General features: G+C 35.3%; 4 protein-coding genes and 1 long non-coding RNA gene across 18 annotated transcripts; 1 reads left to right on the top strand and 4 right to left on the bottom strand.

Moving 5' to 3' along the window:
* Positions 1–6,766: 6,766 nt before the first annotated feature.
* Positions 6,767–15,161, bottom strand: LOC123559711 (bromodomain-containing protein DDB_G0280777-like). Of its 3 annotated transcripts, XM_053552425.1 has the most exons (7): positions 15,055–15,161; positions 11,631–13,064; positions 10,664–11,017; positions 9,794–10,006; positions 8,688–9,384; positions 8,129–8,452; positions 6,767–7,085 (listed from the first exon to the last, which is right to left on the bottom strand). In XM_053552425.1, the coding sequence occupies exons 2-5, from the start codon at positions 13,054–13,056 to the stop codon at positions 9,335–9,337; spliced, it is 2,043 nt and encodes a 680-aa protein (XP_053408400.1). In that variant the 5' UTR covers positions 13,057–13,064; positions 15,055–15,161; the 3' UTR covers positions 6,767–7,085; positions 8,129–8,452; positions 8,688–9,334. The 3 variants fall into 3 exon arrangements, with proteins under 3 accessions (XP_053408400.1, XP_045207683.2, XP_045207684.2); XM_045351748.2 differs by having other exon boundaries at positions 8,688–10,006; XM_045351749.2 differs by having other exon boundaries at positions 8,129–8,281; positions 8,688–10,006.
* Positions 15,162–21,608: 6,447 nt separating this feature from the next.
* Positions 21,609–24,479, bottom strand: LOC123559713 (uncharacterized). 3 transcript variants are annotated; one of them, XM_045351750.2, is made up of 3 exons: positions 24,381–24,479; positions 22,912–23,601; positions 21,609–22,098 (listed from the first exon to the last, which is right to left on the bottom strand). In XM_045351750.2, the coding sequence occupies exons 2-3, from the start codon at positions 23,585–23,587 to the stop codon at positions 21,644–21,646; spliced, it is 1,131 nt and encodes a 376-aa protein (XP_045207685.2). In that variant the 5' UTR covers positions 23,588–23,601; positions 24,381–24,479; the 3' UTR covers positions 21,609–21,643. The 3 variants fall into 3 exon arrangements, with proteins under 3 accessions (XP_045207685.2, XP_053408399.1, XP_045207686.2); XM_053552424.1 differs by lacking the exon at positions 24,381–24,479 and adding an exon at positions 24,230–24,351; XM_045351751.2 differs by lacking the exon at positions 24,381–24,479 and adding an exon at positions 24,075–24,223.
* A 3,153-nt stretch (positions 24,480–27,632) lies between these two features.
* Positions 27,633–31,561, bottom strand: LOC128559816 (uncharacterized). The gene is made up of 3 exons (XM_053552423.1): positions 31,540–31,561; positions 30,273–30,992; positions 27,633–28,131 (listed from the first exon to the last, which is right to left on the bottom strand). The coding sequence occupies exons 2-3, from the start codon at positions 30,976–30,978 to the stop codon at positions 27,677–27,679; spliced, it is 1,161 nt and encodes a 386-aa protein (XP_053408398.1). The 5' UTR covers positions 30,979–30,992; positions 31,540–31,561; the 3' UTR covers positions 27,633–27,676.
* A 24,086-nt stretch (positions 31,562–55,647) lies between these two features.
* On the top strand, positions 55,648–260,330 carry LOC123559719 (pleckstrin homology-like domain family B member 1). 9 transcript variants are annotated; one of them, XM_053552414.1, is made up of 16 exons: positions 55,651–55,752; positions 75,426–75,520; positions 89,175–89,293; positions 92,959–93,079; positions 93,892–94,074; positions 123,974–124,096; positions 179,349–181,732; positions 198,659–198,784; positions 201,252–201,389; positions 210,436–210,627; positions 211,672–211,764; positions 212,124–212,234; positions 215,334–215,459; positions 219,389–219,557; positions 230,710–230,896; positions 259,432–260,325. In XM_053552414.1, exons 3-16 carry the CDS (start codon positions 89,249–89,251, stop codon positions 259,613–259,615), a joined length of 4,182 nt encoding a protein of 1,393 aa, XP_053408389.1. In that variant the 5' UTR covers positions 55,651–55,752; positions 75,426–75,520; positions 89,175–89,248; the 3' UTR covers positions 259,616–260,325. The 9 variants fall into 9 exon arrangements, with proteins under 9 accessions (XP_053408390.1, XP_053408389.1, XP_053408388.1 ...); XM_053552413.1 differs by having other exon boundaries at positions 55,654–55,752; positions 219,389–219,626; positions 259,432–260,321; XM_053552415.1 differs by lacking the exon at positions 215,334–215,459 and having other exon boundaries at positions 55,648–55,752; positions 219,389–219,626; positions 259,432–260,330.
* On the bottom strand, positions 207,305–208,819 carry LOC128559817 (uncharacterized). Of its 2 annotated transcripts, XR_008372658.1 has the most exons (4): positions 208,608–208,819; positions 208,467–208,523; positions 207,930–208,200; positions 207,305–207,853 (listed from the first exon to the last, which is right to left on the bottom strand). It is a non-coding gene; the product is annotated as an uncharacterized LOC128559817 (long non-coding RNA). The 2 variants fall into 2 exon arrangements; XR_008372657.1 differs by lacking the exon at positions 208,608–208,819 and having other exon boundaries at positions 208,467–208,553.
* Positions 260,331–283,717: the final 23,387 nt, after the last annotated feature.

Raw genomic sequence — 283,717 nt, 5'->3', positions numbered from 1 at the left:
TTTAAAATGATTTTGTACATGAATATTCATATATTGAAAAAAATCTTGTATCTCTTGAAAATTAAGAACAGTTTCCCCCTAATTTACACGATGACAGTGAAAGTTTCACACAAAAAACAAAATTGGCATTTATTGACAAAGAGCACAAAGTTTAAGTACTAAGGTTTGCCACATAGTTTCACAAAAACTTATTTCATCTCCTGTCATCTAACAACAGTCATGTCCTTTAAAATATGCCTTACTTACTTACTTGCTTGCCCATATCTATTTACATCTGTACGTGATGCTATCAAACTCGACCATTATATTGGAAATAGAAAGTAAAGTATGAAAAGACTCGAACTAGTACAATATAGTAAAAGTTAGGAAATAAAAGTAAAATATTACCCAGTTGTGACATTCCTCAAAAGACTATACCTGCCGATCAGTTGTTTCACCCTGAACCTCTTACGTTGATATCAATTTAAACTGTAAACTTCAATGTACATTTCATTCAAAAATCACTTGAAACGTCATTATCTTTTTTCATTGTTTCCTAACTGCCAAAATGTACTCAATGTCTGAGGACAAGTTCCGAAAAACATATATATGTTTGTGATGCATGGTACATGTATATATTTTCATGGAATGTATCCCAGAAGCTGCAGTTGTAATTAGAAATATCTTTATAAAGGATGGTCGGCACAGCGTAGCATATATAAATTGGTAAGTGCCCTTCTCTACCTGGCAGATGCGCCAGACAACCAAACTTATTAACGTAGCATGCATGTATGTGCAGCTCTTTCTGTAAATTTATATATAAAAAATAGTATTTTAACGTTGTTTTTTTTATTATTATTATTGTATTTATCAGCCGAATTATTATATTTATCTGGACATACCAATAGACTAAAAATAGTATTTTAACGGGTTTTTTATTGTATTTATCAGACAAATTATTATATTTATCTAGACATACCAATATACTAACTAGCGAAATATACTGACCGATACATACCTTTAAAACTGTTACAGTTTCACTCAGGATGAACGCTTTGTCATTTCACTCAGCACTGCACATAATACGAAGTGAAAAATACAACAACATTTTTATCCTGTTAGCATGACTGTTGCACAAATCTTCCGTACTGCTAAAATACCTATGATACGTTATCATGTAATCTGATTTGCTAACCTACTTACGTTGCATAGGTCATTGTAGGTCGTCAAAACGAACTAAATACGGCTGCGCCGAAAAATACAAGGTAAGGCACGTCCCTATTACACATGTAATTAAAAATAGAGTATGAGTATGACAAAGAAAGGTACCTGTACTTATGATTACAGCTATTGTAACTGTATAAACAATGCAGCCATAGTTTCGTTACGATACTAATGTATTACGTAATTATTTTATGTTTTCTGCGATGCTGTGTGCTTGTATATTATTTTTTTTTATTTCTCGTCTCCTTTTTACTTTTGTGTAGTAATATAACCAGTTATAAAAGTAAAAATGAGACTTTTGACGGGTCTCAGTTTTATCTTTATCTGAGAATAGTTTAAATGGAAAATTAAATTTTAAATGAATAAGTGATAAATTGATATATTCAGATTATTTTCTGCAACACCTGAAGACTTTTTTCAAGCGCCTACATAATATTATATAATGAAAGTGTTTTCTTATTAAAGTTACCAAACGCAATTTGACTTTTACAAAACAAAGATGTTTCAATCTAGAGAGAAAAATAAACCACCCGTTCCATTCTTTTGTGGAATTATTGTCCTAAAAAGGTCAGTTATTTTTTATGCAAGTACATGACAATTAGCTATTAGTCTCATTCCATGGACGGACTGGTTTGATCTGCATCGTCGTGCCCTAAATATAATTTCACTTGCTGCTCTGGCTTCTGCGAAGTAATTGAGTATACATGTTTACGGTTCCATGGGTTTTACTGGTAATTTATATATATTTCATGAGCATATATATTTTTTTTTGACAATTCGCCGTTCCGGTTGATCGTGTAGCTTTCTCTAAAAGTTTATTTTTGTATGCTTTCTTTGGGACAGGAAAGCTTTCTCATTTGACTTCCTTATAAATCTTATTCTGAACAACGACAAGGTTTTTCTCGAGTCTATGGTTATAATGACTAAAAAAGTCAAAGGCGATTTCTTTCAAGTCCTGTCAAGGACAATACTAATAGCAGCTTCGTATCTGCAACGAGTACTTCGATTGGTGAAGTTTCAGAATTAACAATACAGTACGCTGCTTAATGTTTGTGGTCGTTATATCTAGTTAGTTGCCTCTGGGAAGAGTTTTTGAGACCCGTTCACTATTGAATACTAGCCGATAACGAGGCTCTACAGCAACAACACGTACGTGACGATTTCTTTTTCTTGCATGCCATATTCAACCATTCTCCTTCATGGAACGTTCGTCATAGTCCAACCAGGGGGCCGCGGAAGAAGATAACCAAATAATGAAACAACTTTTTATCAGTTCCTGCTTATCAATTTCGTATACTAAATGCAAAAATGAGATATTTTTAAACGAATTTTGCGTCAGTTTTTGTTTTTAAAAGCCTCGTCTTGTATACTGTTGTCTTGTTTCTGTATATTTTAATTGATTTAACATCCATAATTGTATATCATACTCTTCTTTTAATTATCGTTTAATAAGCTTGCAAACTTCAAGGTGAGTTTGTTATAGCGAATTATACCGTTGAAATACATTGCCAGCGTTCTTTCACTTTTCTTTCCAGAAATGATTACTAATTGTTGGCGAAAACGAAACTGCGCATTTGGATATTACATTTTTTTTCAGACAAGTCTTCTAAAAAGATATACAAAATTTAGTAACAAAATTTAGGATATTAATCTGCCTACGGGATGTAGTGTATTCTGTCATAATCAAAGATTAAAGACGTTGATTTATTCAACGTTAAATAACTTAGGGGTCAAAACTGATAATTGCCCTTTTAAAAGTCAGTTTTCTTTGTTATTTTCTGGATTTGTTTACTGTTAATGTGTTTGAATACATCGACTAGACGTAATTTGGAATGGCATGATTCCATTTTTGGATATAAAATACAACAATACGGAACACTCGTGAACGCTGTTTTCCGTAAACCATTTACCTGAATAGATTTATTAAGTCTTATTTGTTATTTCATTTTCAACAGAATTTAAGATGATAACCTTTAGTATAGATACGGATCCGTACCCTAAGATAGCCTTAATTATTATCTATTAAACAAGACTAAAAGATACTTACAAGCCCATTTAAAATTTGTTTTGAGAGAATTTCGCAGAAATTACCCAGTTTTCCGGATAAAGAGTGTGATAATGCCATCGACTGAACTATGAAAATATCTTGCCACAGGTAGGTATTTATTAGTCCAAATAATAGGGCGTTTCGTAACTTGTTACGGTCGCTGTCTCAGTCAGAGGGATGACAGATATATAATATCAGATCATAAAATAAGTTATCCCGATAAGCCAAATAAGTAAGGCTACTGTATGTATTTAGATAATATCTGGTAAATACAGGAGTATATATGTATTAGTTTGCTCCCCTGGCATTGACAAAATGGAGTTTTAACACTATATCTAGTTTTCACCAAAATATTCCTCTGTATATAATTTACTAGTAAACTGATTTATAACTTTAAAAATTCGAAAATAAAATGAAGTATCACTCCGTACAGTCAGGTGTTATTGTAGTTAATCAAGCCCGTTCCAACAAGTTATCTCCCTTGGTAAAATATTCGCCATTTGTACGAAGTTGCATGCTTTTTGCGGGAATTGCAAGATTAGTATATCGATTTAGCTATATAGCTAATTTGTGACCCATCTGGGACCTGTTTCTAAGAACATAAATCTTCATAAGGTATGTTATTTTATAAATTTCATGGTTATGTTTTAGCGACGTGGTTAGAGTGTCCGCCCCCAGATCAGGAGGTCCGGAGTTCGATCATCGGTAGAGCCTGTGGTATTTTACTACAACAGGTCTAGAAAAGGGGAATATTTACAGATTATCTGTAAATTAACAGATAATCTATAAATTTACAGATTTTTCAATCTGTAAATTTACAGATCAAGTGTTTGAAAACTGCTAAAATTATATTTAGACACAAAATCGCAGCTTGAAATTCATTGATTTACTTATTGTATGTATAAATAAAGGTCAATTGTAACTTTCAGTCATTTCTGTTGATTCTGATTTTTCTTAAAATGCCAAAAACTTCAAGTCAACAAAAATGGCTGAAACCCACAAATGACCTTAATTTATGCATGCTGTAAATAAACCAATTAATTCCAAACTGCGATTTTGAGGATAAATGTAATTTCATCAGTTTTCATACACACAATCTGTAAATTTACAGATTGAAAAATCTGTAAATTTATAGATTATCTGTAAATTTACAGATAATCTGTAAATATTCCACTTTCCTAGACCTGTACAATGGCGACGAGGTCATGTATTTGGATGGGGCTAGACACTGATAGGAGGTTCAGTTGATGCCTCGGGCTAGTAACTGATAGGAGGTTCAGTTGATGCCTCGGGCTAATAGTAACTGATGCGAGGTTCAGTTGATGCATCAGGCTAGAAACTGATAGGCAGTTCAGCAGGTTGGAGACTTCCTCAGGATTGAGAGACAGTCTCTCGATATAAACATTGTCTCTCGTTTGAAAGACATGCGGTTCACTTTAATCATAGTAAAATATCTCAAAAATAAGCACACAGACCTATACTTTTATTTCACCAAATTATACACTGTTATAGGCCTTGTGTTTATTTACAAGTGTGAAAAGTTTCATCAAAATCTACGCAGTAGAAAAAATTCTATTTGCTAAATTGTTTTACAAGGGGCAGGACGTGAAGTGGTTGCACACTTGGTTCAAGTGAGCGAAATGGTGGCAAAGTTACAAAATGGCGGATATTTTCTGAAATCATCATGTGTTTGCTTGTTTTTTAGCTCGACTATACGAAGAGCTATCCTACTCACCATGGCGTCGGTGTCGGCGTCTTTCCGCGTCCTCACCTTGGTTAAAGTTTTGGTGCACTTTCTCTTTTTTCAGCTTATCTCTGTAATTATTTGATGGATTTGATTCAAACTTGAAATACTTATTCTTCATCATCATCCACATCATCTGACATAAGGGCCATAACTCTGGCACCAATATTTCATGAATTATCCCCCCTTTTCACTTAGATTTTCAGGTTAAAGTTTTGATGCACTTTCACTCTATCTCTGTTATTACTGAATGGATTTGACTGAAACTTAAAATAGTTGTTCAGCATCATCACCCACATCATATGACACAAGGTGCATAACTCTGGCACCATTTTTTCATTAATAATTTCCCCTTTTTACCTAGAATTTCAGGTTAAAGTTTTGGTGCACTTTCACTCTACCTCTGTTATTACTGAATGGATTTGATTCAAACTTAAAATAGTTCAGCATCATCACCCACATCATATGACACAAGATGCATAACTCTGGCACAATTTTTCATGAATTATTCCTCTTTTTACTTAGAATTTCAGGTTAAAGTTTTATGCACTTTCACTCTATCTCTGTTATTACTGAATGGATCTGATTCAAACTTAAACAATTGTTCAACATCATTACCCTTATCATATGACACAAGGTGCATAACTTTGGGACCAATTTTTCATGAATTATTTCCCCTTTTTACTTAGAATTTTAGGTTAAAGTTTTGATGCACTTTCACTCTGTCTCTGTTATTACTAAATGGATTTGATTCAAACTTTAAATAGTTGTTCAACATCATCACCCACACTATATGACACAAGCTGCATAACTCTGGCACCAATATTTAATGAATTATGCCCCTTTTTGCTTAGGATATACTTATATAGTGTTTTGTTCATTTTATCTTTACCTCTCTTATTACTTTAAGTTGATATTTTTGACATAGACTCAGGCTATTGTGCAATATCTTCATTCACAATTGGAGTCATTAAACACTCCAGTGACAGCTCTAGTTTCCTCTGATGTGCCCAGTTTCACTATCCAGCATCGAAATAGTCAAGCGCGCTGTCTCCTGTGACAGCTCTTGTTTATCAGGTAAGTGGGTTTCTATGGTATTTTGAACTCTATGGATATGTGCATGCATCAGTTCCATGTCTACTTCACATCCAGTTTTTCAGAAATTACTTGAAGTACAAGTTTGCAACAGAAAAGAGCTTCAGAAAAAGTTAGCAACAGAAATGGCTTAAAGTACAAGTTTGCAACAAAAACTAGCTGGAACAAGATTTATTTGGGTATATCACTATCCCAAAAACATGCAGAGCCAAACGTTTATAGAATTCTTCACAATTAGTTGTTTTGTCTCATTTAAGGGCCCCAAAACAGGCTAGTTTGATCATAAGAATGTCAAAAACGGCAGGAAACGACGCAATTCAAATTTCAAAACCTGAACATGACCATTTTATAACTTCGAGAATTTGAAATCTACAACGCTGAAAAGCAAAACCGAGTGTGAAGTAGACATAGAACTGATGCATGCACATATTCAATTCCATAGAGTTCAAAATACCATAGAAACTCACTTATCTGATAAAAAAACAAGTAAACATGCAATGATTTCAGAAAATATCCACCATTTTGTAAGTTTGCAACCATTTCGCTCACTTGAACCAAGTGTGCAACCACTTCACGTCCTGCCCCTTGTTATAAAAGCCATGAATTAGACTTTCATTATGAAATATTGTGTGAGGTCCAAATTTTTAGAATTAGTCTAGCAAAAAATCAAGCACACAAACCTATCTTTTTTTATTTGCTGAATTTTCTACATATATTTTGAAGTTTTAAATCCTCTTTGCTGTTTGTGTGTCCTAATCTGTTGGTAAGAATATTAATCAGTCAGAATGCTAGAGAACTTATTAAGTCACAAATACTAGAAGTTCATTGTGTCCATCATGCAATGCTTCCAAACTCAGCAGTATGTCTTCTGTTGATCTCACTAAATAGTATCATGAGTCAGGTTATTTATGCCTGCATCTTTTTTTCAGATGATCTCTGTACTGTTGAGTCTCTTCCTGATTCATTTCAGCATTAAGTAGTACAGAATCCCACTTTCTGAAATAAGCATGGATAGTTTTTATACCATGTGTACTAGATACTTAAGATTTGGAGCATGGTTTTTTTATGACCTTGAAACAAGGCTTATTTGCAGGCTGAAAGTGGCGACATCCGCTAAACTTATCCGCTATCTAACAGGACCAGTTCATAACCAATATTCACCAAACTTTGTCACAGTGTTTATTGTCATAATGTCTTGGCCAAGTTTGATAACTAGCAGGATTGTTTCAGATGCTCGAGTTTTAACCCTTGAATCACATTGACAGAGTCCACTATTGAACTTGACCAGTTCTTTTTTAATATTCACCAGACTTGGTGACAGTGTTTATGGGCATAATACCTTAGCCGTGATTGATAACTCGCTGGATTGTTCCAAAGGCTCTGCAGTTATGGCTTTTGAATCACCCAAAATCTGGAAAATTGATAGCCTCTGCTCTCTTACTTTAGTAGTTCTTACCCAGTGTTCACCCTTCTTGGTCACAATGTTTTTGGGCATAATATCTCAAACAAGGTTGATAAACAGCCATAGACTCCCAGTCACTTGAGTTATGTCCCTTGAATTACTTAAAATTGTTTAAATTGACAGTATCCATTCAATAACTTAAGCAGTTATCTTGACCAAGTTTGATATACAGGTGGATAGTTTTTGTTGCTGTGGAGTTGTGACCCTAGAGTTGGTTGAAACTACAAAATTCGACAACTAGTCTGCTCATAACTGGAATATTTTAAAATAATGATATTTGATGGACATGTATTATAACAGTCTGCTACTCTTGTTTATGATTTTCCTTTTCCTTCAGTTCAACCCAGTTATCATACTACTTTGTTTCTTTTTTTATCCTATTTGTAGACTTAAATACAAGACATGGTAAATTTATCTCCAGGCAGCACATCAAAGTCCAGTCCATTTTACATTTACTTTTATCTGAAGAAATTGTAATTTTTATAGTCACTATGATCTTTCTTTATCTAGAAAGCTATTGAAGTAACAAATCTGTGAATTTATAGAAAGTAAGATTTAAGTGAGGAAGTTCACCTACCAGCTGAGCTTCATGTTGGTGAGATTATAGATAATGGAATTGAAGTATGTACTGATGACAATCTAGGCAATGTTGAAGACTCCAATGATAAACTTGATGACTTTGCAGGTAATGCTGATGACTCTGTAAACATGTTGATTGATGAGAGTGTTGCTGAAGATTTCAAAGATGAAAATTATACAGATGAAGAAGAATGCGTTATTGAAACGTAATTAGTATCTGTGGATTCTAGTGAATTCTGTATGACAGAAACATCTCTGGATACTAGAACATCTCTTGAACCAAGAGGTTGGTGTTGTATTTTGTAGTAGATATCCTTAAAACCTATAAATAAATATGAAATATAGGTAAGGCTTTGCCAAATACATAAAACTTGTATTAAGCAGACACCTAGTGGGTAGGGAACAAATGGTCTTTTAAGCCAGTTGATTGCTAAATGCAGGTAAATAGATTGACATATAGAGAAGTATTTTTAAGGAAATTTTAGTAAAACGGAACTAAAGTGATTACAGTAAAGACTCTGTAGAAAAATGTATTATATTTACAAATTTATGCTTACCTGTTACTGTTACAAATTCTGAAGCTGTTGTTGCTGCTGATGATGTTGATGCTGATGATGATAAAGTAGCAAAATGAAACTGCCTATTGTTTGAAGTTTCAGTCTTGGAATTTCAGATGCAGGCACTATTGAATCTACAAACTGTAGTTTTTGGTTCTGATTGGGAATTAGCAACTAAACCTGTTTTCTGCAAAAGTTTCCTAGCTTTAAGCTGGTTGAAAGACAGTTGATCACGATGGAATTAATTAACTTTTCGTAACTTGCCACATATGTGGTAGCAATTTTAAGTTGTAAAGTATATATGGGATTTTATGGGTAACTGGTGAGTGAAAACCTTCAGCTGGTACAAACACTGGTGAAACTTGTTTCAGATGTGGTGGTGATGGTGAAACTTGTTTCAGATGTGGTGGTGATGGTGAAACTTGTTTCAGATGTGGTGGTGATGGCTGTTGTTGTTTTGATGTCCCAGCAGTTGTTGATGATGTGATGATAGTGTCGGGTGATATGACTGCTGTGGCCTTTAAGCTACCAGTCTAGCTACCAGTCTCTGGTGCGAATATTCCCTTGACTTTGACTTATTTTCATGTAGAATTTGCAGTTTATATATGGTAAGCAGTCAATTTGATATGTTTATCATAATTGTTGTCTTACAGGTATGGAATCTCAGACTTTTGGTTAGCTGATTGCCAGTACATATCTGAAGTAAAGCGAAAAATGATGTTAAATCCAGATCAATCTCAGTAACAAAAAGCCAGTTGTAGAAATGGACTAAAACAAACTAAATTGTTGTGTTATCATTCACAAAAATATTTAAGTCATGATACAGAATGAGATAGGGCCTTATCTAGAATTTTTTCGTCCTTCTTTGACAGTATTTTTAACACACTGAATGTAACAAGTGGCTCTAGTAGAACTTTTATCTGACAAAAAGCTGTAATATTCAAATCCTTTTATAATTCTGAACTCTGTTATTTTGCCTTTGCAATCTTTGCTTGTCCAGACTGGAATGACTCTATCCTCTTTCCCATTTGCGTCTTGTAGTCCTGTAGTTAAAAGATTTTCATTAAGAAACCTGGAATACTTGTCTCCCTCTAAATTTTTAGTACCTAGTATTAGAATGTTATTGTATCTATCATGCAATGTTTCCAAACTCATCATCGCAGTCTGTCCACTGTCAATTTCACAAAATAAGTCAATAGTGAGATCAGGTATTCCAATATCTGTTTTCAAATGATCTCTGCACTGTTCAGCCTCCTCTTGATCAGCTTCGGCATTTAGCAGTATGAAGTCCTTCCGCTTTTCTTTCTTGGAAATGGAACCTTGAAATTAAGAGTATGGAAAGATTTTTAACTTAATGTTCTAGAAAGAATATTATTAGGGAGTATGGATTGAAAAATTGAACCTTGAGAGATTAATTGAAAATCAAAACAGGTTTTCAGGATCTTAAGACAAGTTCACATACCAAGTCAAATTGGTCAATTTGTCAAAAACTCTTACACTTTAGAAAATGACCCGTTCTGTCCTGAATAGTTTTCTTTGAATATCTCTTGAACCGATACATACAGATATATCAATTTGAAATTGTACCGCATCCATATATTAATAAATATATTTCTGGCCTAATATCAGGCAGCCATTTTGATATGAAAGAGCTGTGGAACGGAATAACGATGCAACATTTTATTTCAAAAACAGATGATCATATAGGCATCAAACAGTTACTTGGAAAATACAACATATTCTAAAGATTTCCAGAAAGTTGCACGTCTGTACCATCATTTGCAGTATTTTTGACAAGAGAGACCTTATTTCTCAGCCCTCTATAAAGGCCGCATTGTCTAAGCTTGGTCAAAAGGTGTGTTCTCATGAAATCTATGTCAAGTTTGAAACTGAGTCATCTTGTTTACTCAAGTGAACAATACTGGGCATTTATATAAGCCCTCTTGCTTTTAAATATTTTAGAGGAAGTTACCTACCTGAAGAGCTTAATGTTGGTAAGATTCTTGCTGATGGCCTTGAAGTCTGTACTGACGACAGCCTAGGTAATGCTGAAGACCCCAATGATGAATTTGATGAATTTGAAGGTAATGTTGAAGACTCTATAGAAGACATTGATGATAGTGATGACAATGTTGCCGAAGATTGCATAGATGAAAGTTGTGGGGATGAAGCAGAATACTGTATTGAAACATAATCAACATCTGGGGAGGCTGAAGAAACAGATGAATTCTCTATGATGGAAAGTTCTCTAGATATTGGAATTTCTCTTGAGCCAAGGTCATTCAGATTGAAGGTGGGTGTTGTTTTCTGTGGTGCAGAAGCTTCAAAATCTGTAAAATACACCAAACACAGAGTAGGAAGGCTGGACTTTTACAAATGTGGTGGTGATTAAGACACATTTATATCACTTTTATGAATAAGGATAGAAACTAACAAAATAGTGTGAGAAATAATTTTACAGAAAAGCTTTAATATTTGTGCAGTCTTTTTAGCTCATCCGATTTTTTGAAAAAAAAAAGATGTTTTTGGCGTTGGTGCTGCCTGGTTAAGTTTTATGTTTAGGTCAGCTTTTCTCCTAAACTATCAAAGCTATTGCTTTAGAACTTGCAACTCTTGTTCACCATCAATAGCTGACTCTGTACAGCAAGAAACATAACTCCATCCTGCTTTTTGCAAGAATTATGGCCCCTTTTGGACTTAGAAAATATCAGATTTGTTGGTTAAGTTTTGCATTTAGGTCAACTTTTCTCCTTAATGGTCAAAGCTATTGCTTTAAAACTTGGAGAAGTTATTCGCCATTAAATGCAGGATCTGCACAGAAAGTACCATAACTCTACATTGGTTTTTGCAAGAATTATGGCCCCTTTTGGACTTACAAAATCATAGGTAGGACAATATTTCTATTATACAGAGACAAAAAATCAGATGATTACAACTGTGTACCTGTTGTTGCTGCTGGTGCTGATGATGATGTAGTTACAGATCGTGATTGGTTATTGCATGGAACTATTGACCTAGACATTTCTGATATACATGTAGTTCCTGTAGGTGCTTTACGTACTACAGTCTTTGGCTCTGCTTGTTTACCATTTGTTAACCCATCATCAGTCAGACCTGCTTCAGTAGAAATATTAGTGGTTGTTTCTTTAGCTTCAGACTGGTTTAAAGATGGTTGATCATCATGGAACTGTTCGACTTTCGTACCTTGCCACTTTTGTGGTAGCCATGTTGAGTAGTCACACATATATGGGGTTGGAGGTGAAAACGGAGAATGAAAACCTCTTGTTGACACATAACCTTTCTCATACTGATTGGGATGTAGTGGGGACAATGGTTGTACTTGTTGTTTTAAGGTTACAGCTAGTGATGATGTTGCAGCAGTTTCTGTTGAACTGGTAGTAATTGTTGTTGATGTGATTATAGTGCTAGTTGAAATTGCTTCTGTTTCTGTTGATGTTGGATCTGTTCCTGTGTTAGCTAGAAGTAGATGTGACTTTTTGTGTTGTTGCTCCTTTCGAAGGTCATTTAACACCAGTTGTGGTACTTTTTGTGGCAAATTTTGTTGAATAATCTGTTGTTTATTTTGTTCTAGTTCTGGTTGTAAAGGTTGTTGTTTTGACAGCTGCTGATGAGTCTGATGTTTCGACTGCTGTTTTTGATTTTCTTGCTGTTGCTGTTGCTGATTTTGATGATGATGAGGTTGATGCTGAAGCTTCCCATCTTGTTGTGATTGATGACTAGTGTTGTGTTGATTTCCAAAGAGCTGCAGATTAGATGATGAACCTGAAGTATGCACCTCACTGTTGTTTTCAGTGTTTGTTAAATCATCATTTTTGTCACTTGATTGTGTATTTCTCTCTGTGGTTGTTAAAGAGATGTTACATTGAACTATTTGGTTGGAATTGTCACCATCACATTCAGGAATGGACACTTGACTACTGCAAACATGTAATGGCTTTCCACTGAAAGATTTTGAATGTGGGAGAGTTTCTTCTTCAGTGGTTTTCATCTCTAGACATGATTTAGACTTTCTAAGGAAAGTGTTTTTATTTCTCGTTTTTACTTTACTCAGTGTCTTGCTGTTTACAGAATTATCACAGTTAACATTAGCCCTAGTTGGTTCAATAAATTCCTCCCCATTGTTTTTGGATAATTTTTTCTGATTTATATTTATAGACTCTGTAGTGGTTTTGTCACTTTTTTTTGTCATTTTACCACTTTCTTCCATGTTCGTAGATTTGTTGACTTTATCCTCTTCAATGTCATTTTCCATGTCTTTAGTATCATGTGAATTAACCTTATGCTGTAGACTTGTGTTTTCTTTTGGTTTTTGACTCTTCTCTACATACAAGGTGATACTTTCTGTCATTTTCCCACCTGTATTGGAAAGAACATTTTGCTTCGTAAATATTTTGTCAGATTAATTTGCATTTATTACAAGTAAATCATAACAGTGATTATTAGCTCACCTTAGCAAGAAGTGCTCAAGGTAAGCTTTTGTAGATTGCCCTGTGTCCATCCACTGGAATCCATATAGTCCAGTTTTAATTGTTAGAGAAAGAGCACTTGTCTGCTTGATTAACCACTGGTGGCGGGGGGCTGTAGGAATGGTCTTTGTCTGTCTGTCCATCATTCCGTCCATCTATAACACTTACGTGGCTGCTCCAAATCTCCTAAACCCCTTAAAGGATTTTCATGAAACTTGGGTCAAATAATCACCTCATCAAGACAATATGTAGAACTCACGATTCAGCCATGTTGGCTCAAGGTCAAGGTCTCAACTCAAAGTCAAAGGTTTTAGCCTTCCATTTCGTGTGTGCTCTATATCTCTTAAACCCCTTGAAGGAATTTTATAAAACTTGGGTCAAATGATCACCTCATCAAGACAGTGTGCAGAACTTATGAGTCAGCCATGCCAGCTCAAGGTCAAGGTCACAACTAAGGGTCAAAGGATTGAGCCTTCCATTTTGTGTCCGCTTTGTATCTCCTAAACCCCTTGAAGGATTTTCATGAAACTTTGGTCAAATGATCACTTCATCAAGACAATGTGCATAACTTGAGTCAGCCATGTTGGTTCAAGGTCAAGGTCACAACTCAAGGTCAAAGGTTTTAGCCTTCCATTTCGTGTCTGCTTGTTTGTTTGTTTGTTTTTGGGTTTAACGCCGTTTTTCAACAGTATTTCAGTCATGTAACGGCGGGCAGTTAACCTAACCAGTGTTCCTGGATTCTGTACCAGTACAAACCTGTTCTTCGCAAGTAACTGCCAACTTCCCCACATGAATCAGAGGTGGAGGACTAATGATTTCAAACACAATGTCGTTTATCAAATAGTCACCGAGAACATATGCCCTGCCCGAGGATTGAACTCACGACCCTGCGATCCGTAGACCAACGCTCTACCTAATGAGCTAAGCGGGCGGCTAATTTCGTGTCTGCTCTGTTTCTCCTATACCCCTTGAAGGAATTTTAAGAAACTCGGGTCAAATGATCACCTCATCAAGACGATGTGCAGAACTCATGAATCAGCAATGCCAGCTCAAGGTCAAGGTCACATCATAGGGTCAAAGGATTGAGCCTTCCATTTTGTGTCCACTCTGTATCTCCTAAACCCCTTGAAGGAATTTTCATCAAACTTGGGTCAAATGATCACATCATCAAGACGATGTGCAGAATTCTTGAGTCAACCATGTCAGGTCAAGGTCACAGCTCAAGGTCAAAGGTTTACCCTATCACTATCCATAACAGTGGCAGGGGATTTAACTGTCTTTCAGACAGCCTTGTTCTGACAGGACCACCAACAGTCTGCAGTCAGAATTCTGTTCCTGGGACCCTTGGACCAACTGTGCTAAAGGGCTAGTGGTTTCACCAGCTCATTAGAGAGAGCTCAGATCTAAATATTGCAGGGTCATGAGTTCAATTCACAGGCAATGTTCTCAGTGGCGATTTCATGAAAAGCGTCAAGTCTAAAATCGTTTGTCCTCTGCCTCTGATCCATATAATATAATAAAAAGTTAGTACTGGTACCAAATACAGGAAGACTGGTTATGTTAACTGCCCAATTTTACAAATAACTGAAATATTGTTGAAAAATTGTGACAACAGAAAAAAATCACCAACTCACTAAGGACCGACCTATTTTATCAGAATATCTCGAGTAATACATGTGGTTAACCCTGTGTGTTTACTACTATGTTGTGGTTAAGATATTTATTTCTGTTGATAAATCAGTTAGTTTTGATACAAATATTTTTCTTTTTTTCAAAAATAGATCTTATCTATCATCTGATTAACTTTGAATGACTAACCAGTTGTTAGCTTGATAAATATTATGGTCAGTGTGACTTGATAAAAATGTACACAACTTTACCTTTAATAAATTTTTCCAGTGCTATCCTGTAATCATCAATAAATTACTATTTAAAGGAAAATTATGAACCTGTTCTCTGGTAGCCATATTGGAAAAAATAAGTTCCTGTCTGCATGGACATAGTTTCAGATAATAGCTATTTTTAGGAAGCAAATTAAAAGGGGATTTCCTTTTTTCTTTACTGTAATTCTATATTATGTTCTATCACATACTATAAATAGAGAAGAACTGACTTGCAGCCAAGTATTTTTTAATTGTTTTGCATTTTATACCAGGTTAAATTACAAAGTTGATTGTTGAATGAAAAAAATGTTAGATATAAAGGCAAAACAAAAGTTGCCATACACACCCCCACCCACACACACCAAAAAAAATAAAAAAAATAGGCAGAACAAGGAGATACAAATTAATCTTCCTTGTGATATCTGTCTTTGTGACGAAGTTGTCAGTGTCACTTGCAGGTATCAAATTGATACTCATACAGAGGTCAGGAGCTTGATCTCCATTTAACATAAATAATCTTGAAAAATTGTTGATAGATTATCTGATCTATAGCAATGCATATTTCAGTTTCCCACTATTCTAAAAATATAAACTGGTTTCCCTTTTGACTTGCAAGTATAGTCAAACCTGTGCTGAAGACCACCTGTGAACAGAGACTGCCTGAATCTAAAGACCATTTGTTTCACTACCAAGTTCATTTTGATACCTGGATAAGGACTGCCAGTCATGCAAATGAAGCCCACATTTCAACTTTCCTTTATTTCCTAAATTTACTTAATGGCTTTAGAATCTTGCCAAGATCAGATTGTTGGCAGTTTGGGTAACTTTACAGAAATTGTTGTGTATGCATCCAGTATGTATCTTCTATGGAATTGTAAGCATTTGTATCTCAGACTTGTTATATCCCAATTCCATTTGTTAGTTTGTAATCGCTGATTTTTCATGGAGTACCGAATATTATTAAATTGTGAAATTGAAATTACAATGTAAAATTTTGTTTCCCCATATGGGTGGTTTTCAAAATAATGAAGCTTTTTCTTCTCTCTCACCTTACTTCAATTCAGTTCAGTTTTAGAATGTGTTTTGGAGCAAAATATATCCAAATCAATGTACTCAATAAATGTGTGCAATTTTATCTTGATGGCTCAAGCAGTTTTAAAGTTATATTAAATTATATAGCTAATTTTGTCCCCTGTGCACCCAAAAAAGTGTGACATTTTACATGAAGTATAGTTTTCAACTGAGGTTTACTTTTTAAAACCATGATTTATTGTTACAGCTTTGGCTTTTTAATGTAACTTAAACTCTGCACATTTAAATAAAATACTTCTTCTCATTACCTACATCTTATTGTTACTAATATTTCACATCTTGTGATGGAACCCTTTTCACGAAAAATAGTGAAAAAAATACTAAATTTAAATGTTGAACACTACAATTTCATAACCCTATTACTTTTCAAAAGTCTTAATGTTTTTCTAAGATCTTTATCCTTTCAGCTGTGAAGACACAGTATGATTTTTTTCTTTAATAAATCGACTTTCTCAGAAACTTGATGAATGTCTATACACCTAAAAATGTCCCCTGTGCACCTTTTCAGTTGTTAAGTGTCAGATTTCTTTTATTCTTTAAATAAAATGGGATTTTACTTTATTTTCCTTGAAAGGGAGTTACAACAGATACAAAAGCAGCCTTCAACTTCACATATTACTGACTGTTAAACATTCACAAAGCCAAAAGTGATGTCCCCTGTGCACCCTTTTTTTGACATATATCAATTATCATAGCATTACTGTAATTTGTGGTGGCATTTCTATATTCTTAGCAGTGTGTATGCAAAATTTAGGCATTACTTGATAATTTAGCATTATATAAGAAACCCTGGACAATTAAAAATTCATTGTTTGCATTTTTTTCCGAAGTTGCCAATTTTCAAGTTTAAAAGTGGAAACATCAATTTTATTGCTTCTTAAGCTCTTAAGTTTACCTAAATATGTAAATGTTCACTAGTAAATATTATGTAGTTAAAAGAATTTTACTTACCATGAACATATTCTATGAATAAATATTTTGATACAATTTGTCCCCTGTGCACCCTTTTTAGTAACATTATAAAGTATGTATGAATTTTACTATTCCTTTTTATCATGCATGGTATTTTGTCATTTTCTAATATGAATAAGCAGTTCATGTAAATTAAATGATTTCAGTGTGTTAGTTATGTATAAAGTCACTTATTTTTCATTTAAAAGCATTACATTTTGTTGAATTTTCATGTTTTTGTAGTGAAAATTTTCAATTTTGTAGTTATTTTGTGGAATAAACTATTTTTTGATAGTATTTGTCTAAAGTTTATTACCAGTAGTCTTTTTATGAATAGAAAACTAATAATGGATGAATATTACACTGATCTTCAGTATGTGTCCCCTGTGCATCTTTAAAATAACTCAATTTTGAGTAGACAATTCTAGAAATTAGAATTATTGGACATTCTTGAAATTTGGCATGTGGTTTATAAACATGCAACATGTCAGAAAAAAGTTGGTTTTATAATTATATGATAGTTATTTTGCATTCAGCAACAACTTTTCTAGGTAAAGTTTTATTTTCATGTCAAATTTGTGCAGAAAGGGTGATTTTAAAAAAACCCAAAGTCCACAAACATATGATTAAATAAGTTTCAAACCATACACATACACCCATTACTTATCATTTATGTTGAAAAAATTACTGTTATACATATTTCCTTGTCATAAAACCATGCAACATTTATCACCCACCTTACTGGAAATTCACTGAACTTTTGAATTAAAGGCTGAAATATTTTCTGATTGGCATTTCTCAACACTTCCCCAAAGTTATTTCCTTCAAATATGAAGTATTTGCTATAATAAAAAATAGGTGACCACCATAAGAAATAAGTTTGAATTTTCAACCCCTATGTCACACTTTTGCTTCATTATTTTGAAAACCACCCATATGTCAAAATCCCCGGAGACCACAAGAAGTAGTTCCAAGATTTTGGTAAGATAATATGACTGTAACTTGTATGTTTTGGTTTACGGATTATCAGTTATTTCTACACGCCCAAAGGGACATATTATGTTATGGCCCCGGTGTCCATCCATCCGTCCTTTAGCTATTTCGTGTCCGCTCTGTAACTCTTGAACCCCTTGAAGGATTTCGAAGACACTTGACACAAATGTTCACCAGATCGAAATGACGTGCAGAGGGCTCTCTTCAAGGTCAAAGTCATGTGATTTTGGTTCATGTCTGCTCTGTAACTCTTGAACTGCTTTAAGGATTTTAAAGAAACTTGGCACAAATGTTTACCACGTCAAAACGACGTGCAGAGGGCATGTTTCCGATGGCTCGTTTCAAGGTCAATGTCACAATTATGGGTCAAAGGTCATACATGAACCTCTTGAAGAATTTCAAAGAAACTTGACACAAATGTTCGTGCAGAACACATGTTCTGGCTAGCTTCAAGGTCAAGGTCACACTTAGGGGCCAAAGGTCATATAACTCTGTTTTTTGTCCATGCTGTAACTCTTGAACTGCTTGAAGGATTTTAAAGAAACATGGCACAATTGTTCACCACATCGAGACGATGTGCAGAGTGCATGTTTTGGATGGCTCACTTCAAGGTTTATCGACGACATTTCCAACCACGCAAGGTATACAAGGTTTTATAGAAAGGTATCATTGAACCTTCAAGCTACGTATCACTTGTAGATCTAATTGTCATAACCATAAAAACTGACTTATTTGATTTATTTGATATTCAAACTTTTGCAGAGTCTTCTGTAGCTTAACTATCACAAATCTCACTCGGTTATAAATCTAGTTTTTTGTTTGTTTGTTTTTTTTGATGGGGTTTACGTGTAGACCCTTTGAATGCATCTGCTAGATCTATTTATTTGAAGTCGTTAAAACACTATTTCAGTTATTTACATACTGGCAGTTGATAAGCCTTGTCTTCGATCATGGAAAGAACCAGTTATAGACTCACATAAGTCAAAATAATTCGATATTTAGTTTGTTTTATATTTGTGACAGTCACTCTAAAAGGACCAAAATAATTTAGGATAAATAACAGTACACCGTCATTTCAAGTTAGCTTGCATATTATGTGTAACGTTAATCGTGTTAAGGGGAATTATAATAACTTTTACATAAATTAATAAGGAACTGAATCCCCCTTTTCATTAGTCTAAATAATGAGACCTCAGGAAGACCGATTTTACATTTTGATATTTTACGTTGTCTACGTAAATGGGATATCGATTACAGTAGTAAAAAAATAAACGATATTAAACTGTTGAGTACAATTATTTGGACTTCCTTTAGATACATGTAAGTTTTATTTGAATTTATCTCATATTCGCAACAAAATCAGCATTTAAAACCAAATCTAGTGATGACAATGTCTTTCGAGTGGAGAAAATAACTCGTAACTGTTTCCTAGGATCGCGTCAAAATCAGTTAGACTAAGACTCACAAATTCCGTAAGAAATTGCCGAATTTCTTCAACAAAAGAGGCATGATCGGTTCCGGGATTCGAACTTATGCCCTTCAATCAATGATGAGTGAATCCAACAACTCGAGTCGGGCACGTTTTATAATTATAGTGAAAACTTAACACGAGATACATTATTTAAAAGAAAATTCTGCAGCAAAAGGTACTGAAATTTAAGCAGAAAAAGGCCTGTAATGTATAAGAGGGTATCTTTTTTTTACATCCAGGCTACCTAAGTGTATGTTCATTGCATTGTGGCAAGATTCATTTAAATTCTAAATGAAGATTAGATCTGATACATCTGTTACAATCCGGGGCTGGGGGGTGGGGGGGGGGGTAAACATCCTTTCCAACTGTGAACAGTATTTATGAGTATTTAAATCATCATTTCTTGGTGATACAGCCAATGTAAACAAGTTCATTCAGTATTTTTACTCGTATCGGAAAGGCGGAGTTACCTGTGTAGACAAGATCCAAAAATAGCTTCAGCATGGCTGCTTTTGTGACGTAAAGGTACAAGTTTATCGATTTAAGAAAAGACGAAAGGGCAATTTGATCTGCAAACAGTAGTATGTTATACTGATTATAACAATTTTCACTGCTTTGGTATTGAAATTATTTTACCAGGTAAATTTTCTATAACAAAATTCAATTGTTCTGATGAAAGGAGCTTTAAATAGTTTTGCACGACAAGCTCTTTTTTTTTGCTGTACTTTGATGACCAGTAGCTACCTACCTTAGTGTACCTTAGATAACTTGTATATGGTTTGGTCAACTCATACATGTATTATTGTATTATTGTAAATTGCTAATTAGTAAAGTGATACCTTTTTGCATTTTTATGCAAAATTTGTTATTTTTTTCCAGAAAAAAATCTGAAGCCCATGAAGTGATTTTTATCAATTTTGAAAATTTATAATTTGTTCAGCATATAGATTCTACATAACTTTGAATGGTTCTCACAAACAAATAAAAATGTAATGGGTTCTAAGTGAAATAATGTAAAATTCACCATACTTTGTCTTAGGCTTTTTTTTGTGGGAGATGGAGGCTTTGCCCCCAAGACCTCCGGTGTGGAGGGGCAGCTGCCTCTTTAACCCTCATTTCTTTCTGACAGACCACAGTACCTTGAAAGCTTGACACTGATGGCAATGAATTAAAACAAACGTTTTATTTCTCCCTTATTATTTAAACCTTTAGCTTGCTGGCGACAAGTGATTCTGCCTCTGTGACCAGTGCAGACCATGATCAGCCTGCACATAGATCAGGCTGATCATGGTCTGCAGTGTTCGCTATTCAGTCAGTAAATTTTTAGTGAACACTCCTTCAAATAATAAATGGTATTGCCCAAATTAAATGATGGACCAGTCCATTTTAGAAATTTAGCAAGGTAAAGGTTAAACAAGTTAATATGTTCATTGAACTTGAACAGAAGCATCTTTTCATGGAACTCTCTCAGTCTGATGGTTGGGTTTGACTTCACCTAGTCTTGGTACCCACATAGTTAAACAAAAATTTTATAATGTTCAGACAGCTTTTTGTCATGAATGCTTGATGGATGTTCAGCAGTGCTTATCAAAAGCATCCTCATTAGCCTCTGCATGGATATTTGTTTAACTTGGTGAGAAATATCTTTTTTTTAAGTCTGTAAATGTAGAGCCATCATGGTTCACTAAGACTTAGTCTTCTTAATAAATGCATTTGAACTAAACTTCAATGCTGTCTAGAAGAATACCATTTATTTTATGCTTTTCCGGAAACAGATTGGTCTACGGACTGACCGACATACCAACCGACATCTGCAAAACAATATACCTCTTCTTCTTTGAAGGGAGGCATAATAAGTGAAATAAAATTGATATTTTCACTTCCAGAATTCCAGAATTACTAGAAATCTTATAGAACTAATTAATAAGTTTTTCAGTGCCCATCTGGCTTGATTTCAGTCTAATTTTTGCAAAACTGTGAATGATTGGTACCAAGCCTGGTTCTGCAGTCCTATTTCAGTTGCTAAAAAATAAGGAAAAAAAGCTGTTAACAGGAAATTTATTAGAAAAATCAACACTTTTATGGAAACTTTGTTCTTCCATCTTGAACAAGATTTCTGACACTTTTCAGGTATAAGTTACTGAGGAATGTGTTAAGTGGACGAAATCTGAAATATTGTAGTCCACGTATTATACTTATTTCTAGGATTTTGCAGCGTTCATTCTTTGTAAATACAGGCACAACCCGATCTTCTTTTCCATTTGCTTCCTGCAGACCAAATGTCAGTATGATTTCTTGAAGGAATCTGCAGTACTTGTCACTCGCTAGATTATCGGTGACGTAAGTCAGAATGTATCGATACTTCTCGTGTAATTTACCAAGACTTTGCATTCCAGGTTTTCCGGCGTCGATGTTACTGAACAAATCTACAGTAAGATCCTCAATGCCAGTGTCATTTACTAAATGGGTCATGAAGGCACAGGCTTCTTCCATGTCTGCATCTGTATGGAGAATGACGAAGTCTGACATACCCCCTGAAAAGGTAAAATAGACTTTATAGGTATTTCAGTTTCTTGCGGGGAAATTATTGAACCTACTTCAGTAAAATACACTTATCTCAAAAAGTATTTAACTGGTAACTTAGGGTCATGAAACATTCTACGAAAACATTCTAAGAATGTTATTCAGCATGTGAAGTTATGTTAACTTTGTTTTTGGATTTCATGCTGCAAGGCAGGAGATAGGGCCCTTGGTTAAAAAAGTATGCATAAATGGCCTAAAAGTTTTTGTCGCACGAATCTAAAAATGGATATTTGACTTAGTCATGAAACTATCGGAGTGTTGTTCAGGATGTGAAACTGTATACCTTGGTGTTTTTTTTTTGGATTTACAACTCTGGCCCGACTGCCTACCCTATTCCACCTCCACTTAAAAAAATATATATATATATTACTTTTAGTTTCTTTTCTCTTACATTTCTTCTTGATATTTGGTAGTACATTTACCCCCCCCCCCCCCCCCCCCCCCCATCCCACAAAAGGCAGCTGCACCCTAAGGTAATGTGAAAGTTTACTTAGTATTCTGTTGTCAACAAGTACCTTAATTATGATTGTAACAGTAAGTGGGGGTAGACATCTAGTTTGAAAAATTTTTCATCAAATTTCTTATAAATACAAAGTTATAACCATTATTGAATATGATCCTCAGTTACTCATTCTTCATAATAGTTATAAAAAAGTTAGCAAAATAGATGTTGCAGATAAAAATACTTCAGTCATTAAAAAGAGTGTAAGATAATAATAGATCTGTATGAAATATTTATTTTATGTTAATGTAGGTTTAAATACCTCTAGAACAAGGAGGTAGAGATGATGCTGCTGTACCGTAACTGGGTGGTAACTTGGTGGTTAAAGATTGTTCTCCATCAATTCGTACATCAGATGTTTCTAGGCTGTTGCTGACAGCAAGGCATTCTGTTTGGAAGGCATTACTGTGTGGAACTTTATCAACAGGTTGTATCCTGTTACGCTGAAATTTCCCTTTCTGAGGTGTGCTGTGTCCTGTTGGAACTGCTCTGGTTTGTGGAACAGGGAACTTTGGGACAATAAAAGGTGGTTGTGCAGAGAAGGTTCTCAATGTATGACTAGGAAGTTGTTTTGATGTTGAACCGGCTGGTTGTAATATGAGATTATCTAAATCATTTAGTAAGTCATCATGCTCATCTTCAACCGACATACTGATTACACTGCTTACTTCAGATCCTATTGCACTGTCTTCTCCATCAAGTTCAGGTCGAGACAGTTGCGTTTTAATCTCATGTGGTTCTTCATTCATCTGAGATTGTGTCTGATTGTCTAAATTTTCTCCATTTCGTGCTGATTTTGACTTTCTTAGGACAGCATTTTTGTTTCTTATTCTTGTGTTTTGTTTAGTATTGGTGTTTTCGGGTGTTTTGGACTTAATTGCGATGCAGCTTGAATCACTTTTTGTTTGTTCCATCTCGGTGAATGCGAGTGTTGCCATCCTCCCAGAACAACCTGCAGACACAGAGAAAAAGTTCTAAAACTACTGTAACAGTTACAACTGCATGTGTCACCTATTATGATAGATCAGAAAATAGTTGAGTCATCCGCTAATTATTATATTTTCAAAATATTAAATAAATTACTTCAAATGAGGTACTCTCTTGGGCCTGTGTTGTGCAAATTTAAAAAGCATGGGAAAAAATTGTTGAGTTTGCGCAGATGAACGATCATGAAAACTGGTACAGAGAATGCTGGGAGAATCAGAGACATGGTGTTATGTTGTTGTATGACCTAGGTTTAATCATGTTGAGTCCGATTTTAGACTCAAAAACAAAACAGAAGAAAGAGGTCAGAAACACACATTTATTTAACATAATGATATTTTTACCAGTATCATTTTATTTCTTTTAACAAAATGATTGAAATACATCATGGAAAAAAAAAACATCCATAGAGTAAAAATATGTCATTTTGCAGTCATTTACCATGTTCAAATTATAATTCCCTCTTCTTAGACTATTTCCTCATTTGTTTTATATGTAACACTGAACATTCTTTGATAAACTATTTGGTATACTCGTACACAACTATTTTGATTCATAAAATGGTTATTAAATATGATTTTTACAGATTTACCTACCCTGAAACATGGCGCACTGGGAACCCTGAGAAAAGATACATTTCTCAACAGTTGTTTTAAAAAAGTAAGTTTAAACCATTGAAGACATAAAAGCTAAGATGAAACATTTTAAAGTAATTAAATGTCTTGTATTACAAATTATTTCAGTTACCTGAGTTAAATATCAAATCCAACGCATTTCTTGCTTGAATGCTATATTAAGACACATGAGGGAATTCCCAAATCACTCCAGTGTGAGATATTTTTAGAAACCAAAAGAAGAAATAGAACACATGCAAGGGACACAATCAATGACATATAGGATAAACAATCCTTAATTGTTTGCCTCCACTTTGATAAGTGGCTTGGTACATCATGTACTGCTCATGCAATGCACAGAAATAGCCAGTTACGGTCAGTTGGGATAAAAAAGGGTAATAATCAATTTGAAGCTGGACTATACTAAGTATGCCTCTTTCTCGTAATTCCGAGCCTTCTCATTGATCCGAGCCTAAGTTGGAAAATTTGCACTTGCAGCTATTTCCTGTTTCTAAATTTTATGTATGTTGTGGCAAATCAAAGTTAAACAGAAATAAAAAGAAAATAGTATTACTGAATTAAAATAGAAATATACACAAACAGAAAATTTTGGCACAAATTTGCTTATCTAAAATCACTGGGGTAATATATAACCTTCTTACAGAAAACGGAAACCACTTATTATGTCTCCCACCCTCTGGGGGAGACATAATGTTTTTGCCCTGTCCGTCAGTCCTTCCGTCCGTCCGTACGTCACACTTCATTTCCGATCAGTAACTGGAGAACCATTTGATCTAGAACCTTCAAACTTCATAGGGTTGTAGGGCTGCTGGAGTAGACGACCCCTATTGTTTTTGGGGTCACTCCGTCAAAGGTCAAGGTCACAGGGGCCTGAACATTGAAAACCATTTCCGATCAATAACTAGAGAACCACTTGACCCAGAATGTTGAAACTTCATAGGATGATTGGTCATGTAGAGTAGATGACCCCTATTGTTTTTGGGGTCACACCATCAAAGGTCAAGGTCACAGGCGCCTGAACATTGAAAACCATTTCCGATCAATAACTTGAGTACCACTTGACCCAGAATGTTGAAACTTTATAGGATGATTGGTCATGCAGAGTAGATGACCCTTATTGATTTTGGGGTCACTCTGTTAAAGGTCAAGGTCACAGTGGCCTGAACATTGAAAACCGTTTCCGGTCAGTAACTTGAGAACCACTTGACCAAGAATATTGAAACTTAATAGGATGATTGTTCATGCAGAGTAGATGACCCCTATCGATTTTGGGGTCACTCTGTTAAAGGTCAAGCTCACAGGGGCCTGAACATCGAAAACCGTTTCCGATCAATAACTTGAGAACCTCTTGACCCAGAATATTGAAACTTCATAGGATGATTGTTCATGCAGGGTAAATGACCCCTAATGTTTTTGGGGTCACTCCGTTAAAGGTCAAGGTCACAGGGGCCTGAACATTGATAACCATTTCCGATCAATAACGTGAGAACCTCTTGATCCAGAATGTTGAAACTTCATAGGATGATTAAACATGCAGAGTAGATGACCCTTATCGATTTTGGGTCACTCTGTTAAAGGTCAAGGTCACAGGAGCCTGAACATTAAAAACTATTTCTGATCAATAACTTGAGAACCACTTGACTCAGAATGTTGAAACTTCATAGGATGATTGAACATGCAGAGTAGATGACCCCTATTGATTTTTGGGTCAATCTATTTAAGGTCAAGGTCACAGGGGCCTGGTCATGTAAAATCATTTCCGGAAAATAACTTGAGAGCCACTTGACCTAGAATGTTGAAACTTAATAGGATGATTGGACATGCAGAGTAGATGACTCATATTTATTTTGGGGTCACTTGTTCAAAGGTCAAGGTCACAGGAACCTGAACAGTGACTTGATAACCACTAGGCCAAGAGTGTTGAAACTTAGCGGGATGACTGGACATGCCAAGTAGACGATCCCTATTGCAGCCAACCATCAGTGTCTCTTTGACTTTCGCTCCTGACCCCTATTGACTTCTTTCCTATAGCACTTTGCATTGGGGGAGACATGCACTTTTTTACAAAAGCAATTTCTAGTTTTAAAACTTTTTGTCCGCAAACACAATAATATTATCTGTTCTTAATTTTAAAAATGAACTTTTTCAAAAAAGCCTTATTTTTTCAGAGCTAGTACAAATGATCGCAAGTCTCGGTTCAGCGAGAAAGAATCTGGCTGTTTCAGAGGGTTATGGTCATCATGTGAAAGCCTGGATTATTCATTTACAACAATCCTTAGAATTTTTCTTCATGGGGATTTTTTAAGTTTAGATGTTGGAGTATCAAACTATAGCAGAAACTCTTTTGAAACTTAAAACTTTTACTGACCAGCACTGAAATACCGACACAGGATTGTTATTCAGGGTGGGAAGCAGTGCACCAGGGTTTTAACTTGGATCTCGGACAGTCGGACCAGAGTTATGGCTCTTGACTTAGGGTTATGAAACATGATAGGAATATTATTCAGCATGTGTAGTTGTGCACATTGGAATTTGTTCTGGAAATATATTTCAATTATGAACGCTATAATTCTTCTACTATGTTAAATTTTCACTCATGGCAATGCCACTCATGAAAATATTGCATCTAGTGTTCACTCAGTGAAAGATGATTTGATCTTACACTGAAACAAACAAATTTCATCTATTTCTAGAAATATTTCAATTCTATATAGCAAATGTTGGCATACTTGGGATCATGTGTAAATTTCAGATTGCACTTTGAATTTTTTCCAAGTATTCAATCAAACTTAGTAGGAGATATTAGTATTATGTCTCTCTCCCTCCCCCCAATCCCCACCACCCCACCCCCCCTCAAGGGGAGACATGTTGTTTTTGCCCTGTCCGCCCATCCGTCACAATTCATTTCTGACCAATAACTGGAGAATCATTTGACCTAGAACCTTCAGACTTCATAGGGTGGTAGAGCTTATGGAGCAGACAACCCCTATTGTTTTTGGGGCCACTCCATCAAAGGTCAAGGACACAGGGGCCTGAACATGGAAAACCATTTCCGATCAATAACTAGAGAACCACTTGACCCAGGATGTTGAAACTTCATAGGATGATTGGACATGCCAAGTAGGTGAACCCTATTTTATAGCCAAACATCAGTGTCTCTTTGACCTGCTCCTGTCCTCTTTGACTTCTTGCAAATTATGACTGTATATTGGGGGAGACATGGGCTTTTCTACAAAAGCATCTTCTAGTTCTTGTTGTACTGCTCATCTGGCTTGATTTCAGCCTAAAATTTGCAAAACTGTAAATGATCATTACCAAGCCTAGTTCTGCTGTCCTGTTTTGGTCGCTAAAAAAATATGAAAAATGCTGGTAAACAGAAAATTTATTAGATAAATCAACCAATACATTCTATGGAAACTTTTCTCTTCCCTCTCGAACAAGTTTTCTGACACTGTTCAGGCACAAGTCACTAATCAATGAGTTAAGTGAATGAAATTGGAAATATTGTAGTCCGTGTAGTACACTTATTTCTAGGATGTTGCAGCATTCATTCTTCGTAAATACAGGCACAACCCGATCTTCTTGTCCGTTTGCTTTCTTCAGACCAAATGTCAGTAAGATTTCTTGCAGGAATCTGCAGTACTTGTCACTTGCTAGGTTATCTGTGACATAAGTCAGAATGTATCGATAATTCTCGTGTAGTGCCGCTAGACTTTGCATTCCAGGTTTTCCAACGTTGATGCTACTCAGTAATTCGACTGTAAGATGCTCAATGCCAGTGTCATTTTTTAAATGGTTCATGAAGGCACACGCTTCTTCCATGTCTGCATCTGTATGGAGAATGACAAAGTCTGACATACCCCCTGAAAAGGTAAAACAACAGATTTTATAGGTACTTCAGTTTCTTGTGGGGAAAGTATTTAATCTGCTTTGTAAAATACAGTTATGAAAGTTATGTAAAAAGTAACATTGTCTGATCTATTAACAGTTTAGTTCCACCCTGAAACATTTATTTGAAAAAAAGTTTCACACTCCTCAAAAAAAAAACTTTGGTCAGGATGTGGGTTTGGAGAAGCTTTAAGATTTGCTTTTGTCCGTTTGTCCAAATTTGTGTCATGCATAGCTCAAAAAGTAATTGTCCTACAGACAGTTATTTAGCATGTGAAGTTGTGTACCTGGGGATTTCTTTTAGATTTCCCTCAGTTATTACCTTTGACTTAGTCAGAAATATATATGAAGGACCGAATGGTTTGTTTCAGATGTATCTCAGAAAGTATTTAACAGATAACTTAGGAATTTTAAGCGTGTTATTCAGCATGTAAGGTGGGCTTTGCTTCTGGACTTTGTTTTTGGATAACACACTGCAAGGCAGGATTTAAGGCCCTTGGTTAAAAAGATACGCATAAATGACCTAAATGTTTTTGTCGCACAAATCTAAAAACAGATACTTGACCTGGTCATGAAACTTTTTAGGAATGTTGTTTAGGATGTGAAGTTGCATACCTGGGGTTTAAGATTTACCCCCCCCCCCCCCCCACCCTCCATCCAACTCCCAACCCTTTCTTGCCCCTCACACTCCTTTAAAACAAATACTCTTAGTTTCTTTTATGGTTCTTCTTGATTTTAGTATCTTAATGCTCTTGTCCCCCATCTCATGGGGGTAGACATTTAGTTTGACAATTCTTTCATCATCTTAAATGAAAAAAACTTCTGATCTAACCATAATTTAGGGTATCACTAGCTTAGAGAGATTCAACTATACATATCAAAAGCAGTAAGTTTACTTAATCAGAAAGTTATGGCTTCCATTAAATATGATCCTCAGTTACTCATTCTTCATAATAAAACTAAAAATAGGAAAAGCCTTGTAAAGGCTTACTTCTTTTAAAAAAAACATTCATTTTTAGCTCATTGAAAAAAAAATTAGTTATTTGTTGTGCGTCTGCCTTGGTGTCGGCTTGCCTGGTTAAGTTTCATGTTAAGGTCAGTTTTTCTCCTAAACTATCAAAGATATTGCTTTAAAACTTGCAACACTTGTTCACCATCAATAGCTGACTCTGTACAGAAAGAACCATAACTCCATCCTGCTTTTTGCAAGAATTATGGCCCCTTTTCGACTTAGAAAATATCAGATTTCTTGGTTAAGTTTTATGTTTAGGTCAACTTTTCTCCTAAACTATCAAAGATATTGCTTTAAAACTTGCAACACTTGTTCACCATCAATAGCTGACTCTGTACAGAAAGAACCATAACTCCATCCTGCTTTTTGCAAGGATTATGGCTCCTTTTCGACTTAGAAAATATCAGATTTCTTGGTTAAGTTTTATGTTTAGGTCCACTTTTCTCCTAAACTATCAAAGCTGTTGCTTTAAAACTTGCAACACTTCTTCACCATCAACAGCTGATTTTGTACAGCAAGATACTTCACTCCATCTTGCTTTTTGCAAGAATTATGGCCCCTTTTGGACTTAGAAAATCAGATTATTTTGTTATGTTTTGTGTTTAGGTCAGCTTTTCTCCTGAACTATCAAAGCTTTTGCATTAAAACTTGCAACACTTGTTCACGATCAAAAGCTGACTCTGTACAGCAAGAAACATAGCTTCAAAAAAATATTGGATTTCTTGGTTAAGTTATGCATTAAGTTCAACTTTTCCCCTTAACGGCCAAAGCTATTGCTTTAAAACTTGGAGCAATTATTTGCCATTTAAAGCTGACTCTGCACAGCAAGTACTGTAACTCTACATTGCTTTTTGCAAGAATTATGGCCCATTCTGGACTAAGAAAATCATGGGTAGGACAATATTTCTATTATACAGAGACAAAAAAATCAGATGAGTGTCTGCACCCGCAAGGCGGTGCTCTTGTTAAAAAAATATTATAATAAAAAAAGTTTACAAAATAGATGTTGCAGATCAAAAAAACAGTCAATTTCATTAAAAAGAGTATAAAATAACAATAGATCTATATGAAATATTAATTTTATGTTAATATAGGTTTAAATACCTCTAGAACAAGGAGGTAAAGATGATGCTTCTGTACTGTAATTGGGTGGTAACTTGGTGGTTAAAGATTCGGTAGTTAAAGATTGTTCTCCATCAATTCGTACATCTGATGTTTCTAGGTTGTTGCTAACATCAAGGCTTTCTGTTTGGAAGGCATTTTCTGGAACTTTATTAACAGGTTGTATCCTGTTACGCTGAAATTTCCCTTTCTGAGGTGTGCTATATTCTGTTTCCACTGTTCTGGTTTGTGTTGTAGGCAACTTCGTGGCAACAGAAGCTGGTTGCCTGGAGAGGGTTCTCGATGTAGGACTATGAAAGTTGGTATCTTTCTGAATTGTAGATTGTTTTAATGTTTCACTGGCTGGTTGTAATATGAAATTATCTAAATCATCTAGCAATTGATCATCTTCAAATGGCATACCGATTACACTGTTTACTTCAGATCCTATTGCACTATCAGCATCTTCTCCATCAAGCTCAGGGCAAGATTGTTGTGTTTTGATCTTGTGTATTTCTTCATTCATCTGTGTTTTTTTCTGTGTGTCTAAATTTTCTCCATTTTGTGCTGATTTTGACTTCCGCAAAACAGCATTTTTATTCTTTTTCATTCTAGGTTTCTGTCTGCTAGTGTTATTTTCAGATGTGTTTGTGACTGAGCTTGAATCACTATTTGTCTGTTCAGTCTTGGTAAGTGTGAGTGTTGCCATCAACTTAGAAGAACCTGCAGACGAAGAGAAAAAGTTCTTAAAACTACTGTAACAGTTAAAACTGCATATTATGTCACATTATGATTATCAGATAGATCAGAAAAAAAAGTTTAGTTGTCTGTTCTAAATCAATATACAATTGGAACTCGGTATCTCAAATTCAGAGGGACCAAGTTTTTTACTTTTTTACCTCGAGATAACCGAGATTGGACTTAATTAAACTGATACTTTGCATATGTGGTTCTAGGACAGGACTTGGAATGCCTTCAAAATAGCTGGAATTTAGAGATTATTGAATTTCAACTGTATTTTTAAAATAATTATTTCAAATGACGTACTGTTCTTTGAATCTACCAAAAAGAGATCCGCACAGTACTGTTAGAGCAAAATTATGTCATTTTACCAAGTTCAAATTAATTCCATCTTCTTAGACTATTTTTCTCATTTGTTTTATATGTAACACAGAACATATTTTGATGCACTGTTTTGTAAACTGATACACAATTATTTTGATTTAGAAAACTCATATATTCCTATGTAATGTGATTTTTACAGGTTTACCGGCGCAACCAGCAGAACTCAGGGAACCCAGAAAAGATACATGTCTCAACAGTTGTTTTAAAAAAGTAAGTTTAAACCATTGAAGACATAAAAGCTCAGATGAAACATTTTGAAGTAATTAAATGCCTTGTATTAAAAGTTATTTCAGTTACCTGTTCATATGAGTAAAATATCAAATCCACAACGCATTTTCGTATTTGAATTCTATATTTAGACACATTTGGGGAATTCCCATATCAATCCAGTGCGAGATATTTTTAGAAAAAAAAATAGAAAATAGAACACATGCAAGGGACATAATTCATGACATATAGGATAAACAATCCTTAAGTGTTTGCCTCCACTTGGATAAGTGATAGACTTGAGATTTGCAGTTGGCACTGTCATGTACTTTGTGCAGGCTGTCCTTATAAAAAATGTGTAATAATCCATTTTAAGCTGGACTCTACTAAGTATATTCAGAGCTGTCCTACTTTTTGTCTGCATCTATGCCCAGAAATTTATCTTATTTAATATATTATTACCGGTACTTGATGGATTTACTTTAAAACTACCATGATTGTTGTGCCCCCGCCATGAGTGGTGGGGGGCATATAGATTTGGTCTTGTCCGTCCATCAGGAGTTCGTGACGGCCTAGCTAAAAAAAGTTTTGGATACAAATTGATGAAACCTTGAATGAGTCTTAATCATGATATGAACTTGCGCACCTCCTATTTTTCAACTGGCTCCACCCCCTATTTACAGAGTTATGGCCCCTGAAATATACAAAAATGAACATTTTCACATTGTGACGCGCCTAGCTCAAAAAGTATTTCATACAAATTGATGAAACCTTGCATGAGTCTTTATCGTGATATGAACGTGCGCACCTACTATTTTTTGTATCTCCGTCCTCTATTTCCAGAGTTAAGGCCCCTGTAATAGTAAAAAATGCACATTTTCACCTTGTGATGCGCCTAGCTCAAAAAGTATTTCATATAAACTGATTTAACCTTGCATGAGTCTTTATCATGATATGAACTTGCGCACCTCTTATTTTTCGTCTGGCTCCACCTCTTATTTTTAAAGTTATGGCCCCTGAAATAGTCAGAAATGCACATTTTCACCTATTGACGTGCCTAGCTAAAAAGGTATTTGATGTAAATTCATGAAACCTTGCATTAGTCTTAATCATGATGTGATCTTGCACACTTGGCATTCTTCTTGAGAATCTTAGCATTTATTACAGAGTTATGACCCTTGAAATAGTCAAAATAGTGGATTTTTTGTTTGTGACGCTCATAGCTCAAAAAATATATGGCCTAGAATAATGAATCCTTTATATAAAATGTTTGTTGAGGCTATACCCACTTAAGACTGAAACATAAAAATTATTGCCCATTATTTGTGACAAATGTACCAGTGGGGGAACACCCTTTGTCCTACAGACACATTCTAGATTTTTAAATTTTTTTGATTCTTTAAAAAACATGACTGAAGAGAACTTTTTGTCAGGTTTTGAAATTATTTCAGCATTGTTCCTTTGGTGAGTTTCTTCTTCAAATTATCTGCCAAAAATGGTCAGATGACCCATATTCGAACTTGACCAAATTTCATGAAGATCAATTGAAAAATGCAGCCTCTATCGCATACACAAGGTTTTACTTTGATTTGAACTTGTGACCTAGTTTTTGACCCCAGACAACCCATATTTGAACTTGACCTAGATTTCATCAAGGCAACCATTCTCACTAAATTTTATGAAAATCCAGTGTAAAATGCAGCCCCTATTGTAGTTTTTCAAATCATAGGTAAGAAGTTAAAAAGTTTTGAAATGAAGACAAATGTCCATATATTTCTCAAAAATTATATATTGACAATATTTTAACCAGAAGCATAGAGTTATTAGCATTTAATACTTTCGTGTAAAAGAAAATTTTGTGATCGAGAAAATGTAACTCTTCTTGAACATGGCGTGCAGAAACATCAAAGGGACATAAAACAGCGGATATTTTCTAATTGGGTGTATTTGATTTAACATGCAACTGTGATTTGGATTTCTAAATAATGGTCCAAGATATTGTGTGCTAAAAATATAGAACATCTGGAACAGTCCTTTAACAGCAAAAACATGCTGCAGCAGAATGTAAATAGTTAAGCTCTAACCGGGACTCGATCCCAGGACCTCTCACACCTGAGACAGACACTTTACCACTTGAAGTTCCTTATAACAGTGGTAGCTACAGCTTGGCAGTTTAATTGCATCGATTACATTACGTGAACTGGAACAGTTTTGTGACAAGAACATCGTAATAGGCGAACTCCGGATTATCGGCGTATTTGCTTTGTTGCCTAACGGCAATTTTCGTGTAAAGAAATAATAAAAAAACTAATGCTGCAAACATTTTGATCAGTCAAAACTGCCCAAATTTCTGTGACGTGTTTTTAGAGTATGAACTTTAACTGGTAGTACCAGTGAAATATAACTCACGCTGAATCTTAAATATTTGCCTTTTTAGCGGTTGGCGAAAGGCAAAGACAGTGGGCTTTGTCCAAATATAAGCATTTACTTTACCTGTTTCGAGAGGAAATTACAGTTAGAAACAAAATACTTTTCTGCAACACCTTGAGTCATTAGCATTCATGTCAATCAGTATTATGACTAAGATCGACGATCATTCATTCATTCCAATAATTTATAGACAGAGTCCGTTGTTTACATTTTTAATCGTAACCGGTGCACTTGTAAAAAACACTTTTTTTTGAAAAATCGAAGAATGTGAACAGGTATGGTACGGTCTCTCCCTATTGCATACACAAGGTTTTGCCTTGATTTGACCTGGTAACCTAGTTTTTGAAACCAGATGACCCATATTCTAACTTGACCTAGATTTCATCAAGGCTGTCATTTTGACAAAATTTCATGTAGATCAGTTGAAAAATACAGCCTCTATCACATACACATGGTTTTTCTTTGATTTAACTTTGAGACCTGCTTTTTGACCCCAGATGACCTATAATCAAACTCAGCCTAGATTTCATCAAGGCCGTCATTCTGACCAAATTTCATGAAGATCAATTGAAAAATACAGCCTCTATCGCATACACAAAGTTTATCTTTGATTTGACCTAATGACCTACTTTTTGACTCAAGATGACCAATATTCCAACTTGACTGTGATTTCATCAGTGCAATCATTCTGAACAAATTTCATGAAGATCAATTGAAAAATACAACCTCTATCGCATACACAAGGGTTTTCTTTGATTTGACCAAGTGACCTAGTTTTTGACCCCAGATGACCCATTTTCGAACTCTGCCTAGATTTCATCGAGTTAATTATTCTGACCAAAATTCATGAAAATAAATTGAAAAATACAGCCTCTATCGCATACACAAAGTTTTTCTTTGATACTTAGTGACCTAGTTTTTGACCCCAGGTGACCCATTTTCGAACTTGGCCTAGATTTCATCAACGTAATCATTCTGACAAAATTTCATGAAGATCAGTTGAAAAATACAGCCTCTATCGCATACACAAGCTAAATGTTGACAGACAGACGCTTGACATCAAGCGATCACAAAACTCACCTGAGCAGCATTGCTCAGGTGAGCTAAAAAAGCACATTTTCACCTTGTGTGAGCCTAGCTCAAACAGTATTTCATAATATGAAATAAGGCACTGCCTCATTTGGGAATCGATCCGACTGCAACTCATCCCATAAGGCAACTACACAACACACGGTACATTTGTAGCGCCCTCTCCTCTTCTTCCTCGTAACTTCATCCCTCGTAATGAGTATTGTCGAAGATCATGCTATTTCCAGTCTTGACAGGAAATTACTCATGTTTACCAGTTAAGTCATTAATTTGTTTTCTTAAGTCATTAATTTGTTTTCTTTCCAGTCAATATAGTCCATCAGCTTGCCCACAAATATGCGTTTGTATCAATTTAAAAGTAGATTTTGGAATAAAAAAACAACACTGCCATATTTCTACTGATGTGCAAGACGTTGCGGTTCTGACAAGTTAAGTGAAAGCTTATAAGGCACAAGGAAAAAGCTTATTCTTCCAAAAAATCTGAAGTCAGATGCTGTGCACGTGCCGGAAGTACACATTTTTTAATTCGATAGTATTTTTCATTCGGTAAATCGCATGTTACCGTAGAGAGATCTATCCTGATAGCGACGAAAATCAGTAAGATCAACTCCCAATAAATTGATGAAACCTTGCATGAGTCTTAATCATGATATGAACTTGGACACCCACGATTTTTCGTCTGGCTTCGCCCCCTATTTCTAGAGTTATGGCCCCTGACATAGTCAAAACTGTACATTTTCACCTTGTGACGAGCCTAGCTCAAAAAGTATTTCATATAAACTGATGAAACCTTGCATAAGTCTTAATCATGATATGAATTTGTGCACCCTTTATTTTTCGTCTGGCTCCGCTTCCTTATTTCCAGAGTTACAGTCCCTGAAATAGTCAAAAATGAACATTTTCACCTTGTGACGTGCCTAACTCAAGAAGCATTTCATATAAATTGATGAAACCTTGCAAGAGTCTTTATCATGATATAAACGTGCACACCTTCTATTTTTCGTCTGGCTCTGCCCCCTGTTTCCATAGGTATGGCCCCTGAAATAGTCAAAACTGTACATTTTCACATTGTGACATGCCTAGGTCAAACAGTATTTCATATCAATTGATGAAACCTTGCATGAGTCTTAATCATGATATGAACTTACGCACCCACTATTTTCGTCTGGCTTAGCCCCCTATTTCCAGAGTTATGACCCCATAAATAGTCTTTTTCATGATATGACCTTGCACACAGCATTTTCCTTGAGATTTTAGCGTTAATTACAAAGTTATGGCGCTTGAAATATTTGAATTATTGCCCCTTATTTGTGACAGATGTACCAGTGGGGGAACACCCTGTGTTCTACAGACACGTTCTAGTTAAGAGTTTGCTATTTGTGGCAGATTATTTGTTTGAAGACTTACTACATTTTTGAATATTCATTAAAGTTCTGAAATTAGCAAAATAGTTTATTTAGCTAAAATAAGACCGTGTTGAAATAAAACCATGTTTGCAAGTTTGAGGTAAAACCATGTTTGCAAATACAAGTGAAAATTTGACTGTCTCAAATATTTCTTGGAAGTGCAAAGTGGCAGTAAAAAGCAACAGAATCCTTCATCTTACTAAAACTTAAGATTATTATGATGCATCTCTGAACACTGATTGAGGCAGGAGGTATTGATAAGAAAGCAGGTTTTACCTCTATACACCTAGCATGCATGTATTTGATCAGATAAAAGATTAACATCTTGTAGACTTTCCTTTCTGCTAAGAAGAACATTACTAATCTTAACTTACAAGGCCATAAAATTATTATTTCTGATTTAACATTCTTCATGAAGCTTTTATGATTTAATATTGATTAGTTACAGAAAATTCATTTAATGAGGGATTTAAAAAGGAAAATAAAAAAGTGCAAAAGGAGTGCAAAAAGGAAAACTCAATTTTTAGTGGTTTCTTAAATTATGACAAAATCCTAAATTATAACAGTCCATATTTTTTATTTTTGTTATGTTTTTGTTGGGTTTAATGTTGCACTGACACAATTATAAGTCATATGGCTTCTTTCCAGCTTTGATATTGGAGGAAGACCCCAGATGCCCTTCATGGCATTATTTCATCACATGCGGGTACCTGGGTAGAACCATTGACCTTCCATAAGCCAGCTGGAGGACTTCCTCACATGAAGAATTCAATGCCTCGAGTGAGGCTTGAACCCACATGCCGGTGAGGGGCAAGTGATTCAACGTTAACTACTCGGCCACGAAGACTCCCAGTGTTTATATTCCTTTCCATTGGTCTAAATCACAGATAAAAAAATGTATTGAAATGAGGGCAGAACAATCTCTGTCATTGACATCATAACAGTATGACATCATACACAATTACAGACCAAAACATAGGAAAAGTGAACGACCACTTGAAATGTTTAGATATTATGTTACTTTTTAGCTCACCTGTCACAAACTGACAAGGTGAGCTTTTGTGATTGCGTCGCGTCCGTCCGTCCGTAAACTTTTGCTGCCACTCTAGAGGTCACATTTTTCATGGGATCTTTATGAAAGTTGGTCAGAATGTTCATCTTGATAATATCTAGGTCAAGTTCGAAACTGGGTCACGTGCGGTCCAAAACTAGGTCAGTAGGTCTAAAAATAGAAAAACCTTGTGACCTCTCTAGAGGCCATACTTTTCAATGGATCTTCATGAAAATTGGTCAGAATGTTCATCTTGATGATATCTAGGTCAAGTTGGAAATTGGGTTACGTGCCTTTAAAAACTAGGTCAGTAGGTCAAATAATAAGAAAAACCTTGTGACCTCTCTAGAGGCCATATTTTTCATGGGATCTGTATGAAAGATGGTTTGAATGTTCATCTTAATGATATCTAGGTCAAGTTTGAAACTGGATCAACTGCGGTCAAAAACTAGGTCAGTAGGTCTAAAAATAGAAAAACCTTGTGACCTCTCTAGAGGCCATACTTTTCAATGGATCTTCATGAAAATTAGTCAGAATGTTCACCTTGATGATATCTAGGTCAAGTTCGAAACTGGGTCACGTGCCATCAAAAACTAGGTCAGTAGGTCAAATAATAAAAAACCTTGTGACCTCTCTAGAGACCATATTTTTCATGGTATCTGTATGAAAGTTGGTCTGAATGTTCATCTTGATGATATCTAGGTCAAGTTCGAAACTGGGTCAACTGCGGACAAAAACTAGGTCAGTAGGTCTAAAAAATAGAAAAACATTTTGACCACTCTAGATGCCATATTTTTCAATGGATTTTCATGAAAATTGGTCTGAATGTTCACCTTGATGATATCTAGATAAAGTTTGAAACTGGGTCATGTGTGGTCAAAACTAGGTCAGTAGGTATAAAAATAGAAAAACCTTGTGACCTCTCTAGAAGCCATACTCTTCATGAGATCTTCATGAAAATTGGTGAGAATGTTCATCTTGATGATACCTAGGTCAAGTTCAAAACTGGGTCATGTGCCTTCAAAAACTAGGTCATTAGGTCAAATAATAGAAAAACCTTGCGACCTCTCTGGAGGCCATATTTTTCAATGGATCTTCATGAAAATTGGGTCATGTGGGGACAGGTGAGCGATTCAGGACCATCATGGTCCTCTTGTTGTCAATTAAGTTTGAGTTGTCCTGTTTAAAAATAAAACAACTGTAGACTTTTTTTTGGCATGGTTGATATGATGATTTATTGACCTGGGAAAGGAGATATCAACCTTAGACTATTATCCGCTTATTGATGTTAAAGGGAATTATGGCCTGATAAAACTCCCTGCAGATGAGGTTGTGCTGGTAAAGAGGTAAACTTTAGTTGTAACCACTGAATAGTCAGTATAAAATAGACTAAAAGAATGTGCATGTAAGACCAAAACCTTTCATATTGTGGCTATGGCATTGCATTTGTACTTGCATGATTGGAAACAAATATCTTTAACTTGTAATTTGTTTAAGCTTTTAGAAAAAGAAGTTTACATGGCATAAGGAACTTAGAATCAAGTTTGTTTAGCCTAATGTTAACTACTGTAAAATCACTTAATTTCGTGGGCATGAAATTTCATGGTTTTGGTCAAAACGGCAATGTCTTGTGGATATGAATTCATGGATTTCAACTTTTGAACATACAATTAATGAGAATTTTATTTGTTCATTATGCCCCCTTTCGAAGAAGGAGGGGTATATTGTTTTGCAGATGTCGGTCGGTAGGTCGGTCGGTTGGTCGGTCGGTCGGTCTGTCGGTCGGTCGGAATGTAGACCAATCCGTTTCCGGATGATAACTCAAGAACGCTTGGGCCTAGGATCATGAAAGTTGATAGGGAGGTTGGTCATCACCAGCAGATGACCCCTATTGATTTTGAGGTCTGTATGTCAAAGGTCAAGGTCACAGTGACCCTGAATAGTAAAACGGTTTCCGGATGATAACTCAAGAACGCTTGGGCCTAGGATCATGAAAGTTGATAGGGAGGTTGGTCATCACCAGCAGATGACCCCTATTGATTTTGAGGTCAGTATGTTAAAGGTCAAGGTCACAGTGACCCTGAACAATTAAACGGTTTCCGGATGATAACTCAAGAACGCTTCAGCCTAGGGTCACGAAAGTTGATAGGCAGGTTGGTCATGACCAGCAGATGACCCCTATTGATTTTGAGGTCAGTATGTCAAAGGTCAAGGTCACAGTGAACAGGAACAGTTAAATGGTTTCCGAGCAATAACTCAAGAACGCTTGGGCCTAGTTTCAGGAAAATTGATAGTTAGGTTGGCCATGACCAGCAGATGACCCCTATTGATTTTGAGGTCATTAGGTCAAAGGTCAAGGTCGCATTGGCCAGGAACAGTTAAACAGTTTCTGATCTTGTCCAAAACCATAGGGCCTAGGGCTTTGATATTGGGTATGTAGCAAAATCTAGTGGTCCTCTACCAAGATTGTTCAGATTATGTCCCTGGGGTCAAATATGGCCCCATCCCGGGGGTCACATGGTTTATATAGACTTATATAGGAAAAAAATTTGAAAAACCTCTTGTCCAAAACCACAGGGCCTAGGGCTTTGATATTTTGTATATGACATCATCTAGAGGTCCTCTACTAAGATTGTTCAAATTTTTCCCCAAGGGTCAAATATGGCCCCGCCCTGGGGGTCACATGGTTTACATAGACTTATATAGGGAAAAACTTTGAAAATCTTTTTGTCCAAACCACAAAGACTATGGCTTTGATATTTTGTAATGTAGCATCATCTAGTGGTTCTCTACCAAGGTTGTTCAAATTATCCCTCTAGCGTCAATATGGCTTTGATATTTTGTAATGTAGCATCATCTAGTGGTTCTCTACCAAGGTTGTTCAAATTATCCCTCTAGCGTCAAATAGGCCCCGCCTCAGGGGTCACATGGTTCATATAGACTTATATAGGGAAAAACTTAGAATATTCCTGTCCATAACTTACATCATTCAAATTTGGACCACATGTATAGTTTTGAGTGGCAAGATGAACCTTGACATGAGTTGACCTTGATCTTGACCTAGTGACCTACTTTCACATTTCTTTAGCTACAGCCTTCAAAAATGGACCACATGCATAGACATGCATAGGTTTGTGTACTGAAACAAACTTTGACCATGTTATTGACCTAGTGACCTACTTTCACATTTTTGAAGGTACAGACTTCAAATTTGGACCACATGCATAGTTTTTTGTTCCAAAATAAAATTTGACCTTGATTTTAACCTAGTGACCTACTTTCACATTTCTCAAGCTACAGCCTTCAAATTTGAACCACAAGCATAGTTTTGTGTACTGAAATTAACTTTGATCTTGAGATTGACCTAGTGACCTACTTTCACATTTCTGATGGTACAGGCTTCAAATTAGATCACTTGCATAGTTTTGTGTTCCGAAATAAAATTTGACCTTGATTTTGACCTAGTGACCTACTTTCACATTTTTCAAGCTGCAGCCTTCAAATTTGAACCACATGCATAAGTGAGCATATAATTTGTTCCTTACGCAATTACTAAATGCATCAAGGGGGGCATTTCGTGTTCGACGAGCTCTTGTTGGGATTAAATTTGGTGGATTGACTCAACCACAAAATCCATGAAAATTAGTCCCCCTACGAATAATAATGATTTCACAGTATACTCTTCAAGAAAATCTGTGCTTTGGAAGTTTCACTTATCAGTGTTATATGTTTTTATTTATATTGAGTCACAGCTGTTGAATTGAAACAACTATATTGTAATCAATTTTTCCTTTTTTATTTGCAATGTTATTTTACCTGGAAAACTCCATTAATATCTCTTTAGGGTGCTTTATCATATGAAGACAAGTTTGTGGTGGTTTTATTTATATGCACTTGTAAATGATCAAGATGGAAGATTTTTTAAGCTTTCGCTTTCTTGGATTTCGAAGCTGAAAGGTGAAATTATCTTCTTTTTTTATTTGTTCAATTCTAATTTGATTTAATATTATGAAATCTACTGCAGATTTATTTGTTTGTTACAGTGCATGATCAAAATATATATTCCATCAAGTGAACACATAATGCAGTATTTTCATGGATGGCACAAATGTAAATCATGGTGTTCATGAGTGAAATATATATTAAACCTTACACTGAAACAAACAAATTTTCTTTATACCCCCCACAAAACTAAGTTGTTGGGGGGCTGAGGGGAAGCGGGGGTGGGGGGGGGCGCGGGTATATAGGAGTGAGCTTGGTGGTCAGTCGGTCCGTTGGTTTTCATGGTTTCCGGATGATAACTCATGACAGGCTTGACTGATTTAAATAATTTTTGGTACACAGGTGTAACATCAGAAAAATTTGGGGTCAGTAGGTCAAAGGTCAAGGTCACAGTGACCCTGAACAGTTAAACGGTTTCTGGATGATAACTTGAGAACGCTTGGGCCAAGGATCATAAATTTTGGTACACAGGTGTAACATCATGTAAGACACGCCATGTTCGAGTTTGAGGTCTGTAGGTCGAAGGTCAAGGTCACAGTGACTTGGAACAGTTAAACGGTTTCAGGATGATAACTTGAGAATACTTAGGTCTAGGATCATAAATTTTTGTACACAGGTGAAACATGATTAAATACAGGTCAAGTTTGACTTTGAGGCTAGTAGGTCAAAGGTCAAGGTCACAATAACACGAAACAGTTAAACGGTTTCCGAATGATAACTTGAGAACGCTTGGGTTTAGGATCATGAAAATTGATAGGGAGGTTGATTATGACCAGCAGATGACCCCTAATGATTTTGAGGTCAGTAGGTCACAGGTCAAGGTCACAGTGACCAAGAACATTTAAATGGTTTTCGGACAATAACTTCAGAACGCTTGGGCCCAGGATCACAATACTTAATAGGGAGTTTGATCATGACCAGCAGATGACCTCTATTGATTTTGAGGTCAGTAGGTCAAAGTATCTACGCTGAAAAACTCTCAAATAGTTCTATGACGTTTCCAGATTTCTTTTACATTTTATTAAGATGGATCATAAATCTTTATGTTCAGTATTTATCTTTACAGAAATATGGCTTGCAAGGAATTTCCGATTATTTAAAATTTATATTCTTTTGCATTCAAGAGTAGTTCTGTATCAGCAAAAAATAAAATGCTAGCAACAACTTGGACAGTACATTGAAGATCTACAGACCTTCTGTGCATGCTGTGTTCATGGGCAAACATTCAGTTACTCACATAGCCCACTGGCAAGATTTTAGTTTGTAGGCATTAATTTCAGTAGTTTTTGCAGGCAACAGCTTGGACAACACATTGAACTGTAGATCAGGTAAACACTGTTAGATTAGGGTGACATTCTGTATTGAGTCTTAGGAAATCTGTATTTTTTCTTTATTTCAAATGAAATTTATTTGAATTTCTTTGCTTTGCCTAGCATTTATGGCACTCCGCAACTTGACTGACATGCTGAGTTCAGATCCATTTTGTTTAAGTGCTGTTGATTCTAGCATTACAATGATGTATTTTTGGTCATGTGTGGAAGTCGTCGACCTTGCTGGTTCTGTCATGATGACAGCCAGAGCCTGGAAAAGATGCTCTTGAAGTGCACCTGGGATCTCCTTAATTCTTAAACAAAAACACTGTTTGCATCTTCATAAATAGATTTGGATTGGGCAGAACATCCCCACATTGCACAAATACCATATGATATTGTACAATATTTATTTCAGTATTAAAACACTGTTCAGAGAATAATGAAATTGCACAATAAAAGAGCCAGTAATATTTCATACAACTATGCTTTTCATAATCAAACTCTTATTGACTCCCCAGCCATGCGCTATTTTGTGATCTGCAGCAGCTAGAGAGTAAATAATGGCTTTGGCTACTGCTACTGACTGAGTCAGTATTTTTTTCAGGCATATACCACTCTATAATGCACAGCTGAAAAAATCTGTTGTTGTTTAGTATAGAACAATGGTTGTTATTTTACATACTTTATTACTAAACAAGTAATTAATCCTTCAAAACATTTATTACTGCTTTTATGAAAATTCTTGATTGAATTTACCACATTTTCTTGCCAATAAGTAATAAAACTTTCAGATTTTTCTTCAATAAATGTTGCAACGAATATATCCTAGACATATAATGGTTTTAACACAGCATGATCATATGTTGTATTTTAAACATAATTACATTTTTCTTTCACAGTTTTGGAAACTCCAATGCTGGTTTGATAAAAATCACCAAACTTGGTACGTGGTACATTGACTTTGCAGTTTTAATTAGTTGTTTCTGCTGTATTGCACAGAGCCCGCCCGCTTTGCTCAATAGGGAGAGATCAGATCTACAGATCACGAGTTCAAACCCTGGGTGAGGGGTATGTTCTCCATGGCGATTTGATAAAAGACATTGTGTCTGAAATCAATTGTCCTCCACCTCTGATTCATGTGGGGAAGCTGGCATTACTTGCGGAGAACAGGTTTGTACTGGTACAGAATCCAGGAACACTGGTTAGGTTAACTGTTGAAAAATGGCGTTAAACCCAAAATAAACAAAAACGAGAGCTGAAAAATATTGTTTAGAAGAATTTCTTTCTAATATGAACATTTGGTTAGATCTTTACCAAAGTTTGTTCTGTAGTATCACCATTGATTTGTTCTTTTTGGCAATATGAACTTATTCTTGCAAAACTTTTAATTGGATTTTCACAAAGTTCTGTTTTAATTTGGTTTTGTTCAAATAGATCTATTGCTAAACCTCTGAAGTTAAAAGTTGTATGTTCTTTGAATGGGCCACATATATTTAATTTCTACTATTTTATATCAAGTATGTAATTTTAATGAGTGATTAACACGGTAGAGAACCTTCCTAAATATTTTACTTTACAGTCTTCAAGAACTTAATCAAGTAGTTTGACTTTACTTCATATTTTTCTTAATTAATAAATGAAATTACTTCATTAATTTGAAAATTATTGAAATAAAGTTGGAAGCTTGACCCCTTTCCACAGCTTTTTTTAAGGTCAACATATATTTATTTCAATATATCTAGATGGTTACAGCCTTTAATAATGTCTCACTTCGAAGAAGGAGGGGTATATTGTTTTGCAGATGTCGGTCGGTAGGTCCATAGACCAATCCGTTTCCGGATGACAAGTTAAGAACGCCTTTGTCTAAGAATAGTTAAACGGTTTCTGGATGATAACTCAAGAATACTTGGGGCTAGGTTCATGAAAGTTAATAGGGAGGTTGGCCATGACCAGCAGATGGCCCCTATTGATTTTTAGATTAGTAGGTCAAAGGTCAAGGTCACAGTGACCCGGAACAGGTAAACAGTTTCTGGATGGTAACTTAAGAACGCCTGGGCCTAGGATCATGAAAGTTGATAGGGAAATTGATTTTGATGTTAGTAGGTTAAAGGTCAAGGTCACAGTGACCCAGAACAGTTAAACTGTTTATGGACAATAACTTGAGAACCCTTGGGCTTAGGATCATGAAACTTTATAGGGAGGTTGGTCATGACCAGCAAATGACCCTTATTGATTTTAGGTCAGTAGGTCAAAGGTCAAAGTTACAGTGACCCAGAAAAGTTGAACTCAAGACTGCTTAGGTCTGTGATCATGAAATTTGATAAGGAGGTTGATCATGAACAGCAGATAACCCCTATAAATTTTAAAATCAGTAGGTTAAAGGTCAAGGTCACAGTGACCTGGAACAGTTAAACCAATTCTGGATGATAACTTGAGAACGCTTTAACCTAGGATGACAAAACTTGATAGGGGGGTTGGTTATGATCAGCAGATGACCCCAATTGATTTTGAGGTCAGTAAATCAGAAGTCAAGGTCACAATGACCCGGAACAGTTAAACTGTTTCTGGATGATGACTTGAGAAAGCTTGGGCCTAGGATCATGAAACTTGATTGGGAGGTTTGTCATGACCAGCAGATGATCCCTGTTGATTTTGAGGTCAAAGGTCAAGGTCACATTGACCCAGAATAGTAGAACTTTTGTGTGCAGTGACCAAATAATTTCTGTTCCTTGTGCAATTACTGAATGCATCAAGGGGGCGCATTTTGTGTTCTAATATGAGCTCTTTTTGCCCTGATATATGTTGGGCCAAAACGTATTTTAACGGGATTGTTTTATTTTATCTTAATGCTTTCAATCAGAATAGACTATAGTTCTTCAAAACAGATTCAAAGTAATTCTTCAGAATTTGACAGTAATAAAGTTATGCATGAAAGTAGTGTGTTTTATTTCCGCTAACATGGTTGAGCTATTTATTTTATCTTGTTGTGCAATATTTGTTTGATTCTGCATGATGATAGCTCTTTTGAAGTGATGCTGCAACTCTCAGTGTTTTGTGATTGCTTTTTGCTCCTTGATGTGATAAAACTGAATAAAAGTTTTGTTATATTGATCTTGCCAAAACGTTTGAAAGTATCACTTGTTTAATTTAAAGGGGTGTTCTCTGAAAATTTACGGACTGAATAATTAACAGTGCAGACCATGATCAGCCTTCATGTACTTGTGGGCTGATCTTGGTCTGGCACTAGTAGTAAACTGGGAAGGCAGAATCACTTGCTGTCAGAAGTCTAAACCTTAAATATCTTGTGTGAATGACATGAAGTATTGAGTAGGAGAAAATAAAAATAAAAATGAAGATAAAACTATGAAATCTTTGAGTAAGTGAAATAAAATGAATATTTTTCCAATACATTTTTCTTTGTATTTTTGCTCCTTAGCATAAAAAAAGCAAATTATATTAAACATGTATGTGTTTCCTGGTTTGAGAAGTAAAAACCGAGTAATAAGGAGTTGGGTAAGAAAGTGATTTTATGGAACAATGGGAACTAATAAAGTTAGGTCTGATCGAATGAGGGGAAATTGGTGAAGTTAAGAGGAAAATTTAAGAATCTTATGGAGGTGGTGGGGGGTGGAATTGGTGAAGTTAAGAAGACAAATTAAATGTCTTATGGAACGGGGGAATTGGTGAAATTAAGGGGAAAAATAAAAAAAAATATGGAACAAAGGGGAATAATTCAGGTTTCATGGAAAAAGGGAAGAAATTGTATATTTTTTAAGGAGGAGTTATTACAGGCATTATAGTATTATCAACAAAAACATATGTTTTTGGTATAGCTAATCAAAAATATTTCTTATTGATAATGTATTGCAAAAAGCAAGTATTGAACAATTTGTCCATGGTATTTTGATGTATATTAAAGCAAGGAAAGAGTTGATGGTGGGAAATCAACATGAAATGTAAAATTCATTTGGTTTGGAAGCTATCTAGCTTGCTTGACATTAATTATTATCACAGTGTTGGTTTAATTATTATCACAGTGTTGGTTTAACTTAACCAATAAAACAACCAAAACTAAACAATAAAAGAAAAGTAAACAAGACAACAATACAAAAACTAATACAAAACAGACAAAAGAAACATGTAACAAGAACTCATTAATATTAAAAAGATAAAAGGTAAGGGCAGATTTCTGGGGATGAGAGCAACCAAAATACAGACACAGAGCCAGGACGGCCATAAAATGAAACTGTAACAGATAAATATAGTACACGAGATGCTTCAAAATTGTAACAAGTACATTTTAATCATATGCAAAATACAAAGGGGATGGAGAAGAGGATAAAAAATAAGATGAAAAAATATTAAAATAACCCTAGATATATGATTATATGAGAACTGTGCTTTAAAAGGAAAAAGTTGTAACAGCTTCCTGTATAGAGGCTTGAAATTGAATTACCAAATAGTTAGTCTCAAGTGGTCCTAAATAAGTGCTCATTACCGAAATATGTCAGCTTTTATCTTACTTTATAGTTAAATCTTTGATATTATGTGAAAAGGTAGGGAAAAAAACCACAACAGATTAAATGTTTTTATAAATGCTACTCCACCCTTTCTTTTTATTAGTAGCATCCAGTGCTTACATCAATTTACTAGCCAGGAAATACAGGATAAAGTGCTTGATTCATGTAGAATTTTGAGGACAATTTCCTTATTACTGGACAGCATTTCATATAAATCAATTGTCAAAGACAAAAATGAGTGTTTATGTCTGCAAAAGATCTCAATATTTTTCTGATGTGTACAGTGCTTTAGTCATTGTGATAGGCCTCTCTGTTTTACAGTCTCAAAAAAGAGCCACAGAACTTGATTCATTTCTCGTAATTGTATTTCTTAATACTTACTGTTTGTATTTATTAGTTTATTACTGATGTTTCACTAGAGGGGACTTGCATTTTGCTTCAGCAAAAAATGTGGTTGCTATGTTTAAAGATAGTCCAAAAATATAACCAAAACATGGGAAAGTGGGATCCTTTTTGACTGCCTGTTGTCTGTCTGTATGCTGTCCACAGTTTTCCTTAAGAACATCTTTCTAACCAAAAAGTCAGTTTCATTGTCGAAGTCTAACAAGAATGTTCCTTTCAAATTCCATCCTATATCAATCGACAGATCTGATTGCCATGGTAACAGAAAGGAAACACTTTAAGTCTTCTCCTCAGAAACTGCTGGCCCATTCTGAAAAGATTTTAACAGCAGTGTTTCTTCTCGTGAACCACTGGATGTGTCTTAATCAAACTTGGTGTGACACATCATTATAAGGTTCTCTCCAAAATTTCTTTGAATGGGGGCACTAAATGGCCCCTTTTGGGGCCACTAGGGCTAAAACTAAAAATTTCTTCAATCGGCTTCTTCTGAACCGCATAATGTATCTTCATGCCTGTAGCATTGCTATAATGTCCTCTCATTAATTTGTTCCAATGGAGGAGATTGCCTCTTTGGGCCACTAGAGCTGAAAATACAAAACTTCTTACCATAAACTGATAAATGGATCTTCATTAAAAATCCATCTTCATTAAACTTGATCTGTAGCATCATTTTAAGATCTCTCCTACATATGTTCAAGTTGAGGCACTTGGCCCATTGAAGTGGCTGCTAGAGCTAAAAGTAGAATTATTTTTTTACACTTTTCGTGAATGGCTGGATGACTGTTCATCAAACTTGGTCTGTAGCATCATTATAAGGTCATGTCCCAGATTTCTTCAAATGAAGTTGCTTGGTTCTTTTTAGGGGACACCTTGGAGCTAGAAATAGAAAAAATAAGTAAGTCCTTGTATATATATCTTGAACTTTCTTAAAATGGTAACACATTTTTGGGCCATCACAGCTTTTATTTTAATGAACTTCTTAAAGGATTTTCACCAAACTTGGTCAGAAACAAGGTTAGATGGTCAAGGTACTCTTCAGGTGAGTGACTTTGGGCCTTTTGTTATTGCAATATTTAAAAAAAAAAATTAAAATGAATCTGTACTGAGCTGACTGCTTAATGAATGTTGTGTAGCCTAATGTTGACAAAAAATAAAATTGCATAACTGCATTTCTAAGTCAAAAATAGGTAGGTGAATATCATTTAGAAAAAATTATTAAGTAGAGTGTAGTTCAAGATATATTAGATATTAGCTCACCTGAGCTCAGGATGATTCTTTTACAATCATTGGATGTCCATCTCAGTTTGTCCTTCGTCCATCTGTCGTCTGACTGTCCATCCATCAATCCATCAATTGTGTTTTCTTCAAATTTTTTTATTTACAGTGAAACACCGCTCGCTCAAAGTCGCAAGGGGATGAGCAAAATGCTCGAGTTATCCATGGTTTCGAGCGACCAACATACGAAGAAAATTGAAGTTTGGTTTACCAATTGTCATCGAGACCATTTGCAGAGGAAACGGTGATGCGTAATAATAAAACACTCGTGACATTTTCAAACAACGTATTACAAACATTATTTATGATAGATCATAAATGGCACATGTGAAGAAACAGCTAAGACATTTTTAACCAGGTTTTCAATGAAAATTAGATTGGGGTATGTCGTTGGGCGGGCGGCGGCGTCAAACTGGTGTTTCCGGTCAATAACTTTTGTTTCGGTAAAGATATTTGAATAAAACTTGGTATGTATGTAGCTTATATCAAGACAAAGGCTGGGATTGATTTTGGGGTTTCTGGGGTCAAGGTCAAGGTCACTGTTACTTAAAAAATAGAAAAAGGGTTTCCGGTCAATAACTTAACTTAGGAATGAGCTATCATGATGAAACTTGGTGTATAGAAAACTTATATAAAGTTGTAGCTTGGGATTGATTTTGGGGTTTCTGGGATCAAGGTCAAGGTCATTGTTACTAAAAATAGGGTTAGGGTTAGGGTTGTGCTTTAAAGTGGTGCACTGTGATTCAGTATACTTTTTTATTCTTATGAAAAGTGTTGAAAACCTGGTTTCGTGGCATTGCCGCGTTTCTTGTTTTTTATTTGAAATACTGAAATTGAATTCGCAATTTTCTTCTCCAAATTACGATCTCATAATATTGTCTCAATTTTATGAAAGGGCTTTATTTGCCTGCAAACAACTGTTGATTAAAATATTAAGATCTCTTAATTATCTTCTCGATCCCGCAGAAAAAAGTAATAATTAACAACAATTTTGATCAATAAAATTTTTCTTCCACCTTTCATCAATAATTAATCTCATTATCAGATCAAATATACCGACAAACAAACATTTAAGATAGTCGGGGAATAGATCATGCAATTCTCACGACGTGCGAATATTTTGAATTAACCGATACATTCTGACCGCCGAAGGTGTGAAAATTTTGACACCTCTGCTCGAGTTTGCCATAAGCAACAAAGAGTAAATTAATACGCAGGGACCAGGTGTCATGCTCGAGCGATCGAGTTATCGATGCTCGACCCAGCCATGGTAATTTCACATAGAAAATAGAAGGAAATCGGCCGGGACCACATGAATTGCTCGAGCGAGCCCGGGTGCTCGAGTCATCGATGCTCGAGCGAACGGTGTTTCACTGTACTTGAAAGTTTTCATAAAACTAGTATCATTTCACATTTGTTAATGGGCAGAGTAAATAATCCAGATCACTAGGTCCAAGGTCAAGGTCATAATTGGAGGTCAAAATGTCAAAAAGCTTAACTTATATTGTCTATATAGCTAAACTGCTTGGAAGATTTTCATAAAATTTACATCAATTGTTTATCCTTTATATGTAATCCTCCATTGTTCCATATTATTTCTCCCATGTTTCTTTAAAAATAAAATTGTATGATCTGAAATAAAGTATTGGATTTTAAAATACCATACCGTATTGATGAGGGAACCACTTAATATATCATATATCGTGCATTGAAAAGGGATGTTATTACAATGGATCTACCAGCGAAAATTTAAAGGGACTGGCATCCTGATTTCAAATGTAAGAGTTTCAGTAATGAGCACTAGTTGAACATATGTTTTAGTCTGTATATCCCAATCTGTGTATATCTTTATCTGCAGAGTTGCATCTACTGGTGGTAGAAAGTCTTTGGGATATATTGATGGATTATATTAATGGATGATTTATCAGATCTAATAAATTTAGGTAAGTGTTTTTCATGTCTGTTAAGTTAGTCATGTTTTTTTGTCTTTTAAAAGCTTCTTTTTGTTTAGCCTGCTGGTGACAAGTGATATTCTGCCAGTGCAACCAGTGCAGGCTGACCATGGTCTACACTGTTCACTATTCAGTCAGTCAATTTTTAGTGAACAACCATTAGAATAATAAATGGTACTGCCCAAATTGAGTGATGAACCAGTTCATTTTAGAAATTAAGCATGGTAAAGGTTAAAAAAATTTCATTCTTGAGATTATTTAAGTACAGAAAAGATATTATGCTTCCTTTATTGGCCTTAACGAATCATTTCAGAAACATTTCTAAAAGATTCAGAAGGCAGCAGTACTTTCTTTTTCTTTTCCTTCTTTTCTTTCCAACCACGTTGAATGAGATTGACACTAGCTGACACTATTCGGGGTAAAATACTGCCTTGAACATGAGATTCAAACTCAGTACCTTGGCAACCAAGAATTGCAGCATTTCCTATTTCAGCTATTTGGGAGGGGCTGGGTAATAAATAAATTCATAATACAATTTAAATTAGATACAAAGAAAAAGGCGTATGTTATTTCAATTATCACATACTACAGTTGTATAAATTGGTCTAGTATTCTAAAATATTTCAAAGGTTGTTTAAAATTATGATTGATGGTAAAATTTGTGAGAAAATTGTTGAGACTGTTGACTGCTAGCTATACATGGACATATTTCTGTCTGTTTTTAAATGTCAGACAGAACTTCATGAAGGTCATTTTGCAGTGACAGATGATGCATAGTGCATGATTTTCCATAAAACAGAATTGTAACATGTTGTTGTGTTAAACAAATAAGGAAAACATTACAGTGATAAAAAAAAAAAAAAAAAAAAAAGTTTGTTGCCAAGGCAGGTGAAAGAAAGCGATAACCTCTGATATGATGTCAGAATGCTGCATGATGACTCTAACAAATGAAGTACAGCGTAATTTTATGCCCAACTAGGAAGAAGAGGGGACACAGTGGTTAGACTTCATAGGAAGACTGCATGGGGTCAGTTTTGGGTAAGTAAATGGTCAAGGTCACAATGACCTGGAAGGGGAAAACATTTTCAATTGATAACTAAAGAAGTCTTGAAACTTTATATAGGATAACCTGTGGTCAGTAGAGACCCTTCTTGTTTTTAGGGGTCAGTGGTTAAAAGGTCAAGGTCACAATGACCTCGTGACTGAAAACAGTTTCTGCTGAATAACTAAAGAAGGCTTTGGTCTTGAATCATCAAACTTCATAGGATTTTTGCCTGTGGACAATAAATGGACCTAATTGCTTTGGGGGCAGTAGGTCAAAGGTCAAGGTCACAGTTACCTTAAGACTGAAAATGGTTTCCGCATAGTAACTTGAGAACACTTGGGCCTACTGGCTTCAAACTTTATAGGATGATTGCCTGTGGTCAGTAGATGACCTGTAATATATTGGAGTTCTGTAGGTCAAAGGTCAAAGTTACAGTGACCTTGAGACTGAAAATGTTTTCTGCTCAGTAACTTAAGAACCCTTCAAACTTCATAAGATGATTGCCTGTGGTCAGTAGATTTCTTTTATGGTTTTTGGTTTGGCAGGTCATGGTGATCTCGAGAGACTGAAAATGGTTTCTGTTGAATAAACACTTTGGCTTACAGTTCTCAAACTTCACAGGATGATTACCTGTGATCAGTAGATTTCTTTTTATTGTTTTTGGTTTGGCAGGTCATGGTGATCTCAAGAGACTGAAAATGGTTTCTGTTGAATAAACGCTTTGGCTTACAGTTCTCGAACTTCACAGGATGATTGCCTGTGGTCGGTAGATGACCCCTACAGTTTTCAAGATCTGGTCCAGTTGCTCTGCATCTGAACTCGGAAGTAAGTCAGATAATAAACCATGCAAAGACCTTCATTATTTGCTAAATAACAACAGAAAACAACTGGTGACAAAGTGAATTTTTCGACTTGCAAAGAATACAGCCACCAAAAACAAGATATTTATTTAAAAGGACTCGGAACAATTGACGCCAGTCTAGGGAATCCTTGGAGAGCAATTATACCTTAAGTGGGAGGGAATGGCTTTAACATTTTGTGAAATATGACATATTATAGATAATTGAAACATGTTTCCGGTGTTGATATTATTATTAATCTAGAACAGATGCTTTTGTTTCATGTTGATCAAATATTTATTGTCAAATAAACTGACATCAATGAAATGTAAACAGACATTTTCTCAAATGAGTCATGCATGTTTTATAAAGATTGCATGATTTGCAAAGTGCATTTTATGTGTACCCACTGTTTAAAGCTACTTGCCCACAGTTTGGGTGAAATTTTTCAACATGTTCATTTCCACCAAGTTTGGCATAGAAGGTATATTTGATGCTGAAAAATGATAAAATGGGTGAAATATAATTTATATATCGGTAAAAATGCAAGAAGAGTGTCATTTATTTGCATTATTTCAAAAGCGTTGTAACGGTTTACTTCCTTATGTACAATAGTTTTGGTTATTTATAAGAATATTTTACAAAAATCTTATGTCAGTAAGTTTGAACCACAGTTCACTTTCAAAGAAATCACTTTTTATGGATTTTTGAGAGAAATTATTTTTCACCTAAAATGTATTGGTTAGTTCCTTTAAAGGCGTATTTTAAAGGCCAGTTCATATTCATGAGGAACCGAAACTGAAACCAAACAAAAAAATATTAGAATGTATTTTAAACCGGAACAAAAAAAAAAAGGGAGAGTAAAATGAAGCTGAATTTAAAAGGTCCTGCATGAGTTTTATATTGAATTCAGTCTGAAAAGGTGAAAAAGGTCATGTTTTTCCACAATATTGGCTGATTTACACATTTTCACCCGGAGATTTGGATCAAAATTTGGTGAAGATATGAAAGACCAAGTCCGTTCCTAAACAGACAAAAAAACGGCACCTGCTTAGACTCTAGGTTCAATGTATTGTGTGAGGGCAGAGAGTAAAGTAAGTCATTCCTTCTGCATCTCTGTTACATACAGGGGTATTGTCTGTTACATGAAGGGAAATTGTTTGTTACATGAGGGGAAATTGTCTGTTATATGAAGGGAAATTGTCTGTTACATGTGGGGAAATTGTTACATGAGGGAAAATTGTCTATTACTTTTTTAGGAAATTGTCTGTTACTTTTGGGGAAATTGTCTGTTACATGAGAGGAAATTATTTATTATACTTTAATATAGAAAATAAATGCTGACACACTTGCAGTATAAATGAGTGCCTTGTCATGCTGGACAGGATTGATTCTGCCATTGCGACCAGTGTAGATCTTGATCAAACTGCACATCTGTGCAATCTGATTATGATCTGGCACTGTTCACCATTCAGTCAGTATCTTTTGGTAAGCGCTCCTTTTAACAGTTAATGGTACTGTCCAAATTGAAAGATGGGCAAGTTTATAGTAGAAATTTAGCAGGGTAAGGGTTAAAGATTAGAATCTTGGGTATTCTTCTGTAGATTACAGTGTAATATTCTCAACAATTCTGAATTTGCAAAATTTAAGTGCTGTCCTCTCCAGAGCGGCCCTCTCTTAAGCAAAAACCTCTCTATATATATCATCAAAATTTCCCTAAGCTGAAATATACTATCAAATTTACCACTCCAGAACAACAACCACTACAATCAGTCAATAATTGTATTTCAAAAAGGGTTTTGCTCTACAGAGGTTGCATTGTATAACAAACACAAATATTATCTAATGAACAGTATTACAAAATGGCTGTAAAACACAATAAAAAACCTTCATCTCTGTGGATTAATTTTTTGTTTGGGTTTTTGAGCACTGATTGATGTAGGAGGTATTGATAAGAAAGTAGGTTTTGCCTCTATACGCCTAACATGCATGTATTTTATCAGATAAAAGATTAACATGATGTATATGCTAACCCTTGAAGACTCTTCCCTGTCTGCTCAGGTGAACATTACTTTTACTTGCAAGGTTGTAAAATTATATTTTTTGATTTCATGTTCTTTAATATAGGTTTTATGGTGTTATATTAATTAGTTACAGAAAATTTCTCTTTAGAAGTAACACATCAGAAAGTCTTTTTTAAAATGTTTAGAAATACTTTTATTTACTATCTTGTTACTTTGTTAACAGACTTTCTCTTGAGAAAAGGGACAAATTTACAAGATATTTAAATGGCTTCAGGAGTTAATGCGCAAAATTTGGTTTAAAGCTTTTTTTCAAAAGTATATACATGTGTATAAGACAATAATGTTTCTAGGGATGAAAAGTTAGTTATAAAGCCTTTAAAATGTGCAGTTAAATATATTTTATGTTGATAATAATTAAATATTACGAAGTTCGCTTGACAAAAGAAATATTGAATAAAGTTTGTGCAGCCTTACGTTAAAATTGTGCTCTTCGAGAAAAGCAGTAGTTTCCAAAAATCATTCATTCTGATTATATATTAAGTCACAGCTGCAGAAATGAGATCAATTTTCCCTTTTTACTTATCATCATTGCATCTCAGTTAAATAATTTACCTCTATTCAAATATCTGTGCAGTGTATTTTATCTTATGTAGACATGTTTGTGGTTTAATAACGCACTTGTTTTATTGTGCACACTTGAACATATCAAGTATTGAAAGTGGATAATATCAAGTGGAAGATTTCTTTTTTTGGACTTAAGATTTTGATACTTTTCTGTTGATGCTTGGACTTGAAGTTAAAAGGTAAAAATATATTTTTGTTTTAGGTAAATTTGTTTTATTGTAATGTACATGTATTTTATATATCTGTTTTTACTTGACCTATTCATATTGTGTAACATGTCAAGGCGTTTATTGCATAGCTCAGTAGGGTCTGAGAGTGCACATCTATGGATCACTGGGACACAAGATCAATCCCGAGGCAAGGCGTATGTTCACTGTGACAATATATAAAAGACATTGTGTCAAAACTTATTTTGTCCTCTACCTCTGATTCATGTGGGGAAGTTGGCAGTCACTTGTGGAGAACAGATTTTTACTCGTACAGAAGTCATGAATACTGGTTAGGTTCACTGCTTGCCATTACATAGGAAAAATGGCACTTAACCCAAAGCAAACAGAACGGGGTGTTTCATAAAAAATCAAAATGAGTTAAAGGGTTATTGGACAATAAAAATAACTATCTTGATGTTTATTTGTCTGCCAAACATTTCTTTTATTGAAATAGTAGATATTAAGTAATGTTCAGTTAAAACTGGGCTTACAATAGCAGCATAGTTCTTGTATGTACTTCAGTGCAATTGTTTTTAGATCACCTGGTAAGGTGAGCTTTTGTGATCACCCTTTGTCCATCTTCTGTGCATGCGTGCGTCCGTCAACAATTTCTTGTCTGCACAATAGTGGTTTCATGTATGATTTTATTTTAACCAAACTTGCACAAAACTTGTGTCACTATAAGATCTCGGTTCCTTTCATAACAGGTTCATTAATGGTTTGATTTTAACCAGACTTGCATACAACTTGTATCACCACAAGATCTTGGTTCCTTTCTGGAACTGGCCAGATTCCATAATGGGTTCTAGAGTTATGGCCCCTGATAGGGCCAGAATTAGCTATTTTGACCTTGCCTGCAAAATAGCAGCTTCATTTATGATTTGAATTTAATCAAACTTGCACAAAACTTGTGTCACCATAATTTTAAGATCTTGGTTCCTTTCTTGAATTGGTCAGATCCCATCATGGGTTCCAGAGTCATGGCCCCTGGAAGGGTCAAAATTAGCTGTTTTGACCTTGTCTGCAAATAGTAGCTTCATTTATGATTTGATTTTAACCAAACTTGGACATAACTTGTATCACCATAAGATAACGATTCCTTTTTATACGCCCCAAGGGACGTATTATGTTATCACCTCAGTGTCCGTCCGTCTGTCTGTCTGTCTGTAGGTTACCAGTTTCCCTTCCACTCTTTAACTGTTGAACCCCTTAAAGGATTTCAAAGAAACCTGACACAAATGTTCACCTCATCGAAACGACGTGCAGAGCGCATGTTTCGGATGGCTCACTTAAAGGTCAAGGTCACACTTAGGGGTCAAAGATATTTTATTTGAAGTAACTTTAAGAAACTATATTTTCTCAAAATTCTTTTGATTAAACTTGATTATGATTTTTAGCTTTGGTCAGGTGAAGCTTTTAGTATGGTCTTTTGTCTGTCATCCGTCGTCCGTCCACAATTGAGCTTGTGTTCACAATAGCGCTTTCATTTCTTATTTGATTTGAACCAAACTTGCACATAACTTGTATCTCTATTAGATCTCGGTTCCTTACGAAAACCAGCCATATTGCACGATGGGTCTTGGAGTTATGCCCCCTGAAATGGCTAAAATTGCAGATTTTAGCCTTGTGTTCACGATAGCGCTTTTATTTATTTTTGCATGTTCACCAAACTTGGTCAGAAGTTAGATTGGTGAAAGATCTCGGTTCCTTTCGAAAACCAGATGGGTTGGATAATTTGGGCCCGAGTTTCGGGCTTTGAAATACGGGGACCGTCCATATTTCGCTATCTTTGACATGCAGTAGTGGCATCATTTCTTATTGGATTGTTACCAAAGTTGCACAGGACTTGTATTTTATTTAGATCTTTGTGTGTTTAAAAGAAAATTTAGAAAATTTGTTCAAATTATGGCCCCAGGGTCAAAATTGGCCCCACCCCAGGGATTACTTGTTTTTAGCTCACCTGAGCAATGCTCAGGTGAGTTTTTCTGATCGCTCGATGTCCGGCGTCTGTCGTCCGTCGTCTGTCGTCTGTCGTCTGTCAACATTTAGCTTGTGTATGCGATAGAGGCTGTATTTTTCAATTAATCTTCATGAATATTGGTCAGAATGATAACCTTGATGAAATCTAGGCCGAGTTCGAAATGGGTCATCTCGGGTCAAAAACTAGGTCACTAGGTCAAATCAAAGAAAACCTTGTGTATGCGATAGAGGCTGTATTTTTCAATTAATCTTCATGAATTTTGGTCAGAATAATAACCTTGATGAAATCTAGGCCGAGTTCGAAAATGGGTCATCTCGGGTCAAAAACTAGGTCACTAGGTCAAATCAAGGAAAAACCTTGTGTATGCGATAGAGGCTGTATTTTTCAATTGATCTTCATGATGTTGGTCAGAATGATTGCCTTGATGAAATCTAGGCCAAGTTCGAAAATGGGTCATCTCGGGTCAAAAACTAGTCACTAGGTCAAATCAAAGAAAAACCTTGTGTATGCGATAGAGGCGGTATTTTCAATTAATCTTCATGAATATTGGTCAGAATGATAACCTTGATGAAATCTAGGCTGAGTTCGAAAATGGGTCATCTCGGATCAAAAAACTAGGTCACTAGGTCAAATCAAAGAAAACCTTGTGTATGCGATAGAGGCTGTATTTTTCAATTATTCTTCATGAATATTGGTCAGAATGATAACCTTGATAAAATCTAGGCCGAGTTCGCAAATGGGTCATTCGGTTCAAAAACTAGGTCACTAGGTCAAATCAAAGAAAAACCTTGTGTATGCGATAGAGGCTGTATTTTTCAATTGATCTTCATGAATATTGGTCAGAATGATTACCTTGATGAAATCTAGGCCGAGTTCGAAAATGGGTCATCTGGGGTAAAAAAACTAGGTCACTAGGTCAAATCAAGGAAAAACCTTGTGTATGCGATAGAGGCTGTATTTTCAATTGATCTTCATGAGTTTTGGTCATAATGATTACCTTGATGAAATTTAGACCAAGTTCGAAAATGGGTCATATGGGGTCAAAAACTAGGTCACTAGTCAAATCAAAGAAAAACCTTGTGTAATGCAGTAGAGGCTGTATTTTTCAACTGATCTTCATGATATTTAGCCAGAATTGATTACCTTGATAAAATCTAGGCCGAGTTCGAAAAATAGGTCATCTGGGGGTCAAAAACTAGGTCATTAGGTCAAATCGAAGAAAAACATTGTGTATGCAATAGAGGAGTATTTTTCAATTGATCTTCATGAAATTTGGGCAGAGTGATTGCTTGATGAATCTAGGTCGAGTTTGAATATGGGTTATCTGAGGTCAAAAACTAGGTCACTAGGTCAAATTAAAGAAAAATCTTGTGTATGCGATAGAGACTGTTTTTTTTCAATTGATTTTTATGAAATTTGGTCAGGATGATTGCCTTAATGAAGTCTAGGTCGAATTTGAATATGGTCATCTGAGGTCAAAAAACAGGTCACTTGGTCAAATCAAAGAAAAAACTTATGTATGTGATAGAGGCTGTATTTTTCAATTGATCTTCATGAATTTTGGTCAGAATGATTGCCTTGATAAAATCTAGGTCGAGTTTGAACATGGGTTATCTAGGGTCAAAAACTAGGTCATATCTAAGAAAATGCTTGTTTTATCACAAGAGACCAATTTTTTGGTTCAATCTTAATGAAAATTGGTCAGAATATTTATTTCCATGAAGTCACAAGGTCAAACATGTTTTACACTGTTATGGTGTGTTTCTTAGGTGAGCGACCTAGGGCCATCTTGGCCCTCTTGTTTACATAGACTTGTATAGGAAAATCTTTAAAAATCTTTTTGTCTGAAACTACAATGGCTAGAGTTTAGATATTTGGTGTGTAGTATTGTCTAGTGGACCTCTACCAAGAATATACAAATCGTGGCCCTGCAGTCAAAATTGGCCCCGCCCTGGGGACTACTTGTTTTTACATAGACTTATATAGGAAAATCTTTAAAAATCTATTTGTCTGAAACCACAATGACTAGAGCTTAGATATTTGGTATGTAGCATTGTCTAGTGGACCTCTACAAAGATTATTCAAATCATGGCCCTGGAGTCAAAATTGGCCCCGCCCCAGGGGCTGCTTGTTTTACATAGAATTATAGAGGGAAATCTTGAAAAATCTTTTTGTCTGAAACTACAATGGCTAGAGTTTAGATATTTGGTGTATATCATTATCTAGTTGACCTCTACCAAGATTGTTCAAATCATGGCCCTGGGGTCAAGATTGTCCCCGCCCCAGGGGATACTTGTTTTTACATAGACTTATATAGGAAAAACTCTTGATTTAAAAAAATCATAAAAAATAGAAGACATGATATTTGAACCTGGAGAAAAAAAATACTTAACTATTATGATTTTCATCAAGGATTGCTTTGGTTGAGATGTTGAGTGTGTGGGCCCAACCGGGTTGGCCGAGCCTATATTGCACCATTATCTCCTGTGAAACTGTTGAGCCAAATTTAAGGAAACTTTACAGGAATGATCCTTGGGTGGTCCTCTACCAAAATTGTTCAAATAACATTTTCAGTCATTAACTTGTTCTCCTACAACCATAGTGCCTCATTGGCTTGTCAGGTGAGCGACCCAGGGCCACTTGGTCCTCTTGTTTGACTTTCTTATCCTTAAGTGCAATGATAACAGGTGAACGATATAGGGCCATTATGGCCCTCTTGTTTTCTTTTTATTTGCTTTTATTAAAAACAAATAAATGAAAATCCTATCTAGAGCGTTATGTTTTTATTCTCTGGACCTTCTTTTGCAAACATTCATTACTCACTTAGCCATAACCTTAGGTCAACATTGTGTTCCATAGTTTTATGCTAGCAACAGCTTGAACTGTACATGATTAATTAAAATTCCAGGTTTGGTAAAAGTGACATTCTCTGGTGTTCTTTTTACTCATTTCTTTCCTTTTTATATCAGTTACATCTTGTTATGTCTCCCCACCTCAAGGGGAGACATATTGTTTTTGCCCTGTCCGTCCTTCCGTCCGTCCGTCACACTTCATTCCGGTCAACAACTGGAGAATCATTTGATGTAGAACCTTCAAACTTCATAGGGTTGTAGGGCTGCTGGAGTAGATGACCCCTATTGTTCTTGGGGGTCACTCTGTCAAAGTTCAAGGTCACAGGGGCCTGAACATTGAAAACCATCTCCGATCAATAACTAGTGAACCACTTGACCCAGAATGTTAAAACTTTGGTCATGAAGTGTAGATGACCCTATTGTTTTTGGGGTCACTCCGTCAAAGGTCAAGATCACAGGGGCCCGAACATTTAAAACCATATCCGATCAATAACTTGAATACCACTTCACCCTGTATGTTGAAACTTCATAGGATGATTGGCCATGCAGAGTAGATGACCCCTATCGATTTTGGGATCACTCTGTTAAAGGTCAAGGTCTCAGGGGCCTGAAAATAGAAAACTGTTTCCGATCAATAACTTGAGAACCTCTTGATCCAGAATGTTGAAACTTCATAGGATGATTGAACATGCAGAGTAGATGACCCCTATTGTTTTTTGGATCACTCCGTCAAAGGTCAAGGTTACAGGGGCCTGAACATTGAAAACCATTTCCGGAAAATAACTCGAGAGCCACTTGACCTAGAATGTTGAAACTTAATAGGATGATTGGAGATGCAGTATAGATGACCCCTATTTATTTTGGGGTCACTTGATCAGAGGTCAAGGTCACAGGAGCCTGAACAGTGACTTGAGAACCACCAGGCTAAGATTGTTCAAACTTAGCGGGATCACTGGACACGCCAAGTAGATAATCCCTATTGTAGCAACCATCAGTGTCTCTTTGACTTTTGTTCTTGACCCCTATTGACTTCTTGCCTATAGGACTTTGCATTGGGGGAGACATGTGCTTTTTTACAAAAGCAATTTCTAGTTTGAATTTCTTTTTGTTTTGAGCTTTTAGTTTTAATTGATAGATTACATATTGCTGTCAATGCAGGCTGATCATAATCTGCACTGTTCGTTATTCAGACATGAACACTCCTTTGAATGATAAGTGGTGCTACCCAAATTGAATGTTGGACTGGTCTATAATAGAAATTTAGCAGGGTAAAGGTTAAATAGTTCTAAGTAATCTATCAAAACACATTTATTACCTGAGTGGAAACATTTTATGAAATGTCTTGATTGAATTTTCCACATGTTCTTGCCACTTGTAATAAAACTTTCAGATTTTTCTGTAATAAACGTTGCAATAAATACATTTTAGACACATATTGACATATGGATATTATATGTTGTGATTAAAACATCATAAACATTCTTTATCACCCTCTGATTGTGGAGAGGTATAGTTTCGGCATTGTCCATCCATTTGTCCATTTGTCTGCTTTTCTTTTTGTAGTCTCCATCCTGCTTTTTGCAAGAATCTTGGCCCATTTTGGACTTAGAAAATAAGATTTCTTGGTTAAGTTTTGTGTTTAGGTCAGCTTTTCTTCTAAACTATCAAAACTATTGGTTTAAAACTTGCAACACTTGTTTATCATCAATAGCTGACTCTTTACAGCAAGAAAAATAACTCCATCCTGCTTTTTGCAAGAATTATGGCCCCTTTTGGACTTACAAAAATATCAGATTTCTTGGGCAAGTTTTATCTTTAGGTTAACGTTTTTCCTTAACGGTCGAAGCTATTGTTTTAAAACTTGCAACACTTGTTTACCGTCGAAGTCTGACTATGTACAGCAAGAAACATAACTTCATCCTGCTTTTGCAAGAATTGTTGCCCCTTTTGGACTTAGAAAATCAGATTTCTTGGTGAAGTTTTTAGTTTAGGTCAACTTTTCTCCTTTAGTCAAAGCGTTTGCTTTAAAACTTGGAGCAGTTATTTGCCGTTAAAAGCTGACTTCACAGCAAGCACCATAACTCTATATTGCTTTTTTGCAAGAATTATGGCCCCTTTTGGACTTACATTATCATCGGTATGAAATTTTTTTCATTTATACAGTGTCAGAAAATCAGATGAGCATCTGCACCTGCATGGTGGTGCTCTTATTCTGTCTATCTGTCTTTCCATAGCTGTATTGGAGATACAGTTAAAATAAATAAAAAAAACAACATTTGACTGCTATTGAAAAATGTTGCCCTGCAAATTTCTCTGGAGTTATTGCCCCTAGTACTTATATAATGTTTTCTGTGTAGAGCATTCCTTTGCAGATCGCTTAGGTCTATTTCTGTTATGGGGTATTGCAACCAAGCTTTATACATATGTAGCTTTCTTTTAACCACAGCCTTTTTACCAGATACTGTGAAATCATTAATATTCGTGGGGGACTAATTTTCGTGATTGAGTCAATCCACGAAATTTAATCCAAAGGAAGAAGTAAAATTCCCATCCATTCATTTTATGTTCAAAAGTTGAAATCTACGAATTTATATCCCCACGAAATTGCTGTATTGACCAAAACCTCGAAATTTCATGCCCACGAAATTAAATAATTTTACAGTATATTGCAAGCTCAAACAAATTTCAAGGATACTGTAACAGTAAAAAAAGTAATACGATAAAATTTATTTATTAAACGAAGGCGAAGCGCAAAACTGTTGTAAATATGTAAGAATGAGATACAATAGTTTTGCACTCAGCCCATGTGTTGCTATATGTTGCTATCTCTGTAATAAGAATAGAATAGGTGATCAAAACTAATTCAAAAGAAATTCTTCAAATTTTGTGTTGTTTCCTCAGACATGAAAGTAGTGTGTTATGTTGCAGCTAACATGGTTAAGCTATTTATTTTATCTTGTTGTGCAATATTTGATTGATTTCGCATAACGATAGCTCTTTTGAAGTGATGTTGTAACTCTCAGTTTTTGTGATTGTTGTATCAGAAATGAATAAAGATTTTGTAATATTGATTTGCCAGAACTATGGATGCCTATAGTAGTTTTTGTCCTGGATGTACTGTATTGAAAGGAATAGTATTTAAAATACAGTTTACGATGTTATATATGTGAATTAATTAAAACATTAATTTTGCAGTATCAAGTCTGCTAGGTTTGGTGTCTGTTGGAGTGGAGTAGGAGGGTTGGGTGTGTGTAGTGTAGTCAGAAGGAAAAAGCAGTACTAATTAACAAGGAAAATAAATGAGCTAGGTTTCTTGAGGGGAAATAATTGAACACGATCTTGTGGAACATTGAGAAATAAGTGAGGTTTGATGGAACAGGGGGAATTAATTGAGTAAGGTCTAATATACGAAACATATTGAAATTCCTGAGTAAAGTCCTATGGAACATGGGAGAATGATTGAGCTAGGCCTTACTGAACATGGGGAAATAGTTGGGCGAGGTTTTATGGAATAAAGATACATAATTGAGTAAGGTCAGGGGGAAATTACTGAGTACAGTCCTATGGAACATAGGAGAATAGGTAAGCAAGGTCTTACTGAACAAAGGGGTAGTTGGGCAAGCTTGGTTTTATAGAACAAAGATACATAATAATAGAGCACTGTCTTTTGGAACATTAGGAAATGATTTAGTAATGCCTTAAAACATAGGGAAATAAATGAATAAAGTCTTACTGAACAAGGGGAAAATTTTGAGTAATGCAGTTTACAGAACAAAGGGAAATAATTGAGTAAGGATATAATTATATGAACAAAGGGAAATAATTTGATTTAAGGGCTTAAGGAAAAAGGGGTATAAATATGTAAAGTTTTGTGAAAAGTTGTATAGTCCGTGGGGAAATGATTTAGTATAGCCTTATAGAAAAAAGGAAGTAATTGAGCAACGTTTTATGGAATGAAAGAAAATAATTTAGGTTTTATGGAACAAGGGAAGTAATGTAATTGTGAATGGCTAAAGGAATTATTACAGGCATATTGATGAGCATGAATCAGCAAGTAACATATGTATCTAGCATTTGCTGATCAGACATACCTGGTAGATAATAATTTACTGGAAAAAGCTTTAAAATTAAAAAAAAAATGGTTGGTGGCAATTGACATTTTTATATGCTGTAAAATGAAAGAGTGCTTGAAGTCTGCATAAAATATTTTATGCCATCCTCTGGCATGCAGAAGTCCCATGTGATTCTTGGACAATTTCTGTACAGAAAGATTTGGAATAAGAGGCAATAGTCTGTGTTCAGACCGTATGTTTTGTTCATAGGAGATAACTCCTGAGGCTATTTAAATTTTGTATAATTATGTCCCTTTTCTTCTCTCAGAGCTAAGACTGATAAAGTCAGAATATATAACAGAATTATTTTTTTTCTAAAAAACAAAACAAAGATTATCAAGTCGGTAGCCAGACTAAAGAGGCAACGTGTGAACACTTGGTTTTGCTGCCTGTGTGATTCCAGATGATATAAAAATACTTTATGGACATGAAATCAAAATTTTTAGTCCTGTTTGTTGCCTTATAACCTGTACTGTGTTTGGTGCACTATATACTTATATTAAATGAAAATATCCTGTACGTGCCTGTCAGACATTATTTTTGGTACGGTGTCTTATCTCCATTTTTGAGTCGGCTAAAGGCTGAAAGCCTTTTGACGAGTCCTTGCTATCCAACGATTCTCTAAATGGACCGAATAACATGTGAAGGGATGTAGTTCCATTAGATTTCTCAAATTTCAAACAGTTCACTGCATGAATGAAGTTAAGTTGTGTCAATTCCCTTTGCTATGACCAATATACGATGTAATCTGTCATATTTATACCCCCACCAAACATTATAGGAGGCAGTTTTGTCGCGTCCTGTCCCGTCCCGTCCCGTCGCGTCCCGAAAACTATTATCTCAGTTATTACCAAATGGATTTGATTCAAACTTAAAATACATGTTCCACCTTATCACCCACATCATGTGACACAAGGTGCATAACTCTTGACACCAAGTTTTCATGAATTATGTCCCCTTTTACTTAGAATTCAAGGTTAATTTTGTTGTATTTTCACTATATCTCAGTTATTACTAAATGGATTTGATTCAAACTTAAAATAGATGTTCCACCTCATCACCCACATCATGTGACACAAGGTGCTTAACTCTGACCTAAATATTTTATGAATTATGTCCCCTTTTACTTTAAATTTAAGGTTGATTTTGATGTATTTTCACTATATCTCAATTATTACAAAATGGATTTGATTCAAACTTAAAATAGATGTTCCACCTCATCACCCACATCATGTGACACAAGGTGCATAACTCTGACACCAATTTTTCATGAATTATGCCCCTTTTTACTTAGAATTTAAGGTAAATTTTGATGTATTTTCACTATATCTCAGTTACTACTGAATGGATTTGATCCAGACTTAAAATAGATGTTCCACCTCATCACCCACATCATGTGACACAAGGTGCATAACTCTGACATCTAATTTTTCTTGAATTGTTTCCCTTTTACCTAGAATTTAAGGTTAATTTTGATGTATTTTCACTATAATCTCATTCTGATTGGCTTAGAGCCAAAGGGAAGTAACCCTTTTTTAACTTTTGTACTGAGTTTCTTCCCCTTAAATCCCAGGAATTAGTCTATTTTTAGAAATCCTATTTTTAGATTTTCAGTATTTTAGGTATTTTTCTAACTTTTTTATTATAAGTCCTATGTAGAAAGTAAAAACATTTTTCTGTGGTAACATGGGTCGTTAAGACCCTTTTTTGTATTCACTTTTAGTGTATCTCTAATATTAGAGATTTAATATATTTACTTGTATTACTATACTAGTATTATACTAGTATTACTTATATGTGGAAGCCCAGGATGAAGTACTCCAAAGTATTTTTAAGATTCCTTATGGTTTCCATTCTTCTGTGACAAGACCATATGAAGGGGGTATGAGTCACTCCTGTGACAGTTCTAGTTATGACTTGTAATTGTGCAATTCTCGAATGTAACTCATTAAGCATAAATGTGCATTTTAAGAATTGCGCAGGCTTACAAAGCTTGGGTAACATCCAGCGAAAGACAAAAAATAGTTCCAGCAGGGCTCCAGATAAGATGCGTATTAGCGTAAATTACGTATAGAAATAATGCAAATACGCATGTCTAATAATTTCTAAGCGTATAAAAACGTATATGAAATTACAGAAACGCACACAGTGCTTTTTTAAAAACAAAATCTGAATCGTCTGGATGCGTTAGGTAACATAGCCGATCAGCCTTAATTCTCCCACATTGAACGTAAACACGCATCGTATGATTTCTATAAACTTTGCGTGGGTTGAATTTTGCAGTCAGTAAACGGATAAATTATCGGAAGAAGAAGCTCTTACTGGTTTGTTTAGTTACTATTGATATTAGAAATGATTTTAATTCTTATTTTTCGAGAAATAAACAAATCGGCGAAACATTAAATTGTATTTTCTTGTAGTTTTTGAATTCGAAAGTAGATCATCTATGTTTGGCGAAACGAAACAACTTTTTTTATGAAAAGATTTAAATATGAGGTAATTTAACCGTAAACTTCAATGTCAGATACTGCCAATTGCTGCTAAATGTCTTCCAGGGTGGCCACCGACTCTGGAAAACAGGGAAAACAGGGAAAAAGGCTAAAAAAAATTCCCTGCATGGAAAATTCAGGGAATTTGAAAATTTTGAAAATATCAGGGAATTATCAGGGAATTTTTCAAAAATTGAAATAAAAAATTTAAAAGACTGTATAATTATGTCTTGGCTACTGGTGGTTTCTCTTCTTCATAATAGTTACATTTATTTTATATACCGTAATACAGAATACTATACTTAGCAAATGCACTCACTGTTTGATGATTCTAAAACTGTTATTCATCAGCTATAAGAGATACGTTTTTGTTTCTGAAATGGGAGAAGTTAAAATGGAATTGAGCAACCATTGCCCCAGAGCTCAAATACTAATACATTGTACTTTGAAAGCAAGCAGAAGTTGTTACACAACTAAAAACTAAAATGAATTGAGTGTCAGTACATTACTGACATTAACAAAAGGTATACCAACATTTGAATCATGCATTAGAAGCACCTGTGTATTGGTAGTAGTTGCTTGTTAGACTTTTGCTAGTTATTAACAAACATTAGCATTGGTCTTGAATAGCATAGTATGAAATGTATTTTTAAAAACCGTAAGACTTAGCAACTTCATGAGAAAACTCTTTGGCTTTGAAACCAGCAATGGAATCAAGACTAGCCTGTACATTTTGTGTAGTCTGATCAGGATCCATGTTGTTTGTTTGTGCACATTAACTGTAACAGCCATAGGTCTATAAAATTAAAATGAACAGGATGGTTCCTGATTTTTAATCCATACTGGCCACAAAGTCATTATGCTGGGGTCCCATGTCATGACTTGAGTTTTAAATTCAATTTACCAGAAAGATGAATTGTTGTTATGAATGCAAGGAGGTGTTGACCGTTGTATGCTAATTTAGTGACTAATTTATTTTTGTACCCCCCGACAACAAAGTTGTAAGGGGGGGTATACTGGTTTCAGGTTGTCTGTCTGTCTGTCTGTCTGTCTGTCCATCTGTCCGTCGACGCAGTTTTGTGCGCACCATCTCTCCTTATCCCCTTGACAGAATTTAATGAAACTTCACACAAGTGATCAGTACCAACAGTAGTTGTGCATGGGGCATGTTAGGTTCTTTTAGAAAAAAAAATTGCAGAGTTATGGCACTTTGTTTTTTTGTTACTATACTATATACATAGACACAATCTTGTGCGCACCATCTCTCCTCATCCCCTCGACACAATTTAATGAAACTTCACACAAGTGATCAGTACCAACAGTAGTTGTGCATGGGGCATGTTAGGTTCTTTTAAAAGAAAAAAATTGCAGAGTTATGGCACTTTGTTTTTTTGTTACTATACTATATACATAGACACAATCTTGTGCGCACCATCTCTCCTCATCCCCTTGGCACAATTTAATGAAACTTCACACAAGCGATCAGTAACAACAGTAGTTGTGCATGGGGCATGTTAGGTTCTTTCAGAAAAAAAATTTGCAGAGTTATGGGACTTTGTTTTTTTGTTACTATACTATATACATAGACACAATCTTGTGCACACCATCTCTCCTCATCCCCTCGACACAATTTAATGAAACTTCACACAAGTGATCAGTAACAACAGTAGTTGTGCATGGGGCATGTTAGGTTCTTTCAGCGACAAAAATTGCAGAGTTATGGGACTTTGTTTCTTGTTTAAGATACTATGGGACTTGTTTCTTGTTAACATACTATGTACATACAGTCTGCATATGCAGTCTTGTGCGTGCCTAATCTACCAAACCCTTACACACAATTTAATGAAACTTCACACAAGTGATCAGTACCAACCCTAGTTGTGCATGGTGCATGTTACATCCTTTTAGATAAATATTCTGCATAGTTATGGGACTTTGTTTTTTGTTACTATACTGTATACATACAGTCTATATACATACAGTTCACAAATTATGCAATCTTGTGTGCGTCAAATTGCACTGTACTGTGTCAGTGCATGCGGGGGGTACATTCATCACCTTTAGTGATAGCTCTAGTTTAGGAAACTTTTATGTCAATTTTTGAAGACCATTTGTCTAGATTTAATATTTTTCTTTTTAAGTTGAAAGTTAAAACTGCAGGAAAAGTTATTTCCCACTGCCTCATATTAGTAACTAAAGTGCTGGATTGTTTATGTGTATATGTAACATCCTGTTTTGATTTACATAGTTGTACAGTGGAACCTGTCTAATCCGAACATGCTCGAACCAACAGAAAAGTTCGGATTAGAGGGGTTTTCGGATTAGAAAGGTTTCTATTTTAGAATGAAAAATTATGCTATTTTTTACACATGATCTGTAAATTTATCTTTTTGTGTACAGACTAATAAAAATAATCAAATTATAAGCAGCAAGTAGATTGGTTTGGTGTAATGTAAATTTCATGCTAATTCAACTCAATATCACTTGTAAACATTTTTTCACCACTCCTACATTCCCAGAAAGTAGCTAAAAGGAGAATATTTTACTTGTCCGGTTATTGTAATGATCCGATTTAGTGACACTTTCAGTGAATAAATTTGCTGCTTTAAATGAACAGATTGCACAAACAGTTTTGAGGAAGGTACAGGATAAACAGATTTATATGGAACTTTTACATTGGCAGTACTTATTGCATATATGTCTATTTTTCCAAACTTCTATTCAAACAAACTACTTGAACTTGCTTCTTCACACCTGTGCTTATTGCATGGATCTACAAAGCAAAAATCTAGCATGAGTTTTGATCATCGATGTTGGGGCCTATTGTTGTTGACTCCTTTATAAAGAGTAATAGTTAAAATTGTAAACAGACTCAAAAAAGTCAAAAATGAGCAAGGTTTACATCAGAAACATTGACTAAGGTTTGGATTAGAAGAGTAGATTTTAATGCAATTACATATAAAAATCACAAAAGTTTGTTCGGTTTTCGGAATAGAGAGGTTTCGGATTATAAGGATATTTTTACAATAGAGAATGAATAAGAAAAAATGGGACCAAATAATTCGTTCAGTTTAGAGAGGTTTTCGGATTAGAGGGGTTCGGATTAGGGAGGTTCCACTGTACTAACATTAATAGTGTTTTAAATTCAAAGTGAAAACTGCAGTTACTGGTAGTTTTGTGAGTTGGCTTGTTAGAAACCTGAATTGCTAGAATGTTTGTGATGTAGAACATTGATAATGTTTAGAAAGTTATATATTTGTAATGCTTAAAGGCTTATTTGTAACCTTCTGCTTTAATATGCAGTATGATTATGAAGATTATGAAGATTGTAGTGTCTTTGTGGCATTGTAAAGGAGAATGTTAAATATCAGGCTCAGTTCATTTACATTAAAACATGATAACTGATTAAAGCTGTAATCACATTGTTAATTTGAATAAACAATGTTATAGGCAATAAAAGACACTGGAATTAGTATCACAACAAGTTACAAAATAAAAAATGGTATGTACATGTATGTGAAATGTAAGTCATTGCTGCTGAAGTATTGAAGTTTTCTTTTTTGAGCTGTTTTGAGTTGTTACTTACCATGCCTACTACTCTTACTGAAGTTGCTCAATGAGATCTTAAATTACCTATATAATTGATTATTCAAACAGGATTCTGAAAATAAAATAAATAATGAGTATATTTTCAAAATATAATAAATAAATATAATTTCATATATATATAAAATAGATGTAAAATAAACAAGTTTATTGGTGGAGAAAGTATGGCTAGAAGGGGAGGATGGAGGCCATAATATTACTACATTATTTTATATTCACAATTGTTGCTACGCTGAACAAAGTATCAGGGAAACTGACTATCCTGTCAGGGAAATTCAGGGAATTATCAGGGAAATTTACTTCAGATTTTTGGTGGCCACCCTGTCTTCGTATCATCACAATTTGTAAAATGTATTGCTCAAACTGGAGAAAAGTGTAATCGTATCTGGATATAATATTTTGGGTAAATATCGAGCTGTGTTATGAAATTTTAAGAAAAAAACTAAAAACAAACTGAAACTGGTAGACTATACTGTCAGTACATCAATCATTAACCGACTCAGGCCATTCAGGCCTTTGATTCTAAACCTGGAAAGTTGCTATTTCATTGACTTAAATTCTGTTGATGCATCTTCTGGTAAATGTTAGGAACAAAAATTAATAAAAACTCGTAAAAGGAAAACCAGCACTGTATGAGAAACCTGCTTTAAATGTAAAAAGTTGTAACAGCTTCCTGTATAGGGGCTTGAAATTGAATTACCCAATAGTTAGTCTCAAGTGGTCCTAAATAAGTGCTCATTACCGAAATATGTCAGCTTCTTATCATACTGTATAGTTAAATCTTTGATATGTGAGATAGGTAGGAAGAAAAAAAACAGATTAAAAGCTTTTTTTGTAAGAACTACTCCACCCTTTTTTTATGCAGTCATAAACAGTGCCACTTATAGTGTCCAAGACATACTGGTAACTAGCCAGATAAGCCCAAACCAAAATACAAGCATGCGGCATTAGTTTGTGAGAAGTTTGCTATAAGCTTGCACAAGCTTACTACAAACTTAAAAAGATTGCAGTCATGTAATATAATGCTTGCAGATGCTCGCATAGAAATTAAGTTTGCAGATAAGGCTTGCTTTGCAAGCTAATGCAGCGGGCATCCTGCGATCTTAATACTGTTTAAGATGCGATCCTGTAACCTTTTTTAAACTCTTTTAGTTCACTGATACGTATAAAAGGGAGTTAATATATTTAACCAAATATTAAATCTTTTATATCAAAATATGTTATTTTAAAAAATATTGTCCCTGATTTTTAAGTCTTTATCTACTGATCAGTAAAAATATTGTTTCATGAAAGTGCGCTAGTTTATAAACTGTGCAGTTTGTCAAATTAAAGGAAGGAAGTACAAAAAGTCATACATATATGAGCCGTGCCATGAGAAAACCAACATAGTGGGTTTGCGACCAGCATGGATCCAGACCAGCCTGCGCGTCCGCGCAGTCTGGTCAAGATCCATGCTGTTCGCTAACAGTTTCTCCAATTCCAATAGGCTTTAAAAACAAACAGCATGGAGCCTGACCAGACTGCGCGGATGTGCAGGCTGGTCTGGATCCATGCTGGTCGCATACCCACTATGTTGGTTTTCTCATGGCACGGCTCAATTATAATCAAATTTTAGCCATTCTCCTGTTTTAGGCTGACATAAACACAAGTTGACTGAATGCTGCTTCAACAAAACATTTAACTCCAAAATATACTAAACTTAGGAGGTGAAAAATGATAGATAAATCTTTCACCCCTTGTCATTTTAAGTAAATACAGATTACTTCTGAGAAACAGGTTAATACTTTTTTATGAGAGCTGCACTTCTTGGATGTCATTTTGAGTATAGCAGCAATGCAGTAAGTGCTGTTTTATTAACATATCTATGAATTAGGATCTAAAATTCTCATTACTTGAGCATGTGTTTAGTGCTTTTAACAACCGATTAGAAAGATAAGTCTGGGAGAGAGTTTCGGTTAGATATTCACTTTTCCTTTTCAGTAAGATTCAAACTAAAATTTCACTTGCCCCTGACCAGTATGGTTGTGATCCTCCTATTAGGCATAGAAGGGACACCTTGGTTCTTCTCCACCATGGAAAGCTGAAACATGGCCATATGGCTAGCTATAATTGTGTCGGTGTAAAGAGAAATTCAACAAAAAAACAAACAAAAAGTGTAGTTTAGGTTTGATGTCGTTTTTCAGCACCAAGGCTTTGTTACAAGAAAGTTTTTTCAATGGAACAAGGGGAAGTAACTTTATAAGGTTTTATTAAACAAAGTGAGAAAAATAAGATTTTTATGGAACCGAGTAAAATTTTATGGAACAAAGGGTTATAATTTGATAAGGCTTTACAAAACATGGGGAATATCTAAGTAAGGTATGGAACAGGATATATTCCTTATAAAGTTACTTCCCCTTATTCCATTGAAAAAACTTTCTTGTTCCATAAAACCTCACTGAGTTATTACCCCTTGTTCTGTAAAAACTTCTTAGTTAATTCCCTTTGAACCATATTTAAAGACATACTTTCTTTCTTTTGTTTGAAAAAAGCCTTACTCATTTATTATGTCTCCCCCAGGAGACATATTGTTATATTGTTTTTGCCCTGTCCATCCCTCCGTCCGTACATCACACTTCATTTCCAAGCAATAACTGGAGAACCATTTGACCTAGAACCTTCAAACTTCATACGGTTGTAGGGCTGCTGGAGTAGACGACCCCTATTGTTTTTGGGATCACTCCGTCAAAGGTCAAGGTCACAGGGGCCTGAACATTGAAAACCATTTCCGATCAATAACTAGAGAACCACTTGACCCAGAATGTTGAAACTTCATAGGATGATTGGTCATGCAGAGTGGATGACCCCTAACGATTTTGGGGTCACTCCGTCAAAGGTCAAGGTCACAGGGGCCTGAACATTGAAAACCATTTCCGGTCAGTAACTTGAGAACCACTTGACCCAGAATGATGAAACTTCATAGAATGATTTGTCATGCAGAGTAGATGACCCCTAACGATTTTAGGGTCACTCTGTTAAAGGTCAAAGCCACAGGGACCTGAACATGGAAAACCATTTCCAATCAATAACTTGAGAACCTCTCGACCCAGAATGTTGAAACTTCATAGGATGATTGTTCATGCAGAGTAAATGAGCCCTATAGTTTTTGGGGTCACTCCGTCAAAGGTCAAGGTCACAGGGGCCTGGACATTGATAACCAGTTCCAATCAATAACTTGAGAACCACTTGACCCAGAATGTTGAAACTTCATAGGATGATTGAACATGCAGAGTAGATGACCCTTATTGATTTTGAGGTCACTTGATCAAAGGTCAAGGTCACAGGAGCCTGAACAGTGACTTGAGAACCACTAGGCCAGGAGTGTTGAAATTTAGCGGGATGACTGGACATGCCAAGTAGATGATCCCTATTGCAGCCAACCATCAGTGTCTCTTTGACTTTCGCTCCTGACCCCTATTGACTTCTTGCCTATAGGACTTTGCATTGGGGGAGACATGCGCTTTTTTACAAAAGCATTTTCTAGTTTCTACTTATTTCATTAAACTTTATTATTTCCACCTTATTGAGTTATTTCTTTGTTTTCTGTATTATTTTACCTTGTCCTTTTAAAAATACCAATAAATGTGAATGAAATAAATTTCAAGGCAACTATTTTATCCTGTAACAAGCATGGAAGAGTGGAACTGTTACAGTCTGACTGTTATAGTTTGACTGACTGTAATAGGAAGGGATTCACCTCTGATGGTATTAGTTTAAAGGGACTTAATTTTCTGTGACTCTAGTAGTTTGAAAGGACTTGCCTCTGAATTGTTACAACCTTACTGTTATTGTTCGACTGACTGTAATAGGAATGGATTCATCTCTGATTATAATAGTTTAAACGGACATAATTTTCTGTGACTTTTAATAGTTTGAAAGGACTTGCCTCTGACAGTAATAGCTTAAAGGTCCATAAGGTTAAAAACAGATCAAGCAGCTATCCAAATAGATATTATGCAATTACATGGTCAAAAAATCACTACTTTCAGTATTACCATGAACTTATCAAGTTAGAGCAATAAAGGGAGGTAATCAGAAACAGTGAATTCAATAATATTTGCTACTGTGTTAGTGAGTATTGAAAGCTTTGGCAAATACATGAGAAAACAGTTATCGAAAAGTAGGATTTAACAAGAAAAAAGACATATTTCTGCTGGAAACAAAAGATGTATAGGCCACATTATAAACAAAGGCATTATGAGCCTTTAAAGGGACTTACTTCTGACTGTAATTGTTTAAAGTGATCTTTAAAGGGAATCACCGTTAAGAGCTTTACATATTACATTTATGTTTTGATATATTAATCAGTTTGGTTTTACTTTATATCTAAAAATAAAAACAAAGAAAAACACTTTTTTAAGTTTTGAAAATATTGACATAAACTCGGAGGCTTGCCCCTTTAAAATGACATCTAGAGTTTAATTTTTATTTACCCCATCTCATAACAAGAGTCTCAAATGCTCATTAGTTGAGCATATGTTTTGGTTGTCCTGATTACAGAGATAGGTTCTCAGGAATGTCATTTTACTCTCTATATCTCTATCTGTATAATCTCTATCTGCAGAACTGCATCTACTCCTGGTAGAAAGTCAACATGTTTTTGGGGAGATATATTTTAGGATAAATTGATGGATGATTTAACAGGTCTGATAGATTTAGGTAAGTGCTTTACCTTCTGTTAAGTGAATCTTATGTTTTTATGTCAGTATCTACTTTAATAAAGGACTTTTCATTCTTGAGATTATTGAATTATTGCACTTATTGTATATATATATAAAAAAAGAAAAAAAGACAGGATTTTTTTTTCACATTTTAAAAATTTAATTGTGACATTTATAGTCAAATGGTATAACAAGAATCAGTTCTTGGAAAAGCGACCAATTGTTCAACATATAAATGTATATGTAATTGAATGCTAATGTTTTCCCATGTTTTAGTATACAATATACATACGAATGAAATGAAAAAAGTAACAGACAATTTAATAAATTTGTATAGTTTGTGTAATTTAAATAATTTAATAATATATTGTTATCACTTAATAATGTAGCGTAATTCTACACTGGCACTTAGGTTAGCTTTTGTATTCCTTTATATCCCCCACATCCCTCAGTGTATCTGGGAGGTTGAAAAATCAGTGGTCAGTTAACAGACTGCATCATTACATGATTCCTTATATAAAATGTTGGTCCATAGTTCCATAGTCCATAGTGCTATATGAGTGATCTGTATTCAATGCATGTTTATTAACCCTTAGCCTGCTAAATTTCTAAAATGGACTGTTCCATCATTCAGTTTGGGCAATACCATTTATTATTCGAAGGGGTGTTCACTGAAAATTTACTAACTGAGTAGCGAACAGTGCAGACCATGATCAGCCTGCACGGATGTGCAGGCTGATCTTGGTCTACACTGGTCGCAAAGGCAAAACCAATCACCGCCAGCAAGCTAAGGGTTAAAAATGAAAATAAAACTATGTAAATTAATTTCTGACATCATGTAATAAAATGCTTATTAAATGGCTTGCTGGTCAATAGTCAGAACTATTGGCTCTCTGTCATTTAGACATAGGGCAATAGTGTTGACAATTGACTGGCAAGCTGTTCCATGAGGACCTTGAGCAATAGCTTGATTTAAACTTTTGACTGACAAGTTATTCAACAAGTGTATACTATAGATGCCTTGCCTTTAAGGGTTGCCTTGCTCCAGAGGTTCAAACTCACAATGAATTAGAGATCTACAGCATTTTCTGTATTTAGCTATTTAGGTGTGATTGTGGTATGTTAGCAAATAATACAATTTAGACAAAAAAAAATAACTTATATCATTGGGCTTACCAAATACTACATTTGTGTAAATTTGTCTAGCATTCAAAAGAAATTTTTAGATTGTTTAAAATTATGACTGATGGTAAAATTTGTGGGCAAATTGTTGTAAATTTAGATTGTAAACTGCATGTGGACATATTTCATTCTTTTTTAAATGTCAGACAGAACTTTATGAAGGTCATTTTGCAGTGACAGATGATGCATAGTGCATGATTTGCAGTCCATAAAATTACTTTGTTAGTTTTGTGTTTAACACTTTTTTTGTACCCCAGAATGGTTTTAATGTTATGCTTCTTAATGCCTCTGGGCATATAGTGATTGAACTATCTGTCCATCCATTTGTATGTCTGTACATACCAGATTGCCTACAGCCAACATTAGGTTTAACCAGATTAAGTTGGTACTCAAACTCTACAATCCCTGTGGAAGACCTACAAACTGACCTATATATAGATGACCTTGACCCTCATATGACCTTCACAATCTGAACTTAAACTTAAAACCTTAAAAAGTAACATTTTTGGTCCTACAGCCCACATTGACCCAATTTAGTTCATACTCTCATTCAACAAACTTTGTAGCAAGCCCTTAAAACTGACCTATATATAAATGACCTTGACATTTATATGACTTTCAAACTTAGCTCAATAGGGAGAGCGCAGATCTATGGATCTCGGGGTTGCGAGAACGATCCTCAGGTGGTGCGTATGTTCTCTGTGATGATTTGATGGAAGACATTATGTCTGAAATCATTGGTCCTCCATCTCTGATTCATGTGGGGAAGTTGGCAGTTACTTGTGGAGAACAGGTTTGTACTGATGCAGAATCCAGGAACACTGGTTAGGTTAACTGCCTGCTGTTACATAACTGAAATACTGTTAAAACCCAAAACAAATAAATCGAATTTAACACCTTAATTAAAAATAATTTTGGTCCTACAGCCCACATAGATAACCCAGTTTACTTCCTACTGACTCTAAACAAACCTTGTGGCAAGACTTACAAAATGACTTATGTATAGATGACCTTGGCCTTTATCCGTCCGTATGAACCAGATTACCTGCAGCCCATGTTAATGACATGATTAAGTTCATACACTCAACAGTCAAGACCCATAAAATAGACTATATATAAATGACCTTGACCCGCATATTACTTTCACCTTGAAACTTAAGACATTTTTGGTCGTACAGCCCACATGAATGACCCAGTTTAGTTCATACTCACACTCAACAAACCATGCGGCAAGACCTACAATCTGACCTATATGAAGATGACCTTGACCTTCATATTATCTTCGAATATTACTTTTGAACTTCAAACCTCAAAAAACAACATCTTTGGTGATTCACCTGGGGGGCATGAGTTTGCATTTTGAAAGCACAGCTCCTTGATATTTTTTATGCTTTGCTTTTTTATTTTGCAAATAGTTCTACTTGCAAATTCAAAATAGCCATAGAGAGCAGCAGTATCTCTAAAAGTATACCTGGCTGTGTAACACGAATGCAGATTGTTAAAAAAAAAAAGTGATGCTAAAAGTAATAGTTCTTCTACATCAGCTTATATGTTAAAAATTAGGAAATTCTGCACAAGAAATATATAAAAGCTGTAATAATTAATACAGGTGTTCTGTGTTGACACATTTTGTATTATTAATAAACTTTTGAAGTGATTACTCTGGAGACCAAACTGATATGAATGCAATGTAAACAGACATTTTCTTAACTGAGTCATGCATGTATTGTAAAGATACTGCATGATTTACCAAGTGCATTTTCACTTTTTGTGTGCCTTCTCTTATTACAAGTATGTTTAAAGGTGAGTTATAAATCAAAAATAGTGGTAACATCTTTGGCTTAAACTTGGCTATCTTAAAAGGGAGAGCAGAGAACAAAAGAGATTACATCAAAATATTTCATCCCCACCAATCTTACATGAGGGGAAGTTGCTAGTTTCTTGTTGAAAAGAACTGGTTATAGTTACTAATGCACTTATAGGATAAACACACAGCAGAGAAAATCCTCAAAATAGTAAAAACACTTCTGAACAAATCCCAAAACAGATAAAAAAAATCAAAAAAAAATCCAGCAAAACAAATCCTCAAAAAAGATTAAAAACTACAATACAAACCCTATAACAGCCATGCAGAACAAATCCCAAAACAGACAAAAACCCAGCAAAACTAACCCCAAACAAACAAACAAACCCAAATACAGATTAAAAAACCTGCAGAACAAATTTCTGTAATACAAGATAAAAAACAGCAGAAAAAAATTAATAGAGATAAAAACTCAGCAGAACAAATCCCCCAAAACTACTTGACAGAACAAACCCTATAAGAGCCTTGCAAGATAAATCCCAAAAAAAAAAAATAAAAACCCAGCAAAACTAACCCCAAACAAACAAATCAAAATACAGATTAAAAACCGAGCAGTACAAATTTCTATAATAGATAAAAAACAGCAGAAAAAAACTAATAGAGATAAAAACTCAGCAGAACAAATCCCCCAAAACAGATAAAAATTCCAAGAGGAACAAAATCCAGAAGTATGAAAAAAAAAACTACAGAATAAATCCCCCAAATAAATAGTGTCCAGAACAAATCCGCAGAACAGATAAAGAGCCTGCACAGCAAAACCTGAGATGAAAACCATGCAGAACAATGATAAAACAGATATAAAAAACCACCTCCAGCAGAACAAATCCCCAAAACAGGAATGATGATATCCTTGCAGAACAAATCCCAAAACAGATATAGAAAATACAAACAGAACAACTCCCACAAGACAGATAAAATGCAGTGCAACAAAAAGGTAAAAAGCCAAACAGAAGAACCCCCACAAAACAGATAAAATGCAGTATAAAAATTGTAGAAAAATATAAAACGCCAAACAGTATAACTCCCACAAGACAGATAAAATGCAGTATAACAAATCTACAAAAAGATAAAACCCCAAACAGAACAACTCCCACAAGACAGATAAAATGCAGTATAACAAATCTACAAAAATAAAAAGCCAAACAGAACAACTCTCCCAAAACAGATAAAATGCAGTATAACAAATCTACAAAAAGATTAAACGCCAAACAGAATAACTCCCACAAGACAGATAAAATGCAGTATAACAAATCTACAAAAAGGTAAAAAGCCAAACAGAACAACCCCCCAAAACAGATAAAATGCAGGATAACAAATCTACAAAAAGATTAAACGCCAAACAGAATAACTCCCACAAGACAGATAAAATGCAGTATAACAAATCTAAAAAAGATAAAACCCCAAACAGAACAACTCCCACAAGACATAAAATGCAGTATAACAAATCTACAAAAAGATAAAAAGCCAAACAGAACAACTCCCCCAAAACAGATAAAATACAGTATAAAAAATCTACAAGAAGATAAAAAGCCAAACAGAACAACTCTCCCAAAACAGATAAAAGCCCAGTAGAACAGTCTCCTAAAACTTATTAAAGGTGGATAATCAGATTTTGGCCATGTAACGGATTTGTTCAAAACTTTAGCATCTGATCATTTACACTCATTTATGTTCACTTAACACTTAATACAAATTAGATTTTCACTGGAGGTATTTTTAAAATTTCATTTTCCTATCCTGGTTGCCCAAGCAAGATAGAGTTATTTTATCATAAGTATAAATTTGATAAACATACTTTGCCTAAGGAAATGTATAAATATTAGACATATTGTAATATATTTGTAAAATATTTGCATTAAAAATTATGTATTTAGATGGAATTCATTAGAAACGAAAGTTTGAAAAATTATTATTACCTCCCTTTGCCTATCTTGGTTGCGCAACCAAGATAGATTGGAAATAAATGAATTCAGAAGCTACACACAGCTTTTAAACTTGCATTTTGGTTCAGATTGTTCAATAGTTGATATGTCTATCAAATGCAAATGTAAAACTAGACATTGTATCGAAATAAAAAGAAATACCCAGCTTTTTATATACTTTCATATTAAAGGGGAGTAATTGCAAAATTTTATAAAAATAATAAAATATACAATTCAAATAGGAATCTAACTCTATGTAATCGGTCTTTTTGTTCCTTAAATAATTCTCTACCAGAATATACAAAAAGTAAAAAATGTCATTAAATGTTGTTTAAATGTGATTGACCACCTTTAAAAGAAACCCAAAACAGTCACAGAACCAAGCGTCTCTCGATGGAGTGAAAATCTACCTGTAAAAAAAGAAAATTCATATGTTTACACTGCATGTGGTATTGTAAAAACAATATTTAAGGATTTATTGGATTCAATAAAATGTTGTTTGAAATGGTTTTTTGATTAGATAACTGTTGGTATTATATATGAATGCTAGGGAGTGGAATTATAATGTGTGTAGATGTAAATAAAATTATTTTTGTAAATATATATTGGAATTAGTGAAAATAGTGTTCATTAAGAATATTTTCTGCTACTGTTGCAAGTTTTTCTCAGTGCAAGCCATCACATACATAATAATGCTGTCACATAGATAAAATTGCTGCAAAACACATAGTTATAATATTGTTGCATACATAATATTACTGTCACATACATGATGTTGCTATTACACACATAATTATGCTGTCAAAAACAATATTATTATTATGTTGTCATTTACATAGAAATTATTTCCATGTCACACATATTCATCTTGCTTGTTTAATTACACTGTCATGTGCATGATTGCATCATCATAAAAGAACTATCCCGTCACATACTTTATAAATAATGTCGTTACATATATAATAATTCTTTCATATACAAAATAATGACAGAACAGGATAATTATATTTACATACATATTAAAGGTGGTCAATCACATTTAAACAACATTTAATGACATTTTTTACTTTTTGTATATTCTGGTAGAGAATTATTTAAGGAACAAAAAGACCAATTACACAGAGTTAGATTCCTATTTGAAATGTATATTTTATTATTTTTATAAAATTTTGTAATTACTCCCCTTTAATATGAAAGTATATAAAAAGCTAGGTATTTCTTTTTATTTCGATACAATGTCTAGTTTTACATTTGCATTTGATAGACATATCAACTATTGAACAATCTGAACCAAAATGCAAGTTTAAAAGCTGTGTGTAGCTTCTGAATTCATTTATTTCCAATCTATCTTGGTTGCGCAACCAAGATAGGCAAAGGGAGGTAATAATCATTTTTCAAACTTGCGTTTCTAATGAATTCCATCTAAATACATAATTTTTAATGCAAATATTTTACAAATATATTACAATATATCTAATATTTATACATTTCCTTAGGCAAAGTATGTTTATTAAATTTATACTTATGATAAAATAACTCTATCTTGGTTGGGCAACCAGGATAGGAAAATGAAATTTTAAAAATACCTCCAGTGAAAATCTAATTTGTATTAAGTGTTAAGTTAACATAAATGAGTGTAAATAATCAAATGCTAAAGTTTCAAACAAATCCGTTACATGGCCAAAATCTGATTATCCACCTTTAATGCTGGCACATGCATGATTATGCTGTCACATGCTTAATATTGCTGTTACATAAACTAATGCTCTCACATATGTAATTATGCTGTCACATACACATTAATGCTGTCACATTCACATTAATGCTGTCACATACATATTAATGCTGATTAATTTAAAACCTTTAGCATGCTAGATAAATTGTCGTCTGCTGGAAATGTCGTCTGCTAAAATTGTAAAGTTCATTCAATTTGCTCCAAAATTGGAAGAAATATTGTCAGAGTAGCAAACAGCTTGGAACCTGATCAGACGCCGATTTAATCGGCGTCTGATCTGGTTCCAAGCTGTTTGCAAAGGCTGTTAATTCGCCTGCAGCAGGCTAAGGGTTAATATAAATACTTTATATTGGTCCCACATACATAATAATGCCAATATAAAATTATGCTAAGACATAAAATATGCTGTCTGTGCATACATTATAATGCTGGTGCATATATAATAAAGCTGTCACATGTAATTTTTCTGTTACAGATATAATAATGTTTAATATACATTGCAAAACTATCACATACATTATATTATTACGATGTCACACTTAATAATGTTGTCACATTCATAATAACAGCATCACATACATTGTAAAGCTGCCATATTAATAATAATGCCATCACTTACATAACTGTGGTATTAAGCAGGTAAAGGTAACATGCCCTGTGAAAAAGGTTGGAAAATCAATTAATTTTTGATAGCCATAAGTGCTTTGGAGTGTGTAATATTTTACTAAAGTGGGAATCGTAAAATCTTGCTGGAATGTATCCAGGACATTCAACTCTTTCAAAGAAATGATAGAAATTCTACACAAGCTTATGATAATTGAAAACTTTGACTTGGGAGGTTTTGTTTCTTCTGTGTTAGATAGGATCTTAATTATTCAATTTTCAGGTTTTAAAATTAAAGCAACCTGTTTCAGAAAATGTTCTTTAGAAAAATTAGATAAATTTTAAGTCTTGGGGAGAATTATGGGAATGTTTCCCTGCAAAAAGTTTAATGTAGTTATTGTACAGTTTTACCTTAGTTAATTAAAAAAAAGACTGGAAGAAATTGACAAAAGCTTGCTGGTAACAAATATATGAAATCATGAAAATATGACAGAATCATCTTTATAACACCATTCATCTTGGTGTGTGGTATTATATGAGGAACAAGAGCTGTCACTAATGGTGACAAATGCCCCCACGCAGCGCCTTGACCTTTGACCTGGTGACCTTGACCTTTGACCTGGTGACCCCAAAGTCAGCATGTGAAGTTTGAAGGTCCTGGGTGCAGTGGTTCGCGAGTAAAGTGCCTTCATGCAAAAGTTGACGTTGTGACGAACGAACGAACAGACGGACAGTTGAAAACTAATATGCCTCCCTTCTGGGGCATAAAAATAAGACAGATAGGCACATTTAAAATATAAAATCCCTTAAGATATTTATTTTTATGTTAAAAATAGATAAAGCAGTAGTCCAAAAAGAATGTATGTATAATGACATGGTTAGAAAGCCAATACTTTCAATTACACAACTAGTACTATAAAGGGAGGTAATCGGAAACTTTAGATTCAATATTTCCTGCTGACTGAACCCGATATTAAAATCCTTGAAAGTAAAATTTAACAAGGATTTAATGTATTTCATGTTTGTAACAAAAAAGTGACAGCTAAATCATTATAAGCCTTATTGACGTTTGTTTTCCATGAAAGTGAACATCATTAAATTGTCCTCTATATGCCTTGCCCCTTGTAGTCAGGAATAGGGACCTATTTCTGGACAGTTTGATACCTTAAATGTCCCACTGGGCTGGTGGAAATGGTACATGTCTTCCATTTGTTGTATTTGTAATAAATTGTGCAAGTGCTTAAATTGCACAAAACAGTGCTAATCACAGGGTTTTTAGCATGATTTGTCCTTGCAGAACAGCTGATAAAACAATTCTCATACTTCTGTTCTTTAGGCAGTCATTCTGTTCTGGAAGAAATAATGAATTGGATGCCTAGTCAGTAGATGTAAACTCTAGCTCCAAGTCCTAGACACTGTCATACATATAATTTGGTTGTGTAATTTTTTATGCCCTCCTTCCTTGCCAAAGATACTTAACCTTTTGTTGCACAAAGGCCATGATTTGATTATGTTAATATTTATATAAAAATCTAAAAATCTTTCAAAATGAAAGTCATTATAGGCAACAGCTATTGAAGTCTTTGAGTTCTTGTCATTGGACATTTTATATGTTCGAAATGGTTATTTAAGCTAATGAAATACATTGCTGTAATACTTGAAACTGTAAAAAAAGTTTCTTTTAATTAGTTATTTCATTTTGAGAAGCAGGCAAAAAATGTTCCCCGGAATGCTGATGGTAATAGCAGACGACATTCCAGACCATGTTATAGCAGCCAGTGGGTATTTTTCTATATGTACACCTGTTGTTGTTGTTGTCTTGAGTGATATAAATTGATACCTGGTTTCTTAATGCATGGAAAAAGAAACATTGCTTTTACTTTTTAACTGCATAATGTCTCATTTTATGCCACAAATAGATTTTACGGCTGCAATAACTGGTGTCTGCTGTAGCAAATGATAAACATGTATACAGTAATTTTACCCAACTTGAAGGGCTTTTTTTCCAAGATTTCTTTTTTGGTCTGATAAAAAAGAAAAAATTTAGGCACTGGGATGGAAACAGTTATTGCGTTTTCCAAAACTCGCGGTGGCATTCATGTTATATTTTTATTTGCAGGTTTTGTGAAATGTTTGCAGACGGGTTCTGCGTTTTTTGTCTCCTTTATTAAAGAGCATCTGAAAGTGACATCATGAAAGCTATTATGAATGTAGAAATAGGCATTTGATTTATGAAACATATTTCAGAATTCCTCCAAGTTCTCAAAATTATTTGGAAAACTAATCAAGGTCTCTTTGGGGATATATTTGGGTATCAGTGTATAACAAAACATTATAAATTGTTTATACACTGTGCGGAAATATTCATTCTTGTCTTGTTTTGTAAATAGGACTAAACCTTATAGCAAAAACTTTTAAATGAATGGTCTTTCTGTGTAAATTATTCATAGATATCTTAGTTAACATTGTATCAAATTGCTGAAGTGAAAGTAGTATAAACATCTTGAAGATACAGTTCTGAGACATCGTCAGATAGGTACTAGTCTGTCAGCAATACTTACTAAGTACTTATCTGTCAGCAATACTTACTAGGTACTAATCTGTCAGCAATACTTACTATTCCACCCTTTATCCTAGCATGACCAGCAGTGCTTGTCTGTGGGGATTATTGCTTTTACATGTTACATCATTATAAGAGTCAACTGGACACAACATTTTAGCTCACTTGAAGCAAAGGTTCAGGGTGAGTTATTGGTATAGTTGGAGGGTCCAGTGTCCATTATCCACAATTTTCATGAACATTTCATTATGTCTCCCCCAGGAGACATATTGTTTTTGCCCTGTCCGTCCGTCCGTCCTTCCGTCCGTCCGTCCGTACGTCACACTTCATTTCCGAGCAATAACTGGAGAACCATTTGACCTAGAACCTTCAGACTTTATGGGTTGTAGGGCTGCTGGAGTAGACGACCCCTCTTGTTTTTGGGGTCACTCCGTCAAAGGTCAAGGTCACAGGGGCCTGAACATTGAAAACCATTTCCGATCAATAACTTGAGAACCACTTGACCCAGAATGTTGAAACTTCATAGGATGATTGGTCATGAAGAGTAAATGACCCCTATTGATTTTGGGGTCACTCCATCAAAGGTCAAGGTCACAGGGGCCTGAACATGGAAAACCATTTCCGATCAATAACTAGAGAACCACTTGACCCAGAATAATGAAACTTCATAGGATGATTGTACATGCAGAGTAGATGACCCCTTTCGATTTTAGGGTCACTCCATTAAAGGTCAAGGTCACAGGGGCCTGAACATTGAAAACCATTTCCGGTCAGTAACTTGAGAACCACTTGACCCAGAATGTTGAAACTTAATAGGATGATTGGTCATGAAGAGTAGATGACCCCTAACGATTTTGGGCTCACTCTGTGAAAGGTCAAGGTCACAGGGGCCTGAACATTGAAAACCATTTCCGGTCAGTAACTTGAGAACCACTTGATCCAGAATGATGAAACTTCATAGGATGATTGGTCATGCAGGGTAGATGACCCCTAACAATTTTAAGGTCACTCTGTTAAAGGTCAAGGCCACAGGGGTCTGAACATGGAAAACCATTACCAATCAATAACTTGAGAACCTCTCGACCCAGAATGTTGAAACTTCATAGGATGATTGTTCATGCAGAGTAAATGACCTCTATTGTTTTTGGGGTCACTTCGTTAAAGGTAAAGGTCACAGAGGCCTGAACATTGATAACCAGTTCCGATCAGTTACTTGAGAACCACTTGACCCAGAATGTTGAAACTTCATAGGATGATTAAACATGCAGAGTAGATGACCCCTATTGATTTTGGGGTCAGTCTATTAAAGGTCAAGGTCACAGTGGCCTGTTCATGTAAAATCATATTTTGGAAATAACTTGAGAACCACTTGACCCAGAATGTTGAAACTTAATAGGATGATTGGACATGCAGAGTAGATGACCCTTATTTATTTTGAGGTCACTTGATCAAAGGTCAAGGTCACAGGAGCCTGAACAGTGACTTGAGAACCACTAGGCCAAGAGTGTTGAAATTTAGCGGGATGACTGGACATGCCAAGTAGATGATCCCTACTGCAGCCAACCATCAGTGTCTCTTTGACTTTCGCTCCTGACCCCTATTGACTTCTTGCCTATAGGACTTTGCATTGGGGGAGACATGCGCTTTTTTACAAAAGCATTTTCTAGTTTCTCCTTGGAATCTATGGGTCAAAATTACATTTGTACTTCAGACTTGGTCTGCTTCGTCCCGTCAAGGTCCTCTCCCGTGGTTGTTTAGATGGTTCTGTTAGACAGCTTTCACGGGGCAGCAAGAATCAAAGATAGAAAAAACCATTGACTGACTTCTTCTCATGAAAAGCTTGATGGATCTTCATCAGGCTTGGTCTGTTGCACTGTTATATTGCCCTCTTCAAAGCTTGGTACAAATTAAGGTGCTTTGTCCCTTTGGGGACTGCTAGAGCTACAAATAGAAAAATCTTTAAACGGCAACTTCTAATAAACCAGTGGACTAATCTTCATCATTTTAATCATTTTAACGTCCTCTTCAAAGTTTCTTTCAAAATATGGGCATTTCGGGCCATTAGGTTTAAAAACAGAAAAACCTTGAAACAACTTTTGCACATGAAGTGCGTAAGGGGTGGTGGTCTAGTGGTTAAGGTGTCAGTGTCGTGGGTTTTAAGACCCACTGGGGTCATGACCATGACTGCTCGTATGATACCGGTACTGGTTTTTGCAGGAAGCGGACTCGAGAGGGGTTCAAATAAGCTTAAAGCTTTCATCACAATTGAGCTAAAATAAATTAGTATAAACTAAACTAACGGATCTTCTTCAAACTTTTTCTGTAGCATTCTTATGGTGTCCTCTGTTATTAAATTTCTTCAGATAGGGGCATTTGACCTTTTCCTTTGAAACCCTTTTCAGATCTATATTCTTAGCTTGGTCCTCAGTATCCCTCAGTAAGGTTTTCTTTTAAATTTGTTCAAGTGGGCTCACTAAATCTGTTTTATGTTTTTATGCCCCCCAAGGGAGGCATATTAGTTTTCAACTGTCCGTCCGTTCGTCACACCAATGTCTGTCCGTTCGTTTCACCAGTGTTAACTTTTTGCATGAAGGCACTTTACTCACGAACCACTGCACCAGGCAGGACCTTCAAACTTCACATGCTGGTAGTACTTATTTAGTACACGACCCCTACTGACTTTGGGGTGACCAGGTCAAAGGTCAAGGTCACAGGGGCCTATGTTAACTTTTTGCATGAAGATACTCTACTCGCTAACCACTGCACCCAGGACCTTCAAACTTCACATGCTATTAGTACTTATTGAGTACACGACCCCTACTGACTTTTGGGTTACTGGGTCTAAGGTCAAGGTCACAGGGGCCAATGTTAAATTTTTGCATGAAGGATCTTTACTGGCAAACAACTGCACCCAGCACTTTCAAACTTTACATGCTGATAGTACTTATTGAGTACACGACCCCTATTGACTTTGGGGTTGCAAGGTCAAAGGTCAAGGACACCAGGTCAAAGATCAAGGCGCTGCGGGGGCATTTGTCACCATTAGTGACAGCTCTTGTTTTATACTAGACACAAAATAATATTGCCGTTCATGATTCTTCCTCTCATACATAATTATATTCAAGGTCAAGCAGTCAAGGTCAAGTGAGCTTGTTAGGGAGTCAGTAGTCCACTTGTTTGTTGGTTTTTGTCTGGAAATCTTGACTAAATCCCCTGATGTCCAAGGCCCCATAATATTAAAAATTCTACAGCGGTTGGGCAAGAAGTTCCTGGCAGCCCACTTCAGCAGGAATGTTTCCATCCAAGGTTATTACCTAATTGTACTAGTCTCTTTCTTCTGTATTGCTCCTGTGAATTTCTGTTATCCCTGATAGAGTGAATCTTCCATCCTGTTGCTTGGACCACAAATCTATTTTATGCATAGCTAGATCTGGGAGGTGTATGAACTAGATCTGGGTGGTGTATGAACTAGATCTGGGTGGTGTATGAACTAGATCTGGGTGGTGTATGAACTAGATCTGGGCAGTGTATGAACTAGATCTGGGAGGTGTATGAATCAGATCCGGGAGGTGTATGAACTAGATCTTTTAGGTGTATCAGCTACATCTAGGAGGTATTGAAGAACTAAGTCTGGGAAGTGTGTGATTTCTCCCTAGATATAGGGAAACAGCCTTGGCTTGAATTATGAAAAGGTATGAAAGCTGTGGTTGAGTCAATGTTGGCTTTTGTCTCAGTTTTGCTAAATTGTCAGATAAGCTTTAAATGAAAGAAAATAATCTTTTCCAGGTGAAAAGAAATAGAATGGTTTGAGTGAAAAGGACAATATTTGCTGCCACCTGTGGGCTTTGACAGACACTGCCATGTTTGACAGTGGAGCAAGAAGAAAAAGAAGGAAAAATAAACAGGTTGGCAGTATGTTTTGTACTTTCAGTTCTCAATGAAGTAATTTTTAAATTAACTATTGGAATAATTGATAGAGCTATTGGACTCTCCCGTGTGTTGGTTTTGGTGGGTGTCCCAATTTGGTTTATAAGCTGGTATCTCAGTGACCGCTTGTTTGAAGGGATTGAAATTTCACACACTTGTTCTGGTGATGATCTGACATTCATAGCATAGTTACAAAATTTGCCCTTTTCTTGGCAATGCTTTTGTTAAGTTTTGTATGTAACCTGGTATCCCAGTACCCACTAATGGGAATGGACACTTGTCCACTGTGTTTAGCTGACATGCATTTTACATGTTCCATAACTCTGTATAGTATTATTACAAAATTGTGCCCCTTTCCAACTTTAATATTATAACAGTTGATGAGGCTGTTGCATAAGTAGATCGTTGCTGTACTTGGACAGCTCTTGTTTGATAAATACTTTAATGTGAGAAATCAAAGATCAAAGATTTGATGTGTTTTAATCAGGTCAGAAGACTAGCCCCTTTAAGTTTAGGCTGGATATGAGAAAAATCTATCTCAACACTGTACTTAAAAATGCAAGTTTTTGTTACGCTGCAGTTTGGATTTTAAGGTTTTAGAGTTGTAGCTGTTGTGGATCAGCTTATTTACTGCTGAATTTACTGATGAATATTCAGTTGTATTTACTGCTGAATCTACTGCTGAATCTACTGCTGAATTTAGTGCAGTATTTACCACTAAAATTTAAGTATTGCATTTGAATGGTAAAATGTTTGTCTGAAGATAGGAGAAATTAAGTATTCCAATCATTCGTATTTAATCATAGGTGCGGCAGTTTGACACAGCACTTGGTCAGCTTATTGCAGATTACGAATGCATAATAATGCATGGGCAAGTTCCTGCATAAATTTGTTGAATGTTAATTGAGTGAAGTTGTAACTTGTTCTAGTTTAATTGATACTGAATTTGTTTGAAATGATTAATGTAAGTGGGCACTTAGGTAGCAGATGGCGTTTTTTTCTAGTACTTCGGACTTCCGAGCGATGTGGCCAAGTCAGACGGCTTCTGATATCTTACGAGATGCAGACCTGAAAATAAAAAGATACCGGTTTTACATCTTACTTGAAGAAGAAATAAAATACGTAGTAAACTTCATACAAAGCATAGATTTTTAAATCCACAAGCCACCTGAAAGATAATTTCAGCCCGCGAAAATGCATGACATTTCAGCCCAAATTAGCCATATCTCCAACTGGCCTTAAAATGTTAGGGGAAATGATAGAGCCAAATGGCCACTTGCATTCTGTACTCAGTTTCAAGTATTACTTGCACAGCTGGACAAAAATACCTGTCAACCGATAATTTTTTTCACTATTTTCAACTGTGTGAGGCCTATATGACATTTGACAGTTCACGAGACGCTCAATGCTGATAGTGGTATATATGCATTTCAAGCAGTTATATGAAAATGATGCCATCAAGCTTACATTCGCATCTGCCAGAATTTCTGCAACATACCATTCTTAAACTTGTTAATCACAAACTCACATCAACAAATATTTCAAACATCAAAACAGCCTTGACTTCAAGGTTTTATCTCTAATGACAGATTTTGACCCTGGCCAATTCGAATCTGTGGCTGGAAACTACCAACTGCTACCTTAGCCAGTTTGACTGCATATGAATGAAATTTCCTGACTCCTTAGTAAAATACAAACTGGAGGTAGCCAGATTTGGTCAAAAGTTTTACTACTTTCAAGCTAAAAATCTCAGTAATATTTGAAAGCATCGTTCTACATATCTGCCAACTTAACTGCCAACTTCCCCACATGAATTATCAGAGGTGGAGGATGAATGATTTCAAACACAATGTCTTTTATCAAATCGTCACGGAGAACATACGACCTGCCCGGGGATCAAACTCACAACCCCGCGATCCGTAGACCAACGCTCTCCCTACTGAGCTTAGCGGGCGGCTTTGTTACTTTTACCTTCTAAACACATAGAAGTGACATTTTTACATTCGATTTTAACCACACTTACACACATAAGCGTTCAAAAACTGGCTAAATTCCTATATGGGTTCTGGAGTTTCTGCCCCTGGAAGGTGCAAAATTTTCTATTTTGGCCCTTTCATCTACATAGAGGTTTCATTTATCCTTTGATTTAATACAAACTTGCACAGAATGTATCTCTTGATGATCTCTAGGCTAAATTTGAAACTGGGCCATGTGGGGTCAAAAACTAGGTCATCCGCTCAAATCAAAGGAAAAGCTTGTTAACACTCTAGAGGCCATATTTATGACCCTGTCTTCATGAAACTTGGTAAGAATGTTTATCTTGATGATTCCTAGGCCAAGTTCGAAACTTGGTCATGTAGGATGAAAAAACTAGGTCACCCGGTCAAATCAAAGGGAAAGCAAGTTAACACTAGAGGCCACATTTATGTCTTCATGAAGCTTGGTCAGAAAGTTTATCTTGATGATTACAAGACTATAAGGATCTTACATGCCTGCCTGTTAAGACAGGCTTTTCCCTACCCGAGGGACAGTGGTCTTTTATCCAAGCTGTCACGAGGGTAGGGAAAACATCTGTCTTACACAGGCGAACATGTTAGATCATTTTTATGCCCCCAGCATCTACTGATGCAGGAGGCATATAGTGATTGTCCTGTCTGTTCGTTCATCCTTCCGTACAAGGTTAACCAAATGGGACCGTTTTGTCTAGCATCAATACCCCTTACTAGAATGACTTGATTCTAATGCAGATGTAACCTGTGACCATTCCTCATCTTCAGACATCACCTGACCTCAGTTTGACCTTGACCTTGACTTCATTTTGGATTTAGGTTGCTTTATATGGGCCATCTCTTGGTTAACCAACTGGGACCGTTTCGTCTAGCATCAGTACCCCTTACAAGAATGAATTGATACTAATACAGATGTAAACTGTCACCATTCCTCATCTTCAAACATCACCTGACCTCAGTTTGACCTTGACCTTGTTGTTTTGAACTTGGGTGCAAAATCCATCGACAAGGCACACTGGGGGCATCAAGCGTTTATTGAACTCAGCTCCTTCTTCTTGCCTATCACGTTAAAAATAGATCATGGAGACAAATAGATTTGAGTATTTCCTGACATTATTTATATAGTTTATGATGTCACAATAGTGCCAGTACTATGTGATGTCACCTAAGTGTACTCTGTTTTAGACAAGGTTTTTCCCAAGGAAAGACAGGAATATCTATGCCTGGCGCGTGCTCTGACAAATGTATACTTTCCTTGCTAGGTAGGCAAGAAAAAGTTGAGTTAACAGGTGAGCAATGTAGGGTCATCATGACCCTCTTGTTCATTATATAACTTATTTGACATAACTAATACGTGAAGTTGCCTTGGTAGTGAGAATTAAGCTTGAACTCTGAACAATGTGGTATCCTCTCTATAGCTTAGACTAAGACAACATGTCTTGTGTCAGTTGTCCTATAATTGATACAGGGATGTTAGTGTTGATTCAGGGAAACACTGGGTGTGTAAACTGATGACAATTATATCATTGAATACTGTTAAAAACTACTTTTACAAACATTTTTAATACACCCCCTTTTCCCTATCTTGGCATTAAATATGTGATCCTAATCACATACAAATTGACATGTTTTAGGACCAAGTGCAGATAACTGAGACAGAGAATGTGGTCAAAGTCCAGAGTGACCAGCCCCACCTGGTCAGTGTTGGTAGTGGACGCTTCTCTACAGCCGTCACTATTCTTCCCTTACAGCAAGGTAAAGTACGACTTCTCACACTTTTCAAGTTTGATCCAGTTCATTCAAGATTTTCATGGTAATATTGAAAATGGTATTAACTATTTTGTTACTTATATTGGCACTGAATGACAAATTGACTTACCTAGTTTTTCAAAGTTGCATGGTTTTAACATGCAACAATATTTTACTTATAGCATAAAGTTCTATATTACCAAGTTTGTTAAAGCTGTGGTTTTGGGACCATGATTTGAGCTGCATCAGTGGTTCTTGTTATACAAAAAGTTACATGAGGAGACCTTTAAAGTACTCTTGCGCTCGTGGAGTTTAAAGGGGCCTCCATGGCCAAAGGGTTAAGGTCGCTGACTTCAAATCACTTGCCCGTCACCGATGTGGGTTCAAGCCTCACTCTGGGTGATGAATTCTTTATATGAGGAAGCCATCAAGCTGACTTTCAGAAGGTTGGTGGTTCTACCCAAGTGACCGCCTGTGATGAAATAATGCAAGGAGGGGCACATGAGGTCTTCCTCCACCAGCTGGATAGTCGCCATATGATCTATAATTGTGTCGTTGTGACGTTAAACCCAACTAAACAAACAAGAAGTTCAAGGTTTTAGACCTGTAGTATCAACCGATACTATCTTCTATCCTGGTCCCTGAAGTGAAATTTGTGGCAACCACAGGAAGTTATGCAAGTAAAGTAGAACAATAAAAAAGATGTTAAAGTTTCAGCAGAAAAATCTTTAGTGTAACTTGACTATGTGGTCTTCCTCAGATGTTTGACTTATGCCGATTGCTGTTTCTATGCAACATAATACATCAATGTCTTACAGGAAGAACAAATATAGGGACTGTTGAGGCCTCTCTCCCACCAGATATTACAATAACTGGCACAGGAGTGGAGAAAGAACATTGTTACATTGAAAATCAGGATGGCATCATTACATTGGTTCCTGTTGCTAAGCAGTGTTACATGGATGGAACCTTGGTTACCATGCCAACAAGGTTGGCTCAAGGTAAGAAAAGTTGAGAAAAGTTTAATCATTCTGTGATGAAATAGACAGATACTGAACTTTGTTCAGGGTGAACTGTTAGTGTAGATGGATGATCCAGTGTCCTGCATCAACATTTCTACTTAAATGTCTTCTCTGAATCTGCTGGTTGGCATTTTTAGCTCATCTGTCACATAGTGACAAGGTGAGCTTTTGTGATCACGCAGCGTCTGCCGTGCGTCCGTAAACTTTTGCTTGTGACCACTCTAGAGGTCACATTTTTTGTGGGATCTTAATGAAAGTTGGTCAGAGTGTTGATGATATCTAGGTCAAGTTCGAAACTGGGTCACGTGTCATCAAAAACTAGGTCAGTAGGTCTAAAAATAGAAAAACCTTGTGACCTCTCTAGAGGCCATATATTTCACAAGATCTTCATGAAAATTGGTCAGAATGTTCACCTTGATGATATCTAGGTCAAGTCCGAAACTGGGTCACGTAGGTCTAAAAATAGAACAACCTTGTGACCTCTCTAGAGGCCATATATTTCAATGGATCTTCATGAAAATTGGTCAGAACGTTCATCTTGATGATATCTAGGTCAAGTTTGAAACTGGGTCACGTGCCCTCAAAAACTAGGTCAGTAGGTCAAATAATAGAAAAACCTTGTGACCTCTCTAAAGGCCATATTTTTCATGGGATCTGTATGAAAGTTGGTCTGAGTGTTCATCTTGATGATATCTAGGTCAGGTTCGAAACTGGGTCACGTGCGGTCAAAAACTAGGTCAGTAGGTCTAAAAATAGAAAAACCTTGTGACCTCTCTAAAAGCCATATATTTCATGAGATCTTCATGAAAATTGGTGAGAATGTTTACCTTGATGATATCTAGGTCATGTTCGAAAGTGGGTCACATGCCATCAAAAACTAGGTCAGTAGGTCAAATAATAGAAAAACCTTGTGACCTCTCTAGAGGCCATATTTTTCATGGGATCTGTATGAAAGTTGGCCTGAATGTTCATCTTGATGATATTTAGGTCAAGTTCTAAAGTGGTTAACGTGCCGTCAAAAACTAGGTCAGTAGGTCAAATAATAGAAAAACCTTGTGACCTCTTTAAAGGCCATATTTTTCATGGGATCTGTATGAAAGTTGGTCTGAATATTCATCTTGATGATATCTAGGTCAAGTTTGAAACAGGGTCATGTGCGGTCAAAAACTAGGTCAGTAGGTCTAAAAATAGAAAAACCTTGTGACCTCTCTAGACGCCATACTTATGAATGGATCTCCATACAAATTGGTCAGAATGTTAATCTTGATGATATCTAGGTCAAGTTTGAAACTGGGTCATGTGCCATAAAAAACTAGGTCAGTAGGTCAAATAATAAAAAACCTTGTGACCTCTCTATAGGCCATACTTTTCATGGGATCTGTATGAAAGTTGGTCTGAATGTTCATCTTGATGATATCTAGTTCAAGTTTGAAACTGTGTCAACAGCGGTCAAAAACTAGGTCAGTAGGTCTAAAATTATTAAAATCTTTTGACTTCTCTAGAGGCCATATTTTTCAATGGATCTTCATGAAGATTGATCTGAATGTTCACCTTGATGATATCTAGGTCAGTTTCGAAACTGGGTCATGTGCGGTCAAAAACTAGGCCAGTAGGTATAAAAATAGAAAAACCTTGTGACCTCTCTAGAGGCCATATTTTTCATGAGATCTTCATGAAAATTAGTGAGAATGTTCACCTTGATGATATCTAGATAAAGTTCAAAACAGGGTCACGTACCTTTGAAAACTAGGTCATTAGGTCAAATAATAGAAAAACCTTGTGACCTCTCTAGAGACCATATTTTTCAATGGATCTTCATGAAAATTAGTCAGAATTTTTATCTTGATAATATCTAGGTCAAGTTCAAAACTGGGTCACATGAGCTCAAAAACTAGGTCCCTATGTCAGATAATAGAAAAAAACGACGTCATACTCAAAACTGGGTCATGTGGGAAGAGGTGAGCGATTCAGGACCATCATGGTCCTCTTGTTTATTAAACTTTGTCTGCAGCATACTGGCGTATACCTTTGTCAGATTTGTTATGATGGCTCCGTTTGACCCATTTTAGGGACAGCTGGAGCTGAAAAATAGGAAAAAAAAAACACTCCTGAAATATTTGATTGATCTTCACCAAATTATTGTCTTATATGCACCTCTCTCAAGTCTGTTAATACTGTTTCACTTGACCTAATTTTGGGGCATAGAAAAAGTCCTTAAAAATGAGTTCACATGAACAACCTGTTGGATCTTCACCAAACTTAATGTGTAGTATCGTTGTATGGACCTTTGAAGTTTGTTCAAGTGGGTCTGCTTAGCCCCTTTTAAGGGTCAGAGGTAATATCACAAACCTCTTGATGGATCTTCACAAAACATTGTCTGTTGCATAAATTTGGTTCTCTCTCAAGATTTTTACAATGGTTCAGCTTAGTTGTTTTCAAGGGCCACAGGATGACTTCTTCTCATGATCACATGGCCCCTGTTAGAGGCTGCCTAAGTTTAAAATTATAAAAAAAAATCTTAAGAGGATTTTTCTTATGACCCACTAGATAGATATAGATATTCCCCAAACTTTGGTCTGAAGAGTCCTTGTATTGACCTCTCTCAAGTTTGTTCAAGTGGTTCTACTTGACTCCTTTATGTGGCAACCAAAGCTTAAAATAAAACAAAAAGACTGAATGATGTCTTTTCATGGATCACGTGATTGATCTTCACCAAATTTGGTCTGTAGCATTCTTATATAGACCTGTTTCAGATTTGTTCAATTGGTTTTGCTTGGTCCCTCTTAGGGACTTAGAGCTTATTGTTGCAATAAGAGTATGTTTAGGCAGAAATTCTGTGACCAAAAATTTCCAGAGAAGGGGTTCAGCCTCTTTGGTGAGTTTGTAGACCAGTTTCAGAATGCAAACTTGCCATTGGTCTGTTTAAAAGATTGTGCTCAGAATCAACCAATCAGATGCAAGAGAAGAATGATGCATGACATTTGGGCCCTGTCTTAAGTATTGTGTTCCTGTGTGAATGACTATATCCAGAGATATTTTATTGCATTCAACTTCCAATCCAGAGATCACCTTGTGGTCTGTGTGGCTGAGGTCTTGTACTTGTTATGAAAAAGTTCTAAGTTGCTTTTGGAGAGTTGTACATGTGGTAGTTAGAAATCCGAGAGAAGTTTTAAACAGCTTACCTGATAATCATCAAATAAAATTGGAAAACAGTACTTTTTGCTTTAGTAGTTTAATGAAGTTATTCAGATTGAAAATAGATATTTTTCGGCTTTAGACTGTTGTTAAAAAACTGCATGGATCATAGACATATTGACAGAGAGATTTTCAGGTAACAGTTGTAAGGATTTGAGTATTTTTGTTTTTTACCAGGGTCTTTAGTTCTTAAAGGGAGAAAAGTATGCTAGTTTAAACATAAAGTGTGGTACAGAGTTGAGCTAATAGAATCAAGGGACGTAACTTCTGTAGTCTTATTTAAGAAGTGGCAGAAAATTGCGGCTGGGAAGAGGAATTGTTAATAATGTAATGCCATTTATTCTTTGACAGATATATATTACAAATAATCGGAAAATAATTTCTTCAATTTGAAACTGTCTGAAATGTTTCTGTTTTCAGCAGGAAATATGTTTGATTATGAAAAAGGAGGCATTTAGTTTTGAGAACATTTTGTTGGTTGCTTAGTAACACAGAAAACAATTTATAAGTTGCAGTCGAATTTCCAAGCAAAAAAATGAGTTAGCCATTCAATACATATTACCTCACCTAAGATTGGGCTTCTGCCTGAATAAACAAAAGTTGCTTTTTGAAGGGAATGAATCTTTGCATAATTTACTTTAAGTACAACACTTGAACTGCTAGAAATGTTTTTGATGTTTTTAATTAGTGTGGTTTTCTACCTACCTCCAACATAGGAGAGTATCTATTATAAACATTATACAGTTGCATTTCAAACAGTTAAATAATTGTTATGCCTGCCCTCTGTATTCCAACAAATTTTTGCTGAGTAAATTGAAATCTAGTTTTTGTTACTGAAACAGGAATAGCTAATTCTCAGTTATTTTGTATTGCAATATAATTATAGATATGCCTAATTACTCTAACTTTTAATTTGTCAAAATTATGCCTCTTTTTTTTTTTTTTTTGAACAAAATTTTGCTTAAAGTTTTGCATGTAACACGTTTCTCAGGAATTACTTGACCAGCTGTTTTCAGGTTCTCCACACATCTTTGGCATCATAAGGTTATCTCACTTGGCAAGTTTCATATTAAACTGGTAGAAAATGTTGCTAAAGCTTTTGTATGTGATTAGGTGAAAGGCTTTCAAATAGTCGAGTCTTGATGATACAGATGGCTCTTGTTTTGCTTCTAATGTCTTGGCAAATTCTGTTTCATTTCACATTACTACCCAGGCTCCACATCACTACCCAGGCTCTACATCACTACCCAGGCTCCACATCACTACCCAGGCTCCACATCACTACCCAGGCTCCACATCAGTACCCAGGCTCTACATCACTACTCAGGCTCTACACTTATAGAAGAGTCATTAGAGAAGTTGAGATTCATGATTTCAGTAAAAGGCAAAGGCACACAGTTTAAACATATACATAAAAATGTGTTGATTTTTTAAAAGCTAAATCTGAAGATTCAAACCAACTTTAACTTATCTTTTTCCGACACTTTCAAGCAGAAACCTATTTCTACATAATATTATGGTGTTTTTACACATCTGAGTGTGCATACGCTTAACTTCTTCAGCACTGTTTAATATATAGGGGCTTCTGTGGCAGAGTGGTTAAGGTTGCTGACTTCAAATTACTGCCCCTCACCGATGTGGGTTCGAGTCTCACTCGGAGCATAGAATCCTTCATGTGAGGAAGCCATCCAGCTGACTTATGGAAGGTTGGTGGTTCTACACAGGTACAACAAAAAATGTTTTAGCAACTGTAAAACATCACAGTGGCATGAGCAAAATTCTCCAGTTATCCATATGAAAATGGGTAAGGAATCACATGAATTGCTCAAATGAGCCCGAGTGCTCAAGCCATCCATGCTGCAGCAGGTTTCTCCATATATTGAAATTCAGCTGAAAAAGCAATAAAACTTTATGCAATGTGCAGTATCAATATATTGCACAAGGTAACCAGGTATTCCTTGGTTTCCAGGTGTATGCCTTAATTTTATCGTCTGCTGCAGGCTAGGAAGCTTGATCTGTGTGAAACAGATGTTTGACTTCAGCATAATTAAAGCTTACAGTTGCTGTGATTTAATTGTTTTTTCTCTAGAGCTTACTGAAATTCATCTAGCTATCCCTGATCTATGAGGTAATAAAACAGTGACTTATCCCAACATCTTTGGCATAAAAAGAGAATTGTTTTATGATAAGTTGTCTCAAAGTGGTGTCATGATAGTCTGTGATAAAGCTTTCAATGCTGTTGTTTAAATGAAATGAGTATAATTATAATAACAGTTTGTATCAAAGAGGTAACTGGACAGAAGGTGTTCCGGTGAGTTTGGCTGACATTACATATAAGATAGAGAAAAATTGCTTGTTATTAAAGTCAGAATCATTATATTATATGGTAGTATTCATTCAAAGTATTCAAGTTTTTCAGGTAGATATGAAAGATACTGTGTGTCATAATATCACCTATCTTGACCTATCTGTTGCAAAGGAACACATTCAAACCTAGCAGAAGTGTACCCATCTTTGTTTATAAATAACAGAAAAAAGCTAAAGATAAATTGTAGGTGTTGGCAGAAGAGTTGTGCTTGTCCACAAGTATACATTGATTGATCCAGAGGAAAACTGAGCCAGTGCCAACCCCAGTAAAGTTTGTTGAATGTACTTGTAAGATCTTTTGGATGGAGGTCACTTTGCTGAAATTTTTAGCTTGCCCAGCTGTTTGCATATTGTGCCAATGTATGGTTTTAATATGTTTACTACATGATTATATATATATTCTGTAGACCTAGACATTAAAAATTGTAAATTATTGATATAGTTATTGTATTTAAACAGTCTATAAGAAGGTCCCCTGAAAGCATAGAATGCAGCCAAGCAAAATAATAACAGACTCATTTTGACCGAGTCTGTTCACGAGAGGCAATGAAGTGTGCAACACCCCTCACACCTCCTAGTGTATGCAATATGTGCACAAAAAAATCTCTTACTATGGTAGTTTTGAACTGAATGTTTTGGCCTCAGTGGCTAACTGTCACCTGCACCTTACCTGTGGGTTCAAGTCCTGCTTAGGTCAGCATGAGAGATAAACCATCGAGCTGGCTGACAGAAGGTCATTAAAATAATGTCTTAATAATAGGACACCTTGGGTCTTACACCAGCAGTAAATACTAGAGTTTTGCCATATGACCTAAGCTGAGTTGAAGTCATTTAAAACCCAATTATCATTTCCTCCCATATGTTAATTATATTGAAAGGTATACAAACACCTGTAATGTCTGTAAACTGATTTTCGATCTTGTTGTTAATTAGATGATTAACAAATTATGACAGGTAATTAGGTTAAGAAGATCTCTGGCTACAGGGCTTGTCAGACTTGATGCTTAATAATTTCAATGGACTTTGGTGTAACTAAAAATAAGTTTTCATTAATAATTCTAGGAGTTTATGATAATGCCAGGAATGGCATGTCAGAACGAGTGGAGAAAGAGAAGTTATAATAAGTTTCATTACAACTTAAATGTGTTTAAAGCAATGTTTTAAGGTTTAGCAGTACATCACAAAACAACAGAAATTTTTAGTAAACAAACAACATCTTGACAAACAACTTATCTGTCCAATACATGTTTTACTGTTTTGTCCCATAGAAACTGGATACTTAAAATATTCTAAAAGAGTTGTTCCCCTTTAAAAAAGAATGCCATTTGTAAAGAAATAAATGTAATAATTGGTCAAAAACAATGTTTTACAAAGTTATGTTAAGTTTAAACACTGGCACATTATTGCAAATGCATCAAAATGAAAAAATGTAACAGCATATTAAAAATGTTGAGTTTTTAAAGGCGCTGAACTGTCCAGAAGTGTGGCCTCTTCATGCTGTCCCTTTTTGGAATTCAATACATATTTGAGAGAATTGACAACAGTTTTGTAGAATAATATACATGTTTTGTATGCTGTTTAATTTTCATGTAAAACAATGCTTTCTTTCTATGATTTGGTGATGTTCAAACTTTTTACTCCAAAACATTGACCTAACTCTTAATTACTCTAACATAGAGATGGTAAAGTGAAGGCAAGCTATAGTCAGAAGTGCTGTACAGAAAAGGTAAGTGATGGACAGTAACTTCTAGACTTTAAAGTTATGGGCTGTCAGAGCAATGGTAAATCCAAGGCCATCAACTTCTACATGATAACAAAAAGGTATACTAGGTGTTCACAGCAATGGTAGACCAAAGGACATCAGCACAAAGTTACAGGTCTGCACATCAATGGTAAACCAAAGGATGTCAACTTCTAAATGAAAACACGAAATTATAGGTCTGCACATTAATGGTGAACCAAAGGACATTTACAAAAAGTTATAGGTCTGCACATCAGTGGTAAACCAAAGGACATCTACACAAAGTTACAGGTCTGCACATCAATGGTGAACCAAAGGACATCTGCACAAAGTTATAGGTCTGCACATCAGTGGTAAACTGAAGGACATCTACACAAAGTTACAGGTCTGCACATCAGTGGTGAACCAAAGGACATCTACACAAAGTTATAGGTCTGCACATCAGTGGTAAACCAAAGGATGTCAACTTCTAAATGAAAACACGAAATTGTAGGTCTGCACATCAGTGATGAACCAAAGGACATTTACACAAAGTTATAGGTCTGCACATCAGTGGTAAACCGAAGGACATCTACACAAAGTTACAGGTCTGCACATCAATGGTGAACCAAAGGACATCTACACAAAGTTATAGGTCTACACATCAGTGGCGAACCAAAGGACATCTACACAAAGGTATAGGTTTGCACATCAATGCTGAACCAAAGGACATCTACACAAAGGTATAGGTTTGCACATCAATGGTGAACCAAAGGACATCTACACAAAGGTATAGGTCTGCACATCAATGGTGAACCAAAGGACATCTACACAAAGTTATAGGTCTGCACATCAGTGGTGAACCAAAGGACATCTACACAAAGGTATAGGTCTGCACATCAGTGGTGGACCAAAGGACATCTACACAAAGGTATAGGTCTGCACATCAATGGTGAACCGAAGGACATCTACACAAAGTTATAGGTCTGCACATCAGTGGTGAACCAAAGGACATCTACACAAAGTTATAGGTCTGCACATCAGTGGTCAAACGAAGGACATCTAGACAAAGTTACAGGTCTGCACATCAGTGGTGAACCAAAGGACATCTACACAAAGTTACAGGTCTGCACATCAATGGTGAACCAAAGGACATCTACACAAAGGTAAAGGTTTGCACATTAATGGTGAACCAAAGGACATCTACACAAAGGTATAGGTCTGCACATCAGTGGTGAACCAAAGGACAAAGGTATAGGTCTGCACATCAATGATAAACTGAAGGACATCTACACAAAGTTATAGGTCTGCACATCAGTGGTGAACCAAAGGACATCTACACAAAGTTATAGGACTGCACATCAGTGGTCAAACGAAGGACATCTAGACAAAGTTACAGGTCTGCACATCAGTGGTGAACAAAAGGACATCTATACAAAGTTACAGGTCTGCACATCAATGGTGAACCAAAGGACATCTACACAAAGGTATAGGTTTGCACATCAATGGTGAACCAAAGGACATCTACACAAAGGTATAGGTCTGCACATCAATGGTGAACCAAAGGACATCTACACAAAGGTATAGGTCTGCACATCAATAGTGAACCAAAGGACATCTACACAAAGTTATAGGTCTGCACATCAGTGGTGAACCAAAGGACATCTACACAAAGTTATAGGTCTGCACATCAGTGGTCAAATGAAGGACCTCTAGACAAAGTTACAGGTCTGCACATCAGTGGTGAACCAAAGGACATCTACACAAAGGTATAGGTTTGCACATCAGTGGTGAACCAAAAGACATCTACACAAAGTTAAAGGTCTGCACATCAGTGGTGAACCAAAGGACATCTACACAAAGGTAGAGCTTTGCACATCAATGGTGAACCAAAGGACATCTACACAAAGGTCTGCACATCAGTGGTCAAATGAAGGACCTCTAGACAAAGTTACAGGTCTGCACATCAATAGTGAACCAAAGGACATCTACACAAAGTTATAGGTCTGCACATCAATGGTGAACCGAAGGACATCTACACAAAGTTATAGGTCTGCACATCAGTGGTGAACCAAAGGACATCTACACAAAGTTATAGGTCTGCACATCAGTGGTCAAACGAAGGACATCTAGACAAAGTTACAGGTCTGCACATCAGTGGTGAACCAAAGGACATCTACACAAAGTTACAGGTCTGCACATCAGTGGTGAACCAAAGGACATCTACACAAAGGTAAAGGTTTGCACATTAATGGTGAACCAAAGGACATCTACACAAAGGTATAGGTCTGCACATCAGTGGTGAACCAAAGGACAAAGGTATAGGTCTGCACATCAATGGTAAACTGAAGGACATCTACACAAAGTTATAGGTCTGCACATCAGTGGTGAACCAAAGGACATCTACACAAAGTTATAGGACTGCACATCAGTGGTCAAACGAAGGACATCTAGACAAAGTTACAGGTCTGCACATCAGTGGTGAACCAAAGGACATCTATACAAAGTTACAGGTCTGCACATCAATGGTGAACCAAAGGACATCTACACAAAGGTATAGGTTTGCACATCAATGGTGAACCAAAGGACATCTACACAAAGGTATAGGTCTGCACATCAATGGTGAACCAAAGGACATCTACACAAAGGTATAGGTCTGCACATCAATAGTGAACCAAAGGACATCTACACAAAGTTATAGGTCTGCACATCAGTGGTGAACCAAAGGACATCTACACAAAGTTATAGGTCTGCACATCAGTGGTCAAATGAAGGACCTCTAGACAAAGTTACAGGTCTGCACATCAGTGGTGAACCAAAGGACATCTACACAAAGGTATAGGTTTGCACATCAATGGTGAACCAAAGGACATCTACACAAAGGTATAGGTCTGCACATCAGTGGTGAACCAAGGGACATCTACACAAAGGTATAGGTAGGCTGCACATCAATAGTGAACCAAAGGACATCTACACAAAGTTATAGGTCTGCACATCAGTGGTGAACCAAAAGACATCTACACAAAGTTAAAGGTCTGCACATCAGTGGTGAACCAAAGGACATCTACACAAAGGTAGAGCTTTGCACATCAATGGTGAACCAAAGGACATCTACACAAAGGTATAGCTCTGCACATCAATGGTGAACCAAAGGACATCTACACAAAGTTATAGGTCTGCACTCAGTGGTGAACCAAAGGACATCTACACAAATAGGTCTGCAAATCAATGATGAACCAAAGTACATCTTCACAAAGTTATAGGTTTGCACATCAGTGGTGAATCGAAGGACATCTACACAAAGTTATAGGTCTGCACATCAGTGGTGAACCAAAGGACATCTACACAAAGTTATATGTCTGCACATCAATGGTAAACCAAAGGACATCTACACAAAGTTACAGGTCTGCACATCAATGGTAAACCAAAGGACATACACAAAGTTATAGGTCTGCACATCAATGGTAAACCAAAGGACATCTACACAAAGTTATAGGTCTGCACATCAATGGTAAACCAAAGGACATCTACACAAAGTTATAGGTCTGCACACCAATGGTAAACCAAAGGACATCTACACAAATAGGTCTGCACATCAGTGGTAAACCAGAGGAAATCTACACAAAGTTAAAGGTCTGCACTCAGTGGTAAACCAAAGGACATCTACACAAAGTTATAGGACTGCACATCAATGATAAACCAAAGGACATCTACACAAATAGGTCTGCACATCAGTGGTAAACCAAAGGACATCTACACAAAGTTATAGGTCTGTATTCAGTGGTAAACCAAAGGACATCTACACAAAGTTATAGGTCTGCACATCATTGGTGAACCAAAGGACATCTACATAAAGTTAAAGGTCTGCACATCAGTGGTGAACCAAAGGACATCTACACAAACTTATAGGTCTGCACATCAATGGTGAACCAAAAGACATCTACATAAAGTTAAAAGTCTGCATATCAATGGTAAACCAAAGAACATCTACACAAAATTATAGGTCTGCACATCAATGGTGAACCAAAGGACATCTACACAAAGTTATAGGTCTGCACATCAATGGTGAACCAAAGTATATCTAAACAAAGTTATAGGTCTGCACATCAAAGGTGAACCAAAGGACTTCTACACAAAGTTATAGGTCTGCACATCAGTGGTAAACCAAAGGACATCTACATAAAGTTAAAGGTCTGCACATCAGTGGTGAACCAAAGGACATCTACACAAAGTTATAGGTCTGCACATCAGTAGTGAACCAAAGGACATCTACAGAAAGTTAAAGGTCTGCACATCAGTGGTGAACCAAAGGACATCTACATAAAGTTATAGGTCTGCACATCAATGGAAAACCAAAGGACATCTACAAAAAGTTAAAAATGTAAAAATTAAAACCCTTATGGAACTTTTAATCTTAGATAATATTCTGCTGCTGGAGTGAAGCAGAAATAGTTAGAACTAAGGCAAGGCAGTAAAACTGGATTATTTTTCAGTTACAGATGAATATGATTAAATTGGTTGGCCTAAGAGCAATTACCTCTAATATGAGCAAGTCATATCTTTCCGTTTTTTTTGTGAATCTTGCTGAGTTTTTGTAATGATAAAGACAATAGTTAACTGGCCTTAAATTATGATAAACCCAATTATTTTCATAACTAAAGCTAGTTTTTTATGCCAAGTTTCCTATATATCATGACATCAGCAGCTGTTTATTGACAGCATATCCTCGGAAGAACAAAAAATACAAAAATAATGGGATAACGGTAAAAACAGAAAAAACATGTGCGTAGTTGACGTTATGATGTTTATGTAGCCTTGTGTTTTATGTAAGTTGAAAGTAACAAAAGCAGTTTATACCCCATTAGATGTTCGGAACAATTTGTAAAAGGTTAAAGATGTCTTTAGCAGATGATACCACTCAGGCCATTGCCAGCAGTTCACTTGCTGTTTTTTTTTGTAACTCCTTCGCAATGTTCTATTTCCCTGGAAGAAAAGGAGGTTTTCAGATTATTTGAAGGTTTTGCATGTTTCCAGCTGCATATAATAGAAGTTTTAATCTTTAGGCTGTTGCCTAACAAAGGGTTGTCATTGATGGTAAAGTGAGTGAGTTGGGTTTTACGCGAATCGACACAAATGCACCTAAATGTGCACCTTTGAACTTGATGGGACAAGCAAAATTAGTTTGAGCTATCGGTAGTTCGAAGGCTGGAACAACATGTATAATGTAGTAATTTCGTCTCCTCATTTCGTGGGAGACATAATTGAACTTCGATATTATTTTTGTCATTGCCATCTATCTCTCCATTTTTCTGTCCATTTGTCTGTCTATCCACATTTAGCTTGTCTAGGTTTTCTCTCAAAAAGTCCGAGCTGGATTTCTGTGAAATTCCACTGGAATGATTGATAGGGAACGAAGTTTGCATATTCAGCTAGGAGTATTTTTTTTGTTCAAGTTTGTCACTTTTTACAGTTTTGCAGTATAAATATTGCTGAGATATTTTCTGAAGATGTTGATTTAATGATTATAAATTTATGTATTTAGCGAAAGTGTTTTTGTACCGGTGCACTCTCAACTGATGAAATCAGTTATCTTGCCTGGTATTATTTTTGCTAGTTGTATTTTGAAAGTTGTTGGCAGACAATTTATCCAACTTTTATCTAGACAATAAAAAGTTATTTCTGTGATAAAGAGTTATTCTTGGCTGCTTAATACTGCATTGCATTGCAGTAACACTTATGAATTTTAGTGAAACAATATCTTTTTAAAAATATCTTTAAAAAAAATACCCCAAATGTGTCATAATTTTACATTTCTGTAAAAAATGTTGCATTTAAAAATTCTTCTGAAGAAATGAAATGAATTTTGTCGGTGTTCATGCGAAATGAACAACAGAGTAGGATTGTCAAAGCGCGATTCATGTTTAATTTGCCGATCCTATTCTGTCGTTCATTTCGCGTGAACACCGAAAAAAAAAAGTTTCATTTCTTATATATATTTCCTTTCCATTAATTTTGTAAACAAGAAGATATTATAAATTGCACATATTTTGTGGCATTTAACATTAAAATCAGCTTCCCAGCCATTCTGTTCACCAGACGAAACATGACTGCGATGTCATCTCTAAGGAACGGTCTCCCTGAATATACGTGGACGTCGTCAAAACAGCGGTTGGTTATCACTAAGCAGCGATGACATATCTTTCGCGCCTTTCCTTTTGCTGCTCATACGAAATTAACGTCATAGATTTAAATGGAAAAGAATAGAGTGAATGTAAATAATTGTAAATAAGAACAATATAGAAAAAGGCATGGTTTGACTTCTGGAACCACTCATTTACATAAAGAGAAGTAATTTGCTCCTAAGAACTTGTAGGACTCTCAAGAAAAAATGGAGTATGGCACTTAACTTTTATACAGTCATGTCTGAAAAATGAAATAATGGAACCTAACAAAAACTGCAACTGTTTTTACCATTACCTCCACACTTACATGTACAATTGTATAATAAGTGAGTCTATTTACTATGATTGATAGAAACAGTAAGCAGCTTTTCAAGACAGGTGCTTGTTTCTTAATTATGTATGGATTTCCGGTTGTAAATGATACAGTCCATATAACTTTTTGAATTTTCCAGTGAAGCCGATAATCTCTGGAGAGGTAATGAATCTGATCTGTTACCTTAGATATTTTTTTGTAAGATGATTGGCTTCCTCAGGCTTATTATAGAAGATAATTAATAATCGCCCAGGCCAATATATAGCCTTCTTCTGTAGTTCTACTCTAGGCAGCCGTGTCTGTCTGACTGGGTTGCCAATTTTATATCCTAGGAGTCCCAAGAATGTTTATTTTATATATATAAATATATATTTGCTCCATTGTGATGAAAGATATAAGCTTATATTGGATCATTGTTAGCTCACCAGTCGCAAAGTGACAATGTGAGCTTTTGTGATCGTGCAGCGTCCGTCGTGCGTGCGTGCGTAAACTTTTGCTTGTGACCACTCTAGAGGTCACATTTTTCATGGGATCTTTATGAAAGTTGGTCAGAATGTTTATCTTAATGATATCTAGGTCAGGTTTGAAACTGGGTCATGTGCGATCAAAAACTAGGTCAGTAGGTCTAAAAATAGAAAAACCTTGTGACCTCCCTACAGGCCATATTTTTCAATGGAACTTCATGAAAATTGGTGAGAATGTTCACCTTGATGATATCTAGGTCAAATTTGAAACTGGGTCAGGTGCGGTCAAAAACTAGGTCAGTAGGTCAAATAATAGAAAAACCTTTTGACCTCTCTAGAGGCCATATTTTTCATGGGATCTGTATGAAAGTTGATCTGAATATTCATCTTGATGATATCTAGGTCAAGTTTGAAACTGGGTCATGTGCGGTCAAAAACTAGGTCATTAGGTCTAAAAATAGAAAAACCTTGTGACCTCTCTAGAGGCCATATTTTTCATGAGATCTTCATGAAAATTGGTCAGGATGTTCACCTTGATGATATCAAGGTCAAATTCAAAACTGGGTCACATGCCTCCAAAAACTAGGTCATTAGGTCAGATAATAGAAAAACCTTGTGACCTCTCTAGAGGCCATATTTTTCAATGGATCTTCTTGAAAATTGGTCAGAATTTTTATCTTGATGATATCTAGGTCAAGTTCAAAACTGGGTCACATGAGCTCAAAAACTAGGTCACTATGTCAAATAATAGAGAAAACAACGTCATACTCAAAACTGGGTCATGTGGGAACAGGTGAGCGATTCAGGACCATCATGGTCCCTTTGTTGATTTTGCTTCCTGGCAAAGGTAGTGCTGGTGTCATTTGTGAAGTTACAGGGATCAAACCTGTGACCTCTGGCTCGAGATTTTGTTGATGGCTCAGACCTTTAAAGGTCACCCAAATAAGATGTGTCAACTACCCCCAGCTTCTTTTAACAGCAACTTTGTTAACATTCTTGAGGCCACTTTTTTTACCTTATCTTCATGAAATCTGGTTTAAAGAAATCCAGGTGAAGCTTAAACTGGGACCTCTGGATCAAAACCTAGGCCACTAGGCCAAATAAAAAGAATCCAGAGGTCATTGTTCTTTTAACTGGTGTACATGAAACCTGGTCATAATGCTGGTTTTTGGGCCTCTGTGGCCGAGTGGCTAAGGTCGCTGACTTCAAATCACTTGCCCCTCATCGATGTGGGTTAGAACTTCACTCGGGGAGTTGAATTCTTAGTGTGGGGAAGCCATCCAGCTGGCTTACGGAAGGTTGGTGGTTCTACCCAGGTGCCCGTTCATAATAAAATAATGCATGGAGGGGCACCTGAGGTCTTCCTCCACCATCAAAGCTGGAAAGTGTCCATATGACCTATAATTGTGTTGGTGTGACGTTAAACCAAAACAAAAAGAAACATAATGCTGGTTTAGAAAAATTTAGATGTAGAACATCAGTTTATAAACTAAGTTTCAAGGTCAAATTATATAAAACAATGTTAAACAACCATATAAATCTTTCGTCATAGAGTACCTTGTAAATTTTGTATTACTTAGGTTAGCAGTATAGCGGAAACGGCTTCTGGTTTCATTAGGTATACAGATCAGCATAAAAAAGTAGAAATGAAAGATTTTGCAGTTGAATTTTATGCAAAATTTTCACATGCATCTTTAGATGAAAACGTGCCATCACGTTTTGATATTTTGGCATGACAAGTTTCTGAAACATTGTGTCAAGATATAAGTGTAATCAGATAGATATCTTTGTAGCTGTTTTATCTCATTCCTAAGTGAAGTAGTTCCACTGTAAATTTTCAAAATTTTGTAGATTCTGCTTGAAAAAACTAATTTGTAATGTTATTTATTTTCGTTCAGTATTATCTTTTTATTTTCGGCTGATACAGTAGATTTCTGTTTAATGGAGTTATGGTTCCTTAATTAGCAGAGGAGTTCATCTATTGACTGTAGGGAAAAAACCCCAGACAATCATAAGTTATTAGCTTCATAATTATGCTAAGGTTGACTAGCAGTGTAAGTGCTTCAGATGGTGACTTGAAAGTTAGTGCTTTACATTGATGACTTTATGGTTAGTGCTTCAAATGATGACATGAGTGTTAGTACTCCAAATGGTGACCAGAGGGTTAATGTTTCTAATGGTGACTTGAGTGTTAGTGCTTCAGATGGTGACTTGAGGGTTAGTGTTTCAAATGATGACTAACTGAGTCTTAGTGTTTCAAATTGTGTCTTGAAAGTTAGTGCTTTAAATGGCGACTTGAGGGTTAATGTTTCTAATGGTGACATGAGTGTTAGTACTCCAAATGGTGACCAGAGGGTTAATGTTTCTAATGGTGACTTGAGTGTTAGTGCTTCAGATGGTGACTGGAGGGTTAGTGTTTCAAATGATGACTAACTGAGTCTTAGTGTTTCAGATTGTGTCTTGAAAGTTAGTGCTTCAAATGGCGACTTGAGGGTTAATGTTTCTAATGGTGACATGAGTGTTAGTACTCCAAATGGTGACCTGAGGGTTAATGTTTCTAATGGTGACTTGAGTGTTAGTGCTTCAAATGGTGACTTGAGGGTTAATGTTTCAAATGATGACTAACTGAGTCTTAGTGTTTCAAATTGTGACTTGAATGTTAATGTTTCAAATGATGACTTGAGTGTTAGTGCTTCAAATTGTGACTTGAGGGTTAATGCCTTAGATGGTGACTTGAGGATTAAAGTTTCAAATTGTGCCTTGAGGTTTAGTGCTTCAGGTATTGACTTGATAGTGTGTTTATATTTGAGATGGTAAGTTAAGGTTTATATTGTGCTTCAGATAATGACATGGGGACTATTGTTTGAGAAGGTAACTCCAGATGTTAGCTAGAGGATTAATGCTTTAAGTGTTTTCTTGGTGACTTAAATGTAAATACTTCCATTGCTGACTAAGAGGGCTAGTATCTCAAGTAGTGACTAGAGGGTTAGTATCTCAAGAAGTGACTAGAGGGTTAGTATCTCAAGTAGTGACTTGAGGGTTAGTATCTCAAGTAGTGACTAGAGGGTTAGAATCTCAAGTAGTGACTAGAGGGTTAATATCTCAAGTAGTGACTAGTGGGTTAATATCTCAAGTAGTGACTTGAAGGTTTATTTGAGAGGTAAGTTAGGGTACTATGTGCTTAGTAAATTCAATGGGACTATTGTTTGAGAGGTAATCTCCAGATGTTAGAGAGGATTAATGCTTTAAGTGTTTCTTGGTGATTAATGTAATACTTCATTGGGTAGTACTCAAGTAGTGAGCTGAGGGTTCTAGTATGACTAGAGGGTTAGTATCTCAAGTAGTGACTAGAGGGTTAGTATCTCAAGTAGTGACTAGAGGGTTAGTATCTCAAGTATGACTAGAGGGTTAGAATCTCAAGTAGTGACTAGAGGGTTAATATCTCAAGTAGTGACTAGTGGGTTAATATCTCAAGTAGTGACTTGAAGGTTAGTATCTCAAGTAGTGAATACAGGGTTAGTATCTCAAGTAGCGACTAGAGGGTTAGTATCTCAAGTAGTGACTTGAGGGTTAGTATCTCAAGTAGTGACTAGAGGGTTAGTATCTCAAGTAGTGACTTGAGGGTTAGTATCTCAAGTAGTGACTTGAGGGTTAGAATCTAGAGGGTTAGTATCTCAAGTAGTGACTTGAGGGTTAGTATCTAGAGGGTTAGTATCTCAAGTAGTGACTAGAGGGTTAGTATCTCAAGTAGTGACTAGAGGGTTAGTATCTCAAGTAGTAAATTGAGGGTTAGTATCTCAAGTAGTGACTTGAGGGTTAATATCTCAAGTAGTGACTTGAGGGTTAATATCTCAAGTAGTGACTAGAGGGTTAGTATCTAAAGTAGTGACTAGAGGGTTAGTATCTAAAGTAGTGACTTGAGGGTTAGTATCTCAAGTAGTGACTAGAGGGTTAGTATCTCAAGTAGTGACTAGAGGGTTAGTATCTAAAGTAGTGACTTGAGGGTTAGTATCTCAAGTAGTGACTTGAGGGTTAGTATCTAAAGTAGTGACTTGAGGGTTAGTATCTCAAGTAGTGACTTGAGGGTTAGTATCTCAAGTAGTGACTTGAGGGTTAGTATCTAAAGTAGTGACTTGAGGGTTAGTATCTCAAGTAGTGACTAGAGGGTTAGTTCTAAGGTGACTTGAGGGTTAGTATCTAAGTTATGTTGACATTGAGGGTTAGTATCTAAAGTAGTGACTTGAGGGTTAGTATCTACAATGTAGTGACTTGAGGGTTAGGTATCTCAATGTGAGTTAGACATTGAGGTTAGTATCTAAGTTAGTGACTTGAGGGTAAGTATCTAAAGTAGTGACTTGAGGTTAGTATCTAAATAGTGACTGAGGGTTAGTATCTCAAGTAGTGACTAGAGGGTTAGGATCTCAAGTAGTGACTTGAGGGTTAGTATCTCAAGTAGTGACTTGAGGGTTAGTATCTAAAGTAGTGACTTGAGGGTTAGTATCTAAAGTAGTGACTTGTGGGTTAGTATCTAAAGTAGTGACTTGAGGGTTTATGTTTCCAATGCTGATTTAAAGGTTAGCACTTAAGGGTTAAAGCTTCAGATACTGTGTTGAAGGTTCAGATACCTTCAATGGTGGCTTGAGTGCTAATGTTAAATGTCAGAATTGTGAATTGAAGGTTAGTGCTTTAGATGGTGTCTTGAATGATCATACTTTGTATGTTAACAAGCAACAATTCAAAATCTGATTAGGGGGAGTGGGTGTGGGGGTGGTTATAGCTTCTGATGTTGACTTGTGGGTTAAAAATGTAACTGTGACATAGTGCTTTAGATGCTGCCTTGAAGGTAAGCCTTCAAATGTTGACTTTAAATTTGTGCTGTTGGAAGGATAAATGAGTGATTCAGATACTGACTTGAGGGTTTACACTTTAAATACTGGGATCTCGAGTAAGCATCCTATCTTTACTTTGAAGTAATTTTGCTACCAGTTAAATGAGAGCATGAAAAAATGGGTGTTACAGAATGATTTCTCAGTCGTGAGTTAGCATTTTTAAGTGCAAGATATTCATCTAATGCCAGCTGATTATACATCAAACTGCACATTAAACATTGCAGCATCTGTATAATTTCTCTAAATGCTATCTATACTTTCTAAATGCATTCTGATATATTTTCCTGATCCATTAACTGTGATACCTACTTCAGATATGATTATGACTGTGTCAGAAACACAGAAAATTGGTTTGTGTGATTATTTTTCTATGAAACTTTGTTAGGTAGTGCAATTATGCTAATCCATGTACCATTACCATTATCAACATTTCCAGACCATGCATGCTATAGTGCCTTTTTTCTCAGGAAAAGAAAAACAGCCTAGAGGAGTTTCTTGGTTTATATATTCATAAATAATTAAGGCTTTGAAGTGAAGATTCCATATGGACAATGTTATGAGTATATTATATTTGATGTTGTTATAGTCTTAGGTGAAAAATGTATGAATGAAATAATATTGGAACAAGATTTGTGGTAAAAGGAGCGTAGATGGTGATTAGTAACATTTAGATATTATCTTGGACACTATTTTCAAACATTAATCAGAAATAGTAAACAGTTTGTGATTTGACTGCTGATAAAGTGGTTGTTTTATACATCAGCACTGATTAGAGATTTGGATTGTAATTTGGAGGTTGTTATTTTGATGTAACTATGACTAGATACATGACTTATGATTGACAGCTACTGGTATTGTACAGTGATTTGAAATATGATAGTGATAGATACTATTAAGTGACTGGGATTTGAAAGAAATTATTATTGTACATAGCATTGATTGTTATAGTACAACTTACTTAGGATGTGATATTTAATTTTGTTCAGTGATTGGTGTTTGTAACTGAATAATCAGTGTTATAACTGTGATTTGGATTTGGCAGTGATTAGTATAATATAGTGGTTGGGATTTGATAGTGATTGGTAATATACAGTCATGGAAATTTGCTAGTTATTAATATTAGATAGTAACTGAGGATTGATTATTATATAGTGATTAGTATTTTATGGTGATTAGTGTTTGATAGTGGTTAGTACTATATAGTAATTAGGGTTTGGTAGTGATAACTCTTATATACATGTAGTGATTGGGATTTGATAGTGATTGGTATTATGTAATGATTGTGGGGTTTGATAGTGATTATTATTATGTAGTTATTGGGGTTTGATAGTGATTAGTATTATATAGTGATTGGGATTTAATAGTGATTTGTATAATAGAGTTATGGAAATTAGATAGTGATTAGTATTATATAGTGATTGAGATTTGATAGTGATTGGTATTATGTAATTATTGGGGTTTGGTAGTGATTAGTATTATATAGTGATTGGGATTTGATAGTGATTATTTTTATATATTGACTGGGTTTGATAGTGAATAATATTATATAGTGACTGAGATTTGATAGTGAAAAAAAGCTGATAATGATGGCAATTCAATAGTGATTAGTATTATATACAGATTAAGATTTGACAGTGAATAGTTATATATATATTGATTGAGATTTGATACTAATTAGTATTATAAAATGATGGAGATTTTTAAAAATAGTGATTGGTAATATACAGTCATTGTAATATGATAGATATTGATATTGTAAAATGATTGACATTTTATATTTGATAGTGATTAGTATTATAAAGTGGTTAGGGTTTGATAGTGACTAGTATTATATAGTGGTTTGGGTTTGATAGTGACTAGTATTATATAGCAATTCATATTTGATAGTATTTGATATTATGCAGTGATTGGGATTTGACAGTGATTGGACATCATTCAGCTTGAGATACTTTTATTAAGTAATTGTATCTTAAAATATATTGTAAAATTTCTTAGGAGAAATTCTTGTAGGTAGGAGAGAATTTAGGGTACAGTGTGTTTGTAATTGAATAAGAAGTTCCAGTTATGTTATACAGAAGGAGAAACTTTTGTTAAGATTTGTTTTGTAGACAAAATAATACCAAGATTGAGAAATCTTAATCACTTTTTAAAAGACAAATCAAGAGATAAGCAGATATTGCAAAACTTTGACAAAATGCTTTTTCAAATGAAATAAGATCTAAAAGGTAAGCAGGGCTGCTTACTCAAATGAAATTTAGTTCCCACGTGTTTGTAGTTAAAAATAGCTTTGTTTCAAGTTTTGAATTGAAAATTCCCAGGCTGAGCTTCCAACAAAAATTTGAAATGGAATTTTGATCGGAACTTTTTTCCATGTATGTTTGAGTAAGACTGTAACGGAGTATACCAGTATACGGGAAGTTAAGCAAAAATTTGTTTGATGTTTTGTAGTAGTATATTTAGCAGATCTCTGAGTCATGGAAACTGGAATTATTTCAAAATAACAATCAAAAAGAGCTTAGAACTGATTAGTGATATGTTTAATAGAGAATTTATGAAGTGATAAGGATATTTTGAAAGTGGGTGTAGATTGTTGATTCGTAAGTGTAATTGAATTTTAGTAATGGTCTCTGCAGATGGACACAACATTTTTATACATTTTTACAGATGGACAATATGGATTACTTTTAACTGTCAATTGAATTCATATCTATAGAGGATCAACAGGTGAATTTACAATTTTCTTGCAGATGAAATATATAATAAATGATTTATTGGATGTCGAGAAATTGTTAACACATGAAATTAACTGTGGCATAGTTTTTAGAGACTTCATTAAACATGGTGTAGTTTCCTGGACAAAGGTGATTATCAGTTGCAGATGAAGAAAAGTGAGATATGATAATGACAGATGAATTTCTATAATGGATATTCAGGAGAAATTGTATAAAGGCAGGATGTGACAGATGAATTTTACATACAGATAGATGTTGATCATGGATATTTTTAGACTTGTAAAAATCAAGGACCTGACGATCAGTTTGTTTTTGTGATATTTAATAAATGTAGAAGACTTTTGTATATAGAACTGCTGTATATAGGCATTATTTATTTATTTATTTATTTACATATTTATTTATTTATTTGTTTTCTTTTTTTACAAAACAATGTTTATTTATTTCCTAATTCAATGACACAATATGAAAATATGACTGTCGGATCAAACAGATTGATGTAAATGGAATTAATATTGAAGTTATAATTAAGATAAAAAGACTATTACAACAAATAAGTCCAAACAAAGAGTGTAGTACCTAGGAATACTGGTGTTTGAAGAGAGATGTCAGCAAATTTCAGGGTGACAGCCCAGGCAGAATTTGTCCACTCTTGCTCTGACACAGGTTAGTATGACTTTAATGGTTAAGCATTTACAAAGAATGGCACCCTGGAAGCAAAGTTTGTGGTCAGTGGTATGTAGTTGACCATGAACAGGTCAGGCCAAGATTGAATATCAAAACCACAGATAACCATGGTCACACCATGGTTTGACAGTGGTTAGCGGGGCTGACTGATGTGGCCTTGGTTCTATTTTGCAGGGGTAAAGTAATGTTCAAATGGAAAGACTTTTTATTTTAGGATTGGTTATAAGCTAAGTTGTGTGAAGTTAAAAGTGGTTTAGATGAGGTAATATTTGGTTTGAGTAAAGCTATTTTGAGTGTATTGTGTGAAGTTGTAGGGGATTTGAATGAAATTATATTAAGGTCAAGTGTAGTTCTATCAATATATAAGGGTTATGTGAAGTTGTAACAGGTTTGAATGGTTATATTGAGGTTGAGTGTAGTTCTGTAAATATATAAAGGTTGTGTGGAGTTGTAAAGGATTTGAATGAAGTTATATTGGGGTCGAGTGTAGTTCTATCAATTATTAGGGTTGTGTGGAGTTATAACAGGTTTGAATGAAGTTAATATTGAGGTCAAGAGTAGTTCTGTCACTATGAAAGGGTTGTGTGAAGTTGTAAAGGATTTTAATGAAGTTATATTGAGGTTGAATGTAGTTCTGTCAATAAATAAGGGTTGTGTGAAGTTGTAACAAGTCTGAATGCAGTTATATTGAGGTTGAGTGTAGTTCTGTCAATATATAAGGGTTGTATGAAGTTATATTGGGGTCGAGTGTAGTTCTATCAATATGTAAGGCTTATGTGAAGTTGTAGCAGGTTTGAATGGTTATGTTGGGGTCGAGTGTAGTTCTGTCAATATGTAAGGGTTGTGTGAAGTTGTAACAGGTTTGAATGAAGTTAATACTGAGGTCGAGTGTATCAATATGTATGTGTGAAGTTGTAAAGGATTTGAATGAAGTTATATTGAGGTTTAATGTAGTTTGTTATATTAAGGTAAGTATAATTCTATGAATATATAAGGGTTGTGTGAAATTGTAACAGGTTTGAATGAAGTTAATTTTGAGGTCGAGTGTAGTTCTATCAATATGTAAGGGTTGTGTGAAGTTGTAATGATTTTGAATGAAGTTATATTGAGGTTGAGTGTAGTTCTATCAATATATAAAGGTTGTGTGAGTAATAGGTTTTAATGAAGTTAATATTGAGGTTGAGTGTAGTTCTATCAATATATAAGGGTTGTGTGAAGTTGTAATGAGTTTGAATAAAGTTATATTGAGGTCAAGTGTAGTTCTATCGATATATAAGGGTTGTGTGAAGTTATAACAGGTTTGAATGAAGTTGATATTGAAGTCGAGTGTAGTTCTATCAATATATAAGGGTTGTGTGAAGTTGTTACAGGTTTGAATGAAGTTATATTGAGGTTGGGTGTAGTTCTATCTATATATAATGGTTGTGTGAAGTTGTAACAGGTTTGAATGAAGTTATATTGAGGTCAGGTGTAGTTCTATCAATATATAAGGGTTGTGTGAAGTTGTAACGGGTTTGAATGAAGTTATATTGGGGTCGAGTGTAGTTCTATCAATATATAAGGGTTGTGAGAAGTTGTAACAGGTTTGAATGAAGTTATATTGGGGTTGTGTGAAATTCTATCAATATATAAGGGTTAATTGTTTGAATGAAGTTAAATTTGGTTTGAGTGAAGTTATATCAATATGTTATGGTTGTGTTGTGTGAAGTTGTAATGGGTTTGAATGAAGTTATATTGAGGTTGAGTGTAGTTCTATCAATGTGTAAGGGTTGTGTGAAGTTGTTAAATTGGGTTTTAGTGAAGTTACATCAATATATAGGTGTTGTGTGAAGTTGCTGTAATTGAAACTTGACTCAAACCAAGTATAATTTCACACAAACCAGTTTGAAGCAAGTTCTGTTTGTTTAAACGGAACTATATATGATTTGATTGATTAGTTATATTGTGATTGGGTCACTTTATATTGTGATTGAGACTGATGATCTGTCATAATGATATTACTTTCATTCATGTTTACAAGGTTACACAGGCCTTAAATCCATTTTGTTGTTTAGAGAATGATCTAGTTAGCTTAACACACAGAGCATAAGACTTCCACTCAGTAAGTTAATTGTTAGATTTTTGTTTTTGATAAAGCATAATACTATGTTCTCTTCAACAATTTACTAAAGACAGTATGTCTAAGGTCATTTGTCTTCCATCTCAGATTTGCTCATTCTTGTGGGGAAGTTGTCAGTTACATGACACTACTGATTCATTGATTCCAGTGGGGAAGTTGTCAGTTACATGACACTACTGATTCATTGATTCCAGTGGGGAAGTTGTCAGTCACAGGACACTACTGATTCATTGATTCCAGTGGGGAAGTTGTCAGTCCCAGGACACTACTGATTCATTGATTCAAGTGGGGAAGTTGTCAGTTACAGGACACTACTGATTCATTGATTCCAGTGGGGAAGTTGTCAGTTACAGGACACTACTGATTCATCGATTCTTGTGGGGAAGTTGTCAGTTACAGGACACTACTGATTCATTGATTCCAGTGGGGAAGTTGTCAGTTACAGGACACCTGATCAATGATTCAAGTAACAAGACCCCTCTAATTCATTGATTCCTGGGGGTAAATTAACAGTTACTGAACTCCTCTGGTTAATTGATTGTTGTGTTGAGTTTAAAATTGTAGGTTACAGAACCTCTGATTTTTGTAGAGAAGTTGTCAGTTACAGGGCATCTGATTCATTGGTACTTGTGGGGAAGTTGTCAGTTACAGGGCATCTGATTCATTGATACTTGTGGGGAAGTTGTCAGTTTCAGGGCATCTGATTCATCGATACTTGTGGGGAAGTTGTCAGTTTCAGGGCATCTGATTCATCGATACTTGTGGGGAAGTTGTCAGTTTCAGGGCATCTGATTCATCAATACTTGTGGGGAAGTTGTCAGTTTCAGGGCATCTGATTCATTGATACTTGCGGGGAAGTTGTCAGTTTCAGGGTATCTGATTCATTGATACTTGTGGGGAAGTTGTCGGTTACAGCACACCTTTGATTCACTGATTTGTTTGGGGGAAGTTGTCAGTTAGAAGATTCAAGAATACTGATTAGGTCAAAGCTCAACCTTTTATATAACTGGAATACTTTTTGAAAAATGGCATTGACAGACCACTTTTCTATAACCTTTTTAACATTTTTAAAGGGCAGTAGCCCTTTTTGTTGCAAGAGAAATCAACATAATAAAACAAAACCAAGGTATAATCTGAGGATGAATGAACAGTTACTCATTTTCAGCTGTAATTAATGAAGTAAAAACTTCTATCACATACACACTCTTGTGGCACATGGCAGCAATTATGCGTGAAGTATGTAATATGTTTCACATATGTTTATATTTTGTTTCCTGCTTTTACTGAAGAAAGTAGAAGGGGCATGTGTCTTGAAGTTAACAGCTTTTTAAGTTGCCTGGTAGTGGAATGGAATAGATGTTGGTCAGAAATAATTAGTTTGGTCAGGAAAACATGCCTTGAATGCTGTAAATTTATTGCTTCTGTTTGCAGATTGGTAAGGTGTATGTCCTCCAACAAAATAAATGATAATTGTTTACTCCCATTTTCCATTAAGAGAACATTTCTTACATGCCCTTGGAAATAGAACAATAGCTGAGTTCAGTATAGCCCAATGTACATATGGGACTATATTGGAGTCACCCATGTCCATCAGTCTTGCAGTAAATGATTTTTGGAGGTATATATCTTAAACCATTCAATTAACTTCTTATAATGTTCACCCTCATAACATGCGAAACATGACACTAGGTCCAAGGTCAGGGTCACACTTGGAGGCCAAATGTCAGATAGTTTTAATTCATATCTTTTTCTCTTGAAGGATTTTCATACATAACTAGCATCAGTTTTAACCTCATCATGATGACATGTATGCTGCACAACCAAGCTCTCAAGTTCCAAGGTCAGGGTCACACTTGGAGGTCAAAAGTCATGATCACAATATTTTACCTTCCTGTATCAAAGCAGCCTCTGCAGGAATTAATCACCTTCAGTGATAGCTCTAGTTTATACAAACTTACCAATAGTATAAAGCTTATGCTTTTGTACTTATTCCCTGGATGTAGTATATTTTTATCTTGTACAACAAAAGCACCACCAACAGAAAAGCTGTAACCTGAAAACTAGAATTGAATCTTCAAAGTCTCCTGCAAAACATATTATCTTTTAGCATTGTTGTTATCTACCTGATTCTCAGTGTGCTCACAATGTGGTTATTTTTTTTTTTAGCTCACCTGTCACAGAGTGACAATGTGAGCTTTTGTGATCGCGTGGCGTCCGTGCGTCCATCCGTAAACTTTTGCTTGTGACCACTCTAGAGGTCACATTTTTCATGGGATCTTTATGAAAGTTGGTCAGAATGTTGACCTTGATGATATCTAGGTCAAGTTCAAAACTGGGTCACGTGCGGTCGAAAACTAGGTGAGTAGGTCTAAAAATAGAAAAACCTTGTGACCTCTCTAGAGGCCATACTTTTCAATGGATCTTCATGAAAATTGGTCAGAATGTTTACCTAGATCAAGCTCGAAACTGGGTCAGCTGCGGTCAAAAACTAGGTCAGTAGTTCTAAAAATAGAAAAACCTTGTGACCTCTCTAGAGGCCGTACTTTTCAATGGATCTTCATGAAAATTGGTCAGAATGTTTATCTTGATAATATCTAGGCCAAATTGGAAACTGGGTCACGTGCGGTCAAAAACTAGGTCAGTAGGTCAAATAATAGAAAAACCTTGTGACCTCTCTGGAGGCCATATTTTTCGTGGGATCTGTATGAAAGTTGGTCTGAATGTTCATCTTGATGATATCTAGGTCAAGTTCGAAACTGGGTCAACTGCGGTCAAAAACTAGGTGAGTAGGTCTAAAAATAGAAAAACCTTGTGACCTCTCTAGAGGCCATACTTTTCAATGGATCTTCATGAAAATTGGTCAGAATGTTCACCTTGATGATATCTAGGTCAGGTTTGAAACTGGGTCACATGCCTTCAAAAACTAGATCAGTAGGTCAAATAATAGAAAAACCTTGTGACCTCTCTAGAGGCCATTTTTTTCATGGGATTTGTATGAAAGTTGGTCTGAATATTCATCTTGATGATATCTAGGTCAAGTTTGAAACTGGTTCAACTGCGTTCAAAAACTAGGTCAGTAGGTTTAAAAATAGAAAAACCTTTTGACCACTCTAGAGGCCATATTTTTCAATGGATCATCATGAAAATTTGTCTGAATGTTCACCTTGATGATATCTAGTTAAAGTTTGAAACTGGGTCACGTGTGGTCAAAACTAGGTCAGTAGGTATAAAAATAGAAAAACCTTGTGACCTCTCTAGAGGCCATACTCTTTATGAGATCTTCATGAAAATTGGTGAGAATGTTCACCTTGATAATATCTAGGTCAAGTTCAAAACTGGGTCATGTGCCTTCAAAAACTAGGTCGTTAGGTCAAATAATAGAAAAACCTTGTGACCTCTCTAGAAGCCATATTTTTCAATGGATCTTCATGAAAATTGGGTCATGTGGAGACAGGTGAGCGATTCAGGACCATCATGGTCCTCTTGTTTAGCTCACCTGAGCCAAAGGCTCATGGTGAGCTTTTGTGACCAGTCAATGTCTGTCTTGCATCGTGTGGTGTCCGTCGTTCGTCCGTCAACATTTTCTAAAAAAACCTTCTTCTGAAAACCACTGGGCAGAATTACACGAAACTTCACAGGAATGATCCTTGGGTAGTCCCGTTTCAAAATTGTTAAAAGAATTTCATTCCATGCAGAACTCTGGTTGCCATGGCAACCAAAAGGAAACACTTTAAAAATCTTCTTGTCCAAAACTGCAAGGCATAGAGCCTTGATATTTGGCAAGTGACATCATCTAATGGTCCTCTATGAATATGATTCAAATTGTGCCCCTGGGATGAAAAGAGGCCCTGCCTTGGGGGTCCCAAGTTTTACATAGACATATATAGGAAAAAACTTTAAAAATCTTCTTGTCTGAAACTACAAGACCTAGGCCTTTGATATTTTGTATGTAGCTTTGCCTTGTGGTCCTCTATGAAGATTGTTCAAATTGTGCCCTTAGGGTGAAAAGAGGCCCCACCCCGGGGGTCACAAGTTTTACTTATATAGGAGAAAACTTTAAAAATCCTCTTGTCTGAAACTAAAAGGCCTAGGCTTTTGATATTTGGTATGTAGCATTGCCTAGTGGACCTCTAACAGAATTGTTCAAATTATTCCCCTGGGGTAATAAGAAGCCATCTTATGTGACACAGCCTCAGTATTGACAATAATGGTTTTTTTAGGACTCTGCCTCAGTACTGACCATATTGTTTTCTGTGTGACTCTGCCTCAGTACTGACAATATTGTTTTCTGCGTAACTCTTCCTCAGTACTGACAGTGTTGTTAACTGTATGATTTCTTCTCAGTACTGGCAATGTTATTATCTGTATAAACCTGCCTCAGTCCTGACAATCTCATTATCTGAATGACTCTGCCTCAGAACTGACAATATTGTTGTCTGTGTAACTTGGCCTCAGTACTGACAATACTGTTATCTGTGTGACTTGGCCTCAGTACTGACAATATTGTTATCTGTGTGACTTGGCCTCAGTACTGACAGTATTGTTATCTCTGTAACTTGGCCTCAGTACAGACATTATTGCTATCTGTGTGACTTGGCCTCAGTACTGACAGTATTGTTATCTGTGTAACTCTGCCTCAGTACTGACAGTATTGCTATCTGTGTGACTTGGTCTTACTACTGACAGTATTGTTATTGGTGTAACTTGGCCTCAGTACTGACAATGTTGTAATCTGTGTAATTCTGCCTCAGTACTGACAATATTGTTATCTGTGACTCGACCTTAGTACCTACAATATTGTTATCTGTGTGACTTGGCCTCAGCACTGACAATATTGTTATCTGTTTGACTCGTCCTCAATACTGGCAGTTTTGTTTTCTGTATGATTCAGTCTCAGTACTGACAATGTTATTATCTGTGTGACATTGCCGAAGTAGGCACAAAGTTGTTATCTGTGTCACTCTCCTTTGTTACAATATTCTTATCTATATAAATATCTATTGCAGTACTGTATTTTACTGTTGTTCTTCAATGTCTTTACATTAATGGCACATTTTTATGACTTTTCAGTGCTGTATATTGTCATTCCTCGCCTTACATCAAGTCTGGCCGGTGGAAGGTCTTTAAAGAAGTATGACATTTGTTGAAATGTTTGAAGCAATACATGTGCTTTTACATAGATGTTTTAAAAATATAGTTTTGTTTTACAGGCTGTATGATATGTTTGGGAAGGTCTAACTACTTTCGCTTCAATCACCCACGTGAAGCAAGGAAAATGAAAGAAGCGATGCCAAACTGTCGTGTTTCTTGTGCCCCCCTGCAGTTACTACAAGGTAAATTCATGAATAATAAACAACTGTGAGAAAATGGTATATCATCCCTTGTTAAAGAAGTAAATTGCAGTTTTGATGTTTTCATTTAGGCATTGAATACGTAGTTGTTTAAAGAGTGTGGACACGGAAGGCCTCTGTGCTTTAAACACAATAATTTCATACCCAAACGAAAAATTCTCAAACTGTAATTCATATTTTTAGCTCAACTAGTTGAAGTATAGGTAGAGCTATTGGACTCACCCATATGTCGGCATCCATGTCCGCGTCACAATTTGGTTAAGTTTTTGTATGTAGCATGTGTGGAAATGGATTGGACCTTCACAAACTTATTCACTGTGATACACCAACTTACATGGCACAGGTTTCATAACTCTATTTTGCTTTTTTACAAACTTATGCCCCTTTTTGGGCCTAGCAATTTTTGTATGCAAGATGGTATCTTTGTACCCATTAATGGGAATGGATTTGAAGCTTCTCACACTTGTTCACTGTGATGATCTGACATGCAGTGTACATGTTCAAAAACTCTACTTTGCATTTTTACAAAATTAGCAGTTTTTGGTTAAGTTTTTATATGTAAGCTGGTATCTCAGTACCTACTAATGGGAAGGATTGAAACTTTACACACTTGTTCACTGTGATAATCCTACTTCCATTGTTCAGGGTTTATAATTCTACTTCGCATTTTTACAAAATTATGTCCCTTTTTCAACTTAGCAATTTTTGAGTCGGCTAAAGGCTGAAAGCCTTTTGACGAGTCCTTGCTATCCAACGATTCTCTAAATGGACCGAATAACATGTGAAGGGATGTAGTTCCATTAGATTTCTCAAATTTCAAACAGTTCACTGCATGAATGAAGTTAAGTTGTGTCAATTCCCTTTGCTATGACCAATATACGATGTAATCTGTCATATTTATGACTTGTAATTGTGCAATTCTCGAATGTAACTCATTAAGCATAAATGTGCATTTTAAGAATTGCGCAGGCTTACAAAGCTTGGGTAACATCCAGCGAAAGACAAAAAATAGTTCCAGCAGGGCTCCAGATAAGATGCGTATTAGCGTAAATTACGTATAGAAATAATGCAAATACGCATGTCTAATAATTTCTAAGCGTATAAAAACGTATATAAAATTACAGAAACGCACACAATGCTTTTTTAAAAACAAAATCTGAATCGTCTGGATGCGTTAGGTAACATAGCCGATCAGCCTTAATTCTCCCACATTGAACGTAAACACGCATCGTATGATTTCTATAAACTTTGCGTGGGTTGAATTTTGCAGTCAGTAAATGGATAAATTATCGGAAGAAGAAGCTCTTACTGGTTTGTTCAGTTACTACTGATATTAAAAATGGTTTTAATTCTTATTTTTCGAGAAATAAACAAATCAGCGAAACATTAAATTGTATTTTCTTGTAGTTTTTGAAATCGAAAGTAGATTGTCTATGTTTGGCGAAACGAATCAACTTTTTTATGAAAAGATTTAAATAAGAGGTAATTTAACCGTAAACTTCAATGTCAGATACTGCCAATTGCTGCTAAATGTCTTCGTATCATCACAATTTGTAAAATATATTGTTCAAACTGGAGAAAAGTGTAATCGTATCCGGATATAATATTTTGGGTAAATATCGAGCTGTGTTATGAAATTTTAAGAAAAAAACTAAAAACAAACTGAAACTGGTAGACTATACTGTCAGTACATCAATCATTAGCCGACTCAGGACATTCAGGCCTTTGATTTTGTTTAGCTCTGTATGTATGCTTGCATCTCAGTACCCACTTATGGATATTGATTGAATCTTTCAAATTTATGAAGCCAGTACTTACATACCACTTAAATTCTATGTAACTTTATAAAATTTACATCAGGCAAAATTTAATGTTTTAGTGTTTATGCATCCCCATTTTAAAAAAAAGAAACTTACGTTTGTAAAACAGAGATGAAGAAAAGTTATGAATTATAATTTTATATCATGGTTAATGATTATGTGAGCCGCGCCATGGGAAAACCAACATAATGGCTTTGCAACCAGCATGGATCCAGACCAGCCTGCGCATCCACGCAGTCTGGTCAAAATCCATGCTGTTCGCTAACAGTTTCTCTAATTGCTATAGGCTTTGAAAGCGAACAGAATGGATCCTGACCAGACTGCGTGGATGCGCAGGCTGGTCTGGATCCATGCTGCTCGCAAAGCCACTATGTTGGTTTTGTCATGGCGCAGCTCAATTGTATTAAGAGTATAATTTTGAATTATGATACATAAAATGCCCAGATCTAAGTATCTTATCAGTCAAACATTTTCGAGTACACTTCTTTGCTGTGCATGTTACATTAAAGGGACTAACCCACACATTTTAGGTGAAAAATAATTTTTCTCAAAAATCCATAAAAAGTGAGTATTCTTAAAGTGACTAGTGTTACAAACTTATTGACATAAGTTTTTACAAGAAATTCTTGTAAAAAACCAGAATTATTGTGCAGAAGGCTGTAAACCTTTGTAACGCTTTTGAAATAATGCAGAAAATTTACATTCTTCTTGCGTTTTTACAAATATCTAACTTATTTTCACCTACTTTATCATTTTTCAATGTCATATACACATTCTATACCAAACTTAATGGAAGAGAGCATGTTGAAAAATTTCACCCAAACTGGGGGCGTGTAGCTTTAAAATCGCACATTACACTTGAAGGAACTGCATGCACATAAACTGCAGTAAAGGGAGGTTACCCTGTCAAGTTTATCATGAAATTGATTACTCCATACTGAGCTGTAGCTGTTTATATCAGATATAATGTCTTTTCAAGCTGAAAGAATGATTATATGCATGCTGCACAGCGTGGTTCATGCTGTTTGAGTTACAGTGCGTACAGTTGGATGCAAAAAGTTTTAATGGTGATGTTATTTGATTTTTTTTTCTCAGGTAGGCTCCTGTCTAGTTGCTAGTCCATAAGTTTGTCTGACTGTCAGAAGCACTTCTTGTTAAAATGGGTAAAAAAGATTGAAAGGATTTCAATGAAACTTTACACAAATGATGAGGTGTGTGTAACATACAGGGTGAAAGTCACAAACCAAGGCACAAACCCTAAACCTGTATCAGATCTGCCACTTCAAGCTTATTTGTTTTTAGGCCTTTTGTATGCCATTTAGGTAATAAAGAAAAATACAATAAAACCTGTGCATTAAGGTCACCTGCAAACAGACCATCTGGCTGTGTAGGGAACAGGGAGCACCTGGCTTTAAAGACCACAAGTTAAATTTTCAGTGTAAACATTTAAACCTTTACCCTGCTTATTTTCTAAAATGGATTGGTCACCACTTGTTCATCAAAGGAGTGTTCACTGAAAATTTACTGAGTGAATAGCCAACAGTGCAGATCTTGGTCTTCTCTGGTTGCAAAGGCAGAATCACTTGCCGGCAGCAGGCTAAAGGTTAAGCAGTGTATTTAACTTCTTATGAATAAATACTACTTGCAATTTAACATATACATGTTACATGAACAGAAATTAATGAACTTTATAATATATAGTTAAGTCAGCCTTATCAATCCCCTGTATTAAGCAGCCACTTGCCTAAAGCAGCCAATCAGCTAACTTTCCAAAATGACATGTAATCTAACATAGACATTTTGTTCTGATTTCAACTTGTCTTAAGTGGCCACCTGCCTTACGCAGCCAGATTGTGTCGCTTCCTTGGCTTGCTGCTTAGTACAGGTGTGTCTGTACTTCCAGTATTTTTTGAGCTTTGGTTTTGGCTTTTCATTCAGACTAAACTTATTCCATTATCATCAACTTTTGTGCTACTGCAGAGATTTTGCAGCCAAAAAATTGACAGATTATTTGACCTAGGATGACTTTTCTTTGTTATGTTCTGAGTGCTTAATGCATGATTCATGATGCAGTGTTGGCAGCTGTAAGCACATATTGTTTATGGTATTACTCTTATGCTCTCTTTTTAGATCACAGTGGTAATTGATCAAACCAGTATTATACTAATAAATCGGATCTATATGAAACAGCTGTGATGTCAAGCAAATATTGTCAGACTGTCAAATGTGTGAGTATTAACAGCTGTTGACAGTATTTAAGTGCTTCATGCAAAACTGTTGTTTAAGCAGTATGAGTTAGGACAGTTTTGTGTCTAGGCAGGGTAATACGTACAAGCTGTTGGTCATTGAGAAAAAAAGAAAGTTTGTCTGAAGTGTTGGTTAGACTGACAAGGTTCAGGTCGACCCACCTTGGGTTAAATGCTTGCCAAGCTGGAATTGGTTCAAGCTTTTTAGAACTGATTTTCAGGCCAAAAATTAATCTGGCAGTAAACTTGGAGCAGAGGCGGAATGAATCAGTTTCACATGGTCTTTCCATAGAAAGCACTTCTGTACCTCTTACCTTTATTTATCCAAAGCATTTTATTTATATTTTAATCCAGGATACTGCATCATTCTTCACAGAAAATAAATGAAGACAGTGAAAAGGTAAAAAATGTTGGAAATACTCTGGTATTACTGATTTTGTGGTCATGTGATTTTGTGGGTTTTGCTGAAACAGCCATTTCATGGGTACATGAATTCATGTGTTTCATATTTAAAAGAGAAAATACAAATTTTATGCTTGTAAGGATTTAATGTTATGGGTGACATAACCTCAGAGTACATGAAAATTAGTCCTTTTTTAAAGTGGCATTATGCATTTTAATGCACAGAGTGGTGTTTTTGGTTGCTGTGCATTTAAATGTGTTAAATTAACAATAATGCCACATAAGTATTTGAAGTTGATGCTTTAGAAATAAATAAATCGGACTCATGAAATAATAGTTGTTTTCTTCTATGCAGTGATCTCCCTTACCTATAGGTAGCAATTTATGAAGTTGAAGGGAAGCAACTCCTGCATGCAGTTTGACTTTGAAAGACTGCCCCAGTCAAAATAAGAAAAGTCATATTTGGAAACTTATTATTTCTTACTGGTAACAGAAAGAGTTTCGTATATTGGGTTAAAAGCTATAATTTCCTCCACTCCTTTTTCACACGCATCTATTTCAGCTGGATTTTTACTTCTAAAATGTGCATAATTTCACTTTAATACGAATGATTAGTAATATTCAAACAACAGTGGGTTATCAATGAAAGTCAGTAGGTCAGATTTTTTGAAGAAATAGCACTATACAGGTATCATTGTGACTGCTTTCAGCAAGTTTTTACAGATTGGCCTTCTTGTTTATGACAAAAGAATAGTTAACTGGATAATATGTTAATTCCAGAGAAACTACAGGTTCTAGAAATTCCAGTCCATTTACATTTCTGTCAAAGGTCAAAAGGTAAATTGATTTTCCGGCTAGTTAATTCTGTGATTGGTGGCAGAATCTGCTGGAATCTAGGCCTTGATTATTATTTATTTTTTGTCTGTACATTATAGCAATTAGTGTCAATTTACCAACTGCTATTTTATTGGGCTGGAATGATAATTTATATATTCCTAAGTAGGGAGCAAATTTCCTGTAATAGATCTCAATTGATGGGAATGAAGTAGATTTTTTTTGTTATTTGACAGCCAGTTGTTAAAGGCAGATATGCATACTAGACTAAGAGTACCAGCTAATGTGAAGTGTGTACATCCATCATCTGTCTGCAACCCACCAGCTTAGCTTAATAGGGAGAGCACTGATCTACGGATGGCGAGGTCACAAGTTCGAGCCTCGGGGCGGGCCGTATGTTCTCCGTGACGATTTGATAAAAGACATTGTGTCTGAAATCATTTGTCCTCAACTTGCGGATAACAGGTTTGTACTGGTACAGAATCCAGGAACACTGGTTAGATTAACTGCCTGCTTTTACATAACTGAAATACTGATGAAAAACAAACAACAAAACATCATCTGTCTGTCCCTCCAACAATTTGGTAGAAATTGATGAAACTTCGGAAGGTTGTTCCATCAATGGACCTCTTTTTAAAGATTTTAAACACTTTCTGCCGCTCACCAGAGGTAAAGGTAGAAAAAAAATCTTGAAACAACCCTGCTGGTCAGATTTTAAAATACTTTCGCAAAAATGATTTCGATCAAGTGATCAGGTGATCCTCGACAACATTGTTCATATAGTTATAAAGGTTCATCAGAAGATATTTTAGGGAGGGAGGGAGCGGGGGATGTTGGGGGAAGGGATAATGTTTTTGATGACAGGCTCTTGTTTCCCCAACTCCAATGTAAGGTTCACAAAAGTATGAAATTATTTAAGTAATGTGCTGTTTTTGCATAGTTTCTGTATGGTTAAGGTTATAAAACATTTCATCACATGAGTTTTGACAGTAAATATGCACTAGCTAGAATGACAAAAGAGTGGGTTTAATTTCATTTTCTATTAAATCTACTTCTCAAGATATGTATACCCCAAAACTTCCTATCTCTGTTGATAAAATTGTTTGAGATATTGGTTTTTGCAGTTTGGTGCTTTTACATAGTGCATCATCATTTTGTAAACTTATAAATTTATTAACTACAGATATCCATTGATATACTGACTACTTACTCTGTTTTCTTCAAGTAGCAGTTTTGGCTCACATGAGAATTTTGTGCTCAAAGTGATCTTTTAGGATTGTTGGACCGGCTTCTCTGGACGAGTGGTTAAGGTCACTGACTTCAAATCACTTACCCCTCACTAATGTAGGTTTGAACCTTAAGCTTGTGGGGAGGTGGGGGTGTACAATTCTTCATGTGACTAAGCTGGCATAATTATTGAAGGTATGTAGGTTTGAGCCTTAAGCTTGTGGGGAGGGGGTAGAATTCTTCATGTGGTGAAGCTGGCATATTCAAGGCCTTAAGCTTGTGGGGAGGCGGGTAGAATTTTTCAAGTGAGGAAGCTGGCATATTCAAGGCCTTAAGCTTGTGGGGAGGCGGGTAGCATTTTTCAAGTGAGGAAGCTGGCATATTGAAGGTCGATGGTTCTAACCAGATGCCTGCCTGTGATGAAATAACGTCCAGAGGGGCTCCTGGCGTCTTCCTCCACCACGAAAAGCTGGAATGTTGCCATATGGCCTGTAATTGTGTTGATATGACGTTAAACATATAACAAAAAAAATTATTATTGTTGGATATATGTAATTCATCTGTCTATCTTTCTGTCTGCCATTTTCCATTGGTTCTTTTACACTCCAGCATCCACATTTCACAAACAATCAGTATCACAATGTATTTGGCGATAAGATCTGTCTACCAGATCAGACCATGAGATTGAGAGTTTTGGCCCTCGATTTATCAAAAAAAACAAAAAAAAAAACTATATTTACACTCTGTCACCTTTGTTTTTCATTAGTTGTGATCATATTTAGGTAGATAATGTATGACATGGAGATCTTAGCCAGTTATTGTTATCATATTTAGATAGATAATGTTTGACTTTGAGATCTTAGCCAAGTTCTATTATGGGCCAAAGAAGGACTAGTAATTCCTGAGTTTTGGCCCTTGATTTATAAAAGAAAAACCTTATTTAAACTTTTGACCAATAACATTGGTACTCTGGTGAGCAGTGTGATGGATCTCTGGTTTCAAAACTATCGCTTGAAAATTATAGTGGTAATAATTGCACAAATTAACTTAATGAGCATAATGAGAGGTTTGAAGGACCTTGCTGAAGATCAAAGAAAAAGTACAGAAGAAAGATGTTTTAGCCAAGGTCTCCTGTCTGACTCATACTTCCCCCGTGTTTGTTTAGTAACAATTAGTTAACTATTAGAGCTGAGGCCAAGCTGATGTTTTTTCAAATTTGTTATGTAACTAATAAAGAAGGCGTTATTCCTGCAGCAGTACTGCAGAAACTTAAAACCAAAGTGTAGCTTAGAGTTTCTTAGTAAAACCGAAAAATAACTAAGAACATTTATAATTTTTATGGTTTAACGTAAATGAATAGGTCTGACTCACAGTTACTTAGTAGGACTGAACATTTTATTACAGAAATGTCTGTCTTTCTCTTAGAGAAAAAATCACACCATGAAATTTTAAACAGTAGCAGATCTGGTACCAAAATGGTTGAGGATTGTATCACAGAATTTGTATGGCTCAACCTGCAACACTTCAAAAGATGCTGATGCCTTAGTATGTCTTAAATTTGTATCGCAGAATTTGTATGACCTTACCTTTATCAGGATAAAAAAAAATATGTCTTGGAATTTGTATGGGCTAACCTAGAACACAGCAATGTCATTGCCAATAGCATCCAACATTTAGGTAGGACCGAAAAACACTTTGTAAAATTTGCATTGCCTTATCTGTAACACAACAGTTTCAAAGTCAAAAGCATCAGAAGGTATGAAAAATACTTCACAAAATTTGTATGGTCTTACCTGTAACACAGCAATGGCACTGATAGTAGCATCATATTGATTGAAAAACAGTTCAGAGAATTTGTATGGCCTTACCTGTATCACTAGTATGAGAGACATAAGGAATTAAAAGCACAGGTATTTGTTTGGCCTTACCTGTAACAAGAAAGTTTGAGCATCAATAAGGACTGAAAAACACTTCACATAATTTGTATGGCCTTACCTGTAACACAATGATATTGTCAGTAGCTCTGAGCACTTTCTGACAACTGCATTTACTATCAGCCCTCCGATATTGTGATGAGAGTTTACTGAGTATTGTTAGATAGTAGAGCTGATTGCTGCCGAAAATTATCGCTTATAAGCCATTACCTGGAAGTTTCTGAGAGTATTCCACTTGGGTTTTTTGTGGTGCTGAGACAATGTTCTGCATTTTCTTTTTTCAATTGTTTGACTTTTAAGTGTGTCAGGTTCGGTTAAAGTTTTGTAAAGGCAAGTCATTACTTCTATCAACAAAATGCACAATATGATATAGCTTTCCCTTGGGCCCAGCAGCAGTTTTGACCTATAGGACCTGGTGATCAAACACCTTGCCATATTTGTTGAGGGTCACATGCATATGCTTGTAAATGACTGACCTTCATGGATTTTTTCAAGGTCACTGCATGGCAGTCTTGCTTTTTGTGTATGTACAAACCTCATCAGTTTGGAAATTAAAGGGCTACAAATTTCATACTGCTCACCGTTACCTGTGGTTTAGTCATGGTTTAAGTTCAAGAGTCTCATGAAAAGAAAATTGTTGACCTTCATATTGATGCTGCAGTAATTTTTGGGGTCAAGGTCATTCATTCATACCAAACATAATATGGCATGGTCATTGTATAATTATGTTATCATGTTTCTTTGGTCAATATCATATCTTAAAAGGTCAAGGTCATTTAAGGGACAATTTTGATTAATTTGCAGGCTGATCTTTGTCTGCACTGGTCACAAAGGTAGAATCACTTGCTGCCAGCAACCTTAAGGTTAACATAATGGACAACCAACCCACCCAGTTAGTCCAGTATGTAGAGCACAAGACTCAGAAATGAGAGGTTGCATGTTAGATCCCTTGGTGAGGCAGACGTTCTTTGTGACAGTCTGAAAGAAGGCTATCTGTTTGAAGTGATTGGTCCTCCACTGCAGATTCATGTGAGGAAGTTGTTAGTTGTGGAGAACAAAGCTTTAATTGTGACTGATAAGGAATCTGGTTTATTGACTGCTGCTGCGTAACCAAAATTCTATGAAAACTGGCAAAGAAAATATAAATACAGGATCACAGTCATGGTGTCGTAATAATATAGTCATGCATATTAATTATAGCTTCATCATATTTATTTGGGCACATGTTTTACTGATGAAACATTTTTTGGAAGCATAATATAAGAATTTACAAAATCCTATATTGTTCATGGGTTAATAAAAATTTATGAGCCTCGCCTTTCTCCCCACTTCTCATCAAGAGCGATTTTCTTGCAATATTGGTTGGTTCCTGTAAATGTTGTGTTAGAGCATGGTATAATCTTGTTTCAAAGTAAAAGTATGCTGGTTTTAACATTTTGAGCTTGCAGCTCTTAGAAAACTTGATTGTGTAAGATAAGGATCTTATAAACAATGGGGTACTATAGTAAATATGGATTATCTCAGGTTATTTCAAGGTATGCTTTTATCGTAGTGTCTTATTTAAAATTTAATAGTTACTTTTTAATCAGTTGTACATAGATTGCTATGATTGCTTTTTTTGAGTGCAGAGCAAGAATTTTGTTATTTTGTTTTTGGGCATTTATTTTACCACTGTCATCTGTTGTGTCTTAAAATTATTTCATAATTTTTTAGCGTTGACAGGGAAGTCATTCTTCATTGAAACTACAGCCTTGAAGCTGCTGGGTCATAGTTGTCAACATTTTAAAATTACATTTTTAAGTCAAGGCCTGGTAGGCCTTATAGGTATGCAGTGAGTTTGATCCCTGGGTGAGTAGAGAGTTTTCCGAGAGGCGTATGTGCTTTATTCTTCCTCTACCTTTGATATATATGAAGAAGTTGGCAGTTATTTGTGTAGAAACACAGACAGTACTAGTATTAAATATGCCGGGAACACTATTAACCCTTAGCCTGCTGCAGGCGAATTTAACAGCCTTTGCAAACAGCTTGGAACCAGATCAGACGCCGATTAAATCGGCGTCTGATCAGGTTCCAAGCTGTTTGCTACTCTGACAATATTTCTTCCAATTTTGGAGCAAATTGAATGAACTTTACAATTTTAGCAGACGACATTTCCAGCAGATGACAATTTATCTAGCATGCTAAAGGTTAAGGTTCAGACTGACCCGTCATTTCATCATGTTCATGGCTTAAAAGTTCCACATTATTCAGTGTTACCAAAAGTTTGTTTACAGTGAATAAATACTGCTGAAACTTCATGGAGCTTTAGGCTTCAGTGCAAACTGTAATCCTGCAAAATTTTATTAAGAACTGTAAATAGTTTTCGAGAAAAGGAGAAAAAGAAATTATGGCCTTTTAGATTAGAATGTTGATGAAAACTGGGCCAGACCTAGCCCTTATCATGCGGGAAATAATAATTGATTCTACCTTTGCAACCAGTGCAGATCATGATCATCCATGCAGTCTGATCATGATCTGCACTCTTCACCATTCAGTCAGTATCGTTTTGGTATGCACTCACTTTAACAGTTAATGGTACATATATACTGTCCATGTTGAAAGATGGGCAAGATTATTATAGAAATATCGCAGCTAGCGTAAGGCCTAGTCATCATAAAACATCAAGTGATAGTGATCCTGTAGTTACACAGTGAGTGACTAGGTAGCAATTTGGTGCCAAGAAACAAAATGTAACAGTTGAAAAAAAATCTGCATCATCTACACAAGCTGGTAATTAAGCACGCTAGTGCTGTACGATATGAACTATCATTAAAAGCAAGTTGAAAGTCTTCCATGGCTTTGAATCAATATTTTGATTAAAGTTTAGATATAAATCTGTAATAAAGCTGATATTATATTTTAAGGCCCATAATACATTAAATGTGTAATCAATGCATATCCTCTCCCTTCTTTATTTATTAAACCAACTCTCAGAGGGCAATTTTTTCGATTTTGGGGATGGGAACAGTTTGGTGAAATAGGCTAAAATCTGTTGGAAATAACAGATTTGGGATGGGGGGGGGGGGGGGGGGGGAATGATGTAAATAACAGATTGGGGGAGGGGAAGAATATGTTACAGATTTTGGGGGAAATTGAAGTTTATTTTAGATTTTTTGGGGGGAGGGGGGGACATGAAGTAAATTACAGACTTGGGGAAAAAAATGAAGTTTATTGCAGATTCGGGGAGGGCAGGGGACATGAAGTAAATTACAGATTGGGGGAGGGGAAGAATGTAAGTTACAGATTTTTGGGGGAAATGAAGTTTATTACAGATTGGGGGGTGGGGGGGGGGGGTACATGAAGTTTATTGCAGATTGGGGGAGTGTGGGGGACATGAAGTAAATTACAGATTGGGGGAGGGAAAGAATGTAAGTTACAGATTTGGGGGAAAATAAAGTTTATTACAGATTTGGGAGAAAAACATGAAGTTTATTACAGATTTTGGGGGGGAAAAATGTAGGAAATGGAAACTGATGCTCTGCTACTAGCAGCTTAAATTGGGTGGGGACTCTAAGGTATTACTGCTGTTGATAATGCTGATGTTTTGTTGTGTAAAGAAGCTAGTAAATTTAAAAAAAATCTCGACATCACAGGATCAAAACTGATCCCACTCCTAACAGAATTAGATCCCTGTTGGTTTTTTATGCTCCCCAAAGGGTGCGCATATAGTTGCCGCTTTGTCCGTCCATCTGTCACACCTTTGTCCGGAGTATAACTTGATAAGTATTAATGGCATTTGATTGAAAATAAGGCCATTGAGACAAGTGCAGTATCAAAGAATCTTAACTCTACTTTACCTGGTTTTTGAATTATCTCTCTTTATTATACAAAATAAGGCTTGTTTGTCCGGAGCATTACTTGAAAAGTATTAATGGCATTTCATTGAAACTTCACAAAATGATAGAGGCCATTGACAGGAAGTGCAGTGTCAAAGAACCATAACTCTGTTACCTAGTTTTTGAACTATCTCCCTTTATTATTCAAAATAATGCTTGTCTGGAGCATTATTTGAAAACTATTAATGGCATTTCTTTGAAACTTTACAAAATGATAGAGGCCATTGTTGGGAAGTGCAGTGTCAAAAAACTATAGCTCTACTTTGCCTAGTTTTTGAATTATCTCCCTTTATTATACAAAGTAAGGCTTGTCTGGAGCATTACATGAAAACTACTAATGGCATTTCATTGAAACTTCACAAAATGATAGAGGCCATTGACGGGAAGTGCAGTGTCAAAGAACCATAACTCTGTCTTACCTAGTTTTTGAACTACCTCCCTTTATTCAATTTACTGATGCGGGAGGCATATAGTGATTGTCCTGTCCGTCCGTTCGTCCATCCGCCTGTACAAGGTTAACCAAATGGGACCGTTTTGTCTAGCATCAATAACCCTTACTAGAATGACTTGATACTAATGCAGATGTAACCTGTGACCATTCCCCATCTTCAGACTTCACCTGAACTCAGTTTGACCTTGGCCTTGACCTCATTTTGGACTTTGAGCTACCTGAACCATAAGGTGCAAAATCTATCGACAAGGATGCCACTGGGGGGCATCAAGCGTTTATTGAACGCAGCTCCTTGTTATTATCTCCATTTTTATGCCCCCGAAGGGACTTCGGAGGCATATAGTTTTTGAACCGTCTGTTGGTCTGTCGGTCTGTCAGTCTGTCGGTCTGTCCGCAATTTTCGTGTCCGGTCCATATCTTTGTCATCCATGGATGGATTTTCAAATAACTTGGCATGAATGTGAACCACAGTAAGACGACGTGTTGCATGCAAGACCCAGGTCCGTAGCTCAAAGGTCAAGGTCACACTTAGACGTTAAAGGTCATTTTTCATGATAGTGCATTGATGGGCGTGTCCGGTCCATATCTTTGTCATCCATGGATGGATTTTCAAGTAACTACGCATAAATGTGTGGCACAGTAAGACGACTTGTCGCGCGCAAGACCCAGGTCTGTAGCTCAAAGGTCAAGGTCACACTTAGACGTTAAAGGTCATATTTCATGATAGTGCATTGATGGGTGTGTCCGGTCCATATCTTTGTCATTCATGCATGGATTTTAAAATTATTGGGTATGAATGTGTACCACAGTAAGACGACGTGTCGCGCGCAAGACCCAGGTTCGTAGCTCAAAAGTCAAGGTCACACTTAGACGTGAAAGGTCATATTTCATGATAGTGCATTGATGGGCATGTCCGGTCCATATCATTGTCATTCATGCATGGATTTTAAAATAACTACGCATGAATGTGTGGCTCAGTAAGACGACGTGTCGCGCGCAAGACCCAGGTCCGTAGGTCAAAGGTCCTAAACTCTAACATCGGCCATAAGTATTCATTCAAAGTGCCATCGGGGGCATGTGTCATCCTATTATACGCCCGTTTGAAAAAGGGACGTATTATGGGAACGCCCCTGGTGGGCGGGTGGGAGGGCGGCATCCACAGACTTTGTCCGGAGCATATCTTCTACATGCATGGAGGGATTTTGATGAAAGTTGGCACAGTTGTACACCATCATGAGACAGAGTGTCTTGCGCAAGAACCAGTCCCTAGGTTTAAGGTCAAGGGCACACTTAGAGGTCAAAGGTCAAATTCAAGAATGACTTTGTCTGGAGCATATCTTCTTCATGCATGGAGGGATTTTGATGTAACTTGGCACAATTATACACCATCATGAGACGAAGTGCCATGCGCACTTCCCTTTAGAATTACTTCCCTTTGTTGTCACTATAGATAGCTTATATTTTAACTTTTTCATTACTAGTCGTAGGGAAGACCACTTTTTTGTAGTACAACATGCATCCTACATCCAATTTTGAGATGTATTTTGACCAATCTCTACCTGGTAAAGATTTTTGTGTGGACTTACAATTTTTTTTTTTTTTTTTTTTTTTTTAAGATTAACTTCCCTTAGTTGTTACTATAAATAACTTATGTTGTAACTTTTTTTACAATTGACCATAGGGAAAAAACAAGACCACTTTTCTGTGGTACAACATTGATGTTACTTTCCAGTTTTAGGTGTATTTTAAGGTATCTTTACCTGATAAGGAGTTTTTTTGTGGACTTAGAAAAACAAAAGACTTACAATGATTACTAAACAACGTTCCACAAAATTAAAATTCCATTTGCAAATACAGGTGCTAGAGTAAAGAAATTTGCTGTGACGGGCGTATATTGTGACATTTTGGCACTCTTGTTTTTTTTCTTATACGTTATAATTCCCCCTATTGGGACAAGCACATATGCATTGGGGAGCTGCTGATATTCGTTTTACCGAAACCTTGTTCTTGTTTTGTATGTGGATGAATTGTGTATAATCTGCAGTACAGTTCATTATGCTTAAATTTTAACATACATTACATAGTTTTACCAAAACAGATGTATTGGCTTTGTTCATATCAAAATATATTTACCCAAGATTTAATGGATGTTTACTTTTTCAGATGACGAAATTTTATCATTTGCATCAGTGCAAGGTCTGACAATATCAGTCTTGCACAGTCCGGGTGTCATCTGGTGCTAGAAATATTCTGTGGAGTTGGAAGATACTCTTGAAAAAAAAAATTTTCAAATACAGTTTTATGAGATGACATTTCCTTAGAATTATTGTTTTTAGCTCATCTGATTTTTTGAAAAAAAATGATGAGTTATTGTCATCACTTGAGCGGTTGTCGGCGTCGGCGTCGGCGTTGCCTGGTTAAGTTTTATGTTTAGGTCAGCTTTTCTCCTAAACTATCAAAGCTATTGCTTTGAAACTTGGAATACTTGTTCACCATCATAAGCTGACCCTGTATAGCAAGAAACATAACTCCATCTTGCTTTTTGCAAGATTTATGGCCCCTTTTGTACATGTACTTAGAAAATATCAGATTTCTTGGTTAAGTTTTATGTTTAGGTCAACTTTTCTCCTAAACTATCAAAGCTATTGCTTTGAAACTTGGAATACTTGTTCACCATCATAAGCAGACCCTGTACATCAAGAAACATAACTCCATCTTGCTTTTTGCAAGAATTATTGCCCCTTTTGGACTTAGAAAATCAGTTTTCTTGGTTAAGTTTTATGTTTAGGTCAGCTTTTATCCTAAACTATCAAAGCTATTCCTTTAAAACTTGCAACACTTGTTCACCATCATAAGCTGACCCTGTACAGCAAGAAACATAACTCCATCCTGCTTTTTGCAAGATTTATGGCCCCTTTTGGACTTAGAAAATATCAGATTTCTTGGTTAAGTTTTATGTTTAGGTCAACTTTTCCTCTTGAACTATCAAAGCTATTGCTTTAAAACTTGCAACTCTTGTTCACCATCATAAGCAGACCCTGTACAGCAAGCAACATAACTCCATCCTGCTTTTTGCAATAATTATTGCCCATTTTGGACTTAGAAAAATCATTTTCTTGGTTGAATATTATGTTTAAGTCAACTTTTCTCATAAACTATCAAAGCTATTGCTTTAAAACTTGCAACAGTTTTTCACCATCATAAGTGGACACTGTACATCAAGAAACATAACTCTATCCTGCTTTTTGCAAGAGTGATGGCCCTTTTTAGACTTAGAAAATCATGGGTAGGACAATATTTCTATCATACAAAAAAAATCAGATGAGCGTCAGCACCCGCAAGGCGGTGCTCTTGTTGTTAACTAACTGCAATGGTGAATTTTTGTCTTGCATTTGGGAAAAAAAAATGATACCTATTCAGCTTGGGACTAAATGCATTTACTGGAGAGTCACATTACGAAGATAATATAACTTTGATAAAATTGATCATCTTTAGCTCGACTATTTGAGGAATAGGGGGGCTATCCTACTCGCGTCAGCATTAGCGTTAGCATGAGCGTCACACAAATGTTGAAGTTTGCGTACCACCCCAAATGTTTTCAAAGTCCGTTGAGATATTGCTTTCATATTTTGCATACTTGTTTACCATCATGATCCTAGTCTGTAAACAGGAGCAGACAACTCTATCGAGCATTTTGACTGAATTATGGCCCCTTTTCGACTTAGAATATGCTTATTGTAATGTTAAAGTTTGCATACCACCCCAAATATTTTCATAGTCCCCCCGAAATATTTTCAAAGTCCATTGAGATATTGCTTTCATATAAAATTTTTGCATACTTGTTTACCATCATGACCCCAGTCTGTAAACAGGAGCAGACAACTCTATCAAGCATTTTGACTGAATTATAGCCTCTTTTCGACTTAGAATATGCTTATTGTATTGTTAAAGTTTTACTCATAGTTTATTTTATACTATCAAGCACTGAGAATAGTCTTGTTATTATCTCCCTTTTATGAATCAGTCAGACCTTATTGATAGACATGCTTCAATTACATGGAATCTAACCGCCTCAGTAACCTAATGGTAGAGTGCCCCCTTAGAGTCTGGGAGGTTGTGGGTTCGATCCCTGGCCGTGTCATACCAAAGACATAAAAAATGGTGCAAGTAGCTTCCCCGCTTGGCGTTCAACATTAAGGGGATAGTGCTAGGACTGGTCAGCCCGTTTTCATTGTAATGTGACTGGGTGGGGTATCATGTCACGTGTCTGCATGGTGATATTCCAGTGAGGCAGCATTCTATAAAGGTGGACAGTGTGCTTACTGCTGCAAGTAGACACTGTCCTTTATATGACTGAAAAATTGTTAAAAAAGACGTTAATCCTTATCCTACTAATTTCTACAATGAACTTGTCCATCTTTCAATTTGGAAAGTACCTTTAACTGTTAAAATGGGTGCATACCAAAAAGATACTGACTGAATGGCGAACAGTGCAAGTCATGATCAGACTGCACGGATGTGCAGGCTGATCATGATCTGCACTGGTCGCAAAGGCAGAATTAATCGTGTCCAGCATGGTAAGGGTTAAACCCAAACACACACACAATAAAAATAAAAATCTTTCTGAAGCATGATGTGATTGCAGTAAAGTGAAGCATGATGTGATTGCAGTAAAGTTTACTTAATTTTACTGATGTAGTCTGCTGTGTATTATTTCTGTTATCACATGGTCAGTTACAGGAGTTATAGGATAACAGGGTGATTAGTATTATCTGACAGCATCTCAGTAATGTAATCTTGTATTATATCAGGCAGTCTTAAAGTAATTATTGTTATCAGGTCAATATCTCAATCTGAATCTTGTATATAAAATTATGTGCATCTTTGCTGGAATAACAGGCAAGCACTGTTCTGTTTATATCAGAATATTTTTCATTGTACTTTTTGTTACCATAAAATCTTAGAATTATAAGATGATTGCACAAGAGGACATTTGACATCCTGATCTTGAAACCTCATTAGTCATTTTAATGTACCTTGATGTTCCTCATTTGTATGTACCTTTATGTTTGGTTCTAATGTCATGGTATTTATTAATGTCATCTTGAAACCCCATTAATCAGTTTGATGTACCTTGATGTTTGGTTCTAATGTCATGGTATTTATTAATGTCATCTTGAAACCCCATTAGTCAGTTTAATGTACCTTGATGTTTGGTTCTAATGTCATGCTATATATCATTGTCATCTTGAAACCTCATCAGTCAGTTTGAAGTACCTTGATGTTTGGTTCTTGTGTGATGATATTTATCATCATCATCTTCAAATCTCATTATTCATTTTGATATACCTTGATATTTCTTCCAATGTCATGGTAATTTCCATTGTCATCTTTAAACCTCATTAGTCATTTTGATGTACCTTGATGTTTGGTTCTTGTGTGATGATATTTATCATCATCATCTTCAAACCTCATTAGTCATTTTGAGGTACCTTGATATTTCTTCCAATGTCATGGTAATTTTCATTCTCATCTTTAAACCTCATTAGTCATTTTGATGTACCTTGATATTTGGATCTAATGACATGGCATTTATCGTAACAGTTTGTAAGTACCATAATAGTCATTACAGTGCATAATATTATGGTGACATCATTTGGCTTTGTGCACTATAAAATTGTCTGTGACATCTGATAAAAGTACAAAAAAAGAGTGAAAAGCTCCAGACCTCCAAAAATGACCTTGACATGGATGAAATAAGCACAAGCCTAATTGTCCTAGACATTTTGTGCTTCTATGAAACTGCCATTGTCAGTTTGCATCTGGATGTCTAGTCTGGCTACTGACTAGACAATCTTTTTAAACAAAATTTTTTATTATATTTCTCCAAATTCCAAGTTTTCCATCTTTACTGTCTTAATTAGCTTTGATTATCTCTGTTTTGAGAAGAAAAGGGGCATAATTATACAAAATTTGAAAAGTCTGAAGAATTACCTCCCTTGAACAACAGACTACTTGATATGATTAAATTGTCCTTGACCTTTGAAAGATATTTGTCCTTGACATTGATTTTGTGCTTTAGTAGTAAGATGTCATTTTCTTTGTGTACCTTGATGTTAATAACGTTTTTATTCTTGAAGATACAATCCTTGTTTGTTTGTTTTTTGAGAAAAAAAATAAATTTTCGTCAAAGGTCAATTCTTTTTTGGTCCATTATGAAGACAGAGTCACAGTTTGTTAGGAAGGAATTCATCCAAGGACAGATAAGAAATCATGCTGTAGTACCAGAGCAGTTCTGAGTTCAGCAATGTTAGACAATAATTTGATAATATATACATCATTGTTATCTAGGGAATGTGATGTTTACAAGATAGATGGGCTAATTTTTCCAGTTTCCTCTGCCAGAGATACTTTTACCGTATCGGTTATGATATCTGCCCTGGTGATGTACAGGGTGGACTTGCGTTTTGAAACTCAGATATCTGATTGTTTGCTTTAGAGCTTGACAAAGTGTTATGTAAACTATTGTAGATAGAAAAAATTATTATAGAGTAAGACTGAGTGAATTACTGGATGTCATGGTCTAAAATTAGATTCAAAGATTGTGGTAAATCAAGATAAGATCATTCTGAGATAAATGTAAAGGAAATTTACAAATCAAGATAAGATTTTGGGTGAAATATAAATGAAATTTGACAAACATAGACCAGATTTTGAGTAAAAGAAATTGACAAACAAAGTGGAATACAAAAGAAATTGATAAACTTCAATGAGAATTTGACAAACAACCTGAAGAGGAATAGAAAATTGTTGAAATAGATTTTGAGTAATGCACAAAAGAAACTGTTAACCTAAGAGGAGATTTTGAGTGAATGCAAAAGACATTGATTAACTAAGATAAAAAAAATTGATAAACCAAACTAGGTTAAGATTCAGTGAAATGCAAAATATACTGTGGAACATTTATAAATACTTTAATTGTAACAGACAAAAGAAATTGATAAACTAAGGGGATGTCATGGGAAGTTGACAAATTGCAATAAATACTCAATAAAAATATTCGAGAAATTGATTGACAAGAGAAATTGAACATTTCATTAATAGGACAATTTTGAGTGAAATGCAAAAGAAATTGATAAACACAAATAACATTTTGAGTGAAGTGCAGAAGCAGTGGATAATGTTTTGAGTGAAGGAAAAAAGAAATAGATAGATTAGGATGAAATCATAAGTTCAATGCAAAAGACATAAACATGCTTTCTTGAAGGTGTTATTAGAAAAGAAGTTGATGAAGTAAGTAGAGGCAAAGATGTGTTACAAGACTTTTTATGGTATTGGCTGGGGATCATTCAAGGTGCAGCTGTCTAATACTAGATTATGGTAGTAGCTAGTGGATCATCACTTTCTGATATGGAGGTGCAGCTGTCTTACTAGATTATTTACGGTAGTAGCTAGTGGATCATCACTTTCTGATATGGAGGTGCAGCTGTCTTACTAGATTATTTACGGTAGTAGCTAGTGGATCATCACTTTCTGATATGGAGGTGCAGCTGTCTTACTAGATTATTTACGGTATTTACTAGTGGATCATCACTTTCTGAATAATTGGAGCAGAAATTATATAGCTGCATCATAAAGATGCTTCAGTTGTATTTTTCATTGGCTATTTTACATACTACCACTACCTTTGTAGGTGAAATTGTGTAAAAAATGTGGATATAAAAAATGAACTGACAGCCGTTTACTTCTTTTGAAATAAGACATTAATAAGTGTTCTGGGTTTATTAATGTTTGGTACTTTTCAGTGTTCTACTTAGTGAATTACTTGCTGGAATAATGTAATTCGTTAGGAACATTTTGGTTGTGTTTTAAAATGAGTGACAAGTAGGGAACAGTTGGATATTCACCTGGATTTGTGGATTTCTTCTGTAAAAGAATGTTATATGGCAGTGATTGTACAATGGATTAGTTATATTGCTGCTGATGCAAAACGTTTTTTCATGAAAAATTATAAGATAATATGTTTTTGTCCAAACTAAAAGTATTTGCAGTAGTTTATTGTCACATTAAGAGTATCTGATACACAATTTATTGTCACAGACAGATTTAGGATTTTAGAGAAGGGAGATATCTCTTTGATAAGTTCCACTGTTTTCCAATGTTGGCAAAAGTAATTTTTTTGCCTGAAAGTTCAGGTGCTTTCAAGAGTCTTAAAAATACACTAAATAAAGATAAGAATATCTTCTGTATCATAAATGCTTTAAATTCTGAAAAAGTTACTTAAAATTTATTGAAGACACTTTTTTATACAGTTTCTAATGTTAATGATCTGTAAAACAAATATACCATGAATTGCCATAAAGTTTTCACAGAATAATCATTAAACATTAATCAGCAAACATTTATATTATCGATGAAAATTTTTAAGTTTACCTGAATACAGAGATATTATCACCTTTCATCCGTTAGTGGTCTGTCCGCTTAGCACAATAAGGAGAGTGCATATATGAGCCGCTCAGTCTGGTCAGGATCCATGCTATTTGCTTTCAAAGCCTATTGCAATTAGAGAAACTGTTAGCAAACAGAGTGGATCCTGACCAGACTGCGCGGATGCACCATGTTGGTTTTCTCATGGTGCGGCTCATATACAGATCGCTGGATCATGAGTTCAATCCTCGGGCGAGTTGCATGTTCTCCATGATGATTGGTAAAAGACATTGTGTCTGAAATCATTTGTCTTCCACTTCTGATTCATGTGGGGAAGTTGGCAGTTACTTCTGGAGAACAGGGTAGTACTGTTGTAGAATCCAGGAGCACTGGATAGGTTAAACACCTGCTGTTACATAACTGAAATACTGTTTAAAACCCCATAACAAATTAACAAAACTAACCATCTGTCAGTGCACTCCATCCATCTGTTAATGATTTACTAATGTCAATCCATCTGTTAATGATTTACTAATGTCAGTCAATTCTGTTAATGATTTACTGATTTGGAGAGAGAGCTTTTTTCTGAAGCAGTCTTTCTGAATCTATCACAGAATAATTGTATTGCCTTAAGATCTTTGTCAGGGCCATTAGCTGGCAAGATCGCTGCTGCAACAAAAGAGTTATAGCCCTTGAATTTATCAGATGCAGAAATACTTCATGAAACTATAATAATTATATATATTGCCTCAAGATCTTTGTCAGAGCCAGTATTTCTTTAGATTGCTGCTAAGAGTTATGGCCCTTGAATTTATCGAAATAGCCTTATTTGACATTGCCTACACTTAATGAAACTTGAGTAGAATCTATTATGCCGCAAATCTTTGTCAGGGCCAGCAATGGGCAATATTGCTTCTATAACACAAGAGCTATAGCCCTTGAATTTATCAGCATTGTCGTATTTTACATTGTTTACACATAATAGCAGCCACACTTCATGAAAATTACATACACTGTATATATGGCCACAAGATGTTATACAATTCAGCCAGAGTTATAGCCCTCTCATTCTTCAAATTCTAACAAATATTTGCATTGTTAACACATAATCGTGTGCAGTGTTAATGACACACAGAATGTATGTGTTTATGAGATCTCAGACAAGTGTGATAATAGAAAATACTAGAGTTAATTCCCTGGAATTAGTCAGAATTGCCATATTTGACATTGTTGACACATTGGAGACTTTGTACCTTGAGCACTCTTTACAAAACTGACACAGAATGTCCTATTACCACCAAATTATGGACAAGTTTAATAATGGGCAAAGTAACTTCAGTAGTGACAGAGTTATGGCACTTGAATATGTCAGGAAAGCCACATTTCAACAGATTAGAGACCTCACTTTTGTAGCAGTTAACATGATACTGGCACACAGTGTAGATGTGGTTGAAAGATTTAAACAAGATTGATAAAGGTCAAGATTACTCAAACAAAGTTAAGAGTTACAGCCCTTGATTTGGTAACAAATGCTATATTTTCACTAAAGAAGTACAAACATTCAAGCTTCTTTGCATAGCTCTATGTGCAGATCTACAGATCTTTGGGCCATGAGTATGATCCTCGGTTGAGGCTTATGTTCGGCATGGTGACTTGATAAAAGATGTGTCTGAAATCATTCATCCTCTACCTATGATTCATGGGGAAGTTGGCAGTTTCTAGCAGAGAACAGGTTTGTACTGGTACAGAATCCAGGAACACTGCATGGTTAACTTAACTGCCTGTCGTTACATAACTGAAAAACTGTTGAAAAACTGGCATTAAACCCAAAACAAAACAAACATTCAAGTAAGCAATATAGGGCCATCATTACCTCTTTTCCTACAAAAACCTATTTACAGACCTACAAGGATTTACATGACAAACTTTTGATATCCAAGAGTAATTGTTGTGCTGAACCTAGATTTAAAGTAGTATTTTTTTAACAATTTCCAGAAATTGCAGGTCTCTAAAACAAATAAGCAAGCTTTGAAATCGCATTCAGAATGTTACAATATTCTCGTAGAGAAAACACAACAATTGAGAGAAAATACTACATATTTTCCTACACTGTTACAAATCATTTACACAATATAGACAATAAAGACATAATCCTGGCATCTGTATTCAGCAAGCCAAAAAAAAAGTTGCTATTTCCAGCCGACACATCTGTTACTGTCTGCGGGTATATGGAGGACTTTTTCGCACATTGTTGAGGTGTATAAGAAGCTTTGCCAGCATTGTTTTGCTGGTTCGGAATCCCGAGTATTCCTGTATTGTACTCTACACTTGTCAGTTACGTTTACATTAATTTACCTTTATGTCAAGTAAGATCACAGATTACCTGAAAAAAATTGTGAGATCACAATCATTTCGTCTTTGTTATTTCACTTTTCTCCTGCATGAGTTGACGATAATGCCAGCTGCATAAGAAACAGCTTTTAATGTAAAACAACGAAATCCGTTTTTAAAGAAAATATACTACTATAGATACATGGTGGCCAACCTACGTGACGTTTTGGTATGGTACACACAGGAAATTCACCCGATTGATGGAACATTTTTGTTTGTCATTTCCTAGTGACTTGATGGATTTTAATAAAATAAAAAGTGTCAAAGACACGGAAATGAGTGCTTTCCTCAGCACAAAACGTCTGCCACACTTACTCAAACACTTTGCCTAAAGTCCAGTGCGTATGTTACCTATACATTGTTCCGTGAAAAAACAAAACATTTAAGCGAAGTGTTTGAAAAAAGTTTCAAGAATTTCCGGCAGACACTTTGTGGCAAAGAAAGCACCCATTTTCCTGTGTTTGAAGCTTTTTATTTTATTAATATCTGACAAGTAATAAGGAAGATAGCAAAACTGTTACTGGAATCGAGCCATCTTCCCCGTGTTTACTTTACCGAAAAGTCTTGTGGGTTGGCCAGGCACTCTGACATATAGTATAGTAAAATACAAGTCAATCCTTTTTTGCCAATCCTAGTAAGGAATTTTATGTAAGATTATGGGTTTCTTTGTTTCTTAAGATAGAAGACCAATGGTGACAATTGGTAATTTCCCTGGTGTGGACATTGCTGAAGTGATATAATTTATAGTAGAAATCAGTTAATCAGTCCACAGTTTAAAAACCAATTTACATCCATATTTGTTCACATACATTATAGATTATTATTGCGGTATTGGAGTTACTGACCCTGAACATAATTCTTATTGCTGTGTTAGAGTTACTGTCCCTGAGGTATTGGAGTTACTGCCCCTGAACATCATTGTTATTGATATATTGGATTAACCTCCCTTAATTATCGATGAATTGAAGTTACTGCCCCTGAACTTATGTTATTGCTGTGTTAGAGTTACTGTCCCTGAGGTATTGGGGTTACTGCCCCTGAACATCATTGTTATTGATATATTGGATTAACCTCCCTTAATTATCGATGAATTGAAGTTACTGCCCCTGAACTTATGTTATTGCTGTGTTTGAGTTATTGTCCCTGAACTGATATTATCGATGTATTTGAGTTACTGCCCCTGAACTAATTAGCCTAATGAATTTTTGGATTAAACATGAAATAGTAAATAACTTAATGAAAAACAGGAAAAAAGAAAAAGGGTGGCATACTATAATGTAGATGATTAAAAAATAATGTAAGAAGTCGGGGTTATTTGCCCCTGATAAGACTGAAATTAATGTTTTTGATCTAAAACGCTTTGATTATTTTATGATAACCATGAAAGTTGCATTATAAAGATTACAAATCATTTCATAAATATGAAAATAAAGTTTTTCGTTTAATTTGCATGTGAATTTGGGTTTTAAAGACGTAAATCTCATCTTTAAATCTTGATTTTGTTAAAAATGTTGTTATTAAAATAAGAGACACGCCATGTAAATAGAGAACAGACTGAATGCATCAGCAGTGATAATAATCTTTTGTATGTAAATAAAACCATCATCTTTCAGGTGAATGAAATTTCTAAATCGGCAGGAGGCTGTATGTGGTGTGGTGGGGCATATGTATATTACTTTCTTTCGTGAAAAAAGTATGGATTCATGGTTATATATGTAATGAGGGATGAACGGAAAACTGACGTAAGTTTTTAATTCAGTTACCGAAGATACGAAAGTTTTTGCTCAATCCCTCGATTGCATGAATGTTTTGAATGATTATAAGGATGGTGTTGACATAGTTTTATGTGGAAAGAAAAAAAAAACAACAAGTGTTTTTTTTTGTGAAAATGTCGGATTTTTAAATTAGATGAGACACTAACTTTATGAAAAGACGTACTGTACCAAATACTCATCTGGACTTTTAGATTTTAGACATGATTTCGGTAAAGAGGTGCATAATTAAAGGGCAGGCATTTTAACGAAAAAAGATTGAAATATAACGACTGTGAAGATATTCTGATATTCTGACTGGGAAGTGTCGTTTATTCATTAAAGAAAACAAAATGGATCGAAGAACAAAACTGAAGATGCGATACAGCTTGCCTTCAAGTAAGTATATATGATGAAATTTAAATCTCGTGTAAGTTTTGGTTAGTCTGCAACACAATTTCTAAACTGTTTGACGTGATTAGTTTAAGGACCAAGTAGATTTATTAATTATAGCGCATATTAAAGTTTCATGCAACACAACTTTTCATTTTTTTGACATAACTAAAATATGATTACACTGTATTGTTTCTAAATATTCAATACAGTTATATTATGACATATTACTTAATTCTTATATATCACAGATTCTAAGTTACCTGACACACCTATATGATGAATAATTAAGACTAGCTGATGATGAATTAAGTTTTACACAACACAATTTTTAAGTCATATAAGGCCAGAGTTTTTTTATTTTTCGTTTTACGGGAGCGCCGGTCCTAAATATTGCTGAAGTGGAATAAAATTAAAATTCATTTTCCTGAGTTTTATTTTATTTTTTCCGCCGGTCGGTTGTTTACAGCCCCAAAGAAAATAAAATTAGTGTATTTTCACCTGGACATAATTTCACAGGAAGGGAGTTTAACGCGTGCAAAATATCTTGTTTTGCCGTACATCTATCGGCATTAACAGGGTTTAAAATTCCACTCGCCTGCTCGCATTGGCGAGTTAAGTCTGAGTAGGACGAGTGGACCTCGCTGTGTACTCGACCGATCGGGCGAGTGTTTTTTTTTTACGTCCTTACTTTACCAAAATTCAGATATTACATCTACAAAACGTCAACAAACTTTGAGATGGTTCAGTCGCTACCTGGATTGACTGGAATTTACCCGCGAATCGTAAAGATATCAAAAAGTCATGCCGGTAATTTTCCATTCCACAAGCACGTGTGACCTATCGCATGATCTAATTTACATCGACACGTACACAAAAACCGTGCGTAGTGCATTCATTTTTAGCTCACCTGAGCACAAAGTGCTCAAAGGTGAGCTTTAGTGATCACCCTGTGTCCGGCGTCCGTCGTCGTCCGTCGTCCGTCCGTCCGTCCGTCCGTCCGTCCGTCGTCAACAATTTGACTGTTAACACTCTAAAGGTCACATTTTTGGCCCAATCTTAATGAAACTTAGTCAGAATGTTACCCTCGATAAAATCTTGGATGAGTTCGATATTGGGTCATCTGGGGTCAAAAACGAGGTCACCAGGTCAAATCAAAGGAAAAGCTTGTTAACACTCTAGAGGTCACAATTTTGGCCCAATCTTAATGAAACTTGGTCAGAATGTTACCCCCAATAAAATCTTGGACAAGTTCGATATTGGATCATCTGAGGTCAAAAACTAGGTCACAAGGTCAGATCAAAGGAAAAGCTTGTTAACACTCTAGAGGTCACATTTTTGGCCCAATCTTAATGAAACTTGGTCAGAATGTTACCCTTAATAAAATCTTGGACAAATTCGATACTGGGTCACCTGGGGTCAGAAACTAGGTCACCAGGTCGAATCAAAGGAAAAGCTTCTTAACACTCTAGAGGTCACAATTTTAGCCTTATCTTAATGAAACTTGGTCAGAATGTTATCCTTAATAAAGTCTTGGTTGAGTTTGATATTGGGTCATCTGGGGTCAAAAACTAGGTCACCAGGTCAAATCAAAGGAAAAGCTTGTTAACACTGTAGAGGCAGCATTTATGAATGTATCTTCATGATACTTGGTCAGAATGTTAATATTGATGATCTTAAGGTCCAGTTCGAATCTGGGTCATGTAGGATCAAAAACTAGGTCACCCAGTCAAATCAAAGGAAAAGCTAGTTAACACTGTAGAGGCCACATTTATGACCATATCTTAATGAAACTTGGTTAGAATCTTAATCTTGATGATCTTTAGGTCAAGTTTAAATCTGGATCATCTGGGTCAAAAACTAGGTCACCAGGTCAAATCAAAGGAAAAGCTTGTTAACATTCTAGAGGTCACAATTTTTGCCCTATCTTAATGAAACTTGGTCAGAATGTTATCCTTAATTAAGTCTTGGTCGAGTTTGGTATTGGGTCATCTGGGGTCAAAAACTAGGTCACCAGGTCAAATCAAAGGAAAAGCTTGTTAACACTGTAGAGGCCGCATTTATGACTATATCTTCATGATACTTGGTCAGAATGTTAATATTGATGCTCTTAAGATCCAGTTTGAATCTGGGTCATGTAGGATCAAAAACTAGGTCACCCAGTCAAATCAAAGGAAAAGCTAGTTAACACTGTAGAGGCCACATTTATGACCATATCTTAATGAAACTTGGTCAGAATGTTAATCTTGATGATCTTTAGGTCAAGTTTAAATCTGGGTCAGCTGGGGTCAAAAACTAGGTCACTAGGTCAAATCAAAGGAAAAGCTTGTTAACACTCTAGAGGCCACATTTATGACTGTATCTTCATGAAACTTAGTCAGAATGTTAAACTTGATGATCTTTAGGATAAATTCGAATCTGGGTCATGTTGGGTCAAAAACTAGGTCACGGGGTCATATCAAAGGAAAAGCTTGTTAACACTCTAGAGGCCACATTTATGACTGTATCTTCCTGAAATTTAGTCAGAATGTTAAACTTGATGATCTTTAGGGCAAGAACGAATCTGGGTCATGTTGGGTCAAAAACTAGGACACTAGTTCAAATCAAAGGAAAAGCTTGTTAACACTATAGAGGCCACATTTATGACTTTATCTTCATGAAACTTAGTCAGAATGTTAAACTTGATGATCATTAGGACAAGTTCGAATCTGGGTCATGTTGTGTCAAAAACTAGCTCACGGGGTCAAATCAAAGGAAAAGCTGGTTAACACTCTAGAGGCCACATTTATGACTGTATCTTCCTGAAATTTAGTCAGAATGTTAAACTTGATGATCATTAGGTCAAGTTCGAATCTGGGTAATGTTGGGTCAAAAAACTAGGTCACGGTGTCAAATCAAAGGAAAAGCTGGTTAACACTTCAGAGACCTCATTTATGACCATATCTTAATGAAACTTGGTCAGAATGTTAATCTTGATGATCTTTAGGTCAGTAGGTCAGGTGAGCGATACAGGGCCTTCATGGCCCTCTTGTTTAATATTTTCGCTTCAAGTTTTCAACACCCCTTTAGAAATAATACTTTTTGAATTCTATAATGATTTTAATAAGATATCGACAAAAATGTAGGCAAAATTCTATAAAAACGGTCGAATGTTCATATAATCATTTGTAAAAATTCAAACAGCGCGATCTTAATTACTTATTTCTTTCTAAAAGTAAATACATGATGAATACTATGGGCTTAAAATTCAGACTTTTGACCAGAAAGTACAAAAAACAGAATAAAAAAATCTTAAATAATGAAAAAGCGGCTGCGATTACAATACATGGAGTAAGACGGTTTTTGGCTAGTGCGGCAGAATAGGTTATGTGACCTCGTGAACGTAAGTAGAAATGCGATTTTAAAATAAAGCAATGTGATGTCACTGCGGTTTTTAATAAGTTTTAAATGAATCTTTGTACATGTATTTTTTGACCAACAATTTAAAAGTTTTTCTTGTCAAACAATAATGTAAATTCCTTGAGGGCAAATAGGTCACAGAGGTAGGATATCCACTATAGTAACTATCGTTTGAGACATTTACCTTTTATACGGGATATAGCACATTCGCTTTTTGATAACAAATTAAAGAAGAAATTTTTTATTGATTTCTATTTCTCAGCAATTTTAAGAACCGATGCGGTACGATCATACAGTGATATGTCACATGGCGCGAAAACATGACGTAATGCCATGACAATCTCGAGCAAAAATACCGCTTTAATCTCCGCTTCAGATGTCAAGATACTGACACACTTCTTTTAGCTCTTAGAGGGGGTGTAAATTGATCATGAAAACAAGGTCAACATTACTTAGTTTATCACTGAATAATTACCGATAATCTTTAACGTTTTTTTTTCTCTTTCTACACGGGTGGATGGACGATGATTATGTCCAAATATTTTTAGACACTTTTCAAAATATATATTTTTCGGGAAATAATACTATTGTACATAATACTCCTTTAATAAAAGTGACAGTATTAAAAGTATTAAATTGTCTAAAGATTGTCTTACTCACATTTTGTTTTCAATAGATTCAACTTACAAGTTTGCCATAGAAAGGCAATACAATATCATAGGTGCTTTGACATTAAATTTTATTCAAAACATTAGTTGTTTGCAGAACAAATAAATGTTTGTAACAGCAGTTTTTTTTTACATTTTTATTTCAATGGTGACCCCTCACACTTTACACAGGCTTGGGACTGTCTGGCATAAAGCAGCTGGTAGTGTTGGCAAAATCTGACAGATGGTCCATTTCTTTTGTAATTTCAATAGAATTCATAAGTGTATAAAGAATAATAAAGAATACTTTTTATTGGAGACAATATTTTGACAAAAAGTGATGCAACTTCAGTACTTGAACTTAGTGTAGTATAAAAAGGTGCAAATTACAGAAGCAACTTCAGTACTTGATTTAAGTGTATTATAAAAAGGTGCAAATTACAGAGTTAAATGAGGTAAATTTTCAGATTACTTTTTGCTAGATTATCTCTTGTTTTTCATCACTGAAAAAAAAATCTTGCCCTCTGCACTGTGACTGTTATTCAAAGTTATTAAATACTTTATTTTGCTGATAAAATCCAGTATATTATGAGCTGGCATAAACTGTAAAGTTAGCTCATTAAAGATGATATTGGTGAAAGATACAATAAGTAAATATTATGTATAAAAAGCAGAGGTTACACAGCAGAAGATGCAAGCAAACCAAACCACCAAAACTACTACACTACTAGGCCACTTTATACCAGACGTGTTTTAGTCTCTACTTGCTGTCACTGAAATTTACTGTGGCTGTTGTAACAGATAAAATAATTTTTGTCTTCCACTTAAATTAAGTAAAACAAGCTTTCTGAATTTTAAAGACTTGCCAGTGTGAGTTACAGTGCCTGAAGCAGTTTATTCACAAGCATGCATGAAAATTTTATTCAAAGTTCATCCTGTATAAATGGCTTTTATAGTCTTAAAACATAACAATACATCACAATATCAAATACTGGACACAAACACAAGTAAACAAAACTTGAAACGAAAGTTCATCAAAATAAAAAAAATCTTAAAAAATTCTATTTTATTTATATTTTTTTCCGAGATGCTCACTTTCAAGCTTTTTATTTTTATTTTTATTCCCTCCTCCCCCTGCTCATTTTTCAAAAATCTCCCGTAAAACGAAAGATAAAAAAACTCTGGCCTAATGAATGGTTTAAAGTGTAGCTAAGAATGTAGTGATGTACGACACAAATTTTAAATAAGACACAATTATAAGTTGAATATGAAGCACAGCACAATATTTGAATTGAGTATCAATGAATAAGTTTAGCTGTGCCTGAAGCCATTTTATTTAATTGTCACTGATTGGTGGTCAGCAGTGATATGAAAGGACATGATCTGGTATAACATTACTCAAAGTTTGCTTAAATTTTGAGACAGTTGTTTTTTGGCTACTAAGACCTGAACGAAATGTTTGAGTACATATATCTTTCATGGGTATCATGCTCAAAAACTTTGGTATCTATATGAATCCACATCATCATAACCTGCCGCTAAGCTCAGTAGGGAGAGTACAGATCAACGGATCGCAGGGTCGTGAGTTCAATCCTCGGGCGAGTTGCATGTTCTCCGTGACGATTTGATAAAAGACATTGTGTCTGAAATCATTCGGTTTGTAGTGATACAAAATCCAGGCACACTGGTTAGGTTAACTTCCGCCGTTACATGTAACAGAAGTTACTGTTGAAAAACGGCATTTAAACCTAAAACAAACAAACGTTTTTACATTGTTACTAGATGCTTTAACCAATAATCCTTTTGGTTTAAACAGTATATATTCTGAAATAAATGTTATACAGAAGGTGACTGACTGGTTTAAAGAGGTGGTGTTTCTGTCAGGATTGTCAGTATCTTAATCACCCATTGTGTGCAATAACACTTCATCCTTGACAGCTGTAATTAATACGTCTTCCTAAATATGTGGACAATATCAATATTTCCGTCATTTAACTATCGATACATCTATATTTAACTTGATCTAGACAGATATATATATTAGGGCCCCGGGGCCACTTCCCATCTACTTTCTATTGTCATTGTGACTTTCAATTTGTTCGGCAATTTTCATTGAAGCATCGTATCATATGATGTCACTATCTTGTGGACTTTTCCGATCTGGACTTAATAATGAAGGTTTGCTTTTCAATTTTAAAACATGTATCTTTTGAAATATGAAAATATAGTAACTGTTGTTTTTTAAATGAGACAATTTTGTATTTATGCATAATAGAGATTTAAAAATGACTCTGAAAAATCGTAATATTGTCACTGCCTTTTAAAGCTCATAAACTGTTCTGTAAAAACATTGATTATTAAGATACACAGAAATTTTGAATTTTACAAAAAAAATCTTGTTACATTCAAACACCATACCTGCTAATTATGGAGATCAAAGGGTATGTAGACAAATTTTGTTTCTCATAAAGATATTATCAAAGGTGGGACACCTGAGGGCTCTGTGAAAATTACAGTTTTTCTGTCTGTTTTTCAAAGTATTTAGTGGCTAAATGGTGGTTAATGCATTGGTCTGTACATGCAGTATTCCATGATTCTGCACAAGAGTATCTGCAGACTTGTTCTGTGTCAGTAACCAACAACTTCTGCGCATTGCATCAGTTGGAGATTAAGGATGAATGAATACAGACACATTGTCTTTTGTTAAGTTTTCATGGAGAACATACACATCACCCCCAACCCCCGGGGATTCAGCTTCTGCACTCTTGATACATAGTCTACTGAACTAACTTGGTGGAGATATTATATGTCCAAATGTTGTTTTTTTTTTCTTTTATGAAAAGGATTTGATGCACACTTCTATATTTTTACTTCTTGAAAATTGGCTATTCAACATTGGAGTAATTAAGGTATTTCTAATATTACCTAGCTATAGCAGATCAAACAACCAATAATCTGTTCAATTTGTTTCCGAAATAGTAGTTAAAGTTTCGCTTAAATAAAGCCAAAAATTATAAAATCCTGGTATTCCTTCTCATTTAATTGTAAAATATTTGTTTGATAGGTTAAGTACCTGTCAGAGACACTCAAATTAAACATTTCTCCCTTAATTAAAAAGCTGGCATACCTGTCCGAATAGTTTTTCCACTTAGTCCCACACTTGACTTTCCTGTTGACCACAAGAATTTTATATTGAAACATTTTACTGTTGTTAACAATAGTTAACTTTGTTTACTATTTTATTTCACCGATTGTATAATCAAACCTTTTAAAATTATTTATTTTTAGAGAGTCAACTAATAAACATCCCTATTTGGCCTGTGGGATTTATCTTCATACGAAATAAATAAAACTGATAATAATTATATGTTGAAACGGGCTATAGTCTTTCACTGTCATTGTACTTTTTGATAAAGACTATAATTTTAAAGGTCAGCAACTCTAAAGTAGTTTAGGATTATTTTACCTGTATAAAAGGTAATGTAACGGCAATGACATATTGGCTTGTATTAACAACACCCACGATCTTACATGCTATTGTATATTACAGTTCAAACACGGATGAATAAACTATTATATAAAAAATACATGGATAATAATGTGTAATTACCAAAAGCGTTCCATTTATCATCAAACTTTTCAAAGTTTTTTCATTGCAAATCAATAAAGCAGTAAAAGCGTGGATTATACTTATATTAAAGGTTTGTTTACATTTTCTTTTGCAAAGTCATCAGGGTTGTTTCTGTCATAAACCACAAATTGATTTTCAAACAATAAATCGTGGAAATATGAAGACATTCGTCTTTGATATGGCTATAAGATGTAATTGTTATGTTGGGCATTTATTGTTGTCACTTTCAAGTATAGAGCTATGTAAATGTTTATAGAAACTGATGTTTTATGGTCACATGAAGTTGATCTTATTTTTATGGTGCTTAAGTTTCTATGGCGCCAAACAGGTCTAAAAATTTTATAATGCAAATTGATCATAAGACGAGAGTTACTTTTGCATACTGTAGTGTTTCATTGGGGCTGTCAAAACCAAGTGTGTAGGATGGTGTGTAGGATGACTCTGGTGCTTTACCATGCTGGACAGTATATATAATTCTGCCTTTGCGACCAGTGTAGATCATGATCAGCCTGCACATCCGTGTTAATGGTACAGTTAATGGTACTGTCCAAATTAAAAGATGGACATGTACATTATAGAAATTGAGCAGGGTAAGGGTTAGATGATGTAACTTAATAACTGTGTTATATACTCTATGATGATTGGCAGAAGACAAAATATTTTCAGATTTGTTCTCAGGGGCTTAAATTGACTCACTTTGTTGTAAGGGATTAGGCTCAGATTGGACTCCCTTTGTTCTGAGGATTAACCAAGTTAGATAACTCTTGGTGGACCTTAATACAAATTATGGCCCTTTTTTGACGTAGTAACTACTCTCATTTAAAGCAATACTTCCAAGTTATCAAATCAACTAAAACAACTATTGCGACTTTTAGCTATAACAAATCTTAAGAGCATAGCATTTTATGACGAAAAATCCCAACTGCCTGTGGCGGAATTCGAACCCGGGTTGCATGGGTGCTAGTTCAATGCTCAATCACTGAGCCAAAGAGTCGACTCCCTGACACAGTTGTCAGAGATTGACTCTAAACATGTAGGCTGTGCGTAAGCTACCATTACACAACCAAGTTAGATAAGTCTTCATTGAATTTTATTAAAATTATGGTCCTTTTCCCAGAAAGGAAGTTTTGTTAATTTTGCATGCAAGTAACTGTCAAGCTGTATTTCAGCAACAACTACATGTGCAGATATTGGATTGAAACTTCACTCATCCAATGTTCATTCATAAGCAAGTTAGAGAACTCTTGGTTGAAATCAATTCAAATTATGGCCCTTAGTTGACATGGAAAAGTTGGTTGAACCATTGCCATTATAAATTTTTAATTTGTAATAAATTATAAAAAATCACTCACATAAATGTTACCTCCTCTGTTTGTAACATGGCGAGGGGTGCTGCATGCAGGAGTGTTGCATGCGGGAGTCAGGTCTGTATAATTGTCCTTGTTCAAAAAAAGCATTACTGGTTGGTATTGATGCAAAAAATTTCAACCAATACGGAAAAAATCACGAGGTCATTTACTAGAACTATGTTTAAGGTTATTGTTATCACCCAGTTGTGTGTAAAACATCATGTAGAAATCAAAATGTGCATTTCATCAGGTATAAACACTTTCACATCAAGTATTAACTGTTCAATGTAAGGTATACAGTGCACGTTTCAGCTTTTTTTGTTGCACAAGTCGTCATGTCAGTGCAATAACTCAATAAGTGTATATATATTATATAAGCACTTATTGAGTTACTGCGCTGACATGACGAAGTCTTTCATCTTTACACCATATCGATGTAACTGAAATTAGCTACACAATGAAACTGCAGCCCTTGAGGCATCATCTTGTTTCACTGATGAAGTTCACGTGTACCTGTGCTGCCGTCAAGCATATTTAATGATGTAAATAAAACGAAGTCTTATCATGAAATCCTTCAACAATAAATCCATTTAGAACATCTACTTTGTCACACCCTATCTTAAGCTGTCTTTATTTTACATTTTGCACTAAGATGCATGTTCAACTTTGAAATTTTACAGTTCTTGAGAAATTACATTAGGTGTTCAAATATGTTACGATCTAGATTATATGAGCCGCACCACGAGAAAACCAACATAGTGCATTTGCGACCAGCATGGATCCAGACCAGACTGTGCATCCGCACTGTCTGGTCAGGTTCCATGCTGTTTGCTAATGGTTTCTCTAATTGCAATAGGGTTTGAAAGCGAACAGCATGGATCCTGACCAGACTGCGCAGATGCGCAGGCTGGTCTGGATCCATGCTGGTCGCAAATGAACTATGTTGATTTTCTCATGGCGCGGCTCATATGTTATAATATACTGAGCTAGCTTCTTAAAATTTTGTGGTTGGGTCAGTCAAAAAACTCAGGTTCCAGATTGGTCATATTTTTTCATTTTTAGGCACCACCAGTACTATTTTGTACAGGGGTGTTCAAAATCTTAATCATATTAGAGAACATCTGGACATCAAAGGCATTACAGTACAACCCTTGCAGAGGGAACACCACAGGACAGGGAGCCGACCGGGATTTAAACCCACTCAAATTGTTAACAGACTTACATTTTAATTCATACTGAAAGTGTATGTATTTAAAGCTGCATTAACCTAAGCTTAACCATTAAACCTGCAAAAAGAACACTGCTGGACTAGACTGGCTCCTGTCCCTATGTTTTTTTCTGTTTACATGTATTTCTATTTTCTTCATTGACAGTGGAAGTACCTCCAGCAGGTTGTTTCTATATTCCCCCTGGCTCTAGTCATCAGATACAAATTGTGCCTTTTTTAAAGGCTTTAAATCTACTTATAAAATGTTTGCAGTATTTTTAAAAAATAACCAGGGAGCCAGGCTATGACCACAAGGGAGCCATAGGATTCAAACCCACTCAAAATGTTTACAGTCTTACATTTAATTTGTAGTGAAAGTATACCTAGCTTAAACATGAAAGCTGCAATCTCTCTGCTATAATCCTGTTTAATTGAAAACTTACCTAAAGTCCTTGATCTGGATTATTTGTTTAAGGTGGATAGGTAAATGGTTTGTCTACTTCAATTGTTTCTGGATTAAGCTTATCCTTCAACTCTTAATCCACATTTTTGCTAAATTTTCTTTCATTTTTCAAGCAGCACTGCATTTTTACAGCTGCATTTCATATGTTTATATAGGTTTCAAAGTAGAATTTTGTTTTAACAGGTGCATTTTTAAAGAGTCAAAATATACCAAAAATGGATTTTTGTTGTTGCTCCTTAAAATGCATGGTATTATATAAGATCACGAGCTCAGTCGTTGATTTATTAGGTATTATAAATTACAAATTTTATTGCCTATTATGATATGCATGCAGTCAATTTTGCACTCAAAATTTGTTATCAAACTTTATGCCAGGTTTTATGCAAATGAACTCTTGTTAGCCTCTCAGAACAACACTTTTAAGCAAATATGGCATCCAAGAAGACTGCTGTCTATAACAAAAATAGTTCTGTTTCTTTTTTCTTTCTATATGTAACATTAAAGAGAAAAAACACTCAGAATTTCTTGATATTTGTGACATTGTCATGCAGTAATAAACATGTCATTTCATCTTATTGTTGTAAAGATAACAAGCTTGCAAGTGAATCCCATTTATATATTTTCACAAAAATTTACGAAAAAATATTTTCAAAAATATGTGTTATATTTTCACAAAAATGCATAATATTTTCACAAAAAAATATATTAAACAGAAGCTGATTATGCCAGGGAAATATAATTCATTGAACATAACTGAAAATCCGAAAACCCACCAGTGTCCCATGGTTGTGAGACCAGACTTTGAATACTAACTTGCCATTGGTCAATTTCAAGTTATTGTCCATAAAGAGCCAATCAGGTGTACAAGCTTCAAGACTGGTCCTCCAATAAATATTTAAATTTGCTGTTCCAGAGAAAATGAATATATAAATTCAAATTTTCTGTTGAGCTTAAATAGATTTGATAGTGATCTACTGTAAATTTTGTGTAATTATTGAAAGATAAAATGTTTGATCATTAGACTGTTTATTTAGAGAGATTTGTACATAATAAAATATTTTTGTTGGGAATGGTGTTTTTTCTATGAAGGGATTTGAATTTCTTCAAATTTGCATTGGATTGTTATGAATAGCTGTTCTGTTTGACGTAGTATTTTCATACGTCTTCTTTGGATAAATCAATATACCTTATTATTCAACTTGTGCTTCTCCTTTTAAAGTCTCATGTTTTAGTATTGAAGCATGTTATAAAACATGTGAATTATATAAATAAGTACAGAATAAATCCCCCATCTCCTCTTCTTTAGTTATTCAAATTAACACTTAAATTTTAACATTTACATTCCTTGAATCCATTTTTGTTTTTTGTTTGTTAATGTTGTTGATTTTTGCCTAGAAGCTTTTCATCATACTCATTATTATCAGACCATTTTACAAGCTTGTTCACTCAGTGAATATAATTATAATCATGAAATGTGTTCATTCCTGACTAAAACTTGCTAAGAAACAATTATAATACAGACATTTAGTCTTTATGTTGATCGTTTTTCGCTGTAGTATTTAAAATTGTTGCTTCAAAAATAAACTTTGCAGACACGCTACATTTCCACCCATTTTATAATCATTCAAAAACCCACATTGTGTCTCAAAAAAGAATAAGTTTCCACATTACTTGGACATTGTATAATCATTCAAAAACCCACATTGTGTCTCAAAAAAAAGAATAAGTTTTCACATTATTTGGAAAGCTTTAAAAGCTAATTGCATCACTTAAGGTTTTAGTTGGATGAGACATGATTTTTTTACTGCATAATCATTAAATGAGCCGTGCCATGGGAAAACCAACATAGTGGGTGTGCGACCAGCATGGATCCAGACCAGCCTGCGCATCCGCGCAGTCTGGTCAGGATCCATGCTGTTCGCTAACAGTTTCTCCTATTCCAATAGGCTTTAAAAGCGAACAGCATGGAGCCTGACCAGACTGCGCGGATGCGCAGGCTGGTCTGGATCCATGCTGGTCGCAAAGCCACTATGTTGGTTTTCTCATGGCGCAGCTCATTTTACCTTGAACTTCTAACTTTAATATGTTTCTTAGTATCTGTTGTACAGTTAGTAGAGCTATCCTTATCACACAACTGCGAAATATGACATTTGACAGAATGCATCATCTAAAATATGACATTTGGCCAAATGAATCTAGTAGAATATTCTTTTTAAGCAATCCCTTAAGAGATTCAAAACTTTTTTCAAGTCTTGCAGAATTACAATACAAAAGCGATATAAAATGCTCAAACTGATGCAAGTTTCAAGATAAACATGAAATAAACTTCCCTTCATTTCAGGAAAGCCAACAGCTTTGTAACAAGAATTTTCAATTATTGAGTGTAATTAAACTCCATCACTATTTGCTTTTTTTGAATATCACTGATTTCGTCATTATTAGGAGTTATCATGAGTGTAAACTGGTTGATCATTGGTTGTTTTTTGGATACCACATAATGATTTCGTCATTACTAGCAGTTACCTTGTCAATATTTTGTTTCTTTTAAAATCTATACATACAAGGAGTTGTCGAAGTATTAAGTGCGACCGGTATCAGTACTGAGTTGTCTGGGGTTTATGTAGCAAGCAATTATGACTAGATGTTTCAGTATTGTTCCATATTATGGTTGTAATGTTACTAGGACTTATTAAGTGTAAACTGTATCAGTATTGTTTTGTTTGCATTTCATAATATTTACGTTCGCCCTATTCTTTTCCATTGAAAATTATGACGTTAATTTGGTATGAACAGCAAAAGGAAAGGCGCGAAAGTTACATCATCGTTGTTTAGTGATAACCTGCCGCTGTTTTGACGATGTCCGCGTATAGTCAGGGAGAATGTTCCTAAGATGACGTCGCAGTTATTCTGTCTGGTGAACAGAATGGCTGGGAAGCTGATTTTAATGTTAAATGCCACAAAATGTGTGCGATTTATAATCTCATCTTGTTTACAAATGGAAAGGAAATCTAATGTAAATATAAGAAATGAAACTTTTTTTTCAGTTTTATGCGAAATGAACGACAGAATAGGATCGGCAAATTAAACATGAATCGCGCTGTCGTTCATTTCGCATGAACACCGAAAAAAATCCTTTCATTTCTTAATTGTGTTCAAAATGTTGAAAATAGTTAACAAGTTAACTGGTGTAAACTGTTTCAATTGTGTATGTTCATGTCGAATAAGTGGGTGTAAACTGTATCAATATTCCACTTGTTATATAACAAATGTGAAAACATAACTTCAAGCCAAATGCATTTTTGATGTGGTATCACTATACAAATTCTACAAAGATAAAATTGAAATGTATCCCAAAAATAAACGATATTGAAAACAGTTTGTATTTTCAAAGGCAGAAGTAAAAGTAATATGAGGAAAAATCAGATATTTGAATCTTTATTAACAAAATTGGATCTTGCTTGATTTGTTTGTTCAGTTTATCAGGAACAAACTGGGCCTCGGTGTAAACACCGTTGATAGTGTCAGATAAGGTACAAAGACGTGTGGTGTAATGATTACCTAAAATGGATGAAACTAGGATAATTGTGAAATTTATGGTATCGGACGGAATGTTTTGAATGCGGACTTTTACAGATTTGATACAGAAAGACTTATAAGATGGTAAAGACATATATATAAACAAAAACAGTTTTGTAGTACCTCTGAAAGGTTTTGAAGTGCAGCTAACAAAGGCAGAAATTGAGACAATTTTAACAAATTTTGTGTAGAACTTTTGGAAAAAATGTGGGATCTTAATACAAATCTCGTTCACCTTTAATAAAGGAACTTGCAGTGTTTAAGTTACTGGTAGATTTGCAGACGTCTGCGGAAGTGAACAACAAAAATTGTATAAACTGTTTGATTTGTTGTATTTTAAGCCATACCCCACCCAACAGAATTTAGATCATATGGTGGCATTCAGTCTTTAGCAGTGGAGGAAAGCCTCCATTGCCTCTGGATATTGTTTCAGGTATGTTGGGGTAGGATTAGGGAGGACGTGGGGCAGAATTTACTAAGAACCACCAACTTTCTGGATAGCTTCCTTGGATGAAAAAGTTCTGCATAATGATAGGGTGATTTTATACCCACAGTGGTGATGCTATGGGAATGTGATTTTAAGTCATCCTACTTAAATTCTTAACTGCTTAGCCACAGAGGAGGCGGGGGATATGAAAAGGTCTTGGTGATGTAGTCTGAGGAAGGTAAATCTAGCCGAGGCATTGTAAATAAATAAAAGTGACTTGTTATATTTTGTAGTTTTGGCTACTTTTAATACATATATATTAAGAAAAAATTAAACAGTGTGATAATTAGCTTAGAATAATTAACCGAAAGGCTGTTCTACTGTTAGTGTGTAGGTACAGAGGCGCTGTATCGTCACATCTGTCTATTTAATATGGCAGTTGAATATGTTTTGTAGGTGACATAACAAAAAATATATAAGGCATACTTGGCTGAGTTCATATAGATCTTGTAATTGGCATTTTTTGTTTTGGTATAAATTATATATACATGTGACAGGGATAAGAATTTTTTTCTAACTTATCTCATGCAAGACTTATGGCCTTCAAGCATAATTTTTAATGCTTTCAAAAGGCTTAATTTTTGTCTTATATATATCAAAAATGACCAACTGAGTGTGTTTCATTGATAAAAGCAACTTATTTAAAGTCGTTGATACTTGACCCTTTTGATATTTTTTTAAAGAAGATTAAAAGTGCAATATTTTAAGTTTAAAAGCTATCCCATTTCAATAGGTCAGCGGAGATCATAGATAGTTCTCACTAACTGTCAAGCAATAGTAATCCTTTTGTGGGAAAATCTGTCTTGATTAACCAAAGAAAAAAATTTCCAGAGATAAAAATCTTCCTTGCGGTCTTTGTCAAGTCATTGTCAGATTTGTCATTGATAGATATGTCAGTCAATATTCTTGTTATTTGGAAGACAGAGGAGTTCGTTGTGCAATATTATTGTGATCAGCGGCTTGTGAAAAACTTTAATTTCGTCAGGTTGTGATTAAAGGGTTAATTTATGAAAAATGAAGTGATCCAGAGTATATTGAACATGATTTAGTATATTATTATATCCATAGTAATGTATTTCACTGATATATGTATGAAAGACGCTTGCATCATATTGTTTTACTACTGGAATGTCGGTTTTGTGGGAAAATCAGTTTTGTTTAATACCCCTAGTTACAAAGTTTAATTACAAAGTTTAATGGTGTGTGTGTTGCGGGGGTGGTGGGGGAGGGGGGGGGGTGTGTTTATACTGGAATTGTGTATGTCCATAGGTCCATATGTGTCATATCCGCTCCTTGTCCTCTTACCCGCTAGGAAAATTTTCATATAACTAGCATCAGTTGTTAATCTCATCAAAACAACATATTATGGATTATAAGTTTATGATTTATAATCCAGATGACGTGCAGAATGCACAAACCAGGCCATTTTAGTAGGTCAGGTGACTAGGTCCATGATTAAGGTCACACTTGAAGGTCAAAAGTCATGGTCACCGCATTTAACTTTCCCTGTATCAGAGGGGCATCTGGGCGTATTAATGGCCTTTAGTGTTAGCTCTAGTTTTATATTGAAAAAAAAGAACTAATTTTTCTTAACCTTGGTTTTGTACCAAGGGAGGCATATTAGTTTTCAACTGTCCGTTCGTTTGTTCGTTAGTCACAACGTTAACTTTTTGCATGAAGGCACTTTACTCGCGAACCACTGCACCCAGGACCTTCAAACCTCACATGCTGATAGTACTCATTGAGTACACGACCCCTACCAACTTTGGGGTCACCAGGTCAAAGGTCAAGGTCACAGGGGCCAACATTAACTTTTTGCATAAAGGCACTTTACTCGCGAACCACTGCACCAAGGACCTTCAAACTTCACATGCTGATAGTACTTAGCCAGTACACGACTCCTACTAACGTTGGGGACACCAGGTCAAAAGTCAAGGTCACAGGGGCCAACGTTAACTTTTTGCATGAAGGCACTTTACTCATGAACCACTGCACCCAGGACCTTCAAACTTCACATGCTGATAGTACTCATTGAGTACACGACCCCTACTGACTTTGGGGTCACCAGGTCAAAGGTCAAGGTCACAGGGGCCAATGTTAACTTTTTGCATGAGAGCACTTTACTCACGAAGCACTGCACCCAGGACCTTCAAACTTCACATGCTAATAGTACTTATTGAGTACACGACCCCAATTGACTTTGGGGTCACCACGTTAAAGGTCAAGGTCATCAGGTCAAAGCTCAAGGCGCTGCGGGGGCATTTGTCACCATTAGTGACAGCTCTTGTTCTTGTTTTAAATGAAAAAGAAATTAAATAAATCAAACATTGAAAAAAAGCAGAGTGGACTAGCTGTTGTTGGAGAGGATCGAAATTACTTTTCAGCATGATCAAATATAATTGAGCCATCCTGAGGAAGTTTCTCCAAGTACCTGCTGCTGCGGTGAGTGCTAAAGCCATACAGACAAGATAATTGAATAAACAACAAATCTTCCAGAAATTTTAAACAAAATTTAGTTAAGTTACAAGCTATTCAGTAGCTATCACCTAGATCTCATTAGAGTCTGATTTGTTATCTTCATGAATAGGTAGTATTCTGATTTTAAATGCACAGCTGCAAACTAAATTAAAAGGGGGCTAAGGTGTCACCTTGCAGCATGCCAGTATTTAAGTGAAACTTGATACTATTCAAGTATTGGGGTTTTGCATTCTTCCTGGTGAAGTTATCAAGTCTAGAACTGAAGGAAGATCTGGACAGCGGATATTAAACAAGTTAATTTAAAGGGATAATTTTTTTTTAAAGGTATGTGATTGTTTAAAAATTGACTGATTATCATAATTCTGTGGAAAAAAAATTACCATGTACATTTAAGATACTAAAACTTCTTAAAGAGGTTGAAAAAGTCTATTTACATAATTTTTGAATGAGAATAACTAGCCATTAACATACAACTGTCACTAGAAATAGATGTGCACTTGTTCAAATAAAAAGGTGGGTTGACATTTTGGCTACATTAGAAAGCTAGGTTGACACTCATTAACTACTTAATTTATTTAATCCACTTAAAGGTGAATGAGTCAGTGAGTTTGACTATATACTTCTGACTTCAGAAGATTTTACCATTCTGTGTTTATACATGCTGTGGTAATTTAATTGTTCTAAAATGTAACAAACCCTTCAAATAAGATATGCAAATTATATATGTATCATATCATGGGAAACATTTTGCTTTTTATTGCATCCATTCTTTTTGCTTTTATTTCATTACATAGTTGCAAAGGATTGTAAATTTTAAGGAAAAAAAATTAATCGTCACAAATTCAGTGCAAAAAATGTTAGCTGCATAAACATAAAGAATCAGTAATCAACATTTTTTGCTGAGTTGACAGTATGGGATATTCAGTTTAACTGCACGGTGTTCTGTAGTGAAACTCCACAGGTTTAACTTTTTTTTAATTTAATTAAAAAAAAACAACAACAATTAGTAACCTTGGTCAAAAAGTGATGCATGAATGCAGTGTTATATAATTAAACTTTTTTTTGTCATTTTTAGCTCGACTGTTCGAAGAATAAGTAGAGCTATCCTACTCACCACGGCGTCGGCGTCGGCGTCAGCGTCGGCGTCACACCCTGGTTAAGTTTTTCGTACCAGTCCACATTTTGACAAAGTCTTTTGAGATAAAGCTTTGAAACTTTCAACACTTGTTTACCATCACCATGTCCAGTTATAGGCAAGAGTATATAACTCTGTCAAGCATTTTGACTGAATTATGGCCCCTTTTGACTTAGAAATCTTGGTTAAGTTTTTCGTACCAGTTCATAGTTTGGCAAAGTCTTTTGAGATAAAGCTTTGAAACTTTCAACACTAAAAGTCTTGTTTACCATCATCATGTCCAGTTGTAGGCAAGAGTACATAACTCCATCAAGCATTTTGGTTGAATTATTGCCCCTTTTTTACTTAGAAATCTTGGTTAAGTTTTTCGTACCAGTCTACATTTTGACAAAGTCTTTTGAGATAAAGCTTTGAAACTTTCAACACTTGTTTACCATCACCATATCCAGTTGTAGACAAGAGTACATAACTCCATCAAGCATTTTGGCTGAATTATGGCCCCTTCTGACTTAGAAGTCTTGGTTAAGTTTTTCGTACCAGTTTATATTTTGTGTAAAGTGTTTGACATATGGCTTTGAAACTTTTATATCTTGTTCAGTATTATAGTCTCTATCAATAGGCAAGAGTACATAACTCTGTCATCTTTTTTGGCTGAATTATGGCCCTTTTTGAACATGGAAATTGGTTCTGTTTTCATATATGTCCATGTTTTGTCAAGACTATTTGACATATGGCTTTTAAACTTTAAACACTTGTTTATCATTATGATTTCCATCTGCAGGCAAGAGTACATAACTCTTGACAACTATTTTGGCTGAATTATGGCCCTTTTTGGACTTTGACATTTTTGTCAAAATATTTGAACTGTGGCTTTGAAACTGTTAACACTAGTATATCAACATGATTTCCATCTGTAGGCAAGTGTACATAACTCTGTCAACTATTTTGACTGAATTATGACCCTTTTTGGATTTGGAAATTAGTTAAACTTTTCATACAAGTCTGTGTTTGCCTAACATATAACTTAATAACATATTTGCCATCATGGTCACACATTGCCACTTAGTGCAAGACTAATCGAAATCCACAAATACAGGAAAATTTTTTGTTTAATCCATTTTTTTCTTTTGTCTGAAAATCTATGGAAATATTTTGACCCCATTCTTCAATCAATTCTTCGAATAGTCGAGCGCGCTGTCATCCGACAGCTCTTGTTTTTGTTTATCTTACTTAATGCCTGATCATCTGTTTATAATTTAACTTTAATTAAATTTAGCATTTCTCTAAGGTCCTATTAGTAGGATAGTCATTAAGCGGTCATTTCCATAAAATGCAATTTTAAGAATTCTCCCTTAAGAAAATTACTACCTTCATCCCTTAATTGGATCATAAAATTAAAACCTTTATGGTATTTAAACTATACAAGTAAAGACATTATTCTTAATCAGACAGACTAAAGCTGTTTAACCAAACAGAAATTTAAGTTAACGTTACTGTCAATTTGATTATAATTATTCAAGATGATTTTATTTTTGATATTTTACAGAAATTCAAAATCAGTTATAAATATCAATCGGCAACAGAGAGGTGGCGATTTCATACTAATGTATGGGTGCAATTTTTTTATTGTATGTGCAGGATTTCCTACGAAAATTAAGCTTATGCTTGATCAAATTGTCAAAATCATTGTTCCGAAATCTGTTTTTTTTTTTTTTTTTTTTTTTTTTTTTTTTTTTTTTTTTTTTAGTAAAAATCAGCATGAGAAAAAAACATATTTTAATAATTTCTATGGAATTACAGTTTGTAAAACCAATATTTTACCTGTCTTATAAATGGATCTTTTAAAGAAACATCAATTTTACAATCAAATCGGAACCCTGTCTTATAAGCAAACTGCCTAATAGGTGAATAAACATGTTCAAAATACATTCAACACATTGAATTTCGTACATTGCAATATCTTTATATATAAAATCAGCTGTATTGTGATGATTTGAAGAATGTAAACAGGGCTGTTGACAATGTAATGCTGAATCTTAAGAGCATTTAATTTTTGTCTGAATTGAAACCTGATTAGACAAAGAAAGTATTCAGTTTGATTGCTTTTTATTTGTCGGAAGTGATATTTTGTATACTGGATGGAATTATTTTAGATTTTAATTTGAAGTCGAGCATTATGTTGCACCATATGAAGCTTATTGGTTGACATTAAAGGGATTTAATTGAAATTTAATAAGCGCAATTGTGGCATTTTTATTACGGCTGAATTACCTAACTGGTGAAGCAGACTAAATTTATTACTTTCGGGACACCAAAAACGTGCAATGTAATAATATGTTTAGATAAACAGAATTTTTTTTAATATTCTCTGATTTCACATCTACCTGATTTTTGTAAGATAATAGTGTTGCAATTATCCAATGTCTAAAAGTTTTAGTCCGGTAAATTTAGACAGATCTATGGAAAAGTTTTAAGCTTTTTAAAACATTTTGTGATCTACTTAATACCCCAGTCACACATACGGCACGGATAGCTACGTCTAGCCACGGATAGAAATGTAGTAATTAATCCCCCGCCGTGGCGGAGGGATTATAGGAATGGTCTGCGTCCGTCCTTCCGTCCTTCTGTCCGTCCTTCCTTCCGTCCGTCTTTCCGTCCGTCCTTCCGTCCGTAACAAAATCATGTCCGGTCCATATCTCCTAAACCCCTTGAAGGATTTTCATGAAACTTGGGTCAAATGATCACCTCATCAAGACGATGTGCAGAACCCATGAGTCAGCCTTGTCGTTTCAAGGTCAAGGTCACAACTCAAGGTCAAAGGTTTAAGTCTGCCATTTTGTGTCCGCTCTATTTCTCCTAAACCCCTTGAAGGAATTTTATAAAACTTGGGTCAAATGATCACCTCATCAAGACGATGTGCAGAACCCATGAGTCAGCCATGCCAGCTCAAGGTCAAGGTCACAACTCAAGATCAAAGGTTTGAGCCTTCCATTTTGTGTCCGCTCTATATCTCTTAAACCCCTTGAAGGAATTTTATAAAACTTGGGTCAAATGATCACCTCATCAAGACGATGTGCAGAACTCATGAGTCAGTCATGCCGGCTCAAGGTCAAGGTCACAACTTAGGGTCAAAAGTTTGAGCCTTCCATTTTGTGTCTGCTCTATATCTCCTAAACCCCTTGAAGGATTTTTATCAAACTTTGGTCAAACGATAACCTCATCAAGGCGATGTGCAGAACTTATGAGTCAGCCATATCGGCTCAAGGTCAAGGTCACAACTGAAGGTCAAAGGTTTGAGCCTTCCATTTCGTGTCCGCTCTATATCTCCTAAACCCCTTGAAGGAATTTTATAAAACTTGGGTCAAATGATTACCTCATCAGAACGATGTGCAGAAATTATGAGTCAACCATGCCAGCTCAAGGTCAAGGTCACAACTAAGGGTCGAAGGTTTGAGCCTTCCATTTGGTGTCCACTCTGCATCTCCTTAACCCCTTGAAGGATTTTCATCAAACATGGGTCAAATGATCACCTCATCAAGAACTCATGAGTCAGCCATGTCAACTCAAGGTCAAGGTCACAACTGAAGGTCAAAGGTTTCAGCTCTGTATCTCTTAAACCCCTTGAAGGATTTTCATGAAACTTTGGTCAAATGATCACCTCATCAAGATGTTGTGCAGAATTCATGAGTCAGCCATGTCAGTTCAAGGTCAAGGTCACAGCTAAAATCAAAGGTTTACCCTTTCACTATCTATAGCAGTGGCGGGGGATTTAGCTGTCTTCAGACTGCCTTGTTTGTATTGATTCGTACCTGAGCCGTACGGATTGATACGGATTACTACTTTATGGTACGGCATAGATATGGATCCATACAGATTACTACGTTTCTATACGTGGCGTGATGTAGCTATCCGCGCCGTATGTGTGACTGGGGTATTAACCACATGATTGAATCTGCCTTTGTGACCAGAGTAGATTATGATCAGCCTGCACATCATGGTCATGAACTACACTGTTTGCCATTTCAGCCAGTATCTTTTTTGTATGCACCCCTCCAAATTGAAAGACGGACAAGTTCATTATAGAAATTTAGCAGGGTGAGAGTTAGTTTTGGAAAACTAGTACTTCCTGACGATATGATCATGATGCCAGGCCAGATTCGAAGCGGCGACCAACTGTCCCGTTGCTTACACCACCATAAATGTGTGGATATAAATATTATGTTAGGTTCCTCAATAAGTACCATGTTTTTGTAAGGTACAACTTTTGACATACTTTTATACCTAAGATTAATTATGAAAGCTGATATGTAAAAATAACACATTATAGAAGACATTGAACTTGAAAATTTGTCTGATCTCGAGAGATAAAAAGAACATACCATTGCCTAATTAATTCTGATACAATCAGTAACTTTATTTATTATACGGATATATACATACCTTTAAAAGTAAATTGTGATTTCATAGACTGATCATGAAAAGAAATGCAAGATCAGGCAGCCATAAAAAAAAACCTGACAGTTAATTTCATTTCCAATTTTTTTCCTGAGTTATGCCCCTTTTTGTACAACTACGTCCGTACCTTATGTACAAAGCAGGCAGCTTCTTCAGTTTCCATCCAAATTAAATGAAACTTGGTATACATTATCAACATAAAGTTAACATGCACATAATGTAGGGACTTTCATGCTTGGTGGATTTTTTTCAGAGGTTATACCCCTTATCCCTGCTGCTGAAAGGGGTGCATCTATTCATAACTCATTTGTCCAGAGCATGATATAAGTGTGATGTGTAAGAACAATAAATGTACGTAATGTTTTTACAAAAAACAATGTATGTTCAAGTTCAGTTAGTTTTATTGTGCCCCCCGATGAGTGGTGGGGGCATATAGATATGCTCTTGTCAGTGCGTCTGTCCGAGGTTCGTGACGCGCCTAGCTCAAAAAGTATTTGATATAAATTAATGAAACCTTGCATGAGTCTTTATCATGATATGAACTTACACACCTCCTATTTTCCTCTGGCTCCGCCCCCAATTTTTAGAGTTATGGCCCCTGAAATAGTCAAAAATGCACATTTTCACCTTGTGACACCACTAGCTCCAAAAGTATTTGATATAGATTCATAAAACATTGCATGAGTCTTAATCATGATATGAACTTGCGCATCTCCTATTTTTAACCTGGGTCTGCACCCTATTTCTAGAGTAATGGCCCCTGAAATACACAAAAATGCACATTTTCACCTTGTGACATGCCTAGCTCAAAAAGTATTTGATATAAATTGATGAAACCTTGCATGAGTCTTAATCATGATATGAACTTGCGCACCTACTATTTTTCATCTGGGTCCGCCCCTATTTCCAGAGTAATGGCCCCTGAAATAGTAAAAAAATGCACATTTTCACCTAATTAAGTGCCTCACTCAGAAAGTGTTTAATGTAAATTCATGACACTTTGCTTGAGTCTTTATCATAATGTGACCTTGCACACTTGGCAGTCTTCTTGAGAATTTTAGTGTTTATTACAGAGTTATGGCCCTTGAAATAGCCAAAATAGTGGATTTTTTGTTTGTGATGCTCATAGCTCAAAAAGTATATGGTATAGAATAATGAATCCTTTTCATAATTTTATTTTGAGGCTATACCCCATTAAGACTGCAAACATTTGAATTATTGCCCTTTATTTGTGACAAATATACCAGTGGGGGGCACACCCTGTGTCCTACAGACACATTCTAGTTTTGAATTATGCCCCTTTTTGGGCATATCAAATGCATAGTTTAACTGTTAATTCATGATAACTTGTTATATAATATGTTGTTTACATAAACTGTATTTTTTCCCCATATTATTCAGATTTGAATTTGGATCTAGTATACCTTTAAAAAAATTTAGTTACACAGACAATATTTATTTTAAAACCAAATTTAATACATTAACAAACGTGGGTGGTATAGATACCTCAGTGCTTGTTTAACTTCTATAATACCGGATCTTGATTTATTGCACTGTTTTGTGGATTTCAGAGATAAAAGTCTTTTATTTTTGAGATGAAACAAAAAAGATATGATATAATTATTCACCTTAGGTATATAAAGTCGTGTCAACAAAATAATAGCCTTTTGTGGCTAAAACATTTGCATATATGTGATATAATAGAGTATGTCAGTGGTCGATTGTCATCAAGATCAGTAAAAAAAGTCACTTTGGTACACAGAAATCAGTTCTCAGTAGTTGGTCTATAATTTACTTCCTAGAGTCGAGATAAGTTCGATCCATTCAACCGCATTGGAATGCTTACTTGATTGTTAAGAAAACTTATTATCTGAATCTCTTTAAACTTATAGGGACTTCATGCATTTCTGACTGCAGATTCCAGTGAATTTACCTATGCCAACAAAAATCCATCAAGATCATGTGATTACCTCTGTTTGTGGATATTAATTTCTTGTGCTTTGTTTAACCCTTAGCCTCAGCCTGGCCGCAAGTGATTCTGCCTGTGTGACCAGTGCAGACCAAGATCAGCCTGCACATTTGTGCAGTCTGATTATGGTCTGCACTGTTCGCTATTCAGTCAGTACCTTTTTGGTAAGCACCCCTTTTAACAGTTAATGGTACTGCCCAAATTGAAAGATAGACCAGTCCATTTTAGAAATTTGGCAGGGTAAGGGTTAATCTGTCGCAGCTGGTTCTAGATTCAGAAGGGAATATGGGGTTCTGGCAGAAACTCGGCAGAACCACGTTGCTGCCATAATAGTTACCCTTAAATCTGATATTTCCATGATCATGTACAACTGTATAGTCAACAATCATCTTCAGTATGGTTGCAGCTCACTACCTCTAGGCTGAGTGACTGGCACCTTAACATCTATAATCAAGTATCGAAGATCATCTTCAGACTGGTTGTTAATTTTAGTTTAATTGATGAAGTTTGTTTGACTGAAAAATGAAATAATGCAAACTGATTGATATTCATTGTGTAATTTTGCCAAATGTTAAGATTGCTCCGCATTTTAGAGCAATTTATGTTTTAAGATAATCCATTTATCTAGCATGCCAGATCAAACTTTCTGATTGTGCAACTTTCCAGAAAACAGTGTGAAATATATAATGTTATCACCTAAGTTAAGAAAATGGATTCTGAGATGAAGGCAATAATAAATCAGCAAGAATTGATATTGTCTGCCATAGTGCTACTTGTCATTATAATTTTTAATCCCTAAGTCTTGAAAAAATGGTATCTTTACATATCTTATAGATTTTCTATTTTTTATCCTAGAATTTTTCTGTACTTGAGAATTTTGTGATGTAAAATATAATCTAGATTGTCTTTTTCTGTTTCCATAATTGTCTTACATCTTCACAGAATAGGTGACCACTTGTAGCTTATACACACCCACATGTGTTTTCTGGTACTGTTTTCATAACAAACAAAATCATTTGATTGATTACCCCACTAAACTTTCCTCCACTTGAAGAGTCTGTTAGGAAATCTTCAGATTAGGAGGTAAAAAAGTCGGAAGTTGGCTGCTTTTCGTATCTCCAATATGCCAATTCTTCTTGTTCATGCTTCTCAGACAAGTTAATTTCGAAGCTCAACTTTTTAATATGATATGGAATTCGGATTATTTCAAGTTTATGCGGGGAAACCCGATTCTTGACTTAGATTTCGAGTGTTGCAAGTTTCGAATTGCGAGTTACTATGGCTTATTGATGCATGTTTCAAAGCGAAGTAACAGCTTTTCCCGCATGGTAAATGCTGCATTTTATGTGCCGTACTGAATTCCAATTTGTATTTTTGTATTCGTTAATTGCAGCATTTATCCAATTGTTTTCGGTAGTCATAGGTTACGTCGGAACAAAATCTGTACAAGAGGAAACTTATTTTGTGTGTGTTGAATAATGTTTCCTGCATAGAATAGTACAATTTTAAAGTTTGATTTTCGAAATAAATTATAAGAATTAGGTTTGAAAAATGGGTAGAAATGTGGTTATGGATACTGTTATCAGGTAAGTAGAAGCATTTATTTACAACAGACTAAACTTAAGCAAGAAAAGTGCATTTGCTGTATGCTTAACTATGTTGTTAATTATTTTGTTACTTTAGGAAGTTATGTTAATGTCATACATAATTATAATGTCATGTGCTCAGCCTACCTTAATGTTTAAAATATTTAATACATCACTGAATTAGTAAAATAAACATTAATACTAAAAAAAAAAAAGCATACTGTATGGTTCATAAACCAAAAGAAATAATTTAATAATTACTTGATCCTTCTAGATCTTAGCTTTAGTCAGATGATAGGATGATCTGATTAGAAAAAGAATCTGTCCCAGAGTCTGGTATTTGACAAGAATTCACTTTTGGCAGTTTAAATATTCTATGGAAATCCTATTAAGTCCTGGTGTTTGCCAACAATGAGTTAAGGTTTTGTGACAGCCACTTTTGTGAAAGGGATACAGTGCTGTCAGTGTCACTGTCACTCAAAAAAAAAAAAAAAAAAAAAAGAACACCCCGCTTAATTTAAATACCCACCTGTGAAATATACATAAATCACCTTACTGCATTTTGATACCCTGGGGCCAGTGGGGCAGGGGTGGTAAATTGTAAAGTACCCACTCATTTCAGGAAATGATATCCCTGGAACTGCCTAGGGTAATGTCTTCCACTGTCAATTAAGATCTGGAAAATTGTCATATTCTACCTAAAAAAGAAACAAACAAATAATGCAATGACAGTGTTCACAAAAATGATATGTCAACTTCTCTTTTTGGAATGGCAGAGGAAATAGACATAGTTGATCATGGACTTGCTATTTAGTCAGTAAATTTTCAGTGAACACCCTTTGGAATAATAAATTGTATTGCCCAGATTGAATAATGGACCAGTCCATTTTACAAATTTAGCAGGCTTAGGGTTAATTTTGAGAACCATTGCATCCACATTATGCTGATTGACTTTATTCCGGATTATTACAAGTTGAAATAAATCCGACAGTTTTTTCTTTTTTCATAAATGTTCACTCTTTTTGAAATGATGTAATTTATAACTTCCCGTGCGCATCATGAAATACAATATTCTATTCTATTCTATTCTATTCTATTCTATTCAGTCTGAATGTTAAATTTTGTTTATGCAGCCAGCCAATGAACCAAAAATATATCCTTACCAATTTGCATTACAAATATCTAATTCTGTCTCATTATGTATTCAAATACATGTCACATCCAAAGACAAATATTTAGAATTGATGAATCACTCGACCTCGTAGGTTATCGTTTTAATTCAGTACTTCCAAAATGAGTGTAGGTCGAGTTTGGATGTTAATTTATTACAAGAAAGGAATTTCAAGTGTTGTATTAAAGTGATCTTGGATTCTAAATACTTCTGCCTTCTGTTCAAATATATTATCACATTAGTTTTAAATGGATTGGTAGAATAAATGAGTAAGGTTTGGCTTGTATATTTCATGGCAGTATATTATGATGTTTTGGTCTTCACAATGCATGATGTGTGTCAGATCTAAGTCTGCCTTACGTTGAGCTTTATGCTGCTATATTTTTAATATGGTCTGGTCTATCATTCAATTTGAGCAATGCCATTTATTATTCAAAGGGGTGTTGAAAATTTACTGACTGAATATGCACTGGTAGCAAAGGCAAAATCAACTGCTGCCAGCACCTTACCATGCTGGACACAATTGATTCTGCCTTTGCGACCAGTGTAGTTCATGATCAGCCTGCACAGTCTGATCATGATCGGCACAGTTCGCTATTCAGCCAGTATCTTTTTGGTAAGCACTCCTTTTAACAGTTAATGGTACTGTCCAAATTGAAAGATGGACGAGTTCATTATAGAAATTTAGCAGGGTAAAGGTTAAAGGGAAACAGCTATAAAGCGGGTACACCCGTAAATACAGCACATCTCTATCAGTGCTGAGATTGCAGAGTTGTGTCATAGGTAGTATGTTGTTGCACAGGACTTAAATAAAGCAAAGTTTCCTTTCCTTTAATTAAACAAGCTTTTACAAATATAGTGTTTTCAGTTGTTTTTGTAATATTTTTCAAGTGTCATATATTTACATATATATCAAACTTTGTTCATACGAAGACTGTCAGATTTTTCACCCCCTCTGTGAACTACTTCATAGCTCTGTTATTATTGTACCTTTTATAGCCTGTATAAGATGAATAGACCTATAAATTGGTTCAGACAAGCTAAGAAAGTGTCTGCTCATTTTCAAAACAAAATTTAAACAAAACAACTGACCAAACATGGTTGTCTTTTGGTGATTTATTTGCAGACCATGATGTTTGTGTTACAATAGCCACACAGAAATTACTGTGAATACTTAGAGAACAAAAACATGTTTGTGAAAAGATACTTGAGAAAGAAACAGAAAGCTTATGAAAATAGGAACTTCTCAAACATCAAAAGAACAGGAAGTGAATTCTGTCTTTGAGACTGGTTCTAGTACTGTTTATTTTTAGACTGGTTTTCATCAGGAAAGTCAGTCAGAATGAAGTTGTAGACTGGTACAGTAAATTTTCCAAACTAATTACCCACAGGTTGACCTTAATTACTAGAAATGTCAGGAATGCTCTGCAAAATGCATCTATTATTGATCTTAATATACTGCTAGTCTGTAAATAACACATGCAAAGGTGAACTGTTTAGAGAAACGAACTTTGATATTCAGATATGATTGAAGTTGCCTCCAAATCAATTTTTTTAGTATTTTATAAATTGTCAATACTTTGACCTACATTAAGTTTTTTTCATGTGCATTATTGTTTCAGTGTGTATTGATTTTATGCATATTTACCCTGTGCTGTTTATTAATTTCAGAACTTTTAATTAGTTTTATAGAATATGAAATTTTAATTTTAGAAAATCTAAACATTTTCTTCAGCAGTTTTCAAATTTTTGCCAAGAACCATCTGGCTTTCAGAATTTTTCCAAGTATCCCACCCCGTAAAGAAAGAATGTGGGATGGCAAGAGTCCAGGAGAAGAACAAAAAACAGAAATGGAGCAAATTAATTGTGTATTAATTAATAGTCAAAACTGTTAACATTATGATTAAATCTTGTTTTCGGTTTTTTTCAGATCTGGAAAACAATCCGGAATACCTGAGGATGATCTCGGATGCAGAGCAGACAAGCCAACGGAGACGCTCGGCAGATCCATCGCAGAATACTCCGGAAATAACCAACTATCGTGATGGCCTCGAGGAAGATGAGTTCTTGAATAAAGTGTGTAAATTTGAACTCATCTCACGTGGCAAAAATTCACCAACTGCTAAAAGCCCCACAAACAAGTCACCAGGAAAATTTAACATTACCTCGCCCGATGGTAGATCTGGTCGAAGGTCTGGTGAAAATTTTTATTTCGGTGAAAAACTGTTTAGTAAAGATACCGCTACGACACGTGTTTCTGCAAGCATTTTACAGTCTGCCAAATCACCAAAGACAGACCAAATTTCTCAGGATATTAATGCAAACTCTGTAGGTAGCTTTGGTAGTGTTTCTGTTCGGAGAAAATCAAACGAATCTCGGAATTCTGGTTCTAGCTTTAAGTCAAGATCGTCAACAAAAAGTAACGAAAGTCAAAACATATCCATAAGCGACACAAGTTCTAATTCTGCAAATATCTTTTTTAACAGTCCAGTTTCTCCAGTGAGAAAAACTGAACTTGCAGCTTCACCTTTCTTTGAAGGGTCAAATTCACCAAGGTCAGGGTCAAGTTCACAAAAGTCACCAGCAGTGGCGCCAAAACCTGAGTCACCAAAAGTTATTGTAGACTTTGCACATAGCAGTCAAGACCCAAAACTTGAAAATAAGAATTTAAGTGCTAAAAATAGATCAGAAGTGAAGGTCAATGGATTAACCAATGGAAAGGATTATTTGACTGTTGAAAAAGAGGACAGTGACTCTTCAGGAAGCAGAAATACATTTGATGGAATTGATTTTGATTTTAATGAATTGACAGAAAGTCAGAAAGACTTGACTTTAAAACATAGGGAAATAGTTGCAGAAAGAAAACAGGAACAGGAAATGGAGAGATTAGAACGACAACGTCTTGAAGAAATTTTGAACATGTGTGCGGAATATGAAAGACAAATCGAAGCTGAACAAACTCACACTTTGAAGAAGCAACAAGAAAAGTTTGTCGTAACAGAGAAAGCCCCGATTCCTCCTATCCCACCTCTTCCTCTGCAGTATCAACATTTACAGAATAACCACAGCAACCAAGGTCAAATGTCACCTGGATTTAACCAAGGTCAGATTTCACCTAGAATATCGCAAGTTAATCAGCAACAGGTTCAGTCCCAGAGGCATACACAAGTACCGAAAGGTCTGGACTTGGAGACACAGTCACTGGAAAGGCGGGATTTGGCCAAGTCCGAATACCGTAGCTCAATGACGAACAAAATTATGACCAATGGATCTCTTACAATGCTTTCGTCACCTACAAACTCTCATAAGGATTTTTTCCTTGGTTATCAAATGAGAAAATGTGGATCAAATTCGTCAAATTCTGAGGAAGAGTCTTTATGCGGGAGTTCAGAGGATACTGGAACAATAAAGCGACGACCAAATTCAAATCAAGGTCCTTTCAGTACAGAAAGACCAAAAAGTCCAAGGACATCACCAAGAAGTCCAAAGCCTGTATCTAGTAAAAACAATGTCCAGTCAAACTCGGTCACATTTTCTCCAGACCAATCACAATCAAGCATTCATTACAGTTCAGCATTTTCTTCATCCAATCAGAACACTCCAACAACTGTGGTATCATGGTCACAAAATAGTCCAACTCAGGCACAAAATAGTCTACAAAATGACTTCGCAAAAACGTTTAAAATAGAACCGCTAAGATTGACAAATGTAAGTGTAGAGTTTGTAGAAAGGAAACAAATAGAAAATTTAGAGGAAGGCAGTCATGCCTCTACATATAGTGAACCAGAATGTGACCTTCAAATGAATCAAGATCGGCTTAATGAATTACAAATTCATGAACCTGCTGATAATATATCATACCAGGGAACAAGGGAAGGTGTTATTCAGCCAAAAAGTTCGGCTAACGGAAATTATGCAACTGGGACTACTTTTAGTGTTAAACCTTCAGAAATGGAGACTAATCACTCGTATGGTGCTACTTTCTACTCATCTCAGTGTAAGAATACGGATCATCATGATTATGTTAATATAAACGGATCTCATTATTCAGATTCCAACAGTGAAAGTCCAAGTTCCTCAAGCGCGTCAACTGTGTGTCCAACAAGTTACCACGGATTTATTAATAACATTCTGTCTGCAGGATCTCCGAGATCTTCAGGCTCGATAAGTGAGTCAAAGTCTTCGAGTATTGAAAATGTCACCCCTATAAATAGCGACAATGAGTTTAACACAACATTGACGAAAGAACAGGCTTCTAGAGCATCTTCAACAGGGACCACAGACTCCAGTGAATGTTCTTGGGGAACTGTAGATGTAAGTATTAATACGATTGAGCCGTGCCATGAGAAAACCAACATAGTGGCTTTGCGACCAGCATGGATCCAAACCAGCCTGCGCATCCGCTTTCAAAGCCTATTACAATTAGAGAAACTGTTAGCGAACAGCATGGATCCTGACCAGACTGGGCGGATGCGCAGGCTGGTCTGGATCCTTGCTTGTCGCAAAGCCACTGTGTTGGTTTTCTCATGGCACAGCTCAATTAAATATAGCTCACTCGACTGGTCAAGTTCATTGGCTTACTTGAACAATTGATGTGGTTCCCAGCTATTCTTACATGTGGTATGTTCGGATATCCTAAAATGCTAGGTTTCTTGAACATTTTTGTCATCTCCTAGCGACAAATTCTGATGCAAGTCAATATACAAATCTGGCAGGTTCAGTGAAATTATGATGCTAAGTTTTTAGCTCGACTATTCAAAGAATAGGTAGAGCTATTGGACTCACCCTTGCGTCGGCGTCCATGTCAGTGTCACGATTTGGTTAAGTTTTTGTATGTAAGCTGGTATCCCAGAAACTACTTAAGGTAATGGATTGAAACTTCGCATACTTATTTACTGTGATAAACTGACTTACATTGCACAGGTTCCATAACTCTAGTTTGCATTTTTTCAAAATTATGCGTTTATGCCCCTTTTTCCACTTAGCAGTTTTTGGTTAAGTTTTTGTATGTAAGCTGGTATCTCAGTATCTACTAATGGGAACGGATTTAAACTTCACACTCTTGTCCACTGTCATCAGCTGATAAGCACTGTGCAAGTTCCATAACCATCTTTTGCATTTTTACAAAATTATGCCCCTTTTTATACGCCCAAAGGGACGTATTATGTTATGGTCCCGGTGTCCGTCTGTCCGTCCGTCCGAGCTCACATTTGCATACTTAGGTGGCTATAGGAACAATAGGTAACTGTACTTTTTCTCTGATGTCATTCATTCTGTAAGGCTTTTATGTGGCTATTTTTTCTCTTACGTGGCTAAAAGAACAATAGAGAGAACAAAAAAGTAGCCACGTAAGTATCCATATGTAGGAACTTCCGTCCGTTAGCAATTTTGTGTCCGCTCTGTAACTCTTGAACCCCTTGAAGGATTTCAAAGAAACTTGACACAAATGTTCACCACACTGAGCTGACGTGCAGAGCGCATGTTTTGGATGTCTCATTTCAAATTCAAGGTCACACTTAGGGGTCAAAGGTCATATGAGTGTGTTTCGTGTTCGCTCTGTAACTCCTGAACTGCTTGAAGGATTTCAAAGATCCTTGGCACAAATGTTCACCACACTGAGACGACGTGCAGAGCGCTTGTTTCAGATGACTAGCTTCAAGGTCAAGGTCACACTTAGGAGTGAAAGGTCATATATGACTGCTGTGTCTGCTCTGTAACTCCTGAACTGCTTGCAGGATTTCAAAGAAACTTGGGACAAATGTTCACCACACTGAGGCGATGTGCAGAGCGCATGTTTTGGGTGACACTTTCGTGTTAGCTCTGTAACTCCTGAACTGCTTGAAGGATTTCAAAGAAACTTGGCACAAATGTTCACCACACTGAGACGACGTGCAGAGCGCTTGTTTCAGATGACTAGCTTCAAGGTCAAGGTCACATTTAAGGGTCAAACGTCATATATGACTTTGCTTTTTGTATATTGCTATGCATTACAGTGCTCTTGTTTTTATTTGGCAGATCCCTTTTTGTTCTCTTACAATAATTTTTTTTTGAATTACTTCCCTTTTTTATTACTATAAATAGCTTTTTTTGAAACTTTTTTATTATTGGCCGGAGGGAAAAATCGAGACCACTTTTCTGTGGTACAAAATGGATGGTACATCCAATTTTTAAATGTATTTTGACATAACTTTACCTGGTAAGAATTTTTTGGTGGACTTAGATTTTTTTTTTTTTTTTTTTTGGAATTTCTTCTTTTTGTTGTTCCTGTCCTTTGGGCTTCAACAATCAAGTTCTTTAAATTTTACTCCCATCCTCTGATGTAACCTTTCGGGCGTATATTGCCCCGCTTGGCAGCGCTTTTGTTCGACTTTGTATTCATTCAATTGACAAGGCTGTTGAATAGTCGAGGGTTGCTATCCTCCAACAGATCCTGTTTTGATGGGAAAACAAATCCATTGATCAAAATTTTTAAGTAGCCAACTTCTTAGATAAGAATATTTGTGTATTGGATGCGGGAGAGAGAAATCTTTATTGGCTGAGTGGTTTAAGGTAGCTGACAGAATCACTTATTTGATGGACCAAACATGATCTGTAGCACCTTGAAAACCAGTAACACCAGGCCACCATGAATATAAATTTCTCTGAACACAAAAGCTAAAAACCTAGACCTTAGTAGACTACATCTTCATGTGACACTTGACTGATCTTCATCAAATTTAGTCTGTAGTATCCTTGGATAGACCTTCCTCAGGTGTGTTGACGTGATTCTAGTTGACTGAATTCAAGAGCAACAAAGTTTGAAATAGAAATTCTTCTTATCATACTTTTTCGCATGAATATACCTGATGGATATTCATGAAACTTCGTTAGAAGCATTTTTGCATGGACCTTACTCAGTTTTGGTCATATGGTTCCGTTTGAACTTAATCTACGGACTGCGATACCTGAAAGTAGAGAAGCCTTCAAACTAGTGGAAGCAAGGTCAGAAGGTCAAGGTCAGGGCAAAAGGTCAAGGTCAGGACAACTAAAATTTCAACTTTGTTATGTTTTTATATTCAATGCTGGTTGAGAATGCAAAAATAACTGTCAGTGACATGTCTCCTCATAGGCACTGTAGGCCTTTGCTTGAAAATAATATTCATTAATTATTTGAATTTTTGAAAACCTATAGATACCCACACTTTCTAGGTAAATTACTTTTTCTATAGGAGTATGTATGCCTGAGGCTTGCACAGGTAACCTCATCAAGCTGACGTATACAGGTTGAGCAAGGGAAGCAACTAGTACTTATTTTCATGTTGAGAAACATGAAGAGTGGTTTCCCTTGGCTTTGTTTTGGAAAAAAAGGTCATTATTTTGCGTTTAGCACAAAGATGAGTCAAAGAAGTGAGGAAATATCTACTTAATTTACCACAATGAGCCACAACAGACCTAAGGTAACAGACACATGAAAGATCATTGATGTGGCTATTGTAAACCATGATTCATGTAGCTAATCCCCACATTTCCTACTGAAATAATATACCAAAGGAGTTAATTTTCTGTAAAAGAAGATAATTTTGATGTAAGAAATAATGTTCATCTAAGAAACTTATGTTACAAGGACTGGGCAGTGATTGAACATAGTTAATCCGTAATGACTTTTTTGTGCTCTGAGCTAGTTTCTTGATTCATGGCTCTGTCATCCTCTCAACCTTTACTTCTGACACTAAGTTTAAAAATAATTTCAGCCATTTAAAATCAACAAATATGGAGTCAATAGTTTCATTCGACTGACATTTATTTGCTAAAGATAGCATTAAAGCAATTTGCTCAACCTAAAAGATTATTGTTAATATAAACTTAAATTTATGACACAATTTTTCTAAGTATCACTAACATGAATGCAAATGGAGTTAAGAATGACTGAAACGTTAAATGATTGAACAATATCCACATTTTATAAGTTGTTTTTTTTTTACAAAGTTTCCTTTTGTATTACTATTTCTTTATGTCTCTTATAAATATTATTTCAGACTCTGGGTAAATGTTAAAATTTTATATTTTAACCCCAAATGCTCCTTGGTCAGATGTTAAAAGTTTATATTTCAACCCCAAATGCACCTTGGGTAAATGTTAAAAGTTTATATTTCAACCCCAAATGCACCTTGGGTAAATGTTAAAAGTTTATATATTTTAACCCCAAATGCACCTTGGTCAGATGTTAAAATTTTATATTTTAACCCCAAATGCACCTTGGGTAAATGTTAAAACTTTATATATTAACCCCAAATGCACCTTGGGTAAATGTTAAAACTTTATAAAACTTTATATTTTAACCCCAAATGCACCTTGGGTAAATGTTAAAAGTTTATATTTTAACCCCAAATGCACCTTTAACAAGTACTTTAAGGTTGTTTATGTGTCAAGAAAGTTAAAATGCACTGTGTTCAATAGCTCCATTAAGTTAAATCCAATCATTTTAAAATTTCTTATCACCTAAATGACCTGACGACAAAGGGCAATAGTCACTCTGGCATATTTCACGCAAGTGAACTACTAATAAGTTGAACATTTATGGCAGCAAGCTGTTGACTTATTAAGATATGACGATATTTACTACCGCGGAGGGGTAGCTGATTGAATAATACTAAATCAGGCTATAGGCCGCTTAAGTATCGTAACTTTTTTTCCGTGACGTGTGCAGGTTTAAAGTTCCGGTTTTGTTAGTGTTTTTCTCAAAATGGATGAGATTTTGATTAATACAGTCGTCTTGATATTATGATTCAAGCCGTGTATATGTAAATCTATTAGTCTGAACCAGTCGAGCTTAAAAAAACTATCTTGTGTGTATAGGACAGTTGTTGCAATTATAAATAGACGTTTTAAATAAGATAAAAATATTTTGGAATGCCGATGTTTACATTTTAAGTTAATAGTCAGATCTGTTTCGGTCGTGTTTTAATGTGTAACGGACATTATATTTTATTCATTGGATTAGGATTTATCTTTTTAAATCAGTCACATGGTATGTAAATAATCAGTCTATTACATTTCATAACTTTCAAGTTTGTTGTACTACAATTTATATTTTTAAGTAGTAATACATGTACAAAGTATCTAGGTATTTTCCTATTTATAAAACCACATAAAAGTTAAGTTTCATAAACACCGATTATGAATTTTATGTATACTTTTTTGATTGGTTTTATAAGTTGGGGTTAGCTTTAAGTAAGGATTTGCTATTTAAGATATGTAAAAAAGTTAATTATATCAAAATGAGGTCAATCATCTTAAAGTTGAAACTTGTTTAACCCTTACCCTGCTAAATTTCTAAAATGGACTGGTCCATCATTCAATTTGGGCAGTACCATTTATTATTTGTTCACTGAAAATTTTATTGACTGAATAGCAGACAGTGCAGACCATGATCAGCCTGGACATTTGTTGTTGGTCAGTTGTCTTACCTGTGCGGACGTGCAGGCTGATCATAGTCTGCACTGGTCGCAAAGCAGAATCACTTGCCACCAGCAGGTTAAAGGTTAAAGTCTTTAAGGCGTTCAATCTTATTTGAAGCAACATTTTATTATGTTTTTATCTTTTTCATTTATACTCTGTTATAGGCTTATTTTGACAATGTCAGCCTAATTTCAAGTTTTAAAATAATTAAAGTTTAACACAATGAACATATTTTAGTTATGCAACCAATATAAAGGGAGGTAATTATAATGTTTCAGACTTTCATTTTTATAATGAATTAGGGCTGAAATATGATAATCAATGTAAAATTTAGAGCCATCTGATTGAGCAACTTCTGAGAAAAAGTCTAAGGACTTCAGGGTAGAAATCTGCTGTAGTCCGGCATTAACACAAAAGTCCAACAACAAGAAAAATTTGCTGCAACTGTTTACTACAGTAACTGATGGATGCATGTGACCTTAATATTAAATGGCATTATCTCTGCTTATGTAGTGATCAGCTGCCTAAACATTCAGTTATGTAGTGATCACTTGCCTGGACATTTGTTGTTGGTCAGTTGTCTTACCTGTGCTTGGTTGATCACTTGCCTGGACATTTGTTATTGGTCAGTTGTCTTACCTGTGCTTGGGTGATCACTTGCCTGGACATTCCTTGTTGGTCAGTTGTCTTACCTGTGCTTGGTTGATTACTTGCCTGGACATTCCTTGTTGGTCACTTGTCTTACCTGTGCTTGGTTGATCACTTGCCTGGACATTTGTTGTTGGTCAGTTGTCTTACCTATGCTTGGGTGATCACTTGCCTGGACATTCCTTGTTGGTCAGTTGTCTTACCTGTGCTTGGTTGATTACTTGCATGGACATTCCTTGTTGGTCACTTGTCTTACCTGTGCTTGGTTGATCACTTGCCTGGACATTCATTGTTGGTCAGTTGTCTTACCTATGCTTGGGTGATTACTTGCCTGGACATTCATTGTTGGTCAGTTGTTCTACCTGTGCTTGGGTGATTACTTGCCTGGACATTCCTTGTTGTCACTTGTCTTACCTGTGCTTGGTTGATCACTTGCATGGACATTCATTGTTGGTCAGTTGTCTTACCTATGCTTGGGTGATTACTTGCCTGGACATTCATTGTTGGTCAGTTGTTCTACCTGTGCTTGGGTGATTACTTGCCTGGACATTCATTGTTGGTCAGTTGTCTTACCTATGCTTGGGTGATTACTTGCCTGGACATTCCTTGTTGGTCAGTTGTTCTACCTGTGCTTGGGTGATTACTTGCCTGGACATTTATTGTTGGTCAGTTGTCTTACTTGTGCTTGGGTGATCTCTTGCCTTGACATTCATTGTTGGTCAGTTGTCTTACCTGTGCTTGGGTGATTACTTGCCTGGACATTCATTGTTGGTCAGTTGTCTTACCTGTCGTTTGGTGATCTCTTGCCTGGACATTTATTGTTGGTTAGTTGTCTTACCTGTGCTTAGGTGATTACTTGCCTTGACATTCATTGTTGGTCAGTTGTCTTACCTGTGCTTTGGTGATCTCTTGCCTGAACATTTTTTGTTGGTCAGTTGTCTTACCTGTGCTTGGGTGATCACTTGCCTGGACATTTATTGTTGGTCAGTTGTCTTACCTGTGCTTGGGTGATCTCTTGCCTGGACATTCCTTGTTGGTCAGTTGTCTTACCTGTGCTTGGGTGATTACTTGCCTGGACATTTGTTGTTGGTCAGTTGTCTTACCTGTGCTTGGGTGATTACTTGCCTGGACATTTGTTGTTGGTCAGTTGTCTTACCTGTGCTTGGGTGATTACTTGCCTGGACATTTGTTGTTGGTCAGTTGTCTTACCTGTGCTTGGGTGATTACTTGCCTGGACATTTGTTGTTGGTCAGTTGTCTTACCTGTGCTTGGGTGATTACTTGCCTGGACATTTGGTCTGTTGGGTACTGCTTGTCGTTGTTACCTGTGCTTGGGTGATCACTTGCCTGGACATTCCTTGTTGGTCAGTTGTCTTACCTTTGCTTGGGTGATTACTTGCCTGGACATTCATTGTTGGTCAGTTGTCTTACCTTTGCTTGGGTGATTACTTGCCTGGACATTCCTTGTTGGTCAGTTGTCTTACCTTTGCTTGGGTGATTACTTGCCTGGACATTCCTTGTTGGTCAGTTGTCTTACCTTTGCTTGGGTGATTACTTGCCTGGACATTCCTTGTTGGTCAGTTGTCTTACCTTTGCTTGGGTGATTATTTGCCTGGACATTCATTGTTGGTCAGTTGTCTTACCTTTGCTTGGTTGATTACTTGCCTGGACATTTGTTGTTGGTCAGTTGTCTTACCTGTGCTTGGTTGATTACTTGCCTGGACATTTATTGTTGGTCAGTTATCTTACCTTTGCTTGGTTGATTACTTGCCTGGACATTCCTTGTTGGTCAGTTGTCTTACCTTTGCTTGGGTGATTACTTGCCTGGACATTCCTTGTTGGTCAGTTGTCTTACCTTTGCTTGGTTGATTACTTGCCTGGACATTTATTGTTGGTCAGTTATCTTACCTTTGCTTGGGTGATTACTTGCCTGGACATTCCTTGTTGGTCAGTTGTCTTACCTTTGCTTGGGTGATTATTTGCCTGGACATTCATTGTTGGTCAGTTGTCTTACCTTTGCTTGGTTGATTACTTGCCTGGACATTTGTTGTTGGTCAGTTGTCTTACCTGTGCTTGGGTGATTATTTGCCTGGACATTCATTGTTGGTCAGTTGTCTTACCTTTGCTTGGTTGATTATTTGCCTGGACATTCATTGTTGGTCAGTTGTCTTACCTTTGCTTGGCTGATTATTTGCCTGGACATTCATTGTTGGTCAGTTGTCTTACCTTTGCTTGGTTGATTACTTGCCTGGACATTTGTTGTTGGTCAGTTGTCTTACCTGTGCTTGGGTGATTACTTGCCTGGACATTTATTGTTGGTCAGTTATCTTACCTTTGCTTGGTTGATTACTTGCCTGGACATTCCTTGTTGGTCAGTTGTCTTACCTTTGCTTGGGTGATTACTTGCCTGGACATTCCTTGTTGGTCAGTTGTCTTACCTTTGCTTGGTTGATTACTTGCCTGGACATTTATTGTTGGTCAGTTATCTTACCTTTGCTTGGGTGATTACTTGCCTGGACATTCCTTGTTGGTCAGTTGTCTTACCTTTGCTTGGGTGATTATTTGCCTGGACATTCATTGTTGGTCAGTTGTCTTACCTTTGCTTGGTTGATTACTTGCCTGGACATTTGTTGTTGGTCAGTTGTCTTACCTGTGCTTGGGTGATTATTTGCCTGGACATTCATTGTTGGTCAGTTGTCTTACCTTTGCTTGGTTGATTATTTGCCTGGACATTCATTGTTGGTCAGTTGTCTTACCTTTGCTTGGCTGATTATTTGCCTGGACATTCATTGTTGGTCAGTTGTCTTACCTTTGCTTGGTTGATTACTTGCCTGGACATTTGTTGTTGGTCAGTTGTCTTACCTGTGCTTGGGTGATTACTTGCCTGGACATTTATTGTTGGTCAGTTATCTTACCTTTGCTTGGTTGATTACTTGCCTGGACATTCCTTGTTGGTCAGTTGTCTTACCTTTGCTTGGGTGATTACTGGCCTGGACATTCCTTGTTGGTCAGTTGTCTTACCTTTGCTTGGTTGATTACTTGCCTGGACATTTATTGTTGGTCAGTTATCTTACCTTTGCTTGGGTGATTACTTGCCTGGACATTCCTTGTTGGTCAGTTGTCTTACCTTTGCTTGGGTGATTATTTGCCTGGACATTCATTGTTGGTCAGTTGTCTTACCTGTGCTTGGGTGATTACTTGCCTGGACATTTATTGTTGGTCAGTTGTCTTACCTGTGCTTGGGTGATTACTTGCCTGGACATTTATTGTTGGTCAGTTGTCTTACCTGTGCTTGGGTGATTACTTGCCTGGACATTTATTGTTGGTCAGTTGTCTTACCTGTGCTTGGGTGATTACTTGCCTGGACATTTATTGTTGGTCAGTTGTCTTACCTTTGCTTGGCTGATTACTTGCCTGTACTCTGAGCTATGTAGTGATTACCTGCTTGCTGGTCTATTGTTGAATAAGCACCTTACCTCTTGCTTATGAAATGATCATTTTCCTGTGCTCTCAGCTATGTAGTGATCACCAGGTCCTATATGTTTGTCTTTTCTTGGACAAGTAACTAACCTCTTGCTTATGAAGTAATTTCTTGCCTATATCTAATTGTTGGACAATTTCTTCACCCCTTATTTATTATGTAGTGATGCAGGCATGGTTCATCTGTGGTTGATCTGTTACCTTACCTGTGCTCCTATCATGGTCACATGTTGGTCTTTCTTTAACCCTTAGCCTGCTGCAGGCGAATTTAACAGCCTTTGCAAACAGCTTGGAACCAGATCAGACGCCGATTAAATCGGCGTCTGATCAGGTTCCAAGCTGTTTGCTACTCTGACAATATTTCTTCCAACTTTGGAGCAAATTGAATGAACTTTACAATTTTAGCAGACAACATTTCCAGCAGACGACAATTTACCTAGCATGCTAAAGGTTAATTACAGATTACTTGATCTCAACAGACTTTGTAAGTCTAACTTACCCCTTGTTTTTGTAGTTACGCTCTCGATCAGTATTGTTGTTCTGGTTTCTTTTTCAGTCAGCAGATCCTGCAATAATAAATCTTTAAATTTTCCCTTGACAAAAATATATTGTAGTCATGAAAGACCGAACTATTTGAAGGATTGAGTACCACTTGTCTTTTTCGCATTCATAAGAACGAGCCATTCATAAGGATCATTTCAACTGGAATTTGAAATAAAATGAATTGATTGACATATATTGTCTGTACACTTCATTTAAGGTAGTTCTGCACGTTTGATAAACCGGAAGTGGTGGCGTAACGTCATTTATCCGGAAAACGTAGAATAAAGCCTGGATTCGGCGTACGGAAATAAAACTCATTTTATGAATTAATTGAAATATGTGAGTAAATTTATTACAATGGCACTGTTGCTATATTTCTAAAGTCAAAATATGATATTAAAACATATGACACGTTAAAATAATCAAAATAATGTTCTAAAATTAGCGTGAAATGTCCGGTTCACTTTAATCATGGTCAAATATCTCAAAAATAAGCACACGGACCTAAACATTTTATTTCACCAAATTATAGGCCATGTGTTTATTTACAACTGTGAGAAGTTTCATCAAAATCTACATTGTAGAAAAAATTCTATTCCCGAAAATGTTATGAAAGTAATGATTTTCCCATAGACTCCCATTATGAAATATTACATGAGGTCCAAATTTTTCAAATCAGTCTAGCAAAAAATCAAGCACACGACCCTATCGTTTTTATTTGCTGAATTTTCTAGGTATATTCTAATCTAATGAAAATCAGAGTTTAATCAAATTCTACATTGTAGAAAAAATTTCAATCCAAACGTGCAGAACTACCTTAAAGATACAGAATTTGATCTTTTCATATTAAGAGTGGGACATTTAAATGGCAGGAATTGATCTAATTTTCATGGTCTCCAACGAAAAAAAAGCATTCTTTTTAATTTTATCTATTAACCTTAATTGTAAAGATATTCTCATGGGTGAGCATGTTTTTGACAAGTTTTGTTTTAAATGTCATGTTTAAATGATATATGGGAAATATGAAATGTATTTTGAACTATACCAGTGTAAATGTGGGAGGAGGTATTTTTTAACAAAATTTAATGTATGAAGTGATAGTGGATAGCACATAGTGTTTTTTTCTGATGGAAAAGCTGCATAGAAATAACAAGAAAGTTAGAATACTTTGATTTTTCAATCCCCCACCCCCAACACTTTCTTCTCTGAGACAACGGCACATTCTTAGCTTGATAGGAGCGCTAGATATACCAATCGCGGGTTTGTGATTTTGATCTTTGGGCCCGGCATAATGTTCTCCTTGGCAATTTGATAGATATTGTGTCAGGAGTCATATCCTCACCTCTGAATCATGTGAAGAAAATGGCAGTTACTTGCGGTAAGTAAAGGTACAAAATTTAGGGACACTGATTAAATTAACTGCCCGCCATTATGTAACTGAAATATTGTTGAAAAAGGGTTAAACTCAACACAATTATTTAGGAGACTCAGTCTTCAAACACTCTTACCAAATGTTAATAAAGATTCTGCTTCAGGAATTAATACTACTTTAAAGCCCTGCTCCACGGCTATTCAAATTCTATTTTGTGTATGCAACCCATGATTACAATAGGTAACGCGCCACATCTTAGCACACAAAACCACAGGTAATTTATATAGATTTCATATAAAATAGACTCTATTTTGACAGGCGTCACTGTTCATAGTCAGGATTTTCATGCTTTTTAGTGACAATTTAAGGTCAAAAGGTAGGACTGGAGCAGGTCTTTAAAGATTTAATAAAGTGTTAGCCATTTTACAGCATTGTTACACACGCTTTTGAGCAAATATTTTTAACTTGAAAAAACAACAACAACAAAAATCCCCTTCTTGTGATTATTATATAATTTCCATGATCTGGTGATAATAAATTCAAGCAGACCAGTATTTATATGTAGGTGAAAAACAAGAAAACTAATATCATTTCAGGGGGTAAAAAGGACCAGTTTGTTAAACAAATAGACAGCCATAAAAGGCTGGTTTTGATAGTACATTCATGTACAATGTGTCTGTCAAAAATATGATAAACTCAAGTAAGGGGTCACATATTTTGCACAAATAAATGAAGTAGTTGAGAAATGTGCCGGTTTGTGGTTTTATGAAGGAAAAAGACATTAAAGTTGTATAAAGATAAGATACCATAACTTCTCAATAAATCTTTTTAATATTGTGCAAAGCTTCTTTTTTTTCGACATAATGTCAGTGTCATGTACGTGGGCCCCGCCTCGCTATAAAATTAATTTTGATCAGAAAGTATTAATTTTGGAAGAAGAGTACCTGGAGACTGGCATTATCAGCACTCACAAGGAATTAATTTTGCTATTTTTGCTGAACAGCCATTATTTGCAAAACTAAGGAGTTGCAGACATGTTTAGTGTTGTTGTTTTTTTTCACAAGTTGGCCATGTATCAGGAATATTGTACCATATGCACCCATTCTAGTTTTATGAATAGTTATTTATTAGTCTTGCAAAAAGATCTGTATCTACAGCTATAATAACCAAAAAAAAATATAAAAAGAATGTGTCATAAAAACAAAACAAATTGTTTTAACTGAAGTATACATTTTCAACTGAGGATTGTTTTTCTAGAAATGACAGTTTCTTTACTCCAAGGTCAAGTCTTAGAATGCAGTCTTGCCATAGATCAGGTGCAAGACTGTGCTTGGAAACACTCTGTCAAGATAATGTAATTCATAACTTAAGACATTGAACTACTACTAGATTGTTACATTGTTTTTGTTACATGCAAACTTTGCAATGAACATTTTTATTCCATTTTAAGACACCTGTGTTACAGTTTAGAACCAGTTTGTGACAGTCTGGAGACACTCACGTGGCAATTTAGAGATCCCCATGTGGCAGTACAGAGAGCCTAATGTGGCAGTTTAAAGACACTATTGTGGCAATTCAGGGCACTTGTTTGGCGGTATTTGGGGCCGAGTATGGGCCCCATTCCCCTCATAAAATAATATGTTTATTTCCCCTTTCTCACAAGAAAATTCCCCTGATAATATGTTGTTTGACACAACTAGATACAATTTCTTATTTATATTAAAGTGCCTCTATGGAAGGTTACTGCTGCAATATAGTTACATCAGTTAGAAATGGACTGAAAACAGTATTAATAAGTGTGAAAAGTAATAACATATATATGGCTGAAAACTTCCCCTTTTTGTCTTAAAATGAGAAAAAATTCCCCTTCCTGAGGGTATGGGAGCTGTCCCCAAAAGTTGTCTAGTTCCCTGCAATTTACAAACCCTCTAGTGTTAGGATATTCTTGTTGACAGTCTAGATCCATTCATACACCATGTGGCAGTCTAGAGACACTATGGTGGCAGTTTACAGACCCTCTTTTGGCAGTCTATAGACCCATATTTGGTAGTCTTAAGATATTTTTGTGACAGCCTGAATCAAACAGAGGCCTAAGAAAAATGCGTATTTTGACAGACGTGAATAAAGGAAGCCTGTTTTTTGCCACCTAATGACAGACTAGCATAGTTTCATACAAATTTAAATAAAGTGTTCAAGAGTTTCAGCTTTTTAAAATTTGGGAGATCAACACAGTAATAAACATATTTGTTTTAAATAAAAGTTTCAAATTTTAAAGATCATAATCTTGGGAGTTTTTTATGAGGCGTCACTCTCTTTTTTTGTCATCTCTCTTTGTCCGATTATGTTTACAAAGTGCTTGTACTTATTGACAGTCACTAATACGTCTTTACAAGTTTATCTCTTTTGAACTTTTAGCAATCTGTCGTAAGTGGAATTTGCTTGATCCTATAGCTTTAACTGTGTACTTTTTGACTCGATATCTAATGAAGTTAAAAATGTGTTTGCACAAATTGAAATTTTGATTTTTTTGTTAAGCATACATGTTAAAGATAGCGGGTCTTTTTTCATTGTGTTTGGTGTTAAAATAATTTTATTTATTAACGAGTTTGATGGCAAATTTTAACTTGCTTTAACTGAAAAATAGAAAAGTTGTCAGTCGTAATGAAGTCAGAACAAACATCCATATCGGCTGGCCTGCCTAGTTAGTAGAGTATAGACTATGACCCAAGACCGTTACCAATAGAGGCAAAATGACTTTAGACATAATGTTTTCTGTAAAGTCTTGGTCCAGAATGGCTGTTGAACCTGCATTCTCTGGAGTTAGCTTGTCCAGTTGAGCATACTGTGGTGACCAAAAAGATATTTTATAGATTTGTATCAGTTCTGCAGTGAAGATACTGCACATTCTAGTGGTTGAAGGAACAGATGAAAAACTGTGTGATTTATTTATATGATACTATATATTTACATGTGTAAACAGAAAATATATGCGTTAATTAGCATATTGATACCACAGCGCACATTAAAAATATAAAATAAAACACCCTATGTCAATTTTTATCCTCTCTGAAGGGGAAGCATAATGTTGATGCTTTGTCCGTCCTTCTGTCCATCCGTCTGTCAGTCTCTCCTTCATACTTTTGTCCAGAGTATAACTTGAAAAGTATTAATGGCATTTGATTGAAGCTTAACATAATCATAGGAGCCATTGAAACAATGTGCAGTGTCAAAGAATCATGACTCTACCTTACCTAGTTTTTTTAATTATCTCCCTTTATTATACAAAATAAGGCTTGTCTGGAGCATTACTTGAAAAATATTAACGGCCTTTCATTGAAACTTCACAAAATCATAGAGGCCATTGCTGGGAAGTGCAGTGTCAAAGAACCATAACTCTGCTTGATCTAGTTTTTGAATTATCTCCCTTTATTATACAAAATAAGGCTTGTCCGGAGCATTACTTGAGGTTTCTAATACGTTATTCCCCATATTGGGACAAGCACATGCATCGGGGAGCATCATTCAGTTTTACCAATTATTTGTTCATACAATAATAACAAAAAAATAGACATTTATTCACAGGGAGTGCAAAAATGTGGATTATTGGTCATGTAGAAATATTAACTTAAAATAACTCTGGTGTAGTGTAAACAAGGCCTTAAGATTTAAAAAGCCTTTACCTTGTTTACTGCTGACTTAAGGGATAATGATTAGGAAATATTGCATATCTAATCTCCTTTTCAGAAAAATAGATTATAGAACTCAAGTATGCTTAATTTTTCCCGTCAAGAGCTTTGAAAATTATGAAGTCAGATAGTGCCAGAATCAAAGATAGATTTTAGGCAATCACTCAGGCTTCATTCAATGAATGATACTTGTTTCATAGTTTTCATTTCTAAAATGGACTGGTCCTCATTCAATTTGAGCAGTACCACTTATTTTTCAAAGTGGTGTTCACTGAAAATGTTCTGACCGAATAGCCAACAGTGCAGGCTACCCATGGTCTGCACTGGTTGCAAAGGCAAAATCACTTGCCGCCAGCAGGCTAAAGGTTGAAGTAAGTTACTTAACCCTTAACCTGCTATATTTCTATAATGGACTGGTCCATCTTTCAATTTTGACTGTACCACTTATTACTCAAAGGGGTTTTCACTGAAAATTTACTGACTGAATAGCGAACAGTGCAGACCATGATCAGACTGCACGGATGTGCAGGCTGATCTTGGTCTGCACTGGTCGCAAAGGCAGAATCATCTGCCGCCAGCAGGCTAAGGGTTAATCTGAAGGTTCGCACAGATACATTAAACATATGAAATTATTTCATACAAAAATGAAAAATATTGGAAATAATATATTCAGACGTGTTTTCATGTTGGTTCTGTATGAACAGAAGATTGAATGCAACATAAAGTAATAATTCTAAAAACTGAAAAATCAGCACTCATGCATGGCTGCTCTAAAATCCAAACATTCAGCAATGTATTATGGGTTTTTTGAGTTTGGTGATTCTCCTGTGTGTAACATTAATAAGTCAGCCAATGAAATCCATTGATACATATTACTGGTTCCAGTAGTGCTCCTTTGAAAAACGTTGCTGGTTCCAGCACAAATTTAGATGGAGCAAGCAAACACTAGTCTGACTGCCTTTTTTGGACTGTGTTGAATCCATGAAAATCAGCAAGTCAAAAGGCACTATTGCTTCAACTTTCAGTTAGCCCCCGTTGAAGTAGGCCTCTTATCATCTTAACATTTAGTCTGCTGGCAGCAAGTGATTCTGCGACCAGTGCAGACCATGGCAAGAGCATCCTTCACGTCAGTGCAGGCTGATTATGGCCTGTGCCGTTTGCTATTCAGTCAGTAAATTTTCATTGAACACCCCTTTGAATGATAAATGGTATTGCCCAAATTGAATGATGGACCAGTTCATTTTAGAAATTTAGCAGGGTAGAGTCCTTGCATTTGTCATCTTTCAACATCGCTTGGAATTTCTTTACTCAGTACCCATAGGGCGTTGTAAATTTGCATAATATGTTGAAAAATGCCAACAAAACATAAGTTTCTTTGTACATAATATTTCAATTTAAAGCAAAAGTCAATATTTACACTTAACTAATATTAACTTTTTCTTTGGTTATCTCAGCTAACATATTTGGCACCCTAGCTAAAATCTTGTTTTAAAAGCTCATGTCGGAATGTGACAAATTATCAGTTATATACAGTTGACATAACTCCTGGAATGTTAAATGTTGCCAGATGGCTCCGTTTGATCGAAAATGAATATATATCTTAAAGGTAGTTAATCAGATTTCAGTCAGGTAATAGGATTTCGTTCCAAACTTTTACATTCTGTGCATTTAGCACTTCATAAAAAGTTTCATTTGTACTTAAAGTATTTTTAAAAGCTGATAGTAGCATTGCCCAACGAAAATAGCTATTTTATCATAAGTATAAATTTGATAAATATATTTTAATTGCTCAGGAAAGTTTAAAAAAAAATAAACCTATTATATTATTGTTTGTGTTGAAAGATTTGCATTAACACAATTATATTTATATAGATGTAACTTATTGGACTTGCAAGTTTGAAAAATTATTATTACCTCCCTTTGCCTAACTTGAATGCACAACTAGGATGATTTTTAGCATATTCACTGTTATTTTTTGCAGTGGATGAAGTATGTTTATTATTTATACCTGGACTTTTCTTATTTATTTGTAATAAGAAAAACAACAAAAAATGATTTTTTTTGTTCATTCCAGGAAGTAGATCCATATTTACAGCTAGAACGGCTAAAGGTGAACAAATCTGACCTCTTGAAGAAAATCTCCACACTCAAACAACAGATTGTTGACATAGAAACGCAGGAAGATGAGGCTCTTAGAGGGGTAAGATTTAATCGAGTCAAGGTCATTTTTTTTTTTTTGGACAATCATATCTCTTTGTTTACAGTTACTAATAGTTTTCAAATGAAAATTAGATGTTTATCAGCATTACTTCCCTTTGACATACTAGGCACAATTACAGCACTTTATTTGCCGAATATGCTACTAAGAGAAAGCCTCTGTATATGTTATGCTAAAATACTCTATGGAAATGTAATATGCCAGTTTTTAGCTCACCTGAGCACAAAGTGCTCAGGGTGAGGTATTGTGATCACTCACCGTCCGGCGTCCGTCCGTCCGTCCGTCCGTCGTCCGTCCGTCCGTCCGTCCGTCCGTCCACACTTTCCTTTAAACAACATCTCCTCCTAAACCAACAGGCCAATTTTGATGAAACTTCACAGGGTTGTTCCTTGGATGGTCTTCTTTAAAAATTGTTCAAAGAATTGAATTCCATACAGAATTCTGGTTGCCATGGCAACCAAAAGTAAAAACTTTAAAAATCTTCTTCTCAAAAACCAGAAGCCCTAGAGCTTAGATATTTGGTGTGAAGCATTGCCTAGTGGACCTCTACCAAGTTTGTTCAAATCATGACCCAGGGTCAAAATTGACCCCGCCCCGGGGGTCACTTGATTTTACATAGGAAAATCTTAAAAAATCTTCTTCTCAAAAACCAGAAGCCCTAGAGCTTAGATATTTGACTTGTAGCATTGCCTAGTGGACCTCTACTAAAATTGTTCAAATCATGACCCCGGGGTCAAAATTGACCTCGCCCCAGGGGTCACTTGATTTTACATAGGAAAATCTTCAAAAAATTTCTAAAAATAAACCAGAAGGCTTAGAGCTTAGATATTTGACATGTAGCATTGCCTAGTGGACCTCTACAAAATTTGTTCAAATCATTACCCCCGGGTCAAAATTGACCCCACCCCAGGGGTCACTTGATTTTACATAGGAAAATCTTCAAAAATTTTCTAAAAATAAACCAGAAGGCCTAGATCTTAGATATTTGACATGTAGCATTGCCTAGTAGACTTCTACAAAATTTATTCAAATCATGACCCCGGGGTCAAATTGACCCCGCCCCATGGGATAACTTGATTGTACATAGAAAAATCTTCAAAATAAACCAGAAGGCCTAGAGCTTAGATATTTCATATGTAGCATTGCCTAGTGGACCTCTACAAAATTTGTTCAAATCATGACCCCCGGGGTTAAAATTGACCCCACCCCAGGGGTCACTTGATTTTACATAGGAAAATCTTCAAAAAATTTCTAAAAATAAACCAAAAGGCTTAGATCTTAGATATTTGACATGTAGCATTGCCTAGTAGACTTCTACAAAATTTGTTCAAATCATTACCTCCGGGGTCAAATTGACCCCACCCCATGGGGTTATTTGTTTAGCTTTAGCAAAGAATTTTTTTCAAGAAAGCAATTAAACTCAGGTGAGCAATATAGGGCCATCATGGCCCTGTTGTAGTGTAATGAGTTATGTAGAAAATATTTTACATACTTTTATTTTCAAAATAAAAAGAACAGTTAAAACACTTTAAGATTACCTGACAAGGGGACTACCATTGACAGTTCTTAGAGTTGTCTCCCTTTGACAGATTTGAATAAACAAGTCATGGTAACAGTACCTTGATCTGATGTATTCAATTTGAGTGGTTTTTGCCAGGCCTGGATCACACCAGGCACTTGAGCTTAGTGTGATCTGGTCTTGTAAAATCCACAAAAGCCAAATATGTCATTTGCAGATCAAGGTTCTATCGTAATGACCCTTTTATTACACATACCTATTTCTAGTGCTATATTGGCCAAAATTGACAGTAACTTTAAACAAATGTTTGAAATGTTGAAATGTTTGACGCATCGAGCATCGAGATGTCACCATTATGTCATTTCTGATGTCATATTTGACATCACAACTAAAGAAAGTAGTCCAATCATTAAATATTTTTATGCCCCCGAAGGGAGGCATATTAGTTTTCAACTGTCCACCCGTTAGTTCGTTCGTTCGTTTGTCACAACGTTAACTTTTTGCATGAAGGCAGTTTACTCGCAAACCACTGCACCCAGGACCTTCAAACTTCACATGCTGATAGTACTTATTGAGTACACAACCCTACTGACTTTGGGGTCAACAGGTCAGAGGTCAAGGTCACCAGGTCAAAGGCGCTGCGGGGGCATTTGTCACCATTAGTGACAGCTCTTGTTCTATTTCCGATGGGAGTTGAATACAGGCTTGGTTTTGTTTTCATTAGTGAAATACACATTGTATTTCAGATAAAAAATATGCAAATATGTAATATCTTTGTAGGATTACTTCCCTTTAACAAGGAATAAATAATAACCTGTTTTGCATTCTTGACGGTAGGATCTTTCAGGGTTGTATCCCTTTGACTCATTAGTTTGTCACTATCGGGGTTGCCTCCCTTTGAAAACATAAAAGATGGCTTTTCCTTTATAGCTGGAGATGGAGCGAGCGTTACTGGAGGGTGAACACCAGACAGAGATGGAGAGATTACAAGATGACCAGGAAAAGATAAGACAGCTGAGGCACAAACAAAATATGTTGATGGAAAAAGCCACCAGAGAAAGAGAAAAGGTATTAATGCTGTTAAATCCGGTATTTTCCTGTGACTAAGATTTCTTTTGCAAACCTTATATATTGTTTAATTTTAGTGTAAGACATACATTTTCTCTTAAAAGTAGAAAATTTCTAATTTTCACGGGGAATAATTTACATGAAATAATGAACAAAAAAACAAAAAAACATTAAAATTGACAAAAATTGATTGCTAGCAAATTCTTATGATTTAACGATACTGATACTTCTAATTGATCAAGTCAAATGCATCCAAACTGGCATTTTGTAGAAAAAAAAACTATACAAGGAATTAACTTTTATTCAGGAAAGTACACAATGTTTAAGCATTGATGCAGCCATTTTCTTAACCTCCCCCCCACCCCCCCCACCCCCCCCCAAAAAAAAAAAAAAAACAGCAGTGAATATTAGGAGAAAATCAATCCTTATTTACCTTGGCTACAGCCTTTAGATTTGATACAGTTAAATGATGAATTTACAAAAAAAGATGTTCCTTTATATTGTAAAGGTGTTCATTTATATTGTAAAGGTGTTCATTTATATATTCATATTATGAGATTTTACTTTATCTAAAGTTTCTGTTTTATTTGATAAAAACGTGTTACCTGCATCAGATGTTTAGCCAAGACCCTTCGGCTGTTACAATACCCTTCAGGTTCCTCATTTAAATCTAACTTCTGTCAAGATACTCTCTTTACATTGTTCAGCTTTTGGTACATTTAAATGCATATTTAAATGAATTTGGTACAGATTTAGAATAGAATAGTAAAATCTTATGTAGTTTTGTGTTTGTCCGTCCGTACGAGGTTAACCAAATGGGATCGTTTTGTCTAGCATCAATACCGCTAACTAGAATGACTTGATACTAATGCAGATGTAACCTGTGACCATTCCTCATCTTCAGACATCACCTGACCTCAGTTTGACCTTGACCTCGTTTTGGACTTAGGTTGCTTTGTATCGACAAGGATGCCACCGGAGGTGTCAAGCATTTATTGAATGCAGCTCCTTGTTCAACTTGCAGAAACTATAGTATATAACCTTATATCAATTAAACAAACACAACAAAAAAACAATGCGGTCACATTGATACTAAGGTTGCAGGTCCTTATAGCCCGAATGGAGAAAAAAGTTGCCAAAAACGGAGCTCAGTTATTTTCCATTATAACTTACATTTTTTGTCACTGCTTTACTAACATTTACAGTTTGATTCACAAATTCTGTAACATAGATTTTTCTTTAAAAAAATGGAATGTCAATTGTACATCATTCCAAACAATTCTGTGGTCATATCGTGCATTGCCTACAGGCAGCAAGAGATTCTGCCTTTGCTGCCAGTGCAGACCAAAATCAGCTTGCACATACGTGCAGTCTGATCATGATCTGCACTGTTTGCCATTCAGTTAGTATCTTTTTGATAAGCATCCCTTTTAACAGTTAATGATTCAGTTAGTATCTTTTTGGTAAGCACCCGTTTTAACAGTTAATTGTACTGTCCAAACTGAAAGATGGACAAGTTCATTATAGAAATTTAGCAGGGTAAGGGCTAAGTAAAGTGAAAATTTTAGTAGTAAATGAGATCTTGTTTGGTTATCAGGAGATTTAGCAAGAGTTCGCTTCATTGTCTTTGGAGAGTTTCATGGCTGCTTTGATTTTATGAGCTTGTCTGATTTTTTAAAAAAAAATTACGAGGTATTGTCATCACTTGTACGTCAGCATCCGCATCCATGTTGGGTTAAAATTTTTGTTTGGGTCCACCTTTTCTCCAAAAAAAAGTAGTCATAAGAGCTATACAGGTTTGAAACTTTGCACACTTGTTTGTTATCTTTAGATGACTTCATAGGCCAAGAACCATAACCCTGATTTGCATTTTGTCAAAATTATGGCCCTTTTCGTATTTAGAAAATTTTAGTTTTTCGGTTAACATTTTTGTTTAGGTCCACCTTTTCTCAAAAACTATAAGCGCTACAGCTTTAAAACTTTGAACACTTGTTTAACATCACTATAGGTGACTTGTAGCCCAAGAACCATTACTCTAACCTGCATTTTGTCAGAATTATGGTCCTTTTTGTACGTAGAAATTCTGAATTATGGCACTTTTCTTACATACAGACTTGCACTTGCAGACGAGTGATGGCACCTGTGGGCGGTGCTCTTGTAGATCTTTGGATTGATAATAGAGATTTAATATTTTATTTAAAAATTAAAAAAGCAATGATATGTTAAAAACTTGGTATGGAATTCATGAATCAAACATTAACTATACATCTAATTATGTAACTCTAGACTTATGAAATCCATTGTTATTATTTTATGATACTAGGCAAAAAGAAAGGTAGGTTATTGAATTACACTATCCAAGATATTGTAGCCAAATATCAAATCGTTACGAAAGCCCGGTGGTGACTTCCCATTTCAATATTCCCATTTCTCATTACTTACACACTATGAAACATATAGAAACTATGAAATGGGAAGTGTCAAATTTCTCGCTTCACATTTCAAAAGTTTTCAAAAGCCTAGTGGTAGAGCGTAAGCTTTTGAGTTCGTGAGGTCGTGGGTTCCCCTGACATGTCATACCAAAGACTTGAAAAATGGTACTAGTAGCACCCTTGCTTGGCGCTCAGCATTAAAAGGAAACTGGCCTTTTCTCTATTACCATCGCGGCAATGGATTCCATCAGGAATGAGGTGTTGAGAGTGATTAATATAAGTTGTAGAACTTCCTTCACAATCGACCTAAAATAAATTACGTGTAAACTAAAATTCACATTCTTCACCTCTCATTTCTTACTTCCCATATGATAAGAAATGAGAAATAGGAAATAGGAATAGTGAAAAGTGAAGTCACCACGGGGGCTTTAGTAAACTGTGCATTAGGTCACCTGAACATGAATCTATTGTTGCTGCAATAGTTTCATGCTAAGGTAATGTACTGTTCTATCTAGGGTGTAGGAAACTAACTGTAGATGTTGATGTACAGGGTGATCTGAAAGTTCCTGCTCACTTGAAACATTTCTTAGTAGTTTTTTTTTTTGCCAGGCTTTTTCTGTGAGAGTGCAAAAGGTCTAATAGAAGCAGAATTTGGATAAAACTTTTTAATGATACTCGTTAAACATGATGACATTAAATTTTGAAAGATGTTTCATTAACATTATTTTACTCTTACTTTTATTTACAAATGTGAAAAACATTTTCATTGTATAAAATTTTGAGTTGTAATGCGTGTATTTTGGAATGACATAGATTGAAAGATGCCAGATGTATGAATGTGTCACCATTGCTCATATCTTTAAGTTGCCGGTATTAGATTTGAATTGAGAAATTTGTGTGTTGCTTCGGATTCAAAGAGTACAGAATTACTCTATATAAGAGTGAATGCATATTTCTCAATACAAAGCAACAAATAAATGAGCCGCACCATGAGAAAACCAACATAGTGCATTTGCGACCAGCATGGATCCAGACCAGCCTGCTCATCCACGCAGTCTGGTCAGGATCCATGCTGTTCGCTTTCAGAGCCTATTGCAATATAAGAGAAACCGTTAGCGAACAGCATGGATCCTGACCAGACTGCACAGATGTGCAGGCTGGTCTGGATCCATGCGGGTCGCAAATGCACTATGTTTGTTTTCTCATGGCTTGGCTCAGATGTTGTTGTCACATACGTATATATCTGCTTGAATGATATGCAGTTGTTATAATAATTACATGGAGTCAGTGTCACCATTTTAGACGTATATGAACGGAGAGTTGACATTGCATATGTAATAATTGAATATATAACAAGTATAGTGAATGTTGCACATTTACCTATGTAAAAATGTGAATATGTACATATATATAATATTATATAGTTATAAACACAGGGTCCTAGCCAAGTATATCGGTGGTAAATGTTGCTCATATGTGTGTATATATATACAAAAAAAATTTAGAATGTGCAAAATATAATATTTATTCTATACTTATTTTTCTCTTCCAGTTTTAAATTTGCATTTGTACCAAATGACTGTCCATTATATTTCTGTCTAGTAATCAGTATGCATTCTACTCCATATCAGCATCATTAAATGCTTGACCCAATGTTTTTGTATTCATTTGAAAGATGGAAACGTGTCAGATTGGTTGTATAACATTTTTTACTGAGAAAAATAAGCATAGAATAAATATATATTTTTTCAGCATAATTGTCTTGTACAAATACTAGATATATTTTGGACCCATACCAGTCTAAAGATCATATTGGACTCACTGATAAGCTGGTCCAATATTTTGCTTTGATGGGTACTCATCCAAATATGTCATCGTATTGTACAAAATGATGTTAAATAACCAAATAATACTGAACGTAACCATTAATAGAAAATATAGCATAATGCACATCATATAAAAATAGTAATATCGAGATCTTGACATATGTGTTGGGTCCTAGACAGTTGTAGAAAATGTTACACATAGACCTCAGTAAAAATAGCATCTGTTTTATATTGGACCCTTGTTAACCTTTAGCCTGCTATGTGATTCTGCATTTGCGACCAGTGCAGACCAAGATCAGCCTACACGTCTATGCAGGCTGATCATGGTCTGCACTATTTGCTATTCAGTCAGTAAAATTTTCATTGATGAATGACCAGTCCATTATAAAAATCTAGCAGGGTAAAGGTTAAATATAGTAAATGTTGCAGAAAGATATTTCAGGAATTTTTCAATTTATTATAGCGAACCTTAGCCGGTCTCATAAATTATAAATGATTTGTAGACACTGTTGTATATAGATCTCTATGAAGAGAATATTCTGTTTATATTGGACCCTAGCCTGTCACATATATTATAAATGTTTCGTAAACTGTGTTGTATATTAAGACCTCTGTGAAGAGAATATTCCATCTATATTAGACCCTAGCTAGTTACATATATTATAAATGTTACGTAGGAAATGTTACCTATAGACCTTCATAAAGAGAGCATTCCATTTATATAGCAAAATATAATTCATGTTACACATACAATTTTATGCCTATCTCTGAAAAGATAATATGAGAACGTTCCATTTATATTGGACCCTAACCAGTTACAGTAACTTCTAAAAATAATGATATGGAGAACACATGTACACATACAGCAATAAAGTCTCGTGTACAGTTACCATTTGTATGGAACCATAGCCAAGTAGTCTGGCTACCCACTAGATAATCTTTTTTTTTCAATCATTTCTCTTATATTTTCTGACGGATCTTCTAGCTCCATTGTTTTGAGAATGAAAGGGACATAATTACTCAAAATTTTAATAGCCTCAGGAGTTATCTCCTGTGAACAAAACATTGGGTCTGACCACAGACTAGTAGCCAAGTAATGTCAATGAATCCTAACCAATTAATATGCTGTGAAATCATTTAATTTTTTTGACATAAATTTGTGAATTTTAAAGTTGAAATAAAAAGAATTTTTACTTGTTTTTCTATAGGGATTTTTATATGTTTAAACAACTAAACCCAAGAAACTCTTCCTGCCGTTTCACTGTCTCTTTGCACATGAAATGTATACATGTTATATGATATATGTATGTTATATATTAAGCACAGTTTCATTACTAACACTTCAATCTCCCAATAGAAAAACACAGCTGATATATGCATTTTACCTGACCCATTGACACTAAACATATCGTTTGACATAAAATTTCTGTCTTACGTATATTTTGCATGGTATCAGGTTTATAAAGTGTGACATATCATCTATAGTCATTTCATGTCCATTGTTGGAATTTACTAGCAAGAATTTTTTGGATGAGACTTAAATCAAGCAGGATTACCCTTTTGCATTTTAAACACCTACTGAAGCACGCTCCAAATTCTAAAATGACAAACATTTTTTGTAAGAGGACTTGGGAGTCTCCCATACAGGTAACCCGAGGAGATTTAGACCAACACAACACCTATAGTCTAGCACATTCAGGCATAGGACTTAGAGTCCAATATAACTGCTACACTGTAGTGCAACACATTCAAGCATAGTGCATATAGTCTAACACAACACCTATAGTACAATACAGTACCTATAGTTTAATGGCTGTGACTAAAAATAGAGTTGGTGCGCCCGTGATATATTACAGACTCCGGTATATTCTGTATTAACTAAATTTGAACAAAAAATATCTTAAATGTATATATTTTGTAACCTTGGTGATACTAACCGTAACCTTTAGTCAGTATATTATACATATTATACACTAGATGCGTGTGAACATGCAAAAAATTGCGTAATTTTGCCGTGCGCTCCTATTGATAATCATCCAGGGCATGCGCAGAACAGCTGCACCAGCTCTGTAATGAGAAACATCGTAGTTTAATACAGTGCGTACTGTCCAGTTCAACACCTATAGTCCAGTACAGCACCTATAGCTAGTCCAATACAGGGCATACAGTGCAAATCAAGCATAGTGCATATAGTCCAACTCAACACCTATAGTCCAATACAGCACGTGTGGTGAAATACAGCACCTATAATCCAATACAGCATGTGTGGTGAAATACAGCACATACAGTCCAATACAACACCTGTGGTTAAATGCAGCACATATAGTCCAATACAGCACCTATAGCTAGTCCAATACAGGGCATACAGTGCAACACATTCAAGCATAGTGCATATAGTCCAACTCAACACCTATAGTCCAATACAGCACCTGTGGTTAAATATAGCACATATAGTCCAATACAGCACCTGTGATTAAATGCAGCACAAATAGTCCAATACAGGGCATACAGTGCAACACATTCAAGCATAGTGCATATAGTCCAACTCAACACCTATAGTCCAATAAAGCACGTGTGGTGAAATATAGCACCTATAATCCAATACAACACCTGTGATTAAATGCAGCACAAATAGTCCAATACAGCACCTGTGATTAAATGCAGCACAAATAGTCCAATACAGCACCTGTGATTAAATGCAGCACAAATAGTCCAATACAGCACCTGTGATTAAATGCAGCACAAATAGTCCAATACAGCACCTGTGATTAAATGCAGCACAAATAGTCCAATACAGCACCTGTGGTGAAATACAGCACCTATAGTCCAATACAACACCTGTGGTTAAATACAGCACATACAGTTCCATTCAGCACCTATAGCTAGTCCAATACAGCACATACAGTTCCATTCAGCACCTATAGCTAGTCCAATACAGCACATACAGTTCCATTCAGCACCTATAGCCCAACACAGCACCTATTGTTTGACACGCAAGTTTAGTCAAACACAGCACTTGTAGCCAGACACATTTCAACCAGCACATATAGTCAAACACAGTACCCATATAGTCCAAAAGAGAAATTCTCCATGATACATATGAGCCATGCCATGAGAAAACCAACACAGTGGCTTTGCGACCAGCATGGATCCAGACCAGCCTGCGCATGTCTGGTCAGGATCCATGTTGTTCGCTAACGGTTTCTCTAATTGCTATAGGCTTTGAAAGTGAACAGCATGGATCCTGACCAGACTGCTCAGATGCGCAGGCTAGTCTGGATCCATGCTGGTCGCAAAGCCACTATGTTGGTTTTCTCATGGCACGGCTCAATTATGTTATAAAGCAGAAGATGACAAAATTTTTTGTTTGATTTTATGATAAAAATACATTGAAAAACTTTGCTTGAAATACTACACACTTTAGGTTCCAGTTCCAAAAGAGAGGTTTTTCTCTGTGATGTTTGACTGAAAACTAAGACTGTGTATCTAAGGTAATTTTGGCCTCCAGGACTATATCATGTGGGGAAGTTGTGCGTTACTTGTTGAGAACAGGAAGATACGGCCATACATGACAAAAATACTTGAGAGTATAGGCGTGTTACAAACTTAACAAAATAATCAGTTACAATAGTTTTCTCAATGAGGTGACAAAAACGTACTTAAACGTACTTGTGTTTGATAAAGTACTTGTGTGTGGTATAGAAAAATTATGATTAAATAGTTTCATAACAAGAAATTCATTGTTTAATTCAATTACGTCAATTACAAGATACCAATCTCGTTAACAGCTTTGTTATGATCTGATTGTGTAAGGAGTTATGTATTTTGTGCATGCAAAGATTCAAATTTGCATAAAACATTTCGCATCAGTAAACAAGCCCACTAAAATTTTCATCATATTTCATTAAAGAAAGTTGTATTTTAAAGTCTTTATCTAAATTTGTACTTAAAAATATTAATGACTCACAGTTTTGGAGGAATTTGTTATATCATATTGTGCAGCTGTTATTTTCCATGTGTCAAGCTTAGTATATTTTATTATTAAAGTAAAATATTTTCTAAAGGGGAAATATTATCCGAAAGTTTCTACAATACTTACAGCCTAAGTTTATTTTTCCTTATAAAAGCTAAATCAGTTAAATTGGGATATATGACCAATGTAAGGAAAAAATTCTCATCAAATTTTTACTAATACAAGCTATTGTTTCTTTTTTGACATCATAGGATAAATAAACCTCTTTTTTTATTGCATCATTATGTAATTTCACATTTTTGTATCATCTTTTTATGATACATGATAATTTGAACCACGCCATGAGAAAACCAACATCCCCCGCAAGTCTGGTCAGGATCCATGCTGTTAGCTTTCAAAGCCTATTGCAATTAGAGAAACCATTAGCAAACAGCATGGATCCTGACCAGACTGTGCAGATGTGCAGGCTGGTCTGGATCCATGCTGGTCTCAAATGCACTATGTTGGTTTTCTCATGGGCAGCTCATTTAATTAACATCTTTAATACTACATCATCATGTAACTTCACATTGTCGTATGTTATTTTTTAATGACACATTCTAATGATTTAAATAACATCTTTCTTTAGTATGACATCATCCTATAAATGCACTGCTTTTAATGACATTTATCTTTATAGTGACATCGTCTTGTTGCCCGATTGTGGAAGTGCTGAGTCTGATGGTTTCGTGTTTAATTCGTATTTATACATGTATACATGATAAACTTATTGACTTACAAGATAGAATAAGTGTTTTACATTTTTTTATTTCCAGGAATTGGCCATAATTGAGCGTGAAAGAAAAAAGCTTGAGAACTTGGAGCTTCAGAATGGGACCCTCGAAAACCAGCTTGAATTATGCGCCAGCGAAGAGAAGTCGACCATCTTGGAAAAGCTACAGAAGAATAAAGAAATGTTGGACACTCAGCGGAAAGTGTTTGACGACCTGGAATTTCAACAGTTAGAGGTTCGAATCATCATTTGAGCCGCATCATGAGAAAACCAACATAGAAACTTTTCCTGCCTAGAAACTACTGATTTCATTGTCTCTTTGCATATGAAATATATATATGAGCCACGCCATGGGAACATCAACATAGTAGCTTTGCGACCAGCATGGATCCAGACCAGCCTGCGCATCTGCGCAGTCTGGTCAGGATCCATGTTGTTCGCTTTCAAAGCCTATTGTAATTAGAGAAACTGTTGGCAGACAGCATGGATCCTGACCGCAAAGCCACTATGTTGGTTTTCTCATGACGCGGCTCATTTAGAAAATTGAATCAAAAGTAAATTTGTGACATTTCGTGTATCATAAAAAGATGTTACAATCAAAGTCCAGGCACTGTCTTGAAATTTCTTAGATTTTCTTGAATGTCTCCCCAACAAATTGTCAGTACTGGTTCTTAGTAGTAGGTTCATAGAGGGAAGAAGATTCTACATTTATCAGTGCTGTACATGGGGCACATTGTAAAACTGTCTTTTCACAAAAAGCTAGACAGCCTGTATCTAAAATTCCTTTCTGTTTGTTCTGTGGGCTTTCTCTTGCTTTGTTCCTCTGTTCAGATGGCTCTGAGTATGCACTAGTCTAGAAGAGGATGAATTGGCGCCCTTGAAAGGCTGCTGTTGTATATGTACAACATATGAATGTAAAACACCCTTGTTTGTTATGAAAAGGTTGCTATATAAATATGTTGTAATATAATTATATGCATACAGGAATTTTTTGTTTAATTTGGTGTGTAAGAAGCAAAGGAAATGTTACCTACCTATTTGCCAAAAAGGTTATAAGATTTAGCTTAATGGTCAATCCCAGAATGTAGCGTTGTCATTGGTTGGTTTCAAAATTATGCACAAAACAGTTTGATGCAGGAGTTTTTAAACTGGTCTCAAAAATCAGTCCTGTAATCTTGAACCTTGATGTCACTGTGCTTAGAAGACTTTAGAGACTTGTTTGCCTGTGAAAAAGTTTCCAGTTCTTGAAATATGCTAAGTTTTATACTTTCTTTTCCAGTCAGAGGCAAAGTTTGAAGAAGACAAAGAACAGTCACAAAGACGCTTACTGGCCGACCAGAACAATCTGTTAGATAGATACAGAACAAGGGAGGTAATAATATAGAAATTACAGTAATATTCTGTAAGAGTTACCTCTCAATGCATAATAACAGAGACACAAAAACTGGAAAAATTGTCATTTACCTAAAAAAAAGATAGATGTAAAAACTTCAATTGATGCAAACTTTTAAGTCATAAAAACATGATTCATCTTGAAGTGATTTCTTCCTGTTATGAGCTTTTCCTTGCATTTTTTTAGGGCAATGATGTGATAGTTTTTTCTGTGTGGTAATCTAATTTTGTTATTCCAAATTTAGACAAACTCTTAGAAGTAATTGTATTATGTCACGAGCTATCGCTTTATTGAAACACTCCAGATGTTCTTGAATTAGATTTTATATCATGTTATAGGAAAGCTTAGAGCAAATTTCCAATCAACAAAGGGAAGCAATCCAAAGTGTGAGACGAGACATGGAGAAATTCGAAGCAGAAAGACAGAGGTCTATAGAAACATTCAAACAGGTTTGTTTTGTCGTTATAGATACGTTTGTATGAAATCAACTTCGGTTGGATTATTACGGTCAAGGAAATTTTCTCGTTATTTTAAAGTTATATTTTTTAAGAGACATATAAAACTTAAGTGGGGAGTATAGTGAGAATTGGCTTTCCACTCTGCATGTGAATTGGAGATGGGTCCTCATTGTCTAAGTGCTTCACTGATGATACCACTTGACCCTTACCACTCTGAGTGCAAAAAACTTGGCAAGAGATGTAGAATTGTATGTGTGGAAGCTGTATTGAAGGTTGCTGGTTCTACCAGTGTATGGAGGTGCCTGAAAAAAATGTCTTGAGAGACACCAATGGTCTGTCTCTAACATTTTAAGTTAAGAAAGTTAATGTATGGTACAAAAATGTTTGTGTGTGCAAAATCCCAACAATATAAACAGGATCCAAAGTTTTAAAACTTCTTGTAGAATGCACACTATAAATTTGCCATTTTTAGGAAATTGGCTTTAACAACCTTTTACCATGAACAGATTATGTGTGAACAACAAGCCATTACATTACTAAAATTTGGTTAAAAATTGCACCATAGATTTGCAGAAGGTGCTTCTGTTTTCATTTGAGATGATGAAAGATTTTGCATAGGCTTCAGGTGAAGCCATGGAGTGCTTTGTCAGATTGCTTTATGTTAAGATATCGTGTCTTAATTGTTCACTGGCAACTTTAGTAGCAAACAGTTGCCAGTAAATTGCAGAGAAGGAGTCAGTTCAAGGAATTATTTGTCCAGAATTTGGGAATTGATTTTAATTAGTTTACAAAACAACAATAAAGCAGGTTTTTGAAATTTTATATTTCAATTACTTCTCTTTAATAGGTCAAATTGTATTCTCCATTCTGGATTATTGCTGAATCCAGATGAATTTTTTTTCTTCAAATTCTAAGCGAAATTGATCTTTTATTTTGATAATGATATAAATTGTGTAACAACAGAGCTTGATGAAGTGTTCCCAAATTGTGTATTCACAAATTGTGTAACAACAGAGCTTGATGAAGTGTTCACAAATTGTGTAACAACAGAGCTTGATGAAGTGTTCACAAATTGTGTAACAACAGAGCTTGATGAAATGTTCACAAACAATAAAACCTGTGTTAACAGTACCCAGGAGGAAACATCTCTTTACAAACACTCCTTTTCCTATTTCACAATTTCTTAAAAAAAATCCAAAAAACTGTTAACCTCTATAGAGCAATAGCCTCTGTAAAACAAGAACATTTTGTTTTCCCCCCACCAAAGTGTTTGTTCTTGTGAGGTTTCACTGTACTTATTTTGAAAATTTCTGTGGTGTAGTATTTCCCCTTGCATCAGTTCCCTCTTAGAGTGGTGTGCATTTTAGCTTATAGCAAATATTGTGCAGTCTTGCTTTTTAGATTTTTGTTTCTTCAGTCAAACCTAGAAATATTTAACAAGAGTTCCTTTTATCAACATTCAAAAATGATAAAAGACTAAATAATAGAATCATATTATTTTGTAGAAGATTTTTCTTGTTTCTGTATTATGTTTGCTAAATTTGCAGAGTAAATAGAGTTCAGTTTTGCCAAGAGTGGCCTAGGTCTTAGGAATAATTTATATGAGCTGCGCCATGAGAAAACCAACATAGTGGCTTTGCGACCAGCATGGATCCAGACCGGCCTGCGCATCCGTGCAGTCTGGTCAGGATCCATGCTGTCCGCTTTCAAAGCCTATTGCAATTAGAGAAACCGTTAGCGAACAGCATGGATCCTGACCAGACTGCGCGGATGTGCAGGCTGGTTTGGATCCATGCTGGTTGCAAAGCCACTGTGTTAGTTTCTCATGGCGCGACTCATATACAGTTGCAACTCGATATCTCAAACTCGCTTATCTCAAAATTCTGACTGTCTCGAAGACATTTTTGAAGTACTACCAGAAAACACATACACAAAAACTCATTTTAAGTTGAATTTCAGTTATGGAGGTAAAACGCTTGATCCCTTAAAAGTCTTGATCTTAAAAGTTCTACATTCCTTACTTTTCTTTAAAAAAAAAAGGTTTGACTGGACTTCTTTGTTGTTGCCATGCAAAATTACTTTTATTTTTAAGGCATTACTATAGCATTGAATAAACATTGTCATGTTGTAATATATGTACATGATTACCATGAATAAGGCATTAAATAAACATCATCATGTTGTAATGTATATACATGATGATAGTGAATGAGGCATTTTATAAACATCATCATGTTGTAATGTATGTACATGGTGATTGTGAATGAGAAATTAAATAACATCATCATGTTGTAATGTATGTACATGATGATAGTGAATAAGGCATTAGGTAAACATTGTCACATTGTAATGTAAGTTCATGATGATAATGAATAAGCAATTAAATAAACATCGTCATGTTGTAATATATGTACATGGTGATTGTGAATAAGGCATTAAATAAACAACATTGTGTTATAATGTGTGTACATGATATAGTGAATAAGGCATTAAATAAACAGTCATGTTGTAATGTATGTACATGGTGATAGTGAATAAGGCATGTAATAAACATTATCATGTCGTAATGTATATTAATAAAGAATATATTTGATATTTGTCATTAGTATGAAACTCCATACTGAATAAAATTTGGTTAAAGCATTGAAAAAAAAGAAATGAAATTAATTTAATACTTGTTCATTTTACATGTAAGAGCAAAATATCTTTCACTCATGAATACCATAGCTCACGTTTCCACTTGTGCACACCACTGGTGTGAAATTGCATCTGGTGCTCACTGTATGAAACATATTTTGATCTAATACTGAAACAAACCTAACGGATATCCTCTAAATTGGAAATTAAAAAAAAAAAACACTAAAAGAAACAGAAATTTGTAAAAAAATGTTTTAAAAAGAATCATATGATTCTAAAAGAGAAAAAGTTTCATTTTATAGAAATCCATGTCAACAAAAAAGCTAAGCTGGCCTTGTGAAATTAAAAGTGCTTTTGCATGGCTTGTGTGAAACCATAGATTATTAATATTTTTTTATACATTTTGCATGCTTATTTCTTACCTTCTGTTATGAAGAATGGGTGCATTTTCAGGAGAAAGTAAAATTGGATGAAGTAATGGAGAGAATTACAGAAATTTCAAAAACTTTAACAAAAACGAATGGCGTAGACAAACTCCTGGAAGAAAATAATTCTATAGATTTGGACTTGCATATAGAGGTATAGTTAGTTATGACATAAATTATATACAAATTTAAAACATATTATTCTATATATGTTGTGTATTAATATAGCGAATGGAAGTATTTGTTGTTTGTTGCATTCTGCAGTGGTTATGCAACACCTGGGTATGTTACTGGAAGAAGATACATGTAAGAAACATTTTCACAATTTTATGCTTAAGACATGAAATACTGTAAAATCAGATATTTTCAAAAGGCCAAAATATATTTTTTCATAATTATACTTACGAAAAATATATTTCAAAAGAATGTGTTTCAATTCGTCGGAAAGATGTTGTATGTCTTTCAGAATAGTTTTGCATGGGCTTACTCAAGAATGAATTATTTCCTGCAGTGAGAAGTACGAGTTTTTAGTGATGTGACATCACTTATGTCAAGGCTAGCATATGTTAATGAAATTAAAGATTATCGCATCTTTGAACAATACTTGTGTAGTGAAAAAACCTTGGTATTTACGAAGATATTTTTGTTCAAACTTCATCGGATTCCCGAACGCTTCCCAGAGAAACAATCTCTGTAAGACGAATGCTTTTTAGTCTTTCCGAGGAATGTTGGTCCGATCTTTAGACTGGTTAACATTCTCGATAGTTTTACTTGTGGAGAGTGACATTAACAATTTTACATTTTCTTAAATCTTAAATATCAATGGCAAAATATTTGAAAATGGGATTGTATGCAGCTTGCAGATTTTCAGTACTTGAAATGCTGATATTGGCTATCAAATTGTAAAATTGAAGCAACAGGATTAGCATTCACTTTTTAGTCATAATTTTCAGAGTTCTAATCTTTTGATTTCATTTGCTTCATAAAAATCAAAATACAGTAAAAAAAAAGTGATTTGTTAAAGTCACAAGGAGATCAAAATGCTCAAATTTTCCAAGGTTTTGAGTAATCCCAATAAAGAAAATATTAGGAAAACAGCTGTCAAGCACTTGCTAGTTTGAGCCTGTGTTCACAGGCCACTGATGCTGTGTTTTGCTGTATTTGCTGTCAAAGAATAAACAGTTTCTACAAGAAACTTGTTTTTCATATATTTTCAGTAAGTATTTTCAGTAATATTTGCATACTTACGAAAGTGCTAGTATAGTATTCATATATGGTAAATGTTATACCATGCACACTAATTCCAGTTATAACCCTTACCCTGCTAAATTTCTATAATGAACTTGTCCATCTTGGACAGTACCATTAACTGTTAAAAGGGGTGCTTACCAAAAAGATACTGACTGAATGGCAAATAGTGCAGATAATGATCAGACTGCATGGATGTGCAGACTGATCATGATCTACACTGGTCGCTAAGGTAGAATCAGTAATGTCCAGCACGGGAAGGGTTAAAGGTACATGTACCAATTGTCAAACCTTTCGAAAATAATTGATTTTACAGTACCTGGTATTCATGTTTTATACCCCAGTCACACATACGGTGCGGAAAGCTACGTTTAGCCACGGATAAAAACGTAGTAATTCGTATCTATCCATATTGAGATGTACCTTAATGAGTAATCCGTATCAATTCGTACCAATCTGTACGGCTCAGATACGGATCGATACGGGTAACTACGTTTCTATCCGTAGCTAGACGTAGCTATTTGCGCCGTATGTGTGACTGTGGTATTACAGCATTCATAAGAATTATTTAGGTGTTATAGGCATATTTCAGCAAGGTCGAGGGTTATTCTTGAAACTGTGAAAAAAATATATTAGCCACGCCATGAGAAAACCAACATGTGGCTTTGCGACCAGCATGGATCCATGCAGTCTTGTCAGGATCCATGCTGTTCGCTTTCAAAGCCTATTGCAATTAGAGAAACCGTCAGCGAACAGTATGGATCCTGACCAGACTGGGAGGATGTGCAGGCTTGTCTGGATCCATGCTGGTCGCAAAGCCACTATGTTGGTTTTCTCATGGCGCAGCTTATATATAGAATTTCATATGAATGTATAAAAGGTAATGCTGTAACATAATATGATAATATAATATACCTCGCACAGTCTAGTGGTACTTGCAAAAGGTGCTTGTCAAAGATAATAGAAGTCACTACTACACTTCTTAAATGCATTGATGTTGCTTTGTATTCTGCCACCACCTCATTTCACGGATTAGCAGAAATACTGTCATGTTTGCAATGGAGTTGGACACCTTGATGTGTGCCTAGTTTCATGAGGACAATTTAGATTCAGCTAGGGTATCACTAATATAAGTCCATCTGTCAGTTCATTCATAAGTTCATGTGAAAGTTCATTTATAGGTCATTCATAAGTCACTAAGTACATCTGATGGCACATTTTATGAAAGATATAATAAAAGACTGATATTTCAAGGTGCGTAGAACATCTCTTTATCATATCCCCATATATAGAAGTGAGCTTGTTGGTCGGTCTGTCGGTCCCTTTCTAGACATAACTCATGAAAGGCTGGACAGATTTAAATAATTTTTGGTAAACGGGTGTTACATTATGAAATACATTTATGTTCTATTTGGGGTCAGTAGGTCAAGGGTCAAGGTCACAGTGACCCAGAACAGTCAGACCATTTCTGGACGATAACATGAGAATGTTTGGGCCTAGGATCATGAAAGTTGATAGGAAGGTTGGTCTTGGCCAGCAGTTGACACCTATTGATTTTGAGGTCAGTAGGTCAGAGGTCAAGGTCACATTGACTCCGAACAGTTAAACTGTTTCCGGAGGATAACTTGAGAACGCTTGAGCCTAGGATCACAAGACTTAATAGGGAGGTTGATCAGGACTAGCAGATACACCTATTGATTTTTAAGTTGGACTTTGACATTGGCTTACTTCTGTGACAAGGCCGTATTGTAGGGGTATAATTAGTCACTCCTGAGACAGCTCGAGTTTTGTATGTTTTTGTCCTGTATTCCAGTAGTAATAATACAATGTTCTGAACCCAAATGTAAACTTGATTCATATTTGGTAAAAGTATCAGTAACTGCTTTTTTTGATTGTTTAAAACCCCAACTTTTGAGGCATGGGACTTTAAAGTTCAGTCGCGGTAGGTATAAGTTCTTGTTGAATGTTCATGTTATTTTCATTGATTTTTAGTTCAAAAATTATTTGCATGGCTTTTTTTTCATTGGTTGCGGGATATAGTTAATGTTTTTTCCCCTTTCAGCATGATTGTTTTTTGTTGTTGTTTTTATGCAAGATGTTGTTGTTTGCTAGTTTTGTGACATCTTGTCACTATCCCTGTTGCTGCAAGTAGGTGCTGTTTACTGTTGTTGTTTCCAACTTGTTTAAAATTTAGCTGACCAACAGGTCAGTGAAATGACACTCTGCCATAAATGTGCCATGTATCAGTATATATGGGAACCTGGACATCGAAAATAGTGGGTAAATGTAAATATGGAAATATTAATGGAATTGATTTGTAGAGTAGTTTTGAGTACAGTATCGAGCATCTGCGATACTTGGGATCTTTTCTATTTCCACCTTCTTTCTTCCTTCTGTTCTGTTCTTTCATCTTAAAAAAATCTGAGAGTATGGAAGTGAGTTTCTGTTACATTTTGACCTGTTTGACTGTCTTATTATATGTCTGTAATTAAGTTTTTTTTGCAAACTTGACTGTGGAAGTTTTAAGAGTTTGTGGCTAATGCTTGATGTAAATAAACTTTGTATTTTGTACCAACTTCTTGACTGATTTATATTTTGAATTTTCCGATAAAGTTATAATAGAGTCATACCTGTACTTTAAGACCACCTTCAGACACAGACCGCAAACAGTATAATCTGTCTATAAGGGTCACAATTTTCCCTACTGATGTTTTGTGAGGGACCACCTGCTTAAAATGCCTTTTTTCACTTTGTGTATGATGGTCTTTATAAACAGGTTTGGCTGAACATGTAATTTCTGTGATTATTTCTGAAACTTTTCAGTTCTTTTCACAGGAAAGAGACAGCGAATTATCAAGAAAAATTGAAGAGTATCTACAGTCTCCATCTACCAGAAACACGAATGCATTTCGAGCGCTGGAAAACGCGATCCAGACTACAAATAACTTGTCATACGGTCTTCCACCATTATCACCAACTTCGCCGCAACCGTTGACGAGTTCAGGTGAGCGAAAGAAATCAGCAACCCTCCTGGAAATTGAGAAAAATCACTCACTCTTCCTGGAAACACAGGGCAAGTAGCGTACACTGAAGCTAGTCATATGACATGCTAAAAATAGAACCAAGATGTCATGTGATCATAATTATAATGAAAATATGGCCACTGATATTTTATAGCTGATTTTTTTTTTTCAGAAATAGCGTCATAGTTTTTATGACATTCATTTATAAAATTTAGTATTTTTCATTAAGTTGTACGTTATTTGTGTTGTTTTTTTTTTAAATGAAGAAAAAAGGTGAGTTCTTTGCAGGCAAGTCGATGCTTCCATGTCTGCCACTATTGCTAGTTTCGATTCCTCAACATTTGGCAATTTGACCAAAGACCTTATGTCCCAATATAAAGCTGTTGCCAACAGTCTAAGTTACATTGATCACATGGTCATAGATCACATGACATCGTATTTAGAACAGTTTGGAATGAAGATGCTAGTCAGAAATTATTTATGCACTACATTCTGTCTATTAAAAGTCTGAATTTCTGATCCTTTTAAAAGTTGAAGTAACTGAATGCTCTTTATGAACGCTCTGCTTTGGTTGTTTTTCAAAGTTTGTAATAACAATTGTTATCGTTATAATGTTTGCATTATTCTCAAAACTGATCAGTGACACTGAGCAATGTTTGTAATTTGTTAGTGCCATAAAACTTTATTCTTAAAAGCTTACGTTAACTTTAATACAGAGTAAGTCACAGATTCATATAAATCACATATATTCAATATTCTGTTTCATTTGACCGTAGACAATTTAGCTCATAGGTATACCATGTGCAGCAGTAATATATAAATATAATATATAATGTATACAGAAAAATATATTTTAGCATTGGCAAAAACTTAGGTTGAGGATGATCCCGTCTAATACCTTTTCAGAGGGGCTTTTTTTTTTTTGTTAATTCTTTTCCAAATTTAGAAAGAAATTTCGTAAGTTAGGGTGACGTAACAGGAAATGTAACAAACGTTTTCATTGGTGTATTTATATATATAACTGTAAAAGCCAAATTGTTTTTTGAATAAATATAAAGCAGAGTACAATTTAAGAAAAGCCCACCCGCTTAGCTCAGTAGGTAGAGCGTTGGTCTACGGATCGTGGGGTTTTGAGTTCGATCCTCGGGCAGGGCGTTCTCCGTGACTATTTGATAAATGACATTGTGTCTGAAATCATTAGTCCTCCACCTCTGATTCAAGTGGGGAAGTTGGCAGTTACTTGCGGAGAACAGGTTTGTACTGGTACAGAATCCAGGAATAGTGGTTAGGTTAACTGCCCGCCATTACATGACTGAAATACTGTTGAAAAACGGCGTTAAACCCAAAACAAACAAACAAACAATTTAGGAAAACAAAAAGTTAAAGTTATGTAAGTTTTTATCTAGCTTGTTCTGACAGGATGCAATGTTACTTCTATCTTTATAGATGGCATGGTTGGAATATTTTAAGAGGAAAACTTTGATGCAAAAAGTCTGTAACAGTTTTTTTTTCCACTTTAAAAACATTCCCACTTTGTATGGGGTTGCCCACTCACTTTGTTAAATGGTTAATAACACGGCTATGAAGTAAGAATTTTATGAAAGATTATGCATGTACGCTTGGATGGTAAAGCATTGATAGGAATAAAGTGTTTTTAAATATTTTTGCTTACCAGTAAGTAACGTAAAGTTGTTTCATATACAGATTATGTAAGTTACTTGCAGGGATCTACTTTTAAGTGGCAAGAGACTATGAATAATGTGGTATGTACACTTCTGGCTATACCTTTGAAAAATATGAAAAAATATCTACAGTGTCACCGATCATTTTGACAGCATTTATTTCTTATACAACAGTTTTCTACAAGGTAATTAAACATGTCATGAAACGAATCTTCAGTGTACATGCTAGATATATCGTTAATCTTACTAACAGTGTTATTTTCGTACATAATATACTAACTGTTCGATTTTTTATTACTAATACATAATATAGCATAGCATGTGAATGTAAAGAAGCATTTGAGCTATCTTTATGCAAAACTGACTCGTCAAAAAATTTGGTAAATAATTTTGATTGAATTATTTTTGCATCGTACTGTTTATGCGTTACAATTATTGCATGACGGTTGTTTTATGCCCTTTTATGTTGCCTAAAATTTAATGCATCTATACCTGATCAGTTTGATTTGTTTTCTAATACTTCTTTATTTTGTTGGGTTGGAAGCCACTAAATTATATAGGTGATATGGCAAATTTTCAGCTTTCAGTAGTGGAGGAAGACCTGAGGTGCCCCAGATACAGACGCAGGCACCTGAATAGAACCACAAACCTTCCGCAAGGTAGTCTTTCTCACATGGTAACTCGAGCCCACAGAGATGAGGGCAAGTGATAAGAAATAAGTGACCTTAATCGTTCAGTCAGGCTGACCCATGCTCTTTCAATATGAGAGTCATTTCAGAAGACAAAAGCATAACTTTGTAATGTGAAACCTTATTGTTCTGAAGATTTTTAGCTCTCCTGAGCACAAGTGTTTATGGTGAGGTTGGAGGATTGTTGGATACCTGTTGTCCGTCGTCAACAGTTTGAAGTGATAACAAAGCTAACCTTTACTTAACTTCTTAAGACTATTCCCCTTTGTTAAAAGACATTGCCAATCACTTGCCCAGTTTACAAATAATTTTACAGATATTTGTTTTTGCATGACCTCTTCCAAGCTGTGAATCTCAGGTGAGGCACTAGGGCTATTGTGGCCATAATGTTAATATTATTGTGCCCCCCCCCCCATGAGTGGTGGGGGCATATAGATTTGGTCTTGTCCGTGCGTCCGTCCGTCCGTCCGAAGTTCGTGACACGCCTAGCTCGAAAAGTATTTGATATAGATTTGTGAAACCTTGCATGAGTCTTTATCATGATATGAACTTGCGCACCTCCTATTTTTCGTCTGGCTCCGCCCCCCATTTTTAGAGTTATGGCCCCTGAAATAGTCAAAAATGCACATTTTCACCTTGTGACATGCCTAGCTCAAAAAGTATTTGATATAGATTCATGAAACCTTGCATGAGTCTTAATCATGATATGAACTTGCGCACCTCCTATTTTTCATCTGGCTCTGCCCCCTGTTTTCAGAGTTATGGCCCCTGAAATAGTAAAAAAGGCACATTTTCACCTTGTGACATGCTTAGCTCAAAAAGTATTTGATATAGATTCATGAAACCTTGCATGAGTCTCAATCATGATATGAACTTGTGCACCTCCTATTTTTCATTTGGGCCCACCTCCTATTTTTTAGAGTTATGGCCCCTGAAATAGTCAAAAATGCACATTTTCACCTTGTGACACGCCTAGCTCAAAAAGTATTTGATATAGATTCATGAAACCTTGCATGAGTCTTAATCATGATATGAACTTGCGCACCTCCTATTTTTTATCTGGCTCCGCCCCCCATTTTTAGAGTTATGGCCCCTGAAATAGTCAAAAATGCACATTTTCACCTTGTGACATGCCTAGCTCAAAAAGTATTTGATATAGATTCATGAAACCTTGCATGAGTCTTAATCATGATATGAACTTGCGCACCTCCTATTTTTCATCTGGCTCTGCCCCCTGTTTTCAGAGTTATGGCCCCTGAAATAGTAAAAAAGGCACATTTTCACCTTGTGACATGCTTAGCTCAAAAAGTATTTGATATAGATTCATGAAACCTTGCATGAGTCTCAATCATGATATGAACTTGTGCACCTCCTATTTTTCATTTGGGCCCACCTCCTATTTTTTAGAGTTATGGCCCCTGAAATAGTCAAAAATGTACATTTTCACCTTGTGACGCACCTAGCTCAAAAAGTATTTAATATAAATGGTTGAAAACTTGCATAAGTCTTTATCATGATATAAACTTGCACACCTCTCATTTTTTGGCTGGTTCCACCCCCTATTTTTAAAGTTATGGCCCTTGCAATAGTAAAAATATGCACTTTTTCACCTAATTATGTGCCTAGCTCAAAAAGTATTAGATGTAAATTCAGGAAATCTTGCAGAAGTCTTTATCATGATGTGTCCTTGCACACTTGGCATTCTTCTTGAGAATCTTACTCTTGTTACAGAGTTATGGCCCTTGAAATAGCAGAAATAGTAGATTTTTTGTTTGTGATGCTCATAGCTCAAAAAGTATAGGGCCTAGAATAATGAACCCTTTTCATAAAATGTTTGTTGGGGCTATACCCCATTCAGATTGCAAACGTTTGAATTATTGCCCCTTATTTGTGACAAATGTACCAGTGGGGGGGGCACACCCTGTGTCCTACAGACACATTCTAGTTTTTATCTCACGTGTCACATAGTGACAAGGTGAGCTTTTGTGATCACGCAGCGTCCGTCGTCCGTCCGTCCGTGCGTTATTCCGTCCGTCCGTAAACTTTTGCTTGTAACCACTCTAGAAGTCACATTTTTTGTGGGATCTTTATGAAAGTTGGTCAGAATGTTCATCTTGATGATATCTAGGTCAAGTTCAAAAGTGGGTCACGTGCCATCAAAAACTAGGTCAGTAGGTCTAAAGATAGAAAAACCTTGTGACCTCTCTAGAGGCCATATATTTCAAAAAATCTTAATGAAAATTGGTCAGAATGTTCATCTTGATGATATCTAGGTCAAGTTCGAAACTGGGTCACGTGCCATCAAAAACTAGGTCAATAGGTCTAAAAATAGAAAAACCTTGTGACCTCTCTAGAGGCCATATATTACACAAGATCTTCATGAAAAATGGTCAGAACGTTCACCTTGATGATATCTAGATCAAGTTCGAAACTGGGTCATGTGCCTTCAAAAACTAGGTCACTAGATCTAAAAATAGAAAAACCTTGTGACCTCTCTAGATGCCATATATTTCATGAGATCTTCATGAAAATTGGTCAGAATGTTCACCTTGATGATATTAAGGTCAAGTTTGAAAGTGGGTCACGTGCCATCAAAAACTAGGTCAGTAGGTCAAATAATAGAAAAACCTTGTGACCTCTCTAGAGGCCATATTTTTCATGGGATCTGTATGAAAATTGGTCAGAATGTTCATCTTGATGATATCTAGGTCAAGTTCGAAAGTGGGTCACGTGCCATCAAAAACTAGGTCATTAGGTCAAATAATAGAAAAACCTTGTGACCTCTCTAAAGGCCATATTTTTCATGGGATCTGTATGAAAGTTGGTCTGAATGTTCATCTTGATGATATCTAGGTCAAGTTCGAAACAGGGTCATGTGCGGTCAAAAACTAGGTCAGTATGTCTAAAAATAGAAATACCTTGTGACCTCTCTAGAGGCCATACTTATGAATGGATCTCCATAAAAATTGGTCAGAATGTTCATCTTGATGATATGTAGGTCAAGTTCGAAAGTGGGTCACGTGCCTTCAAAAAGTAGGTCAGTAGGTCAAATAATGAAAAAACATGACCTCTCTAGAGGCCATATTTTTCATGGGATCTGTATGAAAGTTGGTCTGAATGTTAATCTTGATGATGTATAGGTCAAGTTTGAAACTGGGTCAACTGCGATCAAAAACTAGGTCAGTAGGTCTTGAAATAGAAAAACCTTGTGACCTCTCTAGAGGCCATACCCTTGAATGGATCTTCATGAAAATTGGTCAGAGTGTTCACCTTGATGATATCTAGGTCAAGTTTGAAACTGGGTCACGTGCCTTAAAAAACTAGGTCAGTAGGTCAAATAATAAAAAAACCTTGTGACCTCTTTAGAGGCCATACCTTTCATGGGATCTGTATGAAAGTTGATCTGAATGTTCATCTTGATGATATCTTGGTCAGGTTTGAAACTGGGTCAACTGCGGTCAAAAACTAGGTCAGTAGGTCTAAAATTATTAAAATCTTTTGACCTCTCTAGAGGCCATATTTTTCAATGGATCTTCATGAAAATTGATCTGAATGTTCACCTTGATGATATCTAGGTCAGTTTCAAAACTGGGTCACGTGCGATCAAAAACTAGGCCAGTAGATATAAAAATAGAAAAACCTTATGACCTCTCTAAAGGCCATATTTTTCACGAGATCTTCATGAAAATTTGTGAGAATGTTCACCTTGATGATATCTAGGTAAAGTTCAAAACAGGGTCACGTATCTTCGAAAACTAGGTCCATAGGTCAAATAATAGAAAAACCTTGTGACCTCTCTAGAGACCATATTTTTCAATGGATCTTCATGAAAATTGGTCAGAATTTTTATCTTGATAATATCTAGGTCAAGTTCAAAACTGGGTCACATGAGCTCAAAAACTAGGTCACTATGTCAAATAATAGAAAAAACGACGTCATTCTCAAAACTGGATCGTGTGGGAAGAGGTGAGCGATTCAGGACCATCATGGTCCTCTTGTTTTTATGTTTGAAAAGTATATCTGTCATGTAATGTTTGATAAAAAGAGAACAAAATCTGTTAGTAATTAATAAAAAGGAGAATTTTTATGCATTTTGCATCAAAGAATGGATAGAGGTAGTATGTTGCACATCTACATAAAATCAAGATTTTTAAGTAGTATTTTCTCTTTTCTAAAATATGCACAGTGATGTCAAGTACTGTTTTTTTAAGTATTTAAAGAATTCATTAATCAGTATGGTGACTGACTTTATCCTGTCTTTCTGTTGCCCCCATCCACAATGGAAAAATGATATTTTGCTATTTTTTGTTGTGTTGGTGTTCCATAGTAATAGAAGGGATAATTTACAAAGTAAGAATTATCTTCTTTTCATTCTGTCACTTTTTTTGGGGGGGTTAATCTTTACCCTGCTAAATTTCTAAAATATCTTTACCCTGCTAAATTTCTAAAATGAACTGGGCCATCATTCAATTTGGGCAGTACCACTTATTATTCAAAGGGGTGTTCTCTGAAAATTTACGATTGAATAGCAAACAGTGCAGACCATGATCGGCATGCATGGATGTTGGTCTGCACCGGTCGCAAAGTCATAGTCACTTGCCGCCAGCAGGCTAAAAGTTAAAGAACAACACATTGATGAATAAGAAAATACTGTTATGGCAAGGGCGAATGTAGGATAATTTTGTTGTTTTCTCATCATCTTGTTCTTTGCCCATGTCACAAAGACAGAATGAAAAGACATTGGTTAAACCCTTATCATGCTGGACACAATTGGTTCTGCCTTTGTGACCAATGCAGATCATGATCAGCCTGCACATTCGTGCAGTCAGATCAAGATCTGCACTGCATGCTATTCATCTAGTATCTTTTTGGTAAGCATTCCTTTTAACAGTTGATGGTACTTTCCAAATAGAAAAGTTCATTATAGAAATTCAGCATGGTAAGGGTTAAGGGCACAATTTTCACATGTACAAACTTTCATTATGTCATGATGTATTTCTTCTTATGGAAAAAGAACAAGCCAACGAAAAAACAAACAAACAGCATAACAGTGTTGTGATGCTTTGTTGTGACGGGGATGAAAGAACGTGACAATAGTACAAAACAGCAAGATATAGTTCATTAATTTTTTTTGTTGCACGGGCAACAAAATGGCATGGCAGGATTGTCAGAAATCAGACACTATAATTCAAGGATATCCAGTGGAACTTCGCTAGAAGCAGAAAACTAATAAAGTTTGAATTATAACCAAAAATTTTGACCAGTTTTTAGCCAACTGGAACACAAAACGTTTATAAGGTGAGCTGTTGCGATCACTCGCCATCCACTGCCCTTTCGTTTATTAATCAGACGTACGACTGCTGGAAATTGATGAAACTTGGTCTAGAGATATTCCTTATGTAGTCCTTTTCCAAAGTATTTTTAATTTTTAACTAGTTTAAGGTGTAAAACTCTGTTGAGCATTTAGGGCTGTCTGGAAAAAACCTATTCAATAAAAGTGCGTTATAGACATAAAGGCATTGCCATGCTATAGAATGATCTTGAGCATTAATAAGTAACATACTGACACTTGGATAAACTTCTGTGTTAAGATTTTCATTTGGTTTTATGACCATTAGGAATCGGGATTTTTTTAGCTCACTTGTCACATAGTGACAGAGTGTGCTTTTGTGATCGCCCTTTGTCCGTCGTCCGTCCATCCACAATTTCCTTGTGAACACGATAGAGACAACATTTTGTATTTGATTTTAATCAAACTTGCACACAACTTGTATGGGCATAATATCTTGGTTCCTTTCGAAAACTGGCCAGATCCCTTCATGGGTTCAAGAGTTATGACCTCTTAAAGGGCCAAAATTTGCCATTTTTGGCTTGAGAACAAGATAGAGACCACATTTTGCAATCAACTTTAATCAAACTGTGGGGTCAAAAACTAGGTCACCAGGTCAAATCAAAGAATAAGCTTGTTTACACCCTAGGGGGCACATTTTTGATTCTATCTTCATAAATTTTGGTCAGAATGTTTGTTATCATGAAGTCTTGGACAATTTCAAATCTGGGTCATGTGGGGTCAAAAACTAGGTCACAAGGTCAAATCATAGGAAAAGCTTGTATACACTCTAGAGGCCACTTTTTTGCTCCAATCTTCCCGAAACTTTGTCAGAATGTTTTTATGAAATTTTGGACAAGTTTTAATCAGGGTCATGTGGGTTAAAAAACTAGGTCACTAGGTCAAATTAAAGAAAATGCTTGTTTACACTCAAGAGGCCACGTTTTTTGGTCCAATCTTTATGAAAATTGGTCAGAATATTTGCCTCCATGAAATCACTAGGTAGAACATGTTTACAGTGTTATGGTGTTTTACACAGGTGAACGACTTAGGGCCATCTTGGCCCTCTTGTTTTTGTTTTTTTTTCATTTTGAGAAAAAGTCTTGGAACAATTTTTTCCGCTTTTTGTTTTAAAAATGGGTTTCCACAAGTTGAATATCCATCTAAAGTGGAGAAACATGCAGTTATTGATGCCCTGTCCGTTTCCATAGAAACAGACATTTAATCATACCTGTTCACTGCCTATTAACAGATCTATTATTAATAATAATCTCCAAACCAAATGTAATATGTCTCCTAATTGCAACATTTTTTGCACCAGGCACACGTATTGTCACCATTTCTCATATTGTAACTGATGTATATGCTTGTTTATATATATGCAATTACAGTAGTTTTGCGTCGAGACATTAAAATACGTTTTACGATGTCTGAGTTATGAAATATGTATTGACTCGTTTTACATCAATTTGTATTGTGTTTGCATGCAAGCTTTTTACGATTTATAAATCAATATGAATATTATTTGTAGTTTTACATAATATTATAGCAGGAGCTGTTGAAAAAAAAAAATTAGCAAGACGTTTTCTTAGTTATATCATCTGATACTAATTTCTTAAAAATGAATAAAGAAAAAATGTGAAGAATAATTATATTATAAAATTTTTGTAATATCCTTACATCACCTTTCAGTTTTATACAATTGAATGGTGCCAAAAATTGAAATAGAATGATTTGTGCATTATTAGTCAAATTAGTTGTAACCTTATTGCAACTGACATAAAAAAATTGAAATTAAAGAATTTCTGGTGCATTGTAAATTATGTTCTCTAAATTGTAGTTTAATTGACAATCTTCGTCTATTTTGCAAATTGTACAAGGTAAAAAGTTGGAATATTAAAGAATCCTCAATGTTTGTTATTCAACATTGGTAATATAAATTTAAAGGTTTAAAATACTTAATCTCTAAATGGAACTATACTAATTTTCTTAATGTTTATCTAATTATTCATCAATTGACATTATTATAAACATTATTATCTTCTTATCTTTCAAAAAAACTTTTAATCTCATCGAAATCCAAATAATTATATAAATAAACCTGACTTTAAAGAATCAGAAAAAAATTGGGAGTGTCAGTTGGTCTGCAGTAATATGCTCGTCTCTGTCTCCATATTTCAGCTTCGTCTTTTGTTTTTAGCTCCCACTCGGGAATTATAACTGTCCATTATTATTCATTGTAAGTCTGGTACAAAGCTTGTCACAAAGTCACCGTGATTGATGCCCGGATTAAGTGGTTTAATGGGCGGCTTGAGAAGTCTCCGAAATGAGGCGATTTCGTCAAAATCGTCATTATATAGAAGTCTATAGAAAAGTTGGACTAACAGTACATCAAGCTTACTACTGAGGGGAAATGTTTTATAAAGTCTGCAGGCTGTTATTCAGTATCTAATTGTCTCAATTATCCCTGTATCTCAAGAGGTTTTTATTTTTTTTGTTCTTATATTTCTAGTTGTTATAAGAATAAGAAGGAAATTTCTTCTCCAAAGTTTACACTTTCCACATAAAAATGCATTTTGCTATCAATAAGTTAAATGAAATGATGTAAGTTTATCTCCCTTTATTTAACAGATTTAGAAGAGAACATGTTGAAAAAAAACTTTCTTTTAAAAGATTTTTTTTTGCCTCTGGATATGTTTAACCTTAACCCTGCTATATTTCTAAAATGGACTGGTCCATCATTCAGTTTGGACAATACCATTTATTAATTAAAGGGGTTTTCATTGAAAATCTACTGACTGAATAGCGAACAGTGCAGACCATCATCTGTGCAGGCTGATCTTGGTCTGCACTGGTCGCAGAGGCAGAATCACTTGCCAACAGCAGGCTAAAGGTTAAACTATATACCCTCTAGACCTTAGTCAAGCTATTAAAAGACACCCTTCCATAGTGGCACCTTCACCTAGTGACATCCGCACATAGTGACATGTTGTACTTGTAGTGATATGTACATGTACTTATTTAGTACCTTTTATCAGATTGTTTGTGAGTTATCATGTGAAAAAGGAACAGTTGCGTAAATTTTCTGGAAAAAAAAAAATGATATTGTAACTTGGAACTGTCACCATAGCAAAATGATGTGTTGCATGCAAGACCCAGACCTCTGATGAAGAATCAGCTATTGGATTTAATTAATTATATAAAATCTGTAAAGAAAGTGCAAAACTGCATTTAAGAATAAATTTTAAGAAAATACAGTACTGGAAAACCTTGATTGAATAAGAAATTTAAGTAAAATTAGAATAAAAAAACCTTGAAATCAAATTATTTTATCTGATTGAAGTATATTTTTGAAAGATTTTCAAATAAATACTTTTTCTCACAGAAGAAAGAAAGAACAGGATTTTAAATGTTACATTGTTTTTGTTATTAGGGGGCAACGTAATTGAGCATGAGAAACGTCGCATAGAAGAGCTTCGACGAAGAGCGGCAGATGAAGGTCGTGCCCAGTGGGAGGAGAAGAAACTGCGAGAGGCAAACTGCAAAAGCTTTAATTCGCTCGAGTCAGAGGACTCTAGTATTTCTAGTAGCTGTGAAACACCATCGGAAAAAGAGATCAGGTGAGTGTAGAATTCGCACGAGTCAGAGACTTGTATTTCTAGTAGCTGTGAAAACACCATCGAGAAAAAGAGATCAGGTGAGTGTAGAATTCGCTCGAGTCAGAGGACTCTAGTAATTTCTAGTAGCTGTGAAACACCATCACAAAAAGAGATCAGGTGAGTGTAAATTCGCTCGAGTCAGAGGACTCTAGTATTTCTAGTAGCTGTGAAACACCATCGGAAAAAGAGATCAGGTGAGTGTAGAATTCGCTCGAGTCAGAGGACTCTAGTATTTCTAGTAGCTGTGAAACACCATCGGAAAAAGAGATCAGGTGAGTGTAGAATTTTGAGAAAGTTATAATTTTACGCAATCAAAGGTTCTGTTGTCGTAGAACAAACAGTTCAGTTATATATATGTGCAGCAAAAAGCAAAAAAAAAAAGGAAAACTGTCAAACATGTGAAACTGTTAAAATGCTTTGCTTTGGCGGTTATCCAGTGTACACCAGTGAATGGGTCTGGACCTCAAAACCAGGGTTCCCGAGTTTGATCCCCGTCTGGTTCCAGAATTACTAACAGAAGTCAATTTAAATGGAGGTGAACTGTGTGGCGCTTTAAACAATGACTATGAAAAAAACAGAATAGAAGCTTCTAGATATGGAACAGTTTTGAAGTAACCTAGAGGGGTCTGATGTATATGCAACTTAAGGATATAATAATATAATATAATATAAGGCTGGGAATAAACCAAGTTTACATATGATTTAGTCTGTTAAAAGGAATTACAAATTTGCACCATTAAATACAATTATCCATCATTTACATAAATAAATCTGTTTACTATATATAATGCAGAAATGGCTTGCATACTTTTTGCTCAGAGAAAACTTCGGGAGTTCAAAGCATCTCGGACAGAAGCGAATATTTGTTAATTATTTATCATGATTGGATTAGCACCTATCTTCAGCCTGTGAAAGGTGTCTGGTATTATGTTTAGCCAAAAGATCTGTATTTACATATAAATGGCAAAACAGAAAAAGCATTTTGGCTTGAATCCCCAATGGGTTCAAATAATTATAAACAAACATAGAGGTTTGATTATTAAATGTTATAAGAATGTTTCAGTAAGTGCTTAAATGTGAAGCGGTTTATTTGCTATTTTGTTTTGATTTAATGGCTGCCATTCCAGTTTACATTTAATAATGGCTGCCATTTTGGTTTATGTTAAATAATAGCTGCCATTTTGTACAGGAGTTGTTGCTTTGGAGAGGTTAGTGTTCTAAGGAACCGTTTGCAAAGATTTTTTCTGGACAGGCGCATTAGGTTAATAGATTAATCGATAGGGCATAAGATTTTTACTATAGTAAGCGAGTTTGATACCTATTCTAAGGGAAATTACTTTCTTTGACGATTGTGTCTGAATCGTCCTCCATCTGTGATTCATGTGGAAAAGTTGTCGGTTTCTTGCATAGAGCAAGTCAGTGTGGGTCCAGAATCTTAAATGAAATTTCTTCTGCAGTGTCATTGACGAGACTCTATACCATGAGCTGCACCATGAGAAAACCAGCATAGTGCATTTGCGACCAGCATGGATCCAGACAAGCCTGTGCATCCGTGCAGTCTGGTCAGGATCTATGCTGTTTGCTAATGGTTTCTCTAATTGAATAGGCTTTGAAAGCAAACCGCATGGATCCTGACCAGACTGCATGGATGCACAGACAGGTCTGGATACATGCTGGTCACAAATGCACTATGTTGGTTTTCTCATGGCGCGGCTCATATATGCCCTTGGTCATACCATGCTTTTGCAGACAATTTCAGACTAAATTGATAATGAACTCTTATTTATATGGATCTCAAATTAAATGCAGTCTGAGCTCTAATTTATAATGATCTCTAACTGACCTTCGTCTGAGTTTTAACTTATTGTGATCACGAACTGAACTTAGTCTGAGCTCTATATTGATCTTAACTAATCTTAGTCTAACCTCTCATTTAACTTAACTAGTTCTTAGCTCCAGTTAAATACATTTTTTTTTTTTTAAAGCAAATTATTTATTAACAAAATCACAGTTTTTGTTAAGCAAGATGGTTATTATAGAATTGTCACATGTAAATTTAGTTTGTGAAAAACCGTGATTTTAGAATTTTGTAAAACTGGTGTATGCATAAAAGTTATTGCAGCTCCCCTGAGACAGCAGCCGCCATCCTTTATAAACATTTGTGTTGTATTAAAAATAGATCTGAAAAAATAACAACAAAAAAAGAAAACAACAACAAGAGCCAATTAGCTCCTTACCACTTAACCATTTCTCTTCCAACTGATTAATGTCTGAGATATGTAGAATATGTTGTGGTTGTTGCTTTGAAATGCATAAAGGAAAGAAACATTGATTTATTTTACATTGATAATAAATCTGCTCACTTGATTGTATTTTGATGAGTAGGCAACAATAAAATCATAATGGAGAATCTATTTGTGAGGCTTTGATGTTTACAGAGACAAAAAACAGTATTGTAGATTGGGTCGTAGTGGCAATGAAGGTAATAGTGGCATTGGGGTTAATAGTGGTAAGTTAGGTAGTAGTTCCAGTGAGGGTAATAGTGGAATTGAGGTTAATAGTGGTAAATTGGGTAATAGTGGATATGAGGGTAATAGTGGCTTTGAAGGTAATAGTAAAATTGAGGTTAATTGTGGTAAATTGGGCAATAGTGGCAGTGAGGGTAATAGTTAGAAATTTTAAAAAAAAGCGTTAGAGACAATGGTTTAAATAGTGGCAATGAGGGTATTTAAGTGGCAGTAGGGGTTTTGAGGGTATTAGTGATAATGGGTGTAATGAAGGCAATGAGGGTGATAGTACAGATAAGGGTAATAATGGCAGTGGAGTAATAGTGACAATTAAGGTATTAGTTCTAGGGGGTAATAAAGGTAGTCAGGGTTTGAGTGGAAGTGGGGGTAATAGTGGCAATGATTTAGTTTTTGACTAATTATGTTAAATGTTGAGCTAATTTAGAATAGCTGCCGGGATATTTATCCAAGCAAAAACATGATGGCTAGGTAAATAGAAATATATCTTTTATTTGAATATTGAAATATGAAATAAAAGTGAGACAAAAACTATCCAATCAGCAGTATTGGAAAATAGGAATTTTCTCAGATGGGTTTTATTGACAAGCCTTTTCATTAAAAATATTCTGTTGTGGGGTTAGAAAAAAAATCATTTGATTAACATCTTGCTAATGTCTGTTGATTAATGTACAGCACAAGTTAGTGTATTTGGAAAAGAAATTAACTATTCTAAAATTAGAATGTCTTTAAAAGCTAGTTACCAAAATTGTTTATATACTTGTGTAAAGGGAAGCAGTGATGAAGTGAGTAAGGTATCTGGTACTTATCCTCAAGGCCATTGGACCAAACCGTAGGTAGTGGTATTCATCTGGAAACACTAGGCTCCAAAATTATCTAGACCAGTCTCAGAATGTGGCCTTGCCATTGGCCGAGTTCAAGACTGAGTCAAGAATCCACCAATCAGATGCTGGAATTATTAGACTGGTCTCCAAACTCAACTTTATAACTTATGGCCCAGTACTGGTTTTACCACTCAAGATTATCTTGCAGACTATGAGTCTGATTCAAATAGTCTTCAAGTTTTGTCAGTCATTGATTTTAAACTAATTAGCGTAAACTAAAATAAAAGCTCTAGCCTATAGCAGAAGGAAAGAGGGAAAGTTGCGTTTATGATACTTGACAGAGTGTTATACTTACTTAGTCAGTGATTTTGGTTCATTAGATTAGTTTGGCATCTAGATATTGATTGTTTAACCAGTCTGTAGCTGTGAACAATTTAGCGAAGTTACACAGTCTGTGCCGAGAGCATGTGGACAACGTGAACGCTTAATTGCTTATTGTGCTAGTCATGCAATGTTCGGATAGATTTCAAGTGGTTTTCTGTGGAATATTTTCTTTAGGATTTTGATTCATTTATTTTACATGCAATGTGTAATTCAGGATTATTCTCTCTCGGGTGTGAGACATTTGACACTCTGTTAAATTACTGTAAAGTTATGCTTGTGTTTGTGAAATAGCAATTTATGTGAATGTGGAAATAACTATAATTACAAGTTAAAAGGGTATAATATTATATAGATTCCAGGAGGAAGAAAAAAAATGTTATTAATTATGTTATCATAAATAGTAAATAGTTGGTTGTTTAAATGGTTATAATTATTTTGTTATGATTAACTCATCTGTTTTGTCAAGACTCAAAGTTATTATATAATATTGCTCAATTTTTGGAGAATCAACATTATTTTTTATTGTAGCTCATTTTCTGTGGGAATCTATTAACTACTACAGGGAATAAACATTATTATATAATGCATCTCATTCTCTTGGAGAATTATTTTTAGTTTCAAGTTACAACAAATGATTCAATAGATATTAAGTTGCAATTCTATTGCAATGAATAATAATTTTTAGAAAGTATTTCGATTCTGATAGACATGGACTATGCTAAACACACAAACAACATGAGTCTGAGAAATACTGTGTTAAAAATGGCAGGGCAACAAGAAAAAATAGAATCCTTCTTCAGATGATTTAAATCTAGATATTTATATAGTGCTTATAAGGGCGAAGAAATTACTGTGAAATCATTAATATTCGTGGGGAACTAATTTTCATGGATTTTGTGATTGAGTCGATCCACGAAATTTAGTTCCAACGAACAAGTAAAATTCTCATTCATTGTATGTTCAGAAGTTGAAATTCATATTCCCACGAAATGGTCGTTTTGACCAAAACCGCGAAATTTCATGCTTAATGATTTTACAGTACTTGTTATAACTTACCTTTTGGAATATCAGTCAGAAAGATAAATTTGAAAAGTAGGTTCTCCTGTTCAAGGTGATGTCTCAAGTTGAGGGGTTAGAGACAGATTAGGCCGGAGGTATATATGACTTATTACTTTCTTGCACTAACCCCTTCAAATATTGCGCCATAGTTGATCTTACATAAATATTACCCTTTAAAGGTTATACAAAACTGTAATACACAAAGTCTGTTATGAGAAAAACAACTTAGATTTTAACCTTTAGCCTGCTGGCGGCAAGTGATTTTGCCTTTGTGCACGTCCATGCAGGCTCAGATCATGGTCTGCACTGGTCGCTGTTGGGTCAGTAAATTGCAGACCATGAGCCGTGCAGGCTGATCTTGGTCTGCTCTGGCGGCAGTGGCAAAATCGCTTACAGCCAGCAGGATATAAAGATTAAATAAGAGAAATGCATTGAAAAAAAAAATTGATCAAGATCCATGGAAGAAAAGCAGTGGGAAATTGAGGCAGAGGGAGATTGAGCTGAATTAAAATAAAATGAATATAAAGATCATTGGAAATAAGGAAATTACTGGAAGTATCTTAGAAGGAAAATATAAGCCCAAGTTGGGTACAGGGAAATTGAGATTGGATGTAAAGCAGAATGAAATAGAGATCACTGGAAGTAAGGCAGAGGGAATAGAGTATGAGAGGTAGGGCAGAGTGATACAGTCTTGGATTGTTTACAGGTAGTAAGACAGAGGGAATAGAGTATGAGAGGTAGGGCAGAGTGATACAGTCTTGGATTGTTAATAGGTAGTAAGACAGAGGGAATAGAGTATGAGAGGTAGGGCAGAGTGATACAGTCTTGGATTGTTTACAGGTAGTAAGACAGAGGGAATAGAGTATCAGAGGTAGGGCAGAGTGATACAGTCTTGGATTGTTTACAGGTAGTAAGACAGAGGGAATAGAGTATCAGAGGTAGGGCAGAGTGATACAGTCTTGGATTGTTTACAGTTAGTAAGACAGAGGGAATAGAGTATCAGAGGTAGGGTAGAGTACGTGATACAGTCTCAGATTGTTTACAGTAGGGCAGAGTGATACAGTCTCAGATTGTTTACAGTAGGGCAGAGTGAAATGGAGACTACTGGAAGTAGAGCATTAGAAAATCACGTGATGGACAGAAAGCCAGAATGAAATTGAAACTGGAGATTATTGGAAGTAAGGGTACATTGAGGCTATTCACTGAGGGAAATAGAGATAATTTGTAGTAATTGGCAGAGAAAGACAGAAGAAAATATGAAATTACTGGAAGATAGAAAGTCTTAACTTTTGCAGTGCATTCTTACTGGGGAAATTGTTCTATGAAATACACTCAAAAATAACATTTCATTTTACATCTTTCTGATGCTTTTGTTTCATTTTGCACTTTCTGGAAATAATTAACACAATCTCAGCTGTCTTGTTCAACAATAACAGCTGTTTAAGCAGGTTCTGATTGAGTTAGAAGAGAAAATGGGATTTGGAGTCACTGTCTACTAAGAATTTAACATGTTTTTACGTATGTTTGCTAGTCTAGACTTGAAGAACAAAAGTTATTATATTAGAAGAGCTTTTTATGCAAAACAGATACCATTGCACTGCTTTTACAGTCTCATTGACTGTAGTCAGTGATCAAACATATGAAGCAAAAGCAAATTCTTCGGTATTTTAGAAGGTGTGGTAACATACAACAGGTCTAATCCATTCTTTAAACATGAAAATAGTTTAGATGTGCATAGGGGTAAAATGGTTTGCTGCAGTCATGATGGCTTCAAGGCCCAGACAGAGACTTTATATAAATCAAATTAAACAAGTATAAAACGCAGTTTGAGAGGAGAGAAAGAGAATGTGCAAGCTTAATTGCTTAAATGACAAACAGAGAAGTACAGATAGATATATTAAGATTATTTTAGCTTAATATGATTAGAAAAATCTTGCTCTGCATTTAGTAGCAATGAGCTAGAGGAATGTGATGGGCGGATGAGAGGAATGTAGAGGAAAAAGAAAAAAAACAGGGATTCAAGCATCTGTTGACGTTATGAGCATCTACTGTTCTAGTCCTTCTGTGACTAAATTACCTTAAGCATTCTATTGCATCATATATAAAAAATATCATGCTTGAAGAAATTTGAGACGCACCATGAAAACCACATAGTGCATCGCGCAGTTTTCGATCCATGTTTCGTTTCAGAGTCTGTTACAGTTAGAAACGTTAGTGAACGCATGATCTGACGTGCAGCTGGTCTGGATCATGCTGTCACAAATGCACTATGTTGGTTTTCTCATGACACAGCTCATATATCTGTTCAAAGATGCTACATTCCTGACAAGTAAAGCAAACTTGTCTACAAGTAACACAATTCTGAATTATTGATGATGCTAGAGAGATAGCTCTAGGTAAGTTTTCACCACCATTGGCTGTGAATTCTTCGCTTGTACGTTGATTGACATTTGGTTTCTATACTTCAGAGACATTGTTTTTGTTGATTTATTGGTTAGTTAAAGTGGTTATTATTCAATTGTTTTTTGATATATTGGTAGTTATGAGATAATATATGATAGTAGGGTACTTGATTTTATATAATAGATGGTCAGTTATAGGGAAATATTAAACTGAAGGAACACTGGATTATTATTATAGATTGTTAGTCATAGTGAGATTTTTACATAGCGTACTTGATTGTGTTATTATGTTGCAGTTAAATAAGTGAATTATTACATGAATGGTCAACACTTGATTATATTACGATTGGTTAGGTTATTGTGGAGTTATACATGAAAGAGTAAGGTATATAGTGAGTTATTACACTGAGGGTACTAGGTTATAGAGATTTTGCAGAAGGAGAAGTTATTGTGGATTATTCACTGAAGTGTAAGTTTAGTGAATTATTTCATGAAGGGTACAGGTTATTGTGAGATTAGGCACTGAAGTAGAAAGGTTATTGGAGTTATTAACTGAGGGTACAGGTTATAGTGAGATTATTGATGAAGGAGTAAGGTGTTATTATACGAAGGTTAAGTTTTAGTGAGATTATTGCACTGAATGAGTACTGTTATAGTGAGATTATTATACTGAAGGAGTACAGGTTATAGTGAGATTATTATACTGAAGGAGTACAGGTTATAGTGAGATTATTATACTGAAGGAGTACAGGTTATTATTATACTGAAGGAGTACAGGTTATTGTGAGATTATTGCACTGAAGGAGTACAGGTTATAGTGAGATTATTATACTGAAGGAGTACAGGTTATGGGTCATTATATGAAGGAATAAGGTCTTGTGATTTATTGCATGAAGGAGTCGGTATTTTTGATATGATTGAGAACAGGTTATGGTTGATTATTACCTGAAGGAATACAGGTTATAGTGAAATTGTTGCACTAAGGGAACAGTTATAGTAGATATACACTGAAGGAGTACAGGTTAAGTGAGATTATTGCTTGAAAAGTACAGTTTAGTAGACTATTTACTGAAGGATTTTAACGGTTATAGTGAGATTTTGCTCTGAAAGTAAGTTATTGAAATTATTCACTGAGGAGTAAGGGTTATAGTGGGATTGCTCTGAAAGAGTAAGGTTACAGTGAGATTATTATACTGAAGGAGTACAGGTTATAGTGAGATTATTGCTCTGAAAGAGTACAGGTTATAGTGAAATTATTGCACTGAAGGAGTACAGGTTATAGTGAGATTATTACTTTGAAGGATTACTTGATTTTTACTGTTAATATATTGTATGTTCTGAGAAAAACATAGAGCAATGGTAGGAATGTGAAGACAATGTTAAGTTTTGTCTATTCATATAAGATCCAACCTCAGCTTAGGAGGTCGCTATTATTCTACTGATGATATTTTACACAATTCAGAAGATTGTTGGGATGGGTGTGGTTCAATCGGGACAATCTGTGTTGACTTCTCAGACAGATATGGGTATTGAGGTTATAATACTTTGTTGAGATTAGGTTTATAAAGCAAAAGGGAGATAATAGATAAAAAAGCTAGTTATATGGTTAAGATGAGATGTGCTGTTATTTCTTTCTTGCTTAAATTTTGGAAAAAGGAACTTATCCGATGTTTTAAATTGTAGATGAATTTTGTAAAGCCTTGTCCATTTTAGGTAGTGGCTACTAGTATTTAAGAGAAGAATGTGTTTTGATTGCTGAAATAAGTGATATTTTTTCTGTACAATATATGTCTTAAGTTATGAAGCAATCTGTATAGTATTTCTTTAGTTATTTTTTTCTTTGGGCTGGGGTAATGAGTTACATTATAAGGAAGTTATTATAAAATGTAGGAGTTAATTGACAATCTGTAAAATAATTTTATAAGTTACATTTCTCATTAGAATGAGGCTTAAAGGTTTTAACAGACTTTTTGAAGTTAATCATTCTTCTATTAGGATACTATTAAATCAGAATTTTTTTTTGGAGGACTTCATTATGTTGTGTTCATAGTTGTGTAAATATGTGAAATGAAATCCCAATGAACGAGCCTTATTCCCATTCTTTATATGTAAAAAAAATTGAATTCCACGGATTCATATCCCGCGCAATATACCTGACCAAAACCACAAAATTTTGTGTCCACGAAATAGATTGATCTAAGAGAATTTCTTGTCTTCTTGTTTATTGGTAAGAATAACAAAACCTATTTTTGTTTGAAATTAATGCATAATTTCTTATTTTCGGATAGTTCTCTGCAAAGAATATTTATTACCTACTTGAATAAAGAAAAAGAAAAAGCAGTTAAATACTTCACAAGGGATTCAATTTTTGCTGGTTCAGCATTTCGCTTGTTTATCGAAAATTATAGTCCTCTTGAAAACTGTGACTGATTTAAATTGCTTTTAAAGGATTCATTTAGTGACACATGTGAGGGTTTAATTTAGGGTAATTTTAAGGCTGTTTCTGAATTGCACATTTATGCTCAAGCAAAATTATCTGGTATGGTAAAACTCTTGATTGCTTAGCCTAGGTCTCATCTTGAATGAAATGCTTCAGAGTTTCGAGTGATCAAAACATAGAAAATATATGGAAAATGGTTGCAGAGTACATGAATTGTTTGTGTGAGTATGGGTGCTCAGCCTTTGTCTGGTTGCTCATTGTGAGTAGGGATGCTCAGCCTGTGTCAGTGTAAGTCTGGATCATCTCAGACTGTGTCTGGTTTCTCAGTGTGATTCTGACTTGTCAGTGTGAGTCAGGATACTCAACCTGTATCTTGATTTTCAGTGTTAGTCTGGATGCTCAGCTTGTGTCTGGATGCTCAGTGTGAGTCTGGATGTTCAGCCTGTATTTAGATGCTCAGCGTGTGTCTGGTTGCTCAACCTGTATTTGGATGCTCAGTGTGTGTCGATCTGGTTGCTCAGCCTGTATTTGGATGCTCAGTGTGTGTCTGGATGCTCAGCCTTTGGATGCTCAGCATGTATCTGGATGCTCGGTGTGAGTCTGGATGTTCAGCTTGTGTCCAGATGCTCAGCCTGTATTTGGATGCTCAGCATGTGTCTGGATGCTCAGCATGCTCATTGTGTGTCTGGATGCTCAACCTGTATTTGGATGCTCAGCATGTGTCTGGATGCTCAGCATGCTCATTGTGTGTCTGGATGCTCAGTCTGTATTTGGATACTCTGTGTGTGTCTGGATGCTCAGCATGCTCATTGTGTGTCTGGATGCTCAGTCTGTATTTGGATACACTGTGTGTGTCTGGATGCTCAGCATGCTCATTGTGTGTCTGGATGCTCAGTCTGTATTTGGATACATGTGTGGTCTGGATGCTCGCATGCTCATTGTGTGTCTGGATGCTCAGTCTGTATTGGATACTCTGTGTAGTGGATGCTCGCATGCCATGTGGTTGGATTCAGTGTATTGTACTTGTGTTAGTTGGCTCACATGCTCTTGTGTGTCTGGATGCTCACTGTATTTGATCTGTGTGTGTCTGATGTCAGCATGTCATGTGTCTGGATGCTATCTGTATTTGGATACTCTGTGTTAGTTGGATGCTCAGCATGCTTTTGTTCTGGAGCTAGTCGTATTGGATACTCTGTTGTGTTGGATGCTCAGGTGGCTGGTGCTCAGTCTGTATTTGGATACTCTGTGTTAGTCTGGATGCTCAGCATGCTCATTGTGTGTCTGGATGCTCAGTCTGTATTTGGATACTCTGTGTGTGTCTGGATGCTCAGGTTGAGTCTGGATGCTCTAGCCGCTGATGTTTAAATGAACATTATTTCAGCTGTATAACACGAAGTCTGGAGGCTTCCTTCATACATATATGATGCCAACCAGCCAGCTTCCAATTGTAGCATTGCTGCTGTCCATACATCTGTACGCCCGTCTGTACATCCTGAAATCTTGTGTGTCAAACTCCTCCGACACTGTTAGTTTAATTTGCTTCAAACTTTCAAGCTTGATGGGCAGAATTGGACCTAAACTTTGCTGTGACTAATTTTACCACAGTTATGGCCCTTTGGTAGTTTTGCTGTATAGAATATAGAGAAACAATCTTCTGTGTCCATTTCCTCATACACTATTAAAAGGATATGCATTTTACTTTGTACATTATTTAGATCTTTTGCAAAAATTCATGTATCATTGAATCTACTATTTGTAAGAAGTTTTGTAACAAACAGGACTGTTACTAAAGCTAAATGAAACATTGAACCATGTGTTATCAGTCTGTATGGAGAGGTTGAATAAATTTGAAAGCATGGAGCCTTTAAACTATATAAATGAATTATTAGTGGTGTAAATATTAAAACAGCTGCTAATTATTAATTAATAGTTTCTCATTAAGGCGGAATGCATGATTGATAATTTTCAAGCTGTTATTGATATTAATACATGTTCGGAATAAATGTAGCTGTTTTCATATGCGAGGCAGATTTAGCTGCTTTGATACACTAGGCAGGTTAAGCATTTTACTGGTCTGTGTTCAGACCCTGTGTTTTGAACACAGGAGATAACTCTTGAGTCTATTCAAATTGTGTATAATTATGTCCCATTTCTTCTCAGAACCTTGCCATTAGAAGGGTCGGTTAGAATATAATTATAAGAGAAATTATTAAAAAAAAAATTAAAAGATTATCAATTCGGTAGCTAATATTGTAGGAATATTTTGCTGCTTTCATATTTAAGAGAGCGGACACAGTGGTCCAGTTGTAACACTGTTTGACTATGTAACCAGGAGTTGTGAGTTCGAGCCCCCGCTTCTCTAACTGAAATTACTAACATTGGGATAAGAGTCCCGCGTGTGGGTGTTGTACACTTGGCATTCTAAAGAACCAGGGAAGCTTCTGGAATTGGAGCCCCATCTTCTGTATCTTGCACTATCCTCCTACTAACATTACGAACAGTCTTCTTGAGGGTTCGCCCATATGGGTTACAGCTATAAATAAACTTACATACAAACACATAGCTAGATTTAACTGTTTCATTACGTTAAGCACCAATTGAGCTGTTACCATACTCAGAGTAACTCTGTTTTCATACACTAGGCAAAAGCTAGTCTGTTCTTGTGGCCTGAAATAGTCAATGTAAGCAGTTGAGTCTGTGTCTGTCGGCAGCCCCAGGGTAAAAACCTCATGTTCAGTACCAGTACGTCTGTATTCTGCTGAGGGAAATTTTATTTTTTAACTTAAAGGGTAAAAAATACCACCAGTTATGGTACGCCCTCTAGAAAACTTTGATGTATATGTATTTTTCTAACAGTTTTATTATTTAGACTCATTCTTTAATACTGTATGCCGTTACATAGTAATATGCACAGTTCTGTTTCATACTCTTGTAATAAATAGCCTCTCAGATCAGTATGTCAACCACAGCTTTGTTCCAACTCAATATTTCACAGATCTTGTCTCGGTATGGCCATAAACTTACTTATTTGGTGATTCGCCTCTAAATAATAGCCATACTTATATCCCCCTGTGGACGCTTCTTTTCCTCCAATCACATACAGCGTGAGAGCACTACTGACGAGAGCCGTCAAATTTTCTCAGAATTACGGTATTTATTTCCCAAACCTGATAATTGTCTAGCCCAATATTTGGTAGAAAGGTTAATAATTTTCAGCTGGCACTTTGAAATTTTAGCTCTTCAAAGCGGCATTAAAACTTCAGCTGGTGCCCAGCATGTAACAAAGCAAAGTTATGATTGGTCAATTTTAAAACTGTACTCAAGAGACAACCAATCAGATGTTGAAGATTTGAGACTGGTTTCTAGCTTCAGTTTAATAAACTTGGATCCAGGTAACTCAATAAAAACATTTTATTCAGACTCAGTAAATACATTTTATTCGGACTCGGTAAATACATTCAGTAAATAGATTTTATTCGGACTCAATAAATACATTTTATTCGGACTCAGTAAATACATGCAGTAAATACATTTTATTCGGACTCAGTAAATACATTTTATTCTGTGTAATCCATTGTTTCACTGGTTTATAGCCAGACTTACAGCTGATTCAGGTGATACAAAACAACTGCTTTGTTTTTATAGTGCCACAAGACACCATGCTTTGGTACCATTATTGAAAAGTGTTATATTCATTGGATGTGGATTATTAATAAAGTTTTAAACATTTATGGATGCTGGTACTCCTGGTTTGCAGAAGTACATACCAGTGGTTAAGTACATTCTATGCAGTAATGGACACTCACAGCTGTACCTTAAAATTCATACATTCTTGTGTTTCAAGCCGAATGGTAGTTGGTATAATTTTATCAAAACACAAATTTCATTGGCCTATGATCAAGATGTCATATCAATAGTTTTTGAGTAACAGAAAAATATTTTGATTTGTGAAATTAATAGATTGCTTTAAAATTTATTGCATTGCACTAATACACGTACTGATGAATATGAAAACTTACGCCACCGATTATTTTCACAATTGCAGTAATCAATTCCTCACCTAATCTGACCTCAAAATAATTACAACGGTGAGAAATGTAATTATCTCCCTTTAATTAAGCTGACCTCGAAATAATTACTGATGAGAAATGTAATTATCTCCCTTTAATTGACAGTAGCTGAGGCAATATTGATGTAAGCCTAATTACGCAGACACATTTCTGTCCTAATTGTCTGTGGTAGTGATACATCTTCCTACCGATAATTGGGATAATCCTACATAATAACACATGTAATCTCATAAATAAACGATGAGAGAAATAACTGAAGCAATGCAGCTATAACTTCTTTGTTAAATTGATCTGTCTAAGCACAAACTCAGTATCAAAACTATTTCATTGACTCTGGATTGAACTATTTCATTGACTCTGGATTGAACTGTTTCATTGACTCTGGATCGAATCTATTTCATTGACTCTGGATCGAACTATTTCATTGACTCTGGATCGAATCTATTTCATTGACTCTGGATTGAACTGTTTCATTGACTCTGGATCGAAACTATTTCATTGACTGGATCGAACTATTTCATTGACTCTGGATCAAATCTGTTTCATTGACTTTGGATAGAACTATTTCATTGACTCTGGATCAAATCTATTTCATTGATCTGTTTTTCATTGACTCTGGATCAAACTGTTTCATTGACTCTGGATTTGAACTGTTTTGTTGACTCTGGATCAAACTTTTTCATTGACTCTTGATCAAACTATTTCATTGACTCTTGATCGAAACTATTTCATTGACTCTGGATCAAACTATTTTCATTGACTGTGGATCGAATCTATTTCATTGACTCTGGTTTTGAACTGTTTCTGGATCAAACTATTTCATTGACTCTGGATTTGAACTGTTTGATTGACTCTAGATCAAACTATTTCATTGACACTGGATTTGAACTGTTTCGTTGACTCTAGATCAAACTATTTCATTGACACTGGATTTGAACTGTTTGATTGACTCTAGATCAAACTATTTCATTGACTCTGGATCAAACTATTTCATTGACTCCGGATTTGAAGTGTTTCATTGACTCTGGATCAAACTATTTCATTGACTCTTAATCAAAACTATTTCATGGACTCTTGATTGAACTATTTCATGGACTCTTGATTGAATTGTTTCATTGACTCTGGTTCGACCTATTTCATTTACTTAATTTGTTAAGTTTTTTTAGCTGGACTATTCAAAGAATAGGTAGAGCTTTGGACTTGCATGTGCTTCAGAGTCCCGATTTGGTCAAGTGTTATCTGAGTGATATCTCATTTGTGGAGACGGATAGAAACTTCACTCACTTATTGAATGTGATAAACTAGCTGACCTACATTGCACAGGTTCAATAACTATTTTGCTTTTTTACAAAATTATGTCCCTTCTTCGGCTTAGCAATTTTTGGTTAAGTTTTTTATGTAAGCTGGTATTACCCACCACTGGGAATGAATTGAAACTTCACACACTTGTTCACTGTAATAATCTGATATGCAGTGCACAGGTTCCATAACTCTGTTTTACATTTTTACAAAATTGTGCCCTTTATTGACTTTTATATTCATTCAATTGATAAGGCTGTAGAACAGTCAAGCATTGCTGTCCCCCTACAGCTCTTGTTTATTCCTGTTTTAGTATGTCAGTTGCTGATTTAAACTGTTGTTTTATTCTTCTGTTTATCACATTTATTTCTGATATTTATTGAGTTCTTAGAAATTGAATTGCTCTCGGTTAGACAAGTGAAAGGAAAAAAATGTGAAAGATTTTTAAAGTATTTTGTCATTTCGCTATCACAGTGAAATATTGTTTTATCAGTTTGACAGAGCTATCAGAAAAAGGCATTAATGTTTATTGACTAAATTCCTTGTTTTGCCTTTAGGTATCTGAGTCTGTCTTGCCAGATTTACTAGTTTTACAGGAATCTGTCCAAATTGTTGTAGTTAATTAATCTTTAGCCTGCTGGCGGCAAGTGATTCTGCCTTTTTCAAGATCAGCTTGCACATCCATGCAGCAGACCCTGTGTTTTGTTCACAGGAGATAAATCTTGACTCTGTTCAAATTTTATGTAATTATGTCCTTTTTCTTCTCAAAACACTAGATAATCAGAGCCAATAAAGGTCCTGACTGATTTTCTTGTTTTTGAAGCTACAGCAGAGAGATTTAGACCAATTAAATAATTTTTTGTACAGATTTCTGAAGTTACCTTGAATAATTTTTTCCATGAACTACTCACCTAGTTTTTTTGTTTTTGAAGCTTTAGCCAAGAAATTTGAGCCACATGTATTATTATGTCTCCCGCACTTGTAACTGTGGTTGTAGACATATTGATTTACTCCTGTCTGTGTGTGTGTCCTTGTGTGTGTGTGTGTCTGTCTGTCTTGTCTGTCTGTCTCACAAATCTTGTCCGCACTCTAAGTCGAACATTTCTCATCCAATCTTCACCAAACTTGAACAAAATATGTTTGCTGATAAGTCTTCGGCCAAGTTTGATAACTAGCCAAATCGGCCCAGGCACTTCAGAATTATGGCCCTTGAATTACCAAAAATACTGATTTCAGAGATACAGGTCTTGGTGCAATTGGTTGACTCATATACATAATGGAGAAGAAATGCCAATCTAGATGATTAGGCATTATGGGAAACATGCGCTTTTCTCAAAAGCAGCTCTAGTTTTTCATACAGATTTCAATACCTATCTCAAATAATCTGGTTAGAATTACACCAAATTTGGTCAGTAGTGTCCTGGCATGGATCTTTATCAAGTTTGTTCAAATGGTTTAGCTTGGCCCCTTTTATTTAGTAGAAACTTTTAACTGTTCCAGCAAGCAACTAAACTCAAGTGAGCAATATAGGGCCATCATGGCTCTCTTGTTTAATTTGGTTTTGATTATAATAATAAGTTTGGTTTTCGTGCCATGATGTATTTCGTAAAATCACAGTAATGGAAAGTGAAAAAAACAAGTTCTGAACTATACAAACAAACAAATCTTCCAAAATTCTGTCGACATAAATTTGGAATGTGAAAAAAGTTAGAAGGAAATATCTGTAGTGGTAAAACTAAATCAGGTTTTATGGAATGTTTTTTTCTTTCCATCTGGTGTTTACTGGAAGAAAATTGAAACTATTGGTTTTATTGATGAGGGAGAATGCCATGCATTTTAGAAGTGAAAGTCAGACATAAATTTCTCTACCATCTGTTTAAATGTTCAGCACTCCAGAAGAAAAAAAAATTGGCAATCTTTTGGAAAACTGTAATCTTCTAGATGCACAAGTAATGATGCTCATGAAGTTATTTATTGCAAGAGGGACTATCTTTGAAATTCAGGAGAGTGAGAAATTAATTTTCTCTCTTTGTTGGCCAGGAAAGTAAAATGTTTGTATATACAGTGAGTGTAATTGAAATTGGCCATGAATTTAAGTCTTCATTAATAGGAGCTCTATGGCCAAGTGGTTGAGGTCTTCAAATGACTTGCCCATCACTTCTTTGGGTTAAGGTTGGTCATTAGAAGGAGCCATTGAGCTGGCCCGCAAAAGGTTGGTGGTTACACACTTTTGGTCTTCCTTAAGCATTTAACCTGGAAGTTAAGCCAACACAAGACCTTAATTAAACTGGAAGTTTTTTTACGAAACAACTGTCCCTGCATGACATTTAATTATGAATGTTCAGGTTGCTTAACATACACAGTTTAAGCTCGCTTGTGGTGAGCTCAGTACAGTCATCACTTTTGGCGGGTCGGTGTATGTGCGTGCGTGCGTCTGTCCGATTTTGTCCGGACCATAACTTTGACATGCATGGACCAATCTTGTTTATATTTAGCATGAATGTTTACTTCTATGAGAAGGAGCCGAAAAAGGGATTTTTTTTTACATTTATATTAATAATAAAAAAATAATATTTTATTGAAAGATGAGCATCGGATATCTTTAAAGTAATGAAGTCTCAATATCACTTAAACACAACATGAGCACAATTTGAACTTTTTTCACTCATTGCAGACCATAACTCATTTTCATTCCTTAACATAATTGCGAAAAAATTTGGCTATTTTAGGACTATCTTTGATTGCCTTTTGTCATTTACCAAGAAAAGGCCAACAGTTATCAAAGAGACCAGTTTCTTGATATTGATTATGTCAGTTTCAATTAAAGTGACTGACAGAGGCTTATGGAACACATTCCTATAGCAGGCTATTTATTTCTCCTTGTCACCTAGGCCTTTGATTGACAAACCAATTTATTAGAATTCAATATCTCAAAGGCTGTCCTTATAGGCTGTGTCTAAAGATGTTAAATAAATATACAACCCAAGTGTGTTCCAATACGTTCTGTTATCAGAAAGCATTTGATTTCATTTCTGGTTAACGTTACACCATGTTAATAGGACCTGCAAATAAGGACCACAGTTTTGCTCTCCCATTTAGCAGGACTCTTTTGTGACTCCCAAAAATGATCTCAGTTGTACACAGTTTTGATTGGATATATCAGGTACCTGCATGACATTTTTTTCCTGGTCATCTACTAGCTGTTTCCATTACAGTGGACTTTGGTTAGCTGTCATTTTAAATAGTCACTTATTTTTTTCACTGTATTCTCTGACCTCAGTTTGACAGGTGATGGTAACATTGTTACTTTGTATTCTCTGACTTCAGTTTGACAGATGTGGTAACATTGTTACTTTGTATTCTCTGACTTCAGTTTGACAGATGTGGTAACATTGTTACTTTGTATTCTCTGACTTCAGTTTGACAGGTGATGGTAACATTGTTACTTTGTATTCTCTGACTTCAGTTTGACAGATGTGGTAAAATTGTTACTTTGTATTCTCTGACTTCAGTTTGACAGGTGTGGTAACATTGTTACTTTGTATTCTCTGACTTCAGTTTGACAGGTGATGGTAACATTGTTACTTTGTATTCTCTGACTTCAGTTTGACAGATGTGGTAACATTGTTACTTTGTATTCTCTGACTTCAGTTTGACAGGTGATGGTAACATTGTTACTTTGTATCTCTGACTTCAGTTTGACAGGTGTGGTAACACTGTTACTTTGTATTCTCTGACTTCAGTTTGACAGATGTGGTAACATTGTTACTTTGTATTCTCTGACTTCAGTTTGACAGGTGTGGTAACATTGTTACTTTGTATTCTCTGACTTCAGTTTGACAGATGTGATAACATTGTTACTTTGTATTCTCTGACTTCAGTTTGACAGGTGATGGTAACATTGTTACTTTGTATTCTCTGACTTCAGTTTGACAGGTGTGGTAACATTGTTACTTTGTATTCTCTGACTTCAGTTTGACAGGTGTGGTAACATTGTTACTTTGTATTTTCTGACTTCAGTTTGACAGGTGTGGTAACACTGTTACTTTGTATTCTCTGACTTCAGTTTGACAGGTGTGGTAACATTGTTACTTTGTATTCTCTGACTTCAGTTTGACAGGTGTGGTAACACTGTTACTTTGTATTCTCTGACCTCAGTTTGACAGGTGATGGTAACATTGTTACTTTGTATTCTCTGACTTCAGTTTGACAGGTGTGGTAACATTTACTTTGTATTCTCTGACTTCAGTTTGACAGGTGATGGTAACACTGTTACTTTGTATTCTCTGACCTCAGTTTGACAGGCATGGTAACACTGTTACTTTGTATTCTCTGACCTCAGTTTGACAGGCATGGTAACACTGTTACTTTGTATTCTCTGACTTCAGTTTGACAGGTGATGGTAACACTGTTACTTTGTATTCTCTGACCTCAGTTTGACAGGCATGGTAACACTGTTACTTTGTATTCTCTGACTTCAGTTTGACAGGTGTGGTAACATTGTTACTTTGTATTCTCTGACTTCAGTTTGACAGGTGTGAACTTATTGTTAATAATATATTATGTACCAATCTCATTTTGCCAGTTGTTGTTTTTTTTATCCCTTATGTTTAGCTTCAATATATTTTCAATGCAGTGTTTATGGTTTAATTCTATTGCAGAAGAATAATGTTCTAAGATAATGAGTCTAATTTAAGAGTTTTGTTTCCATGGCATTTTCTTTAATTTATGAAATATGCATTCTCAGTTTACAGATAAGACTGTTGCCATGGCATTTTGTCAGCAACCTCAGACTGCAAAACCTGTCCTTTCAGAATCAAACTTGTGGCTTAATTTGCTGTAAGATGTTGTCATCTTGTCCTAATCAGCTTGATCATGTCAAAGGAAGAGAGAAACTGAAAGTGAAATTTCATAATCTGTGTCTTAAATCTAAATTTCTTGTCAGTGTTTAAAGGGATAATTTCTTTGAATATTTGTAACAGTAATCAGAATGGCCAGTTTCTACTTGTTTTGAAAACTGTGCTTTTTGTTATACGCCTGAAAGGAGGTACATATTATGTTATGATGCCAGTGTCCGTCTGTCCATCCATCCATATGTCTGTCCGTTAGCAATTTCGTGTCTGCTCTGTAAGTCTGGAACTTGTGGAAGGATATTAAAGAAACTTGGCACAAATGTTCACCACATTTAGTCGTCTTGCAGAGATATGTTTCCGATGACTCACTTAAAGGTAAAGGTCCCACTTACGGGTCGAAGGTCATACCTTCGGGCGTTTAATGCTCCACATTGCAGTGCTCTTGTTAGAATTGTTAATACTTTGTTGTCATTTATTGAAATATCTAAAACTGTTGTCATATTAAGCTTTCTTTACTTTAATCATTGACTGAACCAGCAGTGTTGCCACCAACCTTAAAAAATCAGGGAGATTTGATTTTTTCAAGGTCATTGTCAGTTGCCAGGAAATTTAAAATTTCGATCTAGTTGGCTTGCTTTCCCTTCAGAAGAATCTTAGCCTAGAACATTAGTTGCAAAGTAAAGACTAATATCATGTGATATGATAGTTGTGTGCTGTTAGAATTTGTGTTTGCACTTAAGAGGGTATAAATGTCACAGTACAGGGATCAGTAGGGCTACAAGGCCAAATTGGTCTACGAAAAAATGTGATTTGGTCAGGAAATTTTATTAATTTTTACTTGTTGTTGGCAATGCTTAGCTGAAGTGTATGAAATGAAAAGGAATGTTTATCAAATTTTGCATACTTTAGCTTTTTTGTTGGAAAGAGAACCGTTTGTTAAAGTCTTCTAAATTTTAATCTTTTTAGAAATATCCTTAATTTGTCTTTGAAAACTGAAATTTGGGAATGTTCAAGTTGTTTTAGTACAAGATTACATAAATTGTATTTTCTTTAGTATCATTTTCTTCATGGAAATTTGAAAGTGAAGTTCAAATTGTAGCAAAAAATGAAACAAATGTTTTAAAGTCATAATTCTTTATGCTATAAAATCAAATTAGGCAACAACCAAAACATGGAATATGCATAATTAAATGGTTAGAAAATGACTGCTGTTTTATTTGCATATTTATTTAAACAGCCAGACCCCTTAAAGGGAGATAATCAAGAACAGCAGATTCAGTCATCAAAATACTAGAACCTAAAACAGATATCTGAGATAAGAATATATAATAGCTGAAAATAAATAAAAAGAAACTAAAATATTTTATGTTCATAACAAAAAAATGAGGCAACCACATTATAAACAAAGCCATTATGATGCCCCTCTAACTCTTCTTATCTGCGAAAATTTGCTAAGGGAAAGTTTTTTGTATGGATAATTATTTAATATTCACTGTCTCGAGTTACCCTAAAATTAAAATATACATTTCTACAGATTTTTGGTAATTTGAAATTTTACTAAACTTACATTCGCTTAAAAAGTAAGTGCGCCTGTTACAAGGAGAAAGACGGTACAATCAAAGGATATTACTACAGTATTTTTTTACTATGTTTTCTCCTGTTATTTCCGCAAACAATTTCATTTAAATATGCAACTGGGAAAAGTTTTGGTATTTATTTTCCCCGATAAACCCAAAAAGTGAAACAGGCATAGCTTGAAGATTCGATTAAATTACCGAAAAAAAAAAATCAAAAACTGATTCTAATCTTCTTAATGGATTTTAAGAATTTTCTGTACTTTCTTTCGATTTGATGGAAGAGAAATATTACAAAATTTAATTAACTTCTTTTATTTAAAGCTGTCTTAATGATCATTAAGGATTTAAAGACCAGAAAGACGTTTTTTATCTGCAAATCTGCACTGTGAATGTTGTTTTTTTTGTACGGAGGAATATAACGAACTTGCATCAATAGCATCAGCCGAAGATTGGATGTAATTGTAGGTGGCTAAAAGGAATAAGATATGTGTTGTAATGGAATTCAAATGTAGTCTATATTGATTAGGAGAAGAACAAGAATACAGGTATAATTATATAAGAAAAGGAATCTGATCAAAAGATTTTAACAAGACGCTAATGGAACCTAAAGGTGACAAAAGTACCAACAAGATCAAACCCAAAGTTGGGAAGGTGACAGAAAGTTGTTTCAGATTATTGAGAAAAAATGTGGTTTATAATGACTGAAAAGTGAAATATATATTATATTTGGAAACCTTATCTTTAATTTCTTCAAATTGATTGGAGATCCTGGAATGAATCTGTTTTGTCTATACAGAGAGAAGTGTTAATTTCATATAGTTATTAATACCTGTGGTGAATCATGCGTTAAATAAGCTTTGTGTTTCATTATAAAAAGTTAGAGGGAAAAAAAATGATTGGAAATGAAAAAATTGGAAACAATCCAGCCTGGTTTATTTACTGATGGATCGTGCTAAACTCCAGAAATTACGTGGAAAAAACGGATTCAACACTCCGCCCCAGAATCTAGAGTTAGAAGTCGAAAAGAAGCACAGAATTGCTCTAAGTTTTAATCTTGAGCATTGTTGGTTTTGTGGCCGGCCTATGACTCCAACAAGCAGGTAATGAAGGGTTTGAATCTGGACTGTGATAAACTTAAAAATTTTCAGCACGATTAGGGTTTCTATCATTTCGTAGCTTTTTGAATAGAAATGAATGTTAAAATGTTACCTTTTATATTCTTTGTGAATTGTGTTTAATATATGTCTTCATATTACATGTATTAAATTAAAATGCTTTCATTTTATTACATATAAAAATTTTATGGTCATCTTTTTCAAAGGGATGAAGCTAATCAATTCATCTGGGTGTGTGTTGGTGGTGGGGGGGGGGGGGGGGGGGGGGGGGGCGCGGGCACATGTCTTGGATAAGTTTTGCGGAAGCTAAGACATAGTTGTCCAAAATTTTTTTAAGATTTAGATCTACTTCCCTTTGTTGTTACCGTACTATAAATAACTTATATTGTAACATTTTGCAATCTTTTTTTTATTTGGCATAAAATTTTTCCCTCAATGAGACAGAGTATCATGTGCAACTCTCAGTTGACAGCTGGCGTGCTCGAAATGTTGCTCGTGGGCATCTAGTTTGTGCAACTTGATATGAGCCGCGCCATGAGAAAACCAACATAGTGGGTTTGCAACCAGCATGGATCCAGACCAGCCTGCGCATCCGCGCAGTCTGGTCAGGCTCCATGCTGTTCGCTTTTAAAGCGTTTTGGAATTGGAGAAACTATTAGCGAACAGCATGGATCCTGACCAGACTGCGCGGATGCGCAGGCTGGTCTGGATCCATGCTGGTTGCATACCCACTATGTTGGTTTTCCCATGGCACGGCTCATATCAAGCTGTTCCTTGGTAAAAACTACGTAATGTTATAAAGGATTGAAACACAAGGCAGTCTACCCATCAAAACTCCTTATTAATCACTCAACTTATGGTCCTTATTTGACTTAGAACATTTGGGTGAAGTTCTGCATACACATTGTTTAATCATGCCATAATCAAATTTTAATTTGTAACAAATTGTAATAAAATTACTCCGTTATATAATGTCTTGCTTAGTTATGGCCCTTGTTCAGCTTAGAAAATATTGAATAGTCAATTAAGTGTGCTGTCTTATTGACAGCTTTTAATCTGACTGATAATTTCTTTTTTCACCCAGTTTTTATTACCTCCCTTTATTTTTTAAAATGTCAGAAATTCTGGTAATTTGCTTTTTGACAAAAGTGCAAAGTAGCTCTTCTTATAAGGATAGGATTTCAGTGAAGTTAACTTAAAAGTGATTCTATTGCTGGACATAGGATAGGACTAAATTTATTCTGGTTTTTCAACTACGGCTGTCACTGTGATTGAAAATTTTGTATCAATAATTATTATTACGGCAACTGACAAGTATGGATGAAACATCGAAATATCATTAAGGTTTGAATGTATCCGTGTGCCAAAATTAGTATTAATATATTATGACTTGCCAATTTTGTTGATTATAATATCAATATTGTGAAAAAGTTGAAACCCTTAATTACGTAACATTTTTCAAAGCTTAACCAGTCACATTCAAGTTTCATCAATATGTCGGGAAAAAAACAGTTATTTAAGGGGCTGGTAGAGGTTTGAACCTATCCCTAAAAATTTTTTTAGATATAAACGTGACTTGACAATTCGTATCCTTGTCTGATCTTATATTAAATGTAATTTTTCCATTGATTAAAACAATGAAAAATGTCTTGTATGGAAGTAGGTAGCGTAATTATCTGTTTTGTTAGAAATAAATAGATTTCCTGGGATATTAGACGGTTTCTATAAATGGTTAAATGCCATCTTCTTTTCTTTTTTTTCCCCAATCATTAATCAGAAAGAGGGACGTTTTTTCCAGCAGGAGACAAAAGATGTGATCTATTTATGGTATAAAAGAATACAGTGGGATGAAAATAATTGGAAGACCCCGAGTGCTGAAATTAGAGAAAGACAAAGTAGATATAAGAAGTGTCCGCTGACATGTAAAATGTAATTTATCATAAGAATCAGGGGAGGGGGAGGGGAGTCGAGGAATATTATTCGCTTAGAGATGGAAGATTCCGTGAAGACTTTTAATTTTTAAAATCTGTGATTTTCATCCAAAATTTTCACATAATTTTTATTCAGTTATATTGTCGGCTCCCAGTCAAAAAATACACATTGTACTTAAATAGGTCACTAGTTTGAGCACTTGAAAAGGAGCTTGCTTTACTTAAATAGGTTGCCAGTTTGAAAACTTGACATGGAGAAAGTTCTTGACCTAACAAATCAGTCAAATAACTGGATTCGTTTATTTTGCTGTATTAATATAACTATCGATTAGTACTTCCTGTTTCACTGAATAAGGCAGGGGTAGGTCAGTTTATCAGAGAAATGACTGGAACCTCTTTAACCCTTAGCTTGCTGGCGGCAAGTGATTCTGCCTTTGCGACCAGTGCAGACCAAGATCAGCCTGCACATCCGTGCAGTCTGATCATGGTCTGCACTGTTCGCTATTCAGTCAGTAAATTTTTAGTAAACACCCCTTCAAATGATAAATGGTACTGCCCAAATTGGAAGATGGACCAGTTCATTATAGAAATTTAGCATGGTAAGGGTTAATTATTGTACCAAAACAAAAGGAGTGTTGTAGGTACATTCAAATGTATCATTATATTTAGAATTTGTGCTAAAACAGAGAGCACTTTCAGTCATACAGCTGAACTAGTGCAGAAATGATACAGTATATTAAACACATCGATTTTTCACATAATGTTGCAATGATTGCACTACAACCATTAAAAAACACATTTCTTCTGTGTAATGTTGTCATTCATCCCATTGAGAGTAATTGGCATGAAATGATTATAGGAGTAAATGATTTCATTTAGGTATTATGCCCATAGTAACAAAACAATTATTTGTGCCACCTCCCCCACCCCTGTATCTCAAATGATAATGGATTGTTTTACTCAGCAAGTAGACCATTAATAATTTTGATTTGCAATGGAGTACTAGAGTGAGCTTTATGTCACAATGGTCAGACTTCATAGGTTGATTGCCTGTGGTCAGTAAATTACCTTTATTGTTTTAAGGGTCACTAGGTCAAAGGTCAGGGTCAGAGCAACCAGTCTGAAAACTTTGACCTACAACGTCGAACTTCATTGGCAGTTACCAGTGAACCCATCTGACTAAAGTACTTGATCTTCTAAACGAAGATCTGAGAACGACCATTCAATTCTTCTTCTGTATATTTTGGATTTCCAGTATTGCTATTTTTATTTTATCATCAGACGACATGTTCGAATGTCAAAGAGTAAGAAAATGTGCAGTTATTCCAGGGCTCGAACCCATGGACCCCTCGCTTACAAGCAAGTGCCTACGATTGAGCTAACCGGCTATTGATACATTATGACTAAGAATTTTGTAAATATCAAAGTCAGGCTACAGGTAGATTTGCAAGATTGCTAGTTAGGCTCTGATGGCTAGCGAAAGGGTCGTCAGAACGAGGCAATGAATAGGTCGTTCTCAGATCCTATGCGTAGCGTCATAGGATATCTACTTTAGTCAGATTGCAGTGAACCCATAGTTCTTGTGATGAGAAGGTCAAAAGTCAAGGTCACAGCAACCTCAGGACTAAACTTAATAAGATGACTGCCTGAGGGCCTGTAGATGGGTCCCTATTGTTTTTATGATCAGTAGGTTAAAAGTCAGTGTCACAGAACCCTGTAGACTGAAAACGATATCCACCTAATAATTGATCATAAGATTGTTTCCTGTTGTTAGTAGATGCCTCTTGTTGTTTTTAACCTTTAGCCTGCTGGCAGAAAGTGGTTTTGCCTTGCAGCCAGTGCAGACCAAGATTAGCCTGCAGTCTGATCATGGTCTGCACTGTTCACTATTCAGTCAGTAAATTTTCAGTGAACACTCTTTCAAATGATAAACGGTAACTGTCCAAATTGAATGATAGACCAGTCCATTTTAGAAAGGTTAAGGTCATTTGGCCACAGGTCAGGTCAGAGCATCCGATTGGCTAAAGGCCATTCATAGGGGCATATTTGTTTTACAAACAGCTCTTGTTTAATTTCATGTTTATTCTCTGCTTTTCCCACATATGGTGTTATAGTTCAATACCATCTAAAACTCGTATCTTAACCATTCTTTGTAGAATATATTTGGTATATATGATATGATATTTGTCAGTGTGATGTCACTGATAAAATTTATTTCAAGCAGGTACTTGCTGAAAAAACATTCTATACATACTTATGTTGGATATCGGTTGTATGAACTAAAAGTTGAACTTGCCCTATTGACCACCTGTATTTAGCTGTCACTTGCCATACTCGGCAACCTGCCTTAAGCGCCAGCATAGCTGGCTGCTTAATTCAGGTTTTACAACATATATATTATATGAATATCATATGGCAGCTTGTGTGACATTGATATTGTCCTCCGTGACTATTTGATAAACGACATTGTGTCTGAAATCATTAGTCCTCCACCTCTGATTCATGTGGGGAAGTTGGCAGTTACTTGCGGAGAACAGGTTTGTACTGGTACAGAATCAGGAACACTGGTTAGGTTAACTGCCCGCCGTTACATGACTGAAATACTGTTGAAAAACGGCGTTAAACCCAAAACAAAAAAAGATATTGTCAACCCGAGGGCAGAATGTCACATGAGGCGAAAGCCGAGTGGTCACATTCTGTTTTGAGGATTGACAATAACAATGTCACACACGCTGCCATATGATATTTATTTTATTATACTGAATCAAATTTAGTGCATAAAAAATTTTAAAATGGTTTTAATTCAATTAACTCAACAGTTTCATCTTTAGCGCGGTAATCGCATGTCTACACATTGAATAGTGACATCTCGACTATATGTTACTACAAGGGATGCAGTCATATGGCTAAAAACTTGAAGCAGTTAATTGCCCTTATATGACATTCAAAATATCAGCTCGGTCACATGACCTGACAGTCACTTGTGCTTGGTCACATGTCAAAAAGGTTTAAACTGTTTTGATAGTCAAAATATCTCTTTGTCGGGTAATGGGATTTTATCATTGTAGATAAAACAGAGGTATAATAAATTTATATATGCTAAATGATGCATATGAGGTGATAGAAAAAACTGACACCTAGAAGACAAATATAGTTACATATATTCAGGTTTTCACTGAATAGGGAGAAAACTGCAAACCGGAAATGAAATAAACATAATGTCTATAAACTACAAAACTGAACAGTTTCCTTTTCGGAATTTAATTGGTTCCTCTTAATTGGTTTTTATAGTGGCAGTTGCACATTAATTGCCTGAGAAAATTACTTTGAGGAAATGTGAGTGGCATGTTTTTAAGATAGGAAGAGTTTGTGCAAAACTTATAAGAAACCGGCTGTAAATCACAAGATAAAATATATAATTGCATTTTATTTTATTTATTTGTGGAATGCATAGTTCTTGAATATATTGCTGTGTTTTTTTATGCCCCTAACTCCCCATAATATAGTGTTATTCCTTGTCGTTGTACACGCCTTTGTGTGTGTATGTATGTTTGTGTGTGTCCAATTGCTCGGAAAATCATGTCCAACTGAGAAATTTCTTATCGAGGGTCAGATTTCAGAAACAGCTGGGTTCTATTGATCACGATAATGACATAACGTGAAAAAGTGTCACATGCGATACCAATACCCATATCTGAAAGGTCAAGGCCACAATGCTCTTCAGTTTTGGGTCATAACATTACATAGCATGTGTTGGGGTAGGGTGAGTTGGGAGGCACATTGGTGTTCAGACTGGATACAATACTATTAGTTTTAAGACTAGTAAAGCATGTTTTTGCAATAATGTTAAACCATGACAGTGATAATAATGTAGCTTTGCAGACCTCGTCATACTCATAGCAACAACTTCTACACATCAGCAAATACGTAATCAGTTTTATGGAGTTTGCACAGTAGCATATAAGTGTGGATATAGTATATATTTGAAAAGTGTGTTCTTATTTGATATATTTTCAGTGTTAGTAGCGGGGAGGACAATTTAGAGAAGTTACAGGAATTAGAGAGACTTCTTGCACAGGCTCAGCACGAGAAAATGAGGCTTATGGAGGACCAGGTAACATTTCTGTCAAACTTCATAGCGACTGTTCTCAAATTTTGCATCGATATTCGTCTTAACCCTTACCCTGCTAAATTTCTATAATGAACTTGTCCATCTTTCAGTTTGTACAGTACCATTAACTGTTAAAAATGGTGCTTACCAAAAAGATACTGACTGAATGGCGATAAGTGCAGATCATGATCAGACTACACTTGACGCAAAGGCAGAATCAATCGTTTCCAGCATGATAAGGGTTAAAACTCTCTAATGAAGTACAATATAAGTGTCTTGTAAGAATGGGTTCATTTTCAGCTTACCTTTATGACATGCAAAGGTGAGATATTGTGGTCACTTTTTGTCCATTCTCTGAATGTTCAACTGTCCACACTTAATGAATGACTTTCCCTGAAACCATTTGGGTGAATTTGGACAAGAAGTGATCCTTGTGGAAGAGGGAATTAAAGAAACAGTTCTTTGTTGGCAGCATTTCAACAATTTGGGTTGGCATTCTACAGAACTATATGAAAGAGAGCTGAAATATCTTACAATTTTATGCCAGAAACAGTTTCTAGACAGCTAAGTCAATATGTTGAGATGAAATGAGTTTAGGGTATAAGTCTTCTAATCTAAGTTTAACTTCTAGCCTGCCGGCGGCAAGTGTTTTGCCTTCAGAGCCAGTGCAGACCAAGATCATGGTCTGCACTGTTCGCTATTCAGTCAGTAAATTTTCAGTACACCCCCTCAAATAATAAATGGTATTACCCTAACTAAATGATACAAATCATAAAATGGTTAGAAATGTGACAAAAAAATGTGGATCAGTGATAAATTGAAAAAAAAACAACAAAAAAAAAACACTCTTCATGTCTGTTCATCTGTCTGTCAGCCATGAGAAATTTCTTCTCAAGAATGAAAAATTTTGCAACAGAATAAATGTTTTATCTTAAAATTCTGCTAATTAATGTTCTGGTTTCTTGCTGAGAGGGGCACTGATGACCACAACCAGTTCAAGCCCGTCGCTCTTTTGGTCAAGTGGCAAAATTTTTAATAAAACATTGCATTATATAAATATAGCAAGTCTCTGGTCATTTAGCGATTGAACTGTCCGTCTGACCAAACCTGATTGCCTGCAGCCCACATAAATGACCCAGTTTAGTTCATACTCACTCTCAACAAGCCTTGTGGCAACACCTACAAACTGACTTATATATATGAATGACACTGACCTTCATAATATTATGATCTTCACTTTTAAACCTCAAAAAACAACATCTTTGGTCATACACCCATGGGCATGATTTTGCATTTTGAAAATGCAGCTCCATGGTGTTTTTTTTGTCGTTTTTAGCTCACCTGAGCACTTCGTGCTCAAAGGTGAGCTTTTGTGATCGCCCTGTGTCCGTCGTCGCCCGTCGTCAACAATTTGACTGTTAACACTCTAGAGGTCACAATTTTAGCCCAATCTTATTGAAACTTGGTCAAAATGTTATCCTCAATAAAATCTTGGACGAGTTTGATATTGGGTCATCTTGGGTCAAAAACTAGGTCATCAGGTTAAATCAGAGGAAAAGCTTGTTAACACTCTAGAGGTCAAAATTTTAGCTCAATCTTTATGAAACTTGGTCAGAATGTTACCCTCAATAAAATCTTGGACGAGTTCGATATTGGGTCATCTGGGGTCAAAAACTAGGTCATCAGGTCAAATCAAAGGAGAAGCTTTTTAACACTCAGTAGAGGCCACATTTATGACTGTATCTTCAAGTTCATGATTCTTGGTCAGAATGTTAATCTTGATGGTCTCAAGGTCAAGGTCGAATCAGGGTCATGTAGGATCAAAAACTAGGTCACCAGGTCAAATCAAAGGAAAAGCTAGTTAACACTGTAGAGGCCACATTTATGACCATATCTTAATGAAACTTGGTCAGAATGTCAGGGCTCTCGTTTGCTTTTTGGGACTAGGGCCAGGGTCCATGCAAGGTGGGAACTTCGCATGATTTTTCAAAAAGATTTTTTGGGGGAATTTCAAACGCGAAAAGAAATGCAAACAAATATAAACATTCTTTTCAACTTTAAATCTACTGACCCAAACCTGAACTCTGCTGTATGAATTCTGCCAAATATAAACAACCTTATAATAATACATTATACATTCATTATATTACTGAACATACCGTTGAAACTCGTGTATAAATGCACAATTTTTTTTACCCCGGACTCCCCCCCCCCCCCCCAAAAAAAGGCAAAAGGGCGGTGATTTCGGGCAGAAGGGCGGTGCTAAAAATGGGCAGGGCGCTGCGCCCTACTATTCCGCTCTAGAAAAATCCCTATTATTTAGACATCACACTTTGTATTTTTTCTCTGAGCCACTGAATTTTTGGAAACAATGAAATTTTAAGGCAAAAAAATCAACTGCAAAGCGCTTAGCACTGATATTCTTGGACTTGAGGGGGGGATTTTTTTGAAATAGGGGGAAAAAAACATACCATTTTGAGGGGGGAATGGGGCCGATATTCGGCCCCAAATTTTGCCAAACGAGAGCCCTGAATGTTGATCTTGATGATCTATAGGTCAAGTTCAAATCTGGGTCAGGTGGGGTCAAAAACTAGGGCACTGGGTCAAATCAAAGGAAAAGCTAGTTAACACTTTAGAGATCACATTTATGACCATATCTTTAGGAAACTTGGTCAGAATATTAATCTTGATGATCTTTAGGTCAATAGGTCAGGTGAGCGATACAGGGCCTTCATGGCCCTCATGTTTGAAAGACAATCCGCACTTCCAAATTTACAGAATTATTACATTAAAATGCCATTTAAGGTAAAAAGTTCTTGCTGAATGTTGTACAAATAAATACATAACAAATATTATATTAAAAATACTTTGCCTGTTACTGAGATGTAATTAAGAATCTCCTTAAGGATATGCTATAAATCTCTGTTTGATGAAAGGAAGCAATTTTGTTTACCATATTGCCATGGCAGGATGAAGGTCAATTAACAAGCAATTACATAATTAATTACAGGAAATGGTCTGGCAATTCCTTGATATAATTTACTGATATTTAAAAGTAGGGCTATAAATATTGATTTTAAATACACAAGGTGTTGTTTGTTTTTGGTGGAGGCTGATTAAAACAAATGGTCCCTTTTAAAGTTACAGACAGAGTCTTTATTAATTTTAAAAAAATTTCGCGTTTATATCATTTTTTATGCGGGTAAGGTCCCAGTTTTTCATCTTTTAAAAACCCAAAAAAATAAAAGTTTTTAAAAAAGGGATTGAATTGTTAAAATTTTATTTTGGGTGAAGAAAAATTTACATGTAGGTGGGGCAAATATTAGTTTGGGGAACTGTCCCTAGGGTGAGACAGATATACCCTGAGCGGGCAAATATAGGTTCCATATACTTCGGCTGAACATCTTATGTCACCTTTAATAAATATTGCAAAGTTGTCGAATTACAAGGGAAGTTAGTACTGATGCTGGAATGATAACATATAAAATAAAACGTAAAAAAAACTGTAATTAGCTACAGTATGTAAACTGTCATGGGGAAGACAAATTTTCGCTTTGATGTGGCTATTTGCGGTGTTGGAAGGGAGACAACTTTTCTTCATATGCATTTAGGTTTATTGGAGTTGTCTGCCTTTAAATAAGCAAGTTGTTTGTTTTGGGTTTAGTATTTCAGTTGGGTTTAGTATTTCAGTTGAATAATGGAAGCAGAAAACCCTAACCGAAATTCCTTGACTTTACCTTTTCTAACTGTTTTTCGAAGTAACTCCCAAAACCTCCCACATGAATCAGGGTGGCAGACGAAATAATTCGACACGCTGTCTTTTATAAAAATTGCCAGGGAGAACAAACCTCGCACAGGGACAAACTTAACCCATATTAGTAGTTTCCCCTGCCCTCCCTATTGAGCTAAAAAGCTACAAGCTTCAATGATATTTTTCCTTGATTGTTTTTTTTCCATTTGGGAAAGATGATTTTGTTAAAAACCAGCCATTAAAGTCATTTTTATGGGGGGGACAGCTTGCTTAATTAAAAGGCAGAAAATGCGACTTTTTTAATTTGCCATGAAAAATTGTTTATTTTATTTTTTTTGAAATTTTAAAGGCTTTTTAAATGAAAAAAAAGAGTTTTGAATTTTTCATCGGGATTTAAAGAAAATTAGTTTCACAAGTCGTTTAAAAGGGCATTGTTTAATGGTAGAGGATGTTAAACAAATAAAAAGAAAATAAAGATTTGGGAAAAAAAAACAACGTTTAACAAAAAAATTTGTTTTTTTGCCTTGGTCATTTAGAGTAAAAGAGAAAGACGTCGATCCAAGGGAGCAGTTTGCCCAAAGGGAAAGGGCATCCAGTATGTTGTCCGGGGATCAAAAGTAAATGTGTCTGAGTCTTTTTACTCTTTACGATTCAGTTTCGAATTGTAGGTACTTGCACTTTCACCCGGGTTTCAGCCCAGGAACCCCGGGTTAGGTCAAACTGAAATACTACGAATAGGGGGTTAAAAATTTTACCCTTCTAAATTTCTAATGAATTTGCCATCTTTCAATTTGGAAGTACCATAAGATGTTAAAAGGGTGCTTACTAAAAAGATACTGACTGAATGGCAAACAGTGCAGTTCTTGATCAGACTGCACAATTGCAGGGTCAAGACTAAACGGGTCCAAAGGCAAAATCATTTTGTGTCCACATGAAAAGGTTAAACCTTAAATTACCCCGGGGGACTATACGTTAGGACATAGTTTGTTGGTACATAAAATGTTACATGTTTTTATTTGTAAGAAACGTAATTCTTTTTTTCAGAGAACCGGGAGAACAGAGTTGGCGCTACACAGGAGCGGCGAAACTGAGGAGCTGGAGAGAAAACTCCGTGAGGAGACGCAGCTGAGAGAAGAACTTGTAGCGCAACAGATTAAATACAGGGAGAAACAAAAGCAGCAGGTAAATAGGCACTTGATGGACTTGGCACGAAACTATTGTTTCTTGTTCTTTATTTATATACAGTTACAATAGTTTCGTGCTTAGCCCTTGAAATTTTATCAATTGAAATTTGAAGTTTCTTATTAAAAATAGACCATCTGATCACATAATTTAAAATTGATGATGTCCACTTGAAATGTTGTCAAGTTTTCTCCAACTCCCATCTTCCCAAAAAGAAAATGTTGTTTTTGGCATGTGATTTCGACAGATTTGCAGAATCCACCTCCCTACACACATATTTACGTAAGAAAATCTTTTCTATATAGTAAAATAAAACTTTATGAAAATGCTTAAGTTGTAAGATTGCTGTATTTTGACAATATTTTCCTTGAAATGCAAGGGAGGTAACTAACCAGAGAATTTTAGCTGTGTATCTGCTGTATTTATAGCTCTTGAACTGACAGTTTGGAGTTTTTTTTGTAGTGCAGAAATTACGTATTTAAATTTACAATTCTTTTTTGAGTAAAATAGACCTTTTTAGCTTGCTCTTTGAATATAGAAAAGCTGTTGTATATTTGCCAAAATCGCGTCGGGGGTCATCCCTTGATTAAATTTCGCAGCAACATCATGCTTGGGTAATCATTACATTTTTTTTATAAACTTCATAAAGGCTTCCTTTCTTCGAACGTTCTTGATTAAATTTGATAAGGAAAGGGCCCTTTTACTAGGTTTGAAAATTTTGGTCAAAATTTCGTTTGCAATGATAGACCTGTATTGCGGGAACAATGCAGTGTTCAAATGAAATTTAAATCAAGTTCTCATCACCCAATCTACTGAAATAGTCAGTGTGGGTACTCTTTGTTAAATTTGATTCAAATTATGGCCCTTTTTTTTGACGTAGAAAATTCAGTTTTTGTGTGCAACTGTAAAATTATGTATGAAAAACAACTATATACATAGGACTGAAACTTCATACATTGTCCATTCATAACCAAGTTAACAGCCTCCTGCTTAGCTGGTGGGGGAGGACGTTGAAAGGGATAGCGGGATCAAAGTTCGACCCCCGGAGGGGCGTTGTTCTCGTGCGATTTTGATAAAGGACATTGGTCTTAGTCTTCATCCTCCACCTCTGATAATTCATGTGGGAAGTTGGCGTTACTTGCGAGAACGGGTTTTGTAGGGTAAGAATCTAGGAACACGTTAATTTAATCCCCGCCATTACACGACAGAAATCGTTAAAAACAGTGTTAAACCCAAAACAAAAATCTAACAAAGTTAGGAAATTGTTTAAAATTTAATTCTTTATTTGACTGAGAAAATTTTGGGTAAAAGTAGCAAGTTTTTTATCATGCCATAAAAAAATTTTCAAAATCTGAATTTTTAAAATGAATAACAGGTAACATTATGTCTTGCACGCGTGGCTTGTTTGGCTTAGATATTGATGAATGTTTACACCTGCTTATAGCGCTTTTGTCCATTTTGGTTTGTGTCATGTTCAGCGTTTTAATTAAAAACTTTTATTTTATAGTTCCCTTAATTTTAAAAAAAAAAACAAACATTCAAGTTTTTAAAGTTTTGTTATGTTAATTTTCACCTCATCAAAAAAACAAAATATGTCCTCAGGTGCCATTTTTGTTTTAAAGTGATGATTTATTGCAAATATTATTGAAAATAAGAATTTGAAATATAGGTATTTTCATTATTATTCATGCTACAGTATTAAATAGGTTTAGATTTCACGTGGTTCATATGAAGAAAATCCCTAAATATTATCGTTAGAACTGTCCAAGGTTGTTTTAATAAAGTTTTTTAAAAATACATTTCGGGGCCCGTCCACTAACCAGATCTTGCCATAGAAGAAAATTCGTTTTAAAAATGCATAAGAAAACGGCTGGAACAATTTAGAAATGTGCCAAAAGTTATTATAATTCGAACAATGCAAGGATTTTCGTCAAAAGGCGGGAAAATAAAAATTTGGCATAAAGTTGGTTTGTGTTCGACAAATAAAAGATCTTTTTTTTTATGTTGAAAAAAAGTGAAAAAAGCCCCGCGGGGGTATATACTTTCAAGCAATTGAGGAAGTGTATGTGGATCATTTACGAACTGTTAAAAGTCCGAACCAAAAATTGACTTTCTGTGTGAAAACGTATGAAAGGACATACTATCTGGTGGCACCGACAGCGGAAGCTATGAGGATTTGGATAGATGTGATATTTACCGGAGCAGAAGGATACCAGCAGTTTCTTCAATAATGTACGCCCCGCTTAGCAATGACATTCTAATTTTTGGGGTTTTAGCGCAAAACTTTTGTTCTTATTCTTAATTTATACCAGTAGCAATGTTTCGCGCTTGCCCATTTTTTTTTGCGTAAAAATGTAAATTTTCCTGGAAAACATTTTTTATATGAAAAGAAAACAAAACAATGCCATATAATGACATGGGGGGAAACTTTTTAATTTTTTAAATAAATATATTATAGCCGTTGTTTTTTTTTCTTTAACAAGAATAAAATTTTGATAGATATTTTTTTTTTATAAAGTTAAAACCGTTTTGGTCTTTTAGACCAATACTTTTGTAAAAAATTTGCTTTTTGACTTTTTTGCCCCTCATATGTATGTACTCAAATCTCTATTTTAAAAGTTGATTATGAAAATAAGGATTTTATGCAAAAAATATCCAATCTGAAAATAGTTATTTTGGGCTTTAAAGTTAATAAAGTATCGCCCAAACTGAAGTCAGCTTGTCTAAGATTATTTTATTACAAAGAAATAATGAATGAAAAATGCAGTTTTGAAATATTGGAAATCTATTCATTTGTATTGTGTATGCCATTGAATACGTGTATATTCTGGAATAAACAGACAATATGTAAGTTTCAAAATGCATATTATTCTAACTTATTTTAACAAAAATATTTTTGTAATTGTCATTTTTGTTTTTAAAGACATTGATGTAAATTCGAAATTTAAGTTTAGGAATACAGGATCAATCTTTATTTTAGTGTTTTTTTAAAAGTTGGAGGAATACAGACAAAATTTTCCCTGCATTTTCATTTTGACTTGGCAAAAATACTGCCTATGGTTTTTTTAAAGAAAATTAAGTTGGAAAACAAATAAGTTTAATCTTAGAAATTGTATTTTTTTTTATTAAATTTTGAGAATTTTTTTGCCTTGGTCAAATTTAGCAGAGGATTTTGTACTACACTTAGTTTGGGGAAAGGTTGTTTTTAATCTGTAAAAAATCTTTTGATTTTTGGGCTAAATTTTTCGTGTTTGACCAAAAAGGCAAGTTTCATGGGGGTTTTAAAATTTGTGGATTTTGAAGATAAAATGAAGGGGAATATTTTTGTTTGTTGCGACTTAATTTTGATTTGATAAAACCGTGAAATCCCTCAAAAAAGATTCCTATAAAATTAATGATTTCGATTTTTTTGGGACAATTCTTTGAAATAATGTTTACCACCAAATTTTTAACAAGGTTTTTAAAGAGCACGCTTTTTTTTATTCAAAAAGGGATCCGGGTTTGGGTAAGGGATTTTTGTTAATTTCAAAATATTTTTACATCGGTTTTATCGCAAAAAAAAAAAAAAGATTTTTTTCTCTGTGAAATTTTTGAAAAATTATTTCTTTTGAATGTATAGAAAATACTTACATAGCAATGTTGCTTTTCTGCTTACTAAGATTTCCGAAAGTTTTTAAAAAAAACCAACAACAAATAACCAAAAATTAAATTTTTAAACTTTTTGTATCCAAAATTTCAACGGAAAAGATGGCATCGAAATTCTATTGTTGTTTGGGTTTTTTTTGACGATTTAAAAATCAAAAATTAATCAAGAGAATTTGAAAAATTAGAACCTTGCTTATTACCACTCATGAAATTCGTTTGAATGATGTATGATATTGTGTTATCTTATTTTTAAAGAGAAATCAAGGAAATTTCTTGTTACAGAAATAAAACTGGACCGAGCAGTTAGCTGATATTGAATGTGTTTTGAACCATGTGGTCGGTACAGAGTAATGCATTTTTTCCACAAGAAAAAACAACCATTTGTTTTTTTTTTTTCCCCCTGGGGAAGAAAAAAATTTAAAAGGGTTGCTTCTTTCTTCTGTGGGATTAGGGAGGGGGCAACTAGTCATTTACGTTGTACGAAAGTATGCTCAGTTCTGCAGGGAAAATTTGCACGGCTTTGGGAAGCGAAATATTATTCGAAAAAAGAATGAGTGAAATTTTCTCGATGCAAAGGTAATAACTTTTTATTACATAGGGATCAACACATTATTTTATCGTATTAATATTTTGAATTTGTTTGATCACCTGAAAAAATTGACAGTTCTAACCTAAATAAAAATTATAAAGCAAAGACACACAATAAAATGACATTGTGCTCCCGATAGAAAATCAGACTCAGTATGGAAAAATATTATTTAAATTTTTCATGGTGGTAGCTTAGAGGAAATCTATCAAAGGGGCTAGTGTTTTGGGGTAACGAGCGCGAGAGCCGGGTATTTCCTCTAACCTACAACCCCTGATTGAATGCCAAATTTAACAATAAAGTAAAAACAATTTTTAACAAATGATTTTTATACCTTTTCTTACAGTAGCGATTTTCAAAGCGTTGGAAAACTTTTTTTTCCGTAAAAATGAAGTACGTCTGATGTTACAAATTCAAACGATGTAATAGTTTGGTTTTATTTTATCATCCGCAATTAATGTTAGTTTTTTTTTCTGAAAATAAGTTTTTTTGAATGGGGGAAAAATGTTATAAGGGCTTCAAGGTTTTGATTTTTCACCCGGGTTTTTCTTAAAAAAAAAAAATTATACAAAACGCTACCAATTGTTTTCCTTTTGTATTGATTTTGGGCCCAAGTTTGTTTTCGGAAAATAGAAAAAAAATTATGTAAAAATTCTTTTTATGGTTGAATTTTTGACCAAATAAAAAAAATTGTAGCTAAACAAAAACTGCCTTGGATTAGTACAAAAAACCCAAAATTTTTTGCCTTTTGTTAACATCTGTTTCTTTTAATTAAAATTTTTTTTTAAATTTATTGTTAAACTTAATTTTTTCCCAAAAATTTTCATATTTGTTTTTAAGAATTTAAAAAGCAAAGGGCATTGTGGCTGTTGAATTTGATTCACCTGCCTTTCTTTGCTGCACATTCAAAACATGGCTTAAGGTGTACAAATTCTTTCATGTGAGAAAGCAATCTAGCCGGCTTGTGAAAGGTTTGTGGTTCTATCCACATGCCAACCCGAGTCTGAGCATTAAGAAAGCACCCAGGGTTTTTTTTTTTTTTTTTTTCCAATATTAAAAGTTGCCAATTTTCTGGGTTACTTTTTTGCTTTATCAATAATTCACTTTTTTTTTTTTAAAATAAAGACCCCTAGATGCTTTTGTTTTTTTCGGGAAAAAAATGTTAAAATTTCTTTTAAAATTTTAAATAAAACTAAAAATATGTTTTTTTTAGGGATTGACCATGTAAAAGAGGATGGAAAAAACTAGAAAAGAGTTGGAGAATATTTTATTTGAGAAGATAACATACATACCAAAGCATGACAACAAACTTGTTTTTCATTAAAACTTTCACAAAAACAAGGGAAAAAAGAAAGAAAAAAAATAAAAAAATCATACAAAACAGTTAAAATTTTTTTCTCGTCATATGTGTACAATATTTTTCAATGAAATTATGTAAATCCATAAGGTTTTAGCTGTTCAAGAGCAATGGGGAATTTATGGTGTTTTTTCTCCCAAAATGATACATGGTCTTGTAACCACTAGTAGGTCGCCTTGATTTTGTTACTAGGCAAACAGTTATTGAAATTATTTTTTACTTTCTACAAAAAAACTATTTGAAGAAGTTAATTATTGACGTGTAATTTAAAAAGAATGCAGATGGAAGTTTCTCAAATTTTGAAGACAAAAATCAAAAGTTGAAAATAATTTTTTCTATTTCATTTATCAAGGGGGGTGTCGATTAAGCAGGAACCAAAATTTAAAGTCCTGAGTTATTTCTTCTTTTGCATTGTAACTTTACAGAATTTTGCTCCAAGAGAAGGCAAACTGCCAGGTCCCCCAAAGATTTTCCCTTTCATTTTTCGAACATGATTTAATCTTTAACCACAAAGGACATACTTTGGTAATAGATACATTGACAAACTTCCCGCTGAGTTTTTTCAAAAAAATAGAAAAAATTCATGGGTATAATTTCCCTTTTTTACATAAGTGTAAACCCCTTTCCCGCTAAAATTTTTTTAAAAAACGTCCATCTTTTTTTTGGACAGTACCATTTAATGTTTAAAAAGGGGGGCATCCATAAAAATATGACCCGAAGGGGAACATTTCGATCATATCGACTGCCTGATGTGCGGCTGATCTTGTCTCCTGGCGCAAAGCGAATTAATCGGGTCCGCTTTTATAAGGGTTAGCTTCATATTTTTGCCTTTTTCTTTTTTTTCTACTTTTAGTAACATGATGAAAAAATTTTTTGTTGTATTTCCCTCAAATGAGCTTTTATATAAAGATTTAAAAATTGCATATTTCTTTGTTTTATTTTTAAGGAAATGGTTTCGTATGTTGTACAAAATTTCGTTATAGTTGCCAACAGAGCTCGACGATTCATGGTGAGCTTTTTTGAGCTTACTCCTGGATGTAAATTGTATGGGCCGGGCAAGATGAGGTACCTTGGGTTTGCCATAGAGGGACAAAGTTGGTGACAGTTCAGGTTTTACATTTTAAAGTAAAAGCGTATTTTTAACCATGATTAAGTCTGAAGATTTCAACAATTTTTAAAACCCAGGGAAGGGTCACAGGACCGGGGGAACGATTTGGGGAAATGTTCGAACTTGGAAAATTTATTATTTTTACATATCTGGAAGGTTTCCCAAAATTGTTTGTTAAAAAAATATTTTTTTGATTTTATTTTATTATATACATTTTCATTACAGCAGTTAAAATAAAATTACAACAGGGTTTAAGAAGTAAATCAAAGACTTTTTAATCATAGCAAAAACAAACTTACATAAAAATAAAACATTTTGGAGAAAAAAAACACTAATTATGCGCTGAAAACCCTAAGAAAAAGGTGATAAGTTATTAAAAAGATTCCGTAATGTTAATTCAAATAAGATAATATTTTTCGAGTTTTAGTTTATGCTTTAAAAGTTCTGCACACCCAATAAAATTTTTTTCCCCGAGTACAGTTTTTATTAAAACCGATACATGATTTTTTTAAATTAAAAAACTTTATCGCTTTAAAAAAAGAATGCTTTTTAGCTGTATTTAAAAGGGCCTTTAAACAAGTTTTCTAAAGACAGATACTTTATAGATTTTTGGGTTTTAAAAAGTCGTACGGTGACATTAACGACAGATTTTTAAAAGTGTATAACATTACTTTTAAAAGTTTCACTGTTAAATATTGTGTTTCAAAAATTTTATCTTTAGACAATATTACCCAAATCAAAATTAATAAACTAATTTGCCATTGTTAGTGCAATTGTTATGTTATAATATGTTTTAAGCTACTACACAAAATTACTTTTTCAATGTGTTGATCATTACATCTATTTTTTTTAAGTAGAATTTCCCCTGAAGTGTTTCCCCCCCTTGCTCTTCAAAAAGCTGTAGTTGGAACCCCTATGTACATTTTACCCAACCTGTTTCCTGATTTCACTCTCCTTTGCTCCTACGAATGCAGGTAGTGTAGCCTTGTCTTATTAGTAATTTGCAATACCTTACCCGCGTACACCAACCAAAGGCAGAATATTTTTTTAAAAGATGAACAAACGGACAGTAAATTGGTACTTCCCCCGACAGGTGCGTGAAAATACCCGTGGAAATTGATCCCGGGTCCGTTTTTTTAACACACTGTCAATACAATGATCTTGTCCGTCTTATCAAGGGTTTATCTGTCACTGGTGTGCATAAAATGCGACAGAAGGCCAACGTTTCTTGCATATGAAATTAAGAAAAAAAAATATTTCACCCAAAAAAATTTTTTTCAGAGCTTATCCTTATTGCAGTTTGCAAAAGAAAAACAAAAAACATTGATAAAAGGGGACCTCAAATTTAAAACTAGTTAGTATTGTTAAAAAAATTTATAGTTGCTCTACCAAAATACGGTATACCAAATATGTTCTTTTTTTGCTTAATTGAATCTGTTACGGCATATAAATTTCAATAAAACTGGAATGAAAACAGTTACAAATTTTAACTTCAGCCAACGACACAATTCCATGTAATATTTCATACGTTAAATTTTTTTAACCTTTTCAGAATTTGAAAAAATTGTGAAATTTTACATCGTCCTCTCATCTATAAAAAGATCATTTCCTTTGGGGTTCAGAAAGACTGTTTTTTTCTTCTCCATGTCGTTCGTGAAATTCGCTCGTAGTTTCAAATGTATTTTTGAAAAAAACGAAAAAAAAGGAAAATTAAAAAAATTTCCTTTTTAAAACTATACCCGTAAAAATATTTAAGTAATTATGGTTAATTCATAGATTTGGAACTTTAAATTTTTCTTTCTTGTTCTCGATGTTGCAGAAAAAATCAAAGTAAATTAAATTCATTACTAAAATCGCAACAGATGGTAGTAGGGGTATTTTGAAACTTGAAGTTACAAATTAATTTTTAAATTTTTTAAAAAAATTTTTAATCTTAAATTTTTTTCTTTATTTAAAAAATAATGAGTATGAGTTTAATTTTACAAAATTTTAAAAAAAAACAGTGTTTGTGTATTTAAATTTTTTAAAAATATTACTACGTAATAACATTTTACCCGAAAAGCAAGTACATTAGAAACATGGAGTCTAAATTGCGTTTTAGAAAACAATGCAAAATATACGCGCAAAAAGGATTTTGGAACAATTTAAAACTGTTTATTGTGTTATGAAAAAAAAAAAGTTCCATTTGGCGTTTCATTTCTTTAAAATGAGTGTTATAAAAATTTTTTTTAAAAGTACTTAAAATGAAAGTTGAGGAAATCTCTGATACGAAAAATTTTAAATTTTAAAACCCATATGGCTGTTCTTCATAAAAAATTACTTTTCATGGGGCGCAGAAATTGTTCTTCCCTTTAAAAAATTAAAAAAAAGTTTTGTCCCTACGATGGATCCCAAAATTTTTTCAAAAAGTTACCCTTTCAATTCTGGGGGAATTTTAGGCTGAGACTTTATTGCAAATGTATCAAAAATGAAAAGGTTATTTTTTAAAAGGCGTAAAATGTTGAAAAGTATGGCCCCTTTAGCAGGGCCCATTTCCCCGGGAGAATTAGTGTAGTTTTTATCAGTTCAAAACTGACAAATTTTTTTGTGGTAAAAAATGCTTTTTTATGCTGTTAATTATTTCTTTATCCCTTTTTTTCAATGAATTTGGGTTGTTCGATTTTTTTTCAAAAAGAAAGGAAAAAATAAAAGCTAGATTCATAAGTAACATAATAGAACTTTCCTTCCTCTTCTCTTGCCCGTGTCTTTTTTTTCCTTTTTCTGTGAAGTTATTTCTCAAATCTTTAAATCTGTCGGTGATATGGGGAAATGTCTCTGTATCTCCTTTAAAAATGTTAAGGGCGGAACTTTATTTTCTTTATCTCACTTTCAATTTTTTCTACCTTTTAAATTCCGTCGGATCTCTTTTTAAAATTTTTTTCCTCGTAAGCGAATTTGGAAAAAATCCTTTCTTTTTCCCAAAAAAATTTAAACTGTATATTGAACCCAAAAAAACACACGCATATACTGGGAGAACAACATTTTTCTTACATTACTGAAAAAACCAAAGGGCAAATAAATTTTTGCTTCGTGACTTTTGTATGTGACTTGCCAAACATCAAGTGTTTTTTAGGAAAAAAAGGGGTTTTTCAAAAGTAGTGTTAATAGATCGCTTCATTTTTCATTTTAAAATTAATTTACTCCTTCGAAATTTTTTTTTATTAAATTTTCACCCTTTTTGGAAGAACAGTTTTTGTTTGCAATATTTAGCACTCTGTAACAGACGAACGCTATCAAAAAACAAAAATGATAACAATCGATTTTTCGGTGGCCAGTATATCTTCGCTAATTTAATGAATTCAAATGTATAAAAAACGGAAAACAATATTTTATTATGCAACTTTTAAAAACAAAAGTATTACTTTATTAAAATTTTTTGTAATTTTTTAATTTTTAATATCCCAGATGCAAAGGAAAACAACTGTAAAATTGTTAGATTATTTTATGCCCGTTTTCCCCCTTTTAACCTGTTTCTGCACTTGTTGCAGGAACAGTTTTCATTGTACTGTGTTACGTCAATTCATCTTATTTTAAATGTAATATATTGTACCTATCTTGTGACAGGGAAGTTATATTACATATTAAAGCCTTAAGGATAATGGAAAAAGCTTTCTGGCATTTCATTGTTTAGTTCTGTTTGATTTAGAGGTTGTAGATAATACTTTTTTAGTTACTCAAAATTTCAAAGGAATCTTAATAATATAAAAAGATGTATCTCGGAATTTTGGTAAGTACTACTTAATAATTTGTACATGATTTTCTTCCTGTGAAAATAAAACACCACTTATTATTTCTGGACGGAGACAAACAACAATAAAATTGTATCTTCATATTTGCATATATATCTCGCTCTAGAAATAAAGGATAAGGATCATTTTATAATTAGGTCTAACCATATAACTGTAAAACGCATAATTTGTTTTGACGATATGAGCAAAATCTGTTTTTCAGTTGTACTGCCCTTTGATTTTTTTTCTAGATAGAGGGCATTAGTAAATAGAGATAAGTATGCATTCCTGTGACACCCATGAAATATAAAGAAAAAATATATATGTAATCTTTATTTAATTTGTTTTGCAAACAATTATGTTTTCAATATGTTTAATACACTTCATTTTACACAGGCCCCCAAAACACGAAGGAATCTATAACATATCCTCTTCTGCAACAAGCACTCTTCTTACACCAACAAAAACTAGGCTGGAAACTCCACATTCATGCTATTGTAGACAGTGCAGTTGCGGGTGGAGTGGACAAAAATACTACTTCAAAAAATTACTTTTATTAACTCATTTTGTTAGAGCAACATTTGAACAATATAAAATCAAACATTTTGGTTAAAATAATATATACATAATACACTGCAAAACACTTATAGAGTACATTACAGAAGGTATTTTTATTCTGAATGATTGTAATTGAATTGCAATCACAAACATTTGAATTGTACGTCATTTGTTTAAATGCATCAAATTAAGATATATTTTTGTTCAAAACAAAACATGTGACAGTCAGGTAATAACAAAGACCTTATAAGGTAAATATTTTATGGATATTGATCATACCTGCTCAATGAATTCCATATGTAACAACATAATGATCATTTCATTAGATTTGAATTTCTTTGATTCGATTTCAAATAAACGTGGACAGTTATGTTAATTTTTGAACGACCCCTTAAGGGACAACACAGGAGGAAGATATTTTCACAGTTTTACAGATGATACATTGAAGAAGTTGCTAACTGATTTATCTAGTGATCTGAACATTGCAAAAACAGATCATTGATAAATAAGAGTGTAGAATTTTGAACAAAGGCATTTTTATTTTGACACAAGTTATTTTGTGAATCTTGTTCGCATAAGCTACATACAGGCTTTTCGTTGTTTTTACTTTTTAGAAATGCACGACATGCTGACAATCCAATCTTCGTATAAAAACAAACTATCCAGCCAATTATTCGTAATGTAGTAATGTAAATCATCTATGTTCTTTTTGCACAAATTCCTGAAAGTCCATATTCTTAATGGGGAAAGAATCCAGAACACACAGTGATATACAAATGTAGGAGCACCCCCATCCCCCTTATATTGTACATCATCAATGTGAGAATGATTGGATTAGACACTGTTTGTCCCAGAAACAGTTGTTGAAAGGGTCATGTATAATAAGGAGTGATTTGGGACGCCTTTCCAATTTTATTTAAATATGTTTCATTAACTTCACAAATGTATTTTTTTCTCATTTCAGTTGCCAAATTTCTCAAATACTCCATTAAATTCATAAAATAATAATTTATCTATACGTGTCTGTCTGTTTGTAAATATTTGCTTGATAAGGGTGTATACGTAAAGAAAGTAAACAAGAGGGCCATGAAGGCATCGCTCACCTGACCTACTGCCCTAATGATGATCAAGATTAACATTCTGACCAAGTTTCATTAAGATATGATCATAAATGTGGCCTCTACGTAATAGAGTATGCAGAAAAAAATGATAAACCGGGCATTTTATTTTTTGCTGACTTTGAAAAAGCTTTTGATAGCCTAAATCACGCATTTATTGCTAAAACACTGGATCTTTTTAATTTTGGTCCAAATTTGAAAACTTGGGTAAATGTACTTTATAAAAACTCGACAAGTTGTATACTATATAACGGTTTCTTGTCTGATTCCTTTAATATTAAACGAGGAGTGAGACAAGGCTGTCCTTTGTCCCCTTACATATTTATTTTAGCTATTGAACTACTCTCTTTAGCCATTAGAGAAAATAAGAATATTAAAGGATTCAAGATATTTGATATAGAAGTTAAAAACATCATGTTTGCAGACGATGCCACTCTGCTTTTAGACAGTTCTGAAAACAGTTTTAAAGAAACGATAAACATCTTTGAACAATTTTCGTTTATCTCAGGCCTTAAACTAAACTATAATAAATGTACAGTTCTTAGGATAGGCTCGCTCCGAAATCAACATGACCTAGTATACTGTAGTATACTGTAGAAAAAAATATGAAAACATTACATGGACTTCAGAAAGTGTAAAAACCCTAGGTGTAACTTTTCATTCAAGTACTGATGAAATACTTAGACTAAATTATGATAATAGATTATCACAATTTCAATCGGACATTAATAGATGGAAAGCTAGACACCTTACAACTATAGGTAATATTTCAGTATTGAAATCACTAATTCTTCCAAAGTTATCTTTTTTGTTTTCTGTTCTACCTAATCCTTCGGATGAAATTATAAAACGAATTACTCAAAGTTGTTATGAATTCATATGGAACTCAAAAAGGGATAAAGTTAAAAGGGACATAATAATACAAGAATTTGAAAATGGGGGCCTGAATATGATCGACATACCAATATTTTTAAACTCCTTAAAATCAAGCTGGATTAAAAGAATAATAAGCGACTCAAATAATGGACTGTGGAAAAAAGTAATAAAGAAACACATGCAACACTTAGGAGGAATATCTTTATTCAAATGCAATATAAATACAAAAGACATATTAAAACTAAAGTTAAAAAACAAATTCATAAATGATATATTAGTTGCATGGAGTAAAATAAATTTTATTGAAAATACTCAAAACATATTAGAACAAATCGTTTGGCAAAATTCATATGTGAAGAATAATGACTCTCTACTTTTGTTCCCGCTATGGAAAATTAAAAACATAAACCGTATTAAAGATGTTTATGATGCAGACACAAATAATTTCAAAACTTTCAATCAGTTACAAATAGAATACAATATTCCTAATAATGAGTTCTTAAACTATCACATACTTATTTCATCAATTCCAAAAGAATGGAAACGAAAGTTAAAAAACATTATACCCCTATAATATCTGACAAAACAAATACGTATGAAATTCTAGAAAAAACAGAGTCATACGTTTTAAACAAAAAATTAACGCAAATACAGAAACAAAAAAGGCTAATGATTCAAAATGTAAAACCAAAGTCCCAATTAAAATGGGAGAATTACTTCCCAAACAGATCCTTTAACTGGCACGAAATATATAAGAATGCGTTTGTTATCTGTCAAGATAACATTCTACAAAATTTTCATTACAACTTTTTGCACAGAAATATTGCAACAAATAAGTTTCTTTTTAACTGCAGGTTAAATGAGTCCAGTCTTTGTGACTTTTGTAATATGGAAATAGAGAGTCAATAACATCTATTTTGGAGTTGCCAAAAAACACAAATTTTTTGGAACGAATTGTTTCAATGGCTTATTGAAGTTGGTATAGATGTTACTCAAGATAAATTTATATCCTTTTTTCATTCAAGAAATAAAATAATATCATTCATTCTCATGTTTTCCAAATATTACATATATAATTGTAAAACGAAGAAAACAATACCAAACATATCTATCTTTAAACAAAAACTGTCTAACAGATTAAAAATCGAAAAGTATAGAGCTTTTCAAAACTCTTCTCTTGACATTTTCAACAATGATTGGAGAAATTTCATACCAATGTTGAATATGTAATATGTACAAACGATGTTTACTACCAAGGCCGTTACTATTTTTTTTCTCTTTACATTATTCCTGTTCATACTCTTCTTGTTTGTTTCCCTTTATTTCTAGCTATATAGTGCATTCAAAATTATAATATTGTATAAATATCTGTATATGATGTATTGATGTATTGATGTACTTACGAAATAAACGGGCCTTAAAAGTGGTTCAAAAAAAAAAAAAAAAAAAAAAAAAAATAAAAATAAATGTGGCCTCTAGAGTGTTAACTATTTTTTCCTTTTATTTCACCTAGTGACCTACTTTTTAACACCACATGACCCGGATTCGAATTTGACCTAAAGATCATCAAGATTAACATTCTGACCAAGTTTCATGAACGTTATCTAAATTGTTAGCAAGCTTACTATTGGTTTGACCTGGTTACCTAATGTTTTTGACCCCACCTCGTCCAGATTGGAACGTAACCTTAAGATCATCAATATTAACATTCTGACCAAGTTTCATAAAGATATGGTCATAAATGTGGTCTCTAGAGTGTTCACTAGCTTTTCCTTTGATTTGACCTGGTGAGATTAAACTTCTGGCCAAGTTTCATGAAGATAAGTCTTAAATTTGACCTCTAGGTATTAACAAGCTTTACATTTGATTTGAGCTGGCGACCTAGTTTTTTACCCCACAAGACCCAGATTCGAACCTGATCTAGGGAACATCACGACAAACATTCTGATCAATTCTCCATGAGTTTCAAACTTAAACTTAAGTCTCTAGAGTGTTAAGAAGATTTTCCTTTAATTTGACCTGATGACCTAGTTTTCACTCCACCTGACTCAGATTAAAACTTGACTTAAAGATCTTCAAGATTAATATTCTGACCAAGTTTTATTAAGATATGGTCATAAATGAGGCCTCTAGAGTGTTAACGAGTGTTAACTATTTTTTCCTTTTATTTCACCTAGTGACCTAGGTTTTGATCCCACATGATCCGAATTCCTATTTGACCTAAAAATCATCAAGGTTAACATTCTGACCAAGTTTCATGAAGATACAGTCATAAATGTGTCTTCTAGATTGTTAGCAATCTGTACTTTTGATTTGACCCGGTGACCTAGTTGTTGACTCCACCTCACCCAGATTGGAACTTAACCTTAAGATAATCAAGGTTAACATTCTGACAAAGTTTCATGAAGATACAGTCTTAAAGACCTCTAGATTTTTAACAAGCTTTATCTGTAATTTGAGCTTGTGACCTAGGATTTGACCCCACATGACCCAGATTCGAACCTGATCTAGGGGACATCACGACAAACATTCTGATCAATTCCCGCATTCCCGCATGAGTTTCAAACTTAAAATTAGATCTCTAGAATGTGAACAAGCTTTTCTTTTGATTTGACCTGGTGACCTAATTTTTGACCCCACCTGAGTCAGATTAAAACTTTACTTCAAGATTGACATTCTGACCAAGTTTCATTAAGATACAGTCATAAATGTGGCCTCTAGTGTGTGAACTAGCTTTTCCTTCGATTTGACCTGATTACCTAGTTTTTGATTCCACATGACCCAGATTCAAACTAGGCCTAACGATAATCAAGGTTAACATTCTGACCAAGTTTCATGAAGATACAATCATAAATATGGCTTTTAGAGTGTCACAAATCTTTTCCTTTGATTTGACCCTAGTTTTAAACCTCACCTGACCCAAATTTAAACTTGACCTAAAGGTCATCAAGATTAACATTTTAAACAATTTTCATTAAGATACGTAATAAATGTAGCTGATAGAGTGTTAACAAGCTTTTCCTTTGATTTGACCTGGTGATCTAGTTTTTGACCATACCTGACCCAGATTTCAGCATGGCCTTAAGATCATCAATATTAACATTCTGACTAAGTTTCATTAAGATATGGTCATAAATGTGGCCTCTAGAGTGTTAACAAGCTTTTCCTTTGATTTGACCAGGTGGCCTAGTTTTTGGTTCCACATGACCCAGATTCAAACTTGACCTAAAGATTATCAAGATTTACATTCTGACCAAGATTCATGAAGATACAGCCATAAATGTGGTCTCTAGAGTGTTAACAAGCCTTTCCTTTGATTTGACCTGGTGACCTAGTTTTTGACCCCAGATGACCCAATATCGAACTCGTCCAAGATTTTATTGAGGGTAACATTCTGACCAAGTTTCATTAAGACTGGGCTAAAATTGTGACCTCTAGAGTGTTAGCAGTCAAATTGTTGACGACAGATGGACGACGACGGACACTGGGCGATCACAAAAGCTCACCTTGAGCACTTTGTGCACAAGTGAGCTAAAAAGTGGAGATTTTATTTACCTATATTAAAGTTTCACGATAAATAATTGCATATATTACCATAGTGTACAATAATTTATAAAATTAGAAAACTGCTGTATACTATTTGAAATAGTGCAGGAATTAAGAGAGATAACTCTTCCTAACTCAAATCAGCAACTTGTAATGGAAAATATTTTTTAGAAATGTAGACATGTTGATGAGTGGTTTGAACCGTTTTATATTTCTTATATTGAATAATCTAAACTATAAAAAATTAAACGACTCATTTCTATGGTAACGGAATGTCCATGAATATAATTTTACATAAATTACGAGCTCAGTTTCTTTGCCCTTTTCATCATATAATTATGTTTTCCCCCACTGGGGGAGACATATTGTTTTTGCCCTGTCCGTCCGTCCTTCCGTCCGTCGTCACACTTCATTACCGATCAATAACTGGAGAAGCATTTGACCTAGAACCTTCAAATTTCATAGAGTGGCATCAAAGGTCAAGGACACAGGGGCCTGAACATGGAAAACATTTTCCGATCAACAACTTGAGAACCACTTGACCCAGAATGTTGAAATTTGACGATGAGTCATGCAGAGTAGATGACCCCTATTGTTTTTGGGAAATCCATTTCCAGTCAATAACTTGAGAACCATTAGACCTAGAACCTTCAAACATTATAGGGTGATATGACTTATATAGTAGATGACTCCCCACTGTATTTGGGGGTCACTCCACCAAAGGTCAAGGTCAAAGGGGGCTGAACGTAGAAAATTCCTTCCAACCAATAACTTGAGAATCACTTGAGCCAGAATGTTGAAACTTAATAGGATGATTGGACATGCATAGTAGATGATCCTTATTGATTTTGGGGTCACTCTGTTAAAAGTCAAGGTCGCAGGGACATGAACATGGAAAACCATGTCCGGTCAATAACTTGAGAACCACTTGATCAAGAATTCTGAAACCGCATGGGATAATTGAACATGCAGAGTAGATGACCCCTATTGATTTTGGGGTCACTCTATTAAAGGTCAAGGTCGAAATGGACAGAACATGGAAATCCATTTCCGGTAAATAACTTGAGAACCATTTTACCTAGAGCCTTCAAACTTCATAGGTTGATAGGACTTACAAAGTAGATGACCCCTATTGTTTTTGGTGTCATTCCATCAAAGGTCAAGGTCACAGAGCGCTGAACGTAGAAAACTCTTTACAATCAATAACTTGAGAACCACTTGACCCAGAATGTTGAAACTTAATAGGATAATTGGACATGCAGAGTAGATGGCCCCTATTGATTTTGGAGTCACTCTTAAAGGTCAAGATCACAGCGGACAGAATATGGAATCCATTTCCGGTCAATAACTTCAGAACCCAGGTGTTGTTTACTCCATAAGCCCGGCTACCCTATGACGTTTGAAAGTTCCAAGTAAAATGGTTCTCCTGTTATTGAGTGGAAATGAAGTGTGACGGACGGACGGACGGATGGACAGGGCAAAAGCAATATGTCACCCCAAGTGGAGGGAGACATAATGACCTTTTACCTGTAATGTAACAAAACTAAAATATGCCAGAGGTTCAACTAGGGAACCATAGTAAACCTCTAGTATGCGAAAATGGCTATTATTACATACTATTTTATAAGTTTCAGTCTAACCTAAAATGTCAATGACTTTCAAATTTTATATCGGGAGTGTGACGTCATTTGTGACGTCAGTTTCATGTATGTCATTGTGTTCTTCTTCTTCTTCTTATCGTTCGCGACTACACTGTCAGACCAGTAGCCTCGATGAAACTTGTGGTTTGCCACTGATCCTCAATGCCTTCATACAGTTTCTGGTGGATTGAGGTATCTATCGGCCAAGTTGCAGCTCGCTCCTGGTCATGCCTTTTACATCTCTGAAGTGTATGCTCCGCAGTCTGATCTTCTTCACCACATGGACAAGCTGGCGATGATGCCAGTCTGTATTTCTTATACTTGTGAGCATTGAGCTTGTTGTGCCCTGAGCGGAGCCTGACCATCATCACTTGTTCAGACCGATCAAGGAGATGAAAAGCATCTTCCCCCATCCTTGGTGTCGTTAGTGTCTTGATGATGGTGACTTTCTCCTTGTAACTCACAGGTTCTGTTGGTTGTTCTGACTGAGCTCCTAGCTAAGCCAGTTTGTCAGCCTCGTCATTGCCTGCAAGTCCACAATGAGATGGAATCCACTGAAGTGCTACTTTGCAGGTTATACTCAGGCTCAGCGTTCTTCTGGCTAGCTGCGGAGCTTTATTGTTGATCAGAGCTTCCATGACAGACAGTGCATCTGTGAGAAAGACGACTGAGGAGCTTTCTTCTGCCGAGTTTGTAACCATTGAGACGGCCTTCATGAGTGCTTCAGTCTCCTGTGGCTGCATGTAGCGTTTCTCTCTTGCCAGATGGGTATTGAATGAAAACTCCTGCTCCTCCATCTTTGACGGCGCATGTGGCTGATCCGTCTGCATGTCTTCTGTCTTGTAACGGCTGTGTGCCTGTTAGCTTCATTGTGTTTAAACATTCTTTCACGTCGATATATTCAGCTCTACTCATGCCTAAGAACAACTTAATATCATTTATACAGTGCTCTCTCTCCACAGCGGTCCTCTGAACAACAACAACAACACTTGCAACTGACTCCAAAATATACTATATTGTTCTTTATTTTAACTCTCTACAACTACTCCCTCCGGACA

This window comes from Mercenaria mercenaria, chromosome 10, assembly GCF_021730395.1.
Source record: "Mercenaria mercenaria strain notata chromosome 10, MADL_Memer_1, whole genome shotgun sequence".
Taxonomy (NCBI): Eukaryota; Metazoa; Mollusca; class Bivalvia; order Venerida; family Veneridae; genus Mercenaria; species Mercenaria mercenaria.
This window is presented reverse-complemented; position numbering and strand designations above follow the sequence as displayed.

What these genes read in the sequence shown, in the direction of transcription:
- LOC123559711 (XM_045351748.2), bottom strand. Translation starts at nt 13,056, where the DNA reads ATGACAGAAAGTATCACCTTGTATGTAGAGAAGAGTCAAAAACCAAAA. An exon ending in AGCACCAGCAGCAACAACAG is followed by an intron (nt 11,018 to 11,630) that starts GTACACAGTTGT and finishes TGTATTTTACAG; the next exon opens with ATTTTGAAGCTTCTGCACCA. An exon ending in ACCAACATTAAGCTCTTCAG is followed by an intron (nt 10,007 to 10,663) that starts GTAGGTAACTTC and finishes CTTAATTTCAAG; the next exon opens with GTTCCATTTCCAAGAAAGAA.
- LOC123559713 (XM_053552424.1), bottom strand. An exon ending in TCTACCTCCTTGTTCTAGAG is followed by an intron (nt 22,099 to 22,911) that starts GTATTTAAACCT and finishes TTACCTTTTCAG; the next exon opens with GGGGTATGTCAGACTTCGTC.
- LOC128559816 (XM_053552423.1), bottom strand. Translation starts at nt 30,978, where the DNA reads ATGGCAACACTCACACTTACCAAGACTGAACAGACAAATAGTGATTCA. An exon ending in TTTACCTCCTTGTTCTAGAG is followed by an intron (nt 28,132 to 30,272) that starts GTATTTAAACCT and finishes TTACCTTTTCAG; the next exon opens with GGGGTATGTCAGACTTTGTC.
- LOC123559719 (XM_053552413.1), top strand. Translation starts at nt 89,249, where the DNA reads ATGTTTGACAGTGGAGCAAGAAGAAAAAGAAGGAAAAATAAACAG. An exon ending in GTTCTTGGGGAACTGTAGAT is followed by an intron (nt 181,733 to 198,658) that starts GTAAGTATTAAT and finishes TGTTCATTCCAG; the next exon opens with GAAGTAGATCCATATTTACA. An exon ending in ATTTGGACTTGCATATAGAG is followed by an intron (nt 215,460 to 219,388) that starts GTATAGTTAGTT and finishes TTCTTTTCACAG; the next exon opens with GAAAGAGACAGCGAATTATC.